General features: G+C 32.5%; 108 protein-coding genes and 2 non-coding genes across 110 annotated transcripts in view; 53 read left to right on the top strand and 57 right to left on the bottom strand.

Annotated features, from left to right (window-relative positions):
* The first annotated feature begins 261 nt into the window (after positions 1 to 261).
* STE2 (alpha-factor pheromone receptor STE2) lies at positions 262 to 2011 on the top strand. Its single transcript, XM_020192867.1, has one exon. The coding sequence runs from the start codon at positions 442 to 444 to the stop codon at positions 1711 to 1713; it is 1272 nt and encodes a 423-aa protein (XP_020048869.1). The 5' UTR covers positions 262 to 441; the 3' UTR covers positions 1714 to 2011.
* An 87-nt stretch (positions 2012 to 2098) lies between these two features.
* Positions 2099 to 4354, bottom strand: ASCRUDRAFT_7113 (uncharacterized protein; the record flags this gene model as incomplete). Its single annotated transcript, XM_020191890.1, has 1 exon — positions 2099 to 4354. The coding sequence occupies one exon, from the start codon at positions 4352 to 4354 to the stop codon at positions 2099 to 2101; it is 2256 nt and encodes a 751-aa protein (XP_020048868.1).
* Positions 4355 to 6020: 1666 nt separating this feature from the next.
* Positions 6021 to 8567, bottom strand: ASCRUDRAFT_69352 (F-box protein; the record flags this gene model as incomplete). The annotated part of the gene is made up of 1 exon (XM_020191662.1): positions 6021 to 8567. One exon carries the CDS (start codon positions 8565 to 8567, stop codon positions 6021 to 6023), a length of 2547 nt encoding a protein of 848 aa, XP_020048867.1.
* A 250-nt stretch (positions 8568 to 8817) lies between these two features.
* SLD3 (Sld3p) lies at positions 8818 to 11385 on the top strand (the record flags this gene model as incomplete). The annotated part of the gene is made up of 1 exon (XM_020191887.1): positions 8818 to 11385. The coding sequence occupies one exon, from the start codon at positions 8818 to 8820 to the stop codon at positions 11383 to 11385; it is 2568 nt and encodes an 855-aa protein (XP_020048866.1).
* A 786-nt stretch (positions 11386 to 12171) lies between these two features.
* Positions 12172 to 12705, bottom strand: MED11 (Med11p; the record flags this gene model as incomplete). The annotated part of the gene is made up of 1 exon (XM_020189602.1): positions 12172 to 12705. A coding segment is annotated over one exon (534 nt), but the record flags the coding sequence as incomplete, so codon positions are not given.
* Positions 12706 to 13116: 411 nt separating this feature from the next.
* On the top strand, positions 13117 to 15224 carry ASCRUDRAFT_74913 (40S ribosomal protein RACK1). Its single transcript, XM_020192866.1, has 3 exons — positions 13117 to 13197; positions 13848 to 14329; positions 14666 to 15224. The coding sequence occupies exons 1-3, from the start codon at positions 13155 to 13157 to the stop codon at positions 15086 to 15088; spliced, it is 948 nt and encodes a 315-aa protein (XP_020048864.1). The 5' UTR covers positions 13117 to 13154; the 3' UTR covers positions 15089 to 15224.
* Positions 15225 to 15421: 197 nt separating this feature from the next.
* ORC5 (origin recognition complex subunit 5) lies at positions 15422 to 17104 on the top strand (the record flags this gene model as incomplete). The annotated part of the gene is made up of 1 exon (XM_020194889.1): positions 15422 to 17104. Exon 1 carries the CDS (start codon positions 15443 to 15445, stop codon positions 17102 to 17104), a length of 1662 nt encoding a protein of 553 aa, XP_020048863.1. The 5' UTR covers positions 15422 to 15442.
* A 2197-nt stretch (positions 17105 to 19301) lies between these two features.
* Positions 19302 to 20039, top strand: RRP40 (exosome non-catalytic core subunit RRP40; the record flags this gene model as incomplete). The annotated part of the gene is made up of 1 exon (XM_020191885.1): positions 19302 to 20039. One exon carries the CDS (start codon positions 19302 to 19304, stop codon positions 20037 to 20039), a length of 738 nt encoding a protein of 245 aa, XP_020048862.1.
* A 289-nt stretch (positions 20040 to 20328) lies between these two features.
* ASCRUDRAFT_74911 (GATA-like domain-containing protein) lies at positions 20329 to 24571 on the bottom strand (the record flags this gene model as incomplete). The annotated part of the gene is made up of 1 exon (XM_020192865.1): positions 20329 to 24571. A coding segment is annotated over exon 1 (3668 nt), but the record flags the coding sequence as incomplete, so codon positions are not given.
* A 1149-nt stretch (positions 24572 to 25720) lies between these two features.
* Positions 25721 to 25792, top strand: ASCRUDRAFT_t39. The gene has a single exon. It is a non-coding gene; the product is annotated as a tRNA-His (tRNA).
* A 156-nt stretch (positions 25793 to 25948) lies between these two features.
* Positions 25949 to 27631, bottom strand: UBP3 (mRNA-binding ubiquitin-specific protease UBP3; the record flags this gene model as incomplete). The annotated part of the gene is made up of 3 exons (XM_020190368.1): positions 25949 to 26751; positions 26836 to 27045; positions 27091 to 27631. The coding sequence occupies 3 exons, from the start codon at positions 27629 to 27631 to the stop codon at positions 25949 to 25951; spliced, it is 1554 nt and encodes a 517-aa protein (XP_020048860.1).
* A 2949-nt stretch (positions 27632 to 30580) lies between these two features.
* On the top strand, positions 30581 to 32385 carry HRR25 (serine/threonine protein kinase HRR25). The gene is made up of 2 exons (XM_020191047.1): positions 30581 to 32182; positions 32285 to 32385. Coding segments are annotated over exons 1-2 (1245 nt in total). The 5' UTR covers positions 30581 to 30938; the 3' UTR covers positions 32286 to 32385.
* Positions 32386 to 33377: 992 nt separating this feature from the next.
* ASCRUDRAFT_32259 (isocitrate dehydrogenase) lies at positions 33378 to 34400 on the top strand (the record flags this gene model as incomplete). The annotated part of the gene is made up of 1 exon (XM_020190344.1): positions 33378 to 34400. One exon carries the CDS (start codon positions 33378 to 33380, stop codon positions 34398 to 34400), a length of 1023 nt encoding a protein of 340 aa, XP_020048858.1.
* A 743-nt stretch (positions 34401 to 35143) lies between these two features.
* RTT106 (Rtt106p) lies at positions 35144 to 35893 on the top strand (the record flags this gene model as incomplete). Its single annotated transcript, XM_020189869.1, has 1 exon — positions 35144 to 35893. A coding segment is annotated over one exon (750 nt), but the record flags the coding sequence as incomplete, so codon positions are not given.
* Positions 35894 to 36135: 242 nt separating this feature from the next.
* ASCRUDRAFT_74909 (DNA-binding domain-containing protein) lies at positions 36136 to 38674 on the bottom strand. The gene has a single exon (XM_020192864.1). The coding sequence runs from the start codon at positions 38407 to 38409 to the stop codon at positions 36610 to 36612; it is 1800 nt and encodes a 599-aa protein (XP_020048856.1). The 5' UTR covers positions 38410 to 38674; the 3' UTR covers positions 36136 to 36609.
* A 1059-nt stretch (positions 38675 to 39733) lies between these two features.
* Positions 39734 to 45189, top strand: CMR2 (Cmr2p). Its single transcript, XM_020192863.1, has one exon. It carries the CDS (start codon positions 39863 to 39865, stop codon positions 45029 to 45031), a length of 5169 nt encoding a protein of 1722 aa, XP_020048855.1. The 5' UTR covers positions 39734 to 39862; the 3' UTR covers positions 45032 to 45189.
* A 94-nt stretch (positions 45190 to 45283) lies between these two features.
* On the bottom strand, positions 45284 to 47424 carry SSB2 (Hsp70 family ATPase SSB2). The gene has a single exon (XM_020192862.1). The coding sequence runs from the start codon at positions 47262 to 47264 to the stop codon at positions 45423 to 45425; it is 1842 nt and encodes a 613-aa protein (XP_020048854.1). The 5' UTR covers positions 47265 to 47424; the 3' UTR covers positions 45284 to 45422.
* Positions 47425 to 48665: 1241 nt separating this feature from the next.
* Positions 48666 to 49238, bottom strand: RHO2 (Rho family GTPase RHO2; the record flags this gene model as incomplete). Its single annotated transcript, XM_020190337.1, has 1 exon — positions 48666 to 49238. The coding sequence occupies one exon, from the start codon at positions 49236 to 49238 to the stop codon at positions 48666 to 48668; it is 573 nt and encodes a 190-aa protein (XP_020048853.1).
* Positions 49239 to 50154: 916 nt separating this feature from the next.
* Positions 50155 to 55284, bottom strand: NST1 (Nst1p; the record flags this gene model as incomplete). The annotated part of the gene is made up of 1 exon (XM_020191868.1): positions 50155 to 55284. The coding sequence occupies one exon, from the start codon at positions 55282 to 55284 to the stop codon at positions 50155 to 50157; it is 5130 nt and encodes a 1709-aa protein (XP_020048852.1).
* A 1074-nt stretch (positions 55285 to 56358) lies between these two features.
* YVC1 (Yvc1p) lies at positions 56359 to 58345 on the top strand (the record flags this gene model as incomplete). Its single annotated transcript, XM_020191169.1, has 1 exon — positions 56359 to 58345. Exon 1 carries the CDS (start codon positions 56393 to 56395, stop codon positions 58343 to 58345), a length of 1953 nt encoding a protein of 650 aa, XP_020048851.1. The 5' UTR covers positions 56359 to 56392.
* Positions 58346 to 59292: 947 nt separating this feature from the next.
* Positions 59293 to 60975, top strand: DIT2 (putative cytochrome P450; the record flags this gene model as incomplete). The annotated part of the gene is made up of 2 exons (XM_020189696.1): positions 59293 to 60822; positions 60898 to 60975. Coding segments are annotated over 2 exons (1608 nt in total), but the record flags the coding sequence as incomplete, so codon positions are not given.
* Positions 60976 to 61139: 164 nt separating this feature from the next.
* ASCRUDRAFT_135828 (alpha/beta-hydrolase) lies at positions 61140 to 62468 on the bottom strand. The gene has a single exon (XM_020189099.1). The coding sequence runs from the start codon at positions 62402 to 62404 to the stop codon at positions 61289 to 61291; it is 1116 nt and encodes a 371-aa protein (XP_020048849.1). The 5' UTR covers positions 62405 to 62468; the 3' UTR covers positions 61140 to 61288.
* A 159-nt stretch (positions 62469 to 62627) lies between these two features.
* Positions 62628 to 63907, bottom strand: ASCRUDRAFT_74901 (ceramidase). Its single transcript, XM_020192861.1, has one exon. It carries the CDS (start codon positions 63576 to 63578, stop codon positions 62706 to 62708), a length of 873 nt encoding a protein of 290 aa, XP_020048848.1. The 5' UTR covers positions 63579 to 63907; the 3' UTR covers positions 62628 to 62705.
* On the bottom strand, positions 63895 to 66462 carry ASCRUDRAFT_74900 (uncharacterized protein). The gene has a single exon (XM_020192860.1). It carries the CDS (start codon positions 65973 to 65975, stop codon positions 63984 to 63986), a length of 1992 nt encoding a protein of 663 aa, XP_020048847.1. The 5' UTR covers positions 65976 to 66462; the 3' UTR covers positions 63895 to 63983.
* Positions 66289 to 66699, bottom strand: ASCRUDRAFT_7093 (histone H3; the record flags this gene model as incomplete). The annotated part of the gene is made up of 1 exon (XM_020191862.1): positions 66289 to 66699. The coding sequence occupies one exon, from the start codon at positions 66697 to 66699 to the stop codon at positions 66289 to 66291; it is 411 nt and encodes a 136-aa protein (XP_020048846.1).
* A 412-nt stretch (positions 66700 to 67111) lies between these two features.
* ASCRUDRAFT_80027 (histone H4) lies at positions 67112 to 67423 on the top strand (the record flags this gene model as incomplete). The annotated part of the gene is made up of 1 exon (XM_020194452.1): positions 67112 to 67423. The coding sequence occupies one exon, from the start codon at positions 67112 to 67114 to the stop codon at positions 67421 to 67423; it is 312 nt and encodes a 103-aa protein (XP_020048845.1).
* Positions 67424 to 68290: 867 nt separating this feature from the next.
* Positions 68291 to 69403, top strand: ASCRUDRAFT_25044 (uncharacterized protein; the record flags this gene model as incomplete). The annotated part of the gene is made up of 1 exon (XM_020189883.1): positions 68291 to 69403. A coding segment is annotated over one exon (1113 nt), but the record flags the coding sequence as incomplete, so codon positions are not given.
* Positions 69404 to 70199: 796 nt separating this feature from the next.
* On the top strand, positions 70200 to 72830 carry ASCRUDRAFT_135834 (uncharacterized protein). Its single transcript, XM_020189100.1, has one exon. The coding sequence runs from the start codon at positions 70566 to 70568 to the stop codon at positions 72513 to 72515; it is 1950 nt and encodes a 649-aa protein (XP_020048843.1). The 5' UTR covers positions 70200 to 70565; the 3' UTR covers positions 72516 to 72830.
* Positions 72831 to 73969: 1139 nt separating this feature from the next.
* On the top strand, positions 73970 to 76684 carry ASCRUDRAFT_7089 (uncharacterized protein; the record flags this gene model as incomplete). Its single annotated transcript, XM_020191854.1, has 1 exon — positions 73970 to 76684. The coding sequence occupies one exon, from the start codon at positions 73970 to 73972 to the stop codon at positions 76682 to 76684; it is 2715 nt and encodes a 904-aa protein (XP_020048842.1).
* An 866-nt stretch (positions 76685 to 77550) lies between these two features.
* Positions 77551 to 78498, bottom strand: ASCRUDRAFT_27919 (phosphatase PAP2 family protein; the record flags this gene model as incomplete). The annotated part of the gene is made up of 1 exon (XM_020190024.1): positions 77551 to 78498. A coding segment is annotated over one exon (948 nt), but the record flags the coding sequence as incomplete, so codon positions are not given.
* A 712-nt stretch (positions 78499 to 79210) lies between these two features.
* Positions 79211 to 79530, top strand: ASCRUDRAFT_74895 (uncharacterized protein; the record flags this gene model as incomplete). The annotated part of the gene is made up of 1 exon (XM_020192859.1): positions 79211 to 79530. A coding segment is annotated over exon 1 (296 nt), but the record flags the coding sequence as incomplete, so codon positions are not given.
* A 1413-nt stretch (positions 79531 to 80943) lies between these two features.
* ASCRUDRAFT_135840 (uncharacterized protein) lies at positions 80944 to 81317 on the top strand. The gene has a single exon (XM_020189101.1). It carries the CDS (start codon positions 81042 to 81044, stop codon positions 81234 to 81236), a length of 195 nt encoding a protein of 64 aa, XP_020048839.1. The 5' UTR covers positions 80944 to 81041; the 3' UTR covers positions 81237 to 81317.
* Positions 81318 to 81418: 101 nt separating this feature from the next.
* Positions 81419 to 82249, top strand: ASCRUDRAFT_69324 (2,3-bisphosphoglycerate-dependent phosphoglycerate mutase; the record flags this gene model as incomplete). The annotated part of the gene is made up of 1 exon (XM_020191661.1): positions 81419 to 82249. One exon carries the CDS (start codon positions 81419 to 81421, stop codon positions 82247 to 82249), a length of 831 nt encoding a protein of 276 aa, XP_020048838.1.
* Positions 82250 to 82554: 305 nt separating this feature from the next.
* Positions 82555 to 84031, bottom strand: ASCRUDRAFT_135842 (uncharacterized protein). Its single transcript, XM_020189102.1, has one exon. It carries the CDS (start codon positions 83769 to 83771, stop codon positions 82860 to 82862), a length of 912 nt encoding a protein of 303 aa, XP_020048837.1. The 5' UTR covers positions 83772 to 84031; the 3' UTR covers positions 82555 to 82859.
* Positions 84032 to 84194: 163 nt separating this feature from the next.
* Positions 84195 to 87269, top strand: ASCRUDRAFT_55837 (M28 family metallopeptidase; the record flags this gene model as incomplete). The annotated part of the gene is made up of 3 exons (XM_020191167.1): positions 84195 to 86320; positions 86499 to 86538; positions 86838 to 87269. The coding sequence occupies 3 exons, from the start codon at positions 84195 to 84197 to the stop codon at positions 87165 to 87167; spliced, it is 2496 nt and encodes an 831-aa protein (XP_020048836.1). The 3' UTR covers positions 87168 to 87269.
* Positions 87270 to 88103: 834 nt separating this feature from the next.
* Positions 88104 to 88620, bottom strand: ASCRUDRAFT_74890 (uncharacterized protein). The gene has a single exon (XM_020192858.1). The coding sequence runs from the start codon at positions 88532 to 88534 to the stop codon at positions 88331 to 88333; it is 204 nt and encodes a 67-aa protein (XP_020048835.1). The 5' UTR covers positions 88535 to 88620; the 3' UTR covers positions 88104 to 88330.
* A 95-nt stretch (positions 88621 to 88715) lies between these two features.
* ASCRUDRAFT_74889 (RhoGAP-domain-containing protein) lies at positions 88716 to 90246 on the top strand (the record flags this gene model as incomplete). Its single annotated transcript, XM_020192857.1, has 1 exon — positions 88716 to 90246. A coding segment is annotated over exon 1 (815 nt), but the record flags the coding sequence as incomplete, so codon positions are not given.
* A 2336-nt stretch (positions 90247 to 92582) lies between these two features.
* On the bottom strand, positions 92583 to 94616 carry IFM1 (translation initiation factor 2; the record flags this gene model as incomplete). The annotated part of the gene is made up of 1 exon (XM_020190328.1): positions 92583 to 94616. One exon carries the CDS (start codon positions 94614 to 94616, stop codon positions 92583 to 92585), a length of 2034 nt encoding a protein of 677 aa, XP_020048833.1.
* Positions 94617 to 94754: 138 nt separating this feature from the next.
* On the top strand, positions 94755 to 96464 carry CIN10 (Cin10p; the record flags this gene model as incomplete). The annotated part of the gene is made up of 1 exon (XM_020194451.1): positions 94755 to 96464. The coding sequence occupies one exon, from the start codon at positions 94755 to 94757 to the stop codon at positions 96462 to 96464; it is 1710 nt and encodes a 569-aa protein (XP_020048832.1).
* A 12-nt stretch (positions 96465 to 96476) lies between these two features.
* Positions 96477 to 97314, bottom strand: SOH1 (mediator complex subunit SOH1). The gene is made up of 2 exons (XM_020192856.1): positions 96948 to 97314; positions 96477 to 96863 (listed from the first exon to the last, which is right to left on the bottom strand). The coding sequence occupies exons 1-2, from the start codon at positions 97002 to 97004 to the stop codon at positions 96588 to 96590; spliced, it is 333 nt and encodes a 110-aa protein (XP_020048831.1). The 5' UTR covers positions 97005 to 97314; the 3' UTR covers positions 96477 to 96587.
* Positions 96827 to 98593, top strand: ASCRUDRAFT_74885 (uncharacterized protein). The gene has a single exon (XM_020192855.1). The coding sequence runs from the start codon at positions 97197 to 97199 to the stop codon at positions 98112 to 98114; it is 918 nt and encodes a 305-aa protein (XP_020048830.1). The 5' UTR covers positions 96827 to 97196; the 3' UTR covers positions 98115 to 98593.
* Positions 98572 to 99951, bottom strand: GAB1 (GPI-anchor transamidase subunit GAB1; the record flags this gene model as incomplete). Its single annotated transcript, XM_020191837.1, has 1 exon — positions 98572 to 99951. One exon carries the CDS (start codon positions 99949 to 99951, stop codon positions 98572 to 98574), a length of 1380 nt encoding a protein of 459 aa, XP_020048829.1.
* Positions 99952 to 100123: 172 nt separating this feature from the next.
* On the top strand, positions 100124 to 102999 carry ASCRUDRAFT_44335 (member of the chaps family, that forms th). The gene is made up of 4 exons (XM_020191046.1): positions 100124 to 100188; positions 100340 to 101697; positions 101881 to 102349; positions 102410 to 102999. The coding sequence occupies exons 1-4, from the start codon at positions 100157 to 100159 to the stop codon at positions 102690 to 102692; spliced, it is 2142 nt and encodes a 713-aa protein (XP_020048828.1). The 5' UTR covers positions 100124 to 100156; the 3' UTR covers positions 102693 to 102999.
* A 216-nt stretch (positions 103000 to 103215) lies between these two features.
* ASCRUDRAFT_69316 (elongation factor 2) lies at positions 103216 to 106089 on the top strand (the record flags this gene model as incomplete). Its single annotated transcript, XM_020191659.1, has 3 exons — positions 103216 to 103219; positions 103367 to 103383; positions 103582 to 106089. The coding sequence occupies 3 exons, from the start codon at positions 103216 to 103218 to the stop codon at positions 106087 to 106089; spliced, it is 2529 nt and encodes an 842-aa protein (XP_020048827.1).
* A 29-nt stretch (positions 106090 to 106118) lies between these two features.
* ASCRUDRAFT_135796 (uncharacterized protein) lies at positions 106119 to 110148 on the top strand. Its single transcript, XM_020189098.1, has one exon. The coding sequence runs from the start codon at positions 106602 to 106604 to the stop codon at positions 109935 to 109937; it is 3336 nt and encodes a 1111-aa protein (XP_020048826.1). The 5' UTR covers positions 106119 to 106601; the 3' UTR covers positions 109938 to 110148.
* A 212-nt stretch (positions 110149 to 110360) lies between these two features.
* Positions 110361 to 112120, bottom strand: VPS17 (retromer subunit VPS17; the record flags this gene model as incomplete). Its single annotated transcript, XM_020188936.1, has 1 exon — positions 110361 to 112120. Exon 1 carries the CDS (start codon positions 112065 to 112067, stop codon positions 110361 to 110363), a length of 1707 nt encoding a protein of 568 aa, XP_020048825.1. The 5' UTR covers positions 112068 to 112120.
* Positions 112121 to 112336: 216 nt separating this feature from the next.
* ASCRUDRAFT_74880 (40S ribosomal protein eS4) lies at positions 112337 to 114069 on the bottom strand. Its single transcript, XM_020192854.1, has 2 exons — positions 114021 to 114069; positions 112337 to 113336 (listed from the first exon to the last, which is right to left on the bottom strand). Exons 1-2 carry the CDS (start codon positions 114032 to 114034, stop codon positions 112565 to 112567), a joined length of 786 nt encoding a protein of 261 aa, XP_020048824.1. The 5' UTR covers positions 114035 to 114069; the 3' UTR covers positions 112337 to 112564.
* A 122-nt stretch (positions 114070 to 114191) lies between these two features.
* On the bottom strand, positions 114192 to 115434 carry ASCRUDRAFT_74878 (CIA30 family protein). Its single transcript, XM_020192853.1, has 2 exons — positions 115398 to 115434; positions 114192 to 115279 (listed from the first exon to the last, which is right to left on the bottom strand). The coding sequence occupies exons 1-2, from the start codon at positions 115426 to 115428 to the stop codon at positions 114546 to 114548; spliced, it is 765 nt and encodes a 254-aa protein (XP_020048823.1). The 5' UTR covers positions 115429 to 115434; the 3' UTR covers positions 114192 to 114545.
* A 2694-nt stretch (positions 115435 to 118128) lies between these two features.
* On the top strand, positions 118129 to 119427 carry ISN1 (IMP 5'-nucleotidase). Its single transcript, XM_020192852.1, has one exon. The coding sequence runs from the start codon at positions 118200 to 118202 to the stop codon at positions 118971 to 118973; it is 774 nt and encodes a 257-aa protein (XP_020048822.1). The 5' UTR covers positions 118129 to 118199; the 3' UTR covers positions 118974 to 119427.
* A 2289-nt stretch (positions 119428 to 121716) lies between these two features.
* On the top strand, positions 121717 to 124522 carry ASCRUDRAFT_74875 (uncharacterized protein; the record flags this gene model as incomplete). The annotated part of the gene is made up of 1 exon (XM_020192851.1): positions 121717 to 124522. A coding segment is annotated over one exon (2690 nt), but the record flags the coding sequence as incomplete, so codon positions are not given.
* Positions 124523 to 124657: 135 nt separating this feature from the next.
* On the bottom strand, positions 124658 to 125246 carry RPB7 (DNA-directed RNA polymerase II subunit RPB7; the record flags this gene model as incomplete). The annotated part of the gene is made up of 2 exons (XM_020194450.1): positions 124658 to 125161; positions 125235 to 125246. 2 exons carry the CDS (start codon positions 125244 to 125246, stop codon positions 124658 to 124660), a joined length of 516 nt encoding a protein of 171 aa, XP_020048820.1.
* A 108-nt stretch (positions 125247 to 125354) lies between these two features.
* MRPL23 (mitochondrial 54S ribosomal protein uL13m) lies at positions 125355 to 126229 on the top strand. Its single transcript, XM_020194888.1, has 2 exons — positions 125355 to 125503; positions 125579 to 126229. The coding sequence occupies exons 1-2, from the start codon at positions 125483 to 125485 to the stop codon at positions 126086 to 126088; spliced, it is 531 nt and encodes a 176-aa protein (XP_020048819.1). The 5' UTR covers positions 125355 to 125482; the 3' UTR covers positions 126089 to 126229.
* A 101-nt stretch (positions 126230 to 126330) lies between these two features.
* On the top strand, positions 126331 to 127472 carry ASCRUDRAFT_135676 (uncharacterized protein). Its single transcript, XM_020189097.1, has one exon. It carries the CDS (start codon positions 126420 to 126422, stop codon positions 127017 to 127019), a length of 600 nt encoding a protein of 199 aa, XP_020048818.1. The 5' UTR covers positions 126331 to 126419; the 3' UTR covers positions 127020 to 127472.
* Positions 127082 to 131669, bottom strand: RPB2 (DNA-directed RNA polymerase II subunit RPB2). The gene is made up of 2 exons (XM_020192850.1): positions 131209 to 131669; positions 127082 to 131080 (listed from the first exon to the last, which is right to left on the bottom strand). Exons 1-2 carry the CDS (start codon positions 131213 to 131215, stop codon positions 127419 to 127421), a joined length of 3669 nt encoding a protein of 1222 aa, XP_020048817.1. The 5' UTR covers positions 131216 to 131669; the 3' UTR covers positions 127082 to 127418.
* MRP20 (mitochondrial 54S ribosomal protein uL23m) lies at positions 131525 to 132304 on the top strand (the record flags this gene model as incomplete). Its single annotated transcript, XM_020191823.1, has 1 exon — positions 131525 to 132304. One exon carries the CDS (start codon positions 131525 to 131527, stop codon positions 132302 to 132304), a length of 780 nt encoding a protein of 259 aa, XP_020048816.1.
* A 551-nt stretch (positions 132305 to 132855) lies between these two features.
* Positions 132856 to 134483, bottom strand: ASCRUDRAFT_74871 (HVA22/TB2/DP1 family protein). Its single transcript, XM_020192849.1, has 2 exons — positions 134058 to 134483; positions 132856 to 133912 (listed from the first exon to the last, which is right to left on the bottom strand). Exons 1-2 carry the CDS (start codon positions 134084 to 134086, stop codon positions 132952 to 132954), a joined length of 990 nt encoding a protein of 329 aa, XP_020048815.1. The 5' UTR covers positions 134087 to 134483; the 3' UTR covers positions 132856 to 132951.
* Positions 134484 to 134850: 367 nt separating this feature from the next.
* Positions 134851 to 138080, top strand: ASCRUDRAFT_74870 (uncharacterized protein). Its single transcript, XM_020192848.1, has one exon. The coding sequence runs from the start codon at positions 134961 to 134963 to the stop codon at positions 137916 to 137918; it is 2958 nt and encodes a 985-aa protein (XP_020048814.1). The 5' UTR covers positions 134851 to 134960; the 3' UTR covers positions 137919 to 138080.
* A 100-nt stretch (positions 138081 to 138180) lies between these two features.
* ASCRUDRAFT_74869 (MFS general substrate transporter) lies at positions 138181 to 140126 on the top strand. Its single transcript, XM_020192846.1, has one exon. The coding sequence runs from the start codon at positions 138412 to 138414 to the stop codon at positions 139873 to 139875; it is 1464 nt and encodes a 487-aa protein (XP_020048813.1). The 5' UTR covers positions 138181 to 138411; the 3' UTR covers positions 139876 to 140126.
* A 57-nt stretch (positions 140127 to 140183) lies between these two features.
* Positions 140184 to 144166, top strand: ASCRUDRAFT_74868 (uncharacterized protein). Its single transcript, XM_020192845.1, has one exon. The coding sequence runs from the start codon at positions 140480 to 140482 to the stop codon at positions 143975 to 143977; it is 3498 nt and encodes a 1165-aa protein (XP_020048812.1). The 5' UTR covers positions 140184 to 140479; the 3' UTR covers positions 143978 to 144166.
* A 378-nt stretch (positions 144167 to 144544) lies between these two features.
* Positions 144545 to 144883, top strand: RCF1 (respiratory supercomplex assembly factor RCF1; the record flags this gene model as incomplete). Its single annotated transcript, XM_020189933.1, has 1 exon — positions 144545 to 144883. A coding segment is annotated over one exon (339 nt), but the record flags the coding sequence as incomplete, so codon positions are not given.
* A 566-nt stretch (positions 144884 to 145449) lies between these two features.
* ASCRUDRAFT_80001 (Cupredoxin) lies at positions 145450 to 147151 on the bottom strand (the record flags this gene model as incomplete). The annotated part of the gene is made up of 4 exons (XM_020194449.1): positions 145450 to 145497; positions 145555 to 146237; positions 146424 to 146931; positions 146960 to 147151. The coding sequence occupies 4 exons, from the start codon at positions 147149 to 147151 to the stop codon at positions 145450 to 145452; spliced, it is 1431 nt and encodes a 476-aa protein (XP_020048810.1).
* Positions 147152 to 147915: 764 nt separating this feature from the next.
* NOP58 (RNA-processing protein NOP58) lies at positions 147916 to 149964 on the top strand. Its single transcript, XM_020189094.1, has 2 exons — positions 147916 to 149535; positions 149668 to 149964. Exons 1-2 carry the CDS (start codon positions 148042 to 148044, stop codon positions 149854 to 149856), a joined length of 1683 nt encoding a protein of 560 aa, XP_020048809.1. The 5' UTR covers positions 147916 to 148041; the 3' UTR covers positions 149857 to 149964.
* Positions 149965 to 150200: 236 nt separating this feature from the next.
* ASCRUDRAFT_69297 (V-type ATPase subunit a family protein) lies at positions 150201 to 153198 on the bottom strand (the record flags this gene model as incomplete). The annotated part of the gene is made up of 2 exons (XM_020191658.1): positions 150201 to 153016; positions 153174 to 153198. 2 exons carry the CDS (start codon positions 153196 to 153198, stop codon positions 150201 to 150203), a joined length of 2841 nt encoding a protein of 946 aa, XP_020048808.1.
* Positions 153199 to 153437: 239 nt separating this feature from the next.
* Positions 153438 to 155718, bottom strand: ASCRUDRAFT_69296 (uncharacterized protein; the record flags this gene model as incomplete). The annotated part of the gene is made up of 7 exons (XM_020191657.1): positions 153438 to 153616; positions 153706 to 153774; positions 153848 to 153921; positions 153971 to 154003; positions 154050 to 154084; positions 154147 to 154389; positions 154522 to 155718. The coding sequence occupies 7 exons, from the start codon at positions 155716 to 155718 to the stop codon at positions 153438 to 153440; spliced, it is 1830 nt and encodes a 609-aa protein (XP_020048807.1).
* A 229-nt stretch (positions 155719 to 155947) lies between these two features.
* On the top strand, positions 155948 to 156359 carry RPC10 (DNA-directed RNA polymerase core subunit RPC10; the record flags this gene model as incomplete). The annotated part of the gene is made up of 1 exon (XM_020191045.1): positions 155948 to 156359. One exon carries the CDS (start codon positions 155948 to 155950, stop codon positions 156164 to 156166), a length of 219 nt encoding a protein of 72 aa, XP_020048806.1. The 3' UTR covers positions 156167 to 156359.
* Positions 156360 to 157048: 689 nt separating this feature from the next.
* Positions 157049 to 158171, bottom strand: ASCRUDRAFT_7057 (14-3-3 family protein; the record flags this gene model as incomplete). The annotated part of the gene is made up of 3 exons (XM_020191811.1): positions 157049 to 157131; positions 157220 to 157320; positions 157465 to 158171. 3 exons carry the CDS (start codon positions 158169 to 158171, stop codon positions 157049 to 157051), a joined length of 891 nt encoding a protein of 296 aa, XP_020048805.1.
* Positions 158172 to 162459: 4288 nt separating this feature from the next.
* Positions 162460 to 163269, bottom strand: ASCRUDRAFT_74863 (uncharacterized protein). Its single transcript, XM_020192844.1, has one exon. The coding sequence runs from the start codon at positions 163125 to 163127 to the stop codon at positions 162549 to 162551; it is 579 nt and encodes a 192-aa protein (XP_020048804.1). The 5' UTR covers positions 163128 to 163269; the 3' UTR covers positions 162460 to 162548.
* A 275-nt stretch (positions 163270 to 163544) lies between these two features.
* On the top strand, positions 163545 to 165203 carry RPT3 (proteasome regulatory particle base subunit RPT3; the record flags this gene model as incomplete). The annotated part of the gene is made up of 1 exon (XM_020192843.1): positions 163545 to 165203. A coding segment is annotated over exon 1 (1199 nt), but the record flags the coding sequence as incomplete, so codon positions are not given.
* A 96-nt stretch (positions 165204 to 165299) lies between these two features.
* Positions 165300 to 167633, top strand: SMP3 (glycosylphosphatidylinositol-alpha 1,2 mannosyltransferase; the record flags this gene model as incomplete). The annotated part of the gene is made up of 2 exons (XM_020191807.1): positions 165300 to 167353; positions 167504 to 167633. The coding sequence occupies 2 exons, from the start codon at positions 165300 to 165302 to the stop codon at positions 167631 to 167633; spliced, it is 2184 nt and encodes a 727-aa protein (XP_020048802.1).
* A 274-nt stretch (positions 167634 to 167907) lies between these two features.
* Positions 167908 to 169093, bottom strand: ASCRUDRAFT_69291 (mitochondrial carrier; the record flags this gene model as incomplete). Its single annotated transcript, XM_020191656.1, has 2 exons — positions 167908 to 168845; positions 169075 to 169093. 2 exons carry the CDS (start codon positions 169091 to 169093, stop codon positions 167908 to 167910), a joined length of 957 nt encoding a protein of 318 aa, XP_020048801.1.
* Positions 169094 to 170165: 1072 nt separating this feature from the next.
* Positions 170166 to 171580, bottom strand: ASCRUDRAFT_135505 (mitochondrial carrier). Its single transcript, XM_020189092.1, has 2 exons — positions 171281 to 171580; positions 170166 to 171073 (listed from the first exon to the last, which is right to left on the bottom strand). The coding sequence occupies exons 1-2, from the start codon at positions 171297 to 171299 to the stop codon at positions 170175 to 170177; spliced, it is 918 nt and encodes a 305-aa protein (XP_020048800.1). The 5' UTR covers positions 171300 to 171580; the 3' UTR covers positions 170166 to 170174.
* Positions 171581 to 172052: 472 nt separating this feature from the next.
* On the bottom strand, positions 172053 to 172965 carry POF1 (nicotinamide-nucleotide adenylyltransferase). The gene has a single exon (XM_020192842.1). The coding sequence runs from the start codon at positions 172951 to 172953 to the stop codon at positions 172135 to 172137; it is 819 nt and encodes a 272-aa protein (XP_020048799.1). The 5' UTR covers positions 172954 to 172965; the 3' UTR covers positions 172053 to 172134.
* A 282-nt stretch (positions 172966 to 173247) lies between these two features.
* Positions 173248 to 173961, bottom strand: FMP23 (Fmp23p; the record flags this gene model as incomplete). The annotated part of the gene is made up of 1 exon (XM_020192841.1): positions 173248 to 173961. A coding segment is annotated over exon 1 (461 nt), but the record flags the coding sequence as incomplete, so codon positions are not given.
* A 230-nt stretch (positions 173962 to 174191) lies between these two features.
* Positions 174192 to 175424, top strand: PET123 (mitochondrial 37S ribosomal protein mS26 PET123; the record flags this gene model as incomplete). The annotated part of the gene is made up of 1 exon (XM_020188935.1): positions 174192 to 175424. The coding sequence occupies one exon, from the start codon at positions 174192 to 174194 to the stop codon at positions 175137 to 175139; it is 948 nt and encodes a 315-aa protein (XP_020048797.1). The 3' UTR covers positions 175140 to 175424.
* A 1027-nt stretch (positions 175425 to 176451) lies between these two features.
* Positions 176452 to 177918, bottom strand: ASCRUDRAFT_69286 (uncharacterized protein; the record flags this gene model as incomplete). Its single annotated transcript, XM_020191654.1, has 1 exon — positions 176452 to 177918. One exon carries the CDS (start codon positions 177916 to 177918, stop codon positions 176452 to 176454), a length of 1467 nt encoding a protein of 488 aa, XP_020048796.1.
* A 589-nt stretch (positions 177919 to 178507) lies between these two features.
* Positions 178508 to 182984, bottom strand: ELG1 (Elg1p; the record flags this gene model as incomplete). Its single annotated transcript, XM_020191653.1, has 2 exons — positions 178508 to 182041; positions 182289 to 182984. 2 exons carry the CDS (start codon positions 182982 to 182984, stop codon positions 178508 to 178510), a joined length of 4230 nt encoding a protein of 1409 aa, XP_020048795.1.
* Positions 182985 to 183338: 354 nt separating this feature from the next.
* Positions 183339 to 185717, bottom strand: TOP1 (DNA topoisomerase 1; the record flags this gene model as incomplete). Its single annotated transcript, XM_020190391.1, has 1 exon — positions 183339 to 185717. The coding sequence occupies one exon, from the start codon at positions 185715 to 185717 to the stop codon at positions 183339 to 183341; it is 2379 nt and encodes a 792-aa protein (XP_020048794.1).
* Positions 185718 to 186746: 1029 nt separating this feature from the next.
* On the bottom strand, positions 186747 to 187943 carry SAT4 (serine/threonine protein kinase SAT4; the record flags this gene model as incomplete). The annotated part of the gene is made up of 1 exon (XM_020190355.1): positions 186747 to 187943. A coding segment is annotated over one exon (1197 nt), but the record flags the coding sequence as incomplete, so codon positions are not given.
* Positions 187944 to 191557: 3614 nt separating this feature from the next.
* PET309 (Pet309p) lies at positions 191558 to 195986 on the bottom strand (the record flags this gene model as incomplete). Its single annotated transcript, XM_020194887.1, has 1 exon — positions 191558 to 195986. The coding sequence occupies exon 1, from the start codon at positions 195743 to 195745 to the stop codon at positions 191558 to 191560; it is 4188 nt and encodes a 1395-aa protein (XP_020048792.1). The 5' UTR covers positions 195746 to 195986.
* A 2097-nt stretch (positions 195987 to 198083) lies between these two features.
* ASCRUDRAFT_79988 (uncharacterized protein) lies at positions 198084 to 199148 on the top strand (the record flags this gene model as incomplete). Its single annotated transcript, XM_020194448.1, has 1 exon — positions 198084 to 199148. The coding sequence occupies one exon, from the start codon at positions 198084 to 198086 to the stop codon at positions 199146 to 199148; it is 1065 nt and encodes a 354-aa protein (XP_020048791.1).
* Positions 199149 to 201034: 1886 nt separating this feature from the next.
* ASCRUDRAFT_79987 (uncharacterized protein) lies at positions 201035 to 201247 on the bottom strand (the record flags this gene model as incomplete). The annotated part of the gene is made up of 1 exon (XM_020194447.1): positions 201035 to 201247. One exon carries the CDS (start codon positions 201245 to 201247, stop codon positions 201035 to 201037), a length of 213 nt encoding a protein of 70 aa, XP_020048790.1.
* Positions 201248 to 203667: 2420 nt separating this feature from the next.
* Positions 203668 to 205259, bottom strand: ASCRUDRAFT_79986 (RNA methyltransferase; the record flags this gene model as incomplete). The annotated part of the gene is made up of 3 exons (XM_020194446.1): positions 203668 to 204293; positions 204327 to 204824; positions 205244 to 205259. 3 exons carry the CDS (start codon positions 205257 to 205259, stop codon positions 203668 to 203670), a joined length of 1140 nt encoding a protein of 379 aa, XP_020048789.1.
* An 81-nt stretch (positions 205260 to 205340) lies between these two features.
* ASCRUDRAFT_74847 (MFS general substrate transporter) lies at positions 205341 to 206913 on the top strand. Its single transcript, XM_020192840.1, has one exon. The coding sequence runs from the start codon at positions 205414 to 205416 to the stop codon at positions 206836 to 206838; it is 1425 nt and encodes a 474-aa protein (XP_020048788.1). The 5' UTR covers positions 205341 to 205413; the 3' UTR covers positions 206839 to 206913.
* A 413-nt stretch (positions 206914 to 207326) lies between these two features.
* UTP5 (Utp5p) lies at positions 207327 to 209339 on the bottom strand (the record flags this gene model as incomplete). The annotated part of the gene is made up of 1 exon (XM_020189678.1): positions 207327 to 209339. A coding segment is annotated over one exon (2013 nt), but the record flags the coding sequence as incomplete, so codon positions are not given.
* Positions 209340 to 209687: 348 nt separating this feature from the next.
* On the top strand, positions 209688 to 210737 carry PUP2 (proteasome core particle subunit alpha 5). Its single transcript, XM_020192839.1, has 2 exons — positions 209688 to 209854; positions 209945 to 210737. The coding sequence occupies exons 1-2, from the start codon at positions 209759 to 209761 to the stop codon at positions 210614 to 210616; spliced, it is 768 nt and encodes a 255-aa protein (XP_020048786.1). The 5' UTR covers positions 209688 to 209758; the 3' UTR covers positions 210617 to 210737.
* A 147-nt stretch (positions 210738 to 210884) lies between these two features.
* On the top strand, positions 210885 to 211703 carry NCB2 (negative cofactor 2 transcription regulator complex subunit NCB2). The gene is made up of 2 exons (XM_020192838.1): positions 210885 to 211071; positions 211195 to 211703. The coding sequence occupies exons 1-2, from the start codon at positions 211020 to 211022 to the stop codon at positions 211572 to 211574; spliced, it is 432 nt and encodes a 143-aa protein (XP_020048785.1). The 5' UTR covers positions 210885 to 211019; the 3' UTR covers positions 211575 to 211703.
* Positions 211704 to 211824: 121 nt separating this feature from the next.
* Positions 211825 to 211992, bottom strand: ASCRUDRAFT_79981 (uncharacterized protein; the record flags this gene model as incomplete). The annotated part of the gene is made up of 1 exon (XM_020194445.1): positions 211825 to 211992. The coding sequence occupies one exon, from the start codon at positions 211990 to 211992 to the stop codon at positions 211825 to 211827; it is 168 nt and encodes a 55-aa protein (XP_020048784.1).
* Positions 211993 to 212365: 373 nt separating this feature from the next.
* On the top strand, positions 212366 to 213437 carry CAR1 (arginase; the record flags this gene model as incomplete). Its single annotated transcript, XM_020194444.1, has 2 exons — positions 212366 to 212381; positions 212494 to 213437. 2 exons carry the CDS (start codon positions 212366 to 212368, stop codon positions 213435 to 213437), a joined length of 960 nt encoding a protein of 319 aa, XP_020048783.1.
* Positions 213438 to 213643: 206 nt separating this feature from the next.
* On the bottom strand, positions 213644 to 218697 carry SXM1 (Sxm1p). The gene has a single exon (XM_020189091.1). It carries the CDS (start codon positions 218408 to 218410, stop codon positions 213851 to 213853), a length of 4560 nt encoding a protein of 1519 aa, XP_020048782.1. The 5' UTR covers positions 218411 to 218697; the 3' UTR covers positions 213644 to 213850.
* A 51-nt stretch (positions 218698 to 218748) lies between these two features.
* On the bottom strand, positions 218749 to 219845 carry HPT1 (hypoxanthine phosphoribosyltransferase). The gene has a single exon (XM_020192837.1). The coding sequence runs from the start codon at positions 219664 to 219666 to the stop codon at positions 218986 to 218988; it is 681 nt and encodes a 226-aa protein (XP_020048781.1). The 5' UTR covers positions 219667 to 219845; the 3' UTR covers positions 218749 to 218985.
* A 61-nt stretch (positions 219846 to 219906) lies between these two features.
* Positions 219907 to 219980, bottom strand: ASCRUDRAFT_t36. The gene has a single exon. It is a non-coding gene; the product is annotated as a tRNA-Asn (tRNA).
* Positions 219981 to 220274: 294 nt separating this feature from the next.
* Positions 220275 to 224137, top strand: ASCRUDRAFT_74838 (uncharacterized protein). The gene has a single exon (XM_020192836.1). It carries the CDS (start codon positions 220616 to 220618, stop codon positions 223745 to 223747), a length of 3132 nt encoding a protein of 1043 aa, XP_020048780.1. The 5' UTR covers positions 220275 to 220615; the 3' UTR covers positions 223748 to 224137.
* Positions 224138 to 227504: 3367 nt separating this feature from the next.
* On the top strand, positions 227505 to 228572 carry ASCRUDRAFT_79977 (SDR family oxidoreductase; the record flags this gene model as incomplete). Its single annotated transcript, XM_020194443.1, has 1 exon — positions 227505 to 228572. The coding sequence occupies one exon, from the start codon at positions 227505 to 227507 to the stop codon at positions 228570 to 228572; it is 1068 nt and encodes a 355-aa protein (XP_020048779.1).
* A 603-nt stretch (positions 228573 to 229175) lies between these two features.
* Positions 229176 to 232487, bottom strand: MTR10 (mRNA transport regulator MTR10; the record flags this gene model as incomplete). Its single annotated transcript, XM_020191788.1, has 1 exon — positions 229176 to 232487. One exon carries the CDS (start codon positions 232485 to 232487, stop codon positions 229176 to 229178), a length of 3312 nt encoding a protein of 1103 aa, XP_020048778.1.
* Positions 232488 to 232940: 453 nt separating this feature from the next.
* Positions 232941 to 234219, top strand: SDH2 (succinate dehydrogenase iron-sulfur protein subunit SDH2). The gene has a single exon (XM_020191044.1). The coding sequence runs from the start codon at positions 233110 to 233112 to the stop codon at positions 233914 to 233916; it is 807 nt and encodes a 268-aa protein (XP_020048777.1). The 5' UTR covers positions 232941 to 233109; the 3' UTR covers positions 233917 to 234219.
* Positions 234220 to 234440: 221 nt separating this feature from the next.
* On the top strand, positions 234441 to 235950 carry ASCRUDRAFT_74835 (uncharacterized protein). Its single transcript, XM_020192835.1, has one exon. It carries the CDS (start codon positions 234497 to 234499, stop codon positions 235877 to 235879), a length of 1383 nt encoding a protein of 460 aa, XP_020048776.1. The 5' UTR covers positions 234441 to 234496; the 3' UTR covers positions 235880 to 235950.
* Positions 235951 to 236116: 166 nt separating this feature from the next.
* On the bottom strand, positions 236117 to 242740 carry MOT1 (DNA-binding ATPase; the record flags this gene model as incomplete). The annotated part of the gene is made up of 1 exon (XM_020191652.1): positions 236117 to 242740. One exon carries the CDS (start codon positions 242738 to 242740, stop codon positions 236117 to 236119), a length of 6624 nt encoding a protein of 2207 aa, XP_020048775.1.
* A 355-nt stretch (positions 242741 to 243095) lies between these two features.
* Positions 243096 to 244968, bottom strand: DLT1 (Dlt1p). Its single transcript, XM_020189090.1, has one exon. The coding sequence runs from the start codon at positions 244676 to 244678 to the stop codon at positions 243293 to 243295; it is 1386 nt and encodes a 461-aa protein (XP_020048774.1). The 5' UTR covers positions 244679 to 244968; the 3' UTR covers positions 243096 to 243292.
* A 782-nt stretch (positions 244969 to 245750) lies between these two features.
* Positions 245751 to 246926, bottom strand: ASCRUDRAFT_12497 (uncharacterized protein; the record flags this gene model as incomplete). The annotated part of the gene is made up of 1 exon (XM_020188933.1): positions 245751 to 246926. One exon carries the CDS (start codon positions 246924 to 246926, stop codon positions 245769 to 245771), a length of 1158 nt encoding a protein of 385 aa, XP_020048773.1. The 3' UTR covers positions 245751 to 245768.
* An 843-nt stretch (positions 246927 to 247769) lies between these two features.
* ASCRUDRAFT_69263 (uncharacterized protein) lies at positions 247770 to 248123 on the bottom strand (the record flags this gene model as incomplete). The annotated part of the gene is made up of 1 exon (XM_020191651.1): positions 247770 to 248123. The coding sequence occupies one exon, from the start codon at positions 248121 to 248123 to the stop codon at positions 247770 to 247772; it is 354 nt and encodes a 117-aa protein (XP_020048772.1).
* Positions 248124 to 248702: 579 nt separating this feature from the next.
* Positions 248703 to 249002, bottom strand: ASCRUDRAFT_7034 (uncharacterized protein; the record flags this gene model as incomplete). The annotated part of the gene is made up of 1 exon (XM_020191783.1): positions 248703 to 249002. The coding sequence occupies one exon, from the start codon at positions 249000 to 249002 to the stop codon at positions 248703 to 248705; it is 300 nt and encodes a 99-aa protein (XP_020048771.1).
* Positions 249003 to 249096: 94 nt separating this feature from the next.
* On the top strand, positions 249097 to 250828 carry RPL19A (60S ribosomal protein eL19; the record flags this gene model as incomplete). Its single annotated transcript, XM_020191780.1, has 2 exons — positions 249097 to 249158; positions 250267 to 250828. The coding sequence occupies 2 exons, from the start codon at positions 249097 to 249099 to the stop codon at positions 250826 to 250828; spliced, it is 624 nt and encodes a 207-aa protein (XP_020048770.1).
* Positions 250829 to 251410: 582 nt separating this feature from the next.
* Positions 251411 to 252001, top strand: ASCRUDRAFT_85066 (GLTP domain-containing protein; the record flags this gene model as incomplete). The annotated part of the gene is made up of 1 exon (XM_020194885.1): positions 251411 to 252001. One exon carries the CDS (start codon positions 251411 to 251413, stop codon positions 251999 to 252001), a length of 591 nt encoding a protein of 196 aa, XP_020048769.1.
* Positions 252002 to 252577: 576 nt separating this feature from the next.
* Positions 252578 to 253174, bottom strand: ASCRUDRAFT_135246 (uncharacterized protein). The gene has a single exon (XM_020189088.1). It carries the CDS (start codon positions 252958 to 252960, stop codon positions 252643 to 252645), a length of 318 nt encoding a protein of 105 aa, XP_020048768.1. The 5' UTR covers positions 252961 to 253174; the 3' UTR covers positions 252578 to 252642.
* An 801-nt stretch (positions 253175 to 253975) lies between these two features.
* On the bottom strand, positions 253976 to 255490 carry TEC1 (Tec1p; the record flags this gene model as incomplete). Its single annotated transcript, XM_020190365.1, has 1 exon — positions 253976 to 255490. A coding segment is annotated over one exon (1515 nt), but the record flags the coding sequence as incomplete, so codon positions are not given.
* A 2839-nt stretch (positions 255491 to 258329) lies between these two features.
* ASCRUDRAFT_74828 (uncharacterized protein) lies at positions 258330 to 262579 on the bottom strand. Its single transcript, XM_020192834.1, has one exon. It carries the CDS (start codon positions 262351 to 262353, stop codon positions 258496 to 258498), a length of 3858 nt encoding a protein of 1285 aa, XP_020048766.1. The 5' UTR covers positions 262354 to 262579; the 3' UTR covers positions 258330 to 258495.
* A 1589-nt stretch (positions 262580 to 264168) lies between these two features.
* On the top strand, positions 264169 to 264530 carry ASCRUDRAFT_74827 (uncharacterized protein). The gene has a single exon (XM_020192833.1). It carries the CDS (start codon positions 264262 to 264264, stop codon positions 264454 to 264456), a length of 195 nt encoding a protein of 64 aa, XP_020048765.1. The 5' UTR covers positions 264169 to 264261; the 3' UTR covers positions 264457 to 264530.
* Positions 264531 to 266011: 1481 nt separating this feature from the next.
* Positions 266012 to 266625, bottom strand: ASCRUDRAFT_32146 (ubiquitin-conjugating enzyme E2 4; the record flags this gene model as incomplete). Its single annotated transcript, XM_020190333.1, has 2 exons — positions 266012 to 266411; positions 266582 to 266625. The coding sequence occupies 2 exons, from the start codon at positions 266623 to 266625 to the stop codon at positions 266012 to 266014; spliced, it is 444 nt and encodes a 147-aa protein (XP_020048764.1).
* Positions 266626 to 266794: 169 nt separating this feature from the next.
* Positions 266795 to 267132, top strand: ASCRUDRAFT_135153 (uncharacterized protein). The gene has a single exon (XM_020189085.1). It carries the CDS (start codon positions 266833 to 266835, stop codon positions 267037 to 267039), a length of 207 nt encoding a protein of 68 aa, XP_020048763.1. The 5' UTR covers positions 266795 to 266832; the 3' UTR covers positions 267040 to 267132.
* Positions 267096 to 269559, bottom strand: part of MAK21 (RNA-binding ribosome biosynthesis protein MAK21) — a 3290-nt gene continuing 826 nt past the window's right edge. Inside the window, exon 1 of the mRNA XM_020192832.1 lies at positions 267096 to 269559. This exon is cut by the window's right edge and continues 826 nt beyond it. Coding sequence (XP_020048762.1) covers positions 267198 to 269559 — 2362 coding nt within the window. The 3' untranslated portion in view covers positions 267096 to 267197.

Genomic DNA, 269559 nt, shown 5'->3' with positions numbered 1-269559 from the left:
GATATCTCACAAAATTATGCACTGTAATTGGTTTTTGAATAATCATTAAAAAGAAACAAAAAATATTTTATCCTTCAACTCCAAACTAAATGCATCCTTTTACATCTTCCACTTTTGAGGTTCCTATTGAAGTGGCCCAATTAGGAAAGTGCGAGTAGACATCAGTTTTCAATCAAAAACCATATTTTGGAACAATAGCATAATGTGCTACATAATAATAAACGAGGATTTTGACTGGATATTCTAAAACGTCAGATATGATTCAAAAAAAGAAACAGAATATAATTGACTTCATTTCCCTTCCCTTTGCTTTGTTTTATTTATGTTTTTTCCTGTTACATTTTTTTTCTTCAACCATTCACCCTATAATATCTAATTCTAGCAATAAAATAAATTGAACTAATCTCACAGCCATCTTTCTTACTATCAAGTTTTATCTCCATGTCTAATATATCTCCAGAAGACATTTATCTAAATTTTACTTCTCCAGATTATGGTGAAGTTTTTATTCAATTTAAAGATCTCGACAGCTATCTTGTTGAAGTTTCTACCAGTGCAATAATCTTTGGTGTAAGATTTGGTGCAGCATTTATTGTCATGGTTTTGTTAGCATTATTAATGAATAAAAAAAAAAGGGCTTCCCCAATGTTTATTCTCAACCAACTAGCATTATTGTTTTTAATCGTTCATACATGTCTTTATTACCATTATCTTCTTGGACGTTCTGCTAGTATTACAACCATTTTCTCTGGCGTTTATATTTATAATGCTACTGATATTAACATGACAATTGCAACAAACTCTATTAATATTATTTTAGTAACAATCATACAAGGCACTCTCTTATATCAAATGTATCTCATTTATTTGCATGGAAATATTCTTCATCAAAAAAAATTATACAAAAATGTTGCAAAAGGGTTTTTTGCCCTTTCAATCTTAACTGCTTTGACAGACGTTGCATTTTATTTAAATGTCGTTATTAAACGAGCTCTCCATGTTAAAGGTAAAGGCCATATAAACCCTGAGTCATGGGAAACAACTTTGCCTACCACTTTATTCACTGTTTCTATTGCTTTAATGAGTTTGATTTTAATTTTAAAACTAGCTTATCAAGTCATGGAAAGAAAAAAAAATGGTTTGAAACAATTTTCAATTTTCCATATTTTAACAATCATGTTAGGTCAATCAATGGTTATTCCCATTATTCTTCAAATTATCGCATTAGCAACTCCTAATAGTAATAATCTCGGGTTATCTGTTTTGCCCCATATTTCAATTTTAATTGTCACAATATGTTTGCCCCTATCAAGTATGTGGGCCACATCAATCCATAATAGAAACGAAAACCCAAGTTCTGTCGGTTGTTTTAATGTCAATAACTCAGCTTCTTCAGTGTTTACTGATTCAACTGCACAGACCTTTGTCGACCATAATAAAGAAAAGGGCTCTGACCTTCAAAATAATATGGAAAGTTTTGACGAATTGAGAAAAATAGAAACATACAATTCTCCACTTAATATTGAAACGCCAACTACACTATTCGGAATGGCTGATAACAATGACATAGAAAACCAATCAATCAGAACAAAGCTGATTCATTCCAGTTCTTACAAGGTAAATATTAGCAACAAGAACTTGAGTCTGAGGAGTTTTGATTTTATTGCAAAGACAACCCATAAAACAGGTAACAACTATCCCTTTAATCGATGAGTACTCATCTCTATTCAACTTATAAGATGATGTGTGTCAATTGAATCTTTCAAGCTCATCTGTCCATCTTTTTTTTTACTTCAATGTGTTTGCTTGTATGACTTCTTACCATAATGTGGATGATTAATTTATTATCTCTTTTACTATATTTATTTCTTGTTTTTACACGTGCAATTTATTTATAATTTAATTATTTTTTTCAGTGTCCAACTTTTAATAAAATGAGATCTTTAATCATCTGTTTCCGGAGATTTTTTTTCCGTCCAAACGAAGCGTAGTCTCCGGAAATATCGACCGGCATTCGCCTAAAAACCCCATTTTATCGAGTCATGGGATGATGAATGAGTAGAATGTGTATTATAGGATAGCTCTATAAACTATATTTTTAGTTAAGCAAATGAACAATGCTTGATCTGGATTTGTTGTTTTGCTTTGTTTGGATGGTGTTTTCAATCAGATTTTCTGATGTGTCATTTCTTCTGCAACAATTTTTGCTCAAAGATAATAACACTTCGCCAGCTTGATTCAAAGTATTGTTGAGATTTTCACTGAGTTTTGTGTTGTTGTTAGAGTCTGATGTTGAATCAAGACTTGAATTGGGTCTGGTTTTCGAGACACTTTTAGGACTAATTTCCACGTTGTTACTATTACTAGTCACTGATGATTTATTGTTTTTGCTTTTTGATGGTACATTCAATGGTAGTGAAAATGTATTTGTGTTTTGGTTTGAGTTTTTATTCGGACTTATACTTATCATTGGTAGAGGCAACTGAAAATCTGTCTCTTTGGTATTGTTATTCTCTGCAATTGAGTTTCTTGGTAATGTTGATGGGGACATCTCAGGATAAGAGCCACTGGCCAATGAGTTTAACAAAGGTGTTAATCCTTTAAATCCAAGTTCATATTCACTTTGGTAAATATTTTCGCTGGAATAATTTGGATTTGGAAGTATTTTATTGCTATCAGGTATTAACTGCGGACTTATATTAGTTGTTCGTTTACTATTCAACATTTCTAACCTTGAAAATGGATCAGTAGTGATTAACGGGGATAATTCAATGAAGGATTTATTTGAATCCTGATAGGGATAATAGTTGATTTTATTAAAAGTTGGATTACCATTACTTTCGATTGAACTTGACCGATTATTACTTAAAAAATTTGATAAATCATAAGAGCTACTGTTAAGAGTTTCATTAGAATTATTTAGAGGGTTATTTGGTTGTATTTTTGGGGTAATCTTGGGGCTTGGTAGTTGCAGGCTAACTGAGTTTGAGGACTTTGCAGCTGAAAGACTCAGTTTTCTGGAGTATTTTGATTTATTGAGATTATGATAGTTGAAAAATTCTTCATATTTTTCATTGACATGATTACTATTATTAATAATATTACTGGTAATATTATTAGTTGTAGTGTTGTTATTTGCATTTGTGCCTGTTTTATTGGAAAATGGATTAGACAGTTGATTAATATTTTTAATTGAATTATTAGAAGAAGTGTGATGATTTTGAAAACTAAAATTATTGAATTTATTTGTTTGTTCAATGTTTCTCAGTTGGTTAGTGCTGATAGTGTCGTTATTTTGATAACTGTTACAATGATTATGATTATGATTATGGTTATGGTTATGGTTATGGTTATTAGAATTCGTTTGCATAAAGTTATTGCTGTTATTAGTATTGTTATTGTTGTTGTAATTCATATTGTTGTAATTATTGTGGTTGTTATTGCTGTTAATGTTATCCATATCTACAAATAATTTGAAATCATGTACTTGCTTGGATGAGAAATTAGATGATAATAATTTATGAATATCATTGTTATTGAAATTATTATTTAATGATTTTGATGAAGAGTTTTCTAAATCAAGGCAATTGTATTGAATAATTTTCAACATTTTGATTAAATCATTAAAATCAAAATTTAAAGTTGGATCTCTGCAATTATCAATATTTAGTTTGAGTTTAGCAAAAGATATGTCATTTTCTTTAAAAGAGTTGAAGTTATTTGAGTTATTACTAAACATAGCAATTTCACTATACATCAATAAGATGGTGTCATGAAGATAATTAATATACTCAACAGTTGTCTGTAATATTGATAATTTATGCATTCCATCACCTATTTGACCAGGTTTATTGTTGTTACTACTGCCATTTCCATTAAAATTATTGCCATTATTGTTATTAGTGAAGTTGGATGCTGAAGCAATTGAAGACAAAGAATTTATTAAATTTATTCTACAGGCGGGAACTAATAGTTTCAAGCAGTCAAATTCTCTATTTATTTTGCTCCTCCTTTTTTTCTCAATCATAGAATGAGCAGTCTTTAATTGTTTTTTCTTTTCATCCAATTCTTGTTGGGTTTTTGCCTTTTTAGCTCTCTTATTTGTGCTATTGGTATTACTAGTTTTGTTGATGGTATTTTTGGTGTTTGTTTGGCTGACGAGTTCATTTGATTTTCTTTTAAATGAAGAGCCAGATCTTGTGGGTGTTGTAGTGGTGGATGTGGTGGATGAAGGTGAAGATTCACAGATGAAATTGGTCTCATTATTGGAGACATTGTTACTGATCGATAGAGATGGATTCATCTGAATGATTGTGGAAGAAAAAAAGGGTGGTTTGGGAAGTTGCTTTGCCATTTTCAGAATGGGGTTTATGAAGAAACAACTATTGAAATTAAAGGTGGAACGTAGTAATGTTTAGCATAAGCCAATAGCAAGCCAGACAGTCTAATCTGAATCAAATCAAATCAATTGCTCAAAACTAGTGAGAAGAAATGGAATTTTGGTAAAAGAGATATATATATATCAAAAGACCAGAATCACTACATCGTTGGTGGTTGAGAGAAACAGCTTCCATGTTGAGGGCCATGTATATAAGCAGAAAGCTACACATGGCTTGTGCAGCCAATCACAGCGCGCGCTGGAGTAGTTCCACAGCGCTGGCTTGCGCACACGTGGGCTGGGTCTAATGCAGCAGCCGCTCGTGTGCCGCTCAAAACGGCAATTTGTATTGCACATGGTCAAAAACATGCAACTGTGCATTTTTGTGCACAGTATTGCATGATGCCATTAGGTAAGCATATTTCCGCTTTGGGAAACCTGCTGTGAGACCCTATTGTGGGCGTGAGATACGCTTTGTGCTCTGTGTACCAAATCATCACAAGAGGCACAGAAAGCGTTGTTGTGTGTACTGTGGGCATGTGTGCGGGGGCTGTTTTCATTGGTCTAGCGTTTTTGTGGGTATAAGCCCATGGAATACTCGATCTGAGAGAGCTTTGTGGCTTTGAATGGCTGAGCTCTGTTCAATTGCGCAAATAATGACAGAAGCCCGCTGTATCTTAATAAGATTGCAGAAAACTTTGATGTCTCAGGCAATGTTGATAGCCAGTTAAGATCACCAACCAAAACTCAATTGTATATTTACAAATGGGTTGTATGCAACCATATAACAAAACCAGGTATCTAGATTGCTTTCAGCTACGATACTTTCAGTTCCCATTATTCTGTTATATCAACGATCTAATGCGAGTACGTTTTAAAACCTGCTTTCTCTTTTAGTTTAATGTATCCCTAAACCAAGCAGTTTCAATATAGGAATACGTCTTAATGTGATTAATTTCAAATAAATATCAAGCATTCAACTTTATTGTTTCATTTATTTGCTCTATTTCACAACAACTGGTTTTGTAGTTTGAACATAAAAATCGCATATTTTGTGCATCCTTTAGGATAAACTACACAGTCTATATGCAAATTTCAATTATCACTATCAAATACAAACAGTTCCAAGTATTTATGTATTCAAATAATCTAAATTGTTTTGATTGAAAATTTATAAAACAATTATAAATTTTGCATCATCGTGTTATGCTGTTTCTTAATAAAAATTTTCTAAAATGCGGTTGTTGAGATGCTATCGGTGATTATATATAGTGATAAACCATTGGTTATTTTTAATGAAATCTTCTAAATATAAAATTACTAAAAACCATATTATACCATTATAGTATTTAATTTAATTCTAGATTATAACCTATATGGTTAATGTGTTACTGAAATTTTGAAAAAGTATTTTGCAATTGCGCCAGCTGCAGCCAAATGCAGGGTCCTTGGATAAAAAGCTTGGTTACCAGTTCCCCAACTGAATCCCAACCAGAATTATCTTTATTGTCATCCCTGATCGTAATTTGAAAATCTTGATACTTATTTCTTAATTTAATATAATTTAATATAATTTAGTATAATTTAATATAATTTGTATAATTTAATCAATTTTCTGAATATATGCTAAATACCTTTCCTATCAATTTAATCCTGGGATCTCAGAAAATGATGCCATGAACTTCATCGAAGGTTCAAATCCTCTTTCTGTTAAAAATTCCCATTGCCGTACATTTTGTTTTTGAAACATATATCCCCATAATTCCTCATTCTCACTAACGTGTACTCCACTGTCCATAAACCTAAGTATTAACTCAGCCATTTTTAAATTATTCTTCTCGAAACACCGAATTAATGGTTTAGGTGATTTGACTTTCAATGATGGCTTGAATGAACTTCTAGAAAATGTGTTTTGAATCCTTGTTAAATTATCCTCCATTAACGACAAATTGTTACGAATAAGATTGAAAAACTGCGTAATATCTGTGATTATTGCCAGAATATCCTCGGTGTTATAGTATGGATCTATCTCAAATCGATTATTGATGTGTTGATTCCTTATTAATGGTATTCTATTATTAAATCTTGGAAATGTAGGCATTCTTCTTTCAAAGTAATTTGTCGATTGTTCAATAACTGAACTATTGTTACGATTACCGTTATTGTGATTACTATCAAGCCCTTCCATACCATTATTACTATTTTCATTAATACCCGTATTACTGCCGTCCACAATGCTACTTGGAATCTGCCTATTTTCATCTTTAAAATTTTTTATCCTTTCAGAATCACGGCTAGCATACAAAATTTCCTTGATAATCAATACAGCAGTTATGTCATATACTGATTTAATTGAATCAAAACAAACTTTTTCATAACGATTTTCTTTTTTAAGGGGATTGGTATTATTAAATGGATTGTTATTTCGAGAAATATCATCAAGAGTATTGGCTTGATCATTCTCTGTATTACTATCACTGTCATTATTATCGCTATTATTATTATTATTATTATTATTATTATTATTGTCATTAGTAGAGGTTTCATCTTTTTTAAATAAATCAAAATCATCTGCATAATTGTCAATGAATAAACAAAGTATTTTATTTGCATCATCTTTTGTGAATCTTAGATTATAGTTATTTGAAAAATAGTTAATCAATTTAAGTTTATCCAATAAAGATTCTTTGTCATGAATGGTGTTGTTAGTAAATGTGAATCTTTTTGGGAAACTAATGATAGGTATATAGTAGTTATAGTAATTGTTTGTTTTACAAAAATACGGGATATCTTTTAGTTCATTGAAAAAGAATCTGTTAGCAATTTTGAAAAATATTCTTAATTGAATAAAATTTTCGTTTTCGAGTTGCATATTGAAAAACATTTTTTCAAAATTCTTTGAATCTTTATATTTTTTAAATATATTTCTTATAAATGTCTTTTCAGCAATATAATATTGAATGAATATTTTTAGCATGTATTCTTTAACTCCGAAATTCCGATTCCTATATTTGCGATAAATCTCTTGATAAATCTTTTGATAGATTTTATTTTTTTGAATCCTTTTGTAGTAATCGATTTTAGTTTTAAGTAAATTAAGAGGATATTTATCATTATCTAAATGAATTAATATATCACGTCTATCAAAATCTTTATTATTATTTTCATTTACTGGTCCCAAGATTATTTTATTTTTCTTATTATCCTTTTGGAGATCAATATCCTGGAGATAATCGTAATTCAGAACAGTTATATTTTTGAGTTCATCATTTTCTTTTCTTTTGAACCAAATCAAAATTGCTAAATAATTATAAAATTGAATATGTTTCATAATTTTATAAAATTTAAATCTTTGCCTCCTTTCTTTTTCAATTTCATCTTTTGGTAAAATTAATTTGAAACCAAACTTTCTAACTGATTCATAGTTAACAAATTTATAATTTAATATGTCAATATCCAAAACAAAGTCATCTTCAACAAGCATTGAATTTTTATTATTATTATTATCGGTAGTATGAGTACTATTATTATGACTATTATAAACCGAAGCAGTCCGATTATTAAGAAAATCAATGTTAGTAGCAGTAGAATTGATGTTAGTGTTGGTCTGACTGATAAAATTATTATTATTATTATTGATATTTCCAACATGAGCGTTATTAACAAAAAGGTTACTGACAATCCTATGATCCATCAGGTCAGTGAATAAACTGCTGAAAGGACTATTATTAAAATTACGTACATTGCTAGAACTTCGGTTGATCAGATTAATATCGGTGGAAATAGGAGGTAAAAAAAAAGAAAGTTCTTTGATTCCTGAATTTAGATCAAATAAATTCTGTTTGATAATGCTTTGGACCAAAAATTGCTTGTTCAAGCGATGGTTGATAATACAATTAAAAGACTTATCAACCATTTGAAAATTGTAATAATCCCTTCTATCCAAACATCTGAAGATCTCAAGAATTATATCAATGGGGAGATTCAGTAATGTCAAAGCATTGCTTTTACTGTCTTCTTTCGCCAGTTTTCTCTTTTTAGATTTGTCAATACCATCAACCTTCTTGTTAATTGCAGCATTAACATCGACCTGACCTTGCTTATCAACCTGTGTCTCTCTAGAAGAGATAAAAACACCTCTAGCAGTTTTCCTCTTTTTAATGGACTTCCCAGGCAATACAAAACCCATCTCTCAGCGGCAGTTGCAGGATCTGGCCCAAATGACTCAAAAGCAGTTGCACCAACACCAACAAAGGCAACAGAAAGAGCCATACAAAAAAACTGCGGTTTAATCCCTTATCCCGACAGGAGAGGTATTAGTGCATCGGACACCCGCGACGTCGGGATATAACAGCCTTTATAACGGGATTTGTGCTGCTTTCGAAGTGGGATGGAATTTTGTTCAGCAGAGACAGCACATTCAGTAGAAGAAGCAGACGATGGGTGAGAGAAGGTCGTTATCCTTGTTGTTTGGCGACAACACAGTCAAAGTCACTGTTCTTCAGGTGGTGTCATTTCTGCAGTTTGTATCCCATATTTCTTGCCACATTCAGCTCCAAGAAGAAGTTATTATTTCGAGTCCCATAAAGCGAAACAGCAATAGCGACAGCAGCAGTAGCAATAGCCAGTATTGTTTTATATTTAGTTTACAGGATCACAATGGGGTTGTTATCAAAGCGAACACAATATACTTGATTCAATTTGAGATATTTCAGCAGAAGAAGTATGGGATTATTATAGATTTATCCTTTTTAGCTTCGTTGAATCCTGCTAGCAACCTTCAGCAGATAGGTAATATTAAAGCTGACAATAAATTTTGGTGTTTGATGACATTGAAGGAATCTTTTATTTACAGAACAAATATGTTTTGCTCTTTGGATGATTGCAGTGAAATATTAGAAAATGACACAAGGTGCAAGAGCAATATTTTAAATCTCAAACTTTTTAGCTCAATATGGAACTCAAATAATAAATCAAATCTAGATAGCTTATCTAATTGTTCTTCAATTTCCACTTCTCTTTCTCCAGCATTATTGAAGAAAAGAAAAACAATCTCGAAAAGTCTTTTATCGAATTTTACAATAAAACCGCCAGTATCAGCTAACAATCAACCCCAAAGTTTCCTTTTCAATAGATATTTTGAATCTTTGTATTCAATTAAAATTCCTTTATTATATTTTATTAAAACTACTCTACCAAGAATTGAAGTGTTGGTTTTGAAAAAAAGCACTATTAAAGACAGTAATGAAAAATATTCTTCATTAAACTTTACCATTGATTCAAAATCATCATTGAGATTTATATTGAATTTGTTGATTTTAAACTTGAATTATTTTGATATTAGGCATTTGGTATCAAAAAACTTGAATGGTTTGATAAATTCCAAAAACCTAATCGACGAAATGGAGAAAAATTACAAAACAAAAATTTTATCTAGCTACCCTTATAAGAGTAGTGTTATTATTGATAATGATTTTGATAGTATCGATAATAATATCAATCAAAATCTGGTCGAGGCTGAAAATAACCAAAAGTTATTATTGTCTCAATTTTTTTTGTTTTTCTTGAAACTTCGAGAAGCTCATCTTCAAATAATTCTTTTGATTGAGTATTTATATTTGGAGGTAAATGATGTTAATATCTTATTAGACGCAAACTCAAATTATAGTTCATTTTCACCACTATCATCATCATCATCACCATCAAATCTAGATTTAAATCGGTTAAATAACAGCTCAAATTCATTTTCCAATCTACAAAATATAAAGAAACCATTAATTAGAATAAGAAGAAAACAGAAAAAGAAAAATATAAAAGTTGTTCCAACACTTACTGGTTCAACAATTTTATTAGAAAATCATAATAACAACTTCAAAGATCAAATATATAATAATATGAATGAAGAAATGATAACATTAAATAAACCAAGAGATACTAGTTCATATAAAATATTATTAAATGCATATTTAGATAGGTTAATAATCTATGATTTAGCACTAGATGGAAAATTTTTATCTTTATTGGCAAATAATTCACCAATAAAGATGCTGAGAAATGATCTTACAATTAAAGAACAATTGACATCAAATGTTTTAAATTCTAGAAATTTTTATAAAACTATTTTGTTTCCATTTTTCTGCAAAAAATGTCCAAATTTAATAAAATTCATCAAAAAAAAATTATTTGGTGGTCAAAACGTTGATATTAAAAGCAATTCTAAAAATGAATCCAAAACTAAAAGTAAAAAACTCGAAATTAAAACCAATCAGATAAAACAAAAACTGTTTTCGGAAAATAACAATGAGGTTCAAATATTGGAAAGGCCGCCATTGCCAAAGATTGCCAGAGTGAAATTAAGACACAAGTCTAAATCATTTGCAGCCATTTCAAATGCTCCAGGAATTGGAGAATTTTCTACAAAATTAGAGAACAATAACAGTAGTAATATCAAAAACAGTAGTAATATCAAAAACAACAATAATAACAGCATCAGAAAGCCAAGTTTGACGAGACAATTTTCTGCCGCTAAATTATTGGAAAGAAGAACAGTAGAGTTTGTGGATATTAAAAAGAATGCAAGGAAAGTATCTGAAAAAGAAATTGAAAAAACGTTTAGTCAGAATAATAGACCAATTTTTTTCAATGCAAAAAGTGATCTTAGAAAAAGTAATCTCAGGTTTAACTCAATGAATAATATAAAATCATTTAGTCAAGTTGAAGAAACGCCGACTAATAACAATAGGGTGACGAATCAATATACAAATTCTAATATCGATGGTTTTATTGAAAAAACACCAAAGGATATAGTTATTAATTCCGAAATAGATTTCAGTCCATTAAAAACAGCGGATAATTTTGAGATATTTGATTCGCCCGATAAAAAAGTAATATCCGGCAAAATATCAAAGAAAAGGACATATAAAATGTTGAGAGAGGACGAAGAGAATGAAATTTTTCAAAAAAGCAGTTTGATGAAAAGGTTTTTTGATGCTGCTAATGATGACTGACATTTTCAAAGGGAAAAGAAAAGGAAAGAGGTATAAAGTATTATACAAAAATAATATGTTTTTTTTAACTATTTTTTTTTTCAACTGTTTATCTAGTTTGTTTGTTTGTTTGTTTGTTTGCTATTTTCAGTGTATAGGTATGTGGATAGCACTATTAATATAGGGATATTGTAATATAGTGATAAAATTATATAATTAAATAAATATAAGATTGTCAGTGGTAATAAGATACAAAAACAGTAAGTAAAAAGTTAGAAAAGAGTGGATAAGAATAAGAGAAAGAAAAAAAAATTGATTTAAATTATATGGAAAATGAATATGCATAATAGTTGAATGAAGTGGTAAATGTTTCAAAATAAGTGACTAGATTAAAATTGATATATCAAGATCGCTTGAAGAACTACTTTTGTTATTTTTATTCTCATTATTGGTATTACTATTATTGTTATTGCTAATATTATCAGTTGCAAGGTAATTGTCAAATTCTAAATTCATGATTTGATCAGTATTTTCAATTTCTTGTTTTAAATCAATTTGAGATGTAGGGGTGATTTGATTGAAAGATGAATTTTGATACTCGTCTTTAAGTTTAATAGGTATTGGAAAATCATCATTGATTATGATTGGGGTTGAATTGTTAATGATAATTGGTGTTGAATCATTTATTCCAATTTCAATTTGAATGTCATTTTCTTTTTTAATATCATTACTTTTTTCCTTCCCAATCTGATTTCCATTAATGGTTGCATCCTCATTCTTATTTTTATCTCTATTTTCCTTTTCTTTCTCTTCTTTTTTTAAATTTTCATTTTCAATTTTAATTTCAATTTTATTTTCATTGCTGTTACTGTCATCATTATTATCTTCTTTTTTGATATCGTTGTTATTATCATCTATTTGCTCGTAGTTGGGATCATTTTTAAACAACATATCTACAGTATTAATCTGATTCTTGAAATTCCAATCGCCAACCCATGTCGCATTCTTGGTGAGGTTGATTGGTAATATGGAAACGATATTATCTTTTTTAAAGTTGTAACCAATTCTGTTGTCGTGCAATTTGATTTCTCTCCTCAACTTGGTTGTGCTTTCTTCTAGGTTTTGGAAAAAACACTTGATATCTGAGTTGACATCATCTTCTGTTTGTCGATTGCTGTTAGGGTTGTTGTTGTTGATAAGCAAGTTCTTTTTGCCGATGTGGATGTGATTCAATAGCGAGGATAGGTTGTCTATAACAGACACAAGATTCTGGTCTATCTTTGCCAAAGAGTCTAGCCTTTCCTGAAGAAACTCGTTGCGAGACTGGTTGGACATTGTTGTTGTGTTTAAAAGCTGTTAAAGAGCTGTTAAAGCGTCATAATTGTTTTTATCGTTTCCATGCATGTCAAGACGTTCTCATGCACTAACACAGCACAAAACCTTTATTTACTCGAATATACATGCTGAATACACTCAGGGCTCTCTCACATTACAGCCCTGGTTATACACACATGATTACGCCAGATTGCGCGTGATTTTTCCCTGCGTGCGCCAAAAAGCAGTCATCGCACCGCCAAAACGGCTTCAGCGTCAAAGCGGTCACCTGCGGCTGAAAAATTTCAGCCCAGCCAAGTCCAGCGCTAAATCCTGCCTCCAGCCAATTCTCCCAGCACGGAAAACGTTGTCCCAGTCTACTGTTAAATTTTTTCTTATATTTATATTCTATCCAAGATATCCCTAAGGGTTACAGAAGAGACTTTTAAGAATTTATTTCTATAATATATTATAAAATGGCCGACAAAGAAGTTCTTGTTTTAAGAGGTACCTTAGAAGGTGTGTATTACTGTTAAATTGCAAGATTTAAATCAATTATTCCAGACCAGTTAGTTGGCATCACCATTGAAGTTATTGAAATTATTGAAATTATTGAAATTATAAAAATTATTGAAATTGTCAAATTTATAAAACTAAACCATACATTAAACTGCTGAAATATATCATGGGTGATTTGAAATTCAAAACAAATTAGGGATCACTTTTTCATAAAATAATTGATGAAAAACCATTAATAGTTTTAACAAATTAGATCAAATCTTTGGCAGATGACAAAATAAACTGAGTAATGACATTGAAATATTTTAAAACGAACTTGGAAAATATTTGATTATATCGATAAACAAATCAAAAATTAATGCAACATGATTATGAGGTTTCTACAAAAATTGATTTTTTATTTGCATTAATTATCATTTGCAGATCTTTGGCAGTATTTATCTTTTAAAATAATTAATCAATGTCCAGAGAGAATTACTAATTAAAATGACTTTATTTAAGAAATTTTAAATGTTCAATATTAAAATAATAAAAATAAAAATCAATAAGGAAATAATTTTAAATTTCAATCATAAAAAACTAGTTACCAATTGAGATGGTTTTAAGATTGATATACTAACTAATTCTTTTACTTTTTTTTTTCTAATTAGGTCACAATGGATGGGTCACTTCCTTAGCTACTACCCAAGTTCAACCAGATATCTTATTATCTGCTTCTCGTGATAAGACTTTGATTGTCTGGAAATTAACCAGAGATGAACAAGCCTACGGTGTCCCAAGAAGATCATTTAAAGGTCATTCTCACATTGTTCAAGATTGTTGTATCTCTCCAGATGGTTTATTCGCCTTATCTGCTTCATGGGATAGAACTTTACGTTTATGGGATATTGAAACCGGTCAATGCACCAGAAGATTTGTAGGTCACACTGGTGATGTTTTAAGTGTTTCCATTGCTAAAAACTCAAGACAAATCGTTTCTGCCTCAAGAGATAAAACCGTTAAAATCTGGAATGCCATTGGTTTATGTAAAGAAACTTTACAAGGCCACTCTGACTGGGTTTCTGCTGTTAGATTCTCTCCAGAAGAATCTTCCTCCACCATTGTTTCTGCTGGTTGGGATAAATTAGTCAAAGTAAGTTTAATTTTTCAATTTTTATTTCATTACTTCATTATGGGTTGTTTTTTTGATTGATAATTTGTTCAAATGATGTATAAACATATTTGCTACTTTAGACAAGGTTTACACTTTGAATGAAACTATAATACACCAAGATCTCTGATGCTATTTTTCATATTACAAAATAAATTAAAAAAAATGAAAAGAAAAATATAATCAAGTTATCAATTAAATTATCAACAATCTGTATTTTCCGAAATAGACATTTATTTGTTTGTTTTTCAATCACAGGTTTTAACTTTTTGGAATCAATTTTACTAACATTTTTTTTTTTATCTTCTATTTCTCTAGTCCTGGGATTTATCTGACTACTCTGCCAAAGCTGATTTCATTGGCCACACCGGTTACGTCTCCTGTATCACCATCTCTCCAGATGGATCTTTATGTGCTTCTGGTGGTAAAGATGGTTCTATTATCTTATGGGATATGACTGTTCCAAAGACCTTATATACCTTAAACTCCGGTGACGAAATCTATGCCTTAGCTTTTTCTCCAAACAGATATTGGTTATGTGCTGCTACATCTTCTTCAATTAAAATCTATAACTTGGAAGAACGTAGATTAATGGGTGAATTGAAACCAGAATTCACCTCTACTGGTAAAACTAAAGACGCAGAATGTATCTCCTTAGCTTGGTCTTCTGATGGTCAAAACTTATTCACTGGTTATACTGATAATATTATTCGTGTTTGGCAAGTTATGACCAGCAGTTAAATTTAAATATATTTTTGAAATTAAATTAAATTAAATTAAATTTATCAAAAATCATTTAAAATCTAACAAAAAATAAATGAATCTTTAATAAAAGTTTAATCATCTTATATACTTGAAGTCTTCCAATTCTTAGGCCTTTAACTCTATGATTTCCTTTTTTTTTTGTATATTGTATTTTGTATTTGTTAATTTGAAATAATCTTTAATTGATAATACCCAAAAGCGAAATAAAAATCCAATCACGAAATGGAAACTTTAATTCTTTTTTTCACCGTATCTCAAATAAAAGGTGACATTTTTTTTCCATTATATTTGTATCCAGTTAATCACATTGCACTTTTATACAAACACAATATGTTGGGCAGTTTGCAGCTCCAGGAGCTCGATAAACAAACGCCTTGTCGTGCCAACCAATTGCTACTACTCAACACCTTTATAGCTTCCGAAAATATTGACTTGTTTCCTCTGAATTTGTTGCTAATTGGAAAGGAATCTGGGAAAACAACACTCCTCTCCAGTTTTCTCAAATATTACAATAATAACCTTGGAAGAAATACTGAAAATTTGATATATACTTGGATAAATTGTCTCAACCACATCTCTTTAAAAAATTTCTTCAATAAAACGATAAAGAAAATTATTAATACGATAGTTGAAAACAACTTGAATGAACAAAAAATTTCAGATTTTGATTTTGATTTCAGTAATCTAAATTGTGATTCAGCAAACCAGTTTATTATAATATTAGAAAAAATTTGTGAAATTTACAAAAATTCCAACAAAAGAATTAAAAATGCAAAAAATATTAACAAGCCTCATATAATTATCTTTGAAAATATAACAGAATTTATTAAATTGATGAGCAGTAATGATAGTAATGACTCATCAAAAAATTTACTATTAATCTTAACTAAAATTTTTGATATTTCCAAAATAATATCTTCAAGATTCCAGTTTATTTTCCTTATAACCTCTTTTAACTTAAAAATCAATAATAATTTATTAAACGATATTATTGTAAATTCAAATGTTTCAATATATTTCAAGAATTATAATAAAGTTGAAATTTTTCAGATATTAACAAATTCAAAGACCGGTGATAAATTGGTCAGTGATTTTGTTCAGAACAAAAATGACAACAATCAAAATGTGGTGGTTGATAAACTATTCTGGGAAAATTTTATCAAGATTATATTGGAAAGTTTCCATTCATTTACTGGATCAAGAATATCATTAATAATTTCAATTATTAAGAAAATATGGCCAGTTTTTATCAAAGGATATAAAATTGAGGAAAAATTCAATAAAAAGAACTTTATTCAAAATTTTATTCAAAAAAGAAGCATATTCAATGATAATTATATGATTGCACCACCATTAGTTTCTTCTTATAACAAGATGAATAAGCAAAACTTAGAACACAAAATTCAAAATGGAAATGAAAATGAAAACAAAAATATTGATATTGATATTGACACTTATAATAATGATACTAATAATACTGTAAATCATGATAAAGACAAAAACTTTCTTGAACTATCAACATTCGGCAAGTTTATATTGTGTGCGTCATATATTGCTTCATTTAATCCAGAAAAATATGATTTATTAATCTTCTCAAAATTTAAAGATTTAACCAAAAGAAAAATTTATAAAAGAAGAAAAAAAAATGATGTGAGTGATAAAGATCAATTATTGAAACTATTAAATCCAAGCAATTTTCCGCTAGAAAGAATGCTCTCCATTCTTAATTCAATATACTTTGGAAATTTTGATTTTAAAACCCAATCAATTGGATACATCACTACCCAGGAAATCAATCAAGTAGCAAATATAGACTTTTATTCCAATTTTCTTAATTTAATATCATTAAATTTAATTGTGGTGCTTAACGGTAATATCAATGATTTGGATACTTCAAAATTGAAATTCAGAAGCAATATTGATCATGAATTGGCCAAGGAAATATCTAATGATATTGGGTTTAAAATTGAAGACTTTTTAGTCGATTTTTAGTAATTTTCAAAAGTAATTAGGATTATTACTTTTTTTCTTTGTTAAACTTGGTTTTCGCATCAAGTAACTTGTTAATTAATGACCTTTGTTCTTTTTTTTCTTTACTCTACAATTTTTATTTCTTTTAAGAGATAGTTATAGATTTCAACGTAGAAAATTTTATAAATATACAAACATAATAAGCCATTATTACCATTTTTTTTCTATTATTTCATTTGTTTGATTATATATATTTTTGTTAGGTATTTATTAATTGTTTGTGTTATGATCATACTGAAATATCCAAAATTCTGGTTCAAAATTCAAAAATAATTTTTAATTGAGAAATTATTAAATTTGTAGCGGTTTTCATTATTTTGTAATAAAGACTTTGTATATCTATTATTTATGAATCTTTTAGAAAAAATAGAAAAATCAAAGCAAAATCCTGATGAAATAATGAAAATTACAAATAACAATTAATAAAGTTATAATAATCAAATATATGTAATTAAAAATGTGATTTATTCATAAATTCGTGCCACCCAGAGATTAATTTTTATTGGTGATAATTCAGATGAGTAAAAATAATGAAAATTTAAAATTGTCATTTTAAGTAACAATAACAATTGATTGAAAAATCAGTGAATTTTTTGGTTTATTTTAATTTATCATAATTGATGAACCGTCTACTATCCATTAGAATTTTGTATTAATTGTATTTTTATTAAATATCTTGAAAGCAACTATTCACTCAAGCAACAGCTATTGTTTAATAACTAGAAAATTCCTTGATTTTTTTTTAATTTTATTTGACAAAATGGAAGTTTAGAAGCTAAACATTAAAAACAATTTGACTCTACAATGCAGTGACAATATAAAGACCTAATTTTCAGCAAAAGTAAGACACTATTGAGACATTTGACAAGCTTTTGCACCAATGCTGTATTCTTTTATATTTGAAAATAAATTGAACCATTATCAATGTCATATACGATACTATTTAATGATTATTCATTTTTTGTTAATATTTAATTATATTATCTTAACTGATCATAAACTTAGAGATAGGGCATATCTTTAGTTGGTAGGTCTTAATAATGGTATACATTTGCTGAAAACTAGGTCTCTATATTGTCACCACATTGTATAACAAAATATCTTGAACTCTGAGGAGATTGAACTTTGTGTGCCAATAATACCAATAAATTAGCATTTGAAAACAAGAGACCCTGCATATAAGTGCGGATAACAATGCTTATTTCTCTACTATTTCCAGTCAATAGGTTTTAATATGTATCATTAATTCTATTGAGTTAGAAGACATCTTATTTCAAATTACAATAATAAGAAATTGTTAATATCGTAATCGATATTTAACAATACTATTGAAAGGAGAGCTTAATGGTTTTTCATTTTGTATTTTTAGCAACATTTTATCACACCCAGTTTAGACAGTTTTGGTTTATCGAGTTGAAAAAAAATGCAGATTATAAGTGTTTTTTTATGTTAAATATACACTTAAACGTGAAGGTGTATTAAAAAAACTCTCTTTGTCAAAGTCAATCAAGCAGAAAGATAATTGCTTTAGGTATTATGATATCAATCACTTACGATCATTTCTCAACCCATCTGAGTTTAATTATTCTGATAATAAAACTTCTAAAACCAGTGTTAGTTTAATTTGTCATATACCCCTCTTTAAAAGATTGTTGTCTAATCAAATATTATCAAAGTCAAAGACTAATTATACTAACACAGTTGAAGATTTAATATGCAGTTTGTCAAACCAAAGTATAGCAAAATGTCAGCTTATTAAAATTGGGAGTTTCACAAGTCCACCCAGTTCGAAGAAAAAAATTTTGAAACACAAAAAAGCCGTATACTCTAAAGTGCCATTAAAAAACTTCAACAGAAAAGAATATCAACCACAATAAAAATGTTTCTTTGGTCCACTACACAAAAAGTCTCCAAGAAAATGCTTCAAACATAAAGAACTCCCGTGGATCTTGCCTATTATGGACAGAGTTCCCAAATAATCATTTGCGCTCATTTCCTAATATAGCATTACCATATTTGTCTTATCCCAATTCATAACAACACCCTGCATCCAGCAAATATGTAAAAAAGAATTTCAGTAAAAAGCAGATAAAATAAATTAAGAAGTGATTCAAAAGGACTTTCGGACCTCACCCACAATCACAAAACAAACATATTCATGTCTGATACTCTTTTCGATTTAAACGCTCAGATAGTGATTCCTGGAGATCTGCTACCAGATCATATTCAGGACAATGATTCTGAGTTAGTGCTAGGCCCCGGAATAAGTACTGATACCTCTTCTAATACCTTGATACCAGTAAACCCAGGATATTTAAGAGTGCAGCAAAAATCAAAAAAAAAAAAGATAATCTTTGTTGATTCACCTTCAAAAAATTATACCCCCAACTTGAACGATTTGGTTATTGGTGTTGTGCTTGGTACAATCGGAGAATCCTATAAAGTTTCCTTGTCTAACTTCAAACCATACTGTTTATTATCTTTTTATTCTATTGAAAATGCCTCCAGAAAAAATAGGTTGAATTTCAAAGTGGGTGATTTAGTCTATGCTAGAGTCTCTAAGGCAAATGTTCACATTGATGTTGAACTTGAGTGTCTTAATGAAGTGACTAATAAATCTGACGGTTTTGGTTTATTAGACAATGGTTATGTATTTGATACCAGTTTGAATTATGCAAGACATCTATTTTTCAACTCAGATAACTCGATATTAACGAATCTAAGTAATAGATGTCGATTTGATATTGCAATTGGAATCAATGGCAAAATCTGGATCAAAACCGATGATCTAATAACAACTTTAGCTGCTTCGATTTATATACAAAAGGCACAAACAGTGCCCGAAGAGCAGTTAAATTCTTTGTTATTTAAAACTTTTAAAAATTACGATCTATAATTTTATTTTTTATATTATACTATATAGATATTTATCGATTTTATAAAAATAAAAGAGTAATGTAAAATTAAAACTAAAATTAAAATTAAAATTGAAACTAAATTTAAAATTAAAATAAAATTAAAATACTAATGCAATGAATATTACAGCATGAATTTATAAATCCCCCAATATTTTTTTTTTCTGTTTTCTTGAACTATTAAAAAGAAATAAGAAATCAAAAATTTTAGTCAAAAAACAATAGTTAAAAAACAGTAGTTGAAAAAAATAAAATCAAATAAAATTAAAAAAAATAAAAAGAAAACATAAATTAGAAAATTTATAATGAATTAAAAAATTATAATACAATTCATCATCATAATCACCATACTCTATCACGGTAGCTATCATAGTCCCATTTTTGATATATTTGATTTAGATTAACCTCACTATCAAGTGTTTTTAAATGAAAATCAATTTTCGCTTTATCCTTTTCAAGGCCCATAATCAATGTTTGCTTAACACTACTTGGCAATCGAGGATCATCAATTATGCTCCGCTTTTTAAATGCTATTGTGTTAATTCCATTTCTATATCGATTTTCAATTTTTTCCCTATTGAAAAACTCTTCATTATCGTCATCACTGTCATTTTTATTTTGTCCTTCACTCTTACTCAGTTGTTCGGGTTTATTATTAAGATTATTAACGGCAACTGGAACCAAAACGGGAGCCTGTGAACTGTGAGAAGTTGTTTCATCGATTGCTGATAATGTTACTGAAGTTTGTCGTTGGTGAAACATATGAGATGTGTATGCAGTTGGCAATAAATTTCTTACTGTTTCAGGAACCTGACCTGTTTTTGTTCTTTTTTGCAATTCGTTTGTTACTGCAGATGCACTTTTTTTCAATCCAAATGAAGTAAAAAAGTTTTGTTCCTGCTTTTCATCTTTGGAATTATTTTTGCTATCATTTGAATTATTACCACCACCACTATAATTCAGAAGAATATTTTGGGCACTTGCAGCAATATTAGTAGATGAATTGAGACGAAACAATTTATTAAAAGAACTTTGACGAAATAGCTGTCCAATAGATGATGTTGATGATGATGACTTAGATCTTTTTAATTTTTTTGTTAATTGATCTGGATCTGTAAACGGAGTATCTAAAACTCCGGTTGTAATTTTAGTATTAATACTTGTTGAAGGTTGAACTGTAGAAAACTCTAATATTTGCATCCCAGTGCCATAGTTACCTCCATTGATCAATGTCGTGCTTGTTGATGATCTATGTAATAATCTGGGTTTGTTGCCATTATTTTCGCTATTGCTGGAAACATTTGAAGATAATGTAGCATTTGAAAGATTATTTCCTGAAGTCTGGTAAACTGAGTCATCAACTTGTGATCTTCTGAAATTATAAGGATTACGAATCAAGTTATTATTAGAGGTAAAATACCCGTTGTCAATTGTGTTTCTGTGAAGTAATTTTTGGGATAATAATGATACCTTAGTTTCTTGATTGGTACTACAGGTGCTATTTGTTCTTTGAAATACCTCATTGAAGCTTGATCTAGGTGCGTTGTTCCTATTGAGACTATCAGATTGATCATCATCATCTTCATCTTCATCACTACCAGATACTGAGCACCATACACCGTCTTCATCATCATCGTCATCGTCATCTTCATCCGAAAATGAATCGTCTGAATAAATAACTGTACTATTTCCATGTGTAGATCTCTGTTGGTTCATGAATAATGATTCTTGAGGAGCCTTTAGATTTGCTTGTTTTGAATTAAGAGTGGGCAGTTTATTGTTTCTAGTGTTATGAGATAAAAGCGAGCTTGAAAAATCAGATTTTTCACTGACTGTGCTATTTCTTTTGTTATTATTATTATTATTATTATTATTGTTGTTTTTGTTGTTGTTATCATTGTTGTTATCATTATTGTTAGTATTGATATTACTATTGTTATTACTTTTGTTATTATTACTAATGACATTATTATATGGTGTTAATTTAACATCTTCATCGTTAGAAGAATCATCATCGATTTCCTTTGTATATTCTTTATACTCTCTAGCTGGATCATTTCTGTCAATGACTTCTGAAATTGAGTTATATTGATTATGTTTGTTGTTGGTAGTATCTGTTAACGTAGGATGGTTATTGAACAATAAGTTTAATTTGTTGCCTCTAGTGTTTGGAGATAGATTGATATTATTTAGTTTATCAGGGAAATGTGATAATTTTTGATTTTGATTTTGATTATAATTTTGAATAGTTGATACATTTTGCAAGGGAGAATGAGAATGTATTTGTTTATTATTTTGGGATAAGTTTGAGATGAGTTTCAAAGAAGTTTGAATTGGACTTGCTAATTCTGAATCAGCAGGAGATGGAGAGCTTTCAAGATAAAATATTTTTTTATCATTTTTTTGATTGTTAGCTGTTTGAGGATTTGTATCTTCAATGTAGATGCTGACTTTTTCGTTGTTAAACTTGAGATTTTTAGTAAGTTTTGCCTTATTTGGCTCGTTGTTGAGATTGTATTTGTCATGAGGATTGGGTCTTTTAAAGGTATTAACCGAGAGTTTCAAGTTGTTGTTGTTGTTGTTGTTATTATTATTAAAAACTGATTTATTATTTGTAATTTTAGGATATTGACTAATCTTTGAAGATGTATTTAAAGCGGCAATTTTATTCTGGGGATTATTCTGGAAATTTTTTTGAAAGTTATTTTGAATTTGGTTATTATTGTTATTTAAATTTGAATGTTTCTTTTTGAATTTAATTCTTGAATCCAATATAGTGCCAGGACTTATAGTTTCATCATCATCGTCATCATCGTCGTCTTCTTCTTCATCTACTTCGATCAAGTCCTGAAATTTGAAGACATCATTTGATTTGTTTGATGGATTAACGATTTTGATTTCATTTTCAACCTGGTTTTTAAAATTGAGAGCACCAGATTTGATATTTGGTGGGTTGCTGATTTTGTTGTAATTCAAGGGGATTTTTTGGAAAGTTTTGACATTGGCAAGACTTTTGCTTCTATTTAATTTTGAGAGGTATATAATTGAATCCTTTGTGTTGACGTTTAAATTTTGAGATAAATTTTGGACCAAATTTTGAGATATATTGGCGGTTATATTATTGTTGATATTGTTGATGTTATTATTATTACCGTTATTATTATTATTAACACTGTTATTATTATTATTACTGTTGTTTCTATTGTTATCATTATTATCATTTGAATAGAAATTTTGATTTGAAAAGCCATCATAGGATACAGTTCTATTGAGTTTATTCTTTTGAGGTTGATAATTCATTATATCAAAGATGGCGCTACGCTGTATGTAATCATTTTTGGAAGAAGTAATTAGATTTTGGTTAATTTGGATATTTTTATTATTTTTATTATTGTTATTATTATTGTTATCGTTATTATTATTATCATTATTATCATTATTATCGTTATTATTTTGTTGAAATTTTTGATATTTTTGTTGAAACTTTTGCAGATTTTTTAGTTGATTTTTAGAAGAGAAGGGAAGATCCTTTTTTGAGTCATCGAGATTGTTTATTAGTTTTGAAAAGTGGTGAACTTCTGATTTTGTTAGAGTGAAAGATTTGTTGTTTATGATGGGTAGATTTAAGTTTGATAAGTTTGATTGTGAGTTTGAATTTGAAGTTGGATTTGAGTTTGGATTTGAAGTTGGTTGTGAGATTGATATTGAGTTTTGAGAGGAGTTTCTTGATAAGTTTTGTAGAGATTTGGTTGATTTGGTTGATTTGAGAGAAGATTTGGAGCTGTTGTTACGTTTAAATTTTGGTCTTTGGGGGTGAGAGGGATGGTTTGGGATTGATTTATCTTTTTCTTTTTCTTTTTCTCTTTCTTTTTCTCTTTCTTTGTCTTTGTCTTTAGAGGGTTGGTAAAGGAAGTCAGAATTTTTTTCAGATATTTTGAGAATTGAGTTGAAGTCGTTTTGATCTAGATTGAATTTGAATTTTTTTTTTTTTTTGTTATCGTTATTGTTCTTTTGGTTTATGAAGTTTTTGTTTAGGATTCTCCAGGAGAGGTATTCTAGTCGTTGGCCATTGTTGATGAAGTTTTGAAATTTAATTAGACCATTCCAGATTTTTAAGATGTCGTTGAAAGAGATGTCTAGATTTTGGTTTAGATTGAGAGAGGGATTAAATTGAAAGAGAGTTATGTTATCATTATTAGAGGATGATTTATAACCATGATTATTCCACATTATTGTTATTGTTGTTATTATTTATATTGTTATTATTGCTTTCTATTATTAATTTTACTTTTATCGTTATTATTGCTTTCTATTATTATTATTGTTGTTATTATTATAATATTATTATTGTTACCGTTATTATGTAAATAGACGAAAGGATAAAGATGAGTATAGAATTATGATATGATATGGTATGATAAAATTGGGATAAGTATAAGCGTTATAGATAATGATAGAGATAAAGATAAAGAAGGAAATGAAAATAAATAATACATTTAATGAGGTATATTTAATGAAATATATTTTACCAAATATATTTTATAAAATATAAACTAAGATATGGTTTAAAAGAAAAAACCCAAACTACCAATAGTAATAGTGATCGCAATAGTAATGGTAATACTAATACTAATACTAATAGTAACAGTAATAGTAACGATAATAATAATAATGAAAGTGATATAAAATTTTGTTATAAAATTTTATAATAGAATTTATAAATACCGTAATTTAGAATATAATAGAATTAAGATTTGAGGCTTTTTTTAAATGTGCTTTTTTTTGTTTTCTTTTAAATTGAAATGAAAAGAAGAATATCCAAATAGATATATATACAATTGATATATATATGGATATATATATCTCAGAGTGTATATGGAATCAGTATTGCTATTATTATTGTTGTTATACCGAGTGACAATGATAATAGTAGAGATGGATAGTAGTGGAATAAATTCTGGGGATAAAGTTGATTGAAGAGAGAAAATGATTGATTGAAAAAAAACAGGATTTGATGTTCAATTTTCATATAAATTGCCGTTAGAAAAAGGTAAATAGCAGATGGATTCAAACCCAAAAAGTAGCTGGAAAGGGGAAGAAAAAAAGGAAGAAGAGCTCGAAAAGCAACCACCTGGGAAAGAAGCAGGAGTGTAGGAAAAAAGACAACTCAGGGCAAGCAAACAGAAGAGAGATATGGGGATTATCATGACAGTGGTGGTGGTTTGGGAGATTGCAATAGAATATTGGGATAGTAGAATGGAATATTGGAGAGTACTGGAATACCGACGCTCTGTTCTTCCGAACCTGGGGCATCGATGCACGTGTTCCTAAGGCAAATTCCTTGTTTCGGCCACCGCCAGCACCGGAAAAAGAGCCCCGGCTGCATCCAGCACGTGCAAGAGCCGGAGCAGCTCCTGCTGTCGCGGCGGACGCCTGCCTTTTTCAGCTGGCCTGTCTCGCCCCGCCTAGCGCCAGACGCGTGACGCGGTCATCCATCCGCTAACAATCTGGTCACGCCCGTCTTCTCGCGCCGTCCGCATATCCGCGCTTGCACGTGTTGCGCGCGTGTATTGCACATGTGATACCTCCAGCAACGGCACAGCCAAACTGCACAGGCTTCACGTGGTCTGACACTAACCAACTCCGGTCAGATGTGTTCCGCGCCGTTCTAGTATAGTGGTAAGTACACTTCGTTGTGGCCGAAGAAACCCAGGTTCGATTCCTGGGAACGGCATTTGTTTTTGCTTCCAGCGGCTGTTTTTACATTGGGCAGCAAATCTCAATTTCAAATTCATTCATCACAAATACATTCAAGAACTAAACTACTGACAAACACGATTGAATAATCAATTCTATACAATAAATAATACAGATGTGCAGCACTATCTCGCTACAACACTTTTTCGTACATCAATATATACGCGCTTCTCAAGTTGTCCTTATGGCTGAACCGGTTGATAACCTCCTCGTTCTTCACTTTACTTATGTATGTGTCGTCAATTCGGATCCACTTGCTCTCGCTTCTTAGCACATCAGCTGTATAATGTCCTCCATTTGCACTGTTTCCATGATGATATACAACTCCCGATAACCTGTATTGACTACCGTCTTTTCTCAATTGCCCATTCTTCGATAGGCATTCTTCTGGTATCTTCAATTCGCTGTCAAATGTGATGCTCTTGCATGACTTTTCTATTCCCCCAACCTTGCTGTTGCTGTACGAAAATCTCTTCAATTGAACAACCAACACCTGTGGCAACTTATTAATCAATGTTTGTTTCTTGGTTGAAATCTCAACTTCTTCTTCTTGTCTATTATCCTTATTCACCTCTTTAATTCGGTAGTTAATATCTTCTCGTTCACTTAGCAATTTGAACCCATCTTCAATACTTTCAACTCGTTCATCTGAAATATCCAATTGGATATGTTGAAATGGATCAATCTTTATAGACTTCTTATTATCATTCAAATCAATTACAGAACAAAACTCGCCCTCGAATATTTGACTAATTATAGACGGTTCATAGTTTCTTTTATTTTCTTCAACTTTATTTCTATTGCCATTTCTCATTTTCTTTTTACTAACAGTATTCCATCCATCTTCGTCTTCATTATCATCTTCATTACTATCATTATTATCGTCTTCAATTTTCTTTCTATTGAACTTAACGCCCGCATCGCTTTCAAATCTTTCTCCTGTAAGAACCTCCACACTATTAATAACCTTGTTTTGAATCAAATTGATCTCTCGTACTTTCTTCTCGTCTTTTCGCTCACTCTTATCCACTCGGATACTGTCTACCAACTTATTAATCTCCTCCTTTTGCAATCCTTTAACAGACTCAATACTCTCCTCATGAATAATCTCCAATAAAAACGTCATAAACTCTTCGGCATCTTCTTGCTCCCCCTTAACTAGATGGTTGAATCTAGGATGCTTGTAAATGCTTCGGTAAAAGCTTTCGGCGCTAATCGCTTCTCCAAATTCTCCATCCTCATCATCATCTTCTTCATCATCATTATACCCATTACTGTCCTTAAATTCCTCAAATAAATTAATTATACTATTAATAATAGGCGTCTTACTATCACTTCCCTTTCCATTACTTCCTCCTAAATAAAATATACTCTTATCACCAATTAGCCTAATAATATTATAAAATGGTTTACAGTACAATAAAATCTGAATAATAGATGAAATGAAACAGTTGTTCCCACTATTGATCAATCCATGTGGTTGAATATTCCCTCTTTTTGAATAAATCTCCTCTTTGTTAATTTGGTGCATTATTCTTAGTATAATCGATCCAATCGATTCAATTGGTATATTATTATTGCCATAAATACCGTTTTTATATCCATAATTACTATTATCAAAAGTACTATGGTTATCACTATACCCTCTAGGGGACTTGCTTCTTCTTCTAGTATTGTTAGCGACAACTTTTTTGCTATTATTTTCCTCGTTTAAAGCTTCTTCTTTACCCGTTTTAGATTCATTTCTAGGCTCATTTTTATGTTCATTTTTAGGCTCATTCTTAATAGATTTCTTCACAACAGCAGACCAAGTCATTTTTACTGAAGTTTCATTTTTTTCATTTTTTTCATTATTTTCAGTACTTAGATCACTTTCATTATAGGAATCAATTTCATTGAAATCAATCACTCTAGGCTCAATTTTACTTTCAACTTCAGTCTCTTTCTTTATTATTTTATTTTCAGTACTTTTAAGTTTATTATCAATAGTTTCAGTTTTAGTTTTGACATTAGTTTCAATTTGAGTTTCAATTTGAGTTTCAACTTCAAATTTCACTTCACTTTTGATCTCGTTTGAGTTTAGTTTATTCAATTTCTTATTTTTAGTCAAGACTTTAGTCTTTGTTTTGTATAAAGAAAATTCCGTTTTGTTTGTATTGAAAAATAAAGGATATTTGATTAAAATTTCATTAAAATGGTTAATTGAGTGGTTATTAGTTGATTGATTAGTTGCTGAGTAGTTACTTGTTGATTGATTAGTTTTTGAGTCTTTGGTAATAAAACCATTTGATTGAGTCAAGCTGTTTAATTTATTATTGATTGAAGAATCTATTGAAGTAGCTGAAGAGTGAGAAGTGAGCGATTCGTTAATCGATTCAGTGATTGATTCTGAATTTGATTCGATAGTTGTAATCGAGCCAGAGTTTGAGTTTGAGTTTGAGTTTGAGGTTGAAGTTGAGTGTGAGTGTGAAGTTATTAGATTTGAATCAATAAAATCTGAATTTATTGAGGGTGAATTTATTGAGGGTGAATTTATTGAGGATGAATTTATTGAGGGTGAATTTATTGAGGATGAGTGTATTGAAGGTGAGTTTATCGAGGGTGAGTTTATCGAGGGTGAGTTTATCGAGGATGGAATTACTGAAATTTGGTTGTGATCAATGATTGTAGTATTTTTAGTGTTATCTTGAGTTATATTGTTGTTATGAGTTGAAGGGTTATTAGGTAAAGAATCTATAGAAGAATTGAAGTTATTAACAAAGTTATTATTATTATTGTTATTGTTATTGGATATTAATGGCTTTATGTTGTTATTTTTAATGTTGTCATTAGTATAGTGAATATTTTTATGATTATTTGAGTACAAGATTTTCTTTTTATTTATTTGATTATTATTGATATTAGGATTAGTATTGTTGATATTATTAGATAATTTTCGATTGTTATATCTATATGAGTTATTTGAGTTATTTGAGTTATTTGAGTTGTTTTGAATATGAGGAATATTGATATTTGTGAAATTGGGTATATTATGTAGATTTTGTAAATTAGGATTGGAATTATAGTACAGTATATTATCGGTGTTATTGTTATTATTTGAATTAGCAATGGTGTTAGCATTGATATTAGCGTTGATATTAGGATTGTTATTAGTATTAGTATTAGTATTATTATTATTATTAGTATTATTATTATTATTATTTGTGTTATTATTATTATTGTTGTTATTATTTATTTGTGGTTGTGGTTGTTGAAATTGCTGAGGTTGATGCTGCTGATTTGAAGGTATTAAAGTGGGAGGTATTAAGATTGGAGATTGGTTGTTTGAGATATTTACATTATTTATGGAATAAGAATAGTTGTAACCCATCATAAAAGCTGGGTCGATAGGATGGTAGTAGTATGGGTTTATGCTGTTGTTTGGGTTGATATTTGTGTAGATTGGACTAGTATTAGCAGTATCGGTGTTGCTATTAATATTGATGTTATTATTAGTGTTAGTAGTATTTGTACTGGTGTTGTTGTTGTTAGTGTTAGTATTAGTATTAGTATTAGTGTTAGTGTTGTAATAAGGATTATGAGGAATATGAGGGTTATAATGAGGATTTAAATGAGGATAGTTGTTATGAGAGTGGTTAAGATTAGGATTAGGATTGAAAAGGTTGTGGTTATTATGGTTAATTTGAGAAGTTGTGAATGGAGTTACGTTATTTGATAGTAAAGATTGTCTGTAGCTGTCGTAACGAGAAGTGCGATTTGTATTTGAGACATTTTCATTATTATTGTTGTTGTTGTTGTTGTTATTATTATTATTATTATTATTATCATTGTTATTATTATTAATATTTGTTTGTTTGCTCTTTAATGAGTTGGAAGAAATAAAAGAAGTTGATTGGGTCATTTTAAGTGGATTATTAATTAAGTATCGACTAGATTATAAGTGGAATATATATAATTAGGATACTAATATAAACGAGTTGTGATGTGTGAAAGTTAAAAAAAAGCAGGAAATGTTAAATTAAAACAGGTTGTTGCGATTTAAAATTGATTGAGTAGTTTGTTAATTGATTGATTGATTTTAAATCTCTGGGATTTTAGTGTTGAAAAATAGCAGAAATTATTGTTACTCTTCAAAAATAAAAAAATTTTCGTTTGTTGAAAAAAAAAACTCAACTGAAAACTGCAGCAGAACTGGAAGTGATGCAGTGGAACTGATAACGGACAGAACTGGAGGCAAACACAACGGAAACTGGGTGTGGACTGGAACTGAAACGGAAACTGAAACTGAAACTGCTCTCAACTACAAAAACAGTCAGGAGGAAGAAGCACATAATACAAAAGGCAAAAATAGCCCACGAAAGGCTCTGGACCCGCTTTTATAACGATTTGGCACCACTAACGTTGAATAAAACTACCTCTTGCCTGTCTTTTTCCTCTTGCGCTTTTCCTCCGCCACACGTGATGCTTGCACAAAAAGCACCGCACAGACGGTCTTAAACATCACGCAGCGGTCACCTGACACGCTCATCAGAATGGTTCTGACGCGCTGCTGGGGCGACGCTGACTCTTCCCAGCGCACGTGAAATCTCCCTTTTAAAAACAGACCCTCTGGTGAGCCACGTAAGCGCAGACTCAGCACAGACAAACACTGCCCCTTCAGAAACAGGACTCTGGCGCAGCTGTTTGCCCCTGGCTTTGTACCAGCGCTGGAGTAAAATTTTCCCAGTTTCCACCACTCTGCCGCTTTATAAATGGTGCTGCTGTTGTTCCTTCAGCTTTTGCTTCTGTTTCTGCTTCTCCCCAACACTTTTCTCTTTCTCCCACCATCCCAGGCTTTTCTCTCCATCGTCTACAGCCTCCACAGGTGCTTACCACTGTTCTCTCTCTCCTACTCCCATATCTCCTTCCTTGAACCCTGCTCCATATCTCTCTAGCCCTCCCATCCAGGCTGTCTATCTAATAGCTTATCAATATCTTTATCAATACACCCATCACATTGACTATCTACTACTGGCGTCCGTATTCTTACTGCTGCTATTGTATACATCTCTATTATCTATCGTCTATCATCTATCGTTAACATCTCTATTTGCCTTCAGCAGTGTGACTACTTAACATTTAACATGGACTTGCGCGTTGGCAGAAAATACCGTATTGGCCGTAAAATTGGTTCTGGTTCTTTTGGTGATATTTATCTAGGTGTGAACATCATCACCGGTGAAGAAGTTGCCATCAAATTGGAAAACATCGCTACAAAACACCCTCAACTTCACTACGAGTCGAGAATATACAGAACTCTTGGTGGTGGTGTAGGTATTCCCTTTGTTAGATGGATGGGCACCGAATGTGATTATAATGCCATGGTTATCGATCTCTTGGGTCCCTCCTTGGAAGACTTGTTCAACTACTGTGGCAGAAAATTCTCCTTCAAAACCGTTCTCCTTCTAGCTGACCAGCTCATCAGCCGTTTGGAATACATCCACGCCAAATGCTATCTCCATCGAGATATCAAACCTGATAATTTCCTCATGGGCATAGGCAGAAGAGGCTCCGTTGTTTATGTCATCGACTTTGGTCTCGCCAAAAAATACAGAGAACCAAGATCAAGAGTCCACATCCCCTACAAAGAAAATAAAAACTTGACTGGTACTGCAAGATATGCCTCGGTCAACACTCATCTAGGTATCGAACAGTCAAGAAGAGATGACTTGGAATCCTTAGCCTACGTTCTAATCTACTTTTGCAGAGGTTCTTTACCTTGGCAAGGTCTAAAAGCTGCAACAAAAAGACAAAAATACGATAGAATAATGGAAAAAAAATTATCCTGCTCCTCCGAATCTCTAACCAGAGGTTTGCCAACTGAATTTGCCCACTATTTAGAATACACAAGACACTTAAGATTCGAAGACAAACCTGATTATAACTTCCTAAGAAGAATGTTCAGAGAACTATTCATAAGAGAAGAATACAGATATGACTACGTCTTTGACTGGACCATCTTCAAATTCCAACACACAATCGAGGCTCAAAAGGATGATCAATCTAAACAATCCCAATTGCCCAACCAAAATAATAACAATCAAAATAATAACAACCAAATTAACCAAAATAATAACCAAAATAATAACCAAATTAACCAAAATAATATCATCCAAAATAACATCCTATTACCAAATGCTCCAAAAAATCAAGTACTCAACACCCTACCTAAACAATCCCCATTAGAACCTGACAACCAAGTAGGTTTTCCTAGAAAAATGATAATCCCTGATGGTCAAAAGGGCCAAATTGTCTATTTCAAATCTCCAAATAGAGCCTTTATCCCTTTGGCAACTGAAAATGGCGCCTCTAGAAAAATTGATCAATGGTATGATAATCCTCACAATACTGTTTCAAAACAAAGAGATGAACTCGCTTTGTTTAGAACCCCTATTACTTCAAAAAAAATTACTGACAATAAAGTTTATAGAAAACAAGATCAAGTGCAACAAGTACAACAGCCACAACAACAACCTTTAAATCGCGACATTTCTCAAAACCAAAATCAAAATCAAAATCAAAATCAAAATGAAGGTGATGACGAAAGAGCTAAACGTCTTTTATTTTCTCGTAATATGTTAGTCGAAGAAAGTCCTTATATATAAAAAAACAACATTAAGCATCAAACTCAAACTCTAACTCAAAAGCAAAATCAAAATCGACCTCAAGTTCACATTCAAATTCACACTCACATTCAAATTCACATTCAAATTAAACAACAAAACAAAATTAAAAAAAAAATAAAAAAAAAATGGAATAAAACAAATACAATTAATATCAAATGAAACATGATTACATGATTACATGATTGAAATGGTCTTTTATAAATTTGTTTTTATTTATTCATTCAATGGTAACTAGCACTTATTTTTAATCTTTTTGGATGTACATGTCATCTTGACCATAGTTTTTTATTATTTTGTTTAGCTGCTCAACACTTGCAACTGATTCCACCATAGCGATTATCAATACTACTACTATCACTATCACTATCACTACCATTACCATTGCCATTGCCATTGCCATTACTGTTATCATTCTCATTTTCACTAAATTCACACTATTTATTTATTCACTTATTTAGGTACATAGATGGGATCAAGGCAACGAAACACAAAAGCCCAATAGTATTCATGACCACAGAAGGAGATGCTGTCCATCCCTGGCCTGTTACGCTTTTCATTCACCCACTTCTACCTCTATATTTATGTACTTTTTATGTCTCTACTTTCTCTCTTCCTCTCCCATGCTCTACCGAATAAACACCTCAAACACCTCACTATGCTGTTTTTCCCGCCGGCGCACCTTCTCCGACTCGCTTTTCCGAGCCCTCTTCGGCCTTTCCAAACCTAATCCGCCCTCCTCGACTATAAATTGTCCTCTTTCTCTTTCCTCCTCAAAAGCCTCAAGAATCCACCAGAATCCACCAGAATCCTCTTCAACAGCGCCCAATTACTCCAATTACATCCACAATGCTTGCCCTCAAATCTTCTGCTGCCTCCCTTCTCGCCAATGCTCGTTCCATGGCTACTCTCGCCAACCACACTGTCACTCTCTTACCTGGTGATGGTATCGGTGAGGAAATCACCAAATCTGTCCAGGAGATCTTCAAAGCTGAAGCTGTTCCTATCACTTGGGAAACCATAAGTATCTCAGGCTTGGACGATGTCTCTTCCCACCAGGCTGTCAAAGAAGCTGTCGCCTCTCTTAAGAAAAATAAAATTGGCTTGAAAGGAATCTGGTTCACTCCCAGCTCCATTGCTGGTCATGGTTCTCTTAATGTCGCCTTAAGAAAGGAATTGGACATTTATGCTTCCCTTTCCCACATCAAAAACATCCCAGGCATCAAAACAAGAATTGACGGTATCGATATGGTGCTTATCAGAGAAAACACTGAAGCTGAGTATTCCGGTTTAGAGCATCAATCTGTTCCTGGTGTCGTTGAGAGTTTAAAAATCGTCACCAAATATAAAAGTGAAAGAATCGCCAAATTTGCATTTGACTACGCTAAGAAGCACAACAGAAAAAAAATCACTGCCATCCATAAAGCCAACATTATGAAATTGGCCGATGGTCTCTTCAGACAAACTGTTAGGGACGTTGCTAACGACTATGAAGGCATTGAAGTCAGTGACATGATTGTCGACAACGCATCAATGCAAGCTGTCTCAAAACCACAACAATTCGACGTCTTGGTCACTCCAAACTTGTACGGTTCCATATTATCCAATATCGGTGCAGGTTTAGTTGGTGGTCCAGGCTTGATTCCTGGTGCTAATTTTGGCAGAGAGCATGCTGTCTTTGAACCAGGCTGCAGACATGTTGGTTTGAGTCTTAAGGGCAAACACATTGCTAATCCAACTGCCATGATTCTATCTGCTACAATGATGCTAAAACACATTGGTTTGGACGAACATGCTGATAGAATCTCAAAAGCAACTTACAAAGTTATTAGCGATGGTAAAGTTAGAACCCACGATATAGGTGGTAATTCCACAACCGAAGAATTCACTGCTGAAATCTTAAGAAAATTGGATTCTTATTAAATAGCATCAATTAAGTCATGAATTAAATTACGACTTAGTTAATTCACCACATATATAATTTACTTATATATACACCTCTGTTATAACGATTATCATTATTCTTTTTATTCTTTAATTTCTTTTTATTTTTTTATTCTTTTCATCTTTTTATCCTTTTATCTTTTCATCTTTTCATTCTTTTCATGTCTATACCCTTTGTAATTCCGCACAACTTTATGATTTAGACTTTGTTCTAAGTTTTTATTTTTTCGCGTTGTTATCAATCGAAATGGAAGAAACAAAAGAGTAGAGAGAAAGAATAAAAGAAAAGAAAAAAGAATTAGAACTAGAATTAGAACTAGAATTGGAATAACAACTAGAAAAAACTAATTATTATACTATACTTATACTATACTCCATCTGTTAATTATAATATGTCTTTCCTTGATAACTTACCTTTTGACCTTCAATCTAGAATAAGAACCTCAATTAGTATGTATTTAAATTTGAATTTGAATTTGAATTTTGAGATACATTATATTAACAAAAATTATTTGACTAAAGATGAAAATCCCGAATTAATTGAAACATTTAAAGATTTGTACGATTTTTGTATGGATAGTAATCTTAATAATGATCTAAATAATTTTAGTAATAATAATAATAATAATAATAATACCAGTGCTAGTTTTATCAATGATAACAACAAATTGGCTAAAAAAAGAAAATTAAGTGAAATTGAACAAAATAATGATTTATCATTTATTGATCCTACATTAATTATACTCAAATTGTCCCAGTTATCCTTTCAATCTCCATTGAGAAAAAAAATGAACTTAATATTTGCTGTTAATCCTACTAGTTTAACCCCATTTTTATCTATATCAACTGATTTCAATAAGACCAACTTACAGAAAACCGAATTGATTTTGAATGATTTAAATAACGACAACATTTTTTTCAGTTCTTTTTTACCTGTGCCCGAGAAAAAAAATCTAGATTATTTAATAGTTTTCTATAAACAAAATTACTTGAACAAATTTAATAACGATCCTATTTTATTAACAATAAATAAAGAATTGATGACAAAATACCTTTCTACTAGTTATCCAGATAGTTTTAGCACTAATGATCAGGATAAGGAGAATGATAGTTATAGAAATTTCATAATTCAGCAAGCGTGTTTAACTGGATTTAGAATTAGTGATTATAAAAATGCCAAACTATTTTATGTGGAAGCATTTAAGAAAAATAAAGAAGGGACATTGTATTTTTTACAAGATTATATACTATTTGGATTTAAAAAACCAATATTGATTTTCAGTTCAAAGGATATCACATCAATAAGTTATTCATCTATTACAAGGTTGACGTTTAATATTACATTAATTATTAAAGATGAAGAAAAAATTGAGTTTAGTATGATTGATCAATCTGAATTTGGTAAAATCGATAAATATATCAAAGATAAACAAGTTGTTGATAAATCAATGGCAGATGAATTAAAGGCTAAACCATCGTACCAAAGAAATAAAAATAACAACAATAATGAGAATCAAGCTGGAAATTTGAATGAAGCCATCAATCAGCAGATGATTCAAGAATATGATAGTGATGATGATGAAAACGATGCAGATTTTGTAGAAGGAGAAGAAGAAGACGAAGACGACGACGACGACGACGACGACGAAGATGATGGTGATGGCGAAGAAGAAGAATACAATTCTAGTAGGCCTCATGAAAGTGATTCAGAAGAAGGAGAAGAAGAATCGGAAGTGGAAACACGACAAGTAGCGTCCCAATTACAAAGATTTTCGGATTAATTGTGGAAGAAAACGTTTATTTTAGAGCAAAATCCTGATATAAAAGGGAAATTTTTTAAATTTTGACGAAGTTTTTGACTTCAAATTTCCAAATTCTTTTTGCTGCATGGAACAGCTTTGCTATCGGGACACGGGTACTAAAAACCGGATTGGAAAAAACAAGGAAAGTATCTGGATAAGAAGGGGGATTAGAAAGCTAAATCTCCCGTTGTATTGGCAGCGTAATCTTATGTAATTTTATATAGGAGAGGGTGGAAAAAAGTGATAAAAATGGAATTTAATAATTTTAATGAAAACAAACATAATGAATAAACAATACACCAGCAAGAACTCAATAGTTAACAAAAATTTAAAACGAAGTAAAACAAGAACAAAAAAAGAGAGTATTGGAAAATGATAGTAGATGCTTAATGATAATCAATGAAAAACTTGTCAACTCTATGTAAGGAGCCGTTTTTGTTATCGACTATTAACATCTCATCCCTGAAAGTCTTTTTAAAGGATTCAAACAATTGTTTTGATCTTGGAAAGTCATCGTTGTTATGTTCAAAGAAAATGGTTGCCCAACTTGTTATAAAACGATCGATATCTTTTGAACGTATGTCTACATTAAGAGAAGAGCCGTTGATTCTGTTGTTCACATTACCATTTGACAACTGTTGTAGTTGTTGGGGTTGTTGAACTTGTAGTTGGGAGGATTGCAATTGGGAGGATTGCAATTGGGAGGACTGCAATTGAGAGGACTGCAATTGTAGCTGATTTTGTTGTTGAGGCTGATAAGACTGGTATTGGGATTGAGAAGTTGAATATGGTCTTAGTTGTTGTTGCTGCTGCTGTTGTTGTTGCTGCTGTTGGTGTTGTGGATGATCATAAGGTCTATTTGTGCCTAATTGCTGTTGTATTTGGGAAGTGTCATTTGTCAAGTATGCGTTTGAAGGCTGTTGAATCTGGCGGGTGAACATGTTGTTGAAGGAGGAGTTGAATCTGTTGTCATTGGGATGCTGTTGCATTGAGTTATAGGAGGTAGAAACATTAGCAGAGTTATTGTTTGAATTGTGGGAGTTTGGATTTGGTAACAATCTTGCGGATATTTCGTCATTTAGAGCAGGATAAGAGTCCTGCTGGATGTGAACAACAGCGGAGTTGGGGTTAACGTTAAGATTTCCATTAACACCATTTTGTGGAGATAAGTTTGAGTTGATTGGTGTTTCGGAATGTTGTTGTTGCTGCTGCTGCTGCTGCTGTTGAAGGATTTGGGGCTGATTTTGAATGGGCGAGTGAGTTGCGGTTGATTTCAATCTTGGTTCGTATATTGATAGCTCTGAGTTACCATTGAGGCTGATAGAATTGGTGAGGCTATTGGTGAGGCTGTTGTTAAGGTTGGTGTTTAAGTTGTTCAAGGTGTTAAGAGATCTATTGGGTGAATTGCTTGCAATTGAGCTATTTTGGTTGTCATTTAATTTATTGTTACTGCTGTTATTAATAGTATTATTGTTATTACTAATAGTATTAGTATTGTTATTGTTATTGTTGTTATTATTATTACTATTATTATTATTACTATTATTATTATTACTATTATTATTACTGCTGTTATTATTACTATTATTATTATTATTATTATTATTATTGTTATTATTTGTGTTATTATTTGTTGAATTGTTTTTCGTTAACTTATTATTTGATTGGTTGTTTTGTTGTATGTTCTGTTGATTGTTTTGTTGATTATTTGAATTTGATGATATGGATAAAGAAGGTGAGGATGTGGACATTGATTTTCTATCAAGGCCATGTCTTTTTTTAAACTGACTTAACCAACCATGACTGAAGCTGTCTAATCTTTTGGGATCATCTACACCGATTTGATGAGCCAATTTAGACCAGTGGGCTCTTAATATGGGTTCGCCCAAGGATAGGTTTTTCAGTCTTCTGTCATAGACAAACAAGTCCATTTCTTTATTGATGGTGTCATATTTGTATCTGACTTTTCTTTTGCCCTGTCTTCCATGAGCACCAGCTTCGTTGTATCTTTTTCTCAATTCTTGTTCATTTTTTAGCCATTCGCTGAAGGAGGAAGTTGAGATTGAGTACTGGTTTTTATAATTTTCCACGGTTTCAGACTGGGGTTTATTTGATTTGTGATGGAAATCTAGGATTTCGATTTTCTGCTCTAATGTTGCTCTTGGGGGTTTATCAGCCTTGGGCATTATTTTGATAGGAAATGGATTGTGGAGAGTTTAGTATAGAGTAGAAGATATAATTCGGGGGCAGTTAAATCAGGAAGATGTGAGCCGTCTTAATAGAAAAGCAATTATTGAAACAGAAAAAAAGCACGAGAAGGTGAAATTGAGAGATTGAAAGATTGCAAAAGTCTCAGAAGGACGAGGAAAAGGGATGAGTTAAGAGAGACCGAATTTTTTGTGGAAAAGCATAAATATCACAGAGAAACAAAAGAAAAAGAGGAAGAGAAAGTGGACGATGACAAGATATTTGGATATATTTATACTGATTGGAAAAGCTTTGAATCCTGTTTAGCGATTATTGAAAAGGGAAACATTTGTCTTTTCAAAGAAAGCAGACTAAAACCCGCTGAAACCCACTGATCCTGTTCCTGATTAGCCTCTGCCCTGGTCCCGTTTTTAGACCCTGCCGCCCTGTGATTGGCCCGGAGCCGCTGTGGCTGCCGAGAGCCTGCACTATCCGAACCGGCAGGGCTTGCATGCAGTGAGCTGCGGTGTGCGGTGCATGTTTTAGGTGGCTTCATTTACCCGTGAAGCACAGTCGGGTAAATGAGCGCATGAAGTAATGGCGCGTTGGAGCTACTCAAATCACTGTTTGACACACCCACGCTATCGCCGACTTCGAGACCGTTTAGTTGGTGTTGTGGTGCTGCTTCTGCCCAGCTGTTCCGGCTAACGCTGGCCCAGCGACAGTAAACATTGTCGCTTTGAGTTCGAATATGCCGCATCAACTGAATAACATGTGTTTATTTCAGGATTGGAAAGCCTGCGTTGGCAACGCTCTTTGTTGACGGTGATACCACATACACTAGCCTGGATCCATACGTTACATTCCATGTCGTCCACAATCAAAAATAGCATCAGTACCTAAATCCAGCTTCAACGGCGTAGTCTGATTGGATGCGTCCCGATAGAACAACTGCTAAATCGATTCGGATTTTTATACTCTCATAATAGACAAATGCCGAACCTTTTCCTATCCGTACATCCCGATAATTCTGACTAAGAAAGAGGCTTTGCATTTCGGGTTTTCACTTTTCAGCAACTCGTAAATGTGCGGCCCACGAGTCCTGGTAGAAGCGGCCTTTCTCTTTATGGTCTTTCTCTCGCCTCTGGCACCGGTTCCCTGGCTCCTACATCAACACATGTTCTCTTGCGTCTGTCTGCGTCTTCCGTCGCACTGGTTTCCAGCACATGCCCAGCTCCCCCAGTGCCAACCTCACAATGTGTCTAAAACCACTTCTCACCAACTGCTAATCAGCTACTGATCTTCACCAACTTCCGATAAAGAGCTGATAACCAACCGATAGCCAGTAGCCTACTCCAGCTTCAATCATCCTGCTCAGTGCCCACTTTTTCTGTATATATGCCCTCCTGTTCCCCCTGCTGATCCCCCTTTTGCTCTATCGGTTTTTTCTCAATGGATTTCTCAATTCCTCCAGATGTCTCTCCTGAAATCGCTTTGAAGCTACAGCAGCTTATCAACGAATATAAAGATGGTGATTACACTGAAAAGGGCTACTTCAAAAAGAGATCTCTAATATTGTCTCAATTCGAGTTGCTGTCTCAATTTCAGCAGCCAATTCCCAGTTCATTATCAAATTCCCAAAGCATCACCACTAGCTTGAATGCCAATCTTAATAATAATAATAATAACAATAACAATAACAATAACAATAACAATAACAATAACAATAACAATAATTTCAATAACATACCATCTCATATAAGAACTGTTTCTCTTAATTCAAACATTTACAGTCCTTCCATATTATCAGGAAACTCTTCCAATTTCCATTCCTTGCCTTTGGATGACCAGTCCTATCCCTTCCCTTTTCATTCAAGATATTCTTCTATAAATAGTCACCATCTAAATAATACAAATTCAATTAGCCCCAACCACACAAACAACACCATCAGCAATGCCATCAACAATAATATTAATAACAACAATAACGTTAATAACAACAATAATAACAACAATAACCAAATTATATTCTCCAATATACAGCCCCAACCAACAATTCAAAACAGCCCTTTGAATAACCAAAATACAATCCTTTATAACAACATAAACTCAAACCAACCCTGCTTTTCAAATCAGCCCTCCTTCTCAAACTCAACTTCCTTATTAAACTCTGGCCAAAATTCTGCTTCTGCTTCTCCTTCCGGTCCAACTTCAATACCAGCTCTAAGCTCCTCAAATTTAAACCAGTCATCCCCACAACCAATCCAGGTCTCGCCTCAACCAATCCAATTGATCCAAAAACAAAACCAAATTCAAATCCCAAATGTAGAACTACAAAGACCTTTGGACCCAAGAGACTTGATCAACTTGGGCGCAAAGGAAAAAATTACAAACCTACCAACAATCCTCAGACAACGAGGTTTTGCTTATTCAACCGATCCGGCCATCAATACTCTCGACCAAAAGGGCAAATTGGACACTTCAATAACTTGGGGAAAACTATACCAGAAAGCTGAAAAAGTAGCTCAATTTGTTCGCAAAAAAACTGGCCTCTACAAAGGTGATCGCATCTGTCTAATCTACAGAAACACTGAACTAATTGAATTCATGGTCGCCTTATTTGGCTGCTTCTTAGCTGGCGCCGTTGCTGTACCCATGATAGATCTAACCACCACCGAAATGATCGAAATAATGAACAAAACACAATCCCATTTTTGTTTCTACTCAACCTATGTTTGCAAGGCCTTTGAAAAATTAAACAACAACACAACTACAAAGATCAAATGGCCCAAGGGAGTTGGCTTTCTCAAAACTGATGATCTTGGAAACTACCAAATACCACGAAAATCTGATCCCCCTGCCTTAGATGTCACTGATATCGCCTATATCGAATACACAAAATCTCCTGTTGGCCAGCTTCGTGGCATCGTTTTACACCATAAAACTATCATGCACCAAATGTCAAATTTAACAAAAATCTTATCGAGTTCCCCTCTAATATCTTCCTCCATGAAATCAATCAAAAGATCAGAGATTAACCGCAACACTCAGAAGGAATCCATTTTTAGCACTTTTGATTGCAGATACTCAACAGGCTTAATTATAGGCGTCCTTTTCTTAGTCTATTCTGGCAACACTCTAATCTGGGCTCCTCCAGAACTAATGAATGTAGCTGGTCTATATGCTAACGTTATAACAAGATTCAAAGCCGGAATTCTATTAGCAGACTATCTTGGCCTAAAATCTGTCGCCTTTAATTACCAGGCCGATCCTCTTTCTACTAGAAACTTTGATAAAAAGAATAAAGTCAATCTATCCTACATAAAATGGTGTCTAATAAGTACTTCAACTGTAAATAGCGAAGTCCTAGAAATTATATCTGATAGATGGCTAAAACCCCTAGGCTGCTCAAAGGCAAGATTAGTTATATCCCCAATTTGTGCTCTAAACCAGTATGGTGGAATGATCATATCAATGAGAGATTGGATTGGAAATGAAAACAAATTGGGCTGCATCTTTCATAAACCAATAACACCAGATGAAGATGGCGCTAATAATATAGACTACAATTCTTCCTCTGTTATCGCTGAGGTGTTAATTGATAAAAATTCTTTAACAACAAACACCGTTGAAATTGTTAGTGACAAACCTCCTCCTCAATTAACAAATTTTGATTCAAAATATCTTAGAATAACTTCTTTTGGCTTTCCTCTACCTGATACAACTTTGGTCGTGGTCAACCCAGAAACAAGATTTTTAGCCGGTGTTCTAGAAGTAGGTGAAATTTGGGTTGATAGTCCCTGTTTGCCTGGCGGCTTTTGGGATTCTCAAAATGATTCTCAAAATATCTTTTTGGCAAAATGTAATGATTATGAAGGTCCTTTAGATTTGGAATTTCTAAGAACAGGCTTATTGGGCTTTATTTATAACGGCAAAGTTTATGTCTTGGGACTTTATGAAGATAGATTTAGACAAAAAGTAACTTGGATAGATAAAAAATTATTAATGGAAAAATCAGGCAACCCAGAATTAGGTATATTACAATTTCCTTCGCTTTCTACCAAAAATTATTATGGAACTAGAAGAGAAAACAGCACAAGTCTGAAAGCATCAAACCTTAATAGAAATGATACGACCGGTTCTAGTGCAAGTACAAATCCTCCAATTCCAAAAATCGAAGGCTTTGATGATAATGGATATAGATACCATTATGTTGAACACATCTCCTACACTTTGTTCAGAAAATTACCATTTATTTCCGAATGTTCAATTTTCAATATTTCCATTAATGATGAAAGTTTGCCTGTGGCAGTCATAGAGACAAAACTTGCTGCAGATCAAATAACCTCATCTGGAGCACTTGTAAAGATAAACTATGAAGAATTAGACTTACTAGCCGAAAAAACTTTAAAATTGGTAGAAAAATACCACAATGTCAGACTTTATTGCTTGCTAATAGCAGCACCCAATTATCTTCCAAGAATTTATAAAAATGGTCAAAAAGAAGTGGCCAATAAACTGTGCCAGACAAGGTTTGTTCATGCTGCTTTAAAGGCAAAATACGTCAAATTTAATATTGCAAAGTCTATAACAAACATTCCCTACGGTCTTGATATTACAGGTGGAATATGGTCTCCATATTCCTGTCAATTGAGATCGAATGTTTTAATGAACTCAGAACTTCAATTTACTGGAATTGATATATGCAAAGTTTCTATTGATGATAGAACTAACGCCCCCTTGACAGATTTTAAAACTTTAGTTGATATATTAAAATGGAGAGTTTTAAATAACCCTGATTATTTGGCTTTTGGTACAATTAATGACACTCATAGGACAAGAGATTGCAGTTGGAGAAAATTTGATCAAAGAGTTGTATCTGTTTGCCACTATATTTTATTCAAGACAACTCTCCAGCCAGGAGATTGTGTTATCTTAATGTACAATATTTCAGACGATTTTGCTATCACATTGTTTGCATGTTTTTTAACTGGAATTGTTCCAATCCCAATGATGCCATTAGACTCAAATATAATTTCTGAAGATGCAAAAGCATTCATTGAAGTGATTAAAGATTTTAAAATAGGTATGATTTTTGTTAATACCGATGTGGAACAAATATTCAAATTAAAAATGGTTTCTAAGGAACTCAAGAAATTAACTTTCACAACCAAATTGCCCAAAATTAAAAACACAACCAAATATAAGAGTGTTTCACCAACAACTATCAGATCTAAGTTGTTTGAATTTCAAAAGAAAGCAGATTTTAGAAACGAAAAAACTGTTTCTTTAATTTGTTTACATTGGTTGCCTGATAATACCAGAGTTGGAATAAAATACAATCACATTACTATAATTTCCATGTGTAAAGTGTTTAAAGAAACATGTAAATTAACTAGTTCAAGTTCAATTCTTGCCTGTGCTAGACATGTTTCTGGTCTTGGATTACTACAGAGTGTTTTGATTGGAGTTTATTTGGGCTGCTCAACATATTTGTTTTTGCCATCTGATTATTATAGATCTCCTTATTTTTTCTTTAGTGCAGCTCAAAATTTTAAAGTAAAAGATGTTTTGGTTACACCACAAATGTTGTCGCATGTTTTAAGAGTACCCCAGATATCAAAATCTTTAAATTTAGGAAATTTGAAAAACTTGATGGTTTGCTTTGATGAAAGACCTAAACACAACTTGATGAAGAACACTATACTACATTTTGCTCAGACTAACTTATCATCATTTGCTTTAAATAATGTTTACTCACACTTGTTCAATCCTATGATTTCATGTCGATCATATTTAAACATGGACCCTATAGAGCTTTTTTTGGATCCAGTTGCATTAAGGCAGGGATATGTTTCGATTGTTAATCCCTCAACAGTACCAAGCGCAATAAAAATTCAGGATTCTGGGTGTATTTTTTCTTGCACCCAAGTCGCTATTGTGAATCCCGAAACTTTAGAGATTTGCAAAGTTGGAGAATATGGTGAAATATGGGTTTATTCTGAATGCAATGCCATTGGTGCCACAAACGGAAAAAGACTAGGGGGTGATAGAATTGTAGAAGAACAATTCAATTGCAAAATCAAGAACCCAATAAATGATTTCACTTATCTCAGAACTGGTGATTTGGGTTTCATACACAATGTTCCTCAGACAGCTAATGATGGATCTACAATGATCATACAAGTTTTGTTTGTTTTAGGAAGCATTGCAAATACAATTGATGTTTTGGGTCTTCACCATTTTGTAACGGATATTGAGCATTCTATTGAAACATGTCATCCTGATGTTTCTCTATCCTGCGTCTTTAGATGTGATGGATATACAGTGGCAGTATGTGCCACAAGAAGAAATAAATATCAAGCATCTCTTGTGCCAGTTATATTCTCAAAGGTTTTGAACAGTAACCATTTAATGTTGGATATAGTTACATTTGTTTCAGAGGACAAATTTCCAATTTCCAGGCTTGGGGAAAAACAAAGATTGGCGATTATAAATGGATTCAGCTCAAAAAAATTGCCTATACTTAATTCATATGGAATAAATTATGGTGAAGACTCAGTGATTCAGACAATAAACGAGATAAATACATTAGAAGAGGAGGATTTCTTTCAACAATGATTGTGTCAAAGATAAGATAAGAAAACTAACTACATACTGCATGCATGGGCTTTTTTTTTTTTTTTTACTTCTGTTTTTAACTTGTATGATTATTCAGTTTTGATATAGACATCTTTAAAATTTTTTTTCATTTATTTTTAGTAATTTGTAGAAATAAGAAAATATACTACATGCAATAGATTTATACTTTTTTTTTGGGATAGAGATACAAATAAAGTATAAAAACAAATAAAAAAAAGGAAAAACTTAATAAAAAAAAATTAAAAACCGATTTTATTTTTGGCATTTAACCCGAATAGTAACTCAAGTAAATAAGATTCATAAATTATAAACAATTAAAAATTTCTTGCAATTGGATTAAACAATAAAAAAAAAGGTCCAGACTTTAAACTTAACGGGAAGACATAGCTTTAGTAACAACACGTTTAAGACTTAACTCAGCCCTACGTAAATCATCAGCAGAAGAGTCTTCTAATTCTAAAGCAGCTAGGGCGTCAGACAAGGCAGATTCAACTCTGTTCTTAGCACCACGTTTCATTTTAGAGGACAAGACTGGGTCAGTGATGGTGGTTTCAATTGAGGCAACATAAGATTCTAATCTTTGTTTGGCTTCGTGACGTTTGGCAAAGGTTTCATCGGATGATTTGAATTTTTCAGCATCGTTAATCATCTTTTCGATATCATCACTTGATAATCTTCCAACAGCATTAGAAATTGTAATGTTAGCAGATCTACCGGTTGATTTTTCAACAGCAGTAACTTTTAAGATACCGTTAGCATCAACTTCAAAAATAGCTTCTAAGACTGGTTCTCCAGCTGGTAATGGTGGGATGTTTTTCAAGTCGAATTCACCTAACAAGGTGTTTTCAGCACAGTTAACACGTTCACCTTGGTAGACTGGGAATTGAACAGTAGTCTGGTGGTCAGCAACGGTGGTGAAAGTTCTACGTTTGATGGTTGGTACAGTGGTGTTTCTTGGAACAACTGGAGCAAAAATGTTACCTTCCATGGCAACACCTAAAGATAATGGACAAACATCCAACAATAATAAATCTTTGGTTTCTTCGGAGGTGGATTGACCGGTTAAGATAGCACCTTGAACAGCAGCACCATAGGCAACAGCTTCATCAGGGTTAATAGATTTTTCCAATTGTTTACCATCAAAGAAATCGGATAACAATTTTTGGACTTTTGGAATACGAGTGGAACCACCAACCAAGACAATTTCATCAACTTCAGATTTTTGGACTTTAGCATCTTTCAAAACTTGAGAAACTGGATCGATGGTAGATTTGAATAAGACAGAGTTAATATCTTCAAATCTAGCACGAGTGATGTTAGCAGAGAAATCTTCACCGTCGAATAAGGAGTCGACTTCAACAGTAGTTTGAGCAACAGAAGATAAAGTACGTTTAGCACGTTCACAAGCAGTTCTTAAACGACGTAAAGCTCTTGAATCCTTGGAGATATCCAAGCCAGTTTTCTTCTTGAAGTCCTTTTGAAAGTAATCAAGTAAGTTTGTGTCAAAATCTTGACCACCTAAATGAGTATCACCGGCAGTAGCCTTGACAGTGAAAACACCACCAGCGATTTGCAATAAGGAGACATCAAAGGTACCACCACCCAAATCGAAAATCAAGACATGTCTTTCCTTTTCAGATTTACCGGCACCTAAACCGTAAGCAATGGCAGCAGCGGTTGGTTCATTGATAATACGCAAAACGTTTAAGCCGGAAATGGCACCAGCATCTTTGGTAGCTTGACGTTGAGCGTCGTTGAAGTAAGCTGGGACAGTGATGACAGCCTTTTCAACTTTTTTACCGATTTTAGCTTCAGCAATTTCTTTCATTTTTGTCAAAACCATGGAGGAAATTTCCTGTGGAGAGAAAGTTTTAGTTTCACCCAAGTATTCAACTTGAACTAGAGGAGAGCCGTTGCTGTCAATAATTTTGAAGGGCCATGTTTTAATATCTTTTTGAACAGAAGGTTCATCAAAACGACGACCGATTAAACGTTTAGCATCAAAAATGGTATTGGCAGGATTTAAAGCAGCTTGATTTTTGGCGGCATCACCAATTAAACGTTCTTCAGAGGTGAAAGCAACAAAAGATGGAGTAACACGATTACCTTGTTCGTTAGCTATAATTTCGACAGCTGAGTCGTAAGTAGCAACACAAGAATAGGTGGTACCTAAATCGATACCAATAGCACCTGGAAAGACACCTTCAGCCATTTTTTTTCAAATTATTATATTAAATATTATATTATATTAGAGGTATATTGTATTATTATTCAAGATAATAGCGAGTTAAATTGAAAAAAAAAAATTATAATTATAATAATAATAATAATATAGTAAGAACTTAAGATAAAGTATTAAATCTTTTGAAATTGATTTACTTTAAGAGTTAAGAAAGAGAAAAAGAGAGAGAAAATTTTTTTTTTTTTGATTGAAAACTTGATCCTTTTTAAAAGGTGAAAAAAAAAAGTGAAAAATTTGAACTGTTTAGAAAAAAAACAGTGGAAAAAAAAAGAGAAGTTTAAATTTGGCAGTTTGTTTGAGGTAGTAGGCGATTACATAAGGGGTTTATATTGAGAGAACATGTGTTTGTATGAAGAAACACCTGTAGTTTATGGGAAAGATGAGATTTTGTGGGTACTGAATTTTACAGGTAGAACGTGTAATTTGTGTACCTAAGAAAACAAGTTTGGTTGAATTGAGTTAATAATTATGATATTAATTGGGTTATTAATTATTTTGGTAAATTATTTATTAATAGACAATTCGATTTAGATAAATAGGAGATTGAGTATAGAAAAAAGAGAGAAAATAGTGGTGGAAAGAGATAAAGGAGAGACAATTGTACAATGATTGATACTTAGTATATGTAAACCAAATCCAACGAATGAAGGATTAATGAGAACAATAGAGAGTAAACAGGAAAATTGATTAGATTAGACTATATTAAATTAGATTAGATTGGGAGGAGATAAATGGCGATAGTAACGATAGTCATTGAAAAAAACTAACAAAGGAGCGAATAAACCCTTTATGACCTTTGTAACCAAGAAACAAAATAAAAATTAAAGTAAAATAAAATAAAAAAACAAAAAAACATGGGAAAATAGAGGAAAAAAAAACAGATATAGAGAAGTAAATTGGATAGGATATATTGTTTTAAAGGTCAAAGTAAATGAGGCAAGTCAGGTAAAATAAAAATAGATATCTAATAATTGTTCAATGAAGACAAAAAAGTGGTAAGAAAAGAGAAAAAAAATCAAAGCGGAGGTAAAAAAAACAAACAATAACGAGAGAGAGAGATAACATAAAGAAAGCAGTGTTTTAGAGAATTTATGAAAACAAAAATAAAAGGAAGATAAACTGATGTTGAGAAAACAAAATAATAGTAAAAAATCGGGATATAAGAAAAAAATGCCAAATAAATAAGAGATTTTCTTAAATTTTCTTAGATTTTCTTAGACTTTGTTAGATTTTTTTTTAATTTTTTGATTTTTTTTAAATTTTTTTAAATTTTTTTTTGAATGCGTTTTTTTGATATTCTTTTTTTTTTTTTAATTTTAGAGAAGAGTATTTTTGATTATGAGGATGTGGATATGCTGGTGAAGATGAGGACTATAAAATAGAGCAGCAACGGTTGTTTTGAGTATGCGTTACTATCAAGCTTGTTCTTGTTGCAATTTCAAAGACATCATCGACACCTTCGCCAGTTAAAGCACTGCACTCGATGTATCTTCTTGCACCTATGTTTCTTGCTACTATTTCGCCTTGTCTGTATTGAACGTATCTGTAGTCCTTTTCGCTGAGCCTGAGATCCTTTTTGAGGCCCACGAGTATTATGGGGACGCCTCTACAGTTAGCAGTGACTTCTTCGTACCATTTTGTGCCTGCGTTTTCTAGGGAATCGGGAACATCGATTGCGAAACCTATCAAGACAACATGGGCCTTTGAGTAGGACAAGGGTCTTAGTCTTTCGTATTCCTCTTGACCAGCAGTATCCCATAATGCTAATTGAACGGCTTTGCCATCGACTCGACAGTCAGTTACGTAATTTTCAAAGACAGTTGGATGATATTCAGTGGGAAATTTGCCTAGGGTGAAGACGTAGAGCAACGAGGTTTTACCACATGCACCGTCACCAACGATGACGATTTTTCTTCTTATAGCATTTTCCTGGGTGTTGGACATGATGGAAGGTGATTGAAAGGAATTAGAGTTGGCTGGAGGAAATTAAAGTTGGTTGGAGCTGGGTGAAGACAGATAAAGGATGGTGAAAGAAGAGATGAGTAGAGATTGAGATGTAGATGTAAGGTGAATTGATCAGGGCTGAAGTGTGTTAGGCTGTGTTGATTTAAGCTGATTTGAGTTGGTGTAGAAAATAAGGAGAGAATTGTTGAGATGGAAGAAAAAGGGCAAAAAAGGGATATAATATAATATAATATAATATGGAGCGATGTAGGTTATATGGACTGAAATTATGGATGATGGAAGAAAAAAGAAAGAGAGAGAGAAGAAAAGAACAATAATTGCAGTAGCAGTGGAAAATAAAACGGTATTATTAAACTAGCAGTGATTTAAAAATAACCAAGAGAATAGAATTAAGGATATAAGTTTAAATATAGATATTTGCAATATAATAATAAAACCTAATAGCAGATAGAGAAATGCTAAATACTAAATGCTAGAGCCAAAGATTCAAGTGAGATGTGAGACGTGAGAGACGTTGGGTCGGTGAAAGAACAAGCCGGCCCACCACCGGAAACAGCCCCGGAACACCCAGAGAACGCAGAGGACGCACACGCAGCACCAGCCCTAGCACACCACACGTCAACAGCACCACAAGCACCACAAGCACCACAAGCACCAGAAACAACACACGCACCACACGCACCACACGCACCAGTCCCAGAACCCAGACCGGCCTGCTAAAAATACGCCCAACGCACTTATTTATAGCTCGCGCCGTGCGCAGACGTGCAGACTGCCGCAGTGGGGTACCGTTACAAGAGACCACCGCGGTGGTTTGACACGTGCGCGGAAGCACAAGCAGCAGAAGAAGCAGAAGAAGCAGAAAGCATTGGCTACGTAGGCTAAAAACGTCTTTTTACTGGGGCTCTGTGTACGCAGGGCCTGGGGGCCTGACGTCGACCTTGATGTGGGTGATGGGCCCGTTTTCTGGGTGGTAGCTGAACTGGTACTCGCTGTTTTGGTTCAAGATCACTAACGTTGTGAAGGCGCTCAACGTCAAGTTGTTGACAGGGGTCGAGATCAACAAAGACCTCGTTGTCTGGAAGAGCAACTGCGTTCCAACCCATCCTCCTTCCATCTGGTTGTTCCTTTTGAGCAACTCGTACGCCTCGTAGATCTTTTGTGAGATGATTTCCTTTTCGCTGCTGGTGTTTGTGCTGGCCACACCTGCTGGCCACAATCCACCATCGCCATCAGTATTTATCGAACTGCTTCCCAACATGCTGTTGCTTAAAGAGCTGTTGTTGCTCACTGAATTATCCCACACCGACGAATTTAGTCCACCGTTGAACCCGCTGCTCCACACATTGGTTCCACCCAAACTACTTCCTCCCAATAGATTTCCTCCAAGTGTGCCACCACCTAAACCACTATTGCCCAAAAGGTTACTGTTGAGATTGCCGCCGAGGCTGTTTCCTAGTGTGTTGCCCCCTAGGCTACTGCCCAACGTATTACCACCTAGCCCATTACCACTTAAATTATTACCGAGTGTGTTAGCTCCTAATGCACCAAGTGTATTTCCACCCAATGTGTTACTAATATTGTTTCCATTGAGAATGTTTCCCCCCAATGCATTGTTTAGCCCACTCCCAACAAAACTATTGCCTCCAAGAGTGCTACTTCCCAAAGAATTCGATGCACTTAGTGAAACTCCACCCAACGTCGGTGTATTAAGACTTCTTCCTAATATCCCACCAACATTGTTATTACTATTGATATTACTATTAATATTCCCATTAATATTCCCATTATTATTGTTGTTGTTGTTATTATTATTATTCAAGCTAAGGTTACTGCCCATATGGCTCAATCCATTATTTCCATTGTTTCCATTATTACCACCCGAATTTCCAAAAAATAAACTGCTGTGATTATCAATTGGTGTATGATTGGTATTACTACCTAAACTTCCATTCACGACATTGGCTTGGTTATTTTCACTAAATCCAGAAAATGTAGAACTAGAATCATTATTTATTGTAGACCCTTGCGAAACACTTCCTCCTGTAACTGCAATGTTGTTACCCAAATTATTATTTAAAGAATACTGTGTCAATATACTATTCATAGAATCAAAGTGTCCAGTATTATTAAAATTAGTATTAAAATTAGTATTACCAGAAATCGGAGTTCCATTTCCCCATATTAAATCAATCTTATTAATATTATTGGTCCCAATTTGATTGCTTCCCAAATGTCCTGCTCCTTTATTCAATCCAAGTTGTGTTAATAATGGCGATCCAGTATTCAAATTCCCATTTAATAACGTTGCATTGGAAAATTGCCCCATTGAAACATTACCATTGTTAATAGTACTCATATTATTAGTAGCTGCACCACTAGTATTCAAATTTAAATTCGAAAATGGTAACGGTGTGCCTTTATTACTTGGTACAAATCCCACAGGTGAAAGAGTAGAACCAGTAGGACTTAAAATATTGTTCACATTATTCGTATTAACCTGCGGAGTTCCAATATTACTATTCAAAAATCCAGAATTAGAATTGTCAAATGTATTTCCAAATCCACTATTTGCTGTAAGAATCGAATTGGAATTAATCGGAAAATTAAGATAATTTGGCAAGCTCTGATTAAATTTCCCTAGATTGGAATACAAAATTGATGAACTTGTTCCTGGCTGTGATAAATTATTAATTACATTTAAACTTTCTTCCATATTTGGATTATTTTCACTATTTTTATACTCATTTTTATCACCAATATCAAGTCCATTAAAATTAAGATGTTCTAATGTGTTTGCACTTTCTATTTTGGCTTCATTCAGTTTGGGTTTTTGACCTTCATCTGCATTTGCATCTAAACTTTGTCTCAATTTTAATCTTTCAATTTTTTTAGATTCTTCCTCAATTTTTCGAAGTTTTTCTTGTTCTTTTCTTTCATTTTCTCTTCGAAGTTTTTCTTGCTCTTTTCTTTCTCGGTCTTTTCTTTCTTGGTCTTTTTTTTCCCGTTCTTTTCTCTCTTGCTCTTTCCTTTCTCGTTCTTTTCTTTTTTGTTCTTGTCTAATTTTTCTCTCTTCTTCCTCTTTTTTCTCTTTTTCTCTTTTTAATCTTTCTTCTTCTCGTTTTAATCTCTCTATTTCTTTTTTTTCTTCTTTTTCCTTCTTTAACTTTAAAATTCTCTCTTCTTCCATTTTCTTTTTCTTAGCCTCCATTTCTTTTCGAGCTTTTTCCTCTGCTTCTTTTCTTTTCTTTTCTTCTCTTTCTTTTCTTAATCTTTCATTTTCTTGTCTTTTTTCAATCATCTTTCTTCTTTCTTCTTCTTTCTTTTGACGCTCCAATTCTTTTCTCTTTCTACCTTCTAAAGTTCTCCGTTTCAACTCTTCTTCTCTTTTTCTTATTTCTTCAGCTCTTGCAGCTTCTCTTTTAAGTCTTTCTTCTTCAATTGCTTGTTTTCTTTCCTGTTTTATTTTTTTTTTCTTTTCTTTTTCCTGTTTTTTCTTTTCTTCTCTCAATTTCTTCTTTTTCTCTTCTTCTTCTAGCTCTTTAACAAACTGATTCTGACGATCTTCGGCCACTTTTTGACGAAATGCCTTAAATAATCGTTCTTTAAAAACTTTGGAGATTATTAATTGAACCAATTTTCTACCTTCTTCATATTTTAATTGGTTATCTCTTTCTATTTGACTGGCTGTTGGCTGGTTTTGTTTTTTACTTTTATTATTACTTGACCGACCCGGTCCTGCATGATAATTTCCTTCATTATTACCATTATCATCATCTTCATCTTCATCTTCATCTTCATCTTCATCTTCATCATCATCTTCATCATCATCTTCATCGTCTTCGTCTTCATCTTCTTCATTTTCATCGTCTTCGTCTTCGTCATCTTCGTCTTCATCCACATCATATTCGTCTTCCGGTAAACCCAAGGAATGATCAACACCCTGACTTCTATGAGAACACATATAATGCTGTTCAGAATGCTCTTCCATGTCAATATGATTATGATGGCTATGATGATGGTCTTCAGTTTCTTCATCATCATCTTCCTCATAATCGTCTTCTTCATAGACATCATGATCATGGTGATGGTGATGGTGATGATGATCACAATTGCACTCTATTGAGCCTTCACTATCATATACACCTGAATTAGAAGTATCGTTTTCTGCTGGTTTAGCGATTCTTCCCTCGTTCAAACCGATTTGGCTATTCCTTTTGTCATAATCCATATTTTTTTCATTTCTAAACTCAGAAGAATTTTCATTATTTTGATTATTATTTTGATTATTATTTTGATTATTATCAATATTGTTGTTATTAACTGAATTGGTCTTTCTTGGTAAAAAATTCTTCGAATTATCTGTATTTGAAAAGTTTTCTCTAACCCGTTTGGATATATTTGAAGAATCGGTTATTTTTTCTAGAATTTGCATAAATTTTTTGCCATCTTCTTCGACCAAATCTTCTGCGACTTTTTTTAAAGCCACTTGTTCATCAGGAAAAAACGTTTGAAAAAACTCTCTCCCTGATATTTTACCCCGATATGAGGAGGCATTTATTCCCTGTGTATTCATACGATTCATGTTCATCTGAACTTGGTTAGAATTTTGTGTTTGATTCGGGTTTTGTATTTGATTCTGCATATGCAACTGGTTTTGCATTTGTATTTGATTTTGGATCTGAGCCAGATTCTGCATTTGATTTTGGATTTGTAGTTGTTGTTGTTGATTCAGATGTAATTGCTGTGATTGAGGTTGAGGTTGGTTGGGTGACTGTTGCTGTTTTTGTCGTTGTTTTTCGTTAAAGGCATCGCCAAGTGCACTTTTAGTTATTTTTAAAGTATTAAATTTGACATTGACGTTTTCGTTATCAAGTAGACTAGTTCCAGGTTTAAAAAGTTTTTGAATATGTTCAGGAATTCTGCCTTTATTTTTTTCGTTTTGCATCAGCTGCTGTATATGTTTCTCGATCTGAGGTAATTTTTGAGCAGCTTGTGGTGTTAGCGGTTGGTAATTCAAACGTTCTAGAAAGTGTTTTTCCTGAAGTAACTGTTCAGGATGTTGTTGAAATTGTTTCTGTTTATTGTTGGTTTTAATATTTTGTTGATTAAAAGAGTTATTGTTATGGTTGAATTGGATTTGATTTTGATTTTGATCCTGGATTTGATTTTGATTCTGGATCTGGATCTGATTTTGATTTTGATTTTGAATTTGATTTTGATTTTGATTTTGGTTAAGATTTCGATTCTGATTTATATTTTTGTCATTGTTGTAGTTATAATTTTGATTATTGTAATTGTTTCGGTTAGTGTTGTTGTAGTTCTGATTTTGAATTTGGTTCAAATTATTTGCACCGGAATACCAGGTATCAATAAAAAAATCCAATTCCTCTTGTATTATATCAGAATCTCTTCCACAACATCTACATTTATCTTTATGATGTTTTTCATTGCTTAGAGTTTCAATGATGATTTCTTTATTGATATTTGTTAATTTTTTTTTCTCTTCGGGAGCTAGTTCATACCAAAAAGATTTAGCCAATTCTAGTTCTTTAGCAGAATCCATATCCCAGATGTTTGAAGATTTCTTTTTTTTCTTTGATTTTTTAGAATTTTGGTTTTGGTTTTGAACTTGACTTTGATTTTGGTTTTGGTTTTGAACTTGACTTTGATTTTGGTTTTGATTTTGATTATTCTGAACATTTGAAGCGTTATTATTTACGAGCATTTCACGAACTAAAATATCCCCATTGGAATCTTGAGAGATGATTCTTGATGAAGGATAATCATCTGTGTTGTTATTTTGATTTTGAGGTTGTGATTGTGATTGTGATTGTTTTTTATTTTTTGATTTCTTTCTTTTCTTTTTTTTTGATTTTGAAGATTGGTTTTGAGTTGGTATTGACTGGCTATTTGGCTGATTTTGCTGATTTTGTTGATTGCTTTGCTGACTGTTATTAAAATCGGCATAACCAAAATGAATATTATCACCAGTTATGTATTTTGAATCTTTATTATTCTGCATTTTTGAAATTGTTTAATGGTTCATATATATCGAAATAAAAACAAATAAAAATACCAAAAAGGTGATTTGCTCTGTTATTTTCCTTGAAATCCTAAAAAGCAAATTATAAAAGTGGTTATTTTTTAATGAAAGGAAGTGAAGTGAAATATAAATTGTGAATGGCAAGTGATGAATAAATTGAAACCTGTAGAATTAAATTGATCTGTTTGCTAAAATTCAAAAAATGTGTTCCAAGTCTTAATTGATATAAATCCTTTTGGTAAAAACCTTCCCTGGCAAGTTCTTTGATGGTTTATATTAGTCTATTGATTTTTTCTTTTTTTTTTAAAGAATTTTTCTTTGAAAACCGGTGTTTTTTTCAGAGTATGTTTTTCAGATCTAGGATCCAAGAAACCAGTTGGAAACAATGAGAAATAAAGTGCTGTTTCAACGTTGTAAACAGAGAAATAGCTGGGACAAGAATCGAAATATAACCAGTGTATCAATCCAGAAATTTCGGAAGTGGTAGCTTTCTGTTTGTAGTTGGCAAAATAAGAAAGCTAAACTGAAGAGCGAAGCCAAATAAGGATGCAAAGGAAGATAACCAGAAGGACTGTAGTCGAGTCTCGAAACAAATCTAGCTAGTTGTGATACAGCTCAAATACCAACGAGGTGTGTAGAGGCCACTTCTTGAAGACTTTGAAGATCCAGGTGCACAAGCTGGTGAATTGGTGTTGTTGGTTGTTGATTCTCTGCTCAATTGGCAGTTGAGCGCCTTTTCTCTTCAGAAAACGAGCGCCTCCTGCAAATCTCTCCGGCGATTGGCTCTTTGTGACCGTGCCCTTTGCTGCGCACCGGTCTCATATCTACGCACCCTTTGCCGCGGTCCTGAAGATAACCCTTGGACCACGTGATCTAAGGGCACTTTGGAGAGCAGAAATTGACTGTTACCTGGTGCGTCTGAAGACGCGTTTCTCTGCATTTCTCTACAGGTCGACTCCTGCAGCAGCCACCCCCACCTCTGGTCCTCGTTTCATTAGTGGCTATCTGAAATTGCTAATATTACTTTAAATATCAACAATTTCGCCTATTCCACAACAACAATTTTTTGGCTACTGCTGTTGCTGAGATGGATATAGAGGTTCCGTATTCGTCCTTGATTGATGACGTTGAAAGCACTGAGTTTCCTGTGCCTTCTCCTCGCCAGGTCTTGAGAATTGCGCTCAACGTTAAATATGTCATCGACCAGATTATCCAGATCCAATATGAACCTGATTTGCTTACCTGTCCAGACTCCAGAATCATAAACCAGAAAGCTGTTCGTTTGGTTTTAGAAGCTGCTGGGGGAAAAGGAGATGGTGCACCAAACTCATCTTCTAGAAAATATAGGGCTCCCTTGATTTTTTGCTTGTTGAAAATTTGCTGGTGGAACTACAAGCTATCTTTGACTGAACTACACGATGCTGAATTGTACCAGTCCCGACTAATTGCTTCTCAACAACTAGCAAAGTTGATTATTGAGAACGAAGAAGACGAGAAATACTTGTTCATTAATATGCTCTGCAAGAGATATAGAATAACTTTAAACGACCGTGACTCTGTGCCTTTAAATGCTCTTGAATTGGCTGTTGATCAACATTCTACAATCATCATAGGCTCTTCGGGTTATCAGCGCTGCATGAAATGGTTGTGGAGAGGTTGGATTGTTCAAAGCGAAAACGATCCCTCGTCTTACGAACTATACAAAGACATTAGCTCAACAAGTTTCTTAAAACATTTCAATCCCGACAGAATTAAATCCCCATTGTACCAATATATCTTGGAGATTTTCTTCTCTTTGGTCTATTTGCTTATATTCACTTTTGTTATCAATTCTCATGTTGGCTCAAACTCAATGACTGCTTTTGAGACCTTATTTATTATCTTTACTGCCGGCCTAATTCTAGATGAAATAACAAAATTGTACCACGTTGGTTATTACTACATTGGCTTTTGGAATGTATTTAACGATTTCATGTACATCCTCATAATAATCTGGTTCGTTATAAGATGCTATGGATTATCAAAGGATACTTCCGAATTGCGTGATAAATATGATGAATTTAGTTACTACATATTATCCTGTGTTTCCCCTCTTATCTGGTCAAGATTGCTACTATACTTGGATGCTCAGAAATTCGTTGGTGTCATGATTGTTGTCTTAAAAGTCATGATGAAGGAATCCGCTTTATTTTTCTTTTTACTTGTAATTGTAATTGCAGGTTTCTTGCAAGGTTTTATTGGTTTAGATACTGCTGATGGGAAAAGAGACGTAACAGATTTGGTTGTTGGTGTAATGCTACGAACAGTTATTGACGGTGGTGAATTTGATGTTTTAGATCAATTCACTCCTCCCTTTGGTAATTTACTCTACTCAATTTATGCCTTTGTTGTTGCCGTTATCCTATTAAACATCTTGGTTGCATTATACAATACTGCCTATCAAGATATTTATGATAATGCTTTGGATGAATTTATGGCAATTGTCGCTCATAAAACATTAAGATACATCAGAGCCCCCGATGAAAACGTTTTTGTTCCTCCATTAAACTTAATCGAAATCGCTGTTATCCCCTTGGGCTGGTTTCTAGATAAAAGAAACTATAAATATATCAATGACACTTTAATGAGTTTCTTGTATTCTCCTTTTCTATTATACATTTCTTTTAGAGAAGTCAAAGATGCTAAAAGAGTTCAATATAATAGATTCAAGAAAACTTGTGATGACGCCAACGAATATGACTATGAATGGGACCTTCAAGACGGTTATTATAGTGGCGATGAAGATTTACAGGATGCTCAAAACAGAATTGCAAGAGGTTTAAGAGCTCAAAATTTGGCAGAAAGTTCTGACCCGGAATTTTTAATCGACTTTAAAAGCTTTAAAAAGAAAGTTCAAAATCTTGTTCCTCCAATCGAAAAGGGTGAGGATTCTGGTGTAGGTTGGCAACAATATGCCCTTTATAAAAAAATCGAAGATTTAACCGATCTAGTGTTTGAGTTAAAAGAAGAAATTAAGACTTTAAAAACTAAAAATGAATAAAAAAAAAATTAAAAACTGTTTTACTTTATTTATTTATTTATTTACTATTAACTTTCGTTTTCAAAATTTAAAACTAAATATACGTTTATTGTGCCAATAATTAAACAATTAAAGACTAAAAATTGATCTCCCATTCTTGACTTAAAAATAATTTGAAGTTTATGAACATTTCTGTAAACCACGAATAAAAAAAGTATGCAATGCCTCAATTAATACCTCATAGTTCGATATTTCAAATGCAAATTTATTCGTTAAAACTATAATCAACAGATATTAAAATTTTATTTTTGCACATCTAACCAAAAAGGTAATGCAAAGAGAAATTATAAGCTAGTCGAATTGATTATCTTTGTACATAATTATTTTTATATGTTTATCAAGAACTTAATTATGTTATCTCTTGATTGTATACAATTGCAAAATTTAATTCGTACAACATTTAGTGCAAACAAAATCTATTTTTTTTGCTTATTCTTTAATAATAAAGTTTTTTAAAAATATTGACAATTTGAATGTCTTTTGAAACATCTATTGGTAAAAGCATTTTATTTTTTAATAATGATCAAGCTCAAATATTTAATGTTTCTGAAAATTAATATTCTTTCATATTAAATCCAAAATAAACAAACCATTTTTATCATTTTAATCTAATAGAGTTATTTATGCATTAACATGCATATACTACTCAACATCCGAGGGTAGGGGTTTCAAGTATCTTCTGTAAGCACGTTTTTAAAGCTCTCTTGCAGACCCCTGTATGTTTTGGCGAAAAGACAAGCAATAAGAAAATGTCTTATCTTCTCCAGTCTTTACGCCAATCGGAAATTTTCCTTTTTTTGATGACTTCTCAGTTGGTTGATGAGAATATATAAGGATATAGGTTTATGCTTGTGGCTTTTTTTTTTTTTTTTTTTTTTTTCAACTGCTCTATCTCAAAGGAAAAAATGAGTGTTCTTGTTGAATATCCATTCGTTTCTGGTTTGGCTTTAATCTTTTTCTATTTTCTTTATTCTTACTGTATTTATCCATTATATCTCAACCCATTGAGGAAAATACCAGGACCGATTAGTTTTAAACTATCGAAAATTCCTATTTACAATTCACAAAGATTGGAACAAAGAAATGAGCTAATCGACAAACTTCATTTGAAATTCGGACCCATAGTTCAAGTTGCTCCAAATGAGTTATCATTTAATGACCCAGATTATATTAAATTATTTTATATTAAAAAAAATTTACCAAGATCGGATTTTTATTCTAATTTTCAGAATTATGATAAACCAAATATGTTTTCTTCAATTGATAATAAATATCATTTATCTATTAAAAAGAAATTGACAAATTTGTACTCAAAATCTGCAATTTATCAGCCTTCGAGTATAAAGTTTTTAAATAGCAAAATGTTGCAATTAATTAAATTAATTCTGGCTGATATTAATAGTAATGAAAAACTATCTATAAACGTTTATTCTTTATTCAATGCTTTAGCTATGGATGTTATAACGTTTTATGAGCTAGGCTCTACAGTCAATTCTAATCTTTTGGAAAATGAACAACAAAGAGAAGTGATACTAAAAGGTTATAGACAGCAATCATCTATGTGGTTTTATACAACTCTATTGCCAGGATTATGGAATTTTGCTGCTTCAAATGAAATTATTAACAATTCTAAATTGATTAGAAGTTGGTTAATAGAGAAGATTAATTATCTTGATAAAAATAAAGATTCATTAATCTTTAATGATAATGCTGAATCTGGCATAACATCTGTGATCTCAAAATTATATCAAAATGATATTAGAGGTTTAACCTCGGCAAGTGAATTAAGCGATCATATTGCTGCTGGTCATGAAACCACTGGAATAACATTAAGCTATATTGCCTGGCAATTATCGAGACCAATTAATGAGGAAATTCAATTAAAATTGAGAAATGAATTATTAAATAGTTTTGAACAGAGCTCTTCTTTTTCTTCTTCTTCTAAGCCTAAATTGCCAACATTAAAGATTAGCGATATTGACAAATTATCATATTTAAATGCAGTTATCGATGAGGCGTTTAGATTACATGCAGCAATTCCAGGCTCTGAACCAAGAAGTGTTGATTGCGATGATTATTATGTCAACTTAAACAATGAGAAAAAAGAGGAAATAAAAGTTCATATACCCAAGGGAACGATTGTTTCATTACAACCTTGGTCAACCCATCGAGATTTTAGAATATTTCCCAATCCAAATAAATTTATACCCGAGAGATGGATAAAGTTTGATAATGAGACAGAGGAAGAGTTTAGGAAAAGGATATTTAATATGAAAAAATACATGTTCCCATTTGGACAAGGAATTAAAATGTGTTTGGGGATGAATTTGGCTATTACAGAGATCAAGTTATGTTTGGCGTCGATTTATTTTAATTTTAAGACAAGTATTGACAAGAAATGGTGTTATGTTTTGAACAAAAACGAGACCAATGGAGATGTTTTAATGGGGTATGAAAGTGAGAAGTTTAGAACCAACTGTGGGATTGATTTGAAGAAATCTGAAGGATTAAAGACAGATGAAGTTATGATGAGTATGGCAGACAGTTATACAAGTAGACCGATGTATGATGAATGTTATTTAAAATTTGAATTAATAAATGAATAGTGTTATGTAAGTATAAATATAAATAAGAGTATTGATGTGAGTAGTAACTAAAATTGAACACAAAAGAGAAAGAAAAAAAAAAGTATCAATAAAATATAGTAAAACCTGTCAATGGTAAAGAGAATAAGAAAAAAACAACAACAAAAGTCAACAATGAAAAACAATGAAAATAATAATCTAACTTAAAAACAACCGGATAAAAGATTAATGAAATGAGTAAATTAAAGTAAAATGTGAAAATGTGAATTTTTTAGTCTTTAGTTGCTTTTTTTTTTTTATCATTGATTAGTTGTTAATGTCATTGATTAGTTGTTAATAATTTAACAAATTGAATAATATCGTTAATTTCTTGATCGTTGGCACTATGGTTTAGGTTTTTATAAACTGAGTAATTTACAATTGGTAATTTAAAGTCTTCTTTTAATATAAAATTAGAACGTTTTGATAATTTGAATTTGATTGCATTATCCTTTTTACCATGAGCTAAAAAAATAGGAGTATTAAAATTTTGAATGAGTAAATTTAGTAAATGAGGATTATTTGAATTATTTTTGTTGCTGTTATTTGATTCATCGGATGAAGGAAGAGCATAATCAAAGGGTCTTTTGATGGGGATACTTAAAAGTTGGAATAATTGGTTATTGTTTAAATTAAAGCGATTTGAATAATTTTTAAGAATTGATTTGATTTGTTGATCTGATTCCATGAACGGGTAAGTGTTTATGTCATTTGAGTCAAAAGAGGTAGAGTCATTATTATTGTTAATGTTATTAGTAAGAGTAGGAGCATTAGCAGGAGTATTAGTATCAGTAGGAGTAGGAGTAGGAGTAGTAGTATTGTTATTAGTATTAATGGGGTTATTAGCACTGGTAGTGTTACTGAATAAATGTTGTTGCAAATTTAAATTCAATTGGTAATTTTTCAAATAATTTAAAAATTTTATTCTTTTAATTTCAAGGATGTCCCATATGGTGTTGATAATTGGGATGTAACCACTAAGAGCGATGACTCCACCAATTTTGAAATTTAATAACAAGTTAGTTAAGATGCTTAAAGCGCAGCCCTGAGAGAAGCCACCGATAAAGATATTTTCAGGTTTGACGTTGAAGTTTCGAATCTCTGAGTTGATCAACGATATTAAAAAGTTAATGGAGTTTAGTATGCCATTTACGTCTTCATCAAAAAACACGTTTTCGATTGACTTCAAGTCGTACCAAGAAGTTATGTCCAAGTCGAAATTTAGAGATAGGGGAGACTGAGGAGCATCAGGAAATATGAAGTTGATGTTTGTTATATTGTGAGCGTAGAAGGAGTTTTTGAGAAATGTCCAACCATTTCCCTCGTCACCAAGACCATGAAGAAATACGAGCGAGTAGGAGTTTTCAGGAATATCTGTGGAGGGTATTCTGATCATGTTTAAGAAGAAGTGGAAGAACAAGCACGACAGATAAAGACAAGGACGTGAGATAAAGGAGATGGATATATATGGTTCCAATACAGCAACGATAAGTGTTTGAGCATGGTCTCAAAATGATCCAATTTTGCACGACATTGACGGGTGACTAATCCGCCACGCTGATTGGCCACAGACATCCACACTTTGGGGCGCATTTCTATGCAGCGTCGCCATCGGCGTGGTGCTTTCGAGGACGTATTTATTAGAGATAAGAGAAGGAGAGAAATATATATGAGTGTCTATGATGGGACTTTGGGTCTTAGCAGCTCTTGCTTTTGTTCATTTGCTGGGGCACATTGGTCTTGAGCACAACCTCAGGCAAGCACTTGCAGTGCCAGATCAACGCGTACTGATCCTGGACGCCTATCTCAAAGCATCTGAGAAACTCCAAGAAGATAACAAAGTTGTAGACACCAATGCCGGTGAAAATGTGCCACCATCCATGGCCTTCTATTAGCATTCCATAGGGCAAACCAACCTGTCTACGAAGCTCGATGAAAAAATCGCAATAGATGTTATCAAGATTCCAGCACAAAAACCCCAAGTTGAATGTCCAGACACCGATCATCATTGATCTGTACAAATGGTTCCATTGCTTCTGGTATTTCAATCGGTCGACTTTTTTGGTTAACTGATATGACTTGTAAACAACCAACACATTGAGCAAAGCGTAAGCGACTTGTTGGTAGATCGAATTTCTCAATTCAATATAAATAAGCGTCAACACAACCAATACTGAAACAAGTGTACCAGCAAACCATTTTCTATTTCGAAGGGTCATGTTACTTGAATATAACGACCAAAATGGAACACAAGTGGCATATACCATGGGTAATTCATCCAATAATTGATAGTGATATAGAAGAGTCATATGAAATAACCATGAACCGATTCCAACTACGCAAAATAGGAAAAAAGTCAACTGGAACCTCTTTTCTAGCTTATTCTTGTGGGTGGAGTACATGGAGTAGATCGAGACTGCGATATAAAGCGAATTGGTAAGAGTGTTGATGAACTCTGCAATGTATGGAGATATAACATTATTTTCTTCACAAAATTCTATCGATGATGTTGGCTTGCCCCAGTAACTTTTGAAGGGTTGTGTAGGATATTCGATTGCAAAGGGCAACATTTTCTGCTTGCTAGATTGATGGTGGAAGTAAAAACAGTAAGAAAAAACCCAGTATATATAAGTTTCAAGCCTGCTCTTTGATTCACATAACACAACCGGGCACGAACAGCAAAAGAAACAGAAAAAGCAGAAAAAGAAGAAGCAATAAAGAGTTCTTTTGTATCGCTTGTTGGGTTGGTTCCAGCACCTTCGGGGCTATTGCGATAAAGTTGCCGGAGAAGAGCCGAAGCTTCCGGCTCCTTGCGGAAATAACGAAAATAATTTACCAAAAATGGACCAAAAACAAAAATAACGAAAACGACACAAAAAGAGTCTAGTGAATTGTTCTATACAGTCTATACAGTCTATACAGTGTGAGGTATTTGAAGCGTTTCTACTGCTTCTGTTGCTTTTGCTGTCTCTGTTTCAACCAATAGGTGTTTTGGCAAAGCACCCATCTTTGAGCAAGATTTTGCAGATCTTCAGCAACACTTCTACCTGGATTGGCTTTACGGAATAACTCTCTCCATCCACACTGAGATAATAATCTTTATCAACGTTTTTTGGGATCAATCTAAAACCTTTAATTTTTGAGTAATTAACATGTTCATTTATCAATGATGAACCGTTTTCAATGTCCAACAAAAATCCAGCTTTCTTAACAAACGACAAGTTGCTGTTCATGTAAACAAAATCAATTAATCCATCATCCGGTAAACATGTTGGGAAAAATGGTACATTATTTGACATGTAAGGCATTTTTCCAGTATATAAGATTCCAAGGTTGTTCAAGTCGTAATTAATTAATGACTCCCAACCATCATTATTATTTAACGGTTTATTCAATTTAGGAAATTTCAAATTAAATGAATCATCAGTCAATGTTAATTCCGAGTTGTTATTCCTATTCCTATTCCTATTGCTATTGCTATTGCTATTGCTATCGTAGTTCAATTGGAAATGCTCTTTAATTTCTTCTCGGTCATTATTAATAAAATAATTCAAATATAAATCACAGGGATATTTGGATTTTTTAATAACTTGAATCAAAACTCCTATATCAAATCTTAATGGCCCACACCACCTTAACCACTCTGTACCAATATCTCCGTACGCGATTATTCCGTAATTTTGTGATAAAAATGATAAAGTAACTTCTTCGTCACCATCGTCATTATAGCTATGGTTATCATTGATTAATTGTGTACATGCCATTAAATCAGATATAACATATGGGGATTTAACCAATGATAAAGTCGCAAATGAAAGATTATTAGTATGGTGACAGGATATCGACATTCCATTGCCCGAACCACAAGGTAACTGAGTTATGACCAAATTTTGAAAACATTCAATTTTATCATCTCTGTTATATAACCCATTAATTACTTCATAAGGAATTCCGTCTCCTGAAGCACAGCAAATTATATCAAATTTCAATAACTCGTCATGCTCAAAGTTTTTAATTATATCTGTGGCATGTTTATAGTAATTGGTTTTAAAAACTTTGTAATTTATACAGGGAATTGAATCCAAAATGGGTTTACTAAATTTGTTAAACATATCCAACGCAGAGCCCTTACCACCATGAGGGTTGATTAATATTAGTATAGATTTCTCCATTTTAAAGGTATCCTTATAGGATAGATTTAAGATTTGGGAGATTAAACCTCTTGTATTATCATTATTATCAAATTGATCAAGACTAGTTGTAGCATTATCTAAAGAAGATGAAGAAGTGATTTCGGTGATTGTGTTTTTAGAACTATCTTTATAGTTGATTATTTTTGAATTAAAATGACTTTTATTATTATTGCAATTGATATTATCATCAAATAAAAGGTGTATATGAGATGGATATAAATGTTTCTTATACAAACGTAAATAGGTTAGTTTAATCTTCATGTAAGTACTATTATCATTATTATTTTTGTTATTATTATTATTAATATTGTTATTGTTTTTATTGATTGAATCTGCCCATAATATATCATGATAAGGTATAAAATCTGGAATGGGTAAATTTTTAAGAGATTTTTTAATCAAATTTTCATTATCATTATCATTATTATTATTATCATTATCATTATCATTATAGCCGTTTTCAATATCATTAATAGCAATGGAATTACAAAAATTTAAATAAGAAAAAAAGGATTTTTTGTTATAAGAAACAGGATCATCAAAATAAGCATTGTCATATACTTTATCATTAATTGAAAAGTGTTGATCGATTATTTCAATTCCATCATTCTGAGAGGATATTGTTGCTTTGAACCACATAATGGTATCATAATTGTTATTATTATTATTATTATCAACAATGTAATCTTCAGAAGATAGTAGATTGGAGTCTGAGTTGGAATCAATAGTATCTGAGTAGTTGATTCTGTAAGGGTTGGTGGTATTATAGGCCATTAGGACAATTAAGAGAGAGAAACAGAAAAGACAAGAAGGTGGGACAGAGATCAAAGAGACAGAAGAGAAAGAGGCAGCAGGTAGTGGTAGAAAAGATGGAGAGATAAAGAAAAAAGCAGTTCCACAAGGTTATTCGGTGCCGATTTTCCGAGCGCAACCTAAAGTGATTATGTTGCGTGCATTTTAAAGGAGTGCAATATAGGTCTACGGTAGATAGTAAGAAGAGAAAGAATATTTATAATACAAAGAAAAATTAAAGGGAGTAAGCAGAGTTATAGAGATATGAAAAGTAGATACAGCTTAAGAAAACAGCTTAAGAACGTTCGCCTCTTAATCTTCTGGCCAATTGGATATCTTTCTTTTGGATGGTGACTCTTTTGGCGTGGATAGCACATAAGTTGGTGTCTTCAAACAAGGAGACCAAGTAGGCTTCAACAGATTCTTGGAGAGCACCAATAGCAGAACTTTGGAATCTCAAGTCAGTCTTGAAATCCTGAGCAATTTCTCTGACTAATCTTTGGAAAGGCAATTTTCTGATCAACAATTCAGTGGATTTTTGGAATCTTCTGATTTCTCTTAAAGCAACGGTACCTGGCTTATATCTGTGGGGTTTCTTGACACCACCGGTAGATGGAGCAGATTTTCTGGCAGCCTTGGAGGCTAATTGTTTTCTTGGGGCCTTACCACCAGTAGACTTTCTTGCGGTTTGTTTAGTACGAGCCATTGTGAGACAGATGAGGATTAGATACTTGTAGAATGATAATCGAGTGTGATGAGTAGAAGGAACGAGATAAGCAGTGGAGGAAAAGAGGATAATTTATATTGTGTTGGTGAAGGGCAGCTGTGTGTTTGTTTGTTTACGCCTCATGAAAAAGTAAACAGAAAGGCGCGTTATGTTAGTGCTGAAATGTTTCGCAGGTGGTGTATATCTCAGCACATTTAAATTGCAGTGTTTTCTGGGAGCGGCAGCAGAGCGAAGAGAGAGTTTATAAATAGCTCGATTTCTGCTGAGGTTGTGTTAGGAGAGAAGCTCTACCACAATTATTCGTACCCGTAAACAACTACTATTACAACTCATTATTCATTATTATTACTACTCATTACTACTCATTACAAATAACCTATAACTTATAATCATGTCTGGTCGTGGAAAAGGAGGAAAAGGTCTTGGAAAAGGAGGAGCCAAACGTCATAGAAAGATTCTTAGAGACAACATTCAAGGCATTACTAAACCTGCTATCAGAAGATTAGCCAGAAGAGGTGGTGTCAAACGTATCTCAGCTTTGATTTACGAAGAAGTTAGGAACGTTCTTAAATCGTTTTTGGAAAATGTTATCAGAGACGCTGTTACCTATACTGAGCACGCAAAGAGAAAGACAGTCACTTCATTAGATGTTGTGTATGCATTGAAAAGACAAGGAAGAACATTATATGGTTTCGGTGGTTAAGCCATGTCGGTGTGATTGCTATTATATATTCAATTCTAAATATCTTTACGTTCTTTTGTCTTCTTTGATTTGTATTCTATAGATTTGTATCCTATCAGCTGGTGTTTAATATTATAACTTGATATTGAAAAATAAAATAAAAACAAAAGCTGTAGCTTTATATTTATTTCATTTTTTTTCTTTTTAAATCATGGGTTCTTCAGTTCAGTTCAGTTCAGATGTTTTCCGTTTTTTTCCACACCTTCGGCAGCCGAACGCTTATTTTTTCCCATTTGGATAAAAGATCCTTTTGGTCAGAAAGCGCTCAGAACGAAGAATATATCCATTTCAGAGTGTCTTGTGCAGGAAGGCAGAGCCGTTGAACAGGACCCTCTGCAAGCAGGCCAGTGTTAGAGTAGTAAGTGGAGGGGGGCTGTCTAAGAGCGTGCCGTAGGGCAGTGAGGGTGGATATGGGCGCGAAAACCCGATTGATTTGAGGAAGGCCTCGATATGATTATCGGTATAATGTGAGAAAGCAATCACGAATAGATTGAAATAGAATCTATAAAATTGGATTGAATTTTAATTGAGAGTCATTTGAATCAAAGAGTGGTGAAATGAGACTATATTAGCAAGATAAATATGCAAAAATAATATATATTAAACAGTTTCAAACAAACTGGAGAAGAAGAATCGGAGTTTTAGTAAAGCAATATTCATATTTATTCATATTCACTAGTAGTATTCAGTAATAAAAGTAAATATTACGATAATTATTACAATAATTATAATAATATTCCGAATTAATTGATTGATTGACTGATTGATAGATTTTCTTTCTTTTTCTTTCTTTTTTAGCTTTTTTGGTTTTTTCTTTGGTAATAGATAATGAGTGGTGATACGTATTATTTATCACCTCATGAGGCAGCTTTGGCATTGGTTGCAACAGCAATGAAAAAGAGCCGAATGAAGTTGATAACGTTGATAATTAGTTCTATTATTGGAGGAGCACTTTTTTCGACTGGGGGAATGTTGCATTTGATGGTTCAGTCGAACAATGCTGAGCTTTACAAGGAGAATCCGGGGATGGTTCATTTGATGCAAGGACTAGTTTATCCGATAGGGTTATTTTATGTTGTGTTGATGGGGGTTGATTTATTTAATTCTAACATTTTATTTTTTTCGGTTGGGTTGTTGAGAAAGGCGATTTCAGTGATTGATTTGGTAATCAGTTTGGGGGTGAGCTGGGTGTTTAATTTAGTGAGCAATTTGTTTATTTGTTTTTTCATTTGCAAGTTGAGTAAAGTGACGTCGAGTGAGATGATGATTGCTGGGTCGATTCAGATTTTGGAGGATAAGATATCGTCGAGTTTCGGTGAGAATCTTATCAAGGGAATTGCAGGGAACTTTTATGTTTCGATAGCGATATATTTGCAAATTATGTGCAAGCCTATCCATGTGAGGTTGATGATGATGGTGTTGCCGGTTTTCACGTTTGTTTCGATGGGGTTTACGCATTCAGTTGCTGATATGTTTTTGTGTCCAATGGGGTTGTTTAATTACTACTACTACTATTATAATAAGGATGAGGATGGGGATGGGAATGAAATGGTGGATTATTCTGTGAAGATTCAAAAGTATGTTGTGAACGTGTTGATTTCGGGATCGATTGGGAATATAATTGGGGGAGTTGTGTTTGGGCTATTGATACCATTTTATTTGCACTTGTATGTGGTTGAGAGGGATAGCGAGTCGTTGGAGTTGCCAAAGTTTGAGATGAAGGATGAACAGCCTGAGTTGGGTGTGGATAGCAGAGTTGTTCGGATGGCTAGCAATGGTGAAAAGGACGATTACTCTGTAATGAGATTGAATACGAGAAGGTCTATGCATGGTTCGTCCAATTTAACGAGATCACCAACAGGAGTGTTTCCTGTGTATGGGATGGGAGAGCCATTAGCAAGAGAGCGAACAATAGCCTCAGCATTTTTCAAAAGAGATGAAAGTGGTAGTAGTGATAGGAACAACACTTCAAATGGCAATGGTAATGGCAATGAGAATGAGAATGAGAATGAGAATGAGAATGAGAATTTGGACATGGATCTGGATGAAAAGAAATTGGAGGAGTTATATTTGAGTGGAGGAATGAGAAGGGTGTTGAGTCGAGTGATAACCAACTCTAGAAATCTTAAATTTCATCGAAAAAAGCCTAAAGGCGAGAGTGATAATCACAATAGTAATACTGATGGTAATAGTAATGGTGTTGTTGATAGTGAGATTGATAATCTTGAGGTGGATCTTGAACAAGGGATAATAAGGTATGAAACCACTCAGGCTAATGAAGTAAATGAAGCGAGCAGTGTTGAGAGCCTTGATAGTGAGATCACATCTAATTTCAGTAATAAGAGTTCAGAAAGAGGTAAAATCGTTTGAAAGTGTTTAGAGTTGCTTAGAGACACTGGAATATTGGGCTGAAATGAGTGGATAAAGTTTGCATGTCTCAAAAACACACAGAGGAGCTGAAAGTGGTTTGAAGCTGTTGTGGAAGTGCTCTGGAACTGTGTTGGGACTGCTGTGGAAAGAGAGGCATTATATAGCAATACACTTGAGTGTTGAGTGTTGAGTAATGGGGAGATAAGAGATAACAGCGATAAGTAAAGGAATAGCAATCACTCGCAAGACCTTCAAACACCAATCAGCGAGGGCTCTGATAGCCTGGAGCTGCTGTAGCTGATAACCAAGTAGTGGGCTGTTGAGCAGCATCTGTTGAACACCTCTTGAGCAGCACCTCTTGAATCTCTTGACCATCTGGTGGAGACTATCAGCTCCTGCTACTTCTCACCACCATCGCTCTGAGACCTCTCGCAATCTCACGTCAAACCCAGCTGAAACAGCTCGAGAAGCACAGCCAGCACAGTCTGTGTCCAGTCTCTGTCTCCATTCTCTTCTTACTCTGTGTGTGTTCTCTTCTCTCTTCTCTCTTCTCTTCTCTCTTCTCTCTTCTCTCTTCTCTCTTCTCTTCCTCCTCCCCCTTCTCTTTCCACACCCTCCACGCTCCAGATTATTAATCCTTCCCTGAACCTTATTTCCCAGCTCAGAAAGTATAAATACCCTTCCTCTATCTCCCTCTTTCTTCTTTCTCTTTCTTTCCCATCTTCTCACCACCATGAGTTCTGCCACCTTCTACAACAGACCTGACGCCAAAGACGACGACCTCTGCTTCTCTCTGTCCTCTATAGCTCCTCCTGCTGCCTCCTCGCCCTTCCATCCCACCCTCGACATCCTGGACTCCTCCAGCAATCCCACCACCACCTCCACCACCTCCAGCCTGCCTGTCTTTGCTAGCTCTGACACTGTCGACTCGACTCACTTCAATTACTTCAACATCCCCAGCTCTCCCTTCACACACGCCCACTCCCCCTCCACCTTCACCAACTCCTACAACTCCTACAACGCTTATCAGCTCCAGCAAAACCACAACCGGTACCACGACCAGCTTCTTACTCCTTTCACAAATAATTCCCTCGCCAAAAAGTACCACATATTCAACGAATACGCTGATCCAGACAGCTACGCAAAAACCCTCTTCAACCACAACGACATCAACAACCTCAACAGCTCCGATCTCAATTTGAGCTTTTTGAAACCTCTAACCCCTCCAACCGACTCCAATTTCAAATTAAACATCTGTGATATCGACTACGACCACACTTACGACTTCAATTACAACGACAACCTCAACAACATCAACAACATCAACATCAACAATGACTTGTCTCTCTACATGAACATTTCCGATCCAGATTACAATCTAGATATAAATGACGATTTCAGTGATGACGACGACGACGATATCGACATTGACATGGATATTGACACCCACATTGATAATGAAATCAAAAATAACATAAATAACATAAATAACATAAATAACATAAATAACTCAAATGATATAAATATCGAAAATAATTCAATTGATTTTGACAACTATATAAATGTCAGCAACAATACTACGACTGCTAATAATAAAAATGGTAATGAAGAAGAAGAAGAAGAAGAAGAAGATGATGATGATGATGATAATGATAATGATGAAAACTCAGCTTTTCATTTCTTAAATACTTCCAATTTAGATATCTCATTCGACAGTTCTATTAACGATAATCTATCCAATGCAAATATATCAGATTTCAATGACACAAACTCCATCAAATCCATAAACTCATCCTCAAACCATTCCTACTCCCATTCTCATTCCTCGGTCTCTTCAATCTCTGACTACTCCTCCTCTTCCTTTTACGACAACGAGTTTTCTCCATCCTTTGGCAACAGGAAAAAGAACAACAACAAAAATAACTCGTCTTTGAGATCCATTTCTTCCCCATCCTCTCCCTCCTCTCCCTTTATCAACGCTTTTCCTATCTCAAAGCAAAACAAACCCAATTCGAAAAATCAAAGAAAAAACCGTCGTTCATCTTCTGCTCCCTTAACAAATAACTCAAACCCAATATCCAAGTCTCTTCCCTCCTCTTCAAACATTCTCGCTTCCAACTCAATTATCCACTCCAAATCAAGATCAAACTCATCGGTCATAAATACTCTTTCCTCCATGAACACAGAACACCAGTGCCACTTGAAAAACCCATTGACTGGCAAAGAATGTTTGAAATGCTTCTCAAGACCTTACGATTTGATTAGACACCAAGACACCATTCATGCTGAAAAAAGAAAAATCTTCAGATGCTATCTCTGTGAACAAGAATACAAATCCTACTTGAACCAAATTCTAAAAAAGAGCAGCAATGTCAATATCAGTATCAACGTAAACGATAATGATAATGATAACGATGACGATAACGAAAATGAAAATGACAATGACAATAACAACTACACTACTTACACTACTACTTGCACTAACAATGATAATCACTACACTAACACTACCTTAATTCCAAACTCAAAAACCTCAAAGAATAAAGTTAAACCCATACATCCCCCAAAAACTTTTAGCAGAAATGATGCTTTAAGCAGACACCTTCGTGTGAAACATGGTCTAAGTGCCATCGATGCCTCTGAAGCTATGAAGTATGCTAAAGAACATGTTGAATACGTTTGAATTCATTTCTCCTTCCAAACTCCCCCAAACTTCTCTAGTCTCGTCCAGTCTCGTCCAATCTCACTCATACTTACTCATACTCATTTAACTTTATCCAAATTCATTAATCTCATTTATAAATCATTCTTTATTTCTCTATCTCTTTATTTTTTCACTTTTCTCATCATTTATTTCCTTATGTTTCCCCATATTTCCTCATATCTTTGTATGTTTTTATTTTTCTTTTTAGTTTCTCTTCGATGGTTTTCAGGTTCAGTAAAATTAATGGACACTTTCTAAATTGTCGTCTCAATTAACATTTTGCGTTGGTTGGTTTATAGATAAATCCAACTCTAATATTTCTCATTTTTTCTTTTTCTCTTCTCTTTTCTTCTTCTCTTCTCTTTCCTCTTTCCTCTTTGCTAGATATTGACTATCTCCAGGGCTGTTTATGCTGGTAATACTCACAACACACCACATTAGGTTTGCTGCTCGAATAACGACAAAAGACTAAAACAAAAAAAACACAAAAGCACGAAAATCCTGAAAACACAACCACACTATATTCACTTCTTTTTCTCTGTTCCCCATATACTCTGATACACATTTTATCCCACGACCTACTGGCGAATCGCAGCCCTTGCATTACTAATGCTCCAGCCAGAGTCTGTTCTGTTGCTGTCTGTGCTGCCTGAGCTGGCCAACAGCAGCCCAGCAATTATTAATCCAGGCTCCAGCAGCCCTCGCTCTCTGTCCTCTGTCTGGAAGTGTCTTGCAGTGTCTGACGATGCTGCAACCTTGGAGTGGTGTTGTAACTTGTCGTTGGAAGTCCTTTCGTTTCCAGCCTTTGCTCAATGTTGTCGCAACCTACTTGCACCTTAGCTCCAACTTAGTTCCCACTTATTGATCAAATTGATTATATTCTGGAATATGCCCTTACTGATCTGCCTCTTTCCAATGCCCACGATGGAATTAAGGGCGAAAACATTCAAAGGAGTGCTTTAGACCTCTTTTGCGACTGCAATCCTATTATTCACACTGAAAAAGTCTAACTGCGATAAACTTTTCACTTTTACTTTTAATACTTTAACACTTTTAACGATAAATCCATTGCCAACTTTACTGGTGCTGTGTGAACAGCGATGGAAATGATTAAATCTCGTTACGCTTAATCTGCCCTGATATCAATTGCAACTCTTCCTATTTATAGCCAGCTGGGTAGAGCATATAATGGAATATTTTCTCTTTTATCTTTTGTGATTTAATATAAATTCAACAAAATTCCCTCCCTTTTGTTTCGTCTCTTCAAACCTTTTTTCTCTTCTTCTTCTCTCTTTTGTAAGCTTTTGTAGTCTCATCGTATCGTTCTCTCTCTTATATTATACCTTTATTCCCCCATCTGCTTCTGCTTCTGCTTCTGCTTCTGCTTCTGCTTCTGCTTCTGCTGCTCTTGTTGCCAAAAAAATAAAAATAAAATGCTTGCTCACAAAAGTATTGAACTTGTCTTGCCCTACCATCTTTTGATCTTGATAATCAACAACCTAAACCAGTCTGATCTAATCAGTTTATCAAAGACAAACAGGTTCTTTAATCAGATATCAAACCAAAAGCTCTACAAAAACATCCATATTCAAGACTTCAAACTACTCTTCCCTTCAAATGATAACCACAACCACAACAATTTCACAAACCATTGGACCTATTTCCCAATCATCTACAAATCAACGTCCTATTACTCCGAGCTTTTCTTGAATAACGTCAATAACAACCAGAAAAGATTAACAAACTCTCCAATTTTCAACAACAATACCTCCAACAACGACAACATTTCTCCCTCTTTTTCTCCTTCTTATAATGATTTGTTCAAAAACTACGAGCTCAACAGATTGAACCAGTTCAAATCTATTCTTCTCAGCCTTATATCCTCCCTATCGAAAAACAAAAAACTATTCACCTATATCAAAAAAATATCAATCAACATCGACTTTGATCTCCTCTACGATGGCAATCTAATCAAATTCTACGTCCAACTATCAAAAATCATTCTATTCAAAATCTTGTTAAACTCCTTCAACTTGTCTGAGATCCAATTCTCAAACTCAAAATCACAACTAATCTTTAAAAAGTTGTTCAATTTTTTCATCACCACCACCAATAATAATAATAATAATAATAATATCCAGTTGCCGGAAATTTTGAAAAATTTCTTACTTTACTCAAATTCAATCTTAATCGACCAGAATTACTTGTCCAATTTCAACAAATCCCTAAATATCTACAACTCAATCCACTCCTCCTACTTTGATTACAAGAACTTGAAAAATGTTAACATCTTTGGTATCCCCATCATCGAATCCCCCTTATACTATGAAAACACCCTAAAGTTACTAGACCTTCACAGAATCTTGAACAAAAAGAACGATAATATCTCAATCAGTGTATTCTTTGATGACAGTAACATTATCAACATTAATGAAAATGAAAACGAAAACGAAAACGAAAACGATGACAATAATCCAAATACAAATCTTACCACAGCTAATAATAATGAACCGTTCGATATTGAACAACATATCCAAAATACAATTGTAAACCCAAATTCAAATTCAAATTCAAATTCAAACAAAAACTCTCTTTACTCTTCAATCTTATCAAAATCAAATTTCATTAAATCCTTCATTAGCTATCCCTCCATTAAAAAACTCAGCTTTTTCGTTCATGATACCAACTATTATGACAATTTATTCACTCTCCTATTGAAAAATGATACCACCACTAACAACAACAACAATAACAAATATATTTTCACAAATTTAGAAGAATTTCACATGAGAGGTATTCAAATTTCAAATTCAAATCTAATCAACAAAATCTTCCAATTTTCCTTTGAATACTTGCCAAATATTCACTTGATTTCCCTATATTTTAGTAACCCAAATCCCATTCTAGACTTTAACACAAACAATCTCATTTATCAAACCACCACCGCCGCCACTACTACTACTACTACTACTACTACTACTACTACTAACAATCAGTCCATTTTTGGAGAAATTATCAACTGTTTGAACAACTTCTTCAAAAATCGCCAAAATCACACTCTAAACATATCAAAATTAAAGTATTTTTATCTTAACGGTTACTTTTCAAGGTACATGTTTCAATATCTAATGATTGAATATGTTTCCATTTTACATAAAAACATTTCCTTTCAAGAAAAATTAAAATTGTTAAATGAAAAGCAAATCAACTACTGCCAATGCCAATCTTGTTTAAATTTCTTGAAAAAAATTGAAAAGTTTCTAATCAAAGATGAAATCAATGCTAATAATAATAATAATAACAATAACAATAAAAACCAATCAAACTGCGAATTAAACGATTGTGCATGCAATGACAACTGCAACAAATATGATAATGTCGATGATAAAAATAACGATAACAACACCAAAGGTTATTTTAAAGATGTATTTCGTAATGGTATTTTATCTCAATCAATCTTGAGAAATAGACTCCGATTAATGAGACAAAGAAGGCTTTTAGCCCAAAATAATCAGCCTAATGATAACGAAAACTACGATGAATTGGACGAGATTAATCAAAGAAAACAAATTAAATACATAAAAAATAACGAGTTTTTGAATTTTTACAAAAATTTGTTTGATAAATTCACCGATACAGGAATTTCAAAAAATATTAATAAAATCAATACGAGTTTAAACAATGAGAATTCATATTACAATGAGGTTTATCAAGATAAATCGTTTAATTTGAATTATAAATATTATCTTGATATTAATAAGCATGAGTCCAAGTATTTTAACTCTGATTCATTTAATGAGTTGAATGAGGAAGTTTTAAATAATGAATATTTAACATTTAATTTACATTATATCAAACAATTGACAAATTCAATTTTACAATTTCCAGATTTTCGAAATTTGAATCAATTAGTGGTTGAAGGTTTGCCATATATTGTTAATAAAAATGACCAAGAAGAGGTAATTAAGTCAGCATTTAAAATTGAAAAATTTGATAAAGAAATCAATGAAAGAGATTTGATTGGGAATATTCAATCAGATCAAGAGAAGCACATTATTGAAGAAGAACAATACGATGAAGATGTTTTAAAAGTTACATCTAATTGTAAGAATGCTAGAGCGTTTATTAGAGAATTTTTATCGCAATGATGTTTCAATAATTATTTTCTTTTTTTTTTTTCTTTACCCCCCCTTTTCTTTAGTTTTTTTAGTTTTATCTCCTTTAAATTTCCTATTATGAAGCATTTGTATTATAACCTATATTTTATAATTTTTTTTTTTTTATTTTATTTTATTTTATTTTATTCTATATAGTGTTGACAGTAAATTTTAATAAAATTGCATAATAATTTAGTAATAAAGTAATAAATAATAAATAATAAATAAATAAATAAATAAATAAATAATCTGTGTTTTGTGTGTATATAGATGAAGCGGTGTTAAGAGGTAAATTGTATAAGGTAAATTGTAAATTGTAAACAGTAAATAGTAAAAGGAGTTAAGAAGAATAACCTAAAAGAATTTGACAGATTAGATTGATAATTGAACATCAGCAAACTATCCAGGTAAATAAAAAGAAAAGAAAAGGAAAGGAAAGGAAAGAAAAAAAAAATGTGAAGTAAAAAGAAGTGAAAAAAAACGTTTTGTCAACATTTTAAAGGTAAATGAAATTCCAAGTGCCTTAATTAACATATGCAAACAACAACTTAGATTTAAGATTATTCAACCCCATATTTTGGTGTATTTTTGATGTTTCTGATAACATTGATAGGATAGAGTATGCTATGATGGAACAAGAAATGATGAAGCAATAAGTTTATGGTTGATACGTTGATAAGTTGATAAGTTGATAAAAGTTGATAAAAGTTGATAAAAGTTGATAAAAGTTGATACGTTGATACGTTGATAAGTTTATGAGCAGATAAGTTTAAGAGATTATAGTTGATAAGTTTATAAGAAGAAATTCCAGGACAATGTGGAATAGATCAGAATAAATTTGATAGGGATGGATAGATGATTTTGTGGTAGTGCCACCTTGAGGGAATGTTGTGGTTAATAACAGGCATTAGAAAAAGAGTAGAAAAGTAATAAAAGAGAAAACTTAGTATAGCGCCACCAATTAAATCGACAAAGTAATGGTGATTAAGGTACATTGTAGACCACCATATCCATAGGACATAGGAGCACCAGTAGATAGAGTGGTTGGGAAAGATGTGGTTAAGGAAAAGAGCTAAATTGACAGCACAGGCAGAGTGAAGGGAAGGGAAGGCACCAAAGACCATTGGAGACTTTTGGAAGCTGGAGGAGTAGAGGTTCAGGTTGAAGAGAGCATCTATTCTGGTGAGACCAGCTGGGCTTCCATTGATAGAGTAGTTAGCAGGATTGAGACCATAGAGATTCTTGTACCAGGGAGGAGCACATGGAAACAAAAGTTGGATCAAGACACCAGTAAGGTTCATGTAGCCAAAGGAAAAGGCATAAACTCTTAGTGACTTTGGTGGACATTTGATGAAGATGAGAATAGCAACCAAGAAAGGCGCAACGAAATGAATAAGACCATAAGGCATCCAAGCCAACACATCCAACAAAGAGCTCTTGTGAACCGAAAGAGAGTTACTCAAGTCATCGCCATAAAGGATGGATTCGATAGAAGGCAAAACCGAAACCTGGATCTTGGGTCTGTAGGAGGGCGAGATGGAGGAGGAGGAGTTGAACAACGCCAACCAGGAGAAGATGGGGAGGGCAGCCAGGACAAACTGGCTGGTGATGGGAAGAAGCAAGAGAAGCAGGAGCAGGAGGCAAAGCAGGAGCTTGAGAGGGATGGGGCCAGTGTCGACAGCAAGGAAGAAGAGCACCGAGCAACAGTCGACGAAGAAGTGCAGGTCCAGCCAGCACCAGGAGTGGGCCAGCATCAGAAGGAGGGTGTTGGTGATGCTGAAGGAGCAGCTCAAGCTAGCGAGAGACAGAGGAGCCTGAGGAGCCTGAGGGGGTTTGGAAGCAGAGAGAGCCATTAGCGAGCCATGAGAAGGCCATTGTGGACGAGGCAGGAACAGTCTGAAGAGTCTGGAGAACAGGGACCTGGCTGTGGGTGTCTTCGCGTGTGTCTCAGATCCAAGACAGAATCGGCGGCAAAAGCAGCAGAAGCAGCACGGTTGAAACTCAGATAAAATGCGGGAGAGACGCGCCTATGGATTTGGTTGCGGATGTGAGTCGGAACATGCATCATGACGCAGTTTTCGGAACTTCTCAAACTTTGTTTCAGCCGTCCATATTCTTGAAGTGGACAGTCCTTGTGGTTATTTGTTTAAAACTCAATGAAGAAATAATCAAAAACGTATAAAAGAAGTGTCTCTCTCTGATGTTTTTCTCATATTAATTGCAATAACGATGGATTATGTACCTTTCAATGCAAATGACAGCCTTGGGCCTTCATCCTCTTTCTACCTAGCGAGAACCAATGTTCCTGCCATCTCCAAATACGCCTCTCGCTTCAACATAATCTCCACCAACAGGGACAGCAATGCCTTCAAGGACATTGATAACATTCACTGCTCCTTTCCAAACAACACAAAAAGCTTGGATACAGCTCAGCTTGGATACAGCTCAGACTTTTCTTACGATGCTTCTTCGTTGTTTGTTGTTAGTAACACCAAGTATTACTCTTCTATCAGCGACCCCCAAAACTACAATAACTATATGTCAAAGGTTCCGGACCATGGTTTTAACTATAATGTCCAAAATCACAACTACTACAAGAACAATCAAAGGAATCGAAAGTACAAAGGCTTAAAAAATTGCCGAATTTATTCGTATCCTGATTATATGTGTAATACTCCCCCATCAAATGATTACGACTCATCTTATTCCAGTTCTTTTTATTATCCTTCTTATTCTCATCTTTTAAATTCCTCTTTAAATTATTCCAAGCCAGATTTCAATTTGAATAATGATAATGATAATGATAATGATAATGATAATGATAATGATAATGATAATGATAATAATAATAATAATAATAATAATAATAATAATAATAATAATAATAAAGACCTCCTTAAGGATCTTCTGGAAGCAAAACTACATAAACAGTCTTCATCCCTTTATCAAAATACCAAAAACAACAATAATTCAAAATACATCTGCAAAAGAAAAAAACAAAAAAAATCACCCAAGCAATTTCAACCACAAATAATCAATTTTTCAGGTCTTTCTCATCTTCCTTCAAAGAAACCCACTTCCGCAATCAAAATCTCACAACCCTCATTTAATAAACTACAACCCTTTAGTCCTAAAGTCGACATATACGACAAACCAAACGAATACAAAATCATCCTCTCAATACCTGGCCTTATTTATGACGAAAACAATAAAAACACAATTACTCTTGACATAGACGATAAAACCGATGTCAATTCTCAAACTATCAACAACAAAAATAACGACATTAACAATATCTCGCCAAAATCAAGCACTCAATTATTACTAACTTTTGTAAGATCAAACAGAGAATTATCTATCAAAGGCTCAATGTACAAAAAACACGATATCCACAAATATTTAACTGCCTCAGAAATAGATTTCGGCTTATTTGAAAGATCCTTTAAATTTCCGAATAACCAAGAAATTAACGAAAAAAATATCTCTATCAATTGGTTACCTCATGGCTTTTTATCAATCATTATTCCCAAAATTACACCAACCGATATAAATACCAAAGTATTAAAGTTACAAAAATCAGTTGAAAAGTTGAATCAAAATTCTTCTGAAAATTCAAATCAATTAACCGCTGAAAAAACTCCCAATGCCACCGCTATACCACCAAATAAATCTAATACGCCAAATGAATCTGATATTCTAAATAAATCTAATATTCTAAATAAATCTAATATGCCAAATAAATCTGAAACGCTGGATGAATTTGATATGCCAAATGAATCTGACACAGAAATTCTTTCATCTGTAGAAGCTAATGATACAACTGAATTGTTAAGTGAAAGTCTTGATAATAAAATTCAAGAGACATGCAATTATAGTGTCAATTCTTTTTTTGAAATCGATTACAAAGAGCTAAAAGATGGTAAAAAAGATGGTAAAAAAGACGATGCAACTCATGATAATGAAAATGCTAACCAAAATGTTAATGATAATCAAAATAGTAACTTGATTAGTAACTCAAATGAAAGTAAAAATAAAAGTGATAATGATAGTGATTATGAAATTGCTTCTGTTTTTAATGAACATGACAGCCAACCTGTTCTTGATAGCACTAGGCCTGCTCTGAGTTATATGTTTGAAAATCGTATTGTGTGATTCTTGATAAGTTTACCTATGCAACTATCAAATTTTGTTGGACCTTGTTGTATAGACATTCTTTCTCTTTTTATAACTTTTACACCATCTTATTTATCGGTTTTCTCTTACAAATTATTTTATAAATATTATTTTTTTCTTCCTTCTGTATAAGGAACAGGAATTCTGTCTAATAATCTAATTACTAGGTCGTAAAATGTCAGCTGTTGCTTATAAACTGTATATATACATTTGTTTAATAAGTTCTGTTTCTGTTATCACAATAGACCTGGTTTTGCTTGAAAAGTATAAACATTTCACACTTTTTTCACAGCACAATGTAGCAACAAATTACAACCCACACAATGTAAACGTTTTTTATCCTTTTGTTTGCTTTAGATTGGAAATTTAAATTATTCCGAAAACCTTAAAGACCAAAAAGTGGAAACAAGTTGCAAAGCACTTGATGAGCATATATCCTTTGCCCTTTTTTTTGTTGACTAATTGTATTACCAGTGATAAATTGAGAAAAAACCAAAAAGAAAATCAAGTAATCAACAAGAGATAACATAAATGATTAGAAACAGCTATAAAATGGGACAGGATAGATTGATTAAACACCAATTGATCATAGTTCGACATGGACAAAGTGAATGGAACAAAGTGAATAAATTTTGTGGATGGATTGATGTTTTATTGACCAAAAAGGGAGAAGAGGAAGCTCGAAATGCTGGGAGATTAATCAATAAAGCCAAATTGAAACCAGATTTGTTGATTACATCTAAATTAAGTCGATCGTGTTTAACTGGATCGATAATTTGCAAAGAGATTAATCGGTTATATATTGATGTTTACAGGACATGGCGATTGAATGAGAGACATTATGGGAAGTTTCAAGGAGAAGATAAGACCAAGATATTACAGCAAGTTGGAGAGAAGAAATATTTATACTACAGACGAAATATCAATGGGTGTCCACCATTAGTTGAGAAGGAGGAATTCGAAAAAAGTGTGGATGATCGGTACAAATATAAAGAGGATTTCAAGCTAACTGAAGAGAAAGAAGAATTTGAAGCCAAAGAGAGAGAAGGAATTTTGGAATTACCAAGAGGAGAGTCGTTAAAGATGGTTATTGAGAGAGTTAAGCCATTTTATGAGAAGATTGTGTTGAAAGAAATGAAGATTGGAAAGACAGTGTTGATTGTTTGTCATGGATCAACAGTTCGGTCGTTAATTAAGATAATCAGCGAGGATCAAGTGAGTGATGAGGATATTGAGAAGATTAACATACCCAATGGGATACCATTAGTTTATGAGTTTGATAAGGACTTGAACAGAGTTGGGGATTATTATTATTTGGATCCAGAGAAAGCGATAAAGAGAGCCAAAGAGGTTGAAAGACAGGGTTTTGAGAATAAGAAATAAGAAATAAGAAATAAGAAATAAGAAATAAGAAATAAGAGACAAGAGATAAGTTGATTTATAAATATATAAATATGGAAATAGATATAGATATAAATATAAATATAAAGAAATAGAAATAGAAATAAAGGGGGGTATATATATTAACATATAAAAACGTAAATTATTAAGTAAAAAAAGGAAACTGATAAGGACAATGAGAGACAATACCAGTGATAATAATATAAAAATAACAATAAAGGATCCTAAACCAAGATAAATTTTATTTCAAAAAGAGGAAAAAAAAAGAGAGATAGAGAGATAGAGAGAGAAAGAAGGAAACAAACAAATAAAAAAAGAAAACAAAATGGAATTGAAAGATTGATAAATCAATGAAAATGATGATATTAAAAACATTAGTATTGTTAATGAATTAGGAAGATCAGTGGAGATAACATTTATGCTGGATGGGAAAGATAATTAACAATAAAATTGAGAATTAAATGAGAATATGATAATAAGTGAGTATAAGTATGAATATCAAAATAAATGAGACTAAATAAGAAAACGAATATGAAGAAGGTAAAGGATCATAAATTAGTTAACAAGCCGATAAATTGAGACGAGATATTTGTCATATGTGATCGTAGTCATATTCAGAAAGAGACACATCGTCTTCAAAGATATCGTTGTAGTTGTTATTTGTTATTGGTATATTGGAAGTATTGTTAATATTTGCATTATTATTGGTGGTATTTGTAGTGGTGAGAGGAGATAGAGTGGTTAAGAAGAGGTTAAATAAGACTTGATTGTTGATGAGATTTATAGCATCTTTTTCGTCATTTATTAGTAGGGAATTGTCATTATCAGCATTGGGATCAGTATTGTTGTTATTTGCATTAGCATCAGTATTATTGGCAATGGTATTGTTAGTTGTATTAGTATTAGTATTAGTATTAGTAGTACTAGCACTCGTAGTAGTACTCGTATTAGTATTAAAACTGGGGTTAGTGGGAGTATTATTGGTAGCAATATTGTTGATATTGTTGATAATGCTGCTATTGACGATGTTGGTATTTAAATTGATAAAGTCATTTTGAGTTGATTCGTCATTTGACGAGTAATCTGTGTCAGAATCCACCATGTTTGAAAACAGGCTATTGTCGAAGATATTATTGCTTTTATAGTTATTGTAATGGCTGTAGTTGTAATTGTTGTGATTATAATCGTAATTGTAATCATGGTCGTAATCGTGATCGTAGTTTTCATCAGAATCTGAAGAATAGTAGTCTTTCATTATGGTGTAGTTCAATTTATTGTTGAGTATGTTTTTAGAAATGTTTTTGGGCACACTTTTAGTCTTGATTTTTTTAGATATGCTTTTCTTATTGTTGGAATTAATCTTAAATTGAGAAGTATGTTTCTTTTTCATTTTCATGGACAGTTTCAATTTCTTTCTCGACTGGTCAGTAGCAGCAGCAGTGGAAGAGTTGCAGACGTTGTTAGAGGCAGAAGCCTTTCGTTTGAGCTTTTTTCTGATGGTCATTGTGAGGGTGTAGAGATGGAGAGGGATGAAGAGAATTGATGGTAAGACGAAATGAAATCAGCACCAAAAAGGGAAAAAAAAGAGAGAAAAAGGGCAGGGACACAGGAAACAGACAGTGGGGGACACACACCGACACACACCAGACCCAGCGCACGGGGCCCGCCGCCGGGAAGCAGAGGCAGCACAGACCCCACACACAGCACAGGTAGCAACACCTCATCCAGCACAGACAGCAGAGGAAGCACAGGCCACAGGCCCCGTGGCGCGCAACGGCTGTGGCGGTGCGCAACGGTCACGCGTGGCCGGGTAAGCGTGTAACCGCATTCGGAAGACGATATAATTCCGGGCACGTGCAGTGCGAAGAGGTTAAGATGGAGGAAGTGATGAAGGAAGAGAAGGAAGAGGCAGAAACAGTGCTCAACAATGGCTCCTCTGCTGCTCGACGACCCCACCAGGCCCTTGCTCGCTGTTAAAAGAAGGCAGAAGGTTCACTGGGCCAGTAGCTCCTTTTGGCGCTTTATCATCTTGGCTTTCTTTGGCTACTTTGTTTATTTGAACATCAGCTTCTTCCACTTAAACAACTATGGGCTCGACCTCGATGCCAGCTACGGTTGCGACAATTCTGATCTCAAGTATCTTAATAAAAAGTTCTTCATCAATCTCCCCTTTCTTAAATCGGTCAAAAATGACTACAGCGACTTGTATAACTATTTGAACCTAAACAACTTCATTACTAAGCAGCGTCGCAACCACAACAAGAATCATCATAACGACAATAACCCAGTCAGAGACTTCAACCAGTTGAAAGGTCTATACTTGTCCTACTTGGGTGACGACGACAATGTAAATATCAGAGAGTATTCTCACTTTTTCACTAATGAGTCACATTTGGCTGGCCAAAACCACAATCTTATCAACTATACTCTAAATTTCTTCAATGATCACAACCTCCTTTCCAAAATCGATCAATATAGCGTATATTTAAATTATCCAGTCAACAATTCTTTAACTTTACTAGATTCAGACTTATCTCCTCTCTATCAACCAAACCTAACTGAAGACAAAATTAAAGAAGATCCAACAACTTACGATGCCCCTGATATCATCAATAATATTAACCAAATTAACCAAAATTATTCCGATTTAATTCCAGCGTTTCATGGCTACTCGGCCAATGGAAACGTAACTTCTGATTTTGTTTACGCTAATTATGGCACTATTGATGATTTCAATCTTTTGCTCAAAAATAACATCGAGATTCACAATAAAATAGTCATTTGCAGATATGGTAAAATCTTCAGAGGCTTGAAAGTTAAGTTTGCTCAATCTTTCAATGCGTCTGCTGTTATCCTCTACAACGATCCAATTGACGATGGAAACATTATAACAATTAAAAATGGTTACAAACCTTACCCTCAAGGTCCTGCTAGAAACCCCTCTTATATTCAAAGAGGCTCTGTTCAATTCTTATCAATTCAGCCTGGTGACCCAACTACTCCTGGTTATCCATCAAAGGGTAAGAACATTAAAAGATCCTCACCCTACAACTCTATTCCCTCCATTCCCTCGTTACCCATCTCCTATTCTCAAGTCTTGCCGATATTGAAAAAACTAAATGGCCATGGTCTCAACCCTAAAAAAAACAACTCTTTTAAAAACTGGTTAGGCGACTTGTATGATTCTGGTTACGATTACTCAATAGGCCCCAACCCGGATTTCAAACTAAATTTATTCAACAATCAATCTTACAATTTTACTCCAATTTACAACATCTATGGCGAATTTCCTGGTATCCTTAAAAATGAAATCATCCTCATAGGTAATCATAGAGATGCCTGGATCAAAGGTGGTGCTGGCGATCCAAATTCCGGTACTGCTGTGATGTTTCAGATCATCAAATCTCTAAACTATTTAAAACAAAATTATAATTTTAAACCCTTAAGAACCATAGTCTTTGCGTCTTGGGATGGTGAAGAATACGGTTTACTAGGCTCAACTGAATTTGGCGAAATGTATCCTACTTTATTGAAAAAAAAAATTGTAGCATATTTGAATCTTGATGTTGCAACCGCTGGAACTCATTTGAACTTGGCTGCTTCGCCGATATTATTTGACTTGTTAAAGGAAATTGCCAATTTTGTTGATTATCCCAAAGGTGGTACTCTAAATGATTTCATTAAACACAAGAATAATGGTAAAATTGGATATTTGGGTTCTGGCAGTGATTATACAGTCTTTCTTGAACATCTAGGTATTCCCTCGGTCGATTTGGGTTTCAAACCAAGAGACGATGATCCAATATATCATTATCATTCAAATTATGATTCGTTTCATTGGATGGAAAAGTTTGGGGACAAAAATTTTGTTTATCATAATACTATAGCCAAATATTTAGGTCTTATTATTTTAAAGCTATCTCAATCTCAAGTGTTGAAATTCAACTTGATTGAAAATTCCTATCAAATTTCAAATTATTTCAATAAATCTGTGGATAATATTCCAATTAAATGGATAGATCAGCCAATTACAAATAAAACTTCACTAAATGAGTTGATTAATGAATTGGAAAATTTTGATTGGAATGAGATTTCTTTAGATTACCAAAATCGATTCAATAGATGGAAAAATAATCTAATTGAAAATTATCACAATTATTATTCAAACGCTTTTTATGGTATTAAATCTTTTTACAAATTTATCTCAAAATACATTAAAGAATATTATAAGCAATACAATGATAATCGTAATGATAACCATAATGATAATCGTAATGATAACCACGATCATAACCACGATCATAACCACAAGCACAATCATAAGCACAATCATAAGCACAATCATAACCACAATCATAACATTGATGAAAATGAAATATCAAATCAATTGAAAAATGATTTACTCCAGGAATCTGGTTTTTATAATTTACATCCAAATTATGATTTTACTAAACTAGATCATTTACCTACAGATTTAGATTTCAATTTTGAATATACTTTATACGATTTAATTAACCAAACTTATAAAACTTTTAATAATTTTCGAGTGGTTTCTGAAGTTATTCATAAGAAAGCAGTTGAGTTACAAGATAAATTGGATAAAATTATTGATGATGATAAGGTTCCTCCTTTTGAAAAGGAAATTATTTTATTCAAGATTCGATTAATCAATCTCAAATTGAAATACCTTGAACGATCATTTGTTTATCAAAAGGGGTTGAATAATAGACCTTGGTTTAGACACATTGTTTTTGCCGCTGGGAGATATACTGGTTACAAAGGAATGGTATTTCCTGGGTTGAACGAAGCGATTGAAGATAATGATTTCGATGAAACAGTTAGATGGCTAGGGATTATCAATCATATGGTAAAAGTGGCGACGTTTAAATTGATAGTGTAAAATTGGTTTCAACCAATATGAATCTGAATCTAAGATTTTGGTACCACATTTTGACGTTACATTACATTACATTAAATTTCATTTTATTTTATTTTATTTTATTAACTCTGATAGTATGGTTTTTTTATTTCTATTTTTACTTTTACTTTTATTTTTACTTTTACTTTTACTTTTATTTTTATTTTTATTTTTACTTTTATTTTTATTTTTACTTTTATTTTTATAGGATGGATATTGTGATTTGTCTTTGGATATTTTTTTAAATATAATTATATACGATACAGAAGATTGTTTTTGTTTATAAGATTTTTAATTTTTTTGAATTTCAATTCTCAATTTTTCCGTAATAGCCAGTTCTGTTAGAATCTATATTTAGTAAATGAGATAGTTACTTTCAAATCATTAGAAACAGCGAACAATAGTAATTATTTTTACTGTTCTAGTAGATTTGATGAGATATTACAATACATTTGATGGAAACGAAGAGAAAAAGTAAACGTGAAAAAAGTGTTGAAATAGAGTTGGTTTAGTTGATAATAAGCAGAGCAAATAATTTATTGGTATTCATTGAAGAATAAAATCAATAACAAGTGCAGGATACGAAAAGTCATAATTTAGCGAGCCTGCTAAATTAATATAATCATATTCAAGTATTCCACTATTCAGCTCCTCAACCTCCCCTTTTTGTATTGAAAAGTTATGCGGAGCAATGATAAATTTGAAACAAAACTCGGCAATAGATGATTAGAATATAGATTCAGAGGGTTTTGATCCATTCTTTTGTTTTTGTTTATCATGTTTGCTGATAGATCTTTTGTGGGATAGACACTAAAACTCATTGGGCACTGTTTTAAATTCTAATAAACACAAGAAATCATAAGTCTGGATGATGTATTGTGCTAGGTCTTTAACAAGAATTCATAATAGCAGATAAAACTGCAAATAATGATGTTAAAAGTCATTACAGATGGATTCAATTAGCTTCAAAGACCCTCCACAAAAAAGTCAATAAATCCAGAGTTGTGTTTGACCTTCAAATCATGGCTAAATTGGAGTCATTTGCTCAGTGACTGATACCAGCTTTAGCCATTGCGATATCATATCAAACAACGACTTTAGTGCAACTAAGCCCAGTGTCATTCATTGAAAATGCAGTTTAAAATTCAGAAAAGAACAGGTCTATTACCTGGTGAAAAGTTGATCGCACTTTCCTCAAAGGATTTTGGTTTGATTTCCACCAAACTCACCAAACTCACCAAACTCATTTCCATTTCCACCTTCTGCGATGCCCAGCACAAACACATAAAAGCAGCAGCACAATGCAGATGTACGCGTTTGTGCGTGACATATACACGCAAATGCGTCATTTCGCGCAACAAAAGCCACATACACGGATGCCACTGGGGTCTGTAATCTGGGGTCTAAAATCTGGGGTCTAAAATCTGGGTCTAGCCCCACGGGGCCTGCTGCGGGGTCTGGGACTTGACACAAATGAGCAAATTTCAGCGTTGGTTCTTCTTCTATTGTTCTTATCTTATCGCTTCTCCAGCTTCTTCAGCTTCTTCTCCAGCTCTCGTCTCTCATCCAGCTTCTTGTTTCTCTTGCACCAGAACTTCCATCGCTTCTTTTGCTGCCTACTCTCTGTGTCTGCAATCTCTCCCACTGCACGCCAGCCTTGTTTTTGTTTTTTTCTTTATCTTTCTCCCTACCTATCTTTTTCTTTACACTTGTTTTTTTCCTACTGCTTGTCATATTCGTATTAGTTCCATATTTATTCAGTGCTTTTACCCCAAGTACATTTAGAACTCTCAGAGCTCACAATAATACTTGCTTACTTTTTTTCAATTTCAGGAGCTTGCAATTTCTGAGCGAGTTTGTGAAATTCTTACCACTACATCATTTCTTTGTTCATCCCACAGCATACCTATTTCATAATCCTATTTCATAATCCTGTTTCATAATCCTATCTCATCTTTCTATTTAATCATCCTTTTTCATTGCAATTTACCATATCCATCCGTTTTTATCTAATTTTTACCAAATTCAAAATGGGCTCTGGCGATCCTTCTGTGAGAAGCTCACTATGGGCTTCCATCAAAAAGCTAACTAATGACGATCACCACGACAATAGCAATAACAGCAAATTTGAACACGACGTACCTCAGTCTTTGGATTCAAACAATTTGAAAGTCAACAACAGTCTCAACATTAATATAGTCAACACCAACACAAGTACCAACACCAAAACAAATTCAAATCTCACTGCTGACCTGTCCTTGAATTCCTCAAGACCAAAATTCTTCTATGCCTCTAGATCCTCCAACAATGTGCGTCCCCATGATATCTATCCCTCAACTTCTCAAAGCTCTCTAATTAACAAATCAAGCGAAAAATTAATTCGTTCAAAGAGAGATTCCTTCTTGGCTAATAACAACATTCTCAACAACAACAACAACATTTTAAATCATAAAACTAATAATACAAACTTGAACATCAATAACTACATTTCCAAAAACATAAACAACGACAACAATCTTTTAAACCAACAAAACGTATTTGGCGTAACCCTTGAACGATCAATTCAAATAGCTCCTGCAAAGATTTCTGTCGCTTCAAATAATCCCAATGAACTACTAGAATATGGCAAAATCCCCATTGTTGTTGCTAAATGTGGAAATTTCCTCAAACTAAATGGTCTAGATGTTGAAGGTATCTATAGATTGGGAGGTTCTGCCAAAAGGGTCAAATCTTTGCAATTGATCTTCAATACTCCTCCTGACTATGGCAAAAAATTGGATTGGAATGGATACACTGTTCACGATGCTGCCTCTCTCTTGAGGAGATATTTAAACTCCCTACCTGAACCTCTAATTCCCTTGGATAGCTATGACTCTTTCAGATTACCCTTGAGCTCAAGACCAAGAATTTTAAGATACATCAAACACAGAATGGATAATCCAGCTCAACAAAACTTAATTTCTGTTCCAATTCAACCAAAGTTATCTTCTAGAATTCAACCAAACAACAACACTTCTAATAATAACACTACTAGTAGTACCAGTACTACTACTACTACTACTACTACTACTAATACTAATACTACTACTACTACTAATAATAATAATAATAATAATAATAATAATAATAATAATAATGTTAATAATAATGATATTAATAATATTAATAATAATAATAATAGTTTTAAAGTACTTGATACTAATCAAAATCAAATCTCACCCTCAAATAAAACTCCTCAATTCGATTTTGAATTTGTTGACAATAAAAATAACAATGATCATTCGCAAAAACAACAACTCCAAAAAATTAACCAACCCACTTCTCCATCCCAACTACAATCCCTACAACCTCAACCAACAATCCAAAGTCTAATTGACCTAGAAAAACAAGAAGAAGAAAAAAAATTACAAGAAGAAAAAAGAAAAAAAAGAATAAGAAGACATAAAAAATTAGTTAAAGATATCGAAAGTGCTCTAAAAGAATACGAAGTCCTAGTCAAAAATTTACCAACTTTATCAAAACAACTATTATTCTATATCCTAGACTTATTAGCAATCTTTGACGCTCATTCCAAAAATAATCGTATGCCTGCTAAAAATTTATCTGCCATTTTTCAACCTTCTATTTTATCTCATCCTTCTCATGATATGGCTCCACAAGAATACGCTTTATCACAAGCAATTGTTGAATTTTTAATTGAATACTCTTATAGATTATTACCTCAAGCAAAACAATCTGCTTTATCCAACAATGATACTACCAATACTAATACCAATAATAATAATAATATCAATAATAATATCAATAATAATACCAATAATAATGCCGATATTACTGATAACGGTACTGTCACTTTTAATTCTAATTCCAATTCTAATTCTAATTCAGCTAATAATATCCATGATTCAAAAAATTCAAATGAAAACGACCTGTTTTTTCCAAAGCCTATAGTTAAAATCAAAACTTTACCTTTAAGTTTAAATTCTACTCTGGCTGACTCTCAAGTCTCTTCTTCCACAGAAGCTCTATCTCTAACTTTACTGTCTTCAAAAGTAACTAAAAGAAAGCATAGCAAAAGTTTATCTTCAGTTCAGCTATCCTCTTCTGTTCTCCGAGGTGGAATTAATCATAAAAATCCAAATAACAATAATTTGTCCTCACTTCGAATCACAAATGATTTTAATTCTGTTCAATCTGATAATGATAACATTACTGATTACGACTCTTTATCTGGTTGTGAGGATGAATATCAGTCTCAGAACGATTCTAAAAATATTAAATTTGCTTCAAGAAGTAGCATAAGCACACCATTGTCATCTGGCTTAAGAAACAATGACAATTATTTTAATTCCAAAGAAGATACATCCCAATTGAGTGTTTCTCCTAAATCTCCCGGTTTCAAAATTCATCTTCCTCATTTAGATTTAAATAAAATTAGAAACTCAAATAGCAATTTGCCTTTACCTTTAGATCCAAAAGAGAATGATTCAAAAGAATTTAAAGACCCAAAAGATGGTAAAAATTCTAGACATTCCAGATGGACCCGTTCTTCAGATAAAGAAAAGGAAAGATACCTGCTTGATGTGAATACAAGCCCTAAGAAAAGTTGGTTAAAAAAAAGATTAAGAAGTAGAAGTAGATCAGCTGAACCCAAAAGTCCAACAAAGTCAAGTTTTATTGTTAACAGTTTTGTTAGTGCAAATAACAGCTCTCGTTCTAATTCAGCTGTGAATTTGGAAAATGATTTTCAAAATATATCAGTTAAAGATAATGCCAATAGTTTAAATACGCCTAGTATTGACAAAATCATTAGCTCAACTGATTTACTGCAAAAGCCCAACAATGGAAATATATGATTTTAGTTAGAAGATTACTTTGTTTTATTTTTTGAGTTTTTTTCATAAATTCTTTTCTTTTTTTTTTATTATAGATGTTGTTTTGTTATTTAGTTTACAAGTTTATTTTTGTTTGTTTGTTTGTTTGTGTGTTTTTCTGTTTGTTTGTTTTTTTAGTCTATTTTGGTTATTTGCTTTTAATTTGCTTATTTTTCTTTATTTTTATTTTTTACTTTTTTTGATGATGAATTGTTTTTTTTTAAAGATGTTTTTTTATTACAATATTTTGATTTTAGGTCTGCATTATTAGTTATTTTCTTTTTACTTTTTAATGAATCTATAAAATTTAGGCGTATCTCTATTTTATTAAGGACAATTAATGGATAATTTATAAAAACGAACCACTTAAAAAACCAAAAAAATAACCAAAAAAATAACCAAAAAAATAAAAAAGAGAAATAGCACAAATTTGAGCCAATTATAATACATAATATTTAGTTATTTACAAAGAAACTTTTTCTTAATACTGGCATATATACAAAATAAATTTTTAGAATATTGATTACAAAAATCTACGAATTTCTTTTTCTTCATAGACTTCAACGATATCACCAGCTTTGAAATCTTCCCAATTTTCAAAAGACATACCACATTCATTCCCTTTTTTAATTTCTCTAACTTCTTCTTTCAAATGTTTTAAGCTGGTCAACTTGCCTTTATAGATGATTCTATCGAGCCTGCGAACTCTAACTGGGACATTTTTTTTCATAACACCATTTTCAACTTTACAACCTGCAACTTTAATTTTTTTATTTTTCTTAAGGGTATAATCAAACACTTGTAGAATAGTAGAGTGGCCCTTGACTGTTGTCTCGATTTTTGGTTTCAAGTAGGAAGATAGGGTATCAGTAACATCTTCAATTAATCGGTAAATAATTGTGTATTCTGATATCTTAATTTTTCGAATAAATGCCTCATGAGCAATATCTTTTGGAATATGAGTATTAAAACAAAGTATTTGAGCACCAGAAATTTCAGCTCTATCCAAATCGCTATGGTTTGGTTGACCAACATCACTGTGAATAATTTGAGATTGGACCTCATCGTTACCTATCCCAGAGATACTTTGAAGAACAGCTTCTTCAGAGCCACTGACATCTGTTTTAATAATAAAGGGCACGATTTTTGTTTCATCGTGTTTTTCGTCTTTAACTTTATTTGTAGCAGAAGAGTATCTTGATAGTTTTAACAATCTTTTGTCGATTCTTTTATTTTCATCGTGTTCTTTTGAATGCTCTAGCCTTTGAATATTTGTCTGTGTGACCAATTCCTGATCTTTCAATTTAGTGGCTTCTGTTATTCTGTTTGAGACGATGGTTTTAGCAATAGATTCGGATTTAGCCTGGATACAGATATCCCCTGCTTCAGGCAAGTCCTTCCAGCCAGTGATTTCAGCAGGCATTGAGGGAGTAACCGATTTGATTGTTTTGCCATATTCATTTTTCATTGTTTTAATCTTGCACCAAGTCTTTCCACAGACTAGTATATCACCTCTGACCAAATTGCCCCGGTTTACTATTAAAGTTGCAACGTTTCCCAAACCCTTTTTGACTTGAGATTCGACAATTGTAGCTTCGGCAGGTAGGCCCTTAGTTTCAGCTTTCAAGTCCATAATTTCAGAAAGAGTTATGATGGCTTCTTCTAGTTTGTCCATATTCAAGCCAGTTAGACCGGATACCTCAATGACCTGTGTTTCACCACCGAATGATTCAACGTTGACAGAGTTGTTGGCTAGATCTTGTATTACTCTTTCTGGATTGGCATCAGCTTTGTCACATTTGTTTATTGCCACTATCATGTTTGCCTTTGCATTTATACAATGCTTGATGGCTTCCTTTGTTTGGGGCATGACAGAATCGTCGGCAGCGACGACCAACACAGCAATGTCAGTGATGTTGGCACCTCTTTCTCTCATTTTAAGAAAAGCAGCATGTCCTGGGGTGTCCAAGAAGGTAATCATCTTTTTGGATTGTGGGGTCTTGAATGAGAAAGCACCTATGTGCTGAGTGATACCACCATGTTCGGATGCCACTATGGAGGATTTCCTCAAGTAGTCCAAGATAGTTGTCTTTCCATGGTCGACATGACCCATTATGGTAACTATTGGAGGCCTTGGTTTCAATTTTTTGGGATCATGGCAGGGAGGAGAGGGCCTGAGATCCATAAAGGAAGAAGAGGTTTCGCTGAAGCCTTCAGCGACCTCGAAGCCAAACTCATTGGCGACCAAGGAGGACGTCTCTCGGTCCAATATGTAGTCAGCTTTGGTTTCATTGGCAGAAAAGCCCAAGCTCTTCAAGGAGCGCTGGAGACTGGCGTATCTGACGTTCAAGAGATTGGCTAGGTTGGCCACTGATATGAAGGTAGGCAAGCTGATCTTGGGCGAGGCCTTGGGAAGAGAGATGGCTCTGCTGGGTCTGGCGTAGTGCCTGTGCTGGAAGAGCAGTGACGGCAACGAGCCCCTGGTCCAGCTTCTGGAGGTGTTTCTGAGGCAGCAAAGCGACACTAACGAGATGTGGGAACGTAGCAAGCTGTTCATCTTCGCAGTACTCCAGAAGCAACAGAGGAAGAAGAGGTTTTTCTCAGCTTCAGTTTCTGTCGGCCGAGCGCTGGGCTTATCTCAGCACTCCATCACTGTGCTGCCTGTGCTGCCTGTGCTTCTCCAGCTTCTTTCTCCATGGCTGCCATCGCCAGAACCCCCTCCAGAGCCTCGTTCGACTACTCGCCTGCCCCCAATAGACTTCCCTTCAACGCCAACCACTCCATCTACGCCCACACAGGCCCCAGCATCGATCCCAATGCCCACGACCCTCGTCGCCAGTCGACTGCTTCGTTGTTCTCCTTGAGCTCCTCCTACAACTACGACACCATCGAGGACACCCCCATAGGCATCTTTGGCATCTTGGTCATTGTCTGCTCCACTGTTGGTGGCCTCCTCTTTGGCTACGACACCGGTGTCATCTCAGGCTGCTTGGTGCTTATCGACAACGACTTGGGCAGAGAGTTGAGCTCCTGGGACAAAGAGTTAATTACCTCTATAACTTCTGTTGGTGCCTTGCTTGGCTCAATAGCTGCTGGGTTGACCTCTGATATCAAGCGATTTGGCAGAAAATTGACCATCGTCCTATGCTGCCTTGTTTTCATCTTAGCAGCCATTGAAATGTCGTTGGCAACCTCTGTTTTGCTTTTGGTTATTGGACGATTCATCGCTGGTGTTGCTATTGGTTTGGCTTCTGTTTCGGTTCCAATTTACATCTCTGAATTGTCTCCATCAAAGATAAGAGGATTGCTAATCGCATTGAATTCGTTGTCGACCACTGGGGGCCAGTTCTTAGCTTATCTAGTTTCAAACCACTTGAAAAACATCAACAATAACTGGAGATGGCTATTCTTAATCTCTGGGCTACCCCCCTTGGTTTTTCTACTCATCTCAAAATTCATGCCAGAATCACCAAGGTTTTTGATTTCAACTGGTCAATTGAAAAAGGCTGAATTGTCACTAAAAAAACTATTTCCTCACGCCAAAGAAAGCCAGTACCACGACAAAATTGTACTAATCCAAAATGACGTTTCAAGAAACAAAAATCTTTCCAAGAAAAACTGGTATGACAGAACTTTCAAAATACTCAGCACAAGAAGAGCGTTACTAGTAGGAATCTCGTTAATGAGTTTCCAACAACTATGTGGGTTCAATGCATTCATGTATTACTCGGCTACAATCTTCAAGAAAACTGGTTTCAATGATCCAATTTTGATTTCCATTTTCATTGCCGGAAGTAACTTTTTTTTCAGCTTCATTCCAATTTTCCTAATTGATATAATAGGAAGAAGAAAACTACTACTATACACTGTATGGATAATGTCAATCTCCTTGTTTGTGGCTTCAGTAGTCTATCTATCTCTAAAATCAGACGAATATAACAATCTCGACATCGATAATGACCACTACAAATACGTTATCCTACTAATATCCATAATCACATTTGTTGGCTCCTATGCTTCTGGTTTAGGCACTGTTCCCTGGACAAGCGTTGAGTTTTTGCCAGTCGAAGCTCGAAGTATCGGTTCAACTCTAATCAGCAGCTCAAACTGGATTTGCAATACTTTAATCTCCTCCACTTATCTATCTCTAATCAAATACACCAATCCAAGCTTTACATGTCTATTGTTTTCCCTAATTTGTTTTCTTGGATGGTTTGGAATATACAATTACTATCCTGATGCAACCGGCCTAGCGTTGGAAAATATCAGAAAAATATTCGAAAATGGGATTGACATCAAATTGGCTGATGAATTACGAAGAGAAATAAAACTGAATAAATACGAGAATTTCAATTCAATTAGCAATATCAATTCTCAAAATGAAAGATTATTATCTAATTCATAGCAAAGATATCATTTATATCATATTATTTTATATTATTTTATATTATTTTATATTATTTTATATTATTTTATATATAATTTCAATTCACAACTGTCCGCAAAACAAAGAAAAGTATACACACTTTCATATCTTGTCCTTTTGCCAATTCTCAACCATTTGGTTCATAAAAGTGTCAGCAAATTCTCTTTGAACTATATGGTTCTTGAAATAATCATCCTTTGAGAATAAAAGCAAATGTAGAATTTGTAAGCAGTTTGGATAAATCAAAAACTTTGCATTTGATGGCAAGGACCAGTAATTGTACAAGTAATTCAAATACGACATGAACCTGAGATCATCAAGATACTTATTCTGTGCTAGATAATTGAGATAATTCAAATTGGCCAACGATTGCACAAACTGATAAACCGTAATCAAAAAGTATTAGTTTGGGCAACCAAAAGAAACGACACCATGCAATGTAGCACAAAATTACTGCCATACCTCTAGTTCCACCTCCCATCTGGTGGGAAGCACATCCTCCTGCACAGGCTGCTCCATTGCCATCAGAATCCTCTCTTCCACACGACGCAGTTCCAGCTAAAAGTCGTCAAGAAGCTCGTTCCTCACAGCGAAAGTACCACAGGAAGAAAAAACGCACGTGCTTCTCGCAGAAGATACAGCTTCTCTTCTTCTCTGGGGCAGAAGAGCCTCTTCCAAAGAGGTTCTGCACAAGAGGCAAATGCAACAGAAATGTCTGACTTGATAGGCGAAGAGTACTCCAGAACACAGGACTTGGAGGTCCAGATCAGGAACTTGAAAAACACCATCAGTGAGCTCGAAAAAAGCACCAAGTACGACACCATCGAGAATAGTGCTCCACCCACTGATTCTGTTCAGCTGGACGACAACGAGGGCCAGGACCAGCAGAACCTGGCTTCCAATCGCGACGCCCACTATGATGAAAAAACTAATTCTAATGACATTGAGATTGAAAATCAAAATCAAAATCAAAACAAACACGATGTTAAATCGATAATGCAAAAGTACGAGTACAGCTCGAGATACCAAAATAAACTAAACAAAGAGTTGATTCAGCTCAAGTTGGTCAATGAATTCACTGAGAATTTGATCGAATCAATGACTGTCACAGAATACAATTTCAATAAAATACAGGATAATTTACAAAGCAGTAATAAATTGATTGATTACTGGTCTGATATTTTAAATCAAATGATTCATATTGACAAATTATTATTGTCAAATAACAACAACAACAATATCAATAGCGTTAGCGGTATTAACAATAGAAAATGGCAAGGAAAATCAATCGATTCGTTTAATTATAATGAAAATTTACAAAAATTTAACGAACTAAACAATTATCATAATACTCTACTCAACGAGAAAGCCCTAAAAGAACAAAAAGAACAATTACAAAAAAAATTGAAACTAAAAAAAGAACAAGAAAGAAATGAATTACTTCAAAAAAGAATTTATGGTAATAAAAGATTTACTAATAGAGGCCTTAATAAAATTCATAATAGCACCAATAGCAATACCATCAATGTTAATAATAATAAAAACAACAACAACAACAAAAATAATAATAATAACAACATTTCAAAGCCATTAGGCAGACCAAGAAGTAGAACTGTCTACAAGAGATAAAAAAAACGTAGTATATTATTTCATTTTATCAAGTTGATTTTAATCTTTCAGCATTATCGGTATAACCGTTGATTATATAACTATTTTAATCATTATTTTAGTTATCATTGTTATTTGAAGAGAGAATAGCAGCATGGAAATTTTCATCGATTTTGAACTTATTTTAGATAGAATCTTTATTTAAAGTTTTTGTGTCAAATTTTTTGAGTCGATGTAATTTCTGAAAACAGTACTTTTACAATTTACAATTACAAAATTGATCATTTAGAGTAATAATAATCGGTTTCATTATTATTTTAAAGTAAGAAAGTTGAAAAAAAATTGGGCATGTATCAAGTTTACTATAGCTATATACTGGTGTTTATAAGCTTTTACTTGTATAATATATTAGGGTGGTGTGTAATTAGGAAACATGGGATGCATTTTGATGTCTTGATGTTGTTTTTTTTTTGTTTTTTTAATATTGGATTAATCGATATTTAACTTGATCAAATGAAGTGAACTCGTCTTTTGAATCCAATTTGTTTTCAATCAAGTATTCTAAGGATAAGTAACTCCAAACTAAATCAGTTAAAATGCTCGTAAAACCAATTGAAAAGACTAGATTTATTGCATAAAAGAAATTAGAATTACCGCTGCCATTAAAGATCCATAGATAATAGAAAATCGGACTTAGAATAATTGAATGTATTATGATTAAGATTGAGACTATTGGAAATTTCAAGTAATTGATTAATAACGGGATGTTTAAGAGCAAGATTGCTAATAGATTTAAGACGAAATTGAAATCGATTATTGTCAAGTAACTTTTAGTTAGGGTTATAATACCAAATATTAAGATAAATGAGTAAATTTTTTCAATTTTATTTTCTTTGTCTTTGGAGAATCTGATTGTTATTGGGATTATGAAGATGAAATTGTAGATGTTGAATACGCCAATAAAGAAATCATTGAAAAATTTAAAGATTTCGATAAAGAAATACCACCATAATCCAATATTTGGCTGGATCTTTTTGAATAGTATAATCATGCCGTAAGTTGAATCCAAGAAATTGAGATTGCACTGGTTAAGATAGTACGATATTAGTAGTAATGAAGAGCATGATAGCAAGAAGATGAAAAGAGTTTTGAATTTTTTTGTACCGAAAATTGACAATAAGGGTATAATCAAGAATAAAGTGTTGTACGAGAGATAAGCTGAAATCGATAAAGAAATGGTTGAAATTATAAGGCTTAGACTTTCATAGCTGCTTAAATTGACTATTGAATATATGGATAAAGTTAAAAAGAAATTCGAAAAGATAATCGAAGATTTTGATAATAATGAGACCAAGTTCAACGGATTGAAACAGTATATTAGAATCAAGATCAGATTGAATCGGGTGCTATTTGTTGAAAGCAAATTTGGATTGTAAATATTGTTATTATCAGTGTTTAGAAAGATCAATTTTTTGTATATTTTCGAGTAGAAATTGATACAGTGCTGCTTGAATTTCAAGTTGATGTTGATGAACATCAACACCATGAGGGAATCAAGCACACAGTAGATGAAATTCAACCATGGGAGAGTATCAAAGTGCTTCAACAAATGAAGTAAAATAGGAGGAATATGAACATTCCCCCCATCGTAGATGTTCAAATCGTTGCTTATCCTGAACAGACCAGTGCTGTTGCCATTGCTGTTGAGCAAGAACAACCCTTCTCTTAACGACTTGAAGCTGGTAATGGGTGTCGAGAGCTCAACAAAGTTGTCCAACACATCGCTGGAGAAGCTGTTCAACCAGCTGAGCAACAAAAGCTTTGCCCCAAAGGCCACCACCACAGCAGGATAGATCATTGTCTCACCACCACAGGCACCACCAACACCAAAAGCACCACCAACACCAAAAGCACTACCGCTGAAAAACACCAGTCGGTCGGAATCCACGTGCAAACTTCCGGGGGCTGTGTGGAAACAGGAAACTTGTTCAAAGCAGCAGCGGCAGCAGATCCAGCACAGGCCTCTCTTTCTCTGGCACCAGCAGCGACCTCCAACAGACGCCATGGCTCTCACCTCCCAGGCTTCAATTCCTGAGTATGTTTTTCTGGTGTTTTTCTGTTGCCTCCAGCGCCCTACTAACAGCTTCCTGCCCATCTTTTTGCAATCACTCACTGTCAAAACAATACTTCCTGTTCTTGACGTAGACTGTGATTGCCCTTTTGTTCGTGCTTCCATGTTCCAACAGAGTTAAAGAAATATCTCCAGGCCAGTGTCTAGACGAAAGACTCAATAGATTGAAACAAATCAACGACTTAGGTCCACCAGATCTCGTTCAATTAGTCAAACACATTCCCAATTCCTCAAAAAACTCAAAATCATCCAAAAATGAAATCAGCACCTTTTTATACTACACTGGTGTTGACACTTCGAATTCCGCATCAATTGCTGCTCATTTAAATTCAATTTCCATGATTATTGGTGGCGACAGCCAACAATTGTGGTTTGGAAAATTTAAAAATTGGAAAATCCTATCTGCAACTTATTCGTGTTATAACGCTTTTTCCAAATGTGATATCAGGGTCAATATTCACTACCCCGGAAAATCAAACACTTTGATCTTAGACACCAAAAATGAAAGAATTCAAGAAAGTGAATTGGTTTGGCTAGAAACCTATGTTAGTTCAGTTATGAGGTCTCTTTTATCCTCAATTGACGACGACGATGATATCAACCCAGTTGTTGAGTGTAGACATCTAAACCCCTTTGATAATATCCAATCTTTAGATTTGTTCTTAAAGGGTTTTGAAGTCTTATTTTTCCAAGGTCCCAAACTAGGTTGTGATGTCGAAACTCAAGTTCCAACCTACGTATCAAATTATCTAGTTGATACTTTTTTAAAAGCAATTGAATTGACCAACTCATATGACAAAGGTCTAGAAATCTGCTATAGACTATTAGATAGAGAACCAAGTGTAATAAAACTAATCTCAGAGATCCTATTGAAGAAAAATGACGAAATAAATGCGGTCCAAGTTTTATATGATGGTATTCAGGAGAGACCAAGAGATTCAAATTTATTAATCATTCAAGCCAATTATTGTTTAGAAAAAAAAAGATACGATTTTGCTTTATCCTGTGCTACTCATGCTGTCAAGGCTTCTCCATCTGAATTCAAGCCCTGGGCAGCTTTAGTCAAAGTTTACACAGAACTAGGTGACTATGAAAATGCTTTATTAACACTAAACTCATGTCCAATAATACCACATAAACAAGAATTTAGACTTAAAAGAGTCGTATCAACTTCCCCTGAATTCATGCATTTGCCATTGCCAAATGATGTTACCCTTGAAGAAGTCACATCACTAAACTCTCAAGATGTTGCAATTGAACATGAATCAATTGATCCTTCTTTATTGAACCTACCTGCAACAAACCTCAGTTCAACTTTTGCTAAAGCATATAGCCTCTTAACAGAAATTGCTCATAGAACAGGCTGGGAACAGCTACTAAAATACAGAGCAAAAGTTTTTGTTATGGAAGAGGAATATAGAAAGGATAAACTAGTCTCCACTTCAAATTTATCTAGCAATAATTCAAGAACAAGTTTTTCCCACACGAGAAAATTATCAAAACAATTCAAAAATAATCTTACCAGCATAAGCAACAACAGCTTATTAGAAAATGTTAGTGAACATGTTAACGAAAATGATATTGATAATGAACTTAGCAAAGTTAATTCAAGAAAAAGTGTCAGTAGTGATATAAATCACAAGTTAAGCAATGAAGACAAGAATCCATTGAGTGATAACAGTAATTCTGTTAAATTAGAAAATGGTAATGGTAATGGTAATGGTAATGGTAATGGTAATGGATTGAAAACAAGTACGTCAAATAATACCAGAATCAGCTTGGATGAAGAAAGTAACATCATCGAAGCGTTTAAAAAGAAAAGATTATGTGAAAGATGGCTAGATAAATTATTCATGCTACTTTACGAAGACTTGAAAACATATAAAATGTGGCAAGCCGAATTTGTTCATTTTCAAGCTCAAAGAATGCTATACAAGAAAAACACTTTAGAATGGGAACTATTAGGTATGGTTGCTTATAGATTGCACAATTACAAAGAAGCATCAACAGCGTTCTCCAATGCCCTAGCAGGTAGATTTTCGATCAAGAGTACCAAGAAATTACTAAATTATTATCAAAATGAAAAGAAGAAATTGAACAAAGAAAGCTTTAATTTGCAACTCAAGTACCAAAGATTGATCAGCTCACGAGACACAGAAAATGAAAACAGCTTGCAAATTCAAAGTATTAAAACATCACTCTCGCAAATTACCAAAGCACAAAGCATTCTTACAGACAAGATAATCGACTCGAGCGTCAAGCTTGCTGTATGGAATCACAGGTGGTACAAGGAGTTCAACCCACTCATCCTCAGCTCGTTGAAGGAAACCGTTGGAGAGGAAGGGTTGGTCAAGATCCAAAACCAAATCCAAGCCAAATATGCCACCAACCACAACGGCGTTGGCGAGTTGATGAACGAATACTTCAAAATTCTTGTGAACTTTAAGGTCTTTGGAACCGAGAACTAATAGCCCACACTCTCAACCACTTTATGTTCACTGCTTTCTTTCTCTTTTTCTTGTTCACCATTACATAGTTCTAATTCCTTCCTCTTCCAGTAAAAACAACAACACGCACGCACACGCAATCTCATGCGGTTACCACCTATTCTCACTGCATTGGCAGTGTATTACACGTGAGTTCTGGAATATACGCGTGTGTGCTGGAGTGTACTGTGACCCTGCAACAGCAGTCCGAAGGCCGCGCATGTTTTATATGGGCCAACAGTGCAAACTCAATTCTGCTTCTGGACACTTTCTGAAAAAAATTGTCGCCAGTTTGTTTCTTCTCCAAATATAAAAAACAAAAAAATTCACTTAAATTGAGCGAAAATTTTTTCTTACTTTTACCTAGTTAAATCTTCCTCTTTTTCTCTTTTTTTCTTCGTTATATTAATTAACTTTTGGCAAGAGTTTTTGTAATATATAATCAAAGTTAAATACATTAACAAATAATATATTCAATAATCACTAATTAAAATATTTATTCACAATGGGTATGTTTGTTCTACTATTGCTGTTCATAGATAATACGTAGCTCATTGGTATTATTGTTGATCTGAAAAAAAAACACAAAAAACTGTGGAATTTTTGCAATTCTCGTTCATTTGTGAATGAATCGATTACTAACTTGTTGTATCTAGTTAATTTCACTGTTGAGGTATGCTTTATAATTTCTCCTCTACGATATCGTATTTTTTCATACGGTTAATAAGTTTAGCAATTGGTTTGAAACATTTCCAGTTTTTATTGTCTTTGGAAATGCCATTTTCTTTCCAAATCAATTGATGAAACTATTGTAATAGAAGATTTAAAATTACCAGATTAATTAATACTAACTTATTTATTATTTCTATAGCAAATGCGTGCTCTTATGGACAAGGTCACCAATGTTCGTAACATGTCCGTTATTGCCCATGTTGATCATGGTAAATCCACTTTGACTGATTCTTTGGTTCAAAGAGCTGGTATTATTTCTGCTGCTAAAGCTGGTGAAGCTCGTTTTACCGATACCAGAAAGGATGAACAAGAAAGAGGTATTACTATCAAATCCACTGCCATCTCATTATATTCTGAAATGACTGATGAAGATTGTAAAGAAATTAAACAAAAGACTGACGGTAATAAGTTTTTAATTAATTTGATTGATTCCCCAGGTCACGTTGATTTCTCCTCCGAAGTCACTGCTGCTTTACGTGTTACTGATGGTGCTTTAGTTGTTGTTGATTGTATTGAAGGTGTCTGTGTCCAAACTGAAACCGTTTTGCGTCAATCTTTAGGTGAAAGAATTAAACCAGTTGTTATTATTAACAAAGTTGACCGTGCCTTATTAGAATTGCAAGTTACCAAAGAAGATTTATATCAATCTTTTTCCAGAACCATTGAATCTGTTAATGTTATTATTTCTACTTATGTTGATGAAGCCTTGGGTGATGTTCAAGTTTACCCAGAAAACGGTACTGTTGCCTTTGGTTCTGGTTTACATGGATGGGCCTTTACTATTCGTCAATTTGCTTCCAGATATGGTAAAAAATTCGGTGTTGACAAGAGCAAAATGATGAAACGTCTTTGGGGTGATTCTTATTTTAACCCAAAGACCAAGAAATGGACTTCTAAGGACAAAGATGCCAAGGGTAGATCATTAGAAAGAGCCTTTAACATATTTGTTTTGGATCCAATTTTCAGATTATTTTCTGCCATTATGAATTTTAAAAAGGACGAAATTCCAGTTTTATTAACCAAATTAGATATTCAATTGAAGGGTGATGAAAAAGATTTAGAAGGTAAAGCCTTATTAAAAGTTGTTATGAGAAAATTCTTGCCAGCTGCCGATGCTCTATTAGAAATGATTGTTTTACATTTACCATCCCCAGTTACTGCTCAATTCTACAGAGCCGACACTCTTTATGAAGGTCCATCCACTGACGATGCTTGTGTTGCTATTAAAAACTGTGATCCAAAAGCCGATCTTATGTTGTATGTCTCCAAGATGGTGCCAACATCTGATAAAGGTAGATTTTATGCCTTTGGTAGAGTCTTTGCCGGTACCGTTAAATCTGGACAAAAAGTCAGAATCCAAGGACCAAACTATGTTGTTGGTAAGAAAGATGATTTGTTCATCAAGGCTATTCAAAGAACCGTTTTAATGATGGGAAGATTTGTGGAACCAATTGATGATGTTCCAGCCGGTAACATTGTTGGTTTAGTTGGTATTGATCAATTTTTGTTGAAATCAGGTACCTTGACCACCTCTGAAACAGCCGCCAACTTGAAGGTTATGAAATTCTCAGTTTCACCAGTTGTGCAAGTCGCTGTTGAAGTTAAGAATGCTTCGGATTTACCAAAATTAGTTGAAGGTTTAAAGAGATTATCCAAGTCCGATCCATGTGTTTTGACCTTTATTTCAGATTCTGGTGAACATGTTGTTGCCGGTACTGGTGAATTGCATTTGGAAATTTGTTTATCCGATTTGGAAAACGATCACGCCGGTGTTCCATTAAAGAAATCTCCACCAGTTGTTACATACAAAGAAACAGTTACTGCTGAATCGTCAATGGTTGCTTTATCTAAATCACCAAACAAACATAACAGATTATACTTAAAGGCTACTCCAATGACTGAAGAAACCGCATTGGCCATTGAAGAAGGTAAGATTTCACCAAAGGATGATTTCAAGAAGAGAGCCAGAATAATGGCAGATGATTACGGATGGGACGTCACCGACGCCAGAAAGATCTGGTGTTTTGGACCTGAAGGTAATGGACCAAACACAGTTGTTGATCAAACCAAGGCTGTTCAATACTTGCACGAAATTAAAGATTCAGTTGTTGCTGGTTTTGCCTGGGCTAGTAAAGAAGGACCAGTTATGGATGAAAACATGAGAGCAGTCAGAATCAACATTTTGGATGTTACGTTGCATGCTGATGCTATCCACAGAGGCGGTGGTCAAATTATCCCAACCATGAGAAGAGCCACATACGCTGCTTTCTTGTTGGCTGAACCAAGAATCCAAGAACCAGTCTTTTTAGTTGAAATCCAATGTCCAGAAAACGCTATTGGTGGTATTTACTCGGTTCTTAACAAAAAGAGAGGTCAAGTTGTTTCTGAAGAACAAAGACCAGGTACTCCATTGTTCACTGTCAAGGCCTACTTGCCAGTCAGTGAATCGTTTGGTTTCACTGCTGATTTACGTCAAGCTACTGCAGGTCAAGCTTTCCCACAAATGGTGTTTGACCACTGGACCACCCTCAACGACGATCCAACTGACCCAACTACCAAAGCTGGTGTTATTGCTCAGAATACCAGAAAAAGACGTGGTCTTAAGACAGAAGTCCCAGGATATGAAAACTACTACGATAAATTATAAGCCTTTTATAGAAAAACTGTTGGAATGATTGCGCTACTGTCTGTTTTTTTTAATCTACGACCTGATTTGATTTGATTTGATTTGATATAATTTATGCCTTTGACCATTTGAGCTGCTTCTGCGGTTTGAGCTGTTTATGCGCTGGGACGTGCGCGAGGAGCCCTTCACAACCGGGAGCTAGCGCGTCAGTTGCACGGGCCCGACGCTGTGCGGTGGGCGCAACCCCGCGAGAGTGGGCGGCGCGATGGGCGCGAAGAATGTAGCGGGCGAGCAGAATGATGCCGGTGGTTTTGGTGCTTGTGGTGCTTGTGCTGTTTCTTGTTTTGTGTTGAAAGTGTTTTTGAATCGTTCTTCTATTTTCTTTTTGCTACCATCACTTCTAGAGCTGGTCCTTTGTTGCAGACCAACCTCTTTCCATATTCCTTTTCAAAGCACAGCTAACCTCCCTCATCTCTTGCACTTTTCAGTCCACAGCCAGCATCTCCACCTCAACTCAACCAATATTCTCGAAAATGGGCAGCGATGGCTTCTTCAAAAAGTTTCTTCTGAGTTTGTTTGGAAACAACGACCATCCCAACACAGGCCAATCTCATGGCTCCAATTCCTTATCCAGCAGAAACAATATAAGTAAGCGAAATTTTTCATCTGGAAGTTATAATCATGGCAGCCAGTCCAACACCACAGACCCCAACGCTTCCTCCTCCTCAGCGTTTAATTCAAAACGAGACAGAGACAGAGACAAAATGGCCAATTCTTCTTCACCTGTTGTTGACACTTTAAAAGCCCCACGAATTCGAAAATCAAAAATCCGTAAAACCAGAAGAATCTCTCGCTACAATACAATTGGTGCCAGTACTTCCTCGAACAATTTGAAAGTCAGCAAATTCAAAAGAAGATCTGTTTCTGCGAAGGCCTCCCTAGGCAAACTATCCAGATCGCATACAATTGTTTCAAATGATAACAGTAATAACACTGATAAAACTAAACATAATGAAAATTATTCAAAAACCAACAGATCTCATCCCATCCCCAAACTACCTGATCTCCCATTAAAAGACATTAAAAACATCAACAGTCTAAACACCACCGATAATCTCACCTCTTTACCTCCATTACCACCAAAGATGATCAGATCAAAATCAAATCCCTTATTATTAACTGAGATCGACGATTCTACTTTATCCGCAAACTCCTTCACCTATATGAACATGTCAACAGATATAATTATCTCAAACGACAACAACAACGACATTATCGATAGCGACGACCTACGAAACTTGTCTTTTGACGATTATGGCAATATCAAATTATCGGTTCCAAAGACAAGACCCCAAATCGATGTTTCCAATCATATTGACTCCCCCAAAAATCATTCAAATGACATTAATAAAAATCAATCAACTAATAAAGAATTGATCAATAAAGAATTAACTACCAAAGAATCAACTATTAAAGAACCAAACATTAAACAATCCACCAATCAATCAAATAATACCCACACCATTTCAACCGACAATACCAACTCTGCCAGCGCCAATGACATTCAAAATTCAAAACTTTTGCCTATCCTCGAGTCTCCTTCAAACCAGATCGACCTCTCCAAAACCACCTTGAACGACAATGACTCTGGTGTTGGCAGCATCCAGGAACTCATCAACACTGCTCTCACTGTTCTCGATAACAACCAAATCCTGCTTCCCGAAAATGGTCCTCCTCCTCCTGATTTTCCCGCCCCAACTCCTGAAAAAAATTCTGATCGCAATCTGCAAAATGCCCTGAGACACTCTCTGCAAACTTTATCCAACCACCCATCAAATCATAGTCTTCTTGCTGTTTCATCCAATCTCCCTGCTTCCTCTCCCAAAAAAGAAACCATGGGAACTGCCATTTCCTCACTTCCAAACCCTCTTCAATCTTCTATTTCCATCTCTTCAATCCCCATACCCACTCCCCATGATACAAATCCACTGCCCAACAACTCCTCCCACCAAATGCCAAAAGACTCCACAGACAATCAACAAAAAAAAATCGAAATCATCGATATAGACGACTTTATCAATGCCCACGATAGCGATAACGATAACAATCTAACACCTGAAATCTCTAACCAAAAATCTCACAATGATTCAACACATGAAATCATCGATCTAACTAATGATGACGTTCAAAGCCAACACAAAAATAATTCACAATTACTCGACTTATCAAACTCATCGCTTGAAACCTCAAATGATACACAAACCCTCCCAATTGAAAGGAAATTACCTAAGCAAAAATTAATCATCACACTAGATGATAACGATGATAACGATGATAATTATAATGATAATGACAACAAAAAATTTGAAATTAAAAAGGAATCCAAAGAGAAAAACATAGAAAAAACTACTGATCAACTTAAAGAAATGAATCAAGAAATGAATCAAGAAAAGAATAACCAGGTTAAAGAGGAAGTTATTGAAATCAAAAAAGAACTTGATGATCAAATTATAGAAAATGTTAATCAACAACAAAAAGAAAAAAAAGAAAAAAAAGAAAAAATAGTTATTGATTTGACAGATGAATTCGAGACAAAATCTTTACATAACGATCCATCATCCCAAAAAATCTTTGATTTGACTGAGGAATCTGATCCAACAATTCAAGGTACAGATAAGCTCGATGAAAGTCTAAAGACCAAAGAAACCTTATCAAATGAAGTTCAATCTTCTACTATTTCTAATCCTAATAAAAATACTGACACAAACAAAAATACTGATGATACAAACACTAATGATACAGACACTAATAACACTAACCCTGTTACAAAAACAAATACAAAATTTAATACTGATAAACCAGAACTCACCATCAATTATCCATCTTCGAATAAACCTACAAACGAGCAATCACTAAAAATATCAAAAGACTCTATGGACACCTCATCAATCCTAACCAAAGACTCAGAACTTGACGTAAGCTTGACAGAAGATGAAATCAAAGAGCTAGAGGCCTTATTAGACTCAGATGCAGTAACTACTTCACAAATTAAGTTTATGAAGGAAAATTCTTCCAAATTTGTTATTAAACCTACTCCTATTTCTTCAGAAAATATTGTCAAAAAAGTTTCTACTTTGTCAATTAATTCAAATTCTTCTATAAAATCTCAAAAAGATGAAAAAAATTTAATTGACTCCAACAAAAAAAAGAGTGAAAAAATTGAACCAAAGCCATCTGTTGAAACAATTGATGAAAAATCTCGTGGTAAAGATGCTTCCGATAAACAAAGCACTATTATCATTAGCTCTCCAAAATCACCCGATAAATCAAAGTCATTAAAACTTGAAAGAAAAGCTTCCATTGATAGTCTATTCAATGAAGACTTGTCTCCAGAAGAAATCGCCGAGTTAGAAGCATTATTGGGCGAAGATAAATTATCTTCTGACGCCATGAAAGAAGTTCGTGGAGCTAATAAACCTACTCCAAAACCAAAGATTCCAATTCTTATAAATACAAAAAAAATTGAAGAAGCTCAACCTAAGCCCAAGTATACTCAAAATACAAAAACCACAAGTGGCGTTTCAAAGTTAGAAACTGTCAACATATTCACCTCATTAGCTGGTGGTGGCTTCTTAATGATACCCAGAACCAATAGATTGGCAGGCATTTTAGAAGCAAATCAAATTGAATTTACTTACAAAGATTTAGGTACTGATGAAGAAGCTAAAAAAATCTGGAAAAGATATGGACAAGGAAGAACACTACCTGGTGTTGTTAAAGGAAAAGATGATATTGTTGGTAATTGGGAAGAAATTGATCATTACAATGAAAGCTATGTTCTTCGGGAAAAAATCTATGGTCATTTTTAATTTTTGATTTTTTAATTTTTATTTGTTATCCGAATCTATTTTAATTATATTTACTTTACTTTACGTTCATTTTATTATTATATAAAACATTTTGTGCCCCTTTTTTTTTCTCTATGCATCCTTCAATTCATTAACTCATTTGTACTAGAATTTTAAATAATATTAACTTTTGATTCTTAAAAAAAAAAAAAATATTGTAAATGATTTCTGGTTGTTTTAATTCATTATTCAATATGTCTTATAATAAAACAACAACTATAAAACAGAAATTAAATTTAGTGAAAAAATCTTTTGAAAAGCTTAAAACGTAGAACTAAAAACGAAAAAAAAATGAAAAATGAAAAATGAAAAATAAAAAATAAAATATAAAATATAAAATATAAAAATAATAAAAATAATAAACAAGATTAACCATTAATTTAATTAAAAAGTTGATCCTCCTAAAAGTGAAGCAGCATTACGGGCATCAATAGTATTTTCTTCAGAATCTAAAGTACTTGCTGTACTTGCTCTATGCACTTGGTTTGGCTTTGAAAAGTCTTTTATATCCTCTTGAAGAGCATTTTGTCCAGGTACAACAGCTCTAGTTTTTCTGTCACCACTCCAGCTATCACCTTCAGGACCTTGGCTTTGTACAGAAACAGTTTTATGTCTTGGGTAAGCTTCTCTGCCTAATCGACTCAAACCCCCATTTTCATCAACATTTCTCACATCACTTCTAATTTTTTCAAATACAGCTAAAGTTTTCCTTTCACTTTCAATTATTTTTCTTGTATATTCACTAATATACTTTTTAATTGATTTGTCAAAATGTTGAAGATACTGTTGTTTTTCAATTAACATATTTCCAGATATTCTTTTTATTTTGATAGTCAAGTCTTCTTCGAATTTAGTCGCATCAGTCAATTGTTGCAAAGCTTCGTCTACTTTTAACGGATTAATTTCTGTTCTGGAACGGATTTTTGCAGCTTGTGCATGTTTACTTTTAGTGTTTGCTTGAGCATTTATAAGTTCTCTCATTAACAAATGTCTGTTAGTCAAGGCTTCTTTAATAACATAGGAATCATTAATAATTAGATTCAAGCCGTCTCCCAAGGAGGCCATTTCTGTTGTAGCTTTAACACTTTCAATATCGCCTTTAACTACAATTGTCTTTCCAAACTTCTGCCACATATTAGCCATTCCTGGGTGTGTGGGTTCAAGACTAGATAGCTCCATGATTCTGTTGCCTAGCTCATTTTCGTATAAACCCAAGGTTTTTCTTGCTTTTGATAATTTTTCAAGTTTATGATGCAAAGTTTGAGAATTTAAATAAATTTGTTTTATCAAAGGTCTGAATTCGGCTAATTCAGTTACTTCATCATATGGAGGTTGTAGTTGTTTAAGAGTTTTCCTTTTTAAACCTGTGGCAGGAGGTCTTCCCTTGTTGACCGGAGAATAGCCAAAATCTGATTCTATGAAAAAGATAAATTCTTCGTTTCTTATAAGAATTGGGTTGGAGGTAATTCTATCAAACCATTCTTGTAGATTTTGCTTGACTTTGACGTCGTTTTCGTCTGATCCGATTCCAGAGCTTGTGGAAGAAGGAGGCACTGCAGGCACAAAACATTCAGGATTTGCACCATTTAAATAAGTAAAGAATTTTACTAGTTCGTTGTGAGTCCTTCGAATATCCTTAAAAGAGGTGCCTCTGAAGTTGGGCAAGTTAGTATAAGCATCAAATTTTATGATTGGGTCTTTTCTACCAACTCTTTCAATAGCAGTTATCAGCAATCTGATTTTGTATTTTTTTGAGCGTCTCTCAGGCAAAAGAGATAAGTTTGACTTTCTGTTTTTTAGATTGTCTTGTTGGTTATCAGCCAGTTTTGGCTGCTTTGAACCTGGGGGCTGATCTAAGGTTTGGTTTTGTGCTTTCTGAGCTTGTTGCTCGTTTTGATCCGATGGAGAAGCTAGAGGTGGATTTTGCTGCTCAATTGAAGAGTTATTCAGTGGGCCATTTGGAGAGTCTGTTGAAGGTGCTTGAGAAGAGGAAGCAGGGGAATTAGCCTCGTTGTTTAAGATCGAGATCTGTGGTTCTGCAAATGGATTGTTGTCAAAGTCGTCAGGATCGTAAGGTATTGATGAAGCCATTTATCAGTGAAATCGCAGAGTGGTGAACGAACAGATCTTGGGTAATTGAGAAAGTGATTCATTCAAGGCGATTCCACAATAAAAAAGGTTGAAATCGCAGCAGATTAGGGACAAGTTTAACATAGCAGCTGATTTGAACATGTGCATGTGCCGTTACCCGCCGTGGCGTTTAGTACGCGTTAGCGCAGTGATGAGAGGACAGGGTAAGCAGGGAACCCCAAATCAGAGTCTGCTTTAAAGTGTATTCAAAGAGGTAGATAAATGTCGTCCAATTACCAACAGCGATGCGAGCTATAGAGATCATGATTATAAGAAGAACGAAGGGGCATGAGAAAGAACTACTAGGGGAACGCAGCAAAACTAATAGCATGAAAATTGGTCGTAGTTATAGAGTTCTAGGGAGATTTATGATTTTATGAATTTTTTTTACATATTTAATACAATAATATAATATTAATTAAATAAAACATAACATTAAAAAAATGAAATCATTTTATTTATAAATCTTGTTGAGCACGACGACGATCACGTTCTTCAGCAATAGTTAATTTGATACCCTTTCCTTTTGGTAATGAGATCCATGGCTTTCCAGCATCACCAATGATAAAAACGTTGGTTAAACGAGTAGCAAAAGTATTATCTAAAGAATCTTTAATGTGAACTATATCGAAACCACCTTCATGTCTTTCACGGTGAGTGATAACACCAACTCTTCCCATGTTACGACCACCAGTGACCATAATTAATTTACCAGTATCGAATTTTAAGAAGTCGTCAATTTTTCCAGTAGCCAAGTTAATTTTGACAGTGTCGTTAACTCTAACAGATGGATCTGGGTAACGAATGGTTCTGCCATCGTGGGTAACAACGTATGGGATACCTTTTTTACCTAATTGGACTTTTTTGACTTTAGCTAATTTGTAAGAAGCTTCATCATCACTGATACGGTGAACAGCAAATCTACCTTTAACATCGTAAACTAAACGGAAGTTTTCGTTGGTAGCATTTAAACTAATGACATCCATGAAACCAGCTGGGAAGGTGGTGTCAGTTCTGACTTTGCCATCAACTTTAACATGACGTTGCATTAAAATAGCTTTGACTTCACGACCATTTAAAGCGTATTTTAATCTGTTTCTTAAGAAAACAACCAATGGTAAAGATTCACCTAATTTGTGTGGACCTTGGGATGGACGTGGAGCATAAGTACCACTTAATTTGTCCAACATCCAATGGTTTGGAGCTGCAAGTCTTTTAAGATGTTTCTTTCTGTATTAAAATTTATATTTAGTTAGTAATTGACGATTCAATTTTTTCTATCAAAAAAAGATGTATAAATTAAACTTTCAACTGCAGAAATCAAATTGATTTATTTTAAATCATGGAAAATACTTGATTTGATGAACAAAATTAAATAAAATGAATATAATTGGTCACATTTTTCTATTAAATGACTTTTTCATTACAGAATTAAATCAAATTGAACAATGAAAATTGTTAAATCAGTTTAAAATAAACAATTGTAAGAATTAATTTTTGTGAAGCCGAAATTTTATTTTTTTTCAAACGCTTTTGTAAAATTAATGTTTAATTAATAGCTCTGTTGATTCAATTAAATAAATCTACTTATTGTTTATTGATGTTTAAGAATGCAATTCAATTATTCAGAAAATTCTTATAAATCAACTTGTTTCCATTAGAATCTCATTTTGTAAATAATATTTTCAACATTTTTTCAAAATTAAAAATCTGGTAAACCCATGTATAAATTATAAATCCAAAATTTTAATTATCGTAATTAATTTCAATATTCCAAATTTCCAATTTTTCTTCTTTTTTTTTTTGCTCTTTTTATGATGAAGTTTAATTATATCAAATAGATAAATAATGAATTATTTCCTTCATCAAATTAATATTTAGTTGATAGTATTGTAGTGTGAAATGATCACTTACGGTCCTCTAGCCATTTTGAATTATATATTATCTTCTTGAGTTGATGTTTTCTTAATATTGTGAAGAAGCTGTTAAGACTTTTAATCCACTTTTTATAAGTATAGTTCTTTCACTAACACCATGAAAATTGACATGCAGAACGAGCTCATGAAAATAGCTAGCACTAGGGCTCTGCGGTCGAGTGTTGGATGGAACGAGACCGTTCGCTTGACCATGAAAGAAAGAGCGCTTTGAGTTTGGTTTTTTGGGGTGCAGCAGAGAAATTGCAGCACTTTGTGACGCAGTTTGAATGCAAACACCACATTTGGAAGTAGCCTTTGGAGCCCTATTTATAAACACGCGATTGATTTTATATGTGACTAAAAGCAAATTTCTGTATGAATCGGTACAAGGTTTATTTAATCATTGTAGATTGAGAAAATCAAAACTGATTGGTGATGAAATTATAGTGAAAGTTTACTGCTTGCTATTCACTGACTGAAAGAACGGTTTTATTATATTATATATAATTCAAATAAATTGTTATTAACCTTCGATTGAATTTGGGAATTTTTTTTGTTCTTCTTCGAATATCTTTTTTTGTTCTTCTTCTAATATCTTTTTTTGTTCTTCTTTGGTCAATTTTTTGTTAGAACTCTCCATTCTTGATTCAACAAATGTCTTGTGAACGTTATCTCCACACATCACTTTAATCCAATCAACATATAAAGAATATGGGCCAAATTGTTTGTCTAGTATACCAATTCCAATGGTTTTGATCATTGAAGTGTTCAAGCAATCTTGATCTCTAAAGATACCGTAGTTGGTCATTACAAAATGATTTAACGGAACCATAACCGTTTCCCACTCATTGGGATTATTTAAGAAAAGACGATGTTGAAAAATATCGGTATCCTTTGGAGCATCTGCTTGTATGTTGATCAAATACTTTCTATGATCACCTTTAACTCTTAACGCCACTTGGTTATAAGCACTCCAATCCAAATATCTATCTTTATTGAAAAATGTCCGTTCTTGATCTTTTATTCTCCACATTGCATACCCAGAATGTGTGATGTCTGGTCTATTTGGCGGTGTATCAAGATTCAAATAACCATGGAAATGTGCTACATTTGTCTTGGAATCATCAGGATTTGGAACAATGTCGAGATTCACTGTAGAAAACCCACCAAGCTCTTGATCACATCGAGTCAAAACTTTGTTTATCTCATTGGGGTGATTGAAGTTGATTATTTCCTGAACTGTTCCATGTTCAGGGGCTTTAGAAAAAATAAAATTAAATGTTAGATGATTGGCATAATTCGGATTGTTGCAATGTATTTGGAACCATTAAAACAACATATATATGATATTGAATACAAGAAGCCCAATACTTACGCAATAATTTACTGAAAATCCTTTTAAACATTGTTCTTTCAGCCTAGAGTCTGCTACTCGATCTCCATCCCCTTCATAAAACGAGCCAAACAGATCAATTGAGTTCTTTGATCACGTGCTACTCAGAGTAAATGTTGCGTTTGTTTGGAGATATTTTAATTGCTTGTTTTGGAATATAGGCGCGATATTGTAAACTCTAAGACCGTAAACTCTATTTAAGACCTTGGGCATCGATGACGTATGAGACATAAATCTTGCATATTTTCTTTGTTTTGTTTGTGACAGCTTCCATCTGCTTTGAGATTTGCTTATAAATAACACAAAACGGTGGTAGAAAACAATACAAATGCGCATTTTGTTGGCTTTTTTTTTTCTTTGCATTTTTATGTTTTCTCATCGATCAAAAACATAATCAAATTGATAATCCTTTGAAAAAATTCTTTTATCGGTTTTCAATGTTATTTAAAAATGAAATATTAAAGTCATGTTTAATTTTTGTCTACATTGGTGTTTTCCACAATATGTGCATCAAAAATAATTTGTTTAAAATCAAAATTTTAAAACTTTCAACAATTTTTATAGAAAATCTTAAATACTCTGTACATGATATGCTAATCTCATCAAAAAAAATTTAAAAAACATCCTTATATCAAAATCAAAAGTTTAAATATTATGAATTTTATTTTGTTCCATTTTTTAAAGATTTATCCAAGTTTTTATTCTGATTTCTTCAATGGTTGTTTTATTTTATTTTGAAATCAGATTTGATAGAAATTTCATTAATTGCAATAAAACAGATTTATTTTTCCAATCTTTTAGAGTTTTTTGTTGAGAACTTTGGCTATATTTTTGACTAGTCTTATTCAAAATTGATCCACCACATACTCGCGCATTGTTTTAAAGATTTTTGTTTCTGTTTTCACTTCATTATTACAGCTCTTTATATTATCTTAATTACTTCATTATTTTAAAAGTTTTCTTTTCATTTGCTTTTAATGTTTTTTGTTTTTTGTTTTTTTTTAAATAACTTCCATATTAGACCCTATTCTAACTCTTTTAATTGTCACTATTATATTCTTGAACTTTTAAAGAACCTATGGCTTAAATAATTGAACTTCTTGTTTTTATTATACCTTTTGATATACAAAACAATCTTTGAGTAGTTTTATAATAATCAATTTTACTTGAAATCAAATCAACTGACTGCTTTTCACTAGTCATTCGGTACATCCGAAAGAACCATGACTGATTATTTTGATGTATATATTTTAGTTTGCCAGTGGTCTTACATATTAATAACGTTAAAATAATTAACTAGATTTGACTTTTTAATGATCAGAATATCCCTTAAATGTTTTTATTGTTGTTTTCTTTTGATCATTTTCAAATTGAACCCCAGTTTTTTTTATTTATATGTCACACTTTATGGTAGTGTATATCTTAATTGAAATAAATATCATTATTCTGGCCACATCAAATAAAATGAATTGAATTGAAATTAAATGGAATAAAATAAAGTAAAGTAGATAATTTTTTTTTTTTCACTTGCTCTTTTATGGATTGCAGAGTTGTTTAAAATCATTTTTCTGTGTTTATTGATAATCATATTTATATTTGTCTATGACCAGCTTATAAAATGAGAAAACTTGGTTTTTTTTCTATAATTCATTTTTTTCATCTAGCCCTCCATACCAAAGATCGATTATTAAGAGAATATTAATTTTATCTGGTACACAAGTGCTCTCTTTTTCTTCATTTTTATCGATTTCATGAAATTTGACATCATGTTATCGTCAAAAAAAGCAAAGTGTAATGTGATAACCTCAGATTTGATATCCTGATAATCATATATGATTTATATACTCATATATTCATATATTTAAGAATTCAAACTTGTTTTTGTATTTTTGTGATTGCCAATATCAAAATAAAAAAGTAAATATTAGTCACCAATTGTGAATAGCAATCTAAAAGTGTAATTTCTGTTTATGAGAAAAACGTAAACAAAAATGCAGAGGAATTATGTGTGATAATATAAATGAGAAATACTTCTCCCAGATTGATATTTTCAGCCTAACTAATATTTACATCTTAATTTTAGGATTTAGCAATGTCATCAAAGTATGTTCAAGATCATATTATATAGCGAGCATTTCTTATTTATTTATTTTATGTTGATACTAACTAAAAAATAAACAAGATATCGTATTGATTGTATGTTATAGCAAAATATTTATAGTTGATTTTTAAATGATGATGGTGATGATGATTATGATGATAATTGTGATAGTAACTATCGGAATAAGATACTAATTATTGAATACATAATTATTGAGAAAAGATCATTTGAAGAACCATCGTAGAGATGAATTTATCGAGTGGATTAAAACACTATTGCTCGGAGCATTTGTTCTACATAATATGAAAGATGAGACAATGACAGGAGAAGAAAACAGCGAAGTTGCTCGAAGTCGATATGCTGAGATCTTTGGAGATATTGAAAAGTTGATTATCGATGATATTAAGAGTCGTGGTAGTAATACAGTAGCATTTTCCAGGCTACGACAGTTTTTACCAAACGTTGGGGGGTTTTTCACAGTGTTGCCATTGGTTGAAGCGTTTTATATTGAGGATAAAAAGAGATCGATTTCCAAGAGAAATTACGTTGCACCCAGTTTTAACGACATCAGATGTATATTGAACACAGCGCAGGTGTTAGAGGTAACAAGAAGAGATGAGTCTGGTAAGTATTCATTGAAATTGGTTACATTCGATGGAGATGTTACATTATACGAGGATGGAATGTCAATTTTGGATGATTCAGATGTGATTGGGCCAATACTTGGGTTGTTGAAGAGGAATTTGATGGTGGGAGTTGTTACAGCCGCAGGATACTCAGAAAGTGAAGGAAATAGATACTATGAGCGACTAAAGGGGCTAATTGATTCGATTGACGAATGTTTGGATCTTTCATTGGAGCAAAAGAGGAATTTTTTTGTTGTTGGAGGGGAATGCAATTATCTATTTCGATTCAATGAACTGTTGGCAAACAAATTGGAGTGGATTGATAAGGAAAAATGGGAGACTGAAGAGGCAAAAAGCTGGACTACAAGCGATATCGCAGAGTTTTTGAACATCGCAGAGAAGACATTGATTAACGTGAGTTCCAAATTGGAGATTGGAGACAAAAGCAAGATTATATGCAAGAAGAAAGCAGTGGGAATCATCCAGAAATATTCCAGAGCATTGTCCAGAGAACAGTTGGAGGAAATCGTTTTAACTTGCCAAAAAAAATTGGAAAACTGCGAAAGTGCAAAGAGAATAAAATTTTGCGCATTCAATGGTGGGAATGATGTGTGGATTGATATTGGAGACAAAAGCGTTGGGGTGAAGTCTTTACAAAGTTACCTTGGTGGAATTGAAACATTTGAAACATTGCATGTTGGAGACCAGTTTGCTTCTATCAACGCAAACGATTTCAAGGCCAGATTGGTGGCCTGCACAGCGTGGGTAGCAAATCCCCATGAAACCATTGAGATTGTGAGAGACATCAATCAGTATGTGTCGGTTGTATGAAAGTAGACGATAGCACAGCGATTAACACGATTGACTGGTTTTTTGCCAGAGATACGTAATATACGATTGACGCATTTCATAGAATATGCAATATATGAATCATTGCAGTCAGTAGTAGGGAATGATGAGAATAAGATTGGCAGGACAGGAGAAGATCGTGCTCTGGTAGCAGCATTTAGCACCTAAGTTAGAGGAAAGATTAAAAGAGCTGCAAAAGAGAAAATGGGGATTTGAAAGTTGAAATCGAAGCATAGAAATCAAATTCCCAGCCAATCAGAGGCCAGGAAAGAAGTACGTTGAAGAGGAAATTTCCCTTCCCAGCAGCCAGAAACAGAAGAGGATTGGGCTCGATACCAAGTACTGAGTTGATAGAAAAACGTCAACTAACTTAAAATGCTAAAGCCCCAGGCAAATAAGCGATCTGGAGAGTGGAATGGGCTGTAGGTTGGATTAGAGCTGTATCCCAATTGCATGCTGGGAGTATGCCAATAGCCCACAATAAGCCCATACTAAACACAGCTTTGCAGGCCAGGAAACGAGCCGTAAAACAGTAGATGAAACAAACAAATCGCAACACAGCATAGTAAGGGCAAGAGTATCACAAATAATAACGCAAAATAATATCACGAACAGGGCAAACAGCCAGTGCTGAAATGAAATGTGGATGGTTTTTATTATTGCATACCTGATCGGACTACTCAAAGCAAGCAGGAGAAGTTAAGGAAGCCCTGAAGGCCCTCTTACTCTTACTCTCTTACAGAATAGAATTCTAGAAACGCTGGACGAGAACAGAATAGTGGACAAGCAGTTGGTGGAGAACAGCTCCAAAGTCCACAGCAGGAAATCTCTGGCTGGGGTTTCCTGCTTGGGTCTAGATCGTCGACAAGATGTTCTATTTTTTGTAGTCTGTGCTGGGGGAGCTAGAGGAGCTGGAGGAGCTGGAGATGGAGATGGTGCTACTGCTGCTGCATCTCCAGAACCATCTCCAGCTCCAGCTGCTTCATAACTGTCTCATCCAGCCAATTTGAAACAGTCTTCCGAAGACAGCAGCTCTTATTCCTCAAAACAACCCAGTTGCTTTGGCTCTTTTTCGCTACTTCCTCTGGTGCAGCAGCTAGTTTAGTGGAAATGTTTTGCTGCTTTCAAAGACGTAATTGCTGCTGTTTCAACCTATCGATTTACGGGTTTTGATTTATATCAACATACGTGCTTGAAAATATTATCTCGATTCATCATAATCAAACCACATTTTGTAAGTGAATCCCTTTTAATACATTTATTAATACCGATAATTTGAACCTTTTTATTGTTTCCCAATAAGTTTCCATACTTTTCCCAAAAGTTTCAAACTCTTATATTGCCTGCGAGATATTATTATCCATTCTAATTCAGTTGCATTTATTTTTTGCTTCAGATAATCCCATTCTCAACTCTTTTCGCAAGATTCAAATCCTCTTTTTTTTTCCATTTTACCCTAAACCAATTATTTGTCTTTGAAATCTCTTCCTTTCTTCGCTTGCAAAGAAAAAAGCAAAAATGAAATTCAGGTGTTAGGAAATGAATATTTACAAGCCTAATCAAATTCAACTTCACTTGCAAATTTGATTCAAATCACTCTTCATTGGAAATTTCCAATCACATCATTAATGATATTATTAATTTTATTGCTAAATTTACCAGTACTACTCAATACTTTTTAGTGTTACCTTGTATTAATTTGTATTTTTTTGATCATTCAATTAAAAATTGGTTATCACTTGAATTTGTTTTTCTTTTCTTCTTTTTCTTTCTTCTTCAGCCTATTGGGCTTCACTCTTAATTCAAAATTTTTTAACTCTTGAAATAATTTTTGTTTTTAATTTACTATTTTTTTTTTATTCTTTTTTTACTTTACACTGTTTTATTTAATTGATAAGCAAAACCGTATATAAGTAACCTGTACCTAAATTTTATTTCCATAATTTAAAAAATTTTATTAAAAAAGATTCGTTAATTTTTATTCATTTTTATGAATTTCTGTTAAATTTTATTAAAATTATATCCTTTTACAACAGAAATCAAATCTAAAATTTAATTTTATTTTGAAATTCAATCTCATTTAAAAGTCATTTCAAAATTTAAGATTTCAAAAGATTTCAAAGATTTCAAAGTTTTTTTAAAGTTTTTTAGGATTATTAAAAATATTAAGATTCCTAATATATATAAAATTATATAAAATTATATATATATATATATATATATATATATATATAAACTTCAAGATCAGCAAAGCTATTATAACCCCAAATTTAATTCAAAATTAAATTTTTATTTGTTTTAATTTGTTTTCATTTGCTTTTGCTTTTTGAAATTAAATTATTCTAGATTTTTGATATAAAAATAACAAAATTTATTACACAATTTCATTTAAAAGAAACACCTTCTTTTAAATTATCAAGTCTCATTAGAGTTTTCTTTTCTTTGACTTGCTTACTTGTTTCAAAATTTACATATATTTATCTACAATAAAAGTGTTATGTTTTAAATTAGTTTTAAATTTTATCCAAAAATCTAAAAAAAAAAAAAATCTCAAAAGTTTCATAAAAATTTCATTAGCATTTATTGATTCAAAATATAATTCAAAATATAATTTATAATATAATTTATAATATAATTTATAATATAATTTATAATATAATTACAATTTTAATCAAAAAAAAATAATAACATAATAAAATACAATAATATAACATAGTATAATATAAAATGGTTGATCAAATAAATTTAAATGACTTGATTATTAAAATCTTCGATCTTAATCAAAATAAAAAACTAGGTAATATCAGATTCATTCCTGGGTTTCTGTCTAATTGTATTAATATCCTCAAAAATAAAAATATTCATAACCATCAATTGAAATTCAAAATTTCTCGTTTCTTATTCCATCATTTCAATCAATTTTGGAATTATAATAACAGTGCTCCCACTTCCACTTCCACTTCCACTTCCACTTCCACTCATAATAATAATAATAATAATAATAATAATAACTCTATTTTACCAAATCAATTGGGTATACTCTCATCTGAAAAAAATTGGTTGAAACATCATTATTTAACTGATCTAGCTGAAATGAATTTAATCAAAAATAATGAACTAAATCAAAACTTGAAAAAATACTTGTTTTCGAATTTATCAATAATCTTTGACTTGAAACGTTCTTTTGATGATATACTATTTTTCATCAATATCCTAATTGAAATCTTCAATATAAACAATAACAACTTTAATAACAATTTTGATGAAAATCTTATTTTTGTCTGCTTAAAAAGCTTTGACCATGTACTAAATAATTTCAACTTAAAAATAATAAACAAAGACCAAAAACAACAACTAACAAACTCTTTTGTTCTATTATTTCCTCAGCTAATAAACATAGCGCAAACAATACTAAATGACTTGAATATCCCCCTTAAACTATCCAAATTTAACAACAATGAAATAAAACCCCAGGAAAGCTGTTTTTCACTCGAGAACAGCGAAATATTGACTCTTCTAACCAGATGCTTATCATATATCACATCATATAATTCCTTATCTTTGTATTCTGAAACGACTCTAAATTCATGGACGTTGTTTAATTTGAATATCATAAGAAAGAATGAAGAATTTAATTATTTTAGCGACATTTCTCGCCTATCACTCGAGAAAAACTTTAAAACTCCTCCCTATGTTGAGATTTTAAACCATTGGATAATATACACCGATTATGCCTTTCACAATATCTATTTATTATTTAGCAGTTTTAATTCTAACTTGTTTCTAAATTCCATTCCAAATTTCCAGCACATATTTATGAACGTTTATTTTCCTGAAATTGTCGATAGATATTCTAAATTGCTTGAAAAGTACTATGAAAATGAAGACAAAAAAAAATTCATATCGGACAAGAGTTTGCACTCGATTGTTTTAAGTATGATCGAGTTGATTGATAATGAAAGAATCAGGGGATTTTTAGAATTAAAAATCGATGATATTATTCAAAAGTTTATTTTTGAATCATTAAAGACAGATCGATATAGCGAGGATAGTTTTTTAAAGAATTCGTATAGATATAATGAAAAAAAAAGGGATTTAACTGATAATAATTTTTACATTCGATTTGATCATTTTTATTATTCTCCAACTTATTCAGCCAAAACATTATTAGTGGCGTTGGCTAATAGTAAATCAAAGATATTTATAAAGAAGATTTATGAGTTTATTGAAACAAATTTAAAAGAACAAAAAGAACAAAAAGAACAAAAAGAACAAAAAGAACAAAAAGAACAAAAAGAACAAAGGAAGCTTATGGAAATCAATAATAAAGAGAATGAAATTGAAAGATTTGAAGAGGCAGAAGATATAGATTGTGTTTTGATTATGTTTGATTCAATTTCAGAAATTTTAGTTGAACCTGAATTTGAGATGTACAAAATTGGAGAATTGATTGAAAATTGGATAATACCATATGTTGATTCTAGATTTAATTTTTTAAAAGCAAGAACATTACAAGTTTTAAAGAGTTATTCGGCGATTGAGATTAAAGAGTATTGTAATATTATGAAAGTGAACAAATGCATTGAGGAGATCTTTTCAAAGGAATTGAGAAATTTTGGAAAGATTTGCAATATTGTTAATAGTAAATTCAGTGGAAGTGATAATCATAAATATAAATATAAAGATATGGATATGGATATGGATATGGATATGGAAATGGAAATGGAAAATTATACGTTCAAAAATAATGAGGAGATAGCTTTAATGTTTCAGGCTATACTAGTTTTACATTCATTAATTTTGAAAAATGATAAAATTCGAGAATATATTGGAAAGAGGATATTTTTTTTTCTAAGTAAACTAATTGAGTTTGCGAGTAAGATCGATGAAGAGATTGATTTACAAATATTTGAGATTATTGAGGAGTTGATTGATATTTATTTGAGTGAGATAGAAAAGGATAGTGTGAGGTTTATAAAGATGTTGAGTTTGAATTTTGTTCGAGTGATAAAGAGGGATTTCAATGTTAAATATGAAGATTATTTAAGTAAAAAAGAAAACAAAAAAGAAAAAGAAAAAGAAGAAGAAGAAGAAGAAGAAGAAGAGGAAAGTAAGCGATATTTGATAGGACGAAAAATAATTCAAGAGATTAAAAAGGATGATAATTTCAAGGAGAGTATGATTTTTATGATAATTGATAAAATAGTGAATTATTTAATGGGATTGAATAATAAAGAGAAAAATATTAATGAGTTGATTTATTATATTTCGCCTATTGTTAAGATAATTTTTTTGAATAATTTGAACCATGAGTTTCCGGATTGTTTAAAGTTGATATTAAAGTTGACGAGGTATTATTCTGTTGATAATTTAGAAGATGTGGCCCAAGAAGTTGATTTTTTTTTTGAATTTTAAAATCTAATAATTAGTTTGATTAATTAGGTATTTAGTTAATTGGTAATAAGTTTATATAGATTTTTATTTTAATTATGCATTTATAAATAAGGAAATACAAATAAAAGAAAGTGGAAATAGGTTAAGATAAAGAGTAGAGTAAAATAAAATACAAAATTAGTTAGAATTGGTTGGTGGAAAGTTGTGGAAAATTGTGGAAAATTGTGAAAAATTGAAATTGAAATTGAAGTTGAAATGGTAGAAATGAAGAATCATATTGAACCAAGGTTTTCTTCAGTGATACTGCCCACAGCATGGATTTCATGAACATCAGATCTTGTACCCATAATTTTCAATCTTACTTTTGAACCCTTTTCTATATGTTGGTCATCGGATGAGAAGGCAGGAGGGTTAGCATTTGGGTTGTAGGTCATATTATCTGGGATTGTTTTTTTGGAGACAAAGATTGTGAAAGGACCAGCACTGGCTTTAAAGCCCTGGGAGGAAACAGAAGCAACGACAGCGTCCACCACTTCGCCTTTGAATGGTTTCCAAACGACAGCTCTGTATTTGACTTTAAATTCAGCGGAACCTGAACCAGGAATTACTTTACCCTTTCCTATGTCGATTTTCATGCAGTCTAGAACGCAAACAATGTAGCCAATTTGACCAGAACAGGTGCCTTCAACGTCGGTTAATAGTTTTTCACGCAAGTATTGGTTCATTTGTGGACCAAAATATGAAGGGTGCAAAGCCAAGTTTAAGGTTAGGTCTTTCTTTAAAGAGAAAAGGTTAATAAAGATCGTGGAGAGAAGGTGTGGATGGGAGAGAAAGAGAAAGCAGACATACTATGAAGAACATTTTTGAACCAAATTTAGGTTGTTTGAAATTGGGTAGTGTTATGAATGTGATGGATGGTATTAAGATAAGCGTTGTGGGATTATTGAATATAATCAACAGATCCGAGAAGGGAAGTATTGGAAATGGAAGGAGGGGTTACCCGGTGAAGAGTGAAAAATTGAGATGAAAAGAAGGAAAGCGAATCGAAGCGAGAAGAGTTTGGGCCAAAGTGAGCAAACAATAGAAGGAGAAGCAAAATGTCAGCGAAAATCGGCAAAGTGAGTATTCTGTGGAAGCAGTAGCGACATCCAGGTGTATCGGGGGGACGTATACTAATATGTTTTGGAGGACAGACTGGGTTAGCGTATGCCAGGGTCTGGCACCATATCAATGTGTCGAAGGCAGATCGACCCTTGGGCAGAATAGCCACCGATATAGCGGTGACATTGATGGGCAAACACAAGCCTATATACACTGGGGGAAACGACTGTGGCGACTATGTTGTTGCGACAAACTGCGTTGATTTGGAGGTCACAGGCAACAAGTTCAAGCAAAAGTTGTACTACAGACACAGCACACGTCCAGGAAACTTGAAGAAGTTTACAATGGAGAAGGTGAGCCAGGACAAGGGCTTCGGAGAGGTGTTGGTGAAGGCAGTGAGCCGAATGTTGCCTAAGAACTCGTTGCGAAAGATCAGATTGAACCGATTAAAGGTGTTTGATGGAAACGAGCACCCTTACAAGCAGAACTTGATTGCGTTCTATGACGAGCAGCCTGAGGTGAGGAAGCTTCTCAAGAGGCAAGAGAAGGATCAGCAGAACGAGCAGACAGAGAAGACAGAGAAGGAGGCAGGCAGGGGCTAGTTGGCCAGGGGCTGCTGTACATAATTGGGCTGGGTGGTTGCGCTTTGTATTTACTATCTGGTATCTAGCATTGTATATCATTATCTTCTATCTTTATATCATCTAATCTGTATATCATCTATATCTCTGTCTTTATCTCTTAGCGCCCGGATGTTTTCTCCGCGAGAGGATATTGCCCGATGCGGCAGTCGGTGATTGGGATCTCAGCTCTGATAGTTTTGAGATAGCTGAAGAACCAGCTGAAGAAGCAGCAGAGATAGCCCCAACACCATCGCCCACCAACAGCTTGTCCAGCTGCCTTGTTCACATATAAGACTACTGCTCTTCCTCCATGTCTCGCTCCTGTGTCTCCAACTCCTGCATGGCCTGTTCCAGTCCCAGCTCCTCCTACGCCCTGCCCTTGTCCACCACCACCACCAGCACTGCGACCACCAACGCCAGCATGGACTCCAGTCGCAACATCGACATCTCTCCAGACAACGTCAACAACCTCCACAACTACTCCTACAAACGAATCAAGTCCCACAACTTGGATCCTGCCACTTCTGTGCTACATTTCAGCAGCTACGTTCACCCGAGTTTGGTCATCTACAGGTTGAATTCTGACTTTATTGGCCAGCAAGACCAGTATATTCCTGATTTGGATTTTTCCAACGAATTGAACAAATGGTTTGATGACAAAGATGACTTTGATAGATTTGGCGAATTACAAGATTTCAACATCAATACCTATTATTACGATATCTACAATAATAATAATAATAATAATAATAATAATAATAATAACAATAATAACAGTAACAATAATAACAGTAACAATAATAACAGTAACAATAATAACAGTAACAATAATAACAGTAATAACAACACTAACAATGGTAGCCAAAATAATAACCATGATAATATTAACCAAAATAACTATAATAACTAAAAATATTCAATCTTGATCAGCACTAATCATTAATTATAATTATCGCTATAATGTTTTTCAAATTTTACTTGTATTATATTACTATATCATTATATCACTATTTTATTGTCTCATATCACTATATCATTGCTCAATTACATTCTTAATATTTATCAATTTTTTCTTTCATGTCTTTGTGTTTTTATTCTTCATTATATATATTCATATATTTATATATATTTATATATATTCTCTTTTTTTCTCCTAATTTTATATAATTATATTATATTATATTATCATATTATTATATCATCTTATTTTCATATCAGTTTATTATTGTCTTTCTTTGTCTATTTAATCATCTTAGTCACCTTATATTTTATATTTTATATTTTATATATTACACTTTCTCAATACATCTTATCGAACACTTAGCTTACTATGTTCAGTATATAACCTAGGTGTTATATTCATTGCCATTAACTCTTGAAATAACAATTTGGCCGCATATGGTATTTGAATTTGATAAATATTGGTCTTGTTTTTACAGCTTCTACACTCAAACTGGTTCTTCTTTAAATTGGCAATAACTGACATCAATCCACAAATACCACACACATGCACCCTAAACGCATCTGATGCCTCCATCAATCTTTCCTTTAAAAACGCTGCTGTTCCATGAGCAATCATGCAATCTCTTTCCATCTCTCCAAATCTTAACCCTCCATCTCTTGATCTACCTTCGGCTGGTTGTCTAGTTAGATTTTGTAATGGCCCCCTAGCCCTAGCATGTATCTTATCATCAACCATATGTCTCAATCGCTGATAATACGTGGGCCCAAAGAATACTTGCGCCATTAATTTCTTTCCTGTGTGTCCATTGTACAATACTTCAAATCCTCTGGATTGATACCCAAACGTATACAAAATGTCCGAAATTGCATCAACCGTTATATCATCATTAAATGGCGTAGCGTCTCCCTCGGTTCCCATCAATGCACACACTTTCGACAACAAACATTCAATTAAATGTGCAACTGTCATACGCGATGGAATAGCATGCGGATTTATAATTAAATCTGGCACAATTCCTTCTCTTGAAAATGGCATATCCTCATGTCGATAGGTTATACCAATTGTACCCTTTTGTCCATGACGTGATGCAAACTTGTCTCCAATTTGTGGAACTTTTGTGGTTCTCATCCGAACCTTAACAAATTTCAACCCCTCATGGTTAGTAGTTAAAACAACTTGATCAACTATACCATTTTCAGTACTTCTTAATGGCATAGACGCATCTCTCTTGGTATGAAATTGCGTCTTTCTACCCAATTCTTCATTATCTGGCGATATAGGCGTAGTCTTACCAATAATTATATCCTCTCCAGACACTCTTATACCTGGCGCAATCAACCCATCTTCATCAATCTTCTCATACGTTCCATGTTTCAATCTCAATGTATTGCTTCTTAATGGCTTTTCAAATTCTTCAACCAATGACATCCCCTTTCTTCTTTCTTGGTCTGTATATGATCGGAAAAATAAGGATCGAAACAACCCTCTATCAATAGATGATTGATTCATAATCATCGAATCTTCTTGGTTATACCCCGAATAACATGCAATCGCTACAATGGCATTTTGTCCCGCTGGCAATTCTCGAAATTTCAAATACTCCATTGATCTTGTAGTCGCAAGTGGCTTTTGTGGATAATATAAAATATTCGCCATTGTATCCATACGAACATTATAATTGGTTAAAAACACTCCCATAGCTTGTTTACCCATAGCTGATTGATATGTATTACGTGGTGATTGATTATGATCTGGAAATGGGATAATACTGGCTGCGACACCCAAAATCATAGCTGGATGAATCTCACAATGTGTCCAAGTATGAACATGGAAATTATTTCGTTGTCGAATACGTTTGGCAGCATCAACTGATTCAGAGTTCAATTCAGCGCCAATTCTGGTTTGTTCCAAATCTTCCGGTGTCATTGCAATCATAATTGTTTCTTCTTCTTCAGCATCAACGTATTCTATAATCCCTTGTTGCAATAAACTTTGCCATGTAAATAATTCATCTCTTTCATCTTCATCTAGATCTCCGGCATCTGATCTTCTTAGTTTATCTGTATGCTCTTTTTTGAATTTTAATCTACCAAAATCATCACTGTCTGGGTCGTTTTCAACCACAAATAATGGTCTGCAAACCCTGCCTGCATCGGTAACTATTTTAAATTCCTTTTCTCGAATATCTCGGATAATCGAAACTTCAGATGATATATCAGCACTTCTTCTTAATAACCTCATTTGGCTAACAACATCTGATGGTGATGGATGAATACCAACCCAAACACCATTAACAAATATTTTAGTTGTATCTTTTTGTTCATGAGGCACAAAACTTTCTAAAGGCTCCAATCCGAATTCTTCTAAATATTCAAGAATTATACTACTGGGGCTACCAACAGATATAACAGACATTAGTGATAGATTTTTGACCAATCCACATGCTTGACCCTCTGGAGTCTCTGCTGGACATACTAATCCCCAGTGTGTATTGTGTAATTGACGTGGTTTAGCGATTTTTCCATCTCTTCCGATGGGGGTATTAGTTCTTCTTAAATGGGAAAGTGTTGATGAGTATGTGTAACGGTTTAAAACCTGCGAAACACCAGCTTTGGAGGACATTGCTTTCTTTTGTTCACCCCAGTTACCTGTAGCTAACGAGTATTTCAAACCTTCTGTTATAATACCGGATTTGATGGCCATTTTCAAATTGAATGCTTTATTTGATTCAATACATTTTTGTAAATAACGGAATATATCCTTTGTGAGATTTCTAAACAAGATTCTGAATAGTTTTGCGAGTAAAGGACCTGCCAAATCTAATCTCTTTTTACCAAAATGATCTCTATCGTCTGCTTCTTTTCTCTCTAATGCACATAATAACAATCGGTGAATCATATAGCCGAGGAAAAAGGCCTTACGGGACTCGTAACCTTCTAATTGAGTGATATGAGGTAGTAGTTCTCTTTGGAGAATATCTTTGGCATATTGAATACGCTTTTCCTTTCTTGCACCCAAGGATCTACCTCTTGTACCAATGAAATTCAAAGCAACTTGGGTATCTTGAACGGAAAATGCTTCATCAATGCAAGGTTTTAGCATTTCTAACATTTGCCAATCAGTTTCATCATAGCATATGTGTTCAATAATATCACCATCAGGAACTACACCCAATGCTCTAAATACAATAGCAACAGGAATGTCTTGATTTATGTATGGTAGGACAGCCTTTAAAGTTCTACCACCAAAAGTCTTATCGCCTGAACGCATTAATTTGATCTCTAGATTACTGATTAATCTTGAACCCTGTTCCAAAGCGGATCTGATTTCAGCAACATGAGATACAGGCGATGGGACAGATTTTTTAAAGACTTGAACGATATTCGCAGCCGATCTTTCCTGGGCAATTAAAACCTTTTCGGAACCATTGATAATGAAATAACCACCCATGTCATAGGGACATTCTTTTAAACCATATAAATCAGAAGTTGTTAGATCTCTTAAAACACAAAAGGTGGATCTCAACATCATGGGAACTCTTCCAATAAATATCTGGGCAGTGGTTGCTTCATCTTTATCGACCCATTCTGCCTTTGGATCGTCATCGTTAGACACAATTTTTTTCTCAGTGATATCAATGAAAAGAGGTGAGGAATATGTTAGATTACGTAATCTAGCTTCTTGAGGATACATTGTGTGGTCCACACCGTCACTTTCAGTTATTCTTGGTAGAGAAATTTTAATTTTTCCAAAGGATATGATATATCTTTTGTTTATATTGTCGTCAGCAGTGACATGCTGAGCAGTTTGATCAAGAATCAAATTAGAGTCTTCATTGACGATTTCTTGAATTGCAGTGTTGACGAAATCATTGAAGGAATCAATTTGCTGGGACACCAAACCTTTCTTGTTGAAGAAAGAAGATATCACAGTCCAACAATCTTCGGAGGTTATCTGCTGATCCTCATCATCGTATCCATAAGGATCTTCCATATAGTCGTCATATTCTTGAGCAAAAAAAATAAAAAAAACAATAGATGTTAATATGAGCTTGTTGAGGGCCATTACAAACAACCCAGGGCGCCCGGAGACGAATTGAAACGGATCAAAGCCAGGGGCAAGACACAAAACATACCATCCATCGCTGCCTATAAACACCCAGTGGTAAACCAACTCAACCTAAGCAGCACAATCAGAAGACGCGCCACCAAAACAGTCCTCAGAAGTAACAAGAGAAGCTGGCGAAGAGTGGAAAGGCGCTTCGTGAGCCTTCAATTTTTCAGTACCGCGCTTTACCCGGCCGCGAAAATTCGCTAAAATTTCTGAGCTCCCCAACATCGCTGGAGGCTTCGAACCAGGTCGAGCTGATTCTGCTGCAAGTGCTGTTTCTGCTGATTCTGCTGCTGGAGGTGTGATATTTGTGTGTGAGACTGGTGTTTTAGTGTTTTGCAATGCCCCGTGTAAATACCCTGATTGTGGAGAACCTTACAAAGTTCAAGCGAAGATGGTTTATCAAACAAACTAAAAAGGCTGCAGCTGCTGCGAAAGCCAAACCCATCGAAGAGATCAAAACCCAGACCTTTAGTGACATCTTGTTGAAGAGGAAAGAGGATGCCATTAGGAAAGACTTGCCCCATTTCAAAGTAGGTGAGAAGCAGGTCTATTTTCCCAAGGCTCGTGTGATCTTGTTGAGACCCAACGCCAAACATACCCCATACCAGGCCAAATTTATTGTGCCAAAAGCTTTCAATAGATTGGATTTGAGAGACTACTTGTATCATGTTTATGGATTGAGAGCGTTAAATGTTACAGTGCAACTATCCCCAGGTGTTTACAAAGGACACCCAGGTACTCCACGTTACAGGGCCAGTCAAATCAAGAAGATGACCATCGAAATGGAGGACCCCTTCATTTGGCCAGAACAAACATTTGAAGAGAATAATGAGATTGACGATCAAGAAAAAATGATGATTGAGTATGCTCAAGTCATGAGAAATTACAACGATGAAGTTATAGGGAGAACGAGAAGCGATTTGGCCAAACCCATCAAATCATTTGGAGGGATGATTCATCTCCCTGACTATATCAAGAGCCAACCATTTGTGCCTAAATTTGCTAAAAGAAGATTACAGAATAAAGTGGAAAAGGCTGAAGAATACCATAAACTTGAGAGAGAAAAGAAAATTATTGAAAACTATCTCAAATCAAAAAACAAATTGGATTTCATTTAAACAATTTTACAATACCTTTCCTGGTTTTCTTACATATTTTTATCACTTTCCATCATTTTATTTGTGTATTTATTTTGATATATTTAGATAGATATCAAGATTCAATAAATTTAAGTTTGTATATAATTTCATATATTCATTTAAGTGGGAAAGCAAAGTAATTATAAAACGAAAAGGGAAAGAAATAAAAAATAACGAAGAAACTTTTAAATCAAAAAGATATATGTTGAAATACCTCTAATATAACTAGGACAGAGTAAAAAGGAAAATAAACTATAAATCAATAAAGGGGAAAGTAAAGTAAAAAGTAAAGTAAAGTAAAAGTAAAAGTAAGAAAATAAAAACATAACTTCATAAAATGTTGAATAATAATAAAGGAAAAACAGAGACCATCAAGAATTGAAAATGCAACATAAAAAATCGGAGATAACAATAAAGGATATTCAATTTATAAAAAATAATATTAGATAACTAAATTTATAAATTAATTAATCAATTAACCACATAAACAAAACCAAAAGTATTTGAAATACTTTTAGAATTAAAAAAAAAAAAAAAGTAAAAAATCTTTAAAATAAGATAAAACATGAAATGAAAAAAAAATGGTTTGAGCAGATCAATTGAATGGTATAATAATTAGTATAAAATTAGCTGTTTTTCTCCTTATTGGAATTAATACTGTTTCTCGAAGACGAAAACCATGAATTTTTAAACCAAGATGGGTTGTTTTGAAGAGTTGAAGGCGGATTTGGTACTTCATCTTTTCTAACAAAATCAAAGCCTGAAGACAAGAGATTGAAAAACTCTTGGTTATTTCTCTTATTATTCAGACTATCTGGATTATCAAATTGCCCACTTAATGCTAACTTGCTTTTTGGAAGAGTAGAAAGGAAGCTTTGCAAAAAAGAAGAATTTGACAAGTTAGGATTACTATCATTTTGTGAAGAGTTATTAGCATATGGGTTTATCAAGGAAGGAACTGAAGAAGAAAAAGAAGGATAAGGAGTGGTGCTAGTACTATTATTAGTACTGTTATATAACGGATCTTTGAACTGGTCTAATAGAGAGAGAATATATGAATTGGATAAATTTAAATTTGAGTTTCTATCATTTATAGTTTTTGAATTATTATTATTGTTATTGTTATTACCATTATTTTTATTTTTGTATTGATTGTTTTGATATTGATTATCTGTATTATCTGTATTGTCTGTATTAATATAATTTAATAAATTTAGATTTAGATTTAAACTAATTAAATCAATAAAGAATTTTTTTAAATTGAATAAATTTAATCTAAGGTTTTTCTGCAAGTTATTTAAGAATAAATCAATTTTTTGATCATTTTGGTATAAAAGTGGATTTAAATAAAAGTTAAATAAATAAATCGAACCTTTTGTTTGTGGTAGGATCAACCAAAGATGAGTATAAAATTTTATAAACTTGTAAAAGGGTATAAACTGTAAGAAAACATTAAAAAAATTAGTAACAAATTGGAAAATTATAAAAATCATCCAATAAATCAACCAGTGTTTTAATAATAACGGATCGTTGATTTTCAAAGCTTTAAATGAGGCATAGATTGGGAATAAAATTGAGATTGCAAAACTAAAAATGAAAGCAAGATAAGATAAAATAGGAAATTTTAAAAGAAAATATCAGAGGGAGTAAAATTTAAACAAAATAGTTAGTAAATATGATTTAAATATAAATATAAATATAAATTTGGATAGAAAACAATAAAATAACTTACCTTAAGAGATCAAACATTAAACCAAACATTTTGAAGGCAGAATGGTAAGAGAAAGTGTGAGATAAGTGGGATATGAGATATTGGATATGAGAAAATGCGAGAGGAGAGAGGGATAGATATTATAGATGTAATGAAGTTAAAGAATAAAACAGATATTTTGCAGCCAAAAGAGTAGATTAAGGGATGATTGTGGGAAGAGTTGAACAATAGTTAGAGAGATGAGGTCCAATTAAGCTGGAAGGTAGCCGAGAAGAGTTAAAAACAAGACAGTCGGGAGCTTTGAGAAGATAATGAGAAATAAAACAACAGCAGAAGTGATGGATTCAAACCAATAATTGCAAAGGCAGAAACGTCAAGGTAACAGTGCTGGAACAAAAGAATAATAAAACAAAGATAGATAGCAGGTAAAACAGAAAACAATTCAAGTTATCGCTTTATCTCTTTATATCTTGCTTTATATCCTTTTTGAAGGCCTTCCCTCAAAGTGGCACCAGCCAAAACACGGGGTATCCGTGTTTGTGGATGTGCATTTAACGGTATAACAATGCGCTTATCAGCATAATTATGCAACCATACAGATAAACGCATATACGATCATCTGCAGAGTGTAACATAGCGGATTTAAATCCGTTTCATTTTCCGTTCTGCCTGTCTTTTGCACAGCCACAGACACTATCCACAATATTGCCGGGTTTGATATATATCACGTGATACAGCTTTTCAAGTGGGCAAATTTTTAGCTTTACTTTTTGTCTGGTGATAAGTATAAATTGAAGCTAGGGAATTCTATCATCTTGAATTTGTATTCTTTTCTTTGTTGTTCAACAACTGATCTTTATCACATTTCTCTGTGTCTGGTGATATTCAATCCCATCCAAGTATATTTGCTAGTATATCTGCAACATGTCCAATTTATTTGCCCAATCTCTTTTGGCTCATCCCGTTTTCAAGAAGTTGGATACCAGTGCAAATTTCTTTGGTCTTAAATCTAGTCAGTCCACAGCTTCTGGTGTTGGAAACCTTCAATCTGGTCCCAAATTAGTTAATTCAAACAGTATCGCCTCCAGAAATGGTAACGAGTTGTTCATTGCCTATGAAAACACTATCAGATACACCATTATGGACAACGATAATGGTATTGATACCAAACCCAATAAAACTTATAAATTATTAAATTTGCCAAAAATCGATTTTGTTATAAGTTCTTTATTAATCAATAACTCGGCTACTTTTTTAGCTGCAATTGGCGAAAATCAGGTTTATATCATTTCTTTGCCTAGATTTTCAATTTTATCTTCATTTTTAAATGATGATTCCAAAAATCTAATTAACGTTGACTACTTTTCAATTGCAAATTCAATTTATTACAATACTACCAATAATAATATCAACTTGAAAATTTTAAATGTAATTTGGAATCCAATCTCACTAAATGATTCCAATCTAATCATCTTATCATCAGATTCCATTATTAGAACTTTTGATTTAAATTTGTCAAATGACTATCCATTTGAATCTTATAATTTATTAAATAAAATCAAAAATCCAATTTCAATAACTTTTGGTTCAAATTTTAACTCGAATGATAATCCAATATCAAATCTATCCTTATATATTTTAAATCAAGATGGCAAAATATACTCTTTATTTCCATTTTATCCAAGGATTTTATCAATCTCGAAAAAATTCTTATTAAATTTGTTAAATGATTTAAAATTTAATTCAAAAAAATTAAACTCCAATAACAATAACAATAAAAATAGCAATTCACTTGTTACTATGATCAATAATCAATTTATCTGGCTAAATCATCTAATTAACCAAATCAATGTTCCAAATCCAGCTTTTCAATATAACCATAGCAACTCCCTGGAAAAATTATACATTTTATATCCACTCTCTAATAACTTGTACAAAATTTCAAATTTGAATTTAATTGGCCCTTTAAAATTTAATCCCTTGCCAGAATCATTAAACGAAGTTTATTCAAATAATATAATCTCTGTCAATTCGGGCACAATTAATTTATTGGTAATTTCTTTTAATAACTCTTCTATATTGATTGTATTTCCAAGCAATAATAATATAATGCAATGGAATCTCCATAATAAAAATAAAAACTATAAAAACTATAATTATAGCTATATTGATAATAATTTTAATAACGGCAGCCACGATATTATTAAGATCAATAATCATGCTGAAAGCATTGATCAAGATATTGATAATTTTAGTAATGAAATCAGTATTGTGGAAATTAAAACTGACGATAATAATAGAAAAAACGGTTTTAGCTTTAATTTTGAATATGAAATTGTTGATAATATTGAAGATAAAAGCGATGATAACACTAATAATGGACAAAAATTATTGGGTTATAATAATAATAACAACAACGATCTAAATCAATCTACACTGGTTTATGATTTCAAAGGCGATGGTATTGTTACCACAAGCAATCACGATTATAATTATGATTATAATATTAACAATTTTGAATTTTCAAATTTGACTGTAATTTCATGTATTAAGTTACCATATGGTGATGAATATAATGGAAATGGAGAATTATTATTAATTGAACCTAACGATAATATCCCATGTTTGTTTTTCGTTATTTACAATAATGGAATTATTAAATTTGATTTCTATAAACTAGGTAAAATATTAAATGATTCGATTGTTGATAATAATTTAGAATTTTTGGATAAATTTCTAAATTCCAATAGTTATCATGACTATTTAACACAAAACTATATTGATCTACTTCTTATAAACGAATTTGATAATAGTTTTGGTAAACGCTTTAAATTTGATGGTATTAATATATTAAATGATAATAATGGAGATAATTATGTTTTATCAATTATAAATTCTAAAGTTGATGTCTTTAAAATAGACGATGATGAGAATGAAATCGATGAGAAATATTATCAGGAAAATTATGATTTCAATGACGATGACAATTTATTAAATTTAGAGAAAATGGCGAATGAATTGGATGAAATTGACGAGAGTGAAAAAATAAAGGATAAAGTTAATGAAGAGCATAAGAAAAAGGGATATGAAACTATTTTAGTTAATAGACCTAACGAGGAATTGAATTTGATTCAAAATTTGATCAATAGACAGAAGAATATTATCAGTGAGTTGAATAATAATGCGAATGTCCAATTAAATTTGAACCAGAGATTAAATTTGAAGCTGAATCCTAAGGATATTGATAATTTTGAAGATGAAAATCGAAATGAACAATTGTTGAAGATCATTGGGATAATTTCGAATGAGTTTTATGCAAGAATTTTGAATTTTTATAAATTTGAAATGAATTTACGAATGAATTTAGAATTGCAAAAGAAAGAATTTGAAAACGAGTTGGTCAAGTTGAATGAAATTAATTATAAAGTTGAAAATCTCAATCGAATTAATAACAAATATGAAGACAAGGAAAATGAGAATGATAAGAGGATTAGTAGTATTTTAGAAAGACAAGAGAGAATTGATTCAAGAATTGAAAAAATCATTAAAAACACTAGAAATTTAAAGGTTAATTTACCAATTAATAAAAAAGAGGAACAATGGTTTAAAGAGTTGGAATTGTTCGATAGCAAGATAAGTAAATCATTAGAACAACGGAAGAAAAGTTTAAAGAAGCAATTTGTATTTATTAGAGATGAATTGGAGTATAATAAAAGAATCAATAAGCCTGGGAATGGAAATAACGTTAATTTGAAAGAGTTGGATTTGGTTAACAAGTATATTGAAAACGAGGATAATTTGATTAAAGGTGCTTCAAAAGATTTGTCTGACTCGTTATTTGAGATTGAGAACCAATTGAGGGGGATTAATTTAGAAGATTAGTCAATTATATAATATAAATATATATATATATGTATATGTATATATATACGATATAATGATGTATAATGGTATATGTATTTGTAAGAGCAGCAAAAGGAAATTGGCCAATCAGAAACGAGAATTCCAAGTTGAACGGTGGACATCGAATTTCTAATGAGTTTTGTACTGACTTTTTATTGTAACTTTGAATAAAGGATTATTTCCTAAACAGGACGCGGAAGCGGACCTAAAACCGGATTTGAAACAATTAGAGAAGAGAATTAGCAAAATGAGTAACATCGAAAGCTGATTATTAATGATGGAAAAAAAACAGTTGAAATTCCCTTTTTTTTTCATTTTATAATTATAATAGTATTTCACAGACACAAAAATCTCAAAAAAGTGAGAAAATAAACAGCCTTCAGGTCAGAATAAAAGAAATATGGTATTTTAAAGGTTTGAGTTGCTCTTTTAAATATTTGGAATCAAAATATCTTATTCAATTGAAAAAAAAATGAAGTGTGTGAAGAGTAACCTTACAAGGATTAATACTTTGGATTTAGATAATAATAATTCGAATGACCATGAAGTTAAAGAAGATTTAGAACAACAACTCAAAAATGCTAAGGATAATAATGATACCAATAAGAAAGAAGAATCGTTTGAAGTACCGGATGGTGGATACGGATGGGTGATTGTTGGAGCAATTTTTTTGATCTCGGTTGTTACATGGGGAGCCAACGCTGGCTTTGCAGTGTATTTGGCACATTACTTGAGCGAGGATACCTTTGAAGGAGGAACAAAGATAGATTACGCTGTCATTGGAGGATTGGCGTTTGGATCGGGGTTGATGATTGCACCTCTCATAACCTATTTGAATGGGCTATTTGGATTCAAAATAACAATGCTGATGGGGGCATTATTGGGTCTCACTGCAATGCTCCTCGCAAGTTTTGCTACCAAGTTGTGGCAGCTCTATCTCACTCAGGGTGTTGTCCAGGGCTTTGGGCTAGCGTTTACATATGTGCCATCAATGCCTATTATATCGCACTATTTCAAGAAGAAGAGGACGTTAGCAGCAGGAATTGCGGCCAGTGGCTCTGGATTGGGAGGCATCTTCTTTGCATTGGTGATGGACAGGATCATGAGAAGCAAAGGTGTTCGGTGGGCGTTGCGATCACAGGGCATTATCTGTTTTGTGCTAATTATTGTTTCTATTTCGATTTTAAGGGACCGAAGAGACAGGATTCAAGCTGAGTTCAGGGCCATCGACAGAGCCATTTTGTGCAGCAAGGGTTTCTGGATCAATACGGCGTGGATAACGTTTGTGATTCTAGGGTATGTGGTAGTGCAGTACGCCATTTCGGACTTCACCAGGTCGCTTGGATACAGCGCAAAACAAGGCTCGATCAACTCTGCGATGGTAGCGTTGGGGGCATTTGTTTTCAGGCCTCTCTTGGGCACGTTGGCCGACCGGTTTGGCACCGTCACAGTGGGCGGGATTGTGTACTTTTTGTGCTGCGTGTTGTGCTATGTGATGTGGGTCTTGTGTCGCAACTTTGCAACATCACTCTTCTTCTCCATCCTCATCGGCGGTCTTATGGGCTACATCTGGGGCTCTTTGGGAACTATTGTGCCCAGAGTTGTGGGGTTGCCCAAAATGGGGGTTGCCTTCGGAATGCACTGGATCTGTATTGGCAGCATAGGAATCATATCCCCCATCATTGGGTTGGCGCTAAGAGGACCGGTGGACGAGAACAGCTACAATCCTGCTGCGTACCAGAATCCTGCTCTCTATTGTGGATCGATGTTTCTAGCTACCAGTTTTTTTTTGTTTTTGCTAAGAGCATTTTTGATTGCTAGGGAATTGGTAAGCGAGAACACGACTGATTCCGACTTTGGCAGAGAATTGGCTGTGGCTGTTTCTTGGAAGTTGGTGTTCACGAGCATGTTTCGTAGGGGAAAAACAAAGATATAGTGACAAGAGATAAGAGGTAGCAGATGTAATACAACAATATTGATGTTGTGTGCTATAAATAACCCATTGAGATAACGATGCTTTCTGTGCAGCACAAACAGCAGGTCTGGCCCGCCCTTGACTTGCTTCAGCTTATCTCGCGCTTTGTGGAGCTCTGCTGGGGCAACGTAGTCGCGGCCCGGCTCTCACGTGTGGCTTGGGCTAATGTTGAGCCGGCGCTTAATTCTGCCTGAGAAGAACGCATAAACTGTATAAATACTGGCTCTCTTCGCCATCACCAAGTTTCCAATCTGCCTAACTTTGACTATCTTAGAGCAACTTCATTTTTAGAGATTGTTAAAGGAGGATCAAAACACCCCCAACAGACTCCTCCATCACCTCTCTTTATAAATCATTGTATTACTTAAAAACAGCATAAAATGAAGTTCTCTCCATTACTTCTATATTTTGCTTTGGTCTAAAATACTTTAAAAGGCAACTCGTTTTTCCTCATCTCTTCTCACCATCTCATCAGCTCTTCTCGTTCCCATTCTCCACTCAATATTCACCTTTTTTTCACATCTTTACTATCGCAAACTATTTTTTGTAATCGCTTTCCTATAGAATGTTTTCTTTCTCTAGCATAGATAATGACACACAAAATGATCTCCAACGCAATATAGAAAAAGCCAAAGACAAAGACAAAGACAACAGCTATACTAAGGACACCAAAGATGACAATATAAAATTATCCATTCCATCTGATATACCCTCTATTAATGAAGATGACTATGTCTCCATAATTTTTCCTGACATAAACGCTTTTAACTATTTTAAAAATGAACTAAGCGATTTATCTAAAAACTACAGCTTTTTTATAAACCATTATGAACTTCAAATTCAGGGTTTTGAATCCTATTTAATTGAACAATGGCTATACTACAGAAAAATAGGCACTCTAATCACAACTTATACTGGAAATCCCAATGACAAAATTATTTCAATCTTTGTCAAATTTAATAAACGTTTATTGAAATTATCCAAAAATTTAACCAACTATATCAATGAATTGAAACAGTTCCAAATAACTAAAAAATTCAATTATAATAACTTAGCCTATCTTTACATCGCAAATTTATCCTTTTTTTTCAATGATGATAACAACCTAAACTTAAACCTTCTAAAGATCAATAACAACCTAATCAACTCGAAGGACTTGTTTTTAATTTATAACCAATTTATAACCAATTTTAATCTTAAAAAATTGAGTTGCGGCTCAAGATCTGCTTTGATTCACAATAACCCTTCTTCTGCTTCCATCTTGAAATTCAATCAAATGTTTAAAATAAACAACAATACAAACACCAAATCAAGCGAAAATGAATTAAACAACTCAATTAATACCTCCAATCCCACCTCAAATGATCACACCCCAATAAACAATAACAACTATATCACTCATCTTCAAAACAATAAAAATCTGAACAAAAATAATAAAACCATTACTATAGATAAATCAGTTAGACTTTTAATTTTTTTTCTCAAAATCTCTTTATATTACTTACAACTACTACCTTCAATCTACATTCAAGACTCCTTAATTTGTGAAAAAACTGAATTGGCCATAAAAAATTGGTGGAATCTTTTTGGCTCAGTTTACTTTAAAAATGAATTAATTAAAAAAAAGTTAAATTACCAAAAGATCATTTCAAATCAGATTAATTACCAACTATCCATCCCTGCAATTCTAAGCTTTACTATAAACATTTACTTGAGATTGTTTGTTCTAATATCAAAATCAAACGATAACAAGTTCCTTAAAAAGGATCCCTTTGATGTTCTCAATTTCATCAACATTATTTATCAATTTCAAAAAATACATAAATTACCTCAAACTAATTACCTAGATAATGATACTATTATAAATATAATATCTCTAAGCAATTCCAAATTTAACAATGATATCAAATTTAAAAAATTCTTAAAAAATCACATCGTGTCTTCAAAATTAAACCTAAATTATATCGATTTAACTAAAAAAAATTTGAGCAAACTAAAAAATAACATTTCAACTTCAAATAATTCAATGCAACTTCCCTCAAATTCTGATTTTAAACCTTTTCAGCCCCCTAACATCAAAATTTCCACTGTTACTTCTTTAATTATCAATTCTCCTCCCAACTCCTCAATTACCTCAAATTCTATTCCAATAAATAATAATTTATCTCCTTCAAATATAAGCCCGTCAAATATCCAGCCATCGTCCGATTCAAATTCACTGTTAAACAATAATAGCAATAACAATATCAGCATAAATACTTTTCCATCCCCAAATATCTCACCAAGTCATAATCATTCAAAATCTTCTTCAAGCTTAAACTTGAGTCTTTCTATCAAAAATGATAAGACAAAATCCGATAAATCTAAATCTGAATCAAAATCTTTTTCAAATTTTTGTTTAAATGATTTAAACTCATTTGATGACTTGGTATTTCTTGATATTAATAAATTTTTGTATATAATTCAAGGAAAAAGATTAAAACATCTATGGTATGGAGCCGGTTCAGATTATGATTTTGATTCTTCAGTATTTAATCAGGTAGAAACCATTTTTTTCACTTTACCTGCAAATAATACGATAAATCAAAATGAAAAGTCTAATTTGAATTCAAGTTCTAATCAGTATAATATTCATCTAAATCATCATCAACACCATCATCATTTCAATAACAGTGTTCCAAATGAAATAAATCACAATCCCAGTTCCTCATACTCTGAAGGAATTTCGAATTTAAATTCAATTAAATCTAAAGGCAAGAAATTGATAAAAGAAAAATTTCATAATAGAGCTAAATCTACCGCACTTGACATCAACTATAATCAAACTTATTATGATGATTGTGAATACTGTAATGAATCGTTAGTGAATGATTTAAAAGTTGATAAAAATGATTGCAATGTGAGTATCTCCTCAGAAATAAATAATAGTAATAGTGACGAAGATAAATCATCTAAAAATGACATTAGGATTATTAAGATTGGTTTGGATGATAAAGGTAATAATAAAAGTGAATCAAAAAATGAAGCTAAAAACGAAAGCCCGTCTGAAAGCGAATATGAAAATGAACAAGCTACTTATACAAAACTCGAGGATGAAATCAATAAAGACTTTGTCATAGAATTAACTCGAAGATCGTCATTTCCATTTATTAGAAGGGAAATTAATGCTATTCAAATAGAATACGATCATGCTTACATAAATAAATTATTATTCAAAAGAAAGCGTACAAATAATGAAAATGACACTAGTGACATTAAATCATTTAGTGAAATAGAAGAAAATTTAAAAGTCAATCAATGGGATTATCCCTTTGATTCTTCAATTGAATTTATTTCCAGATTAGCGATTCAAAATAAAATTAACAATTTAGAACTTTCGAATAAATATCACAATGAATTCAAAAGATTTGAACTAAAATTAAATGATCTATATTTAAAATGCACATCAAGGTTTTTGGAACTTACTGAATTAATCAAGTCATTGAATTCGGATATCGATTTAAACCTAAAGCTAAATAACAATAAGTTTTTGAAAAAACTAAATGAAATCGAAACTTTGTACGCCAAGCTAAAGTATGAATATCGTGTTTTAAAAATACGACTTAGAGATCTTGATGTCTCTACAAATGAGCTTGATAATAAGATAGAGTACCTTGAAAACCGTTTAGCAAGAGCCAAGCTAACTTATCTTGGAATTGTTAAGGAGGTCAGTAAGGATAATAGATCTAAAGCTGATAGAACATATGAAAATTTATTGCTAGATATACAACAGTTTATTAGTGATTATGGATTCAGTATTCCTGTTGATGAGTTGAACTGTTTGGATACATCACTAATCGACAAGACAGTCAATGATCCAAAATTCCTACAAAGCTGCACGCTAAGAACAAACGAAATCCTTAAACATCTTGGTGATGCTGAACAAAACAAGAGTATCACGCCTGTTCCGAGTTCGGATGCCAACGAACAAGAAAAAACAGCCCAAATCAACGGCTATTTCAGTTATATAACAAATTTCTTTATCCAAATCAAAAAAAGGTGCCATCTAATCAAAAAGAAATAGATTGTTTTTTATTTTTTGTCTTTCTAACCTTCCTCTAAGGATCTTCTCAAGATCCTTTAATTTCTAATTCTTTTTTGTCACTTGTATTTTTTATCTCTAGATTTTTGTTTTGTTCTTCCTGTTTTATACCCACTCCCAGCGTTTCCAGCTCCTAATGATATAATAACACACACCCTGCAGAAGCACCAAAACCGCCTTTGGCAGCAGAGGTCCGAAGCCCTTCAAAAGCCGGGGCATGTGACCGCCTCTCTTTGTAATGCCCCTTCTGCTATTTAAGCACCAAAGAGCATATTCTCTTCGGTTGGCTGAAATATATTCGATTTCAATGGGAACATTGAGTGTAAACGTTTTTTACATTTGTTATTTCCTGTTAGCGCTTTTACACGTCCTTCATCATGTCTGATTTGCCCTCCAGTTTCGATTCCTTGGACAAAACCGTAACGTAAGTTGGAGATCAATCGTTTTTTTCCCTTGCTGGGACAAGGATCGAGTCTTGGTACTAACAATTGCCTATTATATTGTTTTTCCAGTCCATTGAGTTTTGGCCAAAAGTTTTTAAAGCATCTTAAAGAGGAGCCATTGGTCACTGGTGGTATTTTATTAACATGTGGTGCTGTAACATTAGCAGCAAAAGCTGTTAGAAATGGTAATAGAGCTGCTGCTCAAAAGTGGTTCAGATACAGAGTTGGTTTTCAAGCTTTCACCATAGTTGTTCTAGTTGCTGGTGGTATTCTTTATGAAAATAAATCTAAACAAACCACCAGATCCAGAGAAGAATTACTAGCCGAAAAGGCCAAAATCAGAGAACGTTTGTGGATTGAAGAATTAGAAAAAAGAGATCTTGAAATCAAACAAAGGCAAAGAAGAGCCGAGTATGTTAGGGCTGCAAAATTAGAAGCTGCTGAATTGGAAAGAAAAGAAATTGAAAAGCTAGAGACTGCTAAGAAACAATTGAATACAGCGGAATCTGATGCTAAAAAAGCTGAAAACAAAAATTTAAATGTAGATCAAGTCGATTAAATTATAAATAAAACAATTATTTTAATTGCAATTTGATTCAAAATCAACAAATGTTGTGAATATCCAAATTAATTAATATTTGCTTTTTGTATTTTTTTTTTTCGACACATTTATGCCTTTAATATTGATAATTTATATTATATTTTGTCTTCCGATGATTACTTTTTCTCTTTTGCATTTTTTCTCTCTCAATAAAATACTTCTGTTAAAAAAGAATTGTTTAATATTCAGAAAAAGGTATTTTGCTCGCGATTCCAAACAATAAAAGAAGAAAAAAAATCAAAAGATCTTATATACCTGTATACTAATAATACTATAATTATGAATGAACATTATTAATATCAATAGAATCGTTATATTAAACTATTAAGCAAGCTACTAAATGAATCGGCAATAACACTAATAAACTAAAAGCAAAAATAAATATTATTTCTTTGAATATTTATAAAAAATTAAGAAAGATTGCCTTTGGGGTTGGTTCCCTCGCCAGTTGAAGAAGCCTCTGTTGTTGTTGTTCCTTCTTCAAAAAGGAAATTAAGATCAAGCCCATTTGCAACTTTTTCCTCAATGTTTTTAATATCAGATAAACCATAAACGCTAATCATGAAAATACCCAAAACACCAGTAACGCATGAAAATACCAAGGCAACAATACCTCTAGCAGTAAATCCACCTGGTAGTGGTTTGGGTTGAACATCCTCATCACTTAAATCAAGAAAATCTTCCGAATTACTAGCTGCATTTCCAACAAGACTAATACCTGCTGCTTCGCAAATGCTAGCATAGTTTTCTGTCAATTGCTGATTTTCATTTTTCTGTATTTCCAATGGTGCCTCAATTATTGTTAATGCTAAACCCTGACTTAAATGCCATTCAATATGGCAATGGAAATACCAAACACCTGGGTTATCAGCTCTAAATCTAATAACAAAATATGACTGTGGTCTCACATAAATAGTGTCTCTTCTCATTGGATATTCTGGCCAACCTCCATGATTCGACCCATTGAAAGCAATCAGATCTGATTTATCTTCAAAGTTTGCAGTAATTAAAGTTGGAACTTTGGGTTTGACATAAGTAATATTATTGAAAAACGCATAGTTAATGCCATCTCCAAGATTATCCATCACAACATCAACAGTAGTTTCAAAATCGTAATCGTCATAAATTTCTTCCTCTTTTAAGGGCTGCAAATAAAAATCATCAAGAAAATCGTCAATTGAATCAACATAGTATTCACCTGGCAATTCATTTTCATCATAAACCATATAATTGGTTGCATTTAATAATAAATCAAATGGCATAATGTCCAACATATCATCATCAAATTTTTAAATAAAGGCATAGTTTTTATCTGTAGAATTTTTAGCCCGAATAAGAACTGAATATCTTTGAGCAACAGTAATATATATCATTTCAGTTTCACTTGGTTGAACATAAATACCATCAACAGCAATAACAGTCATTGTATGGTTTTCAATATACAGATATTGAGAAACAAATGCACCAATGTTAATGATATGTGCCAAGTATGTCTTTCCTGGCTCGAAAACCCAAGAATCATTTCTTGTATCGTTAAATAAAAGATTTTGTGGAATTGGCTCAGCTTCTATGGGATTATAAAGGTTTAAAAAAGATCTATCAAGAGTTGCAGAATCATCATGATACCACTCACTAACCGTTATAACTGTTTCCTCATCGTAATCATATGGAAAATCAGAATCGTGAATAATAAATGCTGCTCTTATGCCATCGCCGTATTGTCCTTTTGTGTGTGAATGATACCAATAAGCACCAACTTGGTTACCAACGGAAAAGTTATATAACATTGTTTGACCCGGAACAATTGTACATTGTGTAACCATTTCTGGTCCATCCATTTGATTTGAACCATTTTGAAATAAGCCATGAAAATGTGGAGGTATTTTGATTCCCTAAACCATTGATCAAATAAAGCTGAACCCTATCTCCTTTATCGACCTCTAAAGTTGGCAATGGCCAAGTATTGTTAAACCCAACAACAGTTCTATTAAAACGGCCATCAGGATTTGCATCAACATAGGTAACTTCAAAGTACCATGTGTGTGTTTCAGCTTGTGCATTGTTAGCTAAAGTAGATAGGATTGTTATTAGAAACAAGCTAAATAAACTCATTGTCTAATTACGATTATACCAGATGAGAAAATGATTAAATGAATAAACTTGTTTATTTTTTTGGTTTTTATGTGTACTAAGCCTAATGATACAAGTAAAATACAAGAGAAAATAATCCGATAATAGAAAAATTTGCAAGAATATTTAATTTAGGCCATCATTGAATTCAACATAAAAATGCCCAAAATAAAAAAACAAATAGCGATTAAAAGGTTAGTTTAGTGTTTAGTCCTATAAAATAGATCAAACCAATAATAAAATTTAGAAATTCTCAAATCACTAAAATTTTATCTAAATCATCAATTAAAGATAATTGGTTATTGATCTGAATTTGTTGATTAATTAATATCTCAATTCGCAGATTAACAACCTAAATGGAAAATTACAATTAACATTTCTTCTCAAATTAACAAAAATTTATGTTTTCCCTTTTGAAAACAACAATATTAGAGAGAGAGAAAATGAAAAAGATATATTTGACAATAATATTTCCCTTCTTTAAGGTGAACACACACTGTTCAAAATTAAGACTTAATAAGCATTTTGATATTCAGACTTGCATATCAACATTTAAACTTTTTTAAAACTTGAAATGCAAACCATAAAGTTGAATTAATTATTCATACATTGTTTTGCATATTAACTGAACACTAAATTTGATTATTATTATTATATAAGCTCACGTTTTGTATCACATGATCTATTTGAGATTTTTCAATCTTTTTTTTCGCTGTGCAAAAATTTTTCAGACTGAAAAATCCAATCTCAATTTGAGCTAGAAAAAATTGATTTCTTGATATTCTTTAGTGTTGGAGGTATACCATAATCTTATATCTTGTGTGATTTCAGTTATTTTGGTTTAATAATTCAAAATTTAACTGTATTTCAAGATGTCTTTTGTGTTAACAGAAACTGCTGCCGGTTATGCTCTATTAAAATCTTCTGATAAAAAAATTTACAAAAGTACAACTCTTGTACAGGATTTAAATTCCTCTCAAAAAGTTGCCTCACAATTTAAAATTGCTGCTTTTTCTAAATTTGATTCTGCTGCAAATGCTTTAGAAGAATCGAATTCGATTATAGAAGGAAAAGTTTCTCCTCAATTAGAAAAGTTATTGAAAGAATGCACTTCTTCTAAAAAAGCAACACTAGTTGTTTCTGATACCAAGTTAGCTAATGCTATCAACAAATTAGGTTTGAATTTATCATTGATATCTGATGCTGCTTCCTTGGATTTATATAGGGCAATTAGAGAATACTTACCTGATTTATTACCTGGCTTAACCGATCAAGATCTTTCGAAAATGTCCTTAGGTTTATCTCATTCAATTGGTCGTCATAAACTTAAGTTTTCTGCTGATAAAGTTGATACTATGATTGTTCAAGCAATTGCTTTGTTGGATGATTTAGATAAAGAAATAAATGTATATGCAATGAGATGTAAAGAATGGTATGGGTGGCACTTTCCAGAATTAGCTAAAATTGTTACTGATTCTGTTGCGTATTCAAGAATTATCATAAAAATGGGTATAAGATCTAATTGTTTTGAAACTGACTTTGCTGATATCTTACCTGAAGAAATAGAAGAAAGAGTCAAATCTGCTGCCGAAGTTTCGATGGGTACCGAAATTACTGATATTGATTTATTAAATATTACTGCCTTAGCAAACCAAATTGTTGAATTTTCTGCTTACAGAGAACAATTATCTAATTATCTTACATCAAGAATGAAAGCAATCGCTCCAAATTTAACTGCTTTACTTGGTGAATTGGTTGGCGCCAGGTTAATAGCTCACGCTGGTTCTTTAATTTCTTTGGCCAAGGCCCCTGCTTCAACTGTTCAAATTCTTGGTTCTGAAAAAGCCTTATTCAGAGCTTTAAAAACAAAGCATGATACACCAAAATATGGTTTGATTTATCATGCCTCTTTAGTTGGTCAAGCAACCGGTAAAAATAAGGGTAAAATTGCTAGAGTGTTGGCAGCAAAAGCTTCTCTTGCATTAAGATACGATGCTTTAGCTGAGGAAAGAGATGATAATGGTGACTTGGGTATTCAGGTTAGATCTAAAGTTGAAGAAAGATTGAGCATTTTAGAAGGGAGGGATTTAAAAACCTCAACAAAAATCAACAAAAATGATCCAAAATTTAATATAACCGAAGCCAGAGCTTATAACGTTGATGCTGATGCTTTACCAGATGTTTCTATGAAAGAAGTAGACTCGGATGATGAGAGTGATGATGAAAGTGTAGCAATAAAAGAAAATACAAAGAAAGAGAAAAAAGAAAAGAAAGAGAAAAAAGAAAAGAAAGAGAAAAAAGAAAAGAAAGAGAAAAAAGAAAAGAAGGAAAAGAAAGAGAAGAAGGAAAAGAAGGAAAAGAAAGATAAAAAGGAGAAGAAAAGTAAAAAGAAAGATGAAGATAACGATGATGAAGAGGACAAGGATGAGTTACTTTTAAAGAAAGAGGACAATGAAGAAGTAGCTATAAATGAAGATTTTGAGGAAAAAGTAGTTGCAAAAAAAGAGAAAAAAGACAAGAAAGAGAAAAAGGAAAAGAAAAGCAAAAAGAGAAAGATAGATGAAGACGATGATGAAGATATCAAAAATGAAGTACCTGTAAAGATCCCAAAGAAAGACAAAAAAGACAAAAAAGATAAAAAAGATAAAAAAGACAAGAAAGATAAAAAGAAGAAAGATAAAAAATAATTAAACAGTAAAAGTATTATAAATTATTTTAAATTTAGTGTTTACTTCTAAAACTCAAAGAATTAGAAATTAATTTGTATTGCATATATCAACTACACTTATTTTATTGGATTTTTGAACTTTTTATTTGAGAATTGTAATTTTATTCTTTAGTTTTTATTTTCATTTTTATTTTCATTTTTATTTTTATTTTTATTTTTATGATGTTCTTTTATTAAACCGAATTTTTTTCAACTAATTAAAATCATATTTTATTCAATATTATTACTACAAAATACCAAAAACCTTAAAAATACAAGAATATCTTTTATCAAATTGAAAATAAAACAAATAAAAACAAAAATTTATATATCATCATCACCATCCTCTATAACTTGTTTAAATGAAAAAGGTTCATAAGCGTAACCTTCTCCTTGGAAAAATTTTGACATTGATTCAATCCAATGCAATCTTAAAGCGTGTAACATTGCTGAAGTACCTTCCATTATAACTAATACACAAACACTCAATACAAACCACATTGCAAACATGAAAAACGCAAAAATCACAGTCCCAAAACTTGTTTTAGAAACACTGAATGCACTGCTTATAGTCATTCCCCATAAGACAGTTGATAATTGTGAATGAGCCAATGATAAAGCCCATAAACGAAGGTATGAGGCAGTATGAGAAACGCAATTTAAACAGAATTCAATTGTATGAATAACTTGATGAATCATTATATCACCAAAATCAAAATTTTTTTGCTGACTTTCTTCCGATAAACCGGTTGTTATTTCAGTATTAATTCTATAATCCACATCTACTTCTCCATCCGAGTTATCTTCATAATCAACAATAACAAATTGACTGTTGCTAACACTTATATTATCCTGTATTCTGTTACTAAAATCCTCAAGTTCTGCTTCATGCAAAGAGGTATAGCCGGAATTAACAGCGGCGTTGTGCTTGCTTCTCAACGCCATTGGTTTATATAGCAATAACCAAGGAACACATATTAATGCAACAAGCAATAGGAAAACTTGAACAAAAGCCTGACCAGGATACAATTCTTCATCAATTGTACCTGGAGATAAAAACATGTTAATTAGCATATTTAATAGACTTGGTGGAGGCTTATTAATTTTATACCAGTCAACACACCATTTATAGACAATTGTTATGCAGAGATAACCAAATATACTTGACATGAATAAAATACTTGGAATAAAATTACCTATCAAATCAATCTTTGAATTGAAAAATTTATAATTAACGCAAGAAAAACATAATGAATAAAGCATATGAATAAAACCGATTAATATGGATAATTTCATTTTATAAGAATTTAAGAATAGTAAAGCATTATCAGTACCATGCCAGGCAGAATCGATTCCAAGAAAATAAACGGGATGGTTGGGATTTTGTGTTGCTTCAATTGAATCACCTGGATTAAAATCCTTTGGCCATTCCCAGCCAGATTTAAAAAGAGTCATTGGAATTGAAAAGATATCATTATAAACCAAGCCAGTGAACATTGAAAAAACACCCATTAAAAAAATTAAATATCTACCAGAATATATCATATCAAACATATCATCTTTTTTAATTTTTGAAAATTTCAATTCATTTATAATAAGATATAAACCGACTAACATTAATATAAAACCGTGGCCAAGATCACCAAACATTAAAGCAAATATAAAAGGAAAAGTTGCTATTGTTGGCAATCCAGGGTTAACTTCTCTATATGTTGCAATTCCATAAGAATCGCATAAATTTTGAAAAACCTGTGTAAATTTGTTTGTTTTATGAAAAGTTGGAGGAGTTCTATTTGTTTTTAAAACATTTACCACTGCGACAGTTTGAGAAGTGTTTATTGGATCCATGTTAGATAGAGAAGCTCTATCAGTTATATCTCTTAGGGCATTTTTAAGTAATTGGATATCATAAGTTGGTACCCAACCCTCAGCAATTAGAGTATGTCTTGAATTATCAAAATCAAATTTATTCATTGTTATAAAAATTGATTTCTCCATTTTAATTAAGATTGACCAATAGTAGATTTTATCAGATATTAGGGATAATTCCAAGTTTAAGGTTTGTTGAGTCTGATCAAGAACTTGATTTAAATCATCTAATTTGCTATTAAGAGTGTTTAGGTCATTTTGATAATTATTGTCGTTAAAATCATTTTGGTAATTATTGTTGATGTTGAAAACTTTGGCGTTTAAAGATATTAGTACTTTTTTTGTAATATTGATCAAATTTTTACCATGAGTGTAGATTATAAAGACATCTTTTAGAATATTTTCGTTTGTGGATTCATCAACTATTGGATCATCTATAGGTATATGATTAAAAAACAAGTTACCTCTAAGAGTTCTCCAAAGAATTGTTTGGACTTTATCTATTTTGTCTCTTTCTATAGTGCCGATTATGAAGTCTATGGCAGGTAATGGATTTGAATTTATTATAGCGTTTTCGATTATATTTGAGTCATTATTAGGAATATGATTTGTAGGAAAATCCAAATGAATTGATTGTTCTTCTACTAAAAGAGGAGAATTATCATGATGTGAGCTATCAATAGAGAATCTGTTATCGATATTATTATTTTGGTTTAATTGACTTTGACGAGAGAAAAAATTATTTGAAATTAATAGTACGTGTCTATTTTCAATTAGGTTGTATTTCTTTTGAGATAGATTTCGCAAATTAGTTGATAGATCATTAATTTTCAGTTCATAATGAGAGATTAGTTCAATAAGTTGATCAATTTTGGAGGATTTTAAAGGGGGGGAATATTGGATTTTGTTTTGAGTTGTTGGATCGAAGTCTATTGGATCGTAAATATTTCCAATTATAGATTCATTTTGAATTTCATTTTCGTTGTTGTTTTCGCTTTCATTATTATTGTTGAGGTTGATATTACTATCAATTAATTGATAATTTAAGTTTATTGCTAGATGTTGATCGTTGATTATTTTGTATAGATAACGTAATTGTCTTTGAGTATTATCAAATCTTCTAATTTCGTTGACATAGTTTCTTTGAAATGAGCTTATATTTTTATTCAAGTCTCTGAACTGAACGTTGCTCATAGAGCCAAACGCTGCAATAACGTCTCGAACTATTTCAGCTGCAACGTAGATTTGGATTAAAGACATATCCGCAGAGCCTATAAATGTAAAAGGTTAGTAATGGTAATCATTGAATACATATGAGAGATTTGGATCAAATGAAGGCCGAATTAAAAACAGATCAAAGCGTATCATATGGATTCAAGATGTCACCAAGAATCAAGATACTGATTGGATTGAGATAGAAGCACATACGGAAAATAGATTCTTGAGTGTTCATTGTGGTAAATATTCATATACAAACAAAAAAAAGCAATGGCAGAGAAAGCGATTCGCTATCGGACAATGGCTTTCTACTCATAGCTACAAAGAAAGAAAGAAAGAAAGATAGAGATGAACAAGTGTAAGGAATACACGTGACGAGGCTGTTTTGATTATATCGTGTTCCCTTTTGGGCAAGTAGGAGACGGAGAGAGAGAGGTAGTGGAAGTGCTGTGGTGTGTATTACGGTCGGAGTACTTAGATGACATCGTCGTCATCGACGTTGAGGGTGCCCTCACTTCTCATGTTCTCAGGAGGCATGATGGTTGGGATGAATTCCAACACAATGTAGCCAATTCCAACCAACGCGATGATGAAGCCGGGGAAGACCTTAAGAAAGTGATCATGACCAACAATTGTACCAATCAAAAGATAAACTAGGAAAATAACAGCACTGTTAGTAATTGAGCTGTTTTGTAGTCGTCAAAAAAAGCAGAACGCAGAGAAACATTAAAAATATACATACAAAACCCTCTTCCAATAAAGGAGAATAAAAATGAAGCGTAGTTGATCACTTGAGGAGGAACATTAAATTCTGAAACAAGTAGGTTAGTATTTGCAATTGAACTTGTACAGGAATGAATTGTAAATAACTATTCTATGCTTACCAAGATAGCCAACCAATAACCCGAATGCAATTGCATAAAGTCCCAAAATAAACTGCCGGTAAGCGTTAGTAGACCTAGAAAAATTGTCTGTGAATAAGGCACAAAATAAAGTCGTTAACATACACCAGTTCTGTAATTGTGTTAGTAAATGGAATGCTACAATTCAGCTCAAGTAAAGCACTTTGGAATCAGTTCAACTCACAATCCTTGGAATAACTCAGAGAGACCACATAATGTCTAGAATGAAAGCGTTTGTTAGTAGCCAGTTCTGTGTAGCACATCAGCATCAATCAACGTACAGAAAAGAGAGCAACAATCAAGTTCGTGATCTTAAAGGCCCCAGAGAGATCAGTAGAACGAGGTGAGTCAAGAGAGTCCATCTTGTGCTGTAAATGGTGTGTCTTTGAGTGTCTTTGGTGGAAGTGGGTAGTATGCACTTTCTTTGTGTCTGTGCTGTTTGTGCTGTGTTTTCTCAAACGCATGCGCCTCTTCACGCCGGCGTTTTCTGTGGCTTTAAATGCGCTATACTCCAACACTCGCCGCTATAGTACAGTTACAATTACAATTATAATTACAATACATAAACCGAAACATTATATCACAGGCCATCAGGCTTCAAATCCAGTTTGTACTGCTTTGTATTTTATCTTGTCTGCTCCAGGAGGAGCTCGCACCACACTAGAACCTCCATCACTGCTCACGCCAGCATTTGCATTGTTTCCGTGTTCCTTAAACTCTCTATCCTTCTGAGCTAGAAGCTTCATTTGCTTTCGAACAATCATAGCAATCTTTCGCTGCTGTATGCTGTCGTTTCCAAGGTTTTTAATCTTGCTCCAGCTTATTCTTATGGGATTGTTCTTGATCAACACAATCCCAGGCCCTTTCAATTCTCTCGGCTTATCAATTATTCGAGACAATAGTTCAGCATTTTCTCTCTTATCAAACGATATAAACCCACATCTTGACTGATGCTTTACTATTATCGTAGATACTATATTTTCATTTTTCGCCAACTTATTACGATTACCCTCATTATTCGATCTATGTTTGATTATTAAGTCTTCAAAAAACTCTTTTATAGTGTATTGTGGCAACTCATCATTAATACCAAATAAGAAAAACGATTTGATTGTTTCATCTTTGGGAACCTTTAAGTTTCCATTAAATGGTAATCTTGATATAAGTTTACTTATATCAACTGAATTCAAATTATTGTAATTATTGTTCATAGTATCTCCATTGTAATTAGTCTTCTTGCTCTCATATCTTTGGTGACTATGATTAACTTTGCTGCTATTATTAATCCTTCTTTGATTTTGAGCCAATTTCTCTAGTATTTCCTTTGCCATCTTTTTAGCTTTTTCCTCATTATCATTCTCATTTTGATTCAATCCTTCTTCTTCTTTTCCCTCAAATTCAGAGTCGTTTTTAATTAATAGCTGGTCTTTATTCTCTTTATTATACTTCAATTTTAAATACTTCTTGTCTTCCTCTTGCGCTATATATCGCTTTGTAACCTCATTCTTCGAATAATTCACATTAAATTTATTCTTAACCCCAGACATTCGAAATGCTGCATCTCTTAAATGTAATGGTATTCCATATGTTAAATCTAACATACAAACTTGACAACAGTTTCTTTGTCTGGCGCAAGTCAAACAAAACTTTGTAGTCAAATAATTCTTCTTCCTCACTTTACTGTTATTACTATTAACAGTTTCATTAATACTCATCCATCCAAAACTAGTATAAGGTCTGGTACATAATTTACATTGTTTGCCTTCTTTCTCTTTAATCATATTGATGAATGGATTACTACCCAAACATTTCTCGCAAATTGCTGGCACCTCAGTTTCATTAATATCCTCCATATTATTTTCAATTTTTTATTGCTCTTATTAACCATCTATTATGTTAAAAATTAAAATTAATTTCAAAAATAATACTATGATATATTGCAAATCATCGAAATAAAATCTCCAATGCACGTGGTTTACAGCTTTTTTTTTACTTTATTTTTTAATCTTTTATTTTCCATTTTTTTGATTCCACATATCGAGCTCCAATTTTTGCCATCAACCAATAAAATTACTAATCAAAATGAATAGAGAAGGTTTTGTTCCCCCAACTCAATCAAATTTAGCTGCTGCTGCTGCTGGTGTTTCTAGTTTCAAAAACTACGGAATCAAATATGTCTGTGCTTCTTGTGCTGTTCCTTTTACTTTAGGTAAAAATGAACCTGTTAGATGCAAAGAATGTGGTCATAGAATTCTTTATAAAGCAAGAACAAGAAGAATGGTTCAATTTGAAGCTCGTTAATCAAATTTACAATCAATCAATATATTAATACAATAATACAATAATACAATAATACAATAATACGCTAAGAAATTAGTATGATAAATGGGTAAACTGGAAAAGATTACTCATCGTTGATTCACTATCCATCCTTTAATTAGTGCTTGTAATCTTAAATAAATAGATCTTTTTTATTTTTTTTACATGTTTTTGTAGTGGTTTTTTTGTAGCTTTTAATAAATAAATAATCAATTATTAAAATAATATAAAAACTATTACTATAATTAATATAAATTAAAGCTAAAAACTCAAACAAAAAATCTTCAAAGAATCTTTAAAATATAAACAAAAATATAATTATCCAAGAAAGATAAGGATTAAAAAAAAATATCAAACAAAATATATTAATAGTAATAAATTTTTTAAAGATAAATCAAAATAAGATAGATAAGGTAAAGATAAAATAAAATGAAAATATATATTTAAAAAAAAAAATGATTGAATTCAGTTCAAACAAAAATAACTAAAAATAAACAAATAAGATAGAATAAAAAAAAATAATGACATAAATATAATTTGATAATTACATTTCTTTTTTTTTCAAAAAATTTTTAAAAGTTTTTCAATTTTTTTGCTTTTTATTGAATAATAATGGTATTGAAGTAGGAAAGTAATAAAGTAAAATAGTAAAGTAAAATAATAAAATAAATTTAAATTAGTAAATTAATTAATCATTGAATAAGATAAAATAAAATAAATAAGAAAGGATAAGGGAAAATAGGGAAAAAACAAGATAGTATAATAAAAACAAAACAAAAATAAAAATAAGAATAAAATAAGATAAAATAAAATAAGATAAAATAAGATAAAGACAAAATAATAATAAAACCTTAGTATTTTTGATTAGTCATTGATTTTGAATTGAATTTCTTTTTTGAATAAATTTCCAATTAAATTATTATGAAAATTGAAAAATTTATATTTTGCTATATAAAATTAGGAATTAATTTATAAGTTTCAAAATAAACAAAAAAGGAAAACAGAACAAAGCAAGTTTGAAATTATTATTAAAACTATTCTTGGAATTATTCTTGGAATTATTATTGCAATTATTCTTGGAATTATTATTATTATTGTTATTTAAATTATTATTTTTATTATTATTATTAATATTACTCGATTATTATAATTTCATCAATATCTTTTTTATTTATTTATTTAAGCATTTATTTAAAAATGAGAATTTTAATCAATTTAAATTAATCTATTCGTCTTGTCTTTTGTCTTCTTGAATTGGAGCATCATCTGGGTTTTCCGACATATCAGAAGTCCATAAAGTCAAGTTATCACGCAACAATTGCATAATAAGAGTTGAGTCTTTGTAAGATTCTTCAGATAAAGTATCCAATTCAGCGATAGCATCATCAAAGGCTTGTTTAGCTAAGTGACAAGCTCTGTCAGGAGCATTAAGAATTTCGTAGTAAAAGACAGAGAAATTAAGAGCCAATCCTAATCTAATGGGATGAGTGGGAGGTAATTCAGTTACAGCAACATCGGAAGCAGATTTGTAAGCTTCTAGAGATAAATCAGCAGCTTCTTTACGTTTGTCGTTGACAGCAAATTCAGCCAAGTAACGATGGTAGTCACCTTTCATCTTATAGTAGAATACTTTGCTTTCACCTGTTTGAGCAGAAGGAATTAAATGTTTTGATAAAACAGATAAGATATCGTCACAAATTTTAGTTAATTCAGTTTCAATTTTGGAGCGATAATCCCTGATCAAGTTAACTTGGAGTTCATTACCTTTTGATTCTTCTTTCTGTTCAATTGAAGAAACGATTCTCCAAGAAGCACGACGAGCACCAATAACGTTTTTATAAGCAACGGATAATAAGTTTCTTTCTTCAACAGATAATTCTTGACCAGAAGAAGCAACGGCTTTCATATTTTCAACCATTTCTTCATAACGTTCAGCTTGTTCAGCTAATTTGGCAAGGTAAACGGAATCTTCACGAGATAAAGGCATTTTTGGCGATATTCTATAAGAAAGTGAAGAAAAGAAGTTAGTTTTAAAAGCACTTAAAAAAAGGGATAGTTTATAGATTGGTAATAAGGTATAGTATAAATTAGTAGATTAGAGATATAATTGATTCTGTTTTAACATGATAACATAATAACATAATAACATAATAACATAATAACAATTGAATAAAAGCCCAAAAAAAATTGATTACCCTTGAAAGTAGTTTCAAAGTAAGCAAATAAAGCATATAATATGATTCTACAATTATTATAGAATAAATAAATAGCATTCTTTTCTAAGAATTCAAATAAGTAACTTGAAATCATAGCTTGACTTATTGTTGGTTTCGTTTGAAGTATAGTGATGAAAAAGGGAGTTTTTGGAGAGCGTTTATGAGAATTTTTCTTTGAAATGATAGGAAACGGAATACAAGGGGAATATTGGCAGAATATTCAATTGTTATTAAGTTATTAGAAGGAAAAAAAAGGAGTTAAAAGAAAAAAAAGAGTGAAAAGAAATGAAAAAAACCTGGAAAATTGAAAAGAATGAAAAAAATGGTTGAAATAATAGTTACCTTTTAGTTTCTCAGTTGTTTGATTATACTAAAAACGTGCAGAATATTGAAAGACAAGTTTTATAGGGCAGAAAGTGATTATTTATGATGGGATTTGATATTGTTTTGTAGTTATAAGATAATTATTTTAATGTGGAAAATAATATGAGATTATAACTCGCAATATCTTGATATATCTTGATATTAGTAGAAAGGTTTATTAAACGCTGTGCTGTTAAGTTTCTGGAAAATGTTTGTTTTTTTCATTCTTTTCAATAGGGAAAACGAGAATTGAGCGGATAGAGAAGATAAAAATAAACAAAGAAAATCAACCAAGAAATAAAGAGAAGAGAATCAATTATACTATTATAATCTTACCTATGAGAGTGATATTGTATAGTAGAGCATGGTATAATAGTTTAAAATACTATGAAATATTATATAATATAAAAACTTGCAATATACAATACCATAGTGAGTGAAAGAAAGTGGACTTACATTGAATTGGTTTGGAGTGGAACGATTAGAATGATTTAATTAATCACTTATACTATAAGAACAAAAAACTAGATTAAAAGATGAAAATATATTTGCTTGAATTGAATTGAACCCAGGTGAAGTATCCAAGTAGAGCAGATATAAAGGAAAAGTAAAGATATAAGAAAGAAATATAAAGAGAAAAAAAGTGAGAAAAGGAAAGGAAAAGGAAAAGAGAAGGGAAAAACAGAAAAACAAGAAAAGAGAGAAAAAGCGCTGACAGAAATCAATTTTCAATTTCCTGTTCATTTCTTCGTTTTTCGCTGTTTCGTTGTGTTTTTGGTCAACACCCTCTGCGCTAATGGGATTTGACCAAAGCGCCATAAATCCTTGTTTTCCCTCGTGTGGCCTGTGCTGGAATCTTCCATCTTGCTCGCCTGACCAATCCCTGACTAATCACCCTGTGCCATCGCAGTGCGGGCTCAAGCACACCTGATGCTGCCCAGGTGGCTACTGTGGTTGCCATCTGGACTGCAGCACTGGTTCTGTCCTGGTTAAACAGGTTGCTGCACTCCCATCCCCTAGCTTTCGGCACACGCACCAACGTGTGTCACACAGAGCTATTCCTGAAAATGGTGAGCATTTGCTACACTGAGCGGTCATCCGTTTATCATCTGACCGCAATACTGGCGAGTCCGAAGCCCACCTTCAGCTTTTGGCGGATATTTTTTGCTTTCACCAAGGCGCGTTGTCCTGGGGCAATGCGTACTGAGTTTTGTCCCTTGCGCTACATTTCGTTCCACAAATCAAATCAGCCGTTTCTAAAACTCTACCACCTTTTGACCCGTTACGTATACTTTCATCATTTTCGTCCATACCAACTATTTTCAAAAATGGGACTCTCGGAAAATGCGTGTCACGCTCAGAGTCACCTGACGTCCTGTTTGCTGAGACTGTTGCTACAATGCTAGCCCTCCTATATCAATCTTGCTGTTAATAATTGCTTATTATTGACTATTATTGACTGTTATTTACTATGGTTGGGTATTATTGAGTATTATGTAGTATTATTGCTGTTGGTTATATTATTCATCTTTTTAACAACAAAAGATACCTGCGTTTTAAGCCTTCGCTCTAATTGGTTTATCTTCTGTGGTTATCTCAAATTATAAACAAACCTAATCAAGCAACTATAAACAAATTGCAACTGCATTCACCAATGTGCAATCTTAAAATACCATAGTAAACTCATAGGAAATCGGTATTAGGTGGACTGATCTACCTCCCATACTATTTGGTCTTTTCTATTTGATTTAATTCTGAGTCCAATCAATAAATTCTTAATTATATTGCTCCAATAAAATTCACATTTTACTTTTTGTTTTAATCTATTCTGGTTTTCTCTAGAATCTTGCCAATTTCTTGCTCGATTTTCATTAAATTTTTACCAAAAACTATATATATTAAGTCAACCACCCAACCAACTCATACAATAGTCGCAAGAGTCAAAACCTATTTAGAATTATTTTATAACCAGTCGTATCAGTAGTTTGTGCAATCTTCAATTGGCACATATTCTATTTTCTAATTGTCTATTTCCCATTAATTTTATTGTTTGTTTTAATTTAATTTGTAATTATTTTTGAATCCTCTTAAAATATTATTTTATCAATATAAAATAGGTTTTTGTTATGCAGCCACTGGGAGCGCTGAGCAAAAAAAAAAGCTCAAATTTTAAATTTCATTAACACACACAACAAAAAATTCTACAAACTGAATAATACTGTAAACACAAAATCACTTCATATATTTGTTGATATAATACATTTTAATAAATATATAATAATATTAAATCACTTATTGTTATTGATGTTGTCAGCTCAAATATCTGCCTGGCCATGCAGTGCCTCGTAGATATCAAAAATACGAGCTACTTTTTTGCCAATCAAATCCTTTATTCCAAAACTGGTCCACCAAAGACGATTCGGCTTTTATCTTCATCCAAAACCCCACAGATTTGCAACTTCATTGGTTGCTTTACCAGCTTTTGTTTCAGCTTTTCTTTGCTTTTTCACTCCCGGGTAATTCCCCCTTGACTAAAAATTTTTTTATCAAATCAGAACTTTATCCAATAGTTTGATCACAATCTTTTCAAGGAATTTTAAAGGGATATATGATTTTGATCATATTTTCATCACAATACAATAAAATTGAAAAGAATATATTAGAATAGAACTTTCATTATATCGAGTATAATACACTATCAATTATCCTATTTACTGTATATTAATAATCATTTGAAATTAATTATTGTCAATAATAATCATTTTAAAAAAACAAAAACACTTTCTGTTCATAATATATCAACATGTATATAACAATGAAACCAATTTCCAATGGTCTCATAGCTTTAGGCCCTGCTATTTACATTATTACTGATTTTATCATAGCAAAGGGATCAACTACAAAAAATGCAAACAAATTATCCTCCAAATTTGCTCATAACAGTAGGTTCAAGAATAAGACTTGAGGCAAATTATCAATAGCAATTACCTTTGCACTTGTTTCTTATTTGCAATCTCTCTTTAACTACATTTAATTCAATTCAAATCATAATCCATATGTATATATTCATTTTCCTGATTTTTAAATAGTAATCCCGATTCAGATCAAATCAAAATTGTATTTAATTATTATTAACTCTCATTTGTGAATAATAAATCAAATTAAGATTATTTTTTTATTTATATTTTTATAAAACTTTTTTTTAACAATTGTGATTTCTTTGTGTTTTTTTTTCTAATTGTGGTTACTTTGCTCATATTCATTTTCATTTTTTTTTATTAGTTAATTAATAATTTTGGTTTGTTTTGCATTCTGGTTCGATTTCAATGAAAATAAATATATATTCTATTAATATATAGTTTATCTAGTTTTATTTTTATATTTATATTTATATTTATATTTATTTTTATTTTTATACTTGTTTTTGACTTTTACTATTGCTTTTTATACTTATATACCAAATAAATAATATAATATTTTTATAACTCAATAACTTAGTAACTTTATAATTTAATATTGGGAATATATATGAAAAATGTAAAATATCTGGAATTTATATGATTGAATAAAACAAAATAAAATAAAATAAAATAAAATAGGTTAGAATATAATATCATATGGTAGAAGGCAAAAAAAAAAAAAAAAGAGATAAATGAAAAAAGAATTAAAACAAATAAAAATATAAAAAAGACATTAGTTAGGAACTTTTGAAAATAATTTATTGAATAATTGAATATTTAAAAGTAATTATATTTATTAATTTTAGCTTTAATATTAACTTTATATTAAAAATATTTGATGTTTTTCCTTGGTGATAAATTATCAATATCCAATAATTCACCTGGAGTATGATTCAATGCACTGCCTGAGTTAAGAAAACGTTCTCTTCCAATCTCAGTCTTAAATTCATTATTATTCACACTATAATATTGTCTAAATGAATAACCTGGATCTTCACCAATGTCTTTCAAAAATTGCATTTCTTCAGCAATTGCTCTTTCAGGTGTATAACTGTCAGGTATGTAATATGATATTAATGATAATCCCCCATGGGTCTTTTTAAATTGATTATTAGTATAAATTAAACCCGAAATAAGTGCAGTTACTCCAAGAAATCTTAAAACATATGGCTGGAAAACAGTTTCTGCTTCAGAAAATTCTTCATGATGATGATGATCGTCATGGTGATGATCGTCATGATGCCCACTTTCATGTCCATGAACATCGTCATGTCCATGAGCATCTTTGGGCTCTGAATATCTTAAAGTTGATGAATTATTGAAAAACCTTTTAGGTAAGAGTGGATTAACTGAGTAACAAGTAGCTGAAGTTGGCACTTTTAATATACGTCTAATTGGAAACATCTTTTCAAAATGTGGCTTTCAAAATGCAGCTATATTTGTTTATTGTGATAGACCACTCGATATGTGATAGACCACTCGATATATGATTCAAAAAGACTAATATTTCACCCAAAAAAACCACCTAAAACAACAGATATTCTCGTTAGCTTCTATCAGCTCAACATCAAAATCCAGTTAGCCAATAGGTGAATAGTTAAAGGTAAAGGTAAATAAAGAGTGGTCGTTACGTAATCAGTATCATGTGATTATCTGAAAAAGTCCGAAAATCCGGTTGAAGCGCAAGCACGGATTTGGAATCACCCGTGTTGGAGTTTAGCACAACGGATGTTATTCCGTATTGTATTCCGTGTATATACGTAGTGATCCGCGGGTTTGAAAAAGCGCTGAACTCTGAAGTGATGTTGGGTGGCACCAGATTCGTTTCTTTCTTCACTTTCAGATACCTCGCAAGAAGCAGCAGAAACAGAGTTTGTTTCACCCAAAGCACATCCACCTCAGCTCTACACCTACAATTGCTCTATCTCTTGAAAGTCCCTGCTATTTGACACACATACAACCATGGAAGAACTTGGTATCACAACAAATTCGATAAATCCACCAATAATAAATGACAAGTCCAATTTGCCAGTAAACACATCCTCACAACAGCAACAGTACCAGCAACAGTACCAACAGGATGTTTACTTGACTTTGAAAAAATTGCAAAAGCAGTTGGAATTATTGTCATTGCAAGAAGTCTATATTAAAGATGAATCCAAATTTCTTAAAAGAGAATTGATTAGAGCTCAAGAAGAGGTAAAAAGAATTCAATCGGTTCCTTTAGTTATTGGTCAGTTTTTGGAACCAATTGATTTTCAAACTGGTATTGTGTCTTCGACCACTGGATCAAATTACGTTGTCAAAATATTATCGACTTTAAATAGAGAATTATTAAAACCTTCATCATCTGTTGCTTTACACCGTCACTCAAACGCCTTGGTTGATATCCTACCACCTGAAGCTGACTCTTCAATTGCTTTATTAGGGAAAGATGAAAAGCCCGATGTCACTTATAATGATGTTGGTGGTTTGGATATGCAAAAACAAGAGATTAGAGAAGCCGTTGAATTACCATTAACTCAAGCTGAACTTTATAAGCAAATTGGTATTGATCCTCCAAGAGGTGTCTTATTATATGGTCCTCCAGGTACAGGAAAGACAATGCTAGTTAAGGCTGTTGCTAATAGCTCAACTGCTTCTTTCATAAGAGTTGTTGGCTCTGAATTTGTTCAAAAATATCTTGGTGAAGGTCCAAGAATGGTAAGAGATGTCTTTAGACTAGCTAAAGAAAACTCACCTTCTATTATCTTTATTGATGAAATTGATGCAATTGCAACAAAAAGATTTGATGCTCAAACTGGTGCCGATAGAGAAGTTCAAAGAATCTTGCTAGAATTATTAAATCAAATGGATGGGTTTGACCAAACTTCCAATGTAAAAGTCATAATGGCCACAAATAGAGCTGATACTTTAGATCCTGCTTTATTGAGACCTGGTAGATTGGATAGAAAAATCGAATTTCCAAGTTTGAAAGATAGAAGAGAAAGAAGACTAATCTTCCAAACAATTGCGTCTAAAATGAGTCTTGCTCCAGAATGCGACTTGGATAGTTTAATCGTTAGAAATGATCCCCTTAGTGGTGCTGTTATTGCTGCCATCATGCAAGAAGCCGGCTTGAGAGCTGTCAGAAAAAACAGATACGTTATATTGCAAAATGATCTTGAAGAAGCCTACACAAGTCAAGTAAAGACTGGTAGTGATGTTGATAAATTCGACTTCTATAAATGATTCCACAAACTATATTCTTTTATTTCTTATATCGTAACTTCTAGTTTTTTTCTCATCTATAGTTTTTCATTTCATAGATCAAAGATTAATCATAATGTACTCTTCTGTCTCATTTCCTCCTTTGTCTTTTCTACTCTTTTACTCTCACTATTTACCATTTTCTGTTAAGCGCTGAGATGAGCGTTTAAGGTTTGATCTTCATCTTTTTTCTTCACCACTCTTCTTTTTATTTCTTTATTTCTTTCTCGCTTGACCAACATCTCTGTATTATTCAATTAAAGCATTGCTATCTTAAGCATTATATTTATTATAATCGTTGTAATTTTTCTAGATGGTCGCTTTGAAATGTCCCAGAAACTAATAACATTGCTCTTGCTCTCTATCGTCTTTCGGGTTTTCTTTGCTCTACAAAATTCATATATTCATCCTGATGAACATTTTCAAAACTTTCAGGTTTTGTCAATCATACATATGAATCACAATAATTCTTCATTGCCCTGGGAATTCACTTCACCAAATCCTGCTAGAAGTTTTGTGCCTCTTTATTTATTCTATTCTCCAATTTTTAAAATTTTAAATTTCTTAGATGAAAAATATAATATTACTTTGTCAAATCCATTGAAAATTTTATATCTATTCAGAATATGGTTTATGCTTTTATCATGGATTATAATTGATTACTCGTTGATCAAATTATCTTTATTCTTTGAATATACAAATACAGAATTTGATCAACAAAAACCAAAGGCTGAAGATTCAAAAAATAAGCAAAAACACGAATTTCAACTCAAAAACAACTTGAAAATAATTTTATTTACATATTCGTCCTACGTTATTTGGATTTATCAGTCTCATTCCTTTTCGAATAGTTTAGAAACTTTGATATTATTACCATGCCTTGTTATTTTGAATTACTTAAAAATTCAAATTGATATTTATGAAAAATTAAAGACTAGCTCAAATTTTATACTTCTAAAAAAAAAAGTATCAAATTACTATCTTCATCTTATTGTTTTAGCTGTTTTAATACCAATTGGTATATTTAATAGGATAACTTTTCCTGCTTTTATTTTATTCAATTTATATTATTTATTGAAATTTTTTATTGTGTTCAAGAAGTTCACATCTTTTTTGGTTTTCACTCTAACTCTTATAATAACGACATTTTGGTTTATTAAAATTGATACAGATAGTTTTCTTTCATTGGAAAATCAATTGAGTGATAGATCCATACACTATAATATCGCCCCAATTTATCAATTGATAAATAAGTCTTTTGATTTTTTTATTCCTGATAACCAGTATTTGAATTTTAAGTATTTTTCACTACTTAAAAATTATGCTCTTCAATCGGGGAAGTTATCACCAATTATAACTTATATTGACAAAGAAATATTAAATAAGAATTTAATTATTACTCCACTAAACAATATAATTTATAACATTAATTCTTCAAATCTTTCACAGCATGGACTACATAACAAGTTTACTCATATAACAGTAAACTCGATACATTTATTGGGACCCTTTTATTTTATTTTTATTTCAAATTTTTATCAATTTTTGAAATTTCTCATTTTAAAAAATAAGACTTCAGATTTTGATAAAGATCGTTTTGAGAAGACAAAAGTCATATATTTGACTATACTTTCAAGTCTATTAATTTTATCGATAATTCCACATCAAGAGGCAAGGTTTTTGGTTCCAATTTTCCCATTAATGATTTCAGCTTTAAATTTTGATTCATTTATTGAAAAAAAAATTCAAAAAAATAGTACAAAAAGTAAAAAAATTAAATACCCTAAAAACAAATTATTAAATGTTATTATTAATGTATGGTATTTATTTAATATACTTTTTGGTGTATTAATGGGAATATTCCATCAGGGAGGAGTAATAACAGCATTAAATTATCTTCATGAAACTCATTTAGAGCTAGAACGTAATATACCAATTATAAGCATTTGGTGGAGGACATATTCACCTCCAGATTGGTTATTGGGAGATAAAAGTTTGAATGTTTTAAAATATGATGATTTAATTTTTGATAAAAATAATGATGCATACATTGATAACTTGGAAGAAATTTTAAAGTTTGACTATTTAAATTTGATTGAAAATTCCAAGAAAAATGTGTTAATTGATATAATGAGCATGGAATTAGAAAAAATTGATAAAATTTTTGATTCAATATTGAAAATCAAAAATGAAGTCAATATCAGAAATACTATTGCTGATAATAATAAAACAGATGAGTCTAAAGACTTTAGATTATTATTTGTTAGTCCAATTATGTCATATGAAACAGTTTTGAAGAAATATCAATTTAGTAGTAGTTTTGAGTTTAATGAAACATGGAGGGATTATTTTCATTTAGATCTTGACCATTTGGATATGGGGTATATTAATAAAATTGGGATTGGAATATATGAAATTCTTTAAATAAATTGAAATATTATATATTTTATGAAAGCTTATAATGATTAAGATTAATTAATATGTAGTATATACAATGGATATAATTGATAAATTCATTACATGAAAATTAGCATGAAAAATCAGGAAGGTGAAGATCAAAATCAAAATCAAAATCAAAATCAAAATCAAAATCAAAATCAAAATCAAAATCAAAATCAAAATCAAAATCAAAATCAAAATCAAAATGATTTGCTTGAATGAAAAAAAAAATGAGAATAAAATTAAAATTAAAATAAAAAACAAACAAACAAACACACAAAAAAAGGTATATAAAACAGATTTGTATATAAATATATGTATGAATAAAATATGAACCACTAATAAAAAAAGAACAATGAACTAAAAAGGAGATGAAAAAAGGTCTATAAATTTTCATTTGATTTGATTTGATTTGGTGCTTTTGTTTTGTTGCTCTGTTGTTATAATTTTAAATTGGATATTAATTATTAATTATTAGATAATCTGACGATTGAATCTAGGTAAATTTATTTACAAGTTTTTGATCATTATCTTGATCGCTATAATGAAATTTTCTAAAGAAATCCATGCATTCGGAGAATACAACCAATAGAATACCACCACCTGGGGCATATCTCAATAATTTTGGGGCATAACCTTTAAATAAGGCATTGAAACCTTCTTGTTTATGTATGAGGATAACAGATTGCCAATTCCAAATGTATTTCAATGGGAGACCTGGGGTATGTGGTTGACTTTGGACTCTACTTTTTACAACATCAAAGGGAGTTGAAACAGTTGTGCCCATAATGCCACCGACACCACCAGCTATTAGATCATTGATAGTCTTTTCAGTTGAATTTTTTGGTTTTGGTAATAAAGCTCTAATTTGAAAGACACTACCGAAATAAGCAGCGTTCCAAGAGGAGTGTTTCCACATTGTTGCTTCTAAACCGGTATATAATCTTAGGATTCCATGATTTTTGATGGTCTTTTTAACGACATCTAGAATATTGGTGTATTGAGAATGTTTTGTTTTATCTTGTAATTGAATTTTGCAATATTCAAAGGGGACTATGACACAAGCTTCAGTTAGACCAGCACTTGCACCGGTTAGTATGGATAAAGCCTGGGACATTTCATCTACTTTGAATAAATTTCTATAGAAGATTCCCCATCTTTCATTACCACCGAATTTAACAGCTCTTTTTGGAGCTTCCATTAAGATTGGAGCCGAAATCCCACGATATAGTCTTCTTATTCCTTCATGTTTGAGGATTTTGGATAAACAGTCAAAAACACCGTTATAGTGAGGAGTATTATTAAGAGCAGCGGTTGCCTTTGAGCCAATTTGTAATTGAAGACGAGTTTTGACTACGTCGAGAGGATAGTTTATTGATACTTCAGTTATGCCAGCAATTGCACCGGATAGGAATTGGTAGTAAAAAGGGATAGCTAAAATTGAGAAAGTTAGTAACTGTTGTTTAAAGGGTGTGTTTATAATGATGACCAAGTTTGAAATTATAAATTTGTGAAAATTGAAATAAGAAAAAATTTAATGAGACAATAAAAATTTTAAATAGAGTCATAAAAGAATATTGAGTATAAGGAATAATGAGTAATGAGTAATGAGTAATGAATAAAGAATAATGAATAATGAATAATGAATAATGAGTGAACTTACGTCTATTATCAATTTTCATTTTTGATTTTGAGTGTTAAAACTGAAATGATGGAGAGATGAAAAAAAAAATAATCCAGTTTATATTATATAAAGTGGTATTTAGTTGAGAATATATTTGGGAATAAGAGATTATGATACTAAATAATGAAAAAGGATATAATTAAATTAGTAATAATTATAACTTATATATGAAATTTTAAAAAATTTGAAGCTTGGGAAACCCTAAAGAAGATGGTTGTAATGGAGCTAGATTAAAGTCAGAGAGAGATGGAAAGAAAATAGGATATATGTTACCTATTGTGAATGAATTACAGTTTCATTGTTTTGAATTGTTATTAGTAAATATAGCAAATTATCAAGATATATTCGACACAATTATTAAGGAAAAAGCAGAAAAATTTTCTTTTTGACTGTCTTGAGCTTGATTTTGGATTGCATTGAAGTTAATACATTGAAATATATTTTGATGTTTGGGACCGGTTATCGACAAAGGACGAAATTTCACATAGTAATGCACGAAAAATAACCTTAATATTGCCCGATGTGGTAACTTTGGAAAGATAGCAATTATATCCAGACCAGAACCACAGCACTGGCGCCGGCCCAGGAGGAAACTGATAAGAAGCAACCGGGCCCATTTTAACTTTTTGGTTGTTATGGGTGTTTTGGCCGCTCTGTGCTGCGACTGTTATGACTGCCATGACTGTTGTGTTTCCCTCTTTGCACTCTTTGCACGCTGATGCAGAGCCATAGGAGGCATCTCTGTGGGCAGTATCCCGCAAACAGACCGGTCTCAGACAGCGCGAGGCCTGACCGACCGGGAGCGCGCGATCGGGATGGAGGCGGCATTTCGTATCAGACCCCAGGACGTTCGGCCGGCCCAAGCAGCACAAGTTTCCGCGTCTTTTTCTTGCTCCACCCGGCGTCGACTGCTCTTTTGTGGGAGCGCGCCGGTTTCCCACTTGCCTATATCGGAATCGCTACTCGCCTTCGGTCTCTGCGAAGAGACGCGGAGCCGCGTGCAACTGCAGTGTTCTCCAGAATGGGATTACGCTTTATTGATCTATCCAGCTTTTCTATAAAGAGCAGCAATCACCAAATCATTGGTCTTTGTAGTGGATGGTTCTAAAGAAGTCCATGCATTGCGAGAACACAACCAATAGAACACCGCCTCCTGGACCCAACCTCAATACCTTGGGCAAGAAACCCTTATACAATGCTGCAAACCCTTCTTCCTTGTAGATAGTGGCCACTGCTGGGAAGGTCCAGTTATATTTGGGTGTGACGCCTGCCACTTTTACTGTATTTTGGATTCTGCTCTTAACAACATCGAATGGTGTATTGAATATAGTACCAACTGTTCCACCAATAGCACCGGAAATCAAATCGTTTGCAGTTTTTTCTGTTGAGTTTTGAGGTTTTGGCAACAACGATTTAACTTGATAAATACATCCAAAATAACCCGAATTCCATGCGATATGTCTCCATAATGTTGACTCTAACCCATTGTACATTGCCAATAAACCTTCTGTCTTAACTACTTTGGTAATAACATCGATCATTCCTTTATACTTGCCTGCTGAATTTTTATCTTGTAATCGGATTTTGACCAATTCAAATGGCACCACAACAAATGCTTCTGTAGCACCGGCACTTGCTCCTGTCAATATAGATAACGATTGATTCATTTCTTTAACGCCAAATTGCTTTCTGTAAAATTGTCCCCAGGAGTCATTGGCTGCAAATTTAACTGCTCTCTTTGGCGCCTCCATTAATACTGGGGCAGTGATTCCACGATATAATTTAGTTGGGCCCTCATTTCTAACAATCTTTGTAAAACAATCAATAATTCCTGTATAATATGTACTACTGGCCCCAATTTGAGGTTTTCCAATTTGTAATTGAATACGAGTTTTCACAACATCTAATGGATATAATAATAAGATCTCAGAGATCCCTGCAATTGCTCCTGATCCAAATTGATAAACGAATGGAAGTGCTATATTAATTAAATTAAATAAAAAAAAAGGATTTAAAATATATTAGAATAATATCCTAATTTTTAAGTCTAATTAGAATTGCAAATAGAAAAAAAAAATTGTTTTTGATTACATTTTGTTTTGCTGAAATTCTTGATTGTTTCATTATTATCAACTCTATTCTATCTTTTTCCTTTCACTTAATGCTTGATTTATTTAAAACTTACGCCTAGTATCTGTGTTCATTTTCTCTGATTATATTATACACAATATTTGTTCTTAATTTGCTGTCTTTTCAAAAGAAAAATAAAAAAAAATTGCAATCCAATCCAAATCAATAAGAAAACAAGTTCAATTCGAATAAAGAAATATAGCCTAACTTTTATATGTACTTATAAGATTTAAAACTTAGCAAAACAGAAAAAGAATTCCAAATAATCCTAAATATCCCATTAATTTCACTAACTGAATTATAAATGATCACTTTCTGAAAAAAAATTATCGTCAAGTACAAATATAGTGCGCTTTTTAACTCCTTCCTTATTCTTCCCTTTTTGTAATCATCATCCAGATTATCGCGGCCAAAAACTGTTGCGAAAAAGAAGCAACTCAATAAATTTAATTTCTGTTTTATTTTTTTTTTCTTTACCAATTTGTCTCACTTTATTTCTTTTTACCTCATATTAATCAGTGGAGAGCTTTTCCATCCTATGAAAGCCTTGTGCGGTAATCAACAATCCTATTCATAACTTCAATTTCTCCTCTTCTTTCGAGTTTTTCCTTCTGTTACACAGTTATTTTTTTTTCAAATGGAGAAAATTCATTCAAAAACATTTGTGATATTATTAAACCCCCTGTTCATAAAACTGCAATTTTTTTTCTCCAGCTTTCTCCAGCTTTCTCCAGATTCTCGCTGGTTTCCGCCGCAGGGTAAGCACTGACTAAGCACGCGACATCCTGCTTCTTTCGGCACATACAAAAAACTGCTTTCAAAAGGCTCGAAAAGCTACTCCCGCCCGACGGATATAGACTGGCTTTATCTGCCTACAAGTATATTATCCAATTCTATTTTCCTATTCTACTATCTACCTCTATACAATCCTCTTTCAATAATGTAATCTCTGATGGAATCAACCACATGGAATTGCCAATCGTCCTCATTCAACCCAATTCTCTTTCTGATATCCGATGAAGACACACTTGTCATTTCCTTTTCACTGTTTTCTATCAAATCTATATGGCTTAACCAATCAATTGGAATGATTTTCTCGGTCCTAGAAATCCTATCTAAATACCCAGTTTGTAACCCATAACTATCTCTATCATTTTCATTCATTTTCCTTGTTAAAACAAATAATCTGGAATTTCTAATAAACTCATCTAAAGATTCTTCTACTGTCAAGGGCTTATAATATTTGGAATCAAAAACTCTGATTAACGTATCAAATCCCATTAAAAAGATAAACTTATTAATATCAGTTTTCAAGCTAGAAAACTCCTCTTTTATACTATTATATTTATTGATGAATTTAGCATTTTTTGTTAACCCAATTCTAACATTATTTCCACTGTAGACATTAATATAATCCGCAAATAATTTAACCATATTCAATCTATTTGAAAAATCCTCAATTGTATTATCAAATTTCTTATCAGCATTATTGGTAGAAAATAATAATAGGACCTCATTTTCAATCTTTTCCTTATGGATCTTTGTATTATAATAGTTTATTGAATTGTTAATTAACGATAAATGTGCTTTATGCGGTGGGTTAAATGAGGAATCTAATATCAATATATTTTTTACTAACAACTGATTATTCATGACATTGGTCTTATAAATTAGTTTAAATAACACATTTGAATCAATAAACTCTTTTAAAATCAATTTAGAATTCATCTTTCAAAAAATAAAGATTGAAAAACAAAATCATAATAACTAAAATAAAAGGTTTCTCTTAATTTCCCCCAATTTCCTCAATTTCATATTGAGATCTGTAAATCGCTAAAGCCCTATAATTTCTTTTTAAAGCCCTACCTGTGTAAGTTTGATTTTATATCTTGTTCTATTATCTATTTATTGTCAATTGAATACTAAAAAAATTATTTAATCGAAAAAAAAAAAATATTGAAAATTTTATAAACACTTATATCAAAATACCTATAAAAATATGAACCAAAATAAGAATAATATCTTTACTATTTATTTTTTGCTATCTTGAATTTTTTTATTAATATTATCGAAAATTTCCTTGTTTTGTAGTAATAAATCTAATGTAAACGTATAATTACCATTCAATCTTAATGTAATTTTAATATTGTTATAAAATTTTTTAAAGGTTCTCACATTGAACTCCTCTATCGTACCATTTGCCTTATTTGATTGCTCAATATTACTATTAATGAAAAAAATCAACTCTTTTAATAATTCACTTGCTTTAAAATCCTGAAATTTTTTGTTATAGTTTTTCACTAAATGACTTTTAAAAATCTTTAACTCATTGTAATGTTGCGTAATAAACTGAGAATCATCTGGTAATTGTGTATAAATATCACTTTGATTAGTATTTTTGTTATCTTCTTCAACAGAAGATGAAGAGCCTAAATCAGCACTCGTATTTATCAACTCTTCTCTAAATTCAATAGGATTTATATCATCTATTGGTAAAAAATCATTGTTTTTATTCAAATAAACAATATTTGGCATATAATTATTTCCAAAATTATTATTGAAATTCAAATCACTATTAAAAACTGATTTAGCATATCTAGCCCGATAAAAAGAACTGAAAAATCGTTCATTCCTAACAAACAATACAGCAATAGAAGATGATCTTCTAGCGACTAACGATGAAAACATTATTACTTCTAATTTCTAAATTCAACCAAAAAACAAAAAACAAAAATTATCTCCAAATCATTGTGATCTTATATCCTTATCACATAATCTTCAATTTCTTCTAATCCACACCCGTTAAAATTGCGTGAGAACTGGATGATAATCGCGTGAAAAAGTGCGTTAACACTTATATGGTCACGTTAAGTCACGTGAAATCAAAGTTGATTTTATCATTTTTTTTCAGCTGCTGAAGGAAATGCTTCATTGGCTGGTGCAATCAGTGTTGGTTATTTGCAGAGATGGTTAACAAGTTGGTTAAATATGGTTTCAAACCTAGTGGTGTATTGCCAGAGGCTCGCAAGATTTTTAAGCACTCAATTATTCATCCCAAGAGACAGGAGATTCCAGACACTGGTTATGCCAAAGATGTTCCTCACCCAAAAAACTCGACAAGAAATTTGATCTTACCTAAATATACTCCTGTCAAAAAATTAATTGCTAATACTATTAAGAATCCTAAAAAAAAAATCGATTTCAACTCCAAACAATTTAGAAGTTTTCCAAAAGTTCAACAGGTTAAATTGAAAAAAGCCAAAACAAGAAGAGATTACTTATTAGAAGCTTATACAAATGAGGAGCAAAAAATTCTTCAAAAAATAGAGGCCGAGAAGCAAAAAGAAGTGCTTTTACAGCAAAAAAGAAAAGAGCAGAGAAAATTAGACATGAAGAATCAAGTTTTTGTTAAGAAAAACTCTTTAACCTTACCAACCATTTCTAGTTTTTTGAAAGGTCCATTAGTTAGAAGAAGAACAGAAGACGAGAAAAAAATACTAATGATGAAGAAAAAAGCCAATTACAATAATTCTTTGCTAATAAAAAAAGAGAACCAGGCTGAAAGATTATTAGAACTTTATTACAAATCGAAAGATTTTGTTATAACAGAGGAAAAATTGAAAGAAAAAATCGAAAAAGCTTTTGAAATCCCGGCTCAAAGAAATCAACGTTTTAATTTAGAGCAGCAACTAGATGTTACTTTAAATTCTGGTGTTTCTATGTTTATTGATCAAAACTACAAAAATGTTTCAAATAATGCAGTTGATAAATTGCTTGGAACTCATAAGAATGCTTTCCCAGATGCAGACCAAATCATTGATGAGTATAATGGTGTATCTAAAAATCTTTATCAAAAGGCTCAAAAGAATTTAAAGAAGAATCCCTCAACTGTTGATGCTAAATTATCAGTATAGATTATTAAAAGACAAGTACAAAAGTCAATTTTTTTGATTTATTATAGTCTATAAATAATTTGATGTAAATAGTTCTATTTTATTCCATAAATTAAGAAATAAAAGCGTTTGTTGAGAATCTGAAGAATCTTAGTTTTTTCCTAAAATTGCATATCATAAAGTAAATCTTGTTTAACGGATAAGTATTGAAAAGTATTTTGATAGTACTCAAATATCTTCTAAAGCCAATTTATATATTTTTAAAGATTAATAAGCAAATGAAAAACAACGAATACTGTTATTTTCTAATAGGGTACGTTTAAAATAGTTCTACAATTATTGGAAAGAATGTTAAACACTTTATATTTAAATTGTTTAGTTAAGAGTATTTTTTTTAAGATTTAAAAAAAAATAAGTTTGTAAAAGAAAATAAATAAATGCAAGAATAAACCATAATAAATAAAAATACGTAAATGTTAAAGTTTTGACCAAAATAACTGTTCCGAATAAATGACCGAATTAATGTTTCCATTTGAATATATTAAAATAAAAAGTAAAACAATTCAATTAAAGAAAAATAACAATTTTTAAATATAATATTTCTAATGCAAAATTAATGTTAAATAGCAAAGTAATATTTGGGATGGATGGATTTGAGCTAACATAAATTCATTTGGTTAAACAATAGTTTATTTAACATAAAAATTAGAATTAAGTATGATGATATATGTTCTTAAGTAATTTAATTGTAAATGAAAATATTAATTGTGAAACCATTTTAATGACCAATGATTTAGTTATAGATGAGCGTATTAATTGAGAAGCCATTTTAATGATAAATGTTATTGAAGGGAATTGGAAAAGGAAAAATAAAGGAAATTCAAGTATCAAGTGCCTGAGAAATAGAGGAGAAATGGATTGAATTATTAGGAACTAATAAAAATATAGTATTGATTTCTCAACTCAATATTACCAGGAATTGACTTGATTTTGTACTGTTTTAACCCAAGAATAGTTTGAAAATTATTTTAAATTAACTTGAAATAGAAATAAATTAGTTGTTTTTTTTAACTTTTTTTAAAAAATTTTCTTTGATAATTGATGCTGTAACAGTAAGACTTTAAATATTAAAGAATAGAAGAATAAAAGTAATTGAGATAAGAAAGAGAAAAACCTTGACCAAACAGTAAAAAAAATTGTTAAACCGTTTTTAAATTTATTCACAAAACCAGATTAGAAAAAGAATAATTAAATTAATACAAAAAAGTTGAAAAAATGGAAGATTGAAAGATTTAAAAATAAAATTAATTTGATTCAGTTATATCAAATTAATTTAAAAAAGCATCAAGGGAATGAAAACTAATAAGTATAGGAATGAAGATTTTGATAAGGATAAAGCAGAGTCTTCAAAAGCAACAAAACCTTGAGCAGTAGTAGTTGAATCCAGATCCAAGGCACCCGAAGTAGATCTAGCAGAGGTTTGTAAAGTTGTAAATAAATAACCACTTTCACCAGATTGAGTTTCAATATCAAAAAACACACCGGACTGTGTTGAATCAGTTGAATCGCTAGAATCGTTAGAATCATTAGAATCAGATGCATCAGTGGAATCAACGAAAAACCCAGATCCAGTTGTAGTTGTCTTTGTAGCAAAAAATCCCTCAGAAGTACTTTTAGAAGTTGTAGTAAAGGTAAATTGATCATCAGTTGTTTCAAATTCAATAGAAAATCCGGATGGAGCGACGATAACAAGTTCAGTTTCAGTAAAGCTGCAAGAGCAATCGCTTGATGAGGAGTTTGAATAAGTTGATGATGGTTTAATTGAGGAGGAAGACTTGGTGGAAGACTTGGACAGGGATTTGGATGAAGATGAAGTGTTAAAACTTGAGAACAGTGGTGAGCTAGTAGGATCAACAACAGCGATGTAAGTGGAAGTTTTCACTCTTAAACAATCACCTTCAAGACATGATTTACGAGTAATAGTTTCAGTAGAGACAGTTGAAACAATCATAGAAGTTTCAAGATATGTGACACATGAAGTGGTTTCAACAGTTTCAGTATAAGTGGTAACAACAAGAAGAGTATCCTTGCCCTTTGAAGTGAAGGTTGAAGTGACAGGAACTAAAAGAGTTGTGGTAAGAGTTGAAGTAACATAACTCGAGGAAATTAAAGTAGAGACACCGCCAGTGATGGTAGAAACAGGAACAACTGAACCATCGACAGTTCTTGTAGAATAAAGAGTTTGTGTTGTTATGCTCTCACTGTTATCATCATCGTCGTCGCTAGCAGTAGGTACAACAATAGCTGTGGTGGAGGCAATTGCAGTAGAGGTAATTGTAGTAGCAAAACTGTCATCTGGAGTGTATGAAGAGATTGTCGAGCCGGAAGAAGATTTTGGTACCAATTTAACAGAAGTGGGATCTGAACATATTCCATCATCATCAGAATAGATTGCATAATAGTCATCTAGCTGACAGATATAAAAAGAGCCATATGTGTTGTAAAAAAGAGAGGAGTCAGAAATGTAAAAACCTGTCGATGAAGGTGATCCAGAAAGAGTTAATTGGTTATCACTGTTGACAGCAAGATAAGCATTGGAATTTTTGATTGCAGCAGAACCATCGTCTTTAATTATAACAGTTATTGAATCGATGTCAGAGCCTAGGACCAAAGCGTTATTAACGACACCTAAGACTAAGGAATCAGAATCGGAATCAGAATATATGTAAAGATCACTTGAATCAGCAAATACCTTTGCCAACGATAGGCACAACACCGAAAGCACAGATCTAAGGAACATGGTTAGATTGATACAGAGTAAGGACAGTAAATTGATTGTGAAGATAAGAGGAGAACGATGTGGGCAGTGTTTTTGAGAAGACAAGAAAATCCAAAGAGGACTAAAAGAAGTGAAAAATAGGCCTTTAATAATGATTCGAATTGAAGGAAGTGCGAAGCATCCAGAAAAAAGTTAAACCACCCACTTCAGTGTAATTACATTATCCAGTATCAGAGGTAGTACCAAGTGATCACATTTCACCCATCCAGCTAAACGATCTGGAGATAAACATCGGTTAACGCAGCAGGAACACTCGATTAAGCATTCACGACAATATCAGTACCCGATTTCATGTTTCCAGAAGGTAAGTCCTACACCGGGCCATGAGCCCACAGAACAACAAGGCCTTTGCTTGCGCTGTGTCTGGTCTATGGTGTTTGGGTTCAGTTGGGTTCAGTGGGTAGTTGGCCATGTTTGTGTCTCAGCGTTTGATTATATCGTCGTCCGTTTTCGTTAGACGAGGCAAGGACCCACACTGCTGGCGCCAGCAGCCCCGGCTCGGCATGTGCTTCCGGTGCTGCTGCTTTTGTTCCTGTTGGTGCTGCCAAAACTAGGGCCTGTTCTGGGGAAGAAATGTCTGGAGCACTTCCTTCCCATCGTGGCCAAAGTGCATATGCTGCACCATCTCGTTCATTGTTACGTCTCTTGCTGCGTAAGCTGGATGGGTTGTGTTTACTCTTATTGCCCATTCGTTTCGGGCTATTTCTCTGACCATAGGTGACATCTCCAAGATGATCTTGTTCCAGCTCAAGATATTGATGCAATCTGAGTCTCGGATTTCTTCGTACTCATTGGCTTCGCTCTCGCCCAGCGTCCTAGTGTATCTCAGCTTCAGAATCTTTTTTTTAAGCCGATGGCCAAGGTACTCCTTCACATCAGATATGATCTTATTTTTCAGCAAATTTTCTCGCTTATCTTCCTTATCAGGTCCCACCTTCATTGTCTTTAGCAACTCTTCTCCAATGTCCAATTCAAATGGCAACGGATGGATGCTCAAGTAGTTTGCCTCGCTCAAATATCTTTCATAATTGTTTACTATTATTTTATCGGTTTCAAAATCGTCATTAAGATATAGATCAAAATCCAACTGCGTAGTCACCTTGTCATTGTTTTTATTGTTTTTATTACTTCTATTATTCTTACTATTTCTTTCCTTCTTATATTTTTCTCTCTCTTTATTGTTTGTATTATCCTTGCATAGTTTGTTCTGGTAGACCAAGTATTGCTGGTTTACATCATAATGTTTGATCGATGATCTAGTATTATTTGATATCATATCACACATTGATCTATTATCAAATTCTTTAGAAATCTTAATAAGCTCTTCAGTTTCTTCCTCTAAGCTTGAAACATATGTCACACCATCATCTTCTCCTTCTTCATTTCCAATAATATTATTCTTATCAATATCAATGGTAACAACAAAATCCAAATCATTTGATCCTTTAAACTCCATTTTTATATCATTATCCTGAATATGGAAGAAACTTTCTTCATTTTCAATCATTTTATTTTTTTTTTCAAATTCTCTATCTATATTCTTAGATTCTTTATATTCACTTCCATCTTCATCATCTTCATCATCTTCATCAAGATCAAGATCGATAACATTAGTGTCTTCTACACTACTATTGCTGCCACCGTTACTAGTATTACCAATTTTACTTGAAATTCCCTTTGTTATTGGATTTATACACAACCATTGAAGCTCATTAAGACATCGTTTCAAATTACATCCATTTCTATTAATAATCTCATTGATGACACCCTTGGATATCCTGCATCGTTCACTCGACATACAACACAACCAAAGATACATTTTCAACTCATTTTTATCAATACAGTCTTCATCAAAATGAATCCACGAATTTTCTCTTTCTGCTATTTTAAGAAACTCATTCGGTATCTTGCTATAATCCTCACATGTCAAAACTATCGGCTTTCTACTAATGTTTAAAGCAAATTTTAATGAACTCCAAAATCCCTTATCAAAATCTTGAAATAGTATATCTACATTTTCAAATAAAATTATCCCATTTTGAAAATGATTTTTCTCAATTTTATCATTGTTATCAACAATGTTATTATCACTATTAACATTAATACCAAAAAAATTATTTTTCGTATTTTTTGTATTTTTCGTATTTTTCTGATTCTTATTATGAATGCTATGTGTGGTAGAAAGCTCTTTTAATAAATTAATCATATCTTTCTTTGATCTCGATTGATTAGTATTAATTTCATGAACATACCCGCATAATTCATTCATGATTGCATAAAGTGATGCTGTTTTGCCACTTCCAGACTCACCAGATAATATCATTAGTGGAATAAAGGGTTTGCTTGAATTACTACTATCACCATAATTATCATCATCGTCATCATCTGAAATATTATTAACATTATCATTATTCAAACTATAATTTAAATCGTTTTTAGTATAATTATACTCAATTTCATAATCATTAACGATGAATCCATCTAGATCATCATCAGAATCATACCGATCATCATATTTTGAGCATCTTTTATATTTTATTTTTTTTTTCTTCTCAATTGGGAATCTATCATTTATTTCCTTTTTCTTCAACTTTATAAAAGATGTTTTTAACCAAGTTAATATATTCAGTGATAACTTTTTATCAAAAATTAATTGATTTGAATTTTTAGGAGCAAAAAAGTTTTGCCATAATTGAGTTTTCAATAAACTATTTAAATTATTCCGAAATCTTTCATAATTTGGTAAAGAAGAGTTTTTAATTAAATAATATCTGAATTTTTCAAAGACTTGTGATTTATTAATGGAATCATATAGAGATTTTTCCTGTTCTATCCTATTTATTAGTTTCGCATTTGTTATTGTTTTAAAAGAATATTTATATCCGGGTTTTTTCGTGCTGCTATTGATATTGATTAACTTTTCATAATCATTGCCATTTATACCATCTAATAAATTTCGATAAATCAAGTTTTTTCTTTTATTTCTTTGGCTAGTAGGTTTCAATTTAATATTTAAATCATCAAATTTTTTCTTAAATTGGCATTTATAAGATTCCTTGTAATAAGAATTATCATAAACCAAAAATTCTTCTCTTGTTGGTAATCTTGTATGAATTATTTTTTTCTCTTTAAAATTCCTTCTTAAATTTTTGTTTTGCAAAATTAAATTATCAGTAGAATTACAAGTTGATGATGATATTGATTCATAAATTTTAGCCTTTTCAGCAACTGAAGCGAAAAAAGGGTTTTTATAAGTTTTCTGTTTACCGGGTTTTGTATTCTGATTTGGTAAATCGGTTATTAATTCAAAATCGCTATCTCTATCATCACCTTTATCTTCATCCAAGATAGTTTCATCATGAGTGATATTTCCTCTTGTAAGAAAAGGATTCTCATCAGCTTCAATAATTGAAGAAAATCTATTAATAAATTTTCTCGATTTGAATTTTAAAGTGACAACAAATGAATTATTTATATTTCTATCATTATCAAGATCAATTATCTCTGGAGGATTGTGTAAAATAGATAAATAATCAATATTTCCTCTTGAAAAAAACGGATTTTCACTATTACTAACCATTTTCTGAATTAAATTTCGATGTGTTATGCTTGTAAATTTAAGTGATACAATAAAAGATTTATTTTTAAATTTATATTTTTTCTTGGTGTTAGTTCCACTAGTATTAGTTGCACTGTTTTTCTGATTTTTCTTTTTGACAGTTTTCTTATCATCTAAAAATTTTTGTTTTGATAGATTGAGAAAGTCCAAAGAAGTTATCTTTTTGATATTAGTATTCGAATTTAGTATCTTGGATTCAAGATCCAATATCTTGGAGTCATAATCATCAGACAAATCAGCATTATCTCCAAGGTTGAGATCAGCATCAATATCAGAACTGTTATTGATTCCATCATCTAAATCGATGATTTGCTCGATATTCAATCTGTTACTTATGGGGAAGAGCTTTATGGTGGAGTCCAAAGCACAATTATTGCCGATTATCACTGATCCATCGTCGTTCGTTTTGAAGTTGAAAGTGGACTGTATTTTCCTGCTGTTTGTCTTTGATCTTGTCATCATCGCCTACAAGAAAAAAGTAGCGCAGTAAAAAAATCAGCTCAACGAAGAGAAGCTGAAGAACGACGCGAAAGCAGCTCAGACCCGAAAAACGAAGGAGCGCCAAACCCGGTGTGTCCCCGAAACTTGAGCGTGTATTCGGTTAATTTTTCCTACGTTTCTTGGTGCTTCTTCCGGGGGGTGACAACGGTCTGTTGAAACCGCTTTCCCGGTTCATGTACTGACGGAAACTCGAGGTCTTGTTGGTGCTGACAAGACTACCGTCGGTACCCTCGACCTTTTTTCCTTTTGTGGACGTGAAGTGGCTGATTCCAAACAACCGTATCATTTCCTGCTCCTCCTCGGCCTCGGATATACCCTGGCTGGTGCTTCCTGTGCTGTCTTTGCTGCTGTGCTGTGGATCGCCTTCACTGCTACCGTTGTGGCTGCTGTTCACCACCTTCACTTTCGACCTCCCTCTTTCTTCCCTCTCTTTTACCTTGTTTTGCTGGCTTTGCAGCTGCGAAGTAGAACTTGTCTTCTTTGGCTTGTTCTTTCCTCTTCTATCATCTTCTAGTTCTTGCTTCTTTTTGTCTCTAGAAGTGTTTTTGTCTTTTTTGATGAATTGAAATTCAAAAGGATTTGGCCCAACTCTGTTGTTGCCATTTGTAGCGTTGAGCTGATTGTGATTATCAATGCCATTACCATTAACACTGTTATTATTGCCAGTAATAATACTGGTATTTCTGCTTGAGTTGTTATTGATATCAGGGTTGTTATTGATATTAGAATTTTCATTGTTATCGTTATTTATATTATTGATATCAACGTTCTTGTTATCATTTTCTATCTCTTTATCCATTTCAATATCATTGTCAACTAAATCAGCAGAATCAATACCATCACTTATTTTCAGCTCAAATTTCCTCTGATATAACTCAGTAGCTGGAATATTCTTGTTCTCTATCATTCGGATACGATTTTATTATATATTTTATATATCTCTATATCCTTTCCGTATTTTCTCTATTTCTCCAGTTTATTTCACTGTTTGACATCTCTTTGATGATGAATAATTTAACAAAAAAACTAAGATCCGTTAGCAAAACCTTAATTGGCCTCAGTTCTCCAATTCTGTAGCAAAGCCAACTAATATCCGTTTCTATGTTTATTCAACGTTCAAATTTTGCTGTTTGATATAAACTTATATATCAGTATAAACATAAATATAAATTTTTTATAAATTTACATAAGGCATAGAAGTTAACCAATTTATAATCATTTTCTATTAAAACTAAAAGTCTCCTGTACTCTAATTGTCTTATTAAAACCTCCAGTTCTCATCCGCATTATGTATAGCCCAAGTAAATCTATCTCGAATTGTTTTAGAAAAAATTTTCTCAATAGGCACTTTATATCTTTTGCAAAACATCACACATAACCTCGGGTCTATATAATTCATAATAGACGTATTAAGTGCAACATTCTTATTGTCCTCTTTATCCTGTAGTTGCAATGCAGCATTTTTGATTCTAGTATCAAACTTCTTTAATTGATTCTGCAATACAGTAACATTACTACTTAATCCAACTGAAACTTTCCCTGTTTCATATTCTTCTTTATAAAAGCTTTCAAGCTCAACGATCTTGGTTAATCTCTCTTTTAACTCACTTTTAGGTAATAGTTTCTTGTTTTCAAATTTCAAGCTCTCATTTTCTTTGTCAAATTTTTTTATTATTTTTTCCTTTTCTCTATCAATTATCCTCTTATGGATCACTTTAATTTTATTTTTTGTAAATCCCAATTTCTTAGCTTTAAATTTTTCATCAATTTGATTTAGCATTTTGCTTGTTCTCATCTTTTGCCATTTCATTTCTTCAATCTTATCATGAAACTTTTGAAGAGTTTCATCAAAATTCTTTGTAATTCCCTTTTGATGGTTACATAATATTGCAACTTCTTTATTAGCTGCTCTAAATGCAACAATTTTTTCTTCAATTGATCCTTTAAAATTCCCTTTTTTTTCCATCAAATCTAATTGTTCCTGCATTGTATTCGAAGCATTATAAGTACGAATAACTTTTGCAGTTAATCCCTTCATATAATTATTCTGCAAAAAATTATTTAAAATTGTTGGATCAATTCTATCAAACAATTTATCACCAGACTTCTTTGGTGGTCTTTTAAAAATTCGAATGTTTTTGAAAACTTGAGCATCAACTTCAACTTTTTGATGGTATGGAACAGAGTCCTTACCTAAAAAATCAAATATGACATAATTTGGTGGCTCCAATGTAACATGTTCATATCTTAACGAGCAACATCCAACTGTATCGGCTAAATCTTCAGTATTCTTTTCACCACCGGCTCTTAATGCCAACTTATCAATGAAATATATAGCAACTGCAATTTGTCTTTCCTGCATGACCTTAGATTTAAGATTTTTATTATAATCTAATCGAATTTTTTCAATATGGTTTTTTAATTCTCTACATTTATTATATTTTTTCAAATCACTCATTCCTTTAAATGACGAATTTGCAGCAAATCTAACATATTTATTCTGTCCTAAAACGTTTTCTTTCCATGTTGCTAACCAAGTAACTGTATTATCATTTCTGACTTCTGCCCATTTATGTCCAGTTGGTGGTTCAGGAACTTTGGCCTCCTTGCCAATATTTATTGTAATTTCTTCGGGGAACACTCTTTTTTTCAATGTACCAGTTTTGGGATGAGATCCACGACCTCTAAATAAACCTGGAGGTTCAATTGTAAAATTTCCAACTTGCTCTTTTCTGCCATCAACAAAACAAAACTTAAAGGGTTCTGCTAATTTGTTTTTTTCATCTCTTTGTTGCTTTTTAACACTGTTTGGTAACGCCTTTTTTCTTTCCTTTTCTGCTTCAAAATAATTAAATATTTTTGTGAAATCACATTTATCAAACGATTCAATCGAAATTTTATCATCAGGGTTTTTTGAATTGTGTTTTTTTATAAGATCTTTAAAATCTCTAAAGAAATTTTTTTGAAAAATAGGATTTTTACCATACTCAGTTTCTATCAATGCTGCAAAGAACCCGGCAACTTCTTCAACTTTTGGAGGTAAATCCACAGGTTTTCCATCATAATATAATTTAACATTACTTGGTAAAGGTTCATATTCTGGTGGAAACATTACACCATTATGCTCTAAAGTTTGCCATTTGATTTCACCATCTTTATCTCCTTCTTCCTCATTTTCCCACCATTTGTAAGTGTTTTTTTCTTTTTCTTCTAATTTTTTTTTCTTTTCTTCTTCTTTGATTCTTTTGGCCTCTTCTTTTTGTAATTTTGTTAATGTTTTCTTATCATCAGATTCTTTTTTCACTTTTGATTTTGATTTTGATTTTGGTTTCCCATTTTCCAGATCTTTTTTCTTTGATTTGGCCTTAGCTTGAGTTTTTTTCTTTGGAGTTTCTTCATATTCATATTCATCTTCATCTTTTATTTTCTTTTTCTTTAAATTATCTGTAGAACTGTCATCTTCTGACTTAAATTCATGTTTTTCATTATCGTTTTGATAATCTTCATCGTCATCTTCGTCATCAACAATTTTTGCAACTTTTTTTCTAGGTTGTCTTGGAGTTGAAGTTTTTGATTTTGATTTTGTACCATTAACTTTTGATTTCAAATTTACAGAACTATTAAATGAGCTGAATGTCATATCTTCCAAGCTTTCATTTTCAGACTTGAGCGAATCAATACTAGAATTAGTGATAGCATTTCCATTTGAATAACCATTTGAATAGTTGTCTGAATAGTCATTTGAAATTCCATTTTTGCTATTTTCATCAGTGATTCCGTTGGTTTGAGAGTGCTGAAGATGTTCTTGGTCACGGTAGGTTTCATCTTCATCGTCACTCTCAATTCTGATTCTCTTTCTTGAAGGGAATGAAGCAAATGGAACCTCTTCATCAATCATATCAACCATAACTGAAATACTGAAACTAATAAAGTAGTTAAAAAGACATAAAATTGAGCGTAGAAGCTAAGAAAAAAAGCTAAATTCAGAGCAAATAGTTTTGAAAATATTACAAAAGACCTACTAAAACAAAATAAATCTAAAAACTCAAGAATTTTAGATTAAAATAATGAATATTTGAAGTAGTTTGCAATAAATTGTAATAAAAAAACAAGTAAAGATGAGGAAAGTATTTTTATTTAGGAAAAAAAAAAGGTTTGAGACGGGTTACCCGACCAGATCCGCTGCAGTGGTTTTTTGCTTCTTTTGCTGCTTTTGCTGCTTCTGCTTCTACAGTGTGGGTAATTTATTATTTGTGTATTGAGTTAATGCCACATCACAAAACAAAAATAGTAACCAGCCATAGAGACCAGCTAATGAATACTAGAATAGGAAAAGAATAAAACAAACAAAAAAAAGAAAACAAAAATAAAATGTAAATAATGATGATAATAAGAATGAAAATGATAACACAAAAAAGTGAATTAATGTTAGAAAAAAGATAAGAATCTAGATTGAAAAAAAAAAATAGTTGGTAATATAGCTTGGAAACGAAGATAAAAATAGAACGAGTAATTAAAAGCTATTTCTCGGTGAATGATATAGTTAAATGAAGTACTTGAATGAAGAACATAATATGTTTATAATATAATTTATTGGTTCATCTTTATGTTTATAAAATTTAATTTAATTTAATTGCTTTTTTTTCCTTTTCTAAGACTTTTCAGTCCCTTAAGATGGCACCTCTGCTGCACGACAGCATTTGATTTCTCTGCCCCATTCAGAGTTTAGTGCCTTTTTAGCTGTGATTCTTCTGGATGGAACAGGATCTAATATAGAATAAATGACATTTCTGCATCTGGCTCTTTTAATATTTTCAATTGGTTCGTAACCTGCTTCATCCTTTCTACCTTTTAGGTATTTTTGATAAAATTCATCGTCATTTTTGGCGATTTTCCATAGCTGTCTACCAGTTCTCATTGCCATATAAATGACACCACAAGACCAAATATCGACAGGTCTTGGGTCATATTCTTCGTAAATAAATTCTTCTGGGGCAATATATGGACTTGATCCTGAGATTCCGGTACTTAAATGGATTTCCTTTTCCCATGCTAATCTAAAGCATTCACCATTACCAAAATCGGATATCTTTAAACAGCCATTTGATGTTAGTAGCAAGTTTTCTGGTTTTAAGTCTCTATGAGTAACACCCATATCATGCATATAGGAAACACCTCTCATTAGTTGTTTAAAAAAGCAGTCAGCTTCGATGTACTCTAATTTTCCTGCAGTGATGATTAAAGAAAACAAATCACCGCCATTACAAAATTCCATGACTTCAAAATAATCGCCTTTTGCATTTTGTAGCAAATCTAGAGTATGAATGATGTTAATATGTTGTAATAGAGAGGATATACTAAATTCGCAAGCGATTTTTTGTTTATAGGATGAGGATAGTTCGTTTTCTTTTCTTTTGAATTCTTTAACTGCATACATGTTTTTATGTTTGAAGTTGCCGATTTTGATTTCTTTATGAGAGATTCTAACAGTACCAAAAGCACCTTTACCGATGACTTGTTGGCATTTGCCATATTTTTCGACAAAGGATCTTGAATCGATTTTATTGGTGACCAAGTTATCGAGGTTGTCGATGTTGATGTTGTTAACGCCGGCACCACTTTTTCTTACTTCATTTAATAGGCCAGTTATTAGCAGAGGAGGATTATGTTTTTTTTTGTTTTTTGATTCGTTTTTGATTTCGTTTTTGATTTCAGTGTCGTTTTCATCGGCAAAGATGGCGCTAACAGCTTCGTCTCTGAGTTTTTTAGCGCCGAGCAAGTCTTTGATAAGACTACCAACTTTTTCTTGACCTTTTGTATTTTTTAGGCGATGGATATGAGAGCCATCTTCGAATAGTTGAAATCTTGAGTTTGAAGAGTTGATGGGTGTAGATAGAGGTGGAGGAGGAGGAGAGGTTGAGTGAGAGGATGAATTGGCGTTGATTGAGGTTTTATTTTTCGGTACTGGATCATTTAGGAGGGAGTTTTTTTGAGTTGAAGAGGTAATTGGATTTGGATTTGGATTTGAATTTGAATTTGAATTTGAATTTGAATTTAGATTTGAAGGTGAAGTTGAAGTTGAAGTTGAAGTTGAAGTTGAAGAAAAGGAAAAAGAAGTGAAGGAAGTTGAATTTTTAGAAGGAGAAGAAGGTTTCAGTTTTGATGATTTTGATTTGATTTGAATATTGTTATTATTATTATTATTATTATTGTTATTGTTATTGTTATTGTTATTGTTATTGTTATTGATTGTATCTTTTGTATTGTGGGAAGTTGATTCTTTCTTTTGAAATAGTTTCAAGCTCGAGTGTCTTTTAGTGGGAACAATTGAATTTAAATTTGAAGAAGAGATTTGATTTGAGATTGAATTCAAGCGAGATTTGGAGGAGGAAGAAGAGGAGCTTGAGTTTTTGTTTGTGGATAAGATTTTTCCATGGTAAAAGCTTTCATCAGAAGAAGAGAGAGAGGAAGATGAAGAGTTTAATGAAAAGTGGGTATAAGCTTTTGTATTTTGGTTATTGGAGTGGATATTATTAGTGTTATTATGGGAATGGTTATGGCTATTATTGGGATTACTTTTAAGACTTGATAAAGAAAAGGCGGAAGATTTTGAGAAAGAGGATTTTCTTTTTGAGTTGATTGATAGTAGGGATTTTGAATTTAGATTTAGATTCAGATTCAGATTAGTTGAAGAAGAATTATTTGGTAGTGGGCTTGAGGTTTTACGATCGTGATTGAGTAGTTTTGATTTTAGTGATTTATTGTTAGATTTGGCAGTGGTGGTGGTGTTGTTTTTGTTGGAAGGTGGTTTTAATGATAATGGGGAAATAGACGTTGATAGAGAATTGGAAAAGGAGTTTAAAATCGAGTTAGCATTGGGAGATCTATTGACAGCCTTTGGAATGGGTTTTGTTGCTGGATTAGAAATTAGAGAGTTTTTCTTTGAGGTAAGAGAGGTCTTTGGGGAGAGTGTTGGCGAGGGATTTGGAGAAGATTTTGGGGAGAGGAAGTTGGAGAAGATTTCTTTTTTTTGTTGGACAGAATGTTGAGGAGGATTTTGCTGGTTGGAGAGAGAAGTGTGAGAGTGGAAGAGCTTTCCTAGTTTACTGATGGTGGAACTTCTTTTCCTTTGGATGACTGGATCTACCATTGAGGTGAGAGTGTAGGAGATATAGAAATGGAATACGATTAGGATAGCGAAAACAAAAAACAAACAAACGAGAAAAGACAGAACCAAAGCCAGACCAGGCGAGCCTAGGAGGTTATAAGCAGAAAAAGTGAATGGAGTAAGAAAAATAACGATAACCAGGATATGTGGGAGATAGTGAAGAGTGAAGAGTTAAGGGAGAAGTTAATTGTGGAGTTTTCGACTTGGTGTCTTAGAAATATTATTTAGTACGATGTTGAAGGTAATAAATAAGAGAGAAGTAGAGCAGAAGAGGAGGATGGTAATTGGCTGGTTTGGGAGGGCTACGTAGAGGTAGATATAACTACAATAGAAAGAGAAATAAAACAACTACAAAAAAGCAACAGGCATTCCTTATTCTTCATCATTCAGCACACTCAAACCGGCGCACAGCTGGGGCTTTCAGAGCTTGTCGAGCGAAGCAATCAGTGATGGTGATTCAATATTATATAATACGTATTCAATGCGTATTAGACACTTATTAAATACCTATTCAATACCTAATAAATACTTATTATTTAGCTGTATTCTATGCTGCTTAGAGACTGAAAAGCGATGCAGCTACCAAGCTACCGCTGCAAAGCCAGGAGCTATGCCATTACTCCAGTAGCTATTATTCCAGTAGCCATTATTCATCTACTGAAAGCCATCCTCCATGACTCATCTATCACCCAGTTTAGAAATCCCAGGCTGCCCAGCGAGTAAGGTGATTGCAATTACCACTACAGCCATTATGACCACTCGCGTTCTTCAACAATGCTCGTTCATCTCTATCTGAGCCCTACCCATGCTCCTCTCTTTCCATCCTCTTGATCCTCCAACCATTGCTTGGTGCAAACCGTAATCACCATGTCACCATGGCTTGGCCCAATCTTTCCACTGCAACTTCGGCTTTTAGCTCCTTTTCCCAAACCTTGTTTTGTTTTGCCAACCGTTCAACTCTTGGAGCTTTCTGAAACCTTCTGAAACTTTTCGTCCCAAGGCTGTCTTACTTCGATAATGTGCACAACGTGTGTAGCCCTATTGTTTCCATCTTTATCTGCTATCGCTTCTTCAGCCTACTGATCTACCTCGCCACGTCCTCTGCTTTATCTCTACTATCTTTCGCACTACCCATTTGCTCTGCTTCACCATTTGCCAATTACACTCTCTCGTCCTTTGTTTTCTCGCTCAGAGATAGTTTATCGTCAAATAGGATCCCTCTATTGCATTTGCACTTTCTCTCTTGTTTTCTTCCTATCGTTCCCAAGCAGCGCCAACATGTTCAACATGTTTCTTTATCTATATGTACCTACTTTATCGAATAAATTTATCAAAATGCCATCTACTATTCAAATCTATCTAAAACTTCCTTTCCAGCTCTCTTTTAATTCCATCACCTAATGTGTTTATCGCTTTTCATTTTTCGCTTTTCACTTTTCAATTTTCACTTTTCAATTTTCACTTTTCACTTCTCGTTTTTCACTTAGCATTTCTTATTTTATTCTTATATTATTCTTATATTAGTTGCCCTACACTTTACACTACACTGTTTATACCAATTATATTCACGCTGGCCACTCGTGACTTTTTCTTTTCCTTCGCGTTTCCAATCTTCAAATTTGTTCACTACCATTCTTAATCCAAATACATAGCAGAATTCATTTCCAATTACTACGCTAAAGAACTCAATACTAACCAAAACAATAAACAATGAAAAAAAAGAACATTCTGATTCTGTATAACTTTCAATAACATGTTTCTAATATAAAATTAGTGAAAAAAGGCATGTGTGATAAAATATTCGATTACCTTTTCAGATAATCATGTGATATTTACCCGGCTTTATTTCCGTACCTACTTGCCTAATTAGTTACAATACTTATATAAGCTCAATGTTTTTAATTCAATTTTTGAACAGTATTTACACATTTACATATTTATTTACATATTTATTTATAACTTTTATACCCTTTATTTTTAAAACAATATATTAATTAAATTAAACTTTTGGCAGAAACTGAATCAAAAAATAATGCTAATAACAGAAATATGAAAGTAAAATAAAATAAAATAAAATAAAATAAAATAAAATAAAATAAAATAAAATAAAAATAAAAAAAAAAATAAAATTTATCTATTGACAAAAACTATATTTACAAATTTTAAACAAACTAATTTTCTTGTCTTAATATTTCAAACAAGATTCTTCATATATATACACATTCAATCTAATCACTTCTAATCACTTCTAATCATTTGAATCATTTATATTCATTTCTGATCTGTGTTTGTTGATTTATTTGGTTTTTTTATTATATCACTTTTTTTTCTTTTTCTTTTTCCTTTTCTTTTTCCTTTTCCTTTTCCTTTTCTTCCATTTTTTCTTTTCTTCTTTGCATTTTTTCTGCATTTTTTTTCTTTTTTTCTGCTTTTCTTTCCTTTTCTTCTGCTTTTCTTTTATTTTCCTCCATTACTTTCTCTTTTAAAATCTTTCTTCTCTTTTCCACCATTTCCCTTTGTTTCATCTTATTTCTCTGCACACTAGCCATTAAATGCTCCTTCAATTTCTTCTTTGTAGTCTTTTTATGCTTCAATTGCAATTTATGGAAAATAGACTTGATCCGCTGGTTTTCAGCAACCCGAAAGTTTTCATCATCCTGAAATATCCCCTCGTTAATAAGCAACATGATCCGTTTTTCGTCTCGATCACTCTTTTGATACTTCTTCACCATTTCTAACCTATCTTTACGACCCATCATCCACTTCTTTATTCTTCTAGCATATCGCACCTTCAACACATAATCAAGCTTTGCTCTATACCGTCTTCTCTTCAACGTCAATTTCTCCACAAGATCTGGTCGATACGAATAAACATTTTCTAACCGTAGCGCCTTATAAAACTTCGGATAACTCTCGGAAATCTTTTTCAATACCAACTCTTCAATTTCGCTTTCAGAACTATGAACAGACTCTTTCTGCATTTTCGCTTGAATCTCAATAAATCGTTTGACCATCAACTCAGCGCTTCGCAATGATGGCTCCGTTAAATGATTCAAAATAATATCAAAATCAAATTTCCTAGTATCCTTTGTAATATCAAACTTAAATTCCTCTTTCTTTGATTTCTTCGATTTCTTTAGTTTCTTTTCACTTTCAGAATTTCCCTTGGAATTTTTAATAGCCTCAAATTCCATCATATAAAGCTTCTTTTTATATCTATCGATCTTAATATACCCGTCCATTAAACTATTCTCAATAAACTCCAATCCTTCATCAAATGTGTTTTCACTTCTTAACAAAAATATTCCATACATATTCAAATTCCTATTGCTCAATGTAAATCGGCCTCTTTCCAAAAACTGATACACATTTATACCTTCCCGATACGCATTGGAATCAATAAGCTGGAAAATTTTATACCGAAACAATTTCTCAAATAATGCCCTAAATGACGCTTTCTTTGAAAACACACTCTCATTATCAATCTCCTTCTTGGCAACCTTCAACAAATGATCGAAAAAAATAGCCACTTCCATATGCTTTTTCTTTTCTCCCATAATCATCACTAAATTACTCAATAAATACGGATCCTGAATAACCTCCTGTGTTCCAATATTCTCGCTTTTAATAAACTTATTAAGTAAATTCTTCGACGCTTCGGAAGCATATTTCACTGATCCTTTAATAAATACGTTCAAAATCGTCACCAATTCTTCCTTTTTAAACCTCAATGTTTGTCTACCTCTTGATGCAATCAATGCCTTGACAAGAATAATCGCCGTGTTACTGGGTCCTTCAATTGTGGGTACATGGATTTGTAATATACTTTTCAACAATAATCGATATGAAGCAATTGATGGATTAATCTCATTTATTATCATATTTTGAAAGATTTTAATAACTTTTTGATAATAGGCCTTTTGAAGATATCCGGACATTAAAACATTATAATGAAAATGACTTATAAACCCATTTTGTTTCTTCGTTTTAAGCAAATAGTTTAAAATATCTTCAGCTTTACCAAACTGAAAAATAGAACAATAATATTTAATTATTAAAACATACCATCTAGAATTTGGAAAGATACCTTTTTTTTGCATCGCAAAATTAATTTTTGGAATGTAATTATACCTCTTGGTTCTTAGACAAACTTGTAAAAGAACATTATACACAGAAACAGTATAGCTAATTTTATTATTATACAACTCAAATATTTTTAATGCTTGATTAAATTTTCCACAACGAGAATATGAACTCATCATAGCTGCAATCAATAAAGGATCGGGTTTATTCCCATGTTTTAAATATTTTTGAAAAATAATTTCAGCAACCTTCCACTCTTCTTCAAATCTGCAACACTGTATTGCATGAAGAAATATATTCGAATTAAGTGGAGATTTTGTTTCTTCTGATTGTTTGAGTATAATTTCAACTGTTTCAACAACTGTTGACAAAGCACTTAAATGACCCAATGCTGTGATTGCATATGGCAATGCTATTCTAATATTGGGAATTTTTCTTTCTTTACATAATTCAAACCACTTTAAAACCGTAGTATAATCACCATTTTTTAAATTAACTTTTAATAATGGAACCCAAGTGTGGATATTGTTGCTAGCTGGTTGATTGCTTAAACTATCGAAAATGTTTTCTACTAATTTGACCTCACCAATTGAAGCAAAATAATTCATTATAAATAAGTAATGAGAATATGATAAAGAATCCGTTTTCTTACTTAACAGCACAATGTTTCTATTTAATGCATTAAATTTCTGCGAGGCAATACAGGCTTTAATAATCCAAGTTGTTTGAGATTGATGATATAATTTTGGATAGTCTTTTGAAATGCTTAATAGCAATTTGTATTCTCTTAGAAAATATAAAGATTTTAAAATGCAACTCAAATCAGTTTCAATCAATATATCTGGAGTTTTAAGATTCCAAATTTCCAAAGTTTTTACATGATCCTTGCTATAATTGGAATAATAGCTTAGCAATAAAGATAATAATATTGAATAATAAGTCGAACCAATTGGCAATTTTAAACTTTCTAAAACAACTTTAATATCTTCTATTTTTTCGTTTTTTAATACTTCACCCAAACTTCTTGTAAAAGTGTAATATGTATTTGGTTGAAAAGCGTAAAAAACTGGATTGAATAAACTATCATAAAATTGCATACGTATCGTTTCTTTAAACTTTTGATCAAGCTTAAAATATTTTTCATGGTGAATATTCAAATCTATATTTAAAAATCTTTTAAATAATATAGAATTCTCATAGTGAATATACAAATCTTTATACTTGGCACCATACTCAAGTTCGTACCTTTTATGAAATTTGACATAAATTTGAATCCATAATTTGAGTAGCAATTGTAACTTATTTAAATTAGGATTGTTTAAAAAAAATTTGTTGTTCTTTTCAGTATAATTAAAATTTATATCACCGGGGTCAATAAATTTGGGGAACAAATGAGAATTATTAAATACACCTAAGTGATTGTAATCACCTTTTTCCATTATTTCACGAATTGGGTTTTGTTCTTGGATATAGCCGTAATTTAAAGAATCTAAAGATTTAATAAAAATGAAAATCTTTCTATGAAAATTTAAAATAAGACCTCTTTTCGAATTTAAGATATCATTTATAAAAGATTCAAATTCCGTTAAATTCTTTTGAGTTAAATAGATTAAGCATTTAAAATAAAGATCTTTAACGGATAAACTGTTGTTGGAAATTTTGCTCAAAATTAGATATGATAATAAATTATTTTTAGCGGAAGAACTAATTTGATATTTTAATCTAGGATTGTGAAATATTCTAAAACTTTCTTCAAAAAACTTAATTAAATATTTATAAGTCATTAAAAATAATAATGAATCAAAATTTTTAAACCTTGTCAGTAATAATTTGTATGATATTTTATGAAATAAAAGTATTTCTGATAAGACATCACTAGACACAATTTTAAGGGGATTTTTATTTTTACGAAGAAAATCGTAATGTGACTTCATTATAAAGATTATCTTTTCCCAACTTATATATCCCGAGTTTTTGTAAAAAGTTCTTCTGACTAGAGCTTTTTGTTTGGTAACAGGAAATTTAGGATTCATATTAGATATTTCATCTTGTTTTTCATTGGGAGTCAGCATTCGAAGTTTTTTAATTTCATTGAAAATAAAAAAATTATCATCTCTCAGGTCATCGTTAAACTTAGACTGGGGGACTTTGGCTTTGGTGTTGTTTTTATATTTTCTATTATGGTTAATGTTATGGAAAGATGGAGTGATAGTATTTCTGCCATCTCGATTTTCGTTGGAATGGCTTCCAGTAGTTTCTTTTTGATCACTGTAATTAGGAGAAGAAGTGTGGTATGAATTTACACTGCATAAATAATAGATGGTATAATCAAAGGGAAATGTTGCTTTTATCCTGCCTTTTAAATTGGAACAATTCTTTAGTTTAAACAAAGACCTGTTAAATTTGGCAGTGAACATTGCTTGGTCATACAAGTGGCTATTCCTGCGTAAACACTGTAGCAGATTAAATAGAATGATGGTGGTTCCAAATGGATATCAGGCAAATGTTTGTGATTCTTTGGAAGAAATTCTAGGTGTCTTACTGTGATCTCGCGATATCGGGCTCTTTGGCGACATCTAACCCAGCTGGTTTCAGTTGCAACCAGACTTGTAATTGAGTTGTTGAAGTAAAATATTGAGACAGTAAAAATGCAACAGCCAATGAACCAATGACCAGCAATTCTCTGATGAACATTCAAACCGAAGAGAGATCTCCATCAATATATTCGGTTTCCTTTTCAACTTTTCATAGAAACCTTTAAAATTTTTCAGAGCTAAATCCGTCCTTCCGCGGGCTTTGAATTGCTTCCATAGTGAGGATATGATCCGTGCGCCGATGAAAATAAGCGCTGTCACTTCTCTATTTCTCCTTCTGCTGATTTTGGTGCTTGTGCTGATTTTGGTGATTTTGGTGCTGTTTCTTCTTCGGCTGCTTCTGCTGCACATGTCTGACTTTGAGCATGACGCTGATGATTTTGACGACGACGACAGCTTGTACATCGAGGCAACTTTGAGGCCCCCAGCATATACCCAGGACCCGAGCATTTTAGTTATCGACGATGATGTTGATGAAACCAACGATGCTAGTGGCACTGATGAAGACATTGATAAAGAGAAGATCAACCATTACAAGAACCAATTGTTTACTGCAAAGGGTGAATTGGCTGTTTTAAAAGCTAACTACGAGACTGATTTAAATCTTAAGAACGACATTATAAACAATTTGAAATCTGAAACTGCCAACTTGCTCTCGATTAAAGACCAGGAAATAATTAAAATGAAAAATTTGATAAAAATTCTAGAGGAAGATAAGAGATTGTATCAGGCTACCACAAGGAATTTATCGATTAACAACACTCTTAACAATAAAAAAAGAAAGGTTTTGATAAATTCTTCCGCCACAAGTCATATCCCTCAAGCAGTTAACGAGAAGAAACCTCAATTGAATCAACAAAAAAACGATTTAAATTTTCTTGGTGATCTCTTTTCTGATAACGAATTAGATATCGAGTTTAACAAAAACAACAATAACGATGATAACAATAAAAGTAAATTAAATAGCCTTAACTATTTATACGCCATTTCATTGCCCTTGAATAATTTATCGTTGGATTATTCATCAAATAATTTAATTGAATTATTTAAATCTCAATTATTCAATTTAAACTTATCAAACTCTTTCAAAGTTTCAAAATTCTTATCAAAAATAGGTCTATCATTTAATTACAATTTTAATAATAAAATTTATTTAAAAAAATTTAATTCTTCCATATTGGATTTTTTACTAAATTTTTTGAATTATTATTTAAATCCTAAAAACATTAATAACACCAATGATGATATTAATAATAATATTAATGATAATGTTACCCAACTAATTCAATTTATAAATATTTTCTTGAAATTTTTATTAAACTTGATTGAATCTTTAGTTTTTGATAAAAGGTTATATTTATCTGTTTCTTTTCTTTTATCAATTATAAATTTTATTTTCAATTTTTTATCTGATTATTTTAATGATATTAACATTAATAATAATAATATTAACAATATTGATATTAATAATACTTCTGCAACTAATAAAATTAACAATAACGATTCCATTAATCAACTAAACTCTTTGAAATCGGTATTCGAACAAACGTTGAAATTAATTACTAATTTAATTATTTTTTATAAAAAGTTACTTGGATATAACGTTAATGGCAGTGACCATCAAATAATATCCGATTCAATTAACTCGGAAAATAACGAATCTCTTAATAATCCCGATACTGATTCAATTGCAAATAACAAAAACAAAACCAATAATATAAATTTTAATAAACATGAAGATTTTCTTAAAAATTATAAAAAATATATGAATACTCAAACTCTTCATTTACAAAAAATTATTTTTCTATATTTATTTGATAATTTAGAGACTTTATTAAAATTTTTATTAGTTTTTGATAATGATTTATATATTTTTAAAATTTGGAAAAATTTTATAAAATATGATTTATTTAATTTCAATTTTAATCTTAATTCAGATTCAGATTCAATCTCACATAAGTCTTTACCTTTGAATCCATTTTTCAATATAATTGAATCGCTATTTTATTCATTAACAAGATTTTCCTTTTTTAATTTCAAATTTATTGATAATAATCAAAATCACAATCATAATCATTATCAAAATAGAAAAGCTGACTTCAAAATTTTAAATTACCTTTTAAAGCTTTTAAATACTGAATTTAATATAAACTATAACTACATGTATTATAGTCTAAATAGAATAATTGGAAATAATGATAATATAAAAATCTTAGAAGATCTTGTCATTAATGATGAAATCTCTGAATTATTTGGTGGGGTGAGTATAGTCGATAACTCGCACAATGATGATAAAGATGTATATTATAATTATGATCAAGAAGTAGATGCAAATCAAAATAAAGAAAATATTGTGACTGATAATGATTATGATATGGATAAAAATTATGAAAATAATGGTAATGATAATAGCAATAAATTCAATGATGAATATAATTATAATCTAAATAGTTTAAATAATATTAATGAATCGTTTTCGGGATTAATTATTGTTCCATTGCCATCTGAAAAACTTAAAGAATTGGAAAAATATTGGAAAGATGATAAAAAAAAGGGAAGAAGATTTGAAGAAAACCATTTAATTCAATTATTAAATTTAAAAATTCGAATAATTGAATTGATCGAGAATTATATGATGGAAATTGATTTACAATATTCGTCATTAATAAACAATCCGAGTTTATTTAATCAAATTGTGATGATTACAGCATATTATCAAAGCTTAATTATCAGTGATCCAAGATTTAGCTTAATTGAGTTAAGAATTGAAATAGTTTCAAAATTAGTAAAGATTATATATATGATTTGGCAAAAAAGTTATAAAATGAGCAAATCATGTGATAATAGTAATGAGGAAAAATATATAATTAATTTAATTTCAAAGGGGGCAAATCATGAGCTATTAATTATATTGTCAAGAATTGTTTATTCATCATCGATTAGATTATTTGGGGAATATGGTGAATTTTTAAAAGAAGTTCGATATAAGTGTGGTTATAAAGGATATTTATTTAATGATAATTTAGAAAAAAGAAGCCGGGAGATTAATGGGATAGAGAATGTTGACGAGATTAATCAAGATATAATAATAGAAAATGATTTGAATTTATTAAATGGGTTGGAGAATTCGTATAGTGATGAAACAATTAATTATTCAAAGGAGATATTTCAAGTGATTTGTACAATGGATGAATCAGATAATATTTATAATTCGATGAATTATTAGTAAATAGAAGAAGAGTAAAAAAGTAAAAAAGTAAAAAGTCGAGAAAAATTGATTGCAAATTCAAAAAATCGAATTTAGTTTGACTCAATTTTCGATTTAGAATGGGGTTTCATAAAAACGGTTTACGGAAACGTTTGAGTAAACCGTTTTATTGAAACAGCCAGCTAATTATAACAGTGTAAACCACATTATGGAGTTTAAAATGGAAAAAATTATCGAGCTCTTCAAGTGTATCCTTTTTGAGGTTTATAAAGGAGTTAAAAATAAAATAAAGTGTAAAGATAGAAATAGGATGGAAATAGAATATCGGTAAACTGTTTTTCAGTTGTGTGATTTGTGTGATTTGTGTGTAATTGTTGATGGAATAAAAATATAATGGCAATTAGAGGAAATGTTATTTTTAGATGATAAAGGAATAGGCATATAAGGTTGTATTAAAAGGGAAGACGGGAGAGGATGAAATGCGAGTGAAATATCGGTGAAATTAAAATGAAATATAAATAAAATATGGTTTTTCAATATCAATGAACGTTTTGATGAAGCCTTTAAGCCCTTTGGATATTGCGAGGGATGAACAGGGTATTAAAAAGAGGCCGTAGAATTCTCTTTCTAATTCTCGATTGATTATTTTTTAATTTTCTATTGTTCTAAAAATAAAACGAAAGAAAAACTGTTTTTTTAATTCTTTTTTGATTGATGGAAAGAAATATTAACGAACATTGAACATGGATAATTGAACATGGATAATCGAACTTAAACAGTCAAAAGCTGGTTCAGAATTTGGTTCAAGAACTGGTTCAAATTAAATCAAAAGAAGAAGGTGAGAAAGAGAAATTGAATTAAAATTACCTAAAAAAATCAACAATTAGAAAACTAACACAATAATCTAAGACATCAGAAGTTGTTCGTTTTAAGAAATTTATAAAAATTGTAACAAAGCAAAAAAAAATAAAAAAAATTGATCGAATAAAAAAAATTGTAATAACAATCAGATGATTTCATATGATTTGTAAACATCAATCAATCAATAATTAGAATAAAGCCCATTTTATGAAATGAAATAGTAATAGTAGCAGTAATAGGGTGAAGATTTTAGAAAATAAGTGAAACTAATGAGAACCCGATAAGGAAGTAAAAGAATTTTCGCTATTTACAGGTAATTTTGTATGGATACATGAGTAATGAATTGAGCAGTACCAAAGGAAAAACAGGCTATCACTCGCCATTTCCAGTCATGTCACTGAGAAGCTTCGCAAAGTTGTGCTAATCCACAGCCAACATTCTGGTAATATCAAGCTTAGCGTTGAGCGAGGCCCAGCACAGGAAGCGCAGGAAGCACGGGAAACACAGGAAACAGCACTAGAGCCTCTGTTGGTGCCCACCAACAGAATGACAACGAGAGAGCTCGAAACAGAGAACCTGGTGCCTTTTGTCAGTGGATAGCAATCGAGAAACGAATGAGCTAATCGATAATAGAGACTCAAGAGATAGTCAAAAGAAGCTTTGGGCAGGTAGCTCAAACGCAAACGCAAGCGCAAAAAAAGAGCAATGAATAAGCTGTCTTCACGAAAGAGCATTAAATTACGACGATGTGCTTTGGTATGAAGATGTGTTGGACATGAATTCAACAAATCTTCCACCTCCAACGGATCTGGTCATAACAGTTCTTCCAGCCGTTGATAGCGATGATCTCGCAACACTGATCCAAAGCGAGCAACTGGAGAATGGGCATTGCCCAGCAGAACCACCAGTCCTGTCTCTACCCTGAGCTTCTCTGTCCTCTGTTTTTGCTTTTTTCTACTCTGTCTGCTGATTCTTCCTCTTGCAGTCTCCAGCTCTTTCCAGCTCTTTCCGGCTTTTGGAGTTGCCTTTTCTACCAGTGCTAATTATATCTTCCCAACAATAGCGTTCGCTAAGCCATGCACGTACGCAGCGCTCGCAAACAGGAACGAGCTGTTCGGCACAGAGCTGATATAATCGCTTTTATAATCGCTTTTATATTGGGTTTCCTTTTTGGTCTTGGACTGTTTTCTCTTTGCAATCAATTGCTCGCTCAACAGTATAAATACTCTGCTCTGCTCTTGCTTTTCCATCTTCATGTTTCCAGTCTCCCAACAGCATTACAGCATCACCTGCACTATACTATATCCTTCTCACTCTCCTTTGTCTGCCTGATTAGCTTTCGTCATTCTCATTCTCATTCTTATACCTCGTTCATATTCTGTCATTTATCTTTTTTCTATCCCATTGCTACATCCTCTCTCTCAAAGATGTCTACCTACGTCTACAGTGAATCTCAAAAGATCCATTACTGGACCTGCTGTCGTTGTCACAGAAAACATTTCGATACAAGAGACAACCTAAGCAACTCTCATTATTTAAGCACAAAATTCGATCCTACTTGTATATGTGGCCATGATATTTGTTCAAACCAATGTTTAGTTAGAGGTGATTTTGCTTATGGAATAAGGCAATCTTTAATGTTTCGTAAATAAGCCACCTACATCGTTTTAATAATTACAATCAAAACAAATCAAGTCAAATTGTTTTTATCCTAAAAACTTTCCTATATCTTTACCAGCTTTTGCCCTTTTTTTCCCTCTTATTTTATCTAATAACACTTTATCTCTGATCTTATATTTTAGTTAACTATGAAGTAATGATGATAGTTTTGCATTTTTTAGTGGATTCTTCTAGAATAATCTTTTAATCGTGTGTGCTTTTTTCTGTTTTTTTTATATATTTTTTTTTTGTCTTATTTTACTTTTTATTTCTATTTTTATTTCTCATTTATATTTTATATATGTATATTATCTATATTAATAATCAATTTCATTATCATTTTTTATAACATTTATTATCATCATTACAATCATAATTATAATTTCCTTGTTCTATATATCTTCATAATTAAATCTACATAATACATAATAGACTATTATTATTCTCATAACTTTCTTCCAAATACACACTTTTGTTTGATAACCCATTTGATCCCAAAACCAAAACTAAAACTAAATCATTAGAAAAAAAAATTTAAAATGATTAAAAATCTATAACTTGATTCATAAATCATAATCACAATCATATTCAATTCATATTTTGCTTTTCTTTTTTGTTAGTTTAAACTTAAGATAAGATTATTTATTGTGTGGGTGAGTTTTTTTTCTTTTTCTTTTTCTTTCTTTTTTCTTTCTCTTATTGCTTTATTTTTGCTTTTTCATTACATTCGGCTAATTTTGACTTTATAAACAACAATTATTAATTCACTTATTCAAGCCAAATTAAAAAAAAATCAAAAAAAAGTAAATCATTTAAAACCAAAACGCTCATGAACCAGCAACTTGCTATTCACTAATAAACAAAAAAAGCTGCTTATTTTAATATCATATCCAAATAAATCAATCAATATGAACACCAAAGAAAGAAAACAAAACAAAAACTCACAAATTATTTGCTCTTTATTTGCTATTTCGAGCCTTTTTTTGTCTGTCTTTCTTTAAAAAACAAGATCATTCTCATCTGAAATAAATTACACTGATAAATTCATAACATCTAACGACTAAATCTTATTATTTAATTTTGAAATGAGAACTTGCTTTTTCAACATCACTTTAATTTCATCTTCTCTTTCTTTTTCCTTTTCTTTTTTTTTTTCTTTTTCTTTTTCTTCCTTATTTTTCTTTCTCAGCATGAAATTTCGTTGTAGACTGTTTTTTGAGTTGAACACTACTTGAGCCATTCAGTTTCATCTTGATTAATAATTTCCACTTGATTCTGTTATTTGTTATCACTATTACAACCATTATTACAATCAAAAAAAATATTTATTATAGTTACCTAATTCCATCCAATCTAGTTCAAAATTTATGACCATTTCTTCAATTGCATCATAAAGTCCGAGACAATTTTTATCTATTATTATTTAATGATTTCATTTATCAACTATAATCTAAACGCTTTCCTCATATCAAATTATTTCCAACTCATTTACAGAATACAATTTCTGAACCAAAAAAACAAAAAAAAACACAACAAACAAACAAACCATTTTGTTTGCAATTATTGTTTTCTTTTCTCTTATTTAACTATTTGTTATTTTTTTTCACTCAATTTTTTTCTCTCCCTACAAACCCTAACGAACATCGCCTAACGAACAACCTCCTGCTTCCCACAGCAAAAACAAACCTTCATTGTTTTTTGATCTTTTTGCACTGCTTTCTCTTTGAATTTGATTCCACTTAGCTAAAGTTCTATTTTGCAGAATTTGTAAATCATAAATCTAATTCACAAGCGATCAGCTCTCTCCGAAGGAGCGAAGGAGGAGAATGCCTCCATTCAATCCATTAGATATTAACCAGTTTAGTCTGCAGTATGGTGTATTTGATTTTTTTACCAAAAAATCTCAATGTCTATTGTTCTGGCTTGCTTTTTTTTTTTTAATTTAGAACTAAAGATTATGTTTACTGATTTCCAAAAAAAACAGCTGCTAAATAGCTTACATAGCTTACAGAGCTTCCTACCTATTAGCTATAAAATCAATTCTCGCTAGTGATATTAGTATCGCATCTTCAATTCTTATATTGCTCTTTTTTATTCCCAATTTCCCATCGAACATCTCTGTTAAATTATTTACTGCCTCCAATTCACTTTTACTTTGTTGAAACGCCTTATCATAATCCGTTAATTTCCCATACACCAACAACAAATTGAATTCTTCTTTTTTATCTCTTTCTAATATCAATTTCTCATCTATATTCAACATCCTGGGAAATTTTGCGGTTTTAGAACTGACATCCGAATAATAATCACCACTTTGAACATAAATCGAACTTGAATATCCATTAGCAAATGGTGTTTCAACAAAAATCGAAATGAAATTAGTAGAGATTCTAACATGATATCCAAATGATAGATTGGCTCCGATTTTGGAATTACCATATGCTTCAATCGGTGAAACTACCTTTGATGTCTTTAAATTAACCGTTACTCGAACATTAATTGGAACTTCTTGATCAATTAATGTTAAAGCTTTTGATTTTCCAATATTAACATATTTTGTTAATATAGCTTCCTTATTTTTTTTTTTATTTTTTCGAACTTTTTCTCCAGGTATATGTTTCCTTTTGACCACTTTTTTGTCTGCTGAAATTTTTTTATTTAATGTTAATCCCTCACGATATTCATTACCATCAGCATTTGCTATCTTATTATTCATAAATGGCAACGTGGATAGTTTTGGAAAAGTCTTCGCGTATTTAAAGTTCTTGATCATATCTGCTTTGAATGTCGATTTAACTAAATATGGTGGAGTTATAAAAAATTGTAGCAAACTAGCTAATAACAAACTATTTTCAGAATAATTTTTGCCTGTTTTCTTGAAGCTTTTTTCATTATAATTATTTCCATTATCTTCAAACTTGATCTTAATTGTATCTTGTTTTAGATCTTCATTGGGTTTATTTTTTAGGTGAATTTCTGGAATATCTAGAACCACAATTTCACTAACATCGTAAATTGTACAATTTTTTGCAATTTGATAAGCTATTTGTGTGATTTCTTTAAGAGATTTAACATTTCCTTCAGATATAACTGTTGAAGGAATACATAATGTGTAATTCAATTTTTTGGATTCAGGCTGTTTTTTTTCTTCTTTTTCTGTTTTCGTTTCTTTTTCTTGATTTTTTGAAGGATTGTTCTAGTTCAAATATTTTAGTCAGTAACTTTTATTCAATTAATTGCATGCTGATTTTTCTCTGTTAATTAGATGAAATAAAACATACGTTTGTATTTGGTTTTACAGACATTACTAAAACCGAAAAATTGATCAAACTTTTATTCAATATGGATTGAATTATCTAACGAATCAGATATTCTCAAGAAACAAAAAAAAAAAAAAATTTAAAGCAAAATCCGATCATATCACGTGTAATTTCAGCCCGTAAAGTTGAATATAAAACAGTATCCATATGTATATACCAGCATAAACTGCATCATAAAGGTTGCATGCTGCATGAAATATTTTCTAAAACCTCTATTATTAGGAAGAATGATTTCCTAAAATAATTTTATTTTCAGAAAAACCTTTCGGAAACTCTTTGCTACTTCCATCTTTACCCAGGTTTTAACCTGTCGGATAAATGATTCATGAAAACACAGTTCGATAATTTCTTATTACTAATGTGCCTGCTTCTTGAAACCTATTTAGAGAATACAATAAGATAGAAGAAATAAATTCCTCAGTGTTTTAATTTCATTTGGCACGATGGACTCGAAATCAAAAATCTCGACTGTGGAAGAAATAATCAAAGAAAAAACAATTTCCAATGATCTCGAAAAAAACTCTCCAATTACCAAACCCTCGTTTGATATTCCCGATGGTGGTTATGGCTGGGTTATTGTCTTTGCACTTCATTCGATTTTTATGGTGACTTGGGGTGCTAACTCTGGCTTTGCTGTTTATCTTGCTCACTATCTAAATGAGGATTTATTTGAAAATGCAACAAAAATTGATTATGCCTGGATTGGTGGTTTGGCTTTTGGCTTGGGTTTAATGATTGCACCAATAATCACCTTTCTTGTGGGCTTTTTCGGTTTCAAACAAATGATGTGTGTTGGTGCTACTTTTGAATTTGCTGCTATGATGCTCGCAAGTTTTTCTGTAGACCTATGGCAGCTCTACTTAACTCAGGGTGCACTTCAGGGGCTTGGACTAGCTTTCACTTTTGTCCCTTCAATTCATTTAATATCGCAATGGTTTAAGAAAAAGAGAACTCTAGCTATGGGTCTTGTTTCCGGTGGTGCTGGTACGGGAGGAATTTTGTTTGCTTTAGCAATGAATGAAATAATGGTGTCCAAAAATGTGCAATGGGCATTAAGATCACAGGCAATAATTTGTCTTGTTTTGACAATGATATCGATCGTTTTATTAAAGGATAGATCTGATAAAATTCATCCTGAATTTAAACCAATAGATTCATTAATTTTGAAAAATAAAGGCTTTTGGATCAATTTTTGCTGGATTTTTTTTGTTCTTTTGGCATTTGTTATTGTTCAATACAGTATATCAGATTTTACTAAATCTCTTGGTTATTCTGCTCACCAAGGTTCTGTAGTAGCTGCCATAGTATCTTTAGGAGCCTTAGTATTGAGGCCAATTTTTGGAATTGCTTCTGATAGATTTGGACCTGCTACTGTTACATGTCTTGTTTATTTCACTTCTTCTATTTTGTGTTTTGCAATGTGGATTTCTTGCAGAAATTATGCTACTGATTTGGCTTTTGGTTTTTTTATTGGTGGTTTAATGGGTTTTATTTGGCCAGCCTTAGGTAGTATTATACCTAGAACTGTTGGTTTGAGAAAAACTGGTGTTTGTTATGGTATGCACTGGATTGCAATTGGTATTTTAGGTATTGTTTCTCCAGTCATTGGTTTAGTATTAAGAGGACCTGTTAATGAATCAAACAATTACGTCAATCCAACTGCTTATGTCAATCCTGCTATATTTTGTGGATCAATGTTTTTTGGCGCAAGTTTTTTTTTATTTTTATTGAGAGCATTTTTAATAGCGAGAGATTCATTAAGTGAAAAAGATGCTGATTCAGATCATAGTCAAGAATTATTAATTGTTGTACCATGGAGTTTGGTGCTTAAATCAATGTTTATACTCAACCCTTCAAAGAAAGCCTAATAATATTTTTTTTCAAATAGATTTTTTTTTTTCAAGTTAATTTTATTTTTTAAAACTCAGTAATTTAAATTTTTTTTGTATTAATGTAGCTAAAAGTTTTTGTGTATATATTGATAATTTTTTTTATCATATAATACTTTGCTAAATAGTTTCAAGGTTGTTTCTTTTGAAAAATATTAAAAATAAAAATAATCACAATACGGTAATTGGAGTATTTTAACCAAAAATCGTTTATTAAGTCGAGTAAATTCAAATCTATAAAGCTCTTTTAAAAAAAGTTATTACTTTTTTTCTTTTTTTCTCAAGAAATCAAGTTTTTTCAGTAATTCTTTTTGTTCTTGTTTGTCGTCATCTTCAAAAACAAAATTCTTTTTATTAATTCCAATTTCAACATCACTGGTTCCTTCCTCATCACTTTCTTCAACTTGATCATCCATTAACGATATCACATTATCATTATCTTCCTCAGAAGCCATTACATCAATATAATCATCATCATCTTCTTCTTCCTCCATATCAACATCGGATTCATCTTCGCTGTAATAATCATCAGATTCTTCATCATCTTCCGATATGTAATCTTCTTCACCATTGTCAATTAAATGGGCGTCATCAAGTGCTTCATTATATTCAACATCAGATTCATTTTCCTCACCTTCTTGACTGAAATAATTCTGTTGTTGAAACTCACTAAGAATTTCTTTTTTAATCGAAATTTGTTCTAAAATTAAATCTAATTTTGATCTTAAAATTAATAATTTGTTTAAATTTGCTGCTTTTTTTCCGAGAATGAAATTCAATTGAGATAAATCCCTAAGTAATGAACCATTTCCACCGGTAAAATTTAGCCTTATCAAATAACTGCCATGAATTATTAAAACCCACTTGATCCAAATAATCAATCTTTTATTCTTAGTTTGAGAAGTATTCGAAAGTCTTGCTAATCTTTCTGATAATTTATTCAATAGTATTATAACCAAAGAAGAATTTAACCTTAATATTGTAGTCTTGATGTTTTGTTCATTATCAATATTTAATATTGACTCTAAAAGAGAATGATCATTTGTTTTCAAAGCTTGAGTTAGTACTACTGTCAAAGAACCAGTAGTTGCTTTTAAAATCTTTTTCTCTTGAATTTGTTGTTGAAAATCAGATATATCCTTTGAAATATTTAGAGAATTTAATTTATCGGCTAAAGTCAAATTTTCAGTCTCATCAATTTCTATATCTTTTAGATTATCACCACTTGCTATATGTACAGTGGTTTCTCTATACTGTTTTGAGGCAGCGATATCATCACCATGAGAACTGGAAAGATTTTTTTTTGTTTTGTCTTGTGAAAATGACGAGGCTTTTGATTTAACGATATTTATATCCCCTGTTATTACGGATTTTGAATCCTGATTTATTAAAGACAATTTATCAAAGTGAAATATAGTGGCATTTTCCAACCAACTATACAAGATTTGTTTATCAAAAGTTAAAAAGGCATTTAAAATTTTTAATTCATTTTCTACAATTTTTAGTTGAGATGCAGGTCTTTGTAATTTAATTTTAGCAACTGCAGAGTTTGATTTATTATTTTGATGTCTTTTCCTTCTTCCAGTTGAATTAATGAGATTATTTGGATTATCACTATTTAAAGAATCTTCATTGGGTTTAACCAATTTACTGTTAAATGGATTGTCAAATACTTCTATTAAACCTTCTTGCGTGACTGCTATTAAAGTATTGTCATTAAAAGATATTGAGACGACATTTGATTGAGTAACTAAAACTTTTTTGATTGAATTTTCTGATAATGAGTAAATGTTAATGAACCTATCGTCAATTGCAGTTGTAATAATGTGATCATCATTTTTATAATTTAAAACAATTATTGGATTGATATGATTAGAAAAATGGCTTACTACTTTCTTTGAGGATAAGTCGATAAGATAAACCGAATTTGAGGATAATAAAAGATGAGGCTTTTCTTGGTAGGAGATTAATTTGATGTTGGTTAGTTTTGTATTTTCATTAAAATTTGAGATATTATTAGTGATGCTGTTATTTAAATTATCGATTTGATTTAAAAAATCTGAAATTTTATAGTTTGAAATTTTTTGAAAATTTGATAAGTTGAATTCGATCAAGTCGTCAGACAAATCAATTGACCATAAGGAATTTGATAACTTTGAGTAGTAACAAGAGATTATTGAATAGCTTGATAAATTATTTAAAGTTTCAATTAGTTGATTTTGAATTGGAGAATAAATTAAAATTGAACCATTATTTAAGCCGATGAATAAAACTTGAGATTCTATATTATGGAAATCTGGATTCAAGTAGCCCCAAGAAAAACAGGTGAATTTTAGACCTTTATCCAATGGAAAAGATATATCTATATTACGAAAATCAGAAGAAGAAGTTGATTGGATATGAATGTTGTGAGCATCGAGAGCTATTATTGCAGAAGCTATCAAAGAACCATCAGGATTAAAAGAGGAATCCACTATAGGAGAGAATGACATTTTATCTAATTTTTTATGAAATGAAAAAACAAAAAGAAAAAAAGGTAAGCAATTATGTACAATAAGAGAATGAATCGAGATCCATATAAGGTATATAAATTCGGCAGAAACAGCAGAAGTAGATAAAATAGCAAAAAAAACTGAAAATTTTCAGTTTAAAAAAAAAATTTCCAAACCCAAAGAAAGAAAAATTAAAAACAAAGCCGCAGATATGGACTATGCGTTCTTTTATGCGTTAAATGCAGATATATACTGACAATATGTTCACGTGATATATAGTTCACGTGCGTGGAGGAAGAAGCTGAAAGATTTCAAGATTATATTGCCACTTCTTGAATGATTGGAAACTAAAGGAGAATTGATAGTGCAATTGATAGGGAGATACTTGTGTAATTGATTTAGTGAGAATGTTTTTAACCAGAAGTGAATACGATCGAGGTGTTAGCACATTTTCTCCCGAGGGACGTTTATTTCAAGTTGAATATTCGTTGCAAGCTATTAAAGTGAGTATTTTATTTTTTTTATTTTTTTGTTGTTGATTTTCTGTTAGTTGATTGATTATGGAAGTACTAATTAGTGGAATTAATTAAAAGTTAGGATCCACAGCAATTGGAATTGCTACATCTGAAGGTGTTATATTGGGAGTTGAAAAACGAGTTACCTCGCCATTATTAGAATCGTCATCGATTGAAAAAATTGTTGAAATTGATAACCATATAGGATGTGCAATGTCAGGGTTGACAGCAGATGCAAGATCGATGATTGATCATGCTAGGGTGGCATCGTTAAACCATAATTTATATTATGATGAAAAGATTCAAGTTGAAACATTGACACAATCTGTATGCGATTTGGCATTAAGATTTGGAGAGGGAGTTGACGGAGAAGAGAGATTAATGTCGAGACCATTTGGGGTAGCATTGTTGATTGCGGGATACGATGATATAAATGGACCACAATTGTATCATGCTGATCCATCAGGAACGTTTTATAGATATGATGCAAAGGCTATAGGTGCCGGTAGCGAGGGAGCCCAAGCTGAATTGAATAATGAATATCACAAGTCATTGACATTAAAGGATGCCGAGTTGTTGATTTTGAAGATATTAAAACAGGTGATGGAAGAAAAATTGGACAGTAATAATGCACAGTTAGCTAGTGTTACTAAAGATGAAGGATTTAGAATTTATAGTGATGAAGAAACTGGGAAGATTATTCAAGAATTAAAAGATCAAGAAGACGATGATATAGCTGAGGCCAGTTAAACGACAATAAAAGAAAAGAAAAGAAAATAAATTGACTGAATTTTTTTAGTTATTCTTTTGTTTAGTTTCCTTAAATTTCCTTAAATTTTTCTTAAACTTCTTAAATTTTCTAATTGTTTAATTCAACGATTTTTATAATGAATATAACTGTTCAAACTGTATGATTACATAATCATGATCCAGGTTTATGGGACCTGCATCGAAACACGCACCAAAAAAAAAATTGTGGGTATAAAAACAAGAAATTGGATCCGAAGCAAGTGAAGAGAAATTTTACTCAAAATCAGCATCAAATATAACTTTCAAATAAGCAAATAAACAAATAAACAAATAAATAAATATAAACATAAACATAAACACAAATATAAACATCTTAAAATCAATAAAAGTCAATAATAATACAATGTCAGATTATACAACTAATGCTGCAAGTGAAGAGTTGTCACTTCCAAAGGGTAAGTAAAAGTAAGAATAATACAATTAGGATTAGAAGATATGAATATTTCATAAATTCTTTTGTTTTGTTTTTTGATTCTTGTGAATATATTGAGATACTAACATCTGAGAATATTGATTAGCAACTGTTCAAAAAATAATTGGGGAGATCTTGCCCAACGACTTGTCATTTTCCAAAGAAGCAAGGGAAGTGATAATAGAGTGTTGCATTGAATTCTTGATGATATTGGCAGCGGAATCAAACGAGATTGCAGAAAAAGAAGCCAAAAAGACGATTGCCAGTGACCATGTATTGAAGGCCCTCGACCTCTTGGATTATAACGACTACATCGAGCCTATCAAGAACCTTCTCTCGAAGCACAAGGAGAACTTGAAGGGCAGGGAAAGGAAGCACCACAAGCTACAAAACACGGGAATGAGCGAGGAAGAGTTGTTGAAGAAGCAAGAAGAGCTCTTTTTGAAGTCCCGGATGAAGTTCCAGAACCAGCAGAACCAGTTCTGACTGACCCTTGTGTCTATGTATCTCTATCTAGTTGGTCTATCCAGTTATCTCTAATTGCTTTATCTAGTTATCTCTAGTTCCTTCTACTCGCCTCTGCCGAACAGCCTCTTTCGCCGCCCGTCGCGCTGGCGCTCGCCACGTCCTTCGCTTAGCGGTTAGCCCGCCGCCGGGGAGTGTGCGTGTTCCTGCCGCAGTTTGCAGCATCGTACCGCAGTGTGCGTCTTGTATATTCTGTGCTCGATCGATATAATCACCCACCATCACAGATCTGGAGGACGAGCTTCTCGAGCTGGAGCATGTTTTTGGGCCTGTTTAGTCTGCTGCTTCTCCTCCAGTTCTGCTGGCCAGGCGATGACTCTTCGTCACCCAGATGACTGGCCAGGCCACGCCTGCATCCTTTGCTCCTAAATTCCCCCATTTCTTTTTACTTGCTTCTTCACCACTATCTTTCCCCTAAGTTACTTCTTCAGCGAGAACTGCTAATCTAGGTCCCAAACAGACAGTAATTTTCTGAATTTACCAATGAATTTAGTCATAATTTAGCAGACTGGAAAAAGGCATCTCCTTGTCTTTTATGCCTCAAATTTCTCTGTTCCGCCAGCTTTCAGCAATATTTAAACCTCCTGGATTTCCCTTTGCTTTTTCTTTTTTTGTTTTTTGTTTTATCTTCCTTTTTTCATCTTCACTATCCCTGGATCTTGCTACATTTGAATTGCCAAAAATATTACAAACACTATATATATTGTCTATATATACCACAATCTTTATCGATTTTTCAAAACTAACCAAGAATGACTGTATCCGATAGTATGTACTGATCTTTTTTTTGTTTGGTTTTTCACATTCAAAAACTTCATATATTTATTAACATTTGTCTTTCACTTTTCACTTTCCACTTTCCACTTTCCTTCCAAAAAAGTGCCATACAAATTTTACCCAAACAAAAGTGCAACCATCATTTCAGCCCCATTTTCTGGTGGTCAAGACAAGCCTGGTGTTGAACATGGTCCCTCCCATCTACTAGCTGCAAATCTACAATCTGAATTGGAATCCCTAGGCTGGGACATTTCCTTAGATGATCCATTAAAGAACTTTGACTACCAAGAATATTCCAAAATCAAGGACGTTTACAAAAACTGCAAAAAACCAAAATTAGTCTCCGATGCAACCAACAAAATCTACAACTCTGTTAAAAATGCTGCCTTATCAAACAATTTTCCAATAACTATAGGCGGTGATCACTCTATTGCCATTGGCACTGTTGCTGGTGTTTTCCACAAATACCCTGATTCATGTTTGCTTTGGATCGATGCTCATGCTGATATCAATACTCCCTTAACAACATCATCTGGCAATTTGCATGGCTGTCCAATCTCGTTTCTTATGGGCTTGGACTCTCATTCTTATCCTCCCCATTTAAAATGGATCCCCAAGTGCTTGAGCCCAGGCAGAATCGCTTATATTGGTCTAAGAGACGTTGATGATGGCGAGAAAAAAATCCTTAGAGAATTGAATATCGCTGCTTACTCAATGTACCACGTCGATAAATATGGTATTAACAACGTCGTTCAAATGGCTTTGAGAAAAATCAACCCTCACAATGACAGACCAATTCACTTATCCTACGATGTTGATGCAATTGATCCCTTGTATGTTCCTGCAACTGGAACTCCTGTGAGAGGTGGTTTGACTCTAAGAGAAGGTTTGTTTATCGCTGAAGCTGTTGCTGAGACTGGTAATCTAGCTGCTCTCGATATCGTTGAGGTTAATCCTTCGTTGGCCAGAAATGACGTGAATGTAATTGACACAGTTGGTGCTGGTTTAGCTATTGCTAAATGTGCTTTTGGTGACACTATCGTCTAACCAGTCCACTTATTTTAATATTCTATTTGATACTCTATATAATATTCTTACTGTTCTTATTGCTCTCACTTTATCAGCTTTTATTTGTATTGCGTTTTCACTTCTTAATAATCTTATTTAATATCTTATTTAAATAAAAAAAAATAGTATAGCAAAAAAATTATTTTCTAAATTTTCAAATATTGAAAAACAAAAAAAATAAGGGTATCAAGTTATCGAATCAAAAAAAAAGTAAAAAAATTAATAACTAAAAAATCAGTGATCATTCAAATTTTCAAAAAATAACAAATATATAATTGTATATAATAGGATATTATTATCAAATTAAAAGGAGCAGAAAAAAACAACATCAAAAAAACTAAATTTGAAAAAGCAGAAAAGATATAAAAAATAAAAAAAAAAATCAACCAAATTTACAAAAATAAAATCTCAAGAGAATTATGATTATTCATATAATAATTCAACAAATCGTTAAAGTTCTCTTTTCCATTAATAACTTCCATAAATTTAGATTGATCTTTTTTCGGCAACTCATTCAATAAATTATCAAACTCTTTGATAACATTCACTCTAATATCATTGCTAACGATTTCTTCATCGTTGTCATTTGGCGTACTTGATCCATTCACACTTAATGATGAAACTGGTGATCCAAAACGAAGAAATTCCAATCGATAGTTATCTTTTGATAAACTGTTTGCATAAACATCATCACTTATTTCTTCTTCATCTTCTTCATCTGTATTATTTCCATCCCCATTTTCATAAATTCTTCTTAGAAAGATGTAAAATAAATCTATCAATTTGAAAAACAATAAATCAATAAATAATTTAAACTCATCATCAATATTATCTGAAGATGGTAAAAAAAATTGATTATGTTCGTATATTAATGGAACATTTTTCAAAAATTTTATAATCAAAAATATTTGCAACTTAAGGTTAAAAAGGCTCTTATTAAAGTTTTCACAAACCGAATATTCATTACCTCTAACAAGCCAAACATTGATTAAAAATTTCCAATGAAATCCTTTAACAAAATCTAGCATTAATTCAAGCTCCTCACTGTCTTTGGAATCATCAATAATATCGTCTTTGAAATTATCAAAGAATTCTGCCAATGTTTTTAACGTCAACAAAGGCTTATAAACAAGACAACACAAAATCAATTTGTAGAAGCTTGAATAAAAACATGAAAACTCTTCATCGGATTCCAAGCTTTCAAAATCAATTACAGGTTTAAATTGATTTTCATCCCTCATTATAAATGACTCAAATAAATTAGCGAAACCTAATGATACATCGTTCAAAATATTTGTAATCATTGAATTAGTTGAATCATTTTTCAATTCACTCATTTTAAAGACCTCTTCATCATCTCCTCTTGAACTTAAAACATTATTATTATTTTCAAGATTAAAAGTAGTTTCAATATTATTTAGTAATAATACAAAGTCACTAAATAGAGAGATACTATAAGTCATTGGAGGAATATTTTTCAGAAATATAGAGTTTGAAATATTCATAAAATTTGTTTGAATAACTGATGTTAAAATTTTCTTGGATAAATTATTTGAATCTTCTGAATTGGAGACTATTGAATAGATATTTGAATTTTTTTCAGCAAAATAATCAGTATAAAAAGAGATAATATTATTACATTGTTGAGATTCTTCATAAGTTTTTGAATTTATTAGTTGAAGATTTAAATTTTTAATAAATTTTTTATTAAGTCTTTGATTAAAACCTAATAAAATATAATTTTCCATCAAACCAACAAAACATTCAAAATAAGAAATATAATCAAAAGTGATGAAATTTTCCATTAAATTTTTTAGTAATTCCTCTTCAATATTTGGTAGGTAAAAGTTATCAAAGATTAGCATAAATTCGCCGATTAAATCTAGAGTTTCCTCTAAAAAGGTTATAATGGAATGATTAATGACGATTTTGAAATTAACATTACAAATCTCCCAAATTTTAATGATCAAGTATTTATTGTTATGGTTGGCATTAATAATGTAGGATAAATTATTAATTAGGCCAAAACAAATAAATTCTTTATTAGTGTCAGCAGCTTTAATTGAATTTTTTTTATTATTATTTGATGAGCCATTTTGATTTTGATTTTGAGAAATGTTAACTAATTGGATTAAATTTTTGTAAAGATTTATTGATAATTTTAGAGATAGTTTAATTAAAAAGGGTGTTTCATTAATATTTGATGAACAAGCATCGACGAATTTTTCCAAAATATCAGTTAATAAATCAAAGTCATAATTATTAATTAAAAGAAATAATTGGTCAATTAAATTGGGTAGATATGGTTGTAAATAATTTATTATTTCGGGATTAATTAATAAGGTTTTTAAGCAATTTAAGAATTCGAGTTTGATAATTAAATTTGGGTCGTTAATTTCATTATTAATTTGGTCTGAGTCTGATGCAGATAATAGATTATTATTTTTATTGTTATTATCATGGTCATTAAAAAACTGAAGGAAAAAATCTTCATTTATTGAATTTAAAATGAGTAATTTATCACTTGGGATGTTGTCGATTACCGAGTTGATTTTGTTGTTGAGGTTATTTGAGATGGAACTAATTTTCTGTTTATTTAATATGGTATCATAGTTTTGGGTATATAGGATTAATTTCAAGATTGGATCAAAGATTTTTGATAAGAGAGAGGAATCGTTGAATTTAAAGTCTAAAGTTGATATGATTTCAAGGGCTCTTGAGTTTAGGGATTTAAATTTTAGCAAGTATAGTTCTGGGATTATATAATTTTGGACGATTTGTTCGATGATGGATTGGAATTTTTGTAGTAGGTTATCGTTGTTATTTTTTGATTTATTTTTAGTAGGATTTAGGATAAAGTTGATGATTTGGTTTAATAGCTGTAAGCCAGCATCCATTTGGAAAACCATTTGCAATTCATCATACGAGGATATTGAGGAGATGTCGAAATTTTGGTCAAATTGAATTGAGTTTGATAGCAAGTTGTGGTTGATGATTGGGTCTAGTTGGTTATTTTTTTTATTCATTGTGATGATGTTGTTTAGGTTTAGATTTTGATCCAATTGATTTTGGTTTTGGTTTTCAAGAAAGGATTTTCTTTTGGAGAAGATTTGGTCTAATAATTCGAATAAGAGGTTGATTGAATCGAAAAATTTGAGGGTGATTAATTTGGAGAGGAAATTTAAAGAGGCAGATCTAGCATTTAATTCATCGTTAAAGTTGTCAAAAGAAAAGTATTTATTAAAGTAATCCTTTTGAGAGTCTTGGAAGGTGTCTAAGATTTCGATTGAGGAAGATAGGATGGGGTTGTTGTCTATATTTTTGTTTATATTTTTTATTTCGTTTTTGTTTTCGTTTTCGTTTTTGTTTTGAATTTGAATTTTGTTTTTGTTTTGATTATGATTATGATTTTGGTTGTGATTTTGTAGGATTTGGGATATTTTTGAGGGATTTAGGTTGGGATTGTTTTTGATTGTGTCGTCGATTGGGAAATTTGAGATTAAGGGAAAGATTAGGTAGTTTAGTAGGATGGATAGTTTGTTATCTTGTAGTAAGAAGTTAAAGGCGGATTGGTTTGAGATTATGTTTGTGAAGAACTGGATCAGATAGTATAGGATGGATTGGTGAGAATTGAAGATCAAGGTGGGATTGGAAAAGTTGATTGATTGGAGTAGGATGATTTGGATGTTGTTTAATAAGTTTTGGTTAAAATGGGAGATGATGTCTTTGTATATGATGAGGTTGGTGTGAGTATTTTGGTTGATTTGAGTGATTTGAGTGATTTGAGTGATTTGAGTGTTTGGAGTATTGTGAATGTTGTGGGTATTTGATAATTTGAAAGAAATTGAGTTGAAGTTTGATAATAATCTTGATAGATTGTGTAGAGACCATTTTTTTAATTTGATTTTATAGTTTTTTTGAAATGAAGGGTTTGAGTAAATATCATTTTCATTTTCATTTTCATTTTCATTTCCATTTTCATTGTGATTATTGGTATCATCTTTATTGTTATTGGAAATATTTTTGTGAAGGTAGTTTAGTTGAATTAAGTTGATGTGGAGAGACAACCATTTATCAAAGAATTGAAAGTCATTTGAGTTTGAGTTTGAGTTTGAGGATAGAATACAGTAAGGTAGGTTATTGTAGGTATTGTATTTGAATATTTTGATTATGTAGTATAAGAACTGACAATTCAAGTTGATTTCATCATCATTGATATTATTGATATTGTTGATATTGTTGATATTGTTGATATTATTAAGATAATGAGAAGAAAAGTTTAATAGAACAGGTAAAATGGAAGAATTAAAATCCTGCCAAATTTGAATCAAGTTTTTTTGTTTGATTGAGGATTTATTCAAGTTTGTTGTTGAGTTTGTTGGGTTTGTTAGAGTGAGCAAATTGTCTTTGAAAAACTTTGAAATTTGCTTCAAGATTTGAAAGGCAGTTAATATTTTTGAGTCTAGTTTGTCGTGAGTATTGTTTAGCAATTGGATGGAAGTTTCGATTAGATTGTTTAACCAGGAGAAGAGGAGCTGAGAATTTGTGGAGTTTTTGTTTTGTTTGAGATTGAAGTCGTTGGTTAGTAGGAGTTGAATTGAGTCGATGAGGAAAAGCTGGTCGTTGATTGAGGAGGAAATGGATGAAGTATTTTTTATTGAGATGTTTTGGAGAATGGATTGGTTTGATAGCAATAGAATTTGGATTAGATTTGATTTGATTTGAGATTTTTCGTTGTGTGAAATTTTTTCGTTGTTGAGGTTGTTTTTGAAAAAAATCAAGGCAGCTTTTTTAATTGAGGTATCTAGGTCGTGGTTAAGTGATAAGGATAAACAGAAGTTCAAAAAGCCATCTTGACCTAGGAAGCTGTTGAGGTTTTTTTCAGCATCTCTTCTTGTTTGGAGGATAGGACTTAAAGTGTCATTGAGGTATTGTAGGATAGCCTTTTCCATGATCAGGAAGGAGAAAGAGAGGAAGAAGAGAGGAAGAAGAAAGAAAAGAAAGACAAAGAGGTGAGGGAGAAGAGTGTGGTAAAGAGAAAGAGAAAGAAGAGGGAATTGAGGCAGAGAGAGAAGATGGAGAAGATGGAGAGTAGTGTAAGGGCTGGTGGAGATGGAGACGAGATAGAGTAAGAACAGTGATATTACCAATACTAACAATACTAACAATGCTAACAATACAATGCTAACAACGCTACCAACACTCACTCTCAGAAAACTCTCTCAAACAGATACAAAAACAATTCTCCTGTTAAAATTTTTCCTGCGTCGTCCACCACGGCGGACCGCTGACGCAGCGCTGACTCAGCCCTGTTGCAGCGAGACGCATGCATACTGATAGGGTGCACACGTGCACTACACAAGTCGCACGCGCGTGCTAGTTTGTGCAACCGGCACGACGCTGGGTAGCAACTCTGCTGGGCTGTCAGGTGACCGTGGTGTCTTGGAGCTAGAGAAGAGGAAGCAAAGGAAGCAAAAGAAACAAAAAAAGCACTGCTGCTGGATGATGCTGGAGTCTAGTGAAACACCTATATGTCGTTGCCTTGCTCGATGGCTCTTTCGGTGTGGGAAGCAATGTCGGTGGACTCCCAGGGATACGCAATCCACACGTCAGGCACCCTTTTGGCGCAGATGTAGTTACCACTGCTCATCAACCTCTCTGGAAGCTGCACCTTCTTGGGCTTGATCTTGTCGTGCAACACAAAGATGCCAAACTCTGTGTTGCTGCTCTCGTAGCTTATGCCTCTTTCCTTGCACTGCTTCTGCGCGTCCTTCATCAACTCGTTCAACGCGTAGTGCAACGTGGTTCTGGTATCGTCCACCTCGTCCACAATCAAGATTCTCTTTCCCACCAACGAGAAGTTGTTGTCTGCGACCTTGGAGCTGCTGTCGTTGTTGTAGTCGATCCACTGGTTCCTAATCACTTTTAATCCCGTAGTCTCAGCGGTGGTACTAACGCTGTCCAAGTCTTCATAGAGCGAGAGAATGATGGCCATGATTCGCACGTTGGGCTTGCCAGGCTCTTTCAAAAACGACCTGAGGATTCTCGCAGGAATGAATCCTCCTCCACCGATGGCAATCATCAAATCCGGCTTGAACTTCTTGATCAACACAGAGCTCTTCTGGCACAACTCGTGCACATTATTGTAGCTAATGTACATTTTGGTAGCCTCGATCTCGGGGTCCTCAGCAATTGGATTTCCACTCATTTTCCTAGACGATTGTAGATACTGCTAACTGTGGCAAACAAAAACCTGTATCTCCTTCTTCTCTAGCTGCTCGCTCAGGAGTTGCTCTCTCCTTTATATATCCCATCTCATTCTCCAACATCCCATCTCTTTTTAACTTTCTGGTTTGCCTCCGCAGCCGCGGCAAATCCGCGGTTCTCTCGCGATAACCGCCAAAACAACCAATTCCAATCAATCCAAAACGCTGAGAAAGAGAGCATCCAACCCCAGCGAGGATCGAACTCTCAATCTTGAGACTAACCCTCTCACACCTTAACCGGCTTGACCACGGAATCGCGCGTCCTGCTGCACTCTTGCTGCACTCTTGCTGCAAAATACTGCAATCTGCCGCGGATCACCGAACCCACCGACGTGGACTGTTTCTCGAACAAGAAAAATGTAAACACAGCTGTGGCTGGTGCTGCCTCTGCTGCCTCTGCTTCCGCTGCTGTTCTGGTTATGGCTTCTGCTGCCGCTGCTTTCTTTTCTCTGAGTGCTGTTGCTTCCTCTGCTGTCTTTTGCTGGCTCTGGGCTGGCTCTCCCACACTTCCCCCTTCCATCAACACACAAATTTCACTTTTGTTTTGTTTCCTTTTCTTCTTTTCTTCTTTGGGTTTATTTACTTTATTCTATTTATCTTTTGCTCTATTTACCTCTGTATGCTCTCTTTATCCAAACACACCTTCATCTTCTTGTCCTCCATTGTTCATATTCAATTCCATTGTTTGATGCTCACAACAGAATACCAACACAAGCAATAACCAAGACTAATTACCATTACACCTTTTTTTTGCTTCTCTTGCTTTTCTCTTTTTTCGGTCTTGATCTCGTCCTTTTAATCAGTGTTTTATTTGATTTGATTTGATTTATTCTTCTCTTTCCACTCATCTCATCCCATCTCAAGCATATTCTACCCTAATAATCTACTAAAATGGTAGACGCTTCAATAGCCATCGATGATAACTTTTGTAATAACTTCTGGGGCAAAGATGATAAAGGTGTTCAAGTCCTATTCGACCACATCTCTAATAATATAGTCTTCGATGACTTGATTTTGTTTTATAAAGAAAAAATCAAAATTGAAGAAGACTATTCTAAAAAATTACTAGTCCTATCAAACAAATATTTTAATTATAATCAAAATAATCAAAATATCCACGATAACCAAGATAATAATAATAATAATAATAACAATAACAATAACAATAACAATAACAATAACAATAACAATAACAATAACAATAATAACAATATTAACAACCAAAATAACAACAATGATAACCTGTTTTGTTATCCTTCCTTAAAAGAAACTCTCGATATCCTAAAACTAGAAACCTCTAAAATCTCAAACTCTCATCTTGACCAATCCATAAAAATCTTAAACAATTTCCTAAAACCTCTCATCAACTTTCAAAACAACTTGCTTAAAAATCAATTGACAATAAAATCAAAAATTTTCTCAATTCTAAACTCGAAAAACAACCTTCAAATATCCATCCAAAATCTTTTAAACAACAACAACAACAACAACAAATCAAACTCTCCCTCACCTCCCTCTTCTCCTTCTCCTGACTCGCTAATATCCCTAAATATCCAATACAAATCAATCATAGACAACTTCATCTCCATTTGGCAATCTTCTTGCAACGATCTACAAAACCTAGAAATCAGCAAATTCAACTTCATCAAAAACAACCTATGGATCTTTATCAATAGCATCTCCGAAACTTGTGTCAACGACTCAAAATCCTGTGAAACCATAAGGTTATCAATAGAAAACTCAAGCCCAATCAACGATATATCCAATTTCATCAACCTAAATGCAACTGGCAATGAATACTTCTCTCCAGATTTCTCCATATCAATTAACAACAATCATACAACAGAAAATTACTTTAACAACAACAACAATACCAACAACGTAATATATGATAAAAAGGATAAACGATCAAATTCTCCTTTAATCTTAAACAAAGCTACAATGCTACCTCCTCCAAATTCAAATCGTTTAAACTTCTCTCCTGCTTCTTCTCCTTCTCCTTCCTCTTCTTCTCCCTCTCCCTCTCCAATTATACCCCAGCCTAACAACAACTACCATAATATGTCCAAATCTTCTATCAACTCAGAAGAGATTGATCAAACCGTCATCCATTACAATCTCAACAACAACAATAACAACAATAAAATTATCAACTCTAATGACTCAAATTATATTCCTTCTCTACAATCAAATGGCTCTCAATCATCTACTCTATCCTCCTCAACAAATTCAAACCCAATTTCGATCTCAAACACATCAAACACCTCAAACTCAAGTTATTCAGAATCAAATAATCTAAACAACAACCCAAATCATAACCTAAATCACAATTTGAACACAAAATATAAACACAAGACATGGTCCTCCTCTCGTAATAATCGTCCTCTATCTTGGAACTCTAATAGAATACAATCCTCAATCTCTGTTAGTAACATGAGACCAAACCCAAGCTTTGCAACAAATAACAACAACAAAAACAACAATTATCATAATCATCACAGTAACAATCACCACAATAACACTAATGGCGAAAACTCAATGAACTCCTCGGTAAGCACTCTAAAGGGCGATTTCAAACTAAAATCTGTCTCATCCCCATCGCTTCATATGAGAGATAATAGTATTAACCACAGTTTTAATAACAATAACTACAATCGAAGTCCAAGTCCAATTTCAAAAATCGATCAACCTAAAATGACAAATAGTGAATCCAAAGTTAATCTAGATGAATTGGGTGAAACTGATGCATTGAAGGCTGCATTGGCTGATTTAAAAATAGGTGGAAATGGTGACATGAAGACTTTAAGACAACAGAAGTCTTTTAAAACATCTCAAAAAAAGCCTCCACCGATTGATGATGATGATAGTGATGAGCGAAATAATTTTAGTTATACAAAGAGTACTTCCATTTTCAAGAACCCTTCACAAAATAATGTAAATAACAATATTAATAATAAAATCGATAATACAATCGATAACATCATCAATAATACCATCGATAATGCAAAAACTTCTCCAAAATTAGATTCAATTCAAAATAGAAATTCAATGCAAAATCAAGTTCTAAAAGAAGAAGAACAACAACAATTTAGATTGCAATATCAACAATTGCAACAAATGAAACACATTCAACAAATGCAGCAAGCGCAAAAGGTTCAACAGATGCAACAAATTCAAATGCAAAAAATGCAATCTCAACAAGCTCAACAAGCTCAACAACCCCAAAATTTAGGAAAAACTCAACAATACCAAAGAAAACCACCTTCAAGATCTCCATCACCACAACAGTTTCAGCAACAGCGACAACAAAGACAACAACAATTTCAGCAACAGTTCCAACAACAACAAAGTCCTCAAGTAAAAGTTGAAGATCCTCAACAACAGCAATTTTTAAGAATTCAGCAATTACAAAAATTACAAAACCAAAGGCAAATGATGACTCAACCAAATGGAATTGCAGGTTCTCAGACCAATCCAAACATGGCAATGATGGATCCAGGCCATTCAAATCAAAATATAAACATGACGCATCAAATCACTCAATCCAAATCAAATCCAAATATGTTGAATCAATATCAACAACAATCACCAGTCCAAACACACCCAATGCAAAATATGCAATCACCTCAAAATTTTCAAAATAGGCAAAATGGACAAAATAGTCTTCAAAATTCACCAACCGGCATTAATAGTTTCAATCCAGCAAATGGTTCTATGAATCCAATCATTAAAACTGAACCCTCCCAAACTCATCAGCATCACCACCATCGTTCCAAATCTGCTAATGCTGCACATTCCAGAAAATCATTGCCCGATGGTTTACCCGCAGTATCGTCAACTGGAAGACCAGTTATAAAACACGTCAGAGCAAAATTTACATATCAAGCTCAATTAGCAGAAGAGGTATCATTTAAAAGAAAGGACATAATGCTTGTCTTATTCATGCAAGAAGATGGTTGGTGGGAAGTAGAACTTTTGAAAGATAAATCAGTTGGTTTAGCACCATCGAATTATCTCTTTTAATACTCCCTGAAACAAATAAGGTTTTGATTACTTTCTTTAAATTTTATTATTAATTTTTGAATTTTTCCTTTACTTTCACTCAACTAATTTTTTTTAATTTTTGATTTTTATTCTTTCGTTTTATTTTATTATTATTATTATTATTTTACTTCACTTCGTTTGTCTTTTTAGTGTCAATATGAAACATGGACAATTGTGATTTGGCGATTTTTTTATTTTTTTCTGAAATTTCTTTTTATTGATACTTCTTTGTTTTAGTTTTTATTGTGTTTTTTGCGATATCATCATGCCTTACATGGCTCATTAATTTTTTTGGTTTTTATAGTCTATTCTTTTTACTTTAGTAGTTTTAAAAGTAACTCAACATTAATTCGGCACTCGACAAGTTCGAACATTTGAGTCTGGGTTTGGCCAGTTTTCAAACACAGATAAATGTGCGCTCAAACTAGTGTTTTGCTTGCTAAAAATTCTGCGAATCCAACCAAATCACCAAGAGATTCGCAACCCACGTGATGAGATTTGAAAAGTTTGCAATATCCTATTCAATCAACTGCTAACGAATCACTAGAAGAAATTACAGCTCCACTTCAACATGTGTTATGCTCATTAATCATATATATAGTCTGATTGGCCTACGGTTTCTTATGTTTTGTTTTATTTAATAGATATACTGATTAATTTTGTGGAATCTCTTGAACGAAAGATAAAATTACACCGGTTTGGTTCGAAACAGCTCGAAAACCAACACATACAAACTTCAAGCCGCTTTACCACTGTAGCTCCAGCAATAATGAGGCGGAAAAGTACTGGTGCTGACATAATAGCACCAGTTTGAACAACTACTAAAAACTTTTTGTTTGTTTAATTTTAGCACGCGATTTTTCAATCAAACATACTTCAATCAATTATTTGGATTGATATTGAAATCTCGAACAAACTAAAAAATAGCTGTTTGAGTTTATATGTTTCTTTGAGTTGGGTTTAAGCTGAATTATAGATAACCATTTATTGAAATTGTTGAAACACGAAATGGACATCACCCAAGTGCCGGAGCAGTCAAATCTTCAAGATATACAACTGCAAAATGAGGGAAAAGTTGCAAAAGAGTTTAAACGAGACGATCAAGCTATTAAATATTTGCATCCTTATTCATATCAAAAATCGTTTATTTATAATTATTTTAAAATTCTTGATGATAATATACTTGAGTGTCTTCAATGTGGAATTAATATTTCTCTCAACAAGAATAAAACGACTACCCCTTTTATTAGACACTTGCAGAAACTTCACAATATTGATAGAACCACATTTATTCAATTGCACAATTTCAATGAGTCAAATGAATCAAATGAATCAAATAATCCAAGTAATTTAAATAACCCAAGTAACTTAAACAATTCAGATAATCAAAATAATCAAAATAATCAAAATAATCAAAATAATCAAAATAATCAAAATACCCGAGATAATCAAAAAAATAGAAAAAAACGAAAAAAACTGAATGATCCTAATAATTCAACTGTTTTGAATAGTATAAATATCTTAAATGAACCAGATAATTCAAATACTGCAAATAGTTCAATTATTTTGAATGGTTCAAATAATATAACAAATGGAATCGAGCCCACTATTTCAAACAATGCAAACACCCATAACGAAACTAATAGCTCTAGAAGAGTTAAAAAAACCAAAAAATATCTGCCAGAAGAAAAAGAAGAATTAGCAAAAACTTATAAATCATTTGCAATTTTTGTATCAATAAATGCCTTGCCTGATTCATTATTTGAAGGTTTTTCTCCGGAAATATTATCAAGTATATTTGTTACTCCTCTTTGCAAAGGTAAAAAAGGACTGATTCCTTTAATTGTTCATGAAGTAGCAATTTCATACAAACTTGAATTAATTAAAATTTTAAAGAAAGAGGTATCTTTTATGTTAACCTTTGATTGTCGACCAAATAATGATGGAGATTCAGTTGCTGCAATCTTTGTGAAGTTCTGTACTGAAAAGTTTGAGCTGAAAGAGGTATTACTTGATTTTAAGATTGTTCCTAATGGCGATGCAAAATCATTAGTTCAAGCTATTCATTATTGTGCTTCAGACTATGGAATTGATTCCAAAGTAATGGCAATAACTTGTCATCGACCAACTCTTTATGAGAAATTAAATTCTGTTCTTTCTTATAGAGAATATTTCAAAGAATTTTGGACGACCTCATTTATGAACCGATCACACGATTATATATTTAGATTAACGGCTGATCACTTTATGAAAGAACTTAATAATATTTGCAATGTTGAAGAAAAAGCATACAATTTATATTGTCATAACAATAATATTGACCAATATAAACATTTTCCAATTGAAACAAAGCCCTTTTTCTTGAATAAATTTCGTGCATTAATCAAGTCAATTAAAACTGAAAGTGGGAAAAAGAATTTTGAATATGTTCAAAAGAAATTTTACTTAAAAAATGATGATTTATTCTTGGAAGTTTCAACTGATTGGAATTCAACTTATAAGATGCTTGAGAGAATTTTAAATATGAAATCTGCTATTATAGAATATAACCAGTATTTTCCTTCTGAACCACCAATTGGTTTACAAGAAAATGACTGGAAAGCTGCTGAGTTTATCTCGGGAATATTGAAAGACTTTAGTGGGGTTATTGAAGCCTTATCCGATAACAGTTCTAGTTTTCATTCGATTTATGGAATTTTTAACATGTTTGTAAGTCGAATTGAGGCTACTATAAATAAGGGAGAGCTTGGTGATTCGGTATTTAGTTCTTCTCAAGATATAGAATTAAAGCTTGCATTGAAGACCACACAAAGACAATTGAAAGAGTATTTTAAAATGGTTGAAAGAAATCAATTCTTGTTGGTTGCGTTTTATCTACACCCAGGAGAATGTTGGAAGCTAAGAAAAGAAGAAGAAAAAAAAGCAGAAAACTATATTAATTGCATGATGCACAGATTTAAAATAGTAGAGTATGAAGACACACATGATTGCAGTTCAGATTTATTAGAAGATTCTTTACATCTACAAGAAATGTTGCAAACTATTGTGTATCCTTCAAATGCTGATTTTGACAAAGAATTGAAGTCTTATAAACGTCTTGTCCATAGTGAACAGAATTTTGGTTACCTGCGATGGGGCAATAGATTTCGGGAAACAGGTCAGACTTTTTATGTTGATACAATAGAAGACAAACTATTGCAGTTTTGGCAGACAAATGGATCGAAGTATCCCAGGTTGGCTAAGCTAGCCAGATTTACACTAGCAATGGGCTCATCCTCATCAAAAGTCGACAAACTATACACTAAGGCTTCCAGACATTTGAGTACTCAACCACCCCACAAAAACTACTTTTCTGTCTTTTCAAGGTTATTCATTGAGGATTTCAATACAGTTTTCTCTCATATTTCTCTCAGCACTTCGAGCAGTTGATGCTTCTGCTTTTGCCCAGTATCCACCATCTTTAATTGTTTTACTCATCTTATTGTCTCATAATTATATTTTATTATCTCAACGAAAGATTCGTTTCGGCAACCGAACACGAGCCGACTGAGACGCCTCCCGCGTCGGAAATTTTGTCGCTTTGGGAAACTGCCGCCTTTGAGACCCACAGTAGTGGAACGCTACCGAAGAGTATAAATGCTGCTCGATCTGCCTCTGCTTCTTCTTCCTCTTCTTCAGCACCATCTTCGACCCAACCTCAGCTCGATCCCAATTCGCTCTCATTTTGCTTTCCACAATGGCAGGAACTGTTTTGCTCACCGGTGCTTCGGGATACATTGCTCTCCACATCCTCGACCATGCCTTGAAAAGAGGTTATTCAGTCATTGGGACAGTTCGTTCCACTGAAAAGGGAGAGCAGATTCTCAAGAACCTTCATGAAAAATATCCTGAAACCAAATCCTTTGACTTGACGTTTGAAATCGTTGAAGATATAGCTGTCGAAAATGCATTTGACGGTGTGATCAAAAAACGTGGCCCTCAATTAGACTATGTTCTCCATACTGCATCCCCCTTCTCCTTTGGTTTTACTACTACCTATGAAGAAGCCCTCTTGAAACCGGCTATTAATGGAACTGCAAACATTCTCAAGGCTGTCAAAGAGTACGCTCCAAATGTTAAAAAGGTGGTTATCACCTCATCTTTAGCTGCCGTTTTAGACATGGACAAATTGGAAGATAAATCCCATGTTCTTACCGAAAAATGCTGGAATCCCATTGAAGTCGACCAAATAAAAGATCCAATGAACGCTTATAGGTGTTCTAAAAAACTTGCTGAAAAGACTGTCTGGAAATTTGTTGAAGAAGAAAAGCCCTCGTTTAAAGTTACCACTGTTTTGCCTCCTTTGGTCATTGGTCCTCAATTGTTTGATTCGGATGCTAAAAAACCGGTGTTAAATGTGTCTGCAAATAAAGTCAACGTCTTGTTACAAAGTAAATATACCCCAGAATATGAATCCTATAAAACAATGTCATTTTTGGGTACTGATGTTCGTGATATTGCTGAAGTCCATATGATTGCTTTAGAAAAACCTGAAACTGATGGCCAAAGACTATTGTCGATTGCCGGTATTTATGGCGATCAATTAATTTTGGATTTGATAAATGATAACTTTCCTCAAGCAAAAGGTAAAATTGCTGTTGGTGATCCGTCCCAGACTCAAGCTATATTAAACACTGGTCCAACTTATGATATTTCTGTTACTCTCGCTTTAACTGGAATTAAATTCATAACACTTGAACAATCCATCATCGACGCTGCTGCTCAAATTCTTAAAGTTAAACCTGAAATTTTAAATAGAGATTAAATATTCAAACTTTGTAACTTGATATCTTGATATCTTTATAACTTAAATCAAAGTATTTTATGTTAAAAATAAAATATATTCTATCAACATTGCTTAACTGTTCCAAAACTTTCATTTTATTCATTAATAAACAACTTTAACCTAAATGTAAAAAAGTCTATTATACTGTAATAATGCTCTTGGATTATAATTATATTACCTTTAATTTATTTCAATCTGAAAACATCCTTTGAATTATTTCTTCTATTATTCTTTTAAATATTCTACATTTATTTCAAACACTTACCAAAGATGTGAACAAATAGGAGTCTGAATAGCTATTGAAGTACCACATGGAGAGAATTCAATATTTAAAACCCGAATATAAAAATAACTGCAATTTTATTAAAAAAATGAATTGGTTGTTATAATTAAAACAGTTCAATTTATAACAGCTTGCATTCAAACGTCAAAGTAAGTACCTATAAAGATAACTATGTATAAAAATAATGAAAACCAAACAAAGAAAAAAGAAAAGAAAAGCAGAAACCATAAACAATGTTTTGATTCCGAAATATTAGTGATTAGTATTGAAATTGTATTGAAATTGTATTGTAATTTGAATTAATTAAATAAACCATCATCGCTGTTGCCAAATGTGGTTCTTGGTTTGACATTTTTTCTAATATAATAACTGATAAAATCAGTGATACTGTTTTTGACGTTTCGAAAATCCTTTGAATTTAAGCAATTTGTGATTGATGAAAGTAATTTAACCTTTTCAGGTTCGGAAACACTACCTTCTGGAAAAAAATCAAGTAAATTCGTAAACCAAGTATAAATAACTTGTCTATTATCTGTTTTATTTGAAATAAATGATAAATGTAGTAATTTATTGATCAAATCATAAACATCAGGTTGACAGTCCAATGGGAAATTATAAATTAATCCAAAAATCAATCTTGTTAAGAATTTGAATGCATAATTTTGTTGGACATTATTTGAATTAGACATCAAGATATCAAAGATTAATTGTCTAATATCATTAGGGACTTCATCAAAATATGATATTGGAGGATATTCAAAGCCCCAAGAAAACAAATCGACTAAATAATGCAAAACGGCTGCACCACATTCGAATTTATCAGAGTTTAAAGAATATAAAGCCACTTCTAAAGATTTATAAACGACTTCAGAAGATCTAATAAATTCAAAAGGATAAAACGTTAAGAATTCATCTAACATTCTGTAAAAGTCTTCAATATTATCAGATATATCAACCAAAGCCGATAATTTATCGGAGGGTAAGGTTGGTATAAAATTGTTACTAGGAATCATTAAGGATGTCTTTTGACTGAAAAATTCGAAAAAAGTTAATGATTGTTGAAATGCAAAGTAAGTGACGATTTTTTTAATGTCATCAGTGATATATTCATCGCTGAATTCTCTAATAACAACACCAGTTAGCCATATATAGCAGCCATATTGATATTTTTGAAAGCCAATTGATAATATGTTGATGATATCACTTAAGATTGGTAGGAGATAAGTTGTATAAGTTTGTAGTGATAATTTAATGAATTTCAAGCCCCTTTCACTGACGGGAGAATAGGAACCAAAATTATTTAGCAAGTCTTTAACAATTGGCCAAATGAATTGGATGATTAGATTTGAGATTTGATTTGAGTCTGCGGTTAAATTTTTTGGTTTAATTAGACTGATAAAGATTGAGATGATTTCAATTTCATCAGCGATTTTGATTGATAAATCCTTTTCATTTGAGACGCCAGATATATTTGAAAAGTCCTTTGATTGAAAGCAAAGGTTGTAGTTATTCAAGACGGATAAGATTGGTTCTAGGAATAATTTTGAATTTTCAAATTGTTCAATTTCATCTTGTTTGTTGATTATGTGAGCGATTCCATCAGTTAGTTCATAAAGACTTGAGAGGTCTATATTGTTTTTAACGTTTGAGTAAAACTGGTATAAATTTGGTAAAAAGGGGATTAATAATTTTGAGCAATCCTGGCAAAAGTACATTAAAGAATGAGAGGAGGCACTAATTAAGGGTAAGTTATTTTGAGAATCTTGAGATTGAAAGTTGTTTATAATATAGTTTAGTTGTAGTTCTAGATATTCATTATGCCTTGAAGTCCATTCTGTGTATCTACCAAAGAATAAAGTTATAGCGTATCTAATTTTTAGGTTTTCCTTTGGTAAATTAATCGCGATTTGCATAATTTGGGGTAGGATTGTGTTTTCAGATAGATGGATTTCTTGGGCCATTGATCTTAAGGCAAAAAAGCTAGCTTCTACTGGTTGCCAGTTGTAGTAAGATTTGTTTGGGGAGTTATTGTAGGAGGATAGGAAATCGGATAGTTGTTGTAGAGGGATGGATAAAGCGTCCTTTGTGCCAACAATGAGTACGCAGTCTTTTAGAACATCACCCATGTCGTATCTAAATTCTTTGAACTTGTCTTCTTGTTCCAAGTCATCAAATAAATGTCTTGTGTCCATGTTGTTGTTTTCGTTTTTGGATGATGAAGAAGTAGGAGCGTTATTTAAAGTTGATAAGTTTGAGTTATTATGGGTGGTGGCGGTTGCGCTGGTAGTGGTATTGGTAGTTGTGGTGGTGGTGTTATCGTCATCGTTGTCATCATCTGGATTTGGATATTGTAGGTGTTTTAGGATAATTTGGATTAGATTCAAGTAAGAGTCTTTAAAGTAGATTTTCGAGTTTTTAAATTTTTGAGAGATTAGGGTTTGTTTTAAAAGAAACCAGAAATAGAAGGTGTATTTTACTATGTCTAGATCTTCGTAGGTTGAGCATTTTAATAGTAGTTGGATTAGAGGGTTGAAAGTTTGAGGATCTGAGACAATTAAAATGTGCCAAGATTCGGCAGCTTCAACAAATAGTCTTGTTAGATTATTGACAATATCATAGTCGTCAAAGTTATTAAAAAGGAGAGGTTGTAGTTGAGAGAGTATGCTGTTGTAGAGAGAGTAGATTGGCTGATTGTTTGTATTGATGGCGTTTGTTGTTGTATCGTATACTATTAGATCCTTTGATTCGTTTAGAATTGAGCAAAGACAATCGATGGAGATTTCGAAAGTTTCAGCAATATTTATGGAATTGAAAATGAAAGATATTATGGAGTTATTTTCTAGGATGACTTGTATTGGGAATTCTTTAATCCAGGAGGAAAGACATTCTAGTAGCAATTTAATATTTTGGATTATGGCTGTGTTTTGAAGAGATGGGGTGGATTGAATATTGTTGATTGAAGATATAAGGAAGGTGAAAATTTTATCAGTTTGAGAGGTGATCAAGAGATTAGAACGTTTAGTGAATTCGTCATCGGTAAGAGGGGTTTTGTTTTTGGAAGAGACCTCTTCTGGTAGGATTTTTAGGAATTCCAATAGATTGTTGTTGTTGTTGCTGCTGCTGTTGGGATCATTTGGGATGGAATTGGCAAGTTGTTGGGTGTTGGAGGAGAAGAAGGATATGATTTCATCGATGGGGTTTTCCCAGGACAAGTACTGCAAACAGAGATTGATGAGAGAAAGGTTTAGTTGTGTTCTTATGAGTTTTGAATTGAAGTTGGGGGAGGAATAGAAAAGCAAGGAAGTGAGGATGAAATTTTTCAATTGCAGCAAGTTTTCGAAATTGGATGCGTTTGAAGGAGCCATTTGGGTGAGGTCGTAGATGATCTTAGATCTGAGTGTCTGAGCAGCAAAGAGCCTGGTCTCAATTGAATAGGCGTTGATGTTGTCGTTTTGCAAGATCAAGTTGACGAGGTTCCAGGCCTCAAAGGACTTCTGAAAATTTTCTAGAAACTGAAAGGCATTCTTCTTGGAGAGCTCGTCAGCATTGGAGTACATCGTAGTGAGAGCATTCTTCAAGTGGACAAGATGGACATCGTGGGAATCAGACATGGTGGAGCAGACAAGGAAGCAGAGGAGGAAGCAAAAGATGAAGCAAAAGAGGAAGCAAAGGCACCAGAAACACCAGAAACACCAGAAATAGACGCTGGGCTAAGCGCTGAAACTCTCCTGAGCAAAGGCTACCCGGTAACATCACGTGAGCACGCAAGCCAGCACGTGGTCATTTTGCACGTGTGCTTTCACGTGCTGATGAGTCAGCGCTGAGTCAGGCCTTGGCTCCGGCGGCCGGGGCCAGGGAAGCGCGCGCGGCCGGAGCAGGTCGGGACGGGCGAGAGCGCACAGCTCGGGTGCGAGCACGAAGATAGCCCCGCGGCCAGAGCAGACCAATCGCAGTGCGCGCGAAGCTGCTTACGCTGGGCGGCCCACAGCGCTGGAAACAGGCTCCCGCCGACTTACTAATAGGAAGCGACGCATTTAAAATCTGCTCGACGGTCAGCTGGGGAAGCTCTCTCCTGGATAGTGATATTTATTGATTACTGCACTTGTTTGCTCTTTTTGTTCTCTTTCTTCTTCTTTCTCCTGCTTCCTCTGCTCTCTATCCTCTATATCTACTCCCACCCACGCCCTTCTTCCTCTACCACTCCATCTCTGGTCATTACTAATCCTCTTCGTCATGTTTAAAAACCAACTCTTGGGCTTGTCCTCCAATTCCCACCTCATCTCCAAAAACATCTTCAGAAATTTGGCTACTGTTGCTGACAAACCCGTCGTCTTAAAGACCTTCAAAATCTACAGATGGTCTCCCGACACTCCTCAAATCAAACCCCAGTTGAAGACCTACCAAATCGACTTGAACCAATGTGGTCCTATGATCTTGGATGCTCTTTTGAAAATTAAGAATGAACAAGACGCTACCCTTACTTTCAGAAGATCCTGCAGAGAAGGTATCTGTGGTTCCTGTGCCATGAACATTGAGGGCAGAAACACCCTTGCCTGTCTTTGTAGAATAAATAAAGACCCCAAAAAGGAAACAAAAATCTATCCTTTGCCTCACATGTTTGTCGTTAGAGATTTAGTGCCTGATTTGACCCATTTCTACAAACAGTATAAGTCAATTCAACCTTACTTGCAAAAGAAAAAAGAAATCCCCGAAGATGGTAAGGAAAACTTACAATCAATCTCCGACAGAAAAAAATTAGATGGTTTATATGAATGTATATTGTGTGCCTGCTGTTCCACCTCCTGTCCTTCCTATTGGTGGAATCAACAAGAATACCTCGGTCCTGCTGTTCTAATGCAAGCATATAGATGGTTGATTGACTCCAGAGACGAAGCCACTCTTGTTAGAAAACAAATGCTACAAAACTCAATGTCTCTTTATAGATGTCACACCATCTTGAATTGCACAAGAACCTGTCCAAAGGGTCTTAATCCAGGTAAAGCAATTGCTGAAATCAAAAAGACCTTATCCTTTGATTAAACCATAAAAACATCTCACTCATTCAATAACCAGTTGTTTTTTTTTGTTTGTTCTTTTTCACTTGTTCTTTAAATTTTTCTTCTTTATCTTCTTTATTTTTTTTTATTTTATGTAATTATCTTTTTTCTTTTCTCTGTCCTTTTTTTTTTCCTCATTTATATATCCCATCTTATACAAAGTTTATCTCCATCTCATCTGATCCTCATTCAAACATACTATCTAATTATCTCTATATTCCTATTTCTTATCTTATATAATATGGTAAATAAAATTACAATCGATATTTAATGCTATTATCTCTCCATTCTCTGTAGTTTCGAATCAATCAATCAAAACCAATCAAAATTAATCGAAATTAATCACAATTATTGCAAGAATTACCCCATAAAATGAAAAAATTGAAAAAAAAAAAGCAAATCTCATCCCTCGCTAAACTTAATTTTGCTTAGCAATTTGACTATGACATATTATTATTTAATCCAAATCAATTATACATATATATATATATAATACACATAACAATATCCACTTATTATACCACTTAGTTCTCAATAACTCATCTAACCCTCACCTTGCCATCATGATCGTAAATCCTGCTGAAACTAAAGACTACAAACCTCTCATTCTAATAAACAACCCTTCAAACCCCTTGGCCTACCAATCGCTTATCGAAAAAACTGTCTCTTACATCTTATCTGCCAACCAACAAAACTTCAAACTCTTGCTCCAAAATCACAAATTCCTACTAAACAACTACAATGAAAAAATCCTAAGCAACTACTTCAAAAACAACATCATGAACTACAACATCAAATACCTAGACTTCCTAATCCTACCCAAAATCAACAACGTCAATATCTTGCAAATTTACCTATCAAAGTTCTACAACCTATCAAGAAACATCATCGAAAAAAAAATAAACCAGTTTATTGCTGAATTCAAAAAAAAAAGAAGATTCTTCCAATCAGATTACTCTCTCTTAATCAAACCAAAAATATTCACGACTGTCCTATTCAATCTCAGTAACCTCAACCTAAGAAACACAAATCTCTACAACTGGAATCTCATTATATCTGATAACATACTCATTACAAACTACTTTTTCCACTCGATTTATCTAATCCACTACCAAAACTACCAAAACAAAAAAAAATTAAATGACAGTGTATTAAATGAGGAAAACGAACAATCCAAAGACACCCGAGACTCAAACCACCATCACAACACAAACAAAATCCAAACAACCCCCACAAAAAGCAACAACAGCTCCACCTCCACCTCCACCTCCTTCATGAGTGCTGATGATTATATCTATAACTCAAATCTACACAACATCTTCAATGCAAACCTGCTCATCTTCTCTTTGGATAACGTAAGAATCAAGTCTTCTACTCATCTAAGAGATCATGACACTTTGCTCGAAAACCATTTTAAAACAACCTGTGTTGGTGGAACATTCGACCATCTTCATGATGGCCATAAAATCTTATTATCAACCTGTTCTTTTTTGTCCTCAAAATCCATAGTAGTTGGTCTCTCTTCCAAAGATCTCTTGAGCTCAAAAAAATACTTCAATTTTTTAGAACCCTACCAGCTTCGAAAGGATAACATTGCCTATTTCCTATCCAAATTGAAATCAAACCCAAATAAAAAAGTAGACGTAAAAGTATTCGAATTAAACGATATTTGTGGACCAACTTTGGCACTTGAAAACATTGATTCCCTAATATTAACAAAAGAAACAGAAAAAGCAGGCACTTTCATCAACAATCAAAGAGCTGAAATCAATTTCCATCCCTTGAAAATTCATGTAGTGAATCTCATAAGTGACAATCTGGAATATGAAGACAATGTTCCAGATGATTTTGATTTGGAAAACGACAAACTAAGCAGCTCTCAATTACGAGAAAGCGATGCAAACCAATACCTCAATTTCAAGCTGATGTTGACTAATTTACAATAAATAATATATATAACTTTTATGACCTATGTATCAAATGTATAACTTCACATATATGAATAATACTAACGCTAACATTACAAAATCAACAACAACAACAAAAAAATAAACACAAATCCGAAAACAAAAAAGAAATGAAACAAAAAATGAAACAAAAAATGAAACAAGAGTTAAAATAATTAGTTATAAAAAAAACGACCAAAGAATATGTCTTGAACTTTCTAAACGTCTTTGAAGGCATTATCGAAGCGTCTTGATAAAGGAGTCAAGATTATATGCTTCTTCATACTGGGCTTCGTCCCAGAGCTCAACCAAATCACCCATAACAGCATTGGCTTGTGTTCCAAGAGCCATTTCATTCACTGTTTTTGATGCTACATCCTTTTCGTTGATAGATTCTGCTGAAGTTCCGGTCGCTGATTCTTCAACATCAAATAACGAAAGCAACTGATTTGTGTCCATCGACGTCAAACTAGTATTCTGTTGATTCACAATCGCCGATGCAACATTCACTTTGAATTTTTGTAAAGACATGATTTTCTCCTCAAGAGTATTTTTCGTTATCAATCGAAACACATTAACAGCTTTCTTTTGACCCAACCTATGAGCACGATCCATGGCTTGCAAATCATTCATTGGATTCCAATCATGCTCAACAAATATAACAGTATCTGCACCGGTTAAATTCAACCCCAAACCACCGACTCTTGTGGTCAACAATAGCACGTCAATTGATGGATCTGAATTGAATTTCTGAACAATACTTTGCCTTTCTCTGGGATCTGTTCCTCCATCCAATCTCATGAATGTAACAGAAGGCATATGTTTACGTAGTAGCTCATTTTCAACCATATCAAGCATGTCTTTAAGTTGACAAAAAATCAATGCCCGATGTTGACTTATAACTCCATCAGATATAATATCTTGTTGCTGCTGATTTTTTGTTGGACTCAATGATGTAACATTAGTTCCAATACCACATTCTAACAATAGATTCTGCAAATCTAGCAATTTAGGAGCATGTCTAATGTCATTTATATCCATTTTCTTATTGTTTAAATATTGACCAATCTCTAAGTAGTTTGGATGTTTGGGTGTTAAAACTAATCGAGGATGATTGCACAACTTTCTCAAATATTGTAATGCTTCAAAAATATGTGTCTTTTTAGTGTCTTCCTGCTCAGAAGCTTGCTTTATACCTTCTTCAACAAGTGATTTTTGCTTGGTTGAAAAATCCTTATATAATCGTTTTTGCAAATCACTGAGTTCACAATAACGATCTTGAATAATTTTGGGAGGTAAATCAGAAAGCACTTCCGACTTGAGACGACGGAGCATAAATGGTAACACCTGTTTGTGCAACGCCTCTAGTGCAAGAGCACCCTTTTCCTGTTCTTTTGAAGATGTCTTACTATTACGACTAGCACTAATTGGTTTTGCAAATTTCTCTTGAAATAATTTTTCAGTTCCCAAAAAGCCAGGCATTAAAAAATCAAACAATGACCATAATTCTAAAACATTATTCTGTATAGGAGTACCTGATAAAATTAATCTGTGATCTGCACTAATTGCTTTAACCGATTTTGTTAATTTTGAATTTGCATTTTTAATTATATGGCCTTCATCCAACACACAATAATTAAAACTATGAGCAGATATAACTGAGGTATCATTACGAGTAACATCATAAGAAGTAACAACTACATCAAAGTTATCAATTTGACCTTTCAAAGCAGCTCTCATTTGAGGATTTCCAGCGTAAACTAAAACAGTCAAAAATGGCGCATATTGTTTTATTTCTTGTTCCCAATGGCCCATAACAGATGGAGGACACACAACCAATGATGGCAATCTTCTGTATTCTTCTTTTCCAGTCTCTTGAAATTTTTCAGCTCTCATATGATGATCACTTGCTACAACACATATCGTTTGCAATGTTTTACCGAGACCCATATCATCACATAAAATACCATGCAAATGATACTTATTAAGAAAATATAACCAGTTCAAACCTTCTTGTTGATAATGCCTTAAACTGGCATTTATAGAAACTGGTAATTCAAATGGCTTTATTTTTGTTGGGTCCATCATTTGCTGAATGAACTCTCTTTCTCTTTCACGCCCTTTTAAAATATCATCAGGCAAATCTGGAGGATCTGGTATGCCTGCTTCCAATGGAACAAGTTTAATGAGAGACGCAAAAGTCGTTGTGGCCAACAAACGAATATCATTATTTGAATCACTCATTCTACCAAGCACAGGCACAATTAAGAAAACAACATAAGGCAATATGTCAGAACCCATGGTGGTTGATAAGTGGTATATACATTCTATAGCACCCTGTCTATCTTTAACTTCTCTAGAATTTTTGAGCAATGGTAAAACTGATTTGACAAGAAATGGCACAACTTTAGAAGGTATAGAGGAACACAAGGTAGCAAAACATTTAGAAGCAGCATATCTGAAAACGGAAAATTTTGCCTTTAAGCCCCTCAAAATCTGAGGCAATACAGTTAATATATCGTTTTGGATTATGTCAGGATGAAGATTGGGTAATAAAGACCTTATTATTCCAAAGGAATCAATTATTGATTGGCAAGTTTTCTCATTTTGAAAGACTGGATCAGTAGATTCCCTGTCCAAATTTTCCAAGGATAGTAATATAATTTCTTTCAATTTAGGTGATTTAACAAATAGTTCAGAACCATACATTTGCAACAACTTATCCAAGGTAAACCTAGCACCTTGACGTTTCACTTTTGCAGCATATACTGCTTTCTCATGCTCTGCAATATCAGAAGGATCAACAATTGCTTCTTCTTTACGCAAAGAAAGAATGTTTTCTGTAAATAGTTTGTTTGGTTCAAATTCTGGAACTTCTGAAGTATCGCAGCACAAAAATGCAGATAAGTTTTTAAGAATTTTATCAGAGACATTAGTTTTGCCTGCCATTTGCAAACTATTGGCCAAATTGGCAACTGCTTCTGCAGCTCTTTCTTGAAATAGTTCATGTTCTTCTGTTTTGACACTATCCATAAGCGACCTTATGAAGGGGTTTAGTTTCTTGGGCAATGATTCTTCAGCTTTTAATGCAGCAGCAGCATATGAGGCTAACACTCCAATGTTACGCTGATTTAATATTTTTTTGCAATCTTCTATAGTTGACAATATTAAGAATTTTTTCTCTTCCAAAATCTTGAATACTTGAATTCTGTACATTGGACTTAAAGATTTGTAAAGTTTATTATATGTTTGATTGGCAAATTTTTCTGCAGCTTCAATCGAAAAAGCATTTGCTCCGGCTTCTTTTTCACCTTGCACAACAACTGGAATTATAGGCATTTTACTTGGACTAATTTTACCAATTTCAATAAAAATATTAAATAAAGAAATGCAATGCATTCTTAAAGTTTTTAATCTTGGTACTAATTCCGTAAAAAATGGCAATTCTACCGAAGGTGTTTGCAAAACTTTTATAAAGTTTAATAAAAATAATTGCTTCAAATTCGAGTAATTATTCGGCAATTTTCTTTTTTTCAAAAACAAACAATATTCTTGGATTATTACACCGGTTAATATTTTAGGACTTGAATATCCAGATTTCATATACTGTTTAGCTAATTTCAGGAGAATATTGTTTAAAAAGGTGGATTTTAAAGAATAATATGAAAGTGTATTAGCAAACGCTATTGCGGCTTCGACTCTTGTCTTTATAAATATATCTTCACCAAGTAGTATTATATCACCATTGAATATTGGTGCATCAATATTAATATGGTTATCGCATTTATTTGGAACAGGAACATTTGAATCTGGAGGTGATGCTTTTCTTTTTCTACCTCTTTTTATCGGAACAACACCTCCATTTAAATCTGTAGGATTTAAAATATTATTTTTATTGTTTGATGGATTTTGAAAAGATTTTGATAATGAAGCAGAAAACATAATGCCCGATGGCCTCATTATTAAAGATGTATCCATTTGATAATGATTCCTTGGAATACCAATGGGAGTCATAAGTAAAGATAATAAAGATTCTGCGTGTTGGTTAAAGAAGGATTCAATATATTGACCCGAATTATTAGTATCAAGTTTTTGAATTTCAGTTAAAGCAGTGTTATAAACATTTACTGATAATTTCAAGACTTCGATATTTTGTTCAACTAGAATATTTTGAAATAAAAGTCTTAATAATTTCCCATTTATCCATGATTTAAATTTTTTATTTTCATTAATATCAGTATGAGAAATTTTTAAAAAAGAGATGAGAGTGTTCAAGACAGATTTTCTTACATTAGTGATTGAATGTCTTAAAAAGGGATATAACCTAGGTATTAAATGTTCAAATTTTAGATATTCATTATCAGAGTAGCTTTCCATATAATTTAGGACTCTTTCGTCTAAGCAAAGTTTAGCTAATAAATCCATTACCGAACCAATTGAAGAAGATAGATCATCTTTTAAATTTGTTAAACAATCCCATATGACAGGTAATAAGGATTTGATGGAATAGGGTTTTAATTTTAAAAATTCAGATACGATGGGGATCAAAGTAGAAGCAGCGACAGATTGAACGTCATCATCGGATTCTTTCAAGCCATATAATACGGTTCTCAAGATTTTATCAAGAAAGAGTTCAGGTTTTTTAAATAGTATATCAGTTCTAACATTTACAAAATATTTCAAGCCTAGCATACCCCCATGGCTAGCATCCCAACATGGGTATTTCAAGCCAGTTTGATAAGGATCTTGTAAAATGAGAGAGATTAAAGAATTGAAGATTTTTAAAGTCAAGTCGTCATTATCCTTTAAATGAATTAGTAAAGTAGCAAGAATTTGAGCAGAAGATTCTCTTACTGGAGCAACCACACTGTCAGAGACATAATCACCAAAACGATCTAAAGCAAATAGTATTAGTATTCTGCAACTTAGATCTTGTAGAATTAGTAAGTTTTTTTCATCATTTTCAGCTTTTGATTTTCCTTTAATTCTACCAACAGATTTTGCATGTTTTTTGATTAATTCAGTTAAGCCTAGAGCTGCACCATGTCTTATTTCCCAGCTTTGATCGAATAGGTTGAATAATAAAGATTCAAAGACCCCCTGGAATAGCCAAATAAATTTTGAGTATTTCGATTCTCTTGATATGAAGGAAGAATCTAAGGATGGGTCTAAGGATTTTGATTCAAGGACCAATTTATCTCCGCCTGCTTGGGAAGTGATTTTGATTGATTTAATTTTTTCATTAATATCGTTATTGTTGGGAAGATTATTATCAGGATTATTATCAGGATTATTATCAGGATTATTATTAGGATTATTATTAGGATTATTATTAGGAAGATTATTCAAATGGTTGTTATTTATTTGATTATCATTATTATTAATATTGTTCTGGTTGCTATTATCATTATCATTATCATTATTATTATTATTATTATTATTATTATTATTATTATTATTATTATTATTATTATTATTATTATTATTATTATTATTATTATTATTATTATTATNATTATTATTATTATTATTATTATTATTATTATTATTATTATTATTATTATTATTATTATTATTATTATTATTATTATTATTATTATTATTATTATTAGTGTTAACATTATCGTTCGTATCATTATTATTATTATTAATGATATTTGTATTGTTATTGTTGTTATTGCTGTTATTTTTATTATTTTGGGCCAATTCTCTTGAAAATGAGGATTGAGATAAATCTACAGGAGTTGAAGAGTTTGAATTATTTTTGGCATTAACTTTGGCTCTTCTTCTTGCCATTGCTTCTAGTCTAGTTGAAGATTTTGATTTTGATTTATGAGAAGGTCTAGGGATGTTGTTTTGATATTTTATGGGATCCTTTATGGAGTCCTTTATGGAGTCTTTTGAAAAGTCTCTTCTTGGAATAAACTTTTGATTGATCAGATTAATCGGGCTGTTAGAATTAGACATTTGATTATAATTATTGATTTTTGAATAGTTATTTTTCGTATTAATGATATTAGTGTTAGTGTTGGTAGTATTAATGTTGGTAGTATTAGTGTTGGCAGTGTTAGCGTTGGTGTTGTCATTGTTATAGTTGTTATTATTGTTGGTAGTGTTAATATTGATAGTGTTGTTGTTATTGGTAGTGTTGTTATTAATATTAAATTGATTATATTTGATGTATAAACTTGAATCTACATTAATACCTAGTCTTGCATTTAAAGATAATTTTTGTGATTTTAATTTTTCAAAATTATCATCAGGTTTAAACAACTTGATTTGATGGATTGAATTATCGCCTTTGTTTAAAGTTTTGCCGTTTTTAAAGATATCAGATAATATAAATTTGTCGAAAGTTATATAGTCATCGTTAAAATTATTGACGCTTGATTTTTGAGAAATAAGGAATTTTTTCAAATCTTCTTGTTCGATGTCAATTTCTGATTTAATTTCTGATTTAATTTCTGGATCGACTTTTATTTTGGAATGTGGTAGCTGTTCTTTTTTAATTTCTGGATCTTGGTTTTGGTCATCAGACATTTTGATATCTTTGTCGTGATCTATATCTTCATCTTTGACTTCATTTTTAGGATTGAATTCAGCATCATGATCATTGTTGTCATCGTCTTTATTCGGATCCCATATTTCAGCATTGGATACAATTCCACCGAAAGCTCTTGCGGCAGCCTTTCTTGTATCCCATTTTTTTGATTTCAAGTATGGATAGACTCTTTCGAGGATATTTATGATCTCGTCTGGATGGTTCTTTGAGGTATCAGCCAATTGATCAGCTGCAGTGTTTCTTATAAAGTTTGAAGAACCGGTATCTAGCAATAGGACTAAACGATCAAGCCTTGACATTATTTTGTGGTTTTGATTTGGGAATGCAGAGTTGTAGTTTGGGTGTGTGGTTAATGGCGATAAGATGGTAGGAGAGAAAGACAAATATATGAGGATACAGGATTAATTGAGTGGAGAGTTATGAATAAAAGATCAAAATCGAAAGACAGAAAAATAAAGTTTAGAATTTCACAATAAAGAATAAGAACAGAGAAGTGAATAAGATTGTATAGTATAGAGGCTCAGGGAATTGGCGAGAGCAGACAGAGGGAGGATTAGAACACACTGGAGTTGCAAGAGAAACAGTGGTAAGTCTGCATTATATAGACAGCACAGGCAGGACACCAGAGAGAGAGAGGAAGATCAGCTTATCCTATCGTGGAGTTGAGAGAAAGCGAATGCAAAAAAAAAGTCATTGCTTGGGCTTCTTATATATCTTTTTTTTTCACTACTCCTGAGTTCTGGCGCACAACTTAAAACGGCCTCTGCGCACCCCGCCGCCTGTTGCAGCACAGACCCAAACGCCGCTCGCTGATTGGTCCTCTAGTTATAGCGCTGAGCTAAGCACACGTGCTAGTGCGCGGCAAGGTGCGGGAAGTACGTTGCCACGTCCACGTCCTCGGAGTCGGTGCTCTCGAGGGTCTCCTGGAGATTCAGGGTCTGCATGCTAGAGGTCTGCAGACTGCGTGTGCGACGCGTGGCGGTGGGCACGTGTATGCGTGTCGTACTGGTGCTTGGTCGTGGCGCGTCACTGCCATCAGGCTCTGTGGCGCGGCTGTGTGTGGCGAATCTGGGGAGCGAGAGGTTTCTGAGGGTGGAGCCTGGTTTGGAGAAGATCTTGCTGAAGGTCGCCTGAGTGTTGTTGGGGCTGTTGATGGGACAGTCGCTGGAGTATGTCGTCATGAGCGAGTCTGAGAGCACCAACGACGAGCTGGTCTCCATCTGATTGTCGCCATAGGGATTGAGCAAGCTGTAGCTATTGCTGCCAAAATTGCCACGATTACTATTGTTATTACCATTATCATTATCGTTATCATTATCATTATTATTATTATTATTATTATTATTATTATTATTATTATTATCGTTATCGTTATCGTTATCGTTATTATCACCATCATGGCCACCATATGCTTCGGTATTTTTGTAGTTTGATATTTTATAGAAAATACTGTTAATCTTTGAAAAGTCAACTAATAATTCTAAAAATCTCAAAAAATCTCTTTGACTAATTGGTTTATTAGAAAATCTCAATCTTTCATAATTTTCAATCAATTCTTTAATTATTTTTTCATTCACTCTCTTATCATTCCCATTATCATTGTTATCATCGTTATCATTGATGTATAACAATATTTCTCGAAATGATAGATTCTTCAATTTCTCAAATATTTCTTCATTAATATTATTATTATTCTTCTTTTTCTTGTTTTTCTTATTGCAATCTTTGATTAGTTCTTTGAATTTAAATCGGTCCCCAATCGATTTTATTACATCTTCATAAACTAAACTCTTGGGTACCACATCTGTTATTATCTCTGCACTATCTTCCAAGTAAATGTTATTAACCAATGGATTTGACACCCCATCGTTTTGTATCGTTTTCTCTGGCTTGATGATCAGATTATAAACCTCTTGACTGGTATCCAATGTGTCATTGATCTTTTCCAACACATAAGCTGGTAAATCTCCCTCGCTTATTGGAATGTATCTCTTGGGAATATCTTGAAACAACTGCCTCAAATTGAACAACCGATAGCTAATTAGAAACAACGTCAACAATATAAATATGATGCACGACGCCAATATGACAAACGTATTTAACGCTGTAGTTCCATCTGATGTCTTTGAGTTGACGATAATGTCTATCAAGTCGATAATACAAAGCCCAAAAAACACTAGGGCTGCTAGTATGAGTGACGATCTAGAGATTATCTTTTTTATCTTCATATGAACCATATTAACAACTTTTTAGTTTCAATCATCACCAGCTATAACTTCCTCTACTCTACTCTACTCTGCTATATTCTGCCTGCCTCAAATCCACTTGGTTGCTCTTCTCGATCTTCTTTATTTACTCTCATTCTCACCGCCTGTTGTAAGCTTTACAAAAATTACCCAATTAGTACCAAGCGGAGCATTTCAATGTTAGCCACAACTTGAATAAATAACATTATTAAAGGATTGCTAAAGGATTAGAAAATAACCAAATACTGCCAGAGACTATGTGATTATATGACTATATGACTATGACATTATGAGATATCACCTATTATTAAATCATAACCAGTGTTGGATATTTCACCCAATGCTTGTATATGTTCTAATCATTCTATCGGTTCTATTTTGACTCATGTTAAAAGAATAATCGATATTTGTATTCAATTAACCGCCTTGGTTAATTTTAATATAATTTATTTCAAGTGATTTGAAATGATTTCAAGTGATTTAAAGTGATTTTGAAACGATTTCCAAATGATTATAGTAATCCGAATTTTTTGACTTGGAAAGGAAAGTCAAAACAAATTGAGCCATTAATTTATCCATCCATATTTATTGCAAAATAAAAAATAAAACATAAAAAATAAAAAATAAAAAATAAAAAATAAAAAATAAAAAATAAAAAATAAAAGAAAAAATAAGAAAAAAAGAAAAAAGAAAAAATAAGAAAAAAAGAAAAAAGAAAATAGTAGTATTCATTAATAGAGATTATATACATATTATATATAAACATAATACAAAATTGAGTGAAGAATTAAAGGTAGAGAGAAAAAGCAAATAGATAAAGTAGAGAAAACCGTATTCCAACCTTTTCAGTTTGTAAAATCTCTTTTAGATATTAGATAGTGTTGAATAATATAGATTGTAGATTAGTAATATCACAGAATATAGAAATGAAAAAGCAATAAGAAATATAATGAAAAAGATTATATTTAAGAAATACAGTAAATGAAATAGATAATTTAAACAAGTAGTTAATTAATTGATTAAATGATTAAGAATTGAAATTGAAATTGAGATCTATAGTATCGTCATTAATTTGTTTGTTTTAAGATTGAATCCTTTTTGAGTTTTTTTTTGATTTATTGATGGTATTAAATTTTTTTGAATTTGGTTTTGAGTTTGATTTTGACCTTAATTTTGGTTTTGGTTTTGATTTTGATTTTTGATTTGTATTTTTATTTTTATTTTTATTTTTATTTTGAGTTGGTTTACATTTTGATGGAGATTGTAAAGTGAAATCTAAAATACAGTCATCATTATCATTGTTATTATTATAAGCATCTTCATCTTCGTCACCAATTTTAGAGGGCATTATAGGAATGAATAAAGCACTTTTAGGGTTGAACTGTTCCATTTTAATCGAAGGAAAGGTTACTTTTCTATCATCATGAATATTGTGATTATAATGGTTATTTTGATTGTTATGATGATCATTACTATGGTTATTATGATGATCATTATTGTGATGATCATTGTAATTATAATATGAGAAACAAGGTATAATTGGATGAATATCATTAGGAGTTAAAGGTTCGGAGTAGAATAATTGGGATGGTGTCTTTGGGTAATCATTAGAAGTGTCAGGCAGATGTATATTAGAGAAGTTGTGAGAATAATTTGAGTAAGTAAGATCACTATCATTATCATTATCATCATCATTGTCATTTTGGATGTGAAGTTGATTATTTATATTATTTATATTATTTAGAGAGAAAGTTAGCGAGTTTAGTATATTTTCGTCAATTTTTGGACTTGATTCATTAAACAGATTTTTTCTGAATAATAAATCATTGTCGTTATCATTATCATTGTCAATATCAATGTTACTGTTACTGTTATTGTTATTGTTATTGTTATTGTTATTGTTATTGTTATTGTCAATATTGTGGTTAATTGAAGCTGACGAAGTGTCAAAAAAAATGGAATGAATTTCATTTTGAGACATGATTTGTACTGGACTGTTAAACTGGGTATTAAAAATGGGAGATTTAAAAGAGGAAGAATTGGAGATTGATAAATTTTGACCAGTATTATTATTATTATTATTATTATTATTATTATTATTATTATTATTATTATTATTATTATTATTATTGATATTATTATTTATATCACTGTTTATATCACTGTTATCCTCAATAATGTTAATATTCGTATTTTTAATGGCTTCTTCATTATCATCATTATCTTTATGAATTATCATCTCTTATATATATACATATAAAAAGTTCATATGAAAACAAAGAGGCAAAATTATGAAAAGCTGAAATAAGGATATGAAATAAAATGAAGTTTAATAAAAGGATGTGAAAATGACTAAAGAGGCAGTAAAATAATACAAAATGCTAAGGAATCAAAAAAAAACAAAAAGGGAAAAAAAAAATCAAGAATAATAACAGAATGATGATATTAAGATAATAATATAAACGATGATGTTAGATTAAAATTATAATTGTAATTGATATTTTATGAACAAAAAAAAAAAGAAAGAGAAGGAAATAAAGAAAAAGGCAAAAAAAGGAAAAAGAGATCTCTTGTATATGGCTACAACCACCATTGCCTGCTATTAAAATAAGCAAATAAGAAACAAGATTTATGATAATTTAAGAAATAATTTAACAATCATTACTTTTTTGTAAGGAAAGATGTGAAAAGGTTAAATTGGTTTGTACGGCAGATAATCAAATGAAAAATAATAATTGATTAATAGGAAAGGGAAGCAGGTAACAGAATAAGAGAAGCCTAATAGGATCATTGAAAGTATGGGTAGCGATAGTTAAAATTGGATTATAAGGAAGATGAGTGTTTAAAATGCAATCAGAAATGATGGGCAATTCCTGAACCTAAAGCAAAAACCAACACAAAGACTAAAGCAAAAGAGAAAAGAGTAAAGGCTGTTCTGGAACCCAGTGCTGGAGACAAATTGCCTGCCGAAAAGCCCTCTGCAAGAACAAGCCTGGCCCAAACAGCAAAAGAGACTCTGTCCAGCACAGCAGAAGAAGCAGAAGCAGCAGAAGAAATAAAGGCAACAGAAGAAGGTCGTGATCTAGAAACAGAAAAGGCAGCATGAAGCAGCCCGAGGCGGGCACTTGCTTGACACCTGCAGGCCTGCAGCGCTCTCACGGCCTTGCGCCGAAGCTCGTGCAGATAGAGATAGCAGCGAAAGCCGTCTCTGTGGTTTGCTGGGCGCGCAGTGGATCTTGCAGAAGTCTTGTTCGGGCTTGGGTCTGGCAACGGATCTTGGCGGATTCTGACGGAGGGCAGTCGACCCCCTGCGTTCCGACAGCGGCGGCTGTTTGGTTGCCTTACGAGAGCCGCTCCAACGCAGCAGCAGCAGCAGCAGCAGCAGTGGCGACAGATTCAGCAGCAGCAGACCCCAGACCCTGGCCCTAAACGCCATCAATTTCCACTGTCCAGCCGATGGCGCGGTTTGGCTGCCCACGCCGGACGCTGCTGCAGCCTTCCAAGCCTCCAAGTTACACTTCCTTGGAGGAGTTCTCAGCAACATCTCAAGTGAATAACAGGTGAACAAGTGCGAATAAAAGTGAGTATTGTTTATGGATATGCTTCGTCTCTCTCACGATAGCCAGTTGAGTGTCGCCGGAAAAGCAAGTGCGTGAGCTGGATGAGCTGATAAAGTTGCTTCCACTATCGCCAGTTCCTTCGTTGCCTTATTTGCTCTGGCTGCCTTGATTGCAACCACTACTCGCTATCAAGCTCCCTATTTCAAGTTTCTCCAGCTCCTCTCAACTTAACCTTCAGCCCAACCCCTTTGGCTTCTACAGTGCATCTTTCTTAAGTTCGACTGCTGGATTATAGTAAAATACTACAATTTGAATATGAAAAAAAGATAAACAAAAAAATAAACAGAAATGCCAACTAGAATCTATAAAATAAAATCAATTTTATGCCCAACGAGAATTAAAACAAACAAAAAGAGAATCAAAAATAAACCATACTAATTTACATTATTGTGCTTCTATTTTTTAAAATGAGTACGATTCAATTTGAATTTCTTATTTATCTTCTTATAATTAAGATGTCTTGCATCTCTCCATCCACTCGTTGAAATCTTCTTCTCTTCAGGGTGCTCAACCACCATATCTTCGTCTCTATTACCATCATTACCATACTCTTTTACTTTTTGCTGTTTTTCAATATTTTCTTTTAATTTTTCCGAAATCTGTTTTCTCTTTTCATCGTCGTATTTTTGAAACACTGACTTTCTCTTTAGAGATTTAGACTTTAATTTGGATTTAGAACGTAGCGAATGTGCCATTATGCCTATCTTATCTCCCTATACTGCTGTATTCAATTTTGCGATTTCCCACCTATTTTTTAAATCATCATCTATTAGTTTTGAAATTATTTCAATGATTAAAAATCAACAACTAAAAAAAAATCAATCACATGTATTATCTCAGGGCTCTAACAAGTAGTTATCTTACCATTCTGATTTATTCCGCATCTACAACTTTCTCCAATTTTGAATCATCTCACATGATCTTCATTCCCATACAACACACTGTGACTTCCCTTCCCAATCCGCTTTTCTCAATCCTCATACCCTTCCACAGCCCTACTCCTTCCATCATCAAATCACGCTTCCACCACCAACTTCTCCTTGTATTCTGAAAAAAATTGTAGTTATATTACATCTCTAAATCGTCCTTTAAATCAACAAGATAACTTCTGTTCATTTATCCAAAGCAAGATTTATTATCGATAGGAGAGGATTATCAAAAAAAAATTAAAAAAATGTGAGTGCCAACCTATCATTACCTCCCCCACTTTATTATATTCTCCGTTACATTATACAATATGCCATATCAATTTATATTATCTCTCGTTTCATTATATATGAAATCATTTAATAATAGAAATACACCATTTAAATCATTTCTATAAAAACAAATAAACATAAAAATAAAAACCGAATCAGAATTAGAATTAAAACCAAAATCAAAATTAAATACTTGTTTTTTCCAAATATCTCGTCTTTCTCTATATTCAATTCTAATGTCATATTCTATAAATCATATTTGTTTCTTGAAAAATGATCTTAATTTACATTTCTCTACCTTTTGTAGAACACCATCCAAATCACTTTAACTTATAACAAACAATTTCATTTGATTGTTTTTCCTCAATTTAATAAATCATTATTAACATAACACTATTATTCTTAATACCAACTTGATTAATTTGAAAATTATAAAAGAAAAAAAAAAAATCTCTCTCACATGAATTTTACAATAAAAATTGTTCCTTTAAGAAAAATCGGTGATTGAAAAATTGACAACTACATTTTTAAACCAGTTCAAATTTCAATAAAATTAACACATTTAATAAATATTTACAAAAAAAAAAAAAAAAAATATTAATTACTATTACTAAACCCGATTATTATAACTAGTTATTATAATTGATATTTTTATATAACATATTTATACAATTGATATTGCTAATTGAGATTTAATATTTTTTTTTTAAAAAAATGCTTTTATACTAACTACTTTAATTTTATTTTTTTATTTCAATAGGCCAAATTTAACGACTCAAAAAAGACTTGCTGCCTCTGTTCTCGGTGTCGGCAAGAGAAAAATTTGGTTAGATCCATCTGAAATTTCCGAAATTGCTGTCTCCGATTCTCGTCAAGCGATTAGAAAATTATACAAAAATGGTATCATTGTCAAGAAACCAGCTAGAATCCACTCTCGTTCCAGAGCTAGAGCCTTAGCTGAATCAAAACGTGCTGGTCGTCACACTGGTTATGGTAAGAGAAAAGGTACCAGAGAAGCAAGAATGCCAACCGAAGTCTTATGGATGAGAAGATTAAGAGTTTTACGTCGTTTATTAGCCAAATACAGAGCTGCTGGTAAAATCGATCGTCACTTATACCACTCTTTATACAAAGCTGCTAAAGGTAATACTTTCAAACACAAACGTTCATTGGTTGAACACATCATCCAAGCTAAGGCTGAAGCTGCTCGTGAAAAATCCTTAAAGGAAGAAGCTGAAGCCAGAAGATTAAGAAACAAAGCTGCTCGTGAAAGAAGACAAAAACGTATCGAAGAAAAGAGAGAAGCTTTACTTAAAGATTAAATTAATCATTCATAGTAAAATGCATTTATATATGTCTGTAATTTATAATTTTATTATCTATGGTAACAATTGAAAATTACTGTTCTCTGATTTCTAAAGCTCTTTCTATCCCAACAACATTCTTTTTTCTCATCTCCAACACCATTCCACTTTCAGCTAACAATAAGATGCCATCCAAACAGCATTATCCAGACAATTCTCGCTTATTGTTTGTTTCTCTGTCCTCATTTCCATTGCTACAACCATTTCGAACTGGTCTGTTTTTCACGTCCCTGCCCAGTTTTTCCCTCCACATACGGGCCATTGCGTATGACATCTTTTCAATATTTGTTTCGTTTTCTATGGACATCCCTTTACTTTTCGGGACATATGGGCCAGAGTATGTCCTTAGCTGCGGAATTCCTCTTTACACGTAGTAGTATTTGAGATATATTTATCTTCACCACCAAAGATAATTCAAACTGTTGGTTCTTTCGTATAAATATCCTCCAACTCCTTACTAGATTTGCTGCAAACTAGTTATTTCTCAAGGCTCGCTTATTTCTTGAATTGTCCATTCGTTACACCAATTTTTTTTGCAAAATGTCCACCTTTTTTGACGGTAAAAAATCGTTCACTGAAGTTCCAGTTAATTCAAATAAGATTGACACCTCTGAATTTTTGCTTGCAACTGAAGATTTAATCAAGTTATTTGATTTATTGGGCTCTACTGCTTTCAATGTTGTTCAGAGTGATATGACCGGTAATGTCAAAAAAATTAGAGACTTCTTGTTGAAAAATCCTTCATCTGCCACCACTTTACAAGATATCGTTTTAGCTGAAAAAGCAGGAAAGGACAAAACAGCTACCCAAGGTTTATTATGGTTATCAAGAGGTTTGCAATTCACTGCTCAAGCCATGAGGGAAACTGTTGACAATCCCTCAAAGGAAATGACCGAAACCTTTACTAGTGCTTATAACAAAACTTTGGTTAAATATCATAATATGTTCGTTAGACCAGTTTTCAAATTGGCTATGAAAGCATGTCCATACAGAAGCGACTTCTTTAAGAAATTAGGTGAAGATCAAGCAAAAGTTATGGCTCAATTATTAGCTTGGTTGGCTGCTTTGGAAAATATTGTTCAAATTATCTTTGATTTTTACAAATCTGGCAATTATGGTAAAGGTCTTTAATTTACTTTAAATGGTGGTAAAGATTGATCCAACTGTAGTATTGTGCGAGCCCTTCAGATATCTTCATTTCATTATTTTTTCTTTTGAATTTTCTATTACTTTCTGATATTTTCTCTAAACAACCTTTTATGATAGCTTAATTATACGTCTAATTCTATTTCTAATAAATAGGTCTTAACATGCATACTACTTGTTCCTTAGATTTATTATCACTCGCTCGTTTTTGTTGATGTTCGATAAAATCAAACCCGAGAAAAACTTTATCTCAAATTATCAAAGTCTTTCTGATTAGATTTCTTTTACGTTGATGGAGTTTTACTTTTAAAACTTATTTTTTGAGATTAAATAACTAAAACTAACAAAATTTGAAAATATTTATAAAAACCAAAAAAATAATTATAAAAAAAAATTTGAAAAAAAAAATTCAAACAAAACAAAACAAATAATATTAATCAAAAACTTAAATTCATTATCTGTTAAAATAATGAAAATTCAAAAAATAATAATATAAATCTTAAAACAAGAAAAAGAAGTAAATATGAAAAATATTAAATATATATATAAAAAAAAATAATTATAAAATAAATGGCCCAAAAAAGGAAGTGAAGTGAAATGTTTAATGGTTTGTTCTTATTATTATATCAACAGATGACAAACCAAAGAAGAAAAAAAATTAAATTAAACAAAGACAAAAAAGATATTAAAAGAGTGTATGTATAAAAAGAAACACAATATATAAAAAGTAGATATGAATTATGAGTAATGTATAATGACATAAACAAAATAACAAAGGTAATCAAAATATGGAGTTGTGAAAAAAAAATAATAGAAAGGATTATTTTGAGATGTATTTGGTAAAAGGGAAAGGAATTATTAATGATGAGTCTCAAAAATAAGAGATCTAAATGATGAAATGGGAATTGAAATTTATTTAGAACATGAAAGAAATTAAAAGGCATAGATCATTCTAAAACAAAAAGATAAATTCTTTTTATTAGAATTTTTCAATACCAGTACCAACAACTAATACAAATTTAAACTAATAAATAAATATAAACAAATAAAACAACAACAAGAATTGAAACAGCAAATGCTAAATTAGGAGTCTACAACAGGACCCTAAACAATGGACTACAGAATAATAAAATTTTTAATTTTTATTTTTTTATATTTTTTTATTTTTTTTTTTATTTTTTTTGATTACCATATGTTTGGAAAATCTTCTTCTTGTTTAAAAATATTCTGTTTTGTAAGAGACTCGTTAGGTAAACCATTGTTTAAAGCTGGAGACATCATTAGAGCTGGATTCATTGTTGCAGTTGATAATATTGAATTATTAGAAGTATTTGAGAATACGGAGGAAAAGCTATTGGTAGAAGTTGTTGAGTTAGCAGAAGGTATTGGAGAGGTTGATTGTAAACCTATCAAAGGATTACTGGAAGCCAAGTTTGCTGCATTAAATAAAGTAATATCATCATTATTTAGATTAAAGCTCAAATCATTAACGGCTGCAAAATTATTTGGGTAATCAAATTGGGTATTCGAGGATATGGCTGGTTCAGAAAACATTCTTCTTTGTAGAGGTTTCATGCCAGTAGCTGGGTTAAGGAAAGCTGGGTTTGGATTTGGAACCACCATATTTGGTCTCATTAGGTTTGCTTTGAAAGCATAAGGTAAGGGAGAAACACTATTGTTTGAGGAGGTATTGTTAGGATTTGAATTGTGGTTAGGGTTAGGGTTTGAATTAGGATTTGAGCTATTGTTGTTAGTGTTGGTGTTGTATATTTCACCCATTGATTGAAATTTTGCAAAGTTTGAGTTATTAAATTTGTTTGATTGTTCGTTAGTTGCAATAAAATTACTGAAAGCAGAGGGGTTCATGTCTGCGATTGGGGAAACCGAGCCAGGAGAAAAGCAAGTTGTGTTTGTAACGTTGTTGATATCTAGTGGAGATTGTTGATATTTACTTATTAAATCTGGTTGGAAAGAAGGTAAACCTGAGTTCATGACTGGGTTACCGAGATGGTGATTTGGCAAGTGGATTCTTCTTATAACGGTTAAAGCGTCGTCTGAATTGGTGACTCTTGAGAATTCCCATAATAGGACGGTTCTAATATTTTTTCTTAAAATGTTGCTTCCATTTGGAAATTCTAGGTCATTTTTGAAAAGAATTTGTTTTATGGTGATGGCTCTAGTTGCAACGTCTTTTTGTTTATCCAAAGCGTCTTCGTCAACAGATTGGACGTTGTTTTTGTCAACGCTACCGAAGAAGGCAGACCAAAATTCTGGAGCAAATTTGAGACCCAAGACAGCATTTTTAACGCCATTAACGAGTTTGCTGTTTTTGACTTCAACAGCGTCAGTTAGTCTTACGACTTCGTGGCCAAAGGAGTAGATGACAGTTAAAACAGACCAGTTTGTTTCGTTGACAGAGAGGCCTTTTAATTCAAGACTGAGGTTAGTTTCGTATTTACCGCCGGACAAGAAATCTTCAACAGCGTTATTGTTGGAGTCAGTGCTGTTATTTTCGGAGGAGCTATTTGAATTGACGTTATTGTTGTTATTTGAGGTAGTGGAAGTAGTAGAAGTAGTGGAGATGGTGGAAGTGGTGTCTTTGTTTTTTGGCAAAACGACTTTAACCATACCATGTATAACTGGGACATTATTGTTTGTTAGGTCGAATAAACCTGGGAATCTTGAGGAGATGTTTGCGTTTGATTTAATTTTTAGGGGAGTGTCGAATTCTTTAGATTTGAGGTTTGAGTAGGTGTGAGATTGAGAGGGTTCGTCGAATTGGAGAAAGTTCATTCTGAAGTCTTTTAGTAGGACTTCACAGACGTCCTTTGAGTTGTTACCTGAGATTCTTCTTCTTGGAGATTTTCTGTAGTGAATTGAGGATTGGTTTTGGATCATTCTGTTTTCACCTATGGATTTTTGAAATGTTATTTCGGAAAAGACTTCTTCAAATTTTTTGAGGGATTCTGGGTCTTGGGGACCGTTGTTGATGAGATCAATTAGTTTTGAGTTTTTTTTCAAATTTTTAATGACTTGAATGTGGGAAGAGACTTGTTTTCTTGTTCTAATTTTTCTTGTTTTTTGGAGAATGTAGTCTGAGATCAATTCGTTTCTACCACAAGATCTTCCGCTGACTTTGATTTTGCTGAGGCCATTTTTGGGGATGATTTTGAGGGCTTCTTCAAAGGCGGATTCTACATCTGGGCCCCAGACTTCAGTTTCATCGTCGTCGATGTTTCTTAATCTGGTTGAAGTGGCGATTTTGGGGACAAAGGTTGAGATACCTTGTAGGGAGTATGATTGTTGCTGTTGTTGTTGTTGTTGTTGTTGTTGTTGTTGTTGATTTTGAATGTTGGCAGAAGTAGAGGAGATTTGTGAGGATGGATTGCATTTAAAGTGTTTATTGGTTAAGAAGGAGGATTGAACGGGAATAGGAGCGTGAATTGGCAAGTTGTTGATGTTGCTGATGTTCATATTCATGTTCATGTTCATGTTCATGTTCATGTTGTTAAGAGAGTTTAGATTGTTCAAGTTGTTGAAATTGTTGATGTTGATGTTATTCAAGCTGTTAAAATTTGAGTTGTTGTTGTTGTTGTAGGAAGAAGGATTGAAATTGAGTAGGTTGTTGGAAGACAATAGGTTCATTTCTTCAAAGGGTCTTTTCCTTGAGTAGTCGATATCTGGCGAGGATACTTCGTTGTCAGTTTCTTCGTTGTTGTTGAGGGAGTTGTTGGTATCGTTTAGGTCGGATAGGTTGTTTGAGATGGAGGAGTTGATGATATGGTCGTTTTCTGATTCGTCTTGGGGAAAGTTAGAGGTTGGCATGACTTTTCTAACGGAAACAGAGGTTTCATGGACTTGAAAGACCTGTCTTCCATCATCGGACACAGAGATATCGACGATCATGGGAAGGTTGCTTTTCTTGGAGGAGTCATTGGTGTTGGAGGAAAGAGAAGTGTTGTCGACGGATGAATTGGGAGAAGTTGAGGTGGACAATTTGTTGTTGACGAGGTCTAGATTTTGGATTTTGCTTTGGATGTTGTTTACGTTATTAGAAGAGGATAGGGCAGAGATATCAGGGGTGGTTGTAGTTGTGTTGATGGTGTCGTGGATATCGAGGGAGGTGGTTGAGAGAGGGCTGTAGACCTCTGGAGGAAAGAGATGAGCTTGTGGCTGAGATTGTGTGAGAGTAGACATTAAAGGAGAGTATTGGGGATGTTAGAGAGAAGAGGGTAAAAAACAGGGGCACGAATTAAGAACAAAACTAGAGGAAAACGATGAGAGTAGAGTAGTGAAAGTAAAGTATTGTAGAAATATAGAGCTGTAGAGATAAAGGTATCTATTGAGTGGGCTGTAGTTGGTAAATGGCGAAGGGTTAAGGGAGAGTGAAAATTTTAATTAAGGAGTGGATTGGGCAATATAATGACGAGAAATTGGTGGGAGATTAACGAGAGTAGAGGGTTTTAGATTGCAAGAGAGATGAAGGAGTATAAAAGAGTGAGTTCCTTGGGTTGGAGCAGAAGAGAGGAGGATAATAAAAAGCTTTTGTAGATTAAAAGAGTGTATAAAAGTTAGTTATTAGGAGACAAGAGGTGGTTAATTAGAGAAAATCTGATTGATCATGAAAGAGCTGGAAGCAGGAAGGAAGGAGAGAAGTGAGTTGAAGAAGATCTGAAAGCAGGAGCAGAGAAGACAAGGGTGGAAGCAGAAGCCGATGCAAACGCTGAGATGATGGAGTCTGAGAGGGACGAGCTGTGGTTGCGACTCAGAAGAGAGCAAGTGGAGGGTATGGAGGGTATATATCTGTTCCGCGAGCACCACAAGCACCACGGGCCTCGCGCCCGACCTCCCGTGCGCACGCCGGCCGGGCGCGGCCTCCTCCGCGGGCCCCCTCCGCTTCCCGTTGGGCTCGTTCTGCTATTAATAACCCAGTGCGCCGCAGCACGCCGAGTGTTGCCTGCGCACACCGCTGTCTGCTGCCTTCGTCGGCCTCACACCCGTGCTCTCCGGACTTACGCCCTGCCTGGCCTGCCAATCGCCATCTGGCTACGCGTCCAAGGCACCGCAAACCTCTGCTACCCGGCAGACCTGGCCGCTCTCCGCTGCAAGGCCCCGTCCGCACGCAGCTCAATCGGGTTTCGCGCTCGCTGGGCAGAGTCTGCTTTTTCGTCTCAAGCTCCGCTCGACTCTTGTAAGCCGATCTGTTGTCCCAATCGGTCACTCTCTTGTCTTAGTTGGGTTATGCTCATCTCGATTTTTCCACCTTTCTGTATTTTCCTCCCAGCTATGCTGCACCGCTTCTCTGCGTACCAATTAGGAGCTTCATCCAACTCGTGCTACTCGTCCTGCTCGCTGATTGTGTTTCATATTCATCACCACTAGCAATCTATACTCGCAGTCCCATCTCCAGGTCTTCTGCCCACACATCCAAACCAAACAATACCACCAGGACTAATCCTCTCCCTTTACCATCTTTTTGCTCACATGCTTTCCCTTCCCTTCTCCATTTTGCTCCTGTTTTAAAAACGATTATCTTGTTTTCAATGTTGTATGAGGTTGAAACCGTTTTGACTTTTCCACCAACCGTCTTCTCTGTCAGTGAGCTTCGCTGCTAATCTTCTCGGTTCTAGTCTCTCGCTGATTGTCGCTGATAGGCTCCAGTGTTCAACTTCAAACACTCTCAATCCCTGACCAACAACAACTTCCCATCGCTCGCTACCACTTTAACAAACAAAGAGGACCCGTTAAGACAGGTATAAGTCTGGTCTTGATCATCCTTCGTTCTGCTCACCGTGCTAGCAATGCTTGGCTGATCTCGGCTGCAGTGAACAGCAGCGCACCTTGATTGCATGTTCCTGTTAAGCAAGGTGGGTGCCAAATGCGGCAACACCCACCGCGTCGACACCCTTGCTTCTGAGTCCTGCCGACGCGACCCGTGCTGCTGGTTTTCGCAGCCCCTTTCCATGATCATCAATCAACCTTCCGCCCTTTGCACTTTCATCTCTCAGAATAGAACAATATGAGAATAGAAAACCCTAAGAGTATATACTACAGAACACATCTTATAGAACAATTTATTAATGTATATGAATATTAAAATTTTTATAGTAGTAGTAATATATAATTGCTAAAATTATTTAAAAATCTTTTTATAAATAAATAAAATGACAAAAAAATGAAAATATAATGAAAATAAATAAATAAAAAACAAATAAAAAAAACAGTTCAGAATCAATGTAATTTAAAAAATTTTAAAATTTTAAAAAGAATTATAAAAATTATAAAAAAAATAGACAAAACTAGGGATAGTATCGTAACATCTTAACAAATTCTTTTGAAAAATTAAATTTTGAGATCAAAAAAAATAAGGAGTAACAATAATAAACAAAAAAAAAAATGATTAAAAAAAGTAATAAAAAATAATGTAATGATCACAAAGTTAATTAAACAAAAAAAAAACATTATATTATTAATAGATTTCAAAAGGCTTCAACACTCAAATCTATACCACTGAATTTTTTTCCTAGGTTTACTAATTCCTCACATATCTCGGTCTTAATCGACAACTGTAATTCTCCGATATCATTATTATATCTATCATTATTATTTCCAATGCACATTCTAAGTGACCCAATCAAATCTTCCAATGCAAAATAATTTGCTGCACTTAAACTATCATCGTTATCTTGAGCTTCAGAAATCTTTTCCAATGCAATAACTATTGAAACAAATGAAAGTAGTGAAAAATTATATTCATTATATTCATTATTATTATTATATTCATGGCCGTTTCTTACATCTTTTTTAGAATTATAAATATGCTCTAATAAATACTTTATCAATTCAATGGCTTCTTCAATTTGTTTCTCTTTAGAAAATTTTATTATCAATGATGATGTTAGTGAAATTAAAATATCTGATGAAATCATTTTCTCACTATTCTTGAAATTAAAATTATTTAAACCATTGCAAAACTTGTTCAATATAATAGAATTTCCATTATTATCGTCATCATCATCATCATCATTATTATTATCATTATCATTATCAAAATATATATCTTCATCTTCTTCAAATATTTCTTCCATATCGGATTCTGTCATCGTATTATCAAAATTTCTCATTTCAAACTTCAAATTTTTTTCATGTTTACTAAAATTTCCAATCTGTTTAAAACAACCTTTATTGTCATTTAATTCAACACTATTCTTCATTTCACAGAGTTCATTTTGAATTAATGACATGATTTCTTGAGTGTAATCTGTATTTAAACTGGATTTAAATAATTTAATTCGAAGACTCACAATACTCTTTTCAGGTGCCAACTCATCGATAAATTCAACTCGTTGTATTATATCTTCCAACTTAATTGGCTCCTCGTTTTCATCATCACTATCATACTCAGCATGTTCTTCTCCAAATTTGCTAGATAAATACTCTATGAGTATTTCTCTTAACACTTCGTTTGCGCGAATTCCTCTAACAAACAATATTAGATCGCTTTTAATTATGCTGTCTTTAGCAACAATTTCAAAGCTATCATCATGAATTCCATTACAGCAATTGGTATTAATATCCAATTTGTGATAGTTATTAAATAGTCTTTGAAATAATGTCTTTGATTTGACTAAAAACGGTAATTCCTTTAACAATGGTTTGATATCATTATTAGTAGTCTTTTTATTTAAAAATTTCTTTTCAATGATTTTTAAATTTTGTTTAATATTAAAATTAATTCCTAAAAATTGACTTAAAAATGGATACTGGATAAAAATAACCTTTCCAAGTAGGATTTGATATAAGCAAACTCTCAAATTTTTGTATTTATTACAATTTAATAATTTGAAATAAATCAAAATTAAATTTGATTCAATTGAGTTTTCGGTGGATGGAGTTGATAAGGAATTAAGGAAAAGGTTATCCAACTGGTTTAGCAATTTCAAAATTTCAGCTTCATCTTCAACCATTGGTTCAATTTTTAAAATGTTGCAAGTGATGAAATCTCTCAATGCGTCGATCCAAACATGTAAGTCTTGGATATAAGCTTTCGAATCAACAACTGATAAGTTGGATTGAGCTTCGACTTGCTTTAGAGATTTTTCATCTTTATCATCGTTATTTAAAAATTTCTCGACATATGGTAAGAGAATAATGAAAAATGAGTAACCAATCATAAAAAATTTAAGCATGCTAAAAAATTTAGCAAAAAGAGGGGTATTAATAATTGGGAATGCACCAAGTCCTCTAAAGTCATTGCCATCATTATTAAACAATCCTCCACCAATAACAGTGGCCATACCGCCCATAAGTAATTTGTTTGGAAGATTACTTAGATTAATATTGTTATTTGATATCATATAGCTATTTGGAGTCGTTTGACCAGAGTTACTCATGATAGGACTGTTATTTTGCATGTTACTTTGTATGTTGTTTTGTATGTTGTTTTGAATGTTATTTTGCATGGTGTTTTGCATGTTGTTATTAGGGTTATTTGGATTATTATTGATTGATTGATTGATTTGTTGGGTTTGGTTTGGTTGACTTTGAGCAATAATGATTGGGGGTGAGGGAATATGGATTTGTTGTATTGGAATTTGGTTGTTGTTTTGAGAGTGGAAAAACATTTGTTGATGAGGAGGTTGAACAGTTGAGTGATTTGGCGGTAGAGTTTGTATTACAGTGCCATTGGAGATAAAGTGTCTTAGGTTCATATTTTCATTAGTTAGCATTTTATTTTTTCTTTCCAAGTGTTTGATATATTCAGTTGCTTTGGTTAAGACGGATGCTTTGTTTAGCTTATTAGCGGGAGTTAAACCATCCAATTCAGCTAAGGTTACTTCGTCAGCACCAAGAGCAGTAACTCTTAAAGCAGGGACAGCATCTCTCAAGGCAATAATTTTTGCATTGATATTTGTTCTGTATTTTTTTTCAATCATATTGTGAGACGATCTATCCTTTTTAGGTTTAGTTACCTTGCCCGTTGCTGATTTATTTTGATCTGAATTGATTGACTTGTCATTTCTGATTTGGTCAGATTTAATGCTGCTAATAGAGCTGGGGGAATTGGAGAGGTTGTTAACGTTGTTAGCAGCGTTAACGTTATTGTTATTCAAAGTTTCCTGAGAAATATCGTTGTTGATTAAAGTTGGAGTTGAGCTGTTTTCACTATTATTATTATTATTATTTTTATTATTACTATTATTACTATTATCATCACTATTATTATTGTTATTATTGTTATTATTATTATCATTTTCATTGTTCAGAATGCTTAAAGAAGATAGGTTATTATTCAAGAGGGAATTTAGATTTTCAGGAGATGATAAAGAGTCAGAAATAATGTTGTTAGTGTTTGATTGTTGAGAGATTTCTTGTTTAACTGGCAAGTTGTTCATTAGGGGAGAGGTATTGTTGTTGTTAAAATTAATGATATTTGAGGAGGGAGGAATATCAATGTTTGTTGGAAATTGCAGAGGATTTGATTTGGGAGATATGATGCTGCTGATAGAAGAAGGAGAAGCCATGAATAAGTTGGAATTTAGGTTGTTATTGTGGTTGTTATTGAAAAACGTAAGATCATTGATGTTGATATCAGTAGAGTGGTGAATATTGTTATTGAGAGCAGCAATATTTGAGATAGTGTTAATGTTGTTTGAAGTGTTGTTGATTAAGTTATTGTGATTGAGCATTGGAGGAGGAGTTGCAGCGTTTAAATCGAAATCATTGGAGAGGGCGTTTAAGTTGATATCGTAATCGAGATTTAAAAAGTCGTTAAAGTGGTTTTTATTTTGCTCGATGTTATTGTTGTTGTTGTTGATGTTGTTGATGTTGATGTTGTTGTTGTTGTTGATGATGTTGTTGTTTTTATCATTTGGGTTGAGTAGGTTGTTGTTATTCATTTGGGAGATGTTGAAGTTATTTAGGGAGTTAAAGTCGATGGCGTTGAGAGAGGTGATGGCGTTAAGATTGAGGTTATTGAGATTGAGATTGGGAAGATTGTTGTTGGCAGAGGTAGTGTAGTTATTTTTGAGGATGTCAGAGTTTGACCATTGATTGATATTGTCAGAAGAGATGGAAGATTTGTAAGACAAGGAATAATCGTCAAAGTCAGAGGGAGTAAGAGAGGAAGATTCTGAGACTAGACTATTATTTTTGTTTGTGGAAGATGAGTTGCTATTTGGGTTTATGTTGTTGATGTTTGTGATATTGTTGATATTGTTGATGGTATTGATATTATTGAGATTGTTTAAATTATTATTATTATTGTTATTGTTGAGATGTTCAAGCAGTTTTTCAGCATCAGCAAAACTGTAACCAAAATCATCAATTTGGTTCATTAGTGTTGGTATTGATTAGTAGGATATTAGAGAGAATATTATGATTATGATTATGAATGATATGTATATAATATAAAATAAAAATGAGATAAAATAAATTAAAATAAATTAAAATAAAGTGAAGTGAATGAAATATAAAATGGAGAAAGAAGGAATAAAAAGGAAATAAGTTATGAGTTTAATGAGATTCTTTTTATTTGACTAAGGATAAAAAATTTTAATTTTTAGTAAATTTGAAATTAATTTAATTAAATTGAACAAAATTTTATTAAAATTTTAATAAAATTTTGTTGAGATGAAATATAGAGACAATTAATGATTAAAATAATAACTTTTAAATAATAAATATTAAATAACAATTAGTAAAATAATAAATATTAAATAATAAAGGATTAGCAGATTGAAAAAGATAAAATGAAGGATTATGATTTACTAATATACTAGGAATATAATATAGAGGGCCTGTTTTAATATATCCTTTATATTTTTTTTTAGTTATTTTATTAAATCAATATTTTCTCAAACACACTTGTGGAATACTAAGTGGTAAAAGAGAAGGATAGAAAAATAGTAAGAGAGAAATTGGAATGGTATAAGTTAAAAGTTGGAACTTTAGCTAAGTTTTAGCAGGAGATTAGGTTGAAAGTAATGATTAAATTGAAGATAAATTTAGTGAATCGAGTGAAAAGAAATAGAATTTGGAAAATGAAGATGTATTTGAACTGAATTTAAACTGAATTTGAATTAAATTTAAATCCAATGTAAATCCAATGTAAATCCAATGTAAATTAAATTAGGAAGCGAGTAGAATATATGGAGACTGTTGTTGAAAGAGATTGTATTCTTTAAAACAATATGAGTATTGGGTTGATTTTGTTGAGATGGGTTTAATCTTTTTACTTTGGTTGATGGTTATGTTATTGTGAATATTCTTTTGTTTTGTTTTATGTTTTTTTTTGCTTTTTTGCTTTTTTTTTGAGTCTCTGAGTTGCTGAGCTGCCTAGCTATAGAGTTATAGAGTTATTTGGATATCAAGCTAAAATTTGGATGTCTTTTGAAGATTAATTTCTTTGGACGATAGTTAAAATAGAGTGAAATTATTCGATTAAATGAAAAGTATTCTTTTATAAAGCGCAGAAAATTGGAAAAAAAGGGTAAGGAATTGTTGAAGGAAAAAGAAGCGGTTTTTTATTGCAAAAAGCAGCGCGAAGCTAAACCGGAAAGAGATTCGTAAAGCCATTGGATCCCTGGGCCTGGTTCCACGCAATGATCAGGTCAAAAGAGGTTGCGTCACGACTTTTGCTTGCAACTGCGTCTTGGCAAGCGTGTAGCTGTGCACACATGTAGATACAGGCATGCATCGGCGTTTCCAGGCGAGCACCGACGCTGTTCACGCTGCAGTGTTGCACGGTTGCCCGGCTCCCACCCGGAAGGTTTGTCACTGGCCCACTCGACTTTGTGGATTGTTGCAAACAAAAGGCTGCGCAGCTCCAAATGAACACACCTGCTCATCATTATCTCGGTGCTGAATAAAGAACTTAGCGTGTTTATATGCTCGTTCTTCTCTTTTGCAAAAATTCAGTGTCAAGCTTAGATCCCAGCCAGGTTGCCAATTTCTGAGCAAATTGCTTGATCAAAGCAAAGGGAAGAGAAAAGCAATAAATCATTCACAGACCATCTCTCGAACATTGTCTGCTGTTGTGTGGGCATCAACAGGGAGCACACAATAGCCCAAAGCGGCAATGGCGGTGTTTCTGTGCTCTTTTTGGCAATATCTGCTGGGTGTTCGCCACAAACAAGAACAGCAACAACCAATGCCACCGCTGTTCTTTGCGCCACCCGAAACGCTCTAGGGCTGCCCCAGCTGTATTTCCAATTGTATCTCTATGTATCTCCAATTGGCAATTCATGGTGACAGTGCTTCCGAATAGACTGCGATCGTTTCTGTTCTATTGTTGCGGATGCTGCACTCTTGTCACAAAATACACCGACAACGGCTTATTGTTCCAATCCCAGTCTCTGGCAATCTTCCACAGTCTTCCCAATTCCCAATCGCTTGTACAATCTGGTTTGTTTAATTGCCTGCTCTTGGAAACCACATAGTGATCCAATTCTTTTACTTATCTTTTTCTATCTTGTTTTTCTGGCCCACCATTCGCTGCCTCCCTCAATCTCCCACACTAACCTCTAACTATATCATTTGTTTTGGATTCCTTTCATGTGCTTTATCCACTTTTTATACTTTTTCTGGTTTTACACTTTTTACACTTTTTACACTTTTCACAACTTTTAAACATTTGTCATTTTTTGCATTTTTGTTTTATTTTGTTTTTAAATGCCCCATATAAAAAATTCGTAATTGAAAATAAATCTTAAAAAGCTCCCTCTACATAATTTAGATTTATAATTGCTGCATCAGAGATTTAAACTACTCAAGTATTAAGGTATGATTAAAGTATTATCGGGTGCTTGTATTTACTTATTATTTAATACCATTTTATTTGCAGTCTTTCTTTTCAGACTCCGTTTATTATCTTTATTATTATTTTACTACTGTTTTATTCCTATTTTCTTTTGTTTTCAATTATTTTGATTATCAATATCCACTTGTTAACAATTGAATTTATCAACAAATTCTGCAATCCACAAAATTATCATTGTTTCTTTCCGATTCTTATTATTACTAATGACCTTCCCTTTTTTTTTCGTTTTTCACCCAAATTCTTGATTCTGTATGTTCATTCCCATTAACTTTTTAATTAAAGATAAACTTTCTCCTATTGCTGATAATATGAAAATGCACGTGTCCATTTATTCCCCAGTACTAGGTTATTATTACTCTCCTATCTTTTTTCAACCACTTCTGCTGAGCCGCTGTTGTGGATTTCTTGCTGGTCTATTGCTATGCACACTATGCGTTACCTCTTTTGAACATCTTCTTCCGATAACAACATCTCGCGCTTTTACCTATTGTCAAGAATATCCGCAAATTATATATAAATATAGTACGAATACATGTTTGTTTTATTTATGGTTCTCTCATATCGTATTTCTCTCTCTATTTTTCTTTTTTTTTCCTCCTTTTTCTTTTTCCTTTTTTTTTGTGTTTTCTTTTTTCCTGCTTCTTGCCAACACTGTATTATTGCTACATATCCCACGTGACACTTCATGTTATGTTGATTTTCTGTCCTTTTTTTATAGATATGATTTTAAGAAATTCAATTTGTATGAGAACACAAAAAAATGAGAACTACTCTTCATCTCTAATTATGGCCATAAATAGTTATAAAAACAAATACATTTATCCATTTATATAGATACATACACACCCATATTTATATATAACTACAATTTAATACAATATTCTAATTATCCCATGTTCACCTACTGATATTAATTTACAATTATCAATTACCAATTGTCAGACGGCAAACAACAAGCGACAGACTTCAGTTGAAAAATCACCAGCCATTAACCATTGTCAAATATCTACAATAATCAATCATTAACGGAAAAAAAACAAAAAAAACAAAAACAATCTACATTAATCACAATGTGATAATGATTTTAATGATTTGGAAAAAAAAAGATATTAATTAAATTATTATTTTAATTATACGAATTATCATAACGATATTATTATTTAACCCTATCTAGTTTATGTAGCATATTTCTTGGTCCATTCTTTAGCTGTAGCCTCATATTTAGATCTATCAGATTTATACAAATGTGCAATTTCTGGAACTAATGGATCGTCTGGATTAGCATCAGTCAACAACGAACAAATCGACAACAAAACTTTGGAAATTGTCAACGCTGGTGACCATTGGTCTTTTAAAATATCTAAACAAATATTACCATTTGAATTAATATTGGGATGGTAAATCTTTGTCGTAAATTGGATCTTTGGTGGTTTGAATGGATAATCAGTTGGAAAATGAATCGATAAGAAAAATACTCCTCCAGCATATGGTGAATCAACTGGCCCTAAAATTGATGCTTGCCAATGATATAAATCGTCTCCAACTGGTCCAGCAGAACATGATGAGGGTGGATCTCTATAGTTAACAAAAACAAAAACAAAAACAAAAACAGAAACAAATTAGTATTTAATTCTTTCATTCGCTCGCTCGCTCACTCGCACTCATGATTTTATCTCTTCTTTTTCCTTATTACTTCTTATTGCTAGATAATCTAACAATTCATCAATACTACACTTGACACATACCTTCCTATGTCAGTTAATTCCTTATTAATACGCTTTAACGACATTTCCTATAATATAATATGCTATGATATAACTTCTATTGGTTGATGACAAAAATAATTAGAAAATAAACAGTGGATTAAATTAATTTGTTAAATATTAATCAATACAGAGTAATAGTATAAATAAGATACAAAGTATACAAAGTATTTTCTACACCAATAAATTTATAATCTCCTTTTCATTACAGACTAGATGTGTTAAGAAATTGTATGTGGCAATCGATAAACTGTAAAACTCGGTCTGGGATCCTAGTTACACAGGGTTGCTCAGGTGATAAACGGTGTGCTGACAAACAATTCTGTCATACTCCCTGTCGAAACACAATAAACACTCATTTATCTTCGACCCCCCGCGCTTCCTCCCTCCCAAACCGCCTTTTAGAAAGAGAAACCAAAAAATTTCTCATGCCGTTCTAGCAAATTCCATTCCCGATCGAGCCATCTCAGGCTCTGACCCGCCCCTGTGGTCTCCGTTGTCGCAGTCAAAACGGCCGAACCGCACGTGCTGCTCATGCTGCCTCTGCTGTCTAATTTTGTAATTTATTTCATACAAACAAGTATAAACAAAGCCCTGCCTATTCGTCATCCGATTGCAAGTATTCAGCGTAATCGTCTGCAGAAGCAAATATGGGAAGGTCTTTGATCTTTCTTTTCTTGCTTTTTCGTTCATTTGCTTCTTTAGACTTTTTGTCACCAAGACTTCTCTTTTTTTGGCTCACTGCTCTAGCTAGTGCTTCTTTTTCTTCTTCTTGATCCTCAAAGTCGGAGTAATCTGTAGATACTTCATCTTCTGAATCTATTTCCATGAATCCCTTTTCAAATTCTTCGAAATCACTCTCATCATCTTCATTGCCATCTTCTTGACTGCCATATTCATTATCATCTTCATCATCATCATCATCATCATCATCATCTTCTTCTTCTTTTTCTTCTTCTTCTTCTTCTTCTTCTTCTTGACTGTCATCTTCTTTTTTTTCAGAAGTTTCAAATTCATCAAACCCAATGGTTTTCAAGTGTGATGTCTTAAACTTATGTTCTTCATCTTCACTTTCACTTTCATTTTCAGACTCTTCTTCTTCGATATTTTCACCCTCTTCTGCATCACCATCTGAAATAAAATCTTTTTCATCAAAGTCGTCAAAGTCATCAAAATCATCAAAATCACTTACACCATCTCCGTCGATATCTGGATGCGATGAAACCAATGCTTTCCAAACATCGCCATCATTCAAACCATCCTCATCAACTTCTTCCTTTTTATCTTCATCATCTTCATCATCTTCCTCCTTTTTCTTTTTTTTACCATTTTTAACTGGTTCTGCAGCTTGTTTAATCTTAAAATACTCATAAAAGAACTTTTCATCTGGTTTAATCTCTTCAATTTTTTTAACTAGCCAATTTTCAATATTGGCCGGTTTTTCTCCAGTTTTCGTATTACTTTCACCCACATATTCCTTAGCCAATAATGACCCAGATTGAAATCCACCAATTGGTTGCATAATCGATTGACTTTTACCAACACTTTTCTGTTTGGGATTCTTGTAAACAAATCTATCGAGAAAATGACTCAATGTAAACAAATTCAATTCCGGCTTCATCTGCTTTTCTCCTTTCAAAAATGATGAGGCATATAACCTAACAGATGGATGATAATGATTCACAAACTCACTCAATTCCCATAATCCTGCTTTATCACCATTGGAAAACCTTGGATCTCTTTTAAATGCATCGTAAATATCATCTCTTGGTTTATCCTTTTCATCATTTTCATTTTCAGTTCCATTCTCCTTTTTATTTTCTCCTTTTTTATACCCATTGATAAGAATATCTTCTATTTCAGGTATAGATTTGGATAACTCCATCAATAAAAATAACATTCCAGTCACTGCCCCATAATTTAACCAATTGAAACAAACTTGCAAAATCCTTTTAACAAATGATATCACCCTTGACTTGTTTTTATCATTCTTTAACGATTTATACAATAAATTTAAATAAAGTGTTTGTTTGGAATAATTAACCAACTTTGGATGTAGTAATGTTTCATATAACACCTTGTAATATCTGTCAAGTTTTAAATCCCTTGTTGAACAAATATGATAGATTAAAACTAATGCTTGAAGTGTAGAGTTAAAATTAACTGCTGAATGTGATATCTTATATAATGTTTCAATATGTTTATCAAAAATTTCAACCGATAACTGACAAAATGGAAATGATCTATTTAATCCTGACAACAATGCTGAAAACAATTTACTGTTTTTCTCTTCAAGTATTTCATTTTCTGTTTTTTCTTGAACTTTAACCGATTTTCCTCCCTTTTTACCTCTTTTGACATGCTTTCTATTTTTATGTCTTGAATTATTATCGTCTATTTTTCCAAGAATTTTGCTGTTTTCATCTTCAACATCTTTCTCTTTTTGATAATCGTATAATAATTGTTCAAATAAAGCAAAATAAATTTTCACTAACGAATTAGCTAACTCCGGTTCTTTATTAGTCAAAATTGTTTGATTAAGAGTTAAAATAGAGTAATATTTCGTATGATAATCAGTAGTTGATTTGCTTAATGAATCAATAACAGAATTAATAATAATTTGTTTCATAGCAGGATGTTGTTGTTCTAACTTCAATATTTCAAAGGAAGTCTTTGCTGAGACTTTCTTTTCTGTATCACCTAATTTATTAATACCCAATTTTAATAAATTGGCTTCTTGTTCAGGTTTAGCTTTTAACAAATCAAATACGGTTGAAATAATGTTCATTCTAACAAAAAGAACTGGATCGTTTAATAATCTTTCAAAGAAACCCATCAATTCAAAATAACTTTTTTTCAAATAATCTTCAAAATAAAATAAAATCAATTGTTGGTTGCTAAGAGATTCACTTAATGGTTGATTTTTGAAATATTGTAATTTTCTAGTATTTGGCAATAGA

Source organism: Ascoidea rubescens (genome assembly GCF_001661345.1).
Source record: "Ascoidea rubescens DSM 1968 unplaced genomic scaffold ASCRUscaffold_3, whole genome shotgun sequence".
Taxonomy (NCBI): domain Eukaryota; kingdom Fungi; phylum Ascomycota; class Saccharomycetes; order Ascoideales; family Ascoideaceae; genus Ascoidea; species Ascoidea rubescens.
The sequence above is the reverse complement of the archived record's forward strand: the minus strand, read 5'-3'. Positions and strand labels throughout refer to the sequence as shown.

Coding starts and splice junctions, on each gene's coding strand:
- STE2 (XM_020192867.1), top strand. CDS start 442: ATGTCTAATATATCTCCAGAAGACATTTATCTAAATTTTACTTCTCCA.
- ASCRUDRAFT_74913 (XM_020192866.1), top strand. CDS start 13,155: ATGGCCGACAAAGAAGTTCTTGTTTTAAGAGGTACCTTAGAAG. Junction 13,198..13,847: donor TTTAAGAGGTACCTTAGAAG/GTGTGTATTACT, acceptor TTTTCTAATTAG/GTCACAATGGATGGGTCACT. Junction 14,330..14,665: donor GTTGGGATAAATTAGTCAAA/GTAAGTTTAATT, acceptor CTATTTCTCTAG/TCCTGGGATTTATCTGACTA.
- HRR25 (XM_020191047.1), top strand. CDS start 30,939: ATGGACTTGCGCGTTGGCAGAAAATACCGTATTGGCCGTAAAATTGGT.
- ASCRUDRAFT_74909 (XM_020192864.1), bottom strand. CDS start 38,409: ATGCCCAAGGCTGATAAACCCCCAAGAGCAACATTAGAGCAGAAAATC.
- CMR2 (XM_020192863.1), top strand. CDS start 39,863: ATGGATTTCTCAATTCCTCCAGATGTCTCTCCTGAAATCGCTTTGAAG.
- SSB2 (XM_020192862.1), bottom strand. CDS start 47,264: ATGGCTGAAGGTGTCTTTCCAGGTGCTATTGGTATCGATTTAGGTACC.
- ASCRUDRAFT_135828 (XM_020189099.1), bottom strand. CDS start 62,404: ATGATCAGAATACCCTCCACAGATATTCCTGAAAACTCCTACTCGCTC.
- ASCRUDRAFT_74901 (XM_020192861.1), bottom strand. CDS start 63,578: ATGTTGCCCTTTGCAATCGAATATCCTACACAACCCTTCAAAAGTTAC.
- ASCRUDRAFT_74900 (XM_020192860.1), bottom strand. CDS start 65,975: ATGGCCTATAATACCACCAACCCTTACAGAATCAACTACTCAGATACT.
- ASCRUDRAFT_135834 (XM_020189100.1), top strand. CDS start 70,566: ATGAGTTCTGCCACCTTCTACAACAGACCTGACGCCAAAGACGACGAC.
- ASCRUDRAFT_135840 (XM_020189101.1), top strand. CDS start 81,042: ATGTCAGCTGTTGCTTATAAACTGTATATATACATTTGTTTAATAAGT.
- ASCRUDRAFT_135842 (XM_020189102.1), bottom strand. CDS start 83,771: ATGACCATCAGAAAAAAGCTCAAACGAAAGGCTTCTGCCTCTAACAAC.
- ASCRUDRAFT_74890 (XM_020192858.1), bottom strand. CDS start 88,534: ATGACGCATTTGCGTGTATATGTCACGCACAAACGCGTACATCTGCAT.
- SOH1 (XM_020192856.1), bottom strand. CDS start 97,004: ATGGAGCAGCCTGTGCAGGAGGATGTGCTTCCCACCAGATGGGAGGTG. Junction 96,864..96,947: donor GATGGGAGGTGGAACTAGAG/GTATGGCAGTAA, acceptor ACGGTTTATCAG/TTTGTGCAATCGTTGGCCAA.
- ASCRUDRAFT_74885 (XM_020192855.1), top strand. CDS start 97,197: ATGTCTGACTTGATAGGCGAAGAGTACTCCAGAACACAGGACTTGGAG.
- ASCRUDRAFT_44335 (XM_020191046.1), top strand. CDS start 100,157: ATGGCTCTCACCTCCCAGGCTTCAATTCCTGA. Junction 100,189..100,339: donor TCCCAGGCTTCAATTCCTGA/GTATGTTTTTCT, acceptor ATGTTCCAACAG/AGTTAAAGAAATATCTCCAG. Junction 102,350..102,409: donor AGCTTTAATTTGCAACTCAA/GTACCAAAGATT, acceptor GCAAATTCAAAG/TATTAAAACATCACTCTCGC.
- ASCRUDRAFT_135796 (XM_020189098.1), top strand. CDS start 106,602: ATGGGCAGCGATGGCTTCTTCAAAAAGTTTCTTCTGAGTTTGTTTGGA.
- ASCRUDRAFT_74878 (XM_020192853.1), bottom strand. CDS start 115,428: ATGTTTAAAAGGATTTTCAGTAAATTATTGC. Junction 115,280..115,397: donor GATTTTCAGTAAATTATTGC/GTAAGTATTGGG, acceptor TTTTTTCTAAAG/CCCCTGAACATGGAACAGTT.
- ISN1 (XM_020192852.1), top strand. CDS start 118,200: ATGTCAATTTTGGATGATTCAGATGTGATTGGGCCAATACTTGGGTTG.
- MRPL23 (XM_020194888.1), top strand. CDS start 125,483: ATGTCAGCGAAAATCGGCAAA. Junction 125,504..125,578: donor TGTCAGCGAAAATCGGCAAA/GTGAGTATTCTG, acceptor TTTGGAGGACAG/ACTGGGTTAGCGTATGCCAG.
- ASCRUDRAFT_135676 (XM_020189097.1), top strand. CDS start 126,420: ATGTCTCGCTCCTGTGTCTCCAACTCCTGCATGGCCTGTTCCAGTCCC.
- ASCRUDRAFT_74871 (XM_020192849.1), bottom strand. CDS start 134,086: ATGTTTGGTTTAATGTTTGATCTCTTAAG. Junction 133,913..134,057: donor TTAATGTTTGATCTCTTAAG/GTAAGTTATTTT, acceptor TTTCATTTTTAG/TTTTGCAATCTCAATTTTAT.
- ASCRUDRAFT_74870 (XM_020192848.1), top strand. CDS start 134,961: ATGTCCAATTTATTTGCCCAATCTCTTTTGGCTCATCCCGTTTTCAAG.
- ASCRUDRAFT_74869 (XM_020192846.1), top strand. CDS start 138,412: ATGAAGTGTGTGAAGAGTAACCTTACAAGGATTAATACTTTGGATTTA.
- ASCRUDRAFT_74868 (XM_020192845.1), top strand. CDS start 140,480: ATGTTTTCTTTCTCTAGCATAGATAATGACACACAAAATGATCTCCAA.
- NOP58 (XM_020189094.1), top strand. CDS start 148,042: ATGTCTTTTGTGTTAACAGAAACTGCTGCCGGTTATGCTCTATTAAAA. Junction 149,536..149,667: donor AAAAGAAGGAAAAGAAAGAT/AAAAAGGAGAAG, acceptor AAAGTAGTTGCA/AAAAAAGAGAAAAAAGACAA.
- ASCRUDRAFT_74863 (XM_020192844.1), bottom strand. CDS start 163,127: ATGTTTCCAATTAGACGTATATTAAAAGTGCCAACTTCAGCTACTTGT.
- POF1 (XM_020192842.1), bottom strand. CDS start 172,953: ATGAATTCTAAATTGATTTTAAAAGAGTTTATTGATTCAAATGTGTTA.
- ASCRUDRAFT_74847 (XM_020192840.1), top strand. CDS start 205,414: ATGGACTCGAAATCAAAAATCTCGACTGTGGAAGAAATAATCAAAGAA.
- PUP2 (XM_020192839.1), top strand. CDS start 209,759: ATGTTTTTAACCAGAAGTGAATACGATCGAGGTGTTAGCACATTTTCT. Junction 209,855..209,944: donor ATTCGTTGCAAGCTATTAAA/GTGAGTATTTTA, acceptor ATTAATTAAAAG/TTAGGATCCACAGCAATTGG.
- NCB2 (XM_020192838.1), top strand. CDS start 211,020: ATGTCAGATTATACAACTAATGCTGCAAGTGAAGAGTTGTCACTTCCA. Junction 211,072..211,194: donor AGAGTTGTCACTTCCAAAGG/GTAAGTAAAAGT, acceptor AATATTGATTAG/CAACTGTTCAAAAAATAATT.
- SXM1 (XM_020189091.1), bottom strand. CDS start 218,410: ATGGAAAAGGCTATCCTACAATACCTCAATGACACTTTAAGTCCTATC.
- HPT1 (XM_020192837.1), bottom strand. CDS start 219,666: ATGAGTGGAAATCCAATTGCTGAGGACCCCGAGATCGAGGCTACCAAA.
- ASCRUDRAFT_74838 (XM_020192836.1), top strand. CDS start 220,616: ATGGTAGACGCTTCAATAGCCATCGATGATAACTTTTGTAATAACTTC.
- SDH2 (XM_020191044.1), top strand. CDS start 233,110: ATGTTTAAAAACCAACTCTTGGGCTTGTCCTCCAATTCCCACCTCATC.
- ASCRUDRAFT_74835 (XM_020192835.1), top strand. CDS start 234,497: ATGATCGTAAATCCTGCTGAAACTAAAGACTACAAACCTCTCATTCTA.
- DLT1 (XM_020189090.1), bottom strand. CDS start 244,678: ATGGTTCATATGAAGATAAAAAAGATAATCTCTAGATCGTCACTCATA.
- ASCRUDRAFT_135246 (XM_020189088.1), bottom strand. CDS start 252,960: ATGCCTTTTAATTTCTTTCATGTTCTAAATAAATTTCAATTCCCATTT.
- ASCRUDRAFT_74828 (XM_020192834.1), bottom strand. CDS start 262,353: ATGAACCAAATTGATGATTTTGGTTACAGTTTTGCTGATGCTGAAAAA.
- ASCRUDRAFT_74827 (XM_020192833.1), top strand. CDS start 264,262: ATGGTGACAGTGCTTCCGAATAGACTGCGATCGTTTCTGTTCTATTGT.
- ASCRUDRAFT_135153 (XM_020189085.1), top strand. CDS start 266,833: ATGTGGCAATCGATAAACTGTAAAACTCGGTCTGGGATCCTAGTTACA.